This window comes from Gorilla gorilla, chromosome 1 (assembly GCF_029281585.2).
Source record: "Gorilla gorilla gorilla isolate KB3781 chromosome 1, NHGRI_mGorGor1-v2.1_pri, whole genome shotgun sequence".
NCBI lineage: Eukaryota > Metazoa > Chordata > Mammalia > Primates > Hominidae > Gorilla > Gorilla gorilla.
The window spans coordinates 224,711,022-224,968,082 of NC_073224.2; the positions used below are offsets into that span (position 1 = coordinate 224,711,022).

General features: G+C 48.7%; 4 protein-coding genes and 2 long non-coding RNA genes across 24 annotated transcripts; 2 read left to right on the forward strand and 4 right to left on the reverse strand.

Moving 5' to 3' along the window:
- Window positions 1–2,883: 2,883 nt before the first annotated feature.
- LOC101130048 (chymotrypsin-like elastase family member 2A) lies at window positions 2,884–19,423 on the reverse strand. Its single transcript, XM_004024718.5, has 8 exons — window positions 18,710–19,423; window positions 18,331–18,419; window positions 13,876–13,973; window positions 12,673–12,801; window positions 12,014–12,150; window positions 9,392–9,537; window positions 8,006–8,158; window positions 2,884–3,564 (listed from the first exon to the last, which is right to left on the reverse strand). Exons 1-8 carry the CDS (start codon window positions 18,747–18,749, stop codon window positions 3,547–3,549), a joined length of 810 nt encoding a protein of 269 aa, XP_004024767.1. The 5' UTR covers window positions 18,750–19,423; the 3' UTR covers window positions 2,884–3,546.
- Window positions 19,424–26,263: 6,840 nt separating this feature from the next.
- CTRC (chymotrypsin C) lies at window positions 26,264–37,228 on the reverse strand. Its single transcript, XM_004024717.5, has 8 exons — window positions 37,167–37,228; window positions 35,272–35,363; window positions 35,073–35,170; window positions 33,093–33,218; window positions 32,111–32,247; window positions 30,908–31,053; window positions 29,910–30,062; window positions 26,264–28,936 (listed from the first exon to the last, which is right to left on the reverse strand). Exons 1-8 carry the CDS (start codon window positions 37,204–37,206, stop codon window positions 28,922–28,924), a joined length of 807 nt encoding a protein of 268 aa, XP_004024766.4. The 5' UTR covers window positions 37,207–37,228; the 3' UTR covers window positions 26,264–28,921.
- Window positions 37,229–45,701: 8,473 nt separating this feature from the next.
- EFHD2 (EF-hand domain family member D2) lies at window positions 45,702–66,154 on the reverse strand. Its single transcript, XM_031001435.3, has 4 exons — window positions 65,722–66,154; window positions 49,888–50,035; window positions 48,623–48,757; window positions 45,702–47,314 (listed from the first exon to the last, which is right to left on the reverse strand). Exons 1-4 carry the CDS (start codon window positions 66,027–66,029, stop codon window positions 47,183–47,185), a joined length of 723 nt encoding a protein of 240 aa, XP_030857295.1. The 5' UTR covers window positions 66,030–66,154; the 3' UTR covers window positions 45,702–47,182.
- A 247-nt stretch (window positions 66,155–66,401) lies between these two features.
- LOC134757850 (uncharacterized) lies at window positions 66,402–73,957 on the forward strand. The gene is made up of 3 exons (XR_010132387.1): window positions 66,402–68,168; window positions 70,166–70,354; window positions 70,450–73,957. It is a non-coding gene; the product is annotated as an uncharacterized lncRNA (long non-coding RNA).
- A 1,767-nt stretch (window positions 73,958–75,724) lies between these two features.
- On the reverse strand, window positions 75,725–230,184 carry FHAD1 (forkhead associated phosphopeptide binding domain 1). Of its 19 annotated transcripts, XM_019018836.4 has the most exons (35): window positions 230,012–230,184; window positions 225,425–225,531; window positions 204,498–204,704; window positions 187,341–187,608; window positions 180,218–180,327; window positions 175,607–175,843; window positions 168,292–168,415; window positions 163,840–163,970; window positions 159,680–159,769; window positions 158,217–158,321; window positions 151,608–151,715; window positions 149,004–149,087; window positions 147,725–147,877; window positions 146,612–146,807; window positions 136,613–136,683; window positions 134,262–134,414; window positions 130,960–131,067; window positions 130,627–130,734; window positions 126,996–127,103; window positions 123,172–123,279; window positions 117,903–118,076; window positions 115,470–115,695; window positions 113,452–113,533; window positions 110,235–110,341; window positions 108,560–108,719; window positions 106,682–106,814; window positions 101,552–101,681; window positions 100,463–100,590; window positions 95,483–95,578; window positions 94,829–95,049; window positions 94,087–94,252; window positions 88,150–88,230; window positions 84,769–84,822; window positions 78,564–78,716; window positions 75,725–75,911 (listed from the first exon to the last, which is right to left on the reverse strand). In XM_019018836.4, exons 2-34 carry the CDS (start codon window positions 225,515–225,517, stop codon window positions 78,600–78,602), a joined length of 4,437 nt encoding a protein of 1,478 aa, XP_018874381.4. In that variant the 5' UTR covers window positions 225,518–225,531; window positions 230,012–230,184; the 3' UTR covers window positions 75,725–75,911; window positions 78,564–78,599. The 19 variants fall into 19 exon arrangements, with proteins under 19 accessions (XP_018874381.4, XP_055241029.2, XP_055240995.2 ...); XM_055385054.2 differs by lacking the exon at window positions 175,607–175,843 and having other exon boundaries at window positions 230,012–230,161; XM_055385020.2 differs by lacking the exon at window positions 159,680–159,769 and having other exon boundaries at window positions 230,012–230,161.
- Window positions 171,433–189,662, forward strand: LOC134757857 (uncharacterized). The gene is made up of 3 exons (XR_010132400.1): window positions 171,433–171,722; window positions 185,071–185,357; window positions 187,258–189,662. It is a non-coding gene; the product is annotated as an uncharacterized lncRNA (long non-coding RNA).
- Window positions 230,185–257,061: the final 26,877 nt, after the last annotated feature.

Here is a 257,061-nt window from a genome sequence, read left to right on the forward strand (position 1 = left end):
TGGCTAATTTTTGTATTTTTTAGTAGAGACAGGGTTTCGCCATGTTGGCCAGGCTGGTCTCAATCTCCTGACCTTAAGTGATCTGCTCGCCTCGGCCTCCCAAAGTGCTGGGATTACAGGCTGAGCCACTGCGCCCGGCGAGGAGTTGTGTTTTCAATGAAAAGATTAAGGTGGCATGCTGAACCCACAGCGTTCTAAGGCAGTATTTCTCAGTGGGGCTGGTTCAGCCCATCAGGAGACCTTTTGACAACATCTGGAGACATTTTTGGTTGTCATGGCTGGGATTGATGTATATTGGCATCCAGTGGGCAGAGAGCAGAGACGCTGCTAAACACCCGACAATGCACTGGGCAATAGGACTTGCCCTGGCCCAAATGTCAATGGTGCTGAGGCTGAGAAGCCTGTTCTAGGCCATACCAGGGGTTGCAGTGTGACCTTGGCTGAGTCATGTAAGTCTCTAGACCCATCTGTGAAACAGGGAGAGAAACCCGTGCCCAGCATTGTTTCACAACATTGTGGTAAGGATTTGTATAATGCGGGGAAGGTGCACACGTAGCAGAAGGCAAGGCCGACATGCACAATTAGGATCTGGCCGCTCTAATGATGGGGGGAAGCAGAACGCTGGCAGAGGAAGGCTTCATCTGGTGGGTGAAAATGCACTTTATGGCCCGACGTGGTGGCTCACTCCTATAATCCCAGAACTTTGGGAGGCTGATGCGGGCGGACCACCTGAGGCCAGGAGTTCAAGACCAGCCTGGCCAACATGGTGAAACCCCGTCTCTACTAAAAATACAAAAATTAGTCGGGTGTGGTGCTACATGCCTGTAGTCCCAGCTACTCAGGAGGCTGAGGCAGGATAACCTCTCGAACCTTGGAGGTGGAGGTTGCAGTGAGCTGAGATCGCACCACTGCAGTCTAGTCTGGGCAACAGAGCAAGACTCCGTCTGAAAAAAAAAAAGGACCAGGCTGGACAACATGGTGAGACCACCTGTCACTACAAAATTTCTTTTAAAAAGTTAGCCAGGTGCGGTGGCACACGTATGTGGCTCCAGCTACTCTGGAGGCTAGGCCGAGGCAGAGGGTCACTTGAGCCTGGGTGGCAATGGTTGCGGTAAGCTGCAATCGATTCTCCTGCCTCAGCCTCCCGAGCAGCTGGGACTACAGGCGCCAGCCACCAAGCCTGGCTTATTTTTGTATTTTATTAGAGACAGGGTTTCACCATCTTGGCCAGGCTGGTCTCAAACTCCTGACCTCGTGTTGGCCCGCCTCGGCCTCCCAAAGTGCTGGGATTACAGGCATGAACCACCGCGCCCAGCCGAGTTCAAGTCTTTGATCCATCAATTTTGAGTGTGGTGGTCTGGACAAGCCACTTATCTTCTGGGCCTTACTTTCCTAGATAACCATCCAGGCCTGGATTGCAGGATTGTTGTATGGGTAAGAAAATGGGTGGGAAAGAATTCTGTAATCTCCCTAGGATGGTGCAAAGGTGAGAAAGATTGGGTGGGGGGCAGAATCCCATGGGACTGGATGTCAGAAGACGTGGGCTCCAGTCCCAACTCCATCCCATACTACCTGTAACAGTTTGGACTCATTTATGGTCTGTATCAGTCACTACAGTAACCAACTATTTCTTAAGTCTCATATTTTATCTTAAAGGTTCATGTGAATTTGGCGTTCTGCTCTGTATCTTTGTTTGTTTTAATATAAAAATAAAGTGTCCTGTATGAGGCCACTGAAAAAATACCTGCTGTGAATTTGCTGTGTAACCTTGGCCAGTCCCACAGGCTTTCTGGCCTGGGGTGCCTATCTACGAACAGGGAGAGGAACAGATGCTCAGTCTGTTCCGTCACGTTGCTGTCAGGACTTTTTTTTTTTTTTTTTTTGAGACAGAGTCTCTATCACCCAAGCTGGAATGCAGCCGCGCCATCTTGGCTCACAGCAACCTCCACTAGGAGGTTCAAGCAATTCTCCTGCCTTTGCCTCCCGAGTAGCTGGGATTACAGGTGCCCGCCACCACGCCCAGCTAATTTTGTATTATTTAGTAGCGTCAGGGTTGCACCATGTTGGTCAGGCTGGTCTCGAACTCCTGACCTCAGGTGATCCACCTGCCTCGGCCTCCCAAAGTGCTGGGATTACAGGCGTGAGCCACTGTACCCAGCCGCTTTCAGGATTGGAAAGTGACACAAAACTTCACTCAGTTGTGCTTAAGCCAAAGGGCCATTCATTGGGCTACAAAATGGCAAAGTCCAGGAGCAGAGCTGGATTCAGGGCCCTGGTGATGGTCCCTGGACTTGGCTTTTCTTCATCTTTTGCTTCTGCCTTCTGCTTTGAGGTCTCATCTCAGGCTCCGTTAAGTGGCCTGTAGCTGCTCTGGGTTCTCCCTTCCTTGAGGACAAGATCACCACCGCATCTCTGGTCCGGAGTTCCTCAACTGCAGCAGTGTTGACATTTTGGGCGAGATGATTCTTGTTTTGAGGGCTGTGTCTATGTCTTGTGCTTTGCAGGAGTTTGACAGCATCCCTGGCCCCAGGCTGCTAGATGCCAGTCCCTCCCCCTCCCCACACAGTTGCCGCAACTAAAAATGTCTCCACACATTGCCAGATGTATGCTGGGGAGCAAAATCACCCCGTCTCCCCCTTCCCCTCTCGTTTTGCTTTGTAGCCTCACATCCCCTCATCCTCACACCCATGCAGTGAATGAGTGACAGCCCTCTGGTAGCTCCCTGCACGAGTCGTGCAACCTCTGATTGGACCTGTCTCAGGTCACATGCCCATCCCTGAGCCAATCGCTGTGGTGGGGAAGGGGATGCAATGTGTTGATTGGCCAGGCCTGGAGCACGGGCTCCAGCCTTGGTCCTGGGCCATGAGGTTTCGGCAGAACCTCCGGGATCCCATGGGGCAGCGCCTGCACAGAAATCCAGGCTTCTGTGCTGGGAGGGGAGGAAAGAGAGGCAGAGGAGGCAGAGTGCAGGAAGCTGCTACAGCCCACTTCCTTCGCTGGAGCTTAGTGCTCCATTTATATGTTGTTTGACAACGATGTCATGTGTCAGGTTCTAAAGTGGGCTGGGTCCTTGAGGTCTCAGTAGGGCAGGGTGACGCAGATGCGAAATTCTTTTTTTTTTTTTTTTTAAGACAGGGTCTCACTCTGTCGCCCAGGCTGGAGTGCGACTAAGTGATCTTGGCTCACTGCAGTCTTTACCTCCTGAGCTCAAGTGATCCTCCCACCTCAGCCTCCTGAGTAGCTGGGACTACAGGTGGGTAACACCTCGCCCATTTAATTTTTGTATTTTTAGTAGAGACAGGGTTATGCCATGTTACTCAGGCTGGTCTTGAATTCCTGGACTTGAGTGATCTGCCTGCCTTGGCCTCCCAAAGTGCTAAGTGCTGGGATTACAGGGTTGTGCCACTGTGCCCACAGCCCTGGATGTTAGGACGGATTGCTAATAAATCTCTCATCAAGATGTGATTTGCATAGTTGTCACTTTATTATATTATTTTCCTTCTGTGACCTTTCCAAGTCTGAAACAGTCCCAGGGACTTCTTTTGGTTAGTTATTTGCAATCACCTGCAGGACACACAAGAAAATCGTCAGGTTCACCTAACCGCAGAGCTGTGCATGGCAGTTTCCTGTCTCTGTCCTCCTGGGCTAAGCTACTCATGTGAGTCACAGGCAGCCCACACTACAGTAGCTCCTGCCTGAGGAGTTCTGATGACGTTTCGGAAAAAAAGATGTGATCACAGCTTTTCATTGACCTGTTAGGGTCTTCCTGTAAAGGGGGTCTTAGCCAGGAGTCCTGTGTGGGCTTCAGGGTAGGGGGCCTTCGAACGCCTAAAAATTATATTCCAAATGTGTGGATGGCATATTTTTAGACTTCATTTGTTTCTTAAATCAAAACTGCTGTTTGCAAGACAGTTACGCACTGTGGTTGGGGCTATAACTGTTTCCAGAGGCTGTTGATCAGTGTCTGTTAAACGTTTTTTTTGTTGTTGTTTGTTTGTTTTCTTTTTGAGACAGTCTCACTCTGTTGCCCAGGCTGGAGTGCAGTAGGGCGATCTGGGCTCCCTGCAACCTCCACTACGCAGGTTCAAGTGATTCTCATGCATCAGCCTCCCGGGTAGCTGAGATTATAGTCATGCACCACCGTGCCTGGCTAATTTTTTGCATTTTTAGTAGAGATGAGGTTTCACCATGTTGGCCAGGCTGGTCTCAAACTGCTGACCTCAAGTGATCTACTCGCCTCAGCTTCCCAAAGTGCTTGGATTACAGGCGTGAGCCACCGCACCCAGCCTGTTAAACATTTTGATATGCCAACTTCATGATCCAGTGCTGTAAACGGCAGGAGATCCAGCTGCTACAGCACAAATACTCAGACCAGTGTGCAAGAATTATGTCCAAGGATGTTCATTGCACAATGTAAGAGTGAAAAATAGGAAACATGAAAGCTGCATTCATTACACTCAAACTATGAAATACTATTTAGCTGTTCAAAAGAATGACATGTATGTACTAACATGTAAAATGTGATAAGGTGTTAAGTGAAAAACAGCTGCAGAACAGTATGAAGACTCAGATCCTAGTTTTTGCTTAGAAGTGTCTATCTATGTAAATATATAGCTATATATGCACATAAAGTTGAGATCACATACAAGCTGTTAACAATGACAACTTGGCCAGGCACAGTGGCTCATGCCTGTAATCCCAGCACTTTTGGAGGCCAAGGCGGGCAGATCACCTGTGTTCAGGAGTTTGAGACCAGCCTGGCCAACATGGTGAAACCCCATCTGTACTAAAAATACAAAAATTAATTGGGCGTGGTGGTGTGTGCCTGTAATCCCAGCTACTCAGGAGGCTGAGGCAGAAGAATTGCTTGAACCCGGGAGGTGGAGGTTGCAGTGAGCCGAGATCAAGCCACTGCACTTCAGCCTGGTGACAGAGTGAGACTCTGTCTCAAAAAACAAAAGCAAAACCAATGATTACCTCTGAAGACTGGAATTGGAGATGTAAAATGAGGGGGGACTTCTACTTTTTTACCTGATACTCTCTTATATTCTTTTAATATTTTTACAAAGACTTATGTATTACCTTCTGGAAAAAGAATAAAAACTAAGGATTGCTGGAGTTCATGTGTGACTGTCATTCAATGGACATTTGTTGAAAGGATGAATGCCCCGGGCCACTTGTCTCCTCTGCTTCTCTGCTCTTTTGCTTGTACTTCCTGACCTTGGCTTGTCACCTGTCTGGGTTCATCCAGGCAGGTGCTCTCAGTCAGCCCCAGGGCTCTAGTGGTATGTGACTCCAGGCTGCACACACTGTATCCCTGGGTTGGGGCCACTGCAAGCTTTCACCAGCCCCTCTGCTGCTGCCGGGCGAGCCCCCACCCAAGGACAGCTGGTTGCTTGGCTCTCCCCCTTCTGAAACCCTTTACTGGGCATCTGTGCCTGTCCCGACTGCTCTCCCATGAACACAGGGCCTCTGCCCAGCTGCCTTGGGAGGCGTGCTGCCCCGTGGATCCCTGCTGCCATCTGGCCATGCTTCGGGATCTGGCCTGCTCTGTTGTGCTTCTGTCTGTGGCTGGGAACAGCTGATGCTGGGACAAAAAAATTAGGACAATTGCCCCTGCCCCTGCTTCAGGTCCCCAGGTTGCTGCCAGGACCAGCTACACGGTGACTCCCACAGCAGCTGGGGCTGGAAAACGGTCTTAGGATTTGGCTGAGAAAGGCCCCTAAGCAGCCTTTTGTCCAGTCAGTCTCAGGCCAGGCTCCTTTGACGTGCGTGGCGCCTCCAAAGGTGGCCTCAGATGGGTTTTTCCCAATTTAGATATAAAAAGCCCCAATTAATGATTAATGGCTACTGTCTTTTTTATTTTCCATTTTTCTCCAACAAACGTCTTTGGAATCTCTGCTTGTGACCACTTGTTGGCAAAAAGATGCCAGCAGACAGACAAATGAACAAGGAGCTGGCAAGAATCAGTGGGAACACTTGGAAGCAGCCACCTGCTTATTTTGACAGTTTAGTTTTCCTCCTGTGACCACGTGCTCATGGCTGCAGTTTCATATTTGGTTTTATAAGTGTCAGTTTAATTCAATTTAACACTTCTCTGCAAATTAAACTTAGTGAAGTCAGATGCCAGCTTTTCCCTTCTTTAGGGGCTCTGCCACGAATACCATAACTCCCATTTGCTCTAGCGCCTAAATTGTGGAGGAGTCCTGGTCTAGTTCAAGTCCCATTTTACAGAAGAGCAAAGTGAGGTGGTCCCTCATTGGCACAGAGTGTCCGACTCTTCCCTTCTAGCATCCAGTACCAGGCATGGTGGCTCCTCTGCCCTCTCATGGGCAACTTTTTCTTTTTTGTGTGATTTTTTTTCTTTTGAGATGGAGTCTTGCTCTGTCGCCCAGGCTGGAGTGCAGTGGTGCAAACTCGGGTTACTGCAACCTCCACCTCCCAGGTTCAAGTGATTCCCCTGCCTCAGCCTCCTGAGTAGCTGGGATTACAAGCACGTATCACCACACCCAGCTTATTTTTGTATTTTTAGTAGAGACGGGGTTTCCCCGTGTTGACCAGGCTGGTCTCAAACTCCTGACCTCTGGTGATCTGCCCATCTTGACCTCCCAAAGTGCCTGGATTACAGGTGTGAGCCACCAGGCACCCCTTTCTTGTGACGGGGTTTCCTGTTCTGGCTGCTTTCACCTACTGCTGCATGTATCCATGGCTGCTCCTTAATATTGATGCCAGGTATTATTATCATTATTTTTGGAGACAGGGTCTTGCTATGTCGCCCAGGCTTAAGTGCTCACTGCAGCGTTGGTCTCCCGGGCCCAAGTGATCCTTCCACCCAAGCCTCCCAAGTAGCTGAGACTACAGGCATGTACCACCGTGCCTGAGTAATTTAAAAAAATTTTTTTTGTAAAGACAGAGTCTTGCTATGTTGCCCAGACTGCTCTTGAACTCCTGGGCTCAAGCAATCCTCCCTCCTTGGCCTCCCAAAGTGCTGCGATTACAGGCATGAGCCATGGCACCTGGCCTATTATTTTTAATAAATAATTTTAATGCTCATTGTTATAAACAAATGTGTGTTCATTGTTAAAAACAAATTGAGTTATTGTGGAAGCTGAAAGGAGACACCTCTCTGAGTTGTTTACTTTTACAAGACAGGGGGACCAACTTAGCTCTATTTGCCTGGGATGGTCCCAGTGTAAAACAGGAAGTCCCACATCCTGGAAAACCTCTCAGTCCTGGGCAAACCATGATGGTTGGTCACCCTACAGAATAGCTGGAGGACCCCTGACGCGGACTAATTTCCAATAATTAATGCTATGGGGATATCAGGTTTTGGGCTTTGCAGATAAATATACCTGTTTATAGCACTGGATGGTGGAGTCTGGGCCTACACACAGATAAACAAAAATAAAATCACCATTTCTATGGCACTCACTCTTTTTTTTTTTTTTTTTTTAGATGGAGTTTCACTCTTCTTGTCCAGGGTGGAGTGCAATGGTGCAATTTTGGCTCACTGCAACCTCCATCTCCCAGGTTCAAGGGAGTCTCCTGCCTCAGTCTCCTGAGTAGCTGGGATTACAGGAGTGCGCTACCACACCTGGCTAATTTTTTTGGATATTTTTAGTAGAGATGGGGTTTTGCCAGGTGGGTCAGGCTGGTCTTGAACTTCTGACCTCGTGATCTGCCCACCTCGGCCTCCCAAAGTGCTGGGATTACAGGCATGAGCCACTGCGCCCAGTGGAACTCACTCTTCATATGCCTGAGGAGTGTCCAACCTCTTTGGACAAGGCCACCCTCTATGTTCCTTTTCACTCAGCTTTACCCACACAGAAATTTTGAGGACCCATGGCAGGCCCAGCAGTTACTCAGGTCTGCAGCCTCCTCCAAGGGGTTCCCATCTAGCTCTCAAGAGGAAGGAGGGGATTCTCAGTCACCAGGTGGGCATGGCACTCCCGAGGCCAGGTGAGCAGGGCAGTGCCTTGGGGCTCAGGGCTGCTCCGGTTCTTACCGAATTGATCCAGTCGATGTAATCGGAGACCCGTGTGAAGACGGAGGGCTTGTGGTAGTAGTTGCAGCCGAGGCGAGACCCGAAGCTGACGATGCCATGCACCTGCCACTGGCCGTCAGACGCCTGACAGTTCAGCGGCCCACCAGAGTCTCCCTGAGGAAGGCCAGAGTTATAGGGAGGTAAAGGGAGAAGAAGGGGCTGCCCATTGGAACCATTGTTCTCAATGTATTTCTATTGTTCTGCTGCAGGTCACTGTCCTCGGAAGCTGCCCCTCTGGTCATAGCCCAAGGTGGTACCATAATTCCAACAAGAGCCAACACTTATTCTTCCTGTGTGGCCAGAGCTGGGCTAAGTATGTTCTATGCCTCATCTCATTAATCCTCACAAAATCCTATGAGGTAAATATTCGTAGTATCCCCAGGCCACGGAAGGGGAGAAACTGGAGTGTTGAGAGGTTGGGACTTGCCCAAGGTTGCACAGGCAGTTTGTAAAGGAGCTGAGGCCACATCCCAGACTTCAGCTGCCAGGCTCTTCCCCATTGGTTCCGTCTTCCCGCGGGTGGTCTATGTGGGCAGAGTGTGTAGGGCACAGTGTGATCTGAAGGGCATGTGGATCTCCTTCCTACTCCATCCCCACTTCACTGCTAAGTCCAACACAGAGCAATTCCTGGTGGTTAAGACACTGTCTCCAGGAAGGTTTCCGTGGCAGCTACCTGGAGGGGACACGCTGCGCCATTGATGAGACTAATTCAACAGAAAAACCAGAAGTCATCTTAGAAAGGCCTTAAGCCAGGGAATACTTTCCTTTGGTTCCCTTCCAGCACAGAGGAAAGGATACATAATGACAGTCATGAGAGACCTTGATGAGACCCAGGGAAGGACTTCCCAGCAGTGAGATTGGTGGATACTACAAGGAGAATCTCAAAACATCTCAAAACAAGAACAAAAAAGAACCAAGATCAAGTTTTTTTTTTTTGAGTTTCGCTCTGTCACCCAGGCTGGATTGCAATGGTGTGATCTCAGCTCACTGCAACCTCCGCCTCATGGGTTCAAGTGATTCTCCTGCCTCAGCCTCCCGAGTAGCTGTGAGTACAGGCGCCTGCCACCATGCCCGGCTAATTTTTGTAGTTTTAGTAGAGACAAGGTTTCACCATGTTGGCCAGGCTGGTCTTGAACTGCTGACCTCAAGTGGTCTGCCCGCTTGGCCTCTCAAAGTGCTGGGATTACAGGTGTGAGCCACCGTGCCTGGCCAAAGATATATCTGGAACATGTTTCAGGGTAATTCTGCCAGGAGGTGGGAGGATGGACCTATGGAGGGATGGACCTCTATAGCCTTATCCCCAGCCACATTTTGTCATGGAGCGGAGCCCCTGATTTTGGTACTCACGTTGCAGCTGGAGATCACGCCATCACCCCCAGCACAGATCATACTGGTTTTCACGCTGCTGCCCCACCAGGCAGAGCTGGAGCAGGTGGCATAGTCCACAACCAGCAACCGGCCCTGCTGCAGGACATCAGGAAGAGCCCCATTGGCTGAATGAAATCAGAGAGAAGCCATTAGGGATGCAGGGACTCCTGAGAAAAAGGAAGTGGTGGACCCCTCTTAGGTTTCCCCTGTTCCTGTCTTCCATCCATTGCAACATGCGAACAGCCACGTTTGTCTATACTGTGTCCTCACGTGATTGGTTCAGCAGTGAACACCTGACTCAAGATAAGCCAATGAGCTCCCTCCCCTGGGATTCTGAGACGGGGTCTATGAGATTCCGGTTTCAGAGGACATAATTCTGGGAAGCTGTTGACAATGACTGACATTTTGTTTTATGTGGAGAATGAAGTAGACCCACAAAGAAAAGAAATTCTGAGGGAGGGTTTCCTGTGTTTCTTACAGGTTTCCAGCCCCTGATTCTAGCTTGTTCCTGATGCCTGGCTGTATCTCTGCCCTTGGGATGAAACTTTTAAATCCTTATAACAATTTCCCTTTTTTGGCTGAGCTAGCTCCATGGGCTTTCTGTCACTTATCTGAAATAAGAAAGTGAGCCTCCTGGCTGTTAGAGCCCCCTCCTGGGAAAAATATGCTGGTGTGGTGAAGGGAGGGCTTTCATAATGGCCCCCAGTGACACAGCCACCGTCACCTCCATTACTGTTACCACAGCTATGAGTGGCAAGGATGAGATTAACACAATTCTTCACTTCTGATTGAAGCCTAGGGAAGTTAAGTGTCGGCTGGGCGCGGTGCTCACCCTCTAATCCCAGCACTTAGGGAGGCCAAGGTGGGCAGATCAGTTGAGGTCAAGAGTTTGAGACCAGCCTGGCCAACATGGTGAAACCCCACCTCTACAAAATACAAAAATTACCCGGGCATGGTGGCACTCGCCTATAATGCCAGCTACTTGGGAGGCTGAGGCAGGAGAATCGCTTGAGCTCGGGAGGCAGAGGTTGCAGTGAGCCGAGGTTGCGCCACTGCATTCCAGCCAGGGTAACAGAGTAAGACTCTGTCTCAAAAAAAAAAAAAAAAAAAAGGGAAGTTAAGCGTCTGGCTTAAGACCACTAATAAGTAATTAATTAACACTTGCATAACATTTTGCAATGTATGATGCATTTTCACCTTTCACCTCTTTTAGTCTTCACCAACAGTGTTTCCATTTTACAGATGAGGAAACTGAGGTTCGGAAGTGGCTTGCCCAAGGTTTCACCGTGACTGACAGGGCTGGGCCTAAAAGCCAAGCATTTGGATGCCTCCCCGCTCTCACTGTCTCAGATGAAATGCGCCTGCCCCAGGGTTGTCTGGGGAAAGAAACAGGAGGTTGTGCTTGTATCTTAATAAGCATGAAATGCCTCTTCCACCACCGCTCACCGCAGGATTTGATGTGTCCTTGTGTTTACAGATAAGCCAGTCAAGAGGGCAATGGGAATTTATTTGAGGGTACGTATGTGGAAGTACCCCCGGAAAAACATGTCATTATACTTATGGGTTTATGTCATTAGGAAAAAATGTCATAATGTGATTAACACTCATAATCTCATTCTGGTCATAAGGTCCTTATTACTCATCCCTTCCTAGAATCTTCCAAACCTCTGGTGATTTCACAAGGGAAGGGCGGGAACTCTGTTCCTCTTGGTGGCTACTGTCATTGGATCTCTGACCCTTGGAGTCTATGTCAAAGGAGACCCACCCTCAGCCAGGTTCTCATTAGCAAGACCTAATGGCACAGGGGACAGCTTTTGCTATGGGGCATGGAGGGTCTGATGAGGGCTCCAGGGGCCTCAGGTCACAGAGGAAAATGCTGTTCTGAACTCTAGCCTTGGGCCACACAGAAGATGTCACATGGTCTCTGTACCTTTCTCTCCATCATAGGGACAGTGACAACAACTAACACAGCACCTACCCCATTCCGGGCTTCCTATGGATTATCTCCTTTAATCCTCTTGACAACTCTGTGATGTAGGTGCTATTATTATGCCTTTTTTTTTTGAGACGGAGTCTCGCTCTGTCCCCCAGGCTGGAGTGCAGTAGCGAAATCTTGGTTCACTGCAACCTCCATCTCCCAGGTTCAAGCGATTCTTGTGCCTCAGCCTCCTGAGTAGCTGGGACTACAGGCGCACACTGCCACATCCTGCTATATATATATATTTTTTTTAAAAAATATTTTTAGTAGAGACGGGGTTTCTCCATGTTGGTCAGGCTGGTCTCCTGACCTCAAGTGATCCGCGGGATGGGCCTCCCAAAGTGCTGGGATTACAGGTATGAGCCACTGCGCCCAGCCAAATATTTGCATTTTACAGATGAAAAAAGTGCTGCCTGGAGAGACCTAGTAATGTGTCCAAGGTGTCACAGTCATTAAGTGGGAGAGCTGACATTTGATCCCAGGCAGGCGTCAGCCTATGCCATCCCGTCTCTCCAAGGCAGCCACACACCCTGGGATGACAGGTGAAAGGCCCCGGCCAGACAGGGGTGACATGAATCACCTCCCTTCCCTCCCAGGCCTGGGGGCTCCTGGCTCCCACTTACTCTGCAGCCTTCCCCAGCCCGTGACGTAGCAGGGGTAGTTGTTGGGTAGAATGGTGCCGGCAGGAGGGAGGCAGGCCAGCTGGATCTTGTCTGTGAGGGAGACGGGGTTAGCCAGTTTGAGCAGGGCAATGTCGTTCCTGGGTGAGTGCAGAGGCAGAGCATGAGGACCGGGTTGACTTTTCCTGCCCTGTGGGCTTTGGAGGGCTTGGAGACATTGTCATCTTCCCTGTATGTTACCCCAGGTTGCTCTGACTAGCAGGGCCCCAGGGCATCTTTGAAAATGCAGAGGGCCTTGTTGAAAGGGGGAAGGCAGGAGAGATTGTGTCCTACTCCAGGGACAGTCACAGGGTTGACAGCACTGTCCCTGTGTCCCCAGGACTTGGCATGAAGTAGATACACGCTCAGCGGACAGGGGCCCTGCAGGCGTAACTGGCAGCAAACCCAGGTCACTCTGGGCAGTCTTTGCTTCACCCTCCCCAGGTCACATCCCCACCCCAGACATCTTTGGAGCTGGCTCCCCATCTAAGAGGCCAGAGCTCCTTCCCCCTCCCTATAGAGGAAGCAGTGGGCGTGTGGTGGAGTTGAGACCCCTGCCTCTGTGAGACCCCCATCTGTTCCCTGACAACCTCACCCCCAAGTGCACCCAGACAGAAACGAACCCTTCGGAGATTTGGTTGGAGTTCCAGTCCTTGTGCACCACAATCTTAGAGACACTGACAGCCAGCGAGCCGGACTCCGCAACATAGAGGTTGTGCCGGCCCAGCCCCACGCGGTAGGTCCTGGAGGAGCTGGGAGAAAGGGGGCCCAGGGAGAGGGTCACCTCCAGAGGCCTGGCTTTGGATAATGCTGGGGATAGACCCAAGTAACTGGCTGCTGCGTGAGCCACTAGATGACACTTGGGGATCTTTCCTCCCCTGGGACAATCAGTTAGTTATAATAGGGCCTAAAGTATATAACCTAAGAACTATGATCATATAATAATTGTTACTATACTAACTATAAACTACAATATAAAATAAAAGTTATAATAACACAAACTCTATAGTTTTTATGGAGGGAATGAGATAAACACAGAGAAAACAGGAGTCATTTGCTCTCAAGGACATTTTTCCCACCTTTCATTTTCAGATGGGGAAACTGAGGCCCAGAGAGGAGTAAACTGGCCCAGAGTCCCACCATTAGTGAGAAACCAGAATTAGAAGCCAGGACTCCTGACTGTAGGCCTCTATTATTTTCCCCAATACCTCCTAGAGCTTATTATAAATCGGATGGGAGAAGGGATCACTCCTGGTAGGAAGTCACACCGACCCGGCAGAAAGTCCGGTGAGTTCCAGCTGTGATGAGCAGAGGTCACGGACAAAGAAGAGGATAAGTGAACAACGTTGTAGAACCTTGTGGGCCTTTATAATTCATCTATAATTCAGAATTAGCTTTCACTGAGCACTTACTAAGTGCCAGGCCCTTTGGTAAATCAACTCATTGAGTTCACACTAAATTCTGTTACTCCATTTTTCTGCAGGTGATGGTATTGAAGTTTTGAGAAGTCAGTTAAGTTGTTCAAGGGAACCCAATTCCAGATCCAGAGGTCACATGTAGTTTCCCCAAGAGGGCAGAGGTTGGGCCTTCCCCTCCTCTTCATCCTCCCTCAGTGCCTGCCTGGCACAGACACTCCATCCATGCCATGTACTGACATTGATGGGCCAACACACTGAACCATTGATTGACTACAGCTTGTGTCTTAGCCAGGATAGTGGTTATTTGCAAGGCTGCTTTATGTAGCATGGTTCAGGCCATTTGAGCCCTCAGCTCAGAAATGAGCACCAGCTGGTGAGCAGGCCAAGCTCCCAGGGAAAGGCAATTACCTGATGCAGTGGGCAGCCGTCAGGACCCAGCTGTTGGCTATCAGGGACCCTCCGCAGGTGTGGTACCACTGGCCATTGGAGCTGTACTGCAGGGAGACCTGGGGAGAAACACAGGTCTGTGGCTGTGGCTGAAAAAGCAGGGCCTCCCTGCACTCCAGTTTCCCAAGAACGGGGCTGGGACAAGGGTAAGGGGGAGTGAGGCAGTCGCCTCATGTGCACAACTTAAGGGAGCACCCAAAACCTCAGCCATCAAGATAAAAAACGTGTTAATGCAATCTACATTAAAAACAATCAGGCCAGGCATGGTGGCTCATGCTTGTAATCCCAACACTTTGGGAGGCCAAGAAAGGAGGATCACTTGAGCCCAGGAGTTTGAGACCAGCCTGGGCAACATGGTGAAACCCCATCCGATAAGGGTTGGCTGTGTCCCCACCCAAATCTCATCTTGAATTATAGTTCTCATAATCCCCATGTGTGGTGCGAGGGACCTGGTGGGAGGTAATTGAATCATGAGGGTGGTCACCTCCATGCTGTTTTCATGATAGTGAGTAAGTTCTCACAAGAGCTGATGGTTTTATAAGGGGCTTTCCCCCACTTTTGCTCGGCACTTCTCCCTGCTACCGCTGCGTGAACAAGGATGTGTTTCCTTTCCCTTCTGCCATGATTGTAAGTTTCCTGAGGCCTCCCCAGCCACGCTGAGCTGAGTCAGTTAAACCTCTTTCCTTTATAAATTACCCAGTCTCAGGTATGTCTTTATTAGCAGTGTGAGGCAGGACTAATACATTGTCTCTACAACAAAAATAGCCCAAAATGAGCCGCTGGGTGCGGCGGTGCATGCCTATAGTCCCGGTTACTCAGAAGGCTGAGGTGGGAGTATTGCTTGAACCCAGGAGTTTGTGAACCAGCCTGGGCACCATAGTGAAAACTTGACCCTACCAAAAAAATTTTAAAATAAAACAAAATTAACAGAGTGAGACCAGGTCTTTTTAAAAAAAAAAAAAAAGAACTTTAAGGTGGTGACATTTGACACTGTTTTAGTCTCTAATGAAGCTGTTCCATGCCCTTCCTGTTCCTTCATTCCTCCTCCCCTGTCTTTCAATTCCCTGCCATGGCCAAGCAGAGGGGAGGGAGGTGAGAGTAGGGCATGGACTGCTCTGATCGGGCTTCCTATAACTGTGGGGAACGATGACCTGTTTGTTGGCAGATGCCTGCTTTTCTCTGAACGTTCTTGTTTTTAATTAGCCATTCGGCATTTCTCATTTGTGTGACATTAAGAGGTCTTAAAAAAGATGTTTAAAATTAGAAAAAGTGAAAAAAGATACTTAAAAGGATGTACCCCCCCCCAATTTAAAAATGTGCTGAAACCATCATACAGATGTGAAATTTAGTCCACATAATACGTATTATGTGTGGCCAGCAAAGTGTAGCTAAACAGGTAGCACTGAACCAGATTTGAATCCTCACTCCCCCCCGGGCTAACCCAGTGCCTTTGGGGAATTCTGTAACCTTTCCAAGTCCCAGTTGCCTTCTCTGGAAATGGGGGAACATAAGCCACTGTGCAGGGCTCTCAGGGTGATTCATACTGTAATTAAGCCTGGGTGACAGAATGAGAGACTCTGTCTCCTGGAGAAGAAACAAAATTGCATTAAAATATCATTCATTTTCGTTAGTGAGGTTTTTTGTTTGTTTGTATTTTTTTTTTTTTTTTTTTTGAGATGGCTATCTACGTTGCCCATGCTGGTCTCAAACTCTTGGGCTCAAGCAATCCTCCTGCCTCAGCCTCTTGAATAGCTGGGATTAAAGGTGTGTGCCACTGTGCCTGGCTGGTTGCTGAGTTTTGTGCTACCCCCTCACATTTTGCCTCCACAGTGAATGTCTTACTTGCCTCATCTGAGTCCCCACCCAGCTAGATCTGCCTATTATCTCAGTAAAAACATTTCCGCAGGGAAACAGAAGCACAAAGCGTAGGGACTCTTCATAGATTAACATTCACTGGTTCTCAAGGCAAGAATACTTTTGTGCAAGAGGGTGAGGAAGTATTTTTGTAGGCAGCAATGATTAGTTCTCAGCACAAATGCGCCTAGTGTTATGGGGCCCTGTAGCAGAGGGACTGTGGCCCTTCTTCCAAATTCTCAGGGAAAAAATACTGTGGGACTGTGATAAAAGCAAAAGAACTGGCAAAAGCACACAAAGCCAAGTATATAAATTGTGAGGCTGGGTTGAGAGGCTCACGCCTATAATCCCAGCACTTTGGGAGGCCGACGCAGGAGGATCACTTGAGCCCAGAAGTTCAAGACCAGCCTGGGCAACATAGTGAGACCCATCTCTAAAAAAAAAAAAAGAAAATTAACCGGGTGTGGGGGCATGCACCTGTGGTCTCAGCTGGTAGGGAGGCTGAGGTGGGAGGATCGCTTGAGCCTAGGAGTTCGAGGCCACTGTGAGCCATGTTTCACCAGCCACTGTACTCCAGCCTGAGTGACAGAATGTGACACTGTCTCAAAAAAAAAAAAATTACTATGGGTGAGCACAGTGGTGGGTGCCTGTAATCCCAGCACTTTGGGAGGCTGAGGCAGGTAGATGGCTAGAGCCCAGGAGTTGGAGGCTGCGGTGAGCTATGATTGTGCCACTGCACTCCAGCCTGGGTGACAGAGCAAGACTCTGTCTCAAAAAAAGAAAAAAATGTGAAATATCTGCCATCATTCTATCGTTGACAGTCTTTTTTTTTTATGGATCTCACTCTGTCACCCAGGCTGGAGTGCAGAGGTGTGATCTTGGCTCACCGCAACCTGCGCTTCCCAGGTTCAAGCGATGCTTGTGCCTCAGCCTCCCAAGTAGCTGGGACTACAGGTGCCCGCCACCATGCCTGGCTAATTTTTGTATTTTTAGTAGAGGCAGAGTTTCACCGTGTTGGCCAGGCTGGTCTCAAACTCCTGACCTCAGGTGATCCACCTGCCTCGGCCTGCCAAAATGCTGGGATTACAGGCATGAGCCACCACGCCTGGCCTATCATGGACAGTCTCTTAATCAAGGAGCAGATGAATGAACGCTGGCCTCTCTAAACACAGTGACTGCTGCATGGGTCACTCTGAATGCTCAAGGCTAGTGGGCTGCTAGTTGCTCCTCCTACTTAAGGTAGAAACTCATCCTGGTTCAGCTGGGTTTGCTCCCAAAGCAGTTTATGTCAATTATGCTTGCAATAATGAAATTTGATTAAATATGTAACCAATGAAATATGAGTTCAGAAAGAGTCGTTATTTATATGGAAACAAAGTTAAATGCTTGGAAGAGACTGGATCACCATGACTCTTAAAAAATTGCTCTTGAAGTAGTGTCTGTGAGAAAATGGAAAGATTGGATGGGCTCATAACTCAGATTGCTTTGTGAACGTCTCAAAGTTACTGCTCTGCTTTAAAGAAACGGATCTGTAGATGAGATATGGGGCATGGCTTATATGAAAAAGACAGTTAAGAACTCAAAAAATTGTTTACATAGTCTAAGATAAAATCTTTACTATATATGTGTGATTTAAAATAATTTCTTTATAACCAACTTTTCAATTACTCGGTCCCAATTACATCAGATAAATGAGATTTTACTATATTTGTTTATGTCAATGTAAACTTTACACATTTCTCTGAAAATCCCCACCATTAACACGTCTGAGTAATTTGCACCTGTGCCCCACTCGGCAGTTTAGTCTTGATACCACTATGATTATATCAACTTAAGAAAACATTTTTTTCATTGGTAACATTGATTTGCCTGTGGTTAAAGATTAATCTGCACAAATAGCACTGATTGGTTCCTTAAAGCAAGGAGTGTTTGCATAGGTAGTCTTGAATGGTTCCTAGATTAATGGTACATTTGTAAAGAAGCCTCTGATTGGTTAATAGAGTAATACTATATTTGCTGCCTATGGGCAGTGGGGAGGGGACAGCTCCTTACTGCAGCTGGAGGAGGCACCTCTCCCTCCACTCCCAAGGTTGGCCAAGGCCACAGAAATGTATTTTTTTTTGTTTTGAGACAGAGTCTTGCTTTGTTGCCCAGGCTGGAGTACAGTGGTGCAATTTCAGCTCACTGCAACCTCTGCCTCCTGGGTTCAAGCAATCCTCCTGCCTCAGCCTCCTGAGTTGCTGGGATTACAGGCGTGTGCCACCACACCTGGCTACTTGTGTATTATTAGTAGAGGTGGGTTTCACCACGTTGGCCAGGCTGGTCTCAAACTCCTGACTTCAGGTGATCTGCCCACCATGGCCTCCCACAGTGCTGGGATAACAGGCATGAGCCACTGCACCCAGCCGGAAATATATCTTATTGGTGAAGTTGCCTGTGCTGCTCTCTGAGTCCCATCAATACTCACTTTGCCAGCACAATAGACACCATGGTGGAAGGGCAAAGGGGGGATGTAAAGGGAGTGGGGCAAGGATGGGGAGAAGTACAGTGTGGTCAACTCACCTGCCAGGGCCAGCTGTTGGGCCTCGCTTCTTCACCTCCAACCACCCTAGTCACATAAGGTGGGTAAGTGGGGTCCCCACAACTGAGGGCTGTGAAAAGACAAAGGGTCTTGAGTCAGGAAGCAGTGACCCACACAATGTAAACTACACTTGCTGCATTCTGACCCCCCAAATAGAAAACCCTTGTTCTAGAAGGATCCCAAGAGGTCATAGAATCCTGCTTTTTGCTCCAATTCTTTGAAACTCCATTCCAGTGTTCTTATGATTATAGGTCTGAATGCAGTAGGGGTTGGGTGGGGGTGAGAGGGGAGGACCGGAAGATCCCATTTCCAGCCCCACCAGGGCATAGGAAACCAGTGCCTCTGGGTGACAGGACTTACCTCCAGCCACCAAAGTGGACAACAGCAGTGTCCTTATCATGGTGTGTCCGTGGGAGTTCTGTAAGCGTGGCCCTGGATAAGGCCCTGGTTTTATGAGTGGACTTATCAGTGAGAGATACAGTAGGAGCACGCAAGATGGGGTTTTCTCAAAGCCCAGTGGAAAAAAGAGCTTGTGTCCAAATATTTTTTTTTCCCATTTCCTCCCAAATGTCACCCTAGAAATACTTTGAAAAAGATGCCAAAGGTAGATATTGGAATATGGGTTCCATCTGTTTTGAAGAGATTATGTTGTGTGTTAGGGAAGGAAGAAAAATACTAATTGTTGGTCCTTGGAGTTGTTTTTTGTTGTTGTTGTTGTTCCCCTCCCTGGGTAAGACTGAGGAGAGGAGTTGTGTTTTCTTTCTTTCTTTCTTTCTTTTTTTTTCTTTCTGAGATGGAGTCTTGCTCTGTCACCCAAGCTGGAATGAAGTGGCGTGATCTCAGCTCACTGCAACCTCTGCCTCCTGGGTTCAAGCAATTCCCCTGCCTCAGCCTCCCTAGTAGTTGGGATTACAGGTGTGTGCCACCATTGCTGGCTAATTTTTGTATTTTTAGTAGAGATGGGGGGTCTCATCATGTTGGCCAGGCTGGTCTCAAACTCCTGGCCTCAAGTGATCTGCTCGCCTCGGCCTCCCAAAGTGCTAGGATTACAGGCTGAGCCACCATGCCCGGCCAGGAGTTGTGTTTTCAATGAAAAGATTAAGGTGGCATGCTGAACCCACAGCGTTCTAAGGCAGTATTTCTCAATGGGGCTGGTTCAGCCCATCGGGAGACGTTTGACAACATCTGGAGACATTTTTGGTTGTCATGGCTGGGGTTGATGTATATTGGCATCCAGTGGGCAGGGAGCAGAGACGCTGCTAAACACCCGACAATGCACTGGGCAATAGGACTCGCCCTGGCCCAAATGTCAATGGTGCTGAGACTGAGAAAGCCTGTTCTAGGCCATACCAGGGGTTGCAGTGTGACCTTGGCTGAGTCATGTAAGTCTCTAGACCCATCTGTGAAACAGGGAGAGAAACCCATGCCCAGTATTGTTTCACAACATTGTGGTAAGGATTTGTATAATGCGGGGAAGGTGCACACGTAGCAGAAGGCAAGGCCGACATGCACAATTAGGATCTGGCCGCTCTAATGATGGGGGGAAGCAGAACGCTGGCAGAGGAGGGCTTCATCTGGTGGATGAAAATGCACTTTACGGCCGGGCATGGTGGCTCACTCCTATAATCCCAGAACTTTGGGAGGCTGATGCCGGCGGGCCACCTGAGGCCAGGAGTTCAAGACCAGCCTGGCCAACATGGTGAAACCCTGTCTCTACTAAAAATACAAAAATTAGTCGGGTGTGGTGCTGCATGCCTGTAGTCCCAGCTACTTAGGAGGCTGAGGCAGGATAACCTCTCGAACCTTGGAGGTGGAGGTTGCAGTGAGCTGAGATCGCACCACTGCACTCTAGTCTGGGCAACAGAGCAAGACTCCATCTAAAAAAAAAAAAAAAAAAAAAAAAAAAAGACCAGCTCAACACTCTTAAGACTTGATATCAAGTGTTTTTTTTTTTTTTTTTTTTTTTTTTGAGATGGAGTCTTGCTCTGTCACTCAGGCTAGGGCGTAGTGGCGCCATCTCGGCTCACTGCAACCTCTGCTTCTCAAGTTCAAGTGATTCTTCTGCCTCAGCCTCCCTAGTAGCTGGGGCTACAGGCACTGGCCACCACACCTGACTTATTTTTGTATTTTTAGTAGAGACGGGGTTTCACCATATTGGCCAGGCTGGTCTTGAGCTCCTCACCTCGTGTTGGCCCGCCTCGGCCTCCCAAAGTGCTGGGATTACAGGCATGAACCACCGCGCCCAGCCGAGTTCAAGTCTTTGATCCATCAATTTTGAGTGTGGTGGTCTGGACAAGCCACTTATCTTCTGGGCCTTACTTTCCTAGATAACCATCCAGGCCTGGATTGCAGGATTGTTGTATGGGTAAGAAAATGGGTGGGAAAGAATTCTGTAATCTCCCTAGGATGGTGCAAAGGTGAGAAAGATTGGGTGGGGGGCAGAATCCCATGGGACTGGATGTCAGAAGACGTGGGCTCCAGTCCCAACTCCATCCCATACTACCTGTAACAGTTTGGACTCATTTGTGGTCTGTATGAGTCACTACAGCAACCAACTATTTCTTAAGTCTCATATTTTATCTTAAAGGTTCATGTGAATTTGGCGTTCTGCTCTGTATCTTTGTTTGTTTTAATATAAAAATAAAGTTTGTCCTGTATGAGGCCACTGAACAAATACCTGCTGTGAATTTGCTGTGTGACCTTGGACCAATCCCACAGGCTTTCTGGCCCGGGGTGCCTATCTACAAACAGGGAGAAGAACAGATGCTCGGTCTGTTCCATCACGTTGCTGTCAGGATTTTTTGTTTTGCTTTGTTTTTTGTTTGTTTTTTTGAGACAGAGTCTCGCTCTGCCACCCAAGCTGGAATGCAGTGGCGCCATCTCGGCTCACAGCAACCTCCATCAGGAGGTTCAAGCAATTCTCCTGCCTTTGCCTCCTGAGTTCCTGGGATTACAGGTGCCCGCCACCATGCCCGGCTAATTTTTTGTAATTTTAGTAGAGACGGGGTTTCATCATGTTGGCTAGGCTGGTCTCGAACTCCTGACCCCAGGTGATCCACCCGCTTCAGCCTCCCAAAGTGCTGAGATTACATGCGTAAGCCCCCGTGCCTGGCCAGATGCGAAATTCTCACGAGGTTTGTGACTCATTCAGAACAACTACTCTGAGGAGCCACGTGGCTTAGGGGCTGGGGGCCTGGGCTTAAGACCCCCAGTGTCTCTGTGTAGTGAGTCTGTGGTTTGGCTCCTCTCTACGGAGTGTGGCCTGGGCCAGCAGCATCAGCACAGCTCAGTCGCTGGTTAGAAATGCAGAATTTCCCATCTTCGGTGTCTGTGGTTTAATAGGATCCCCAGATGATTTTGTTCCTCTGCATATTAACATTTGAGAGGCACTGGGCTAGGGTACATTTCACTCTATTCCTTGAGTTTCTCACCTATCAAAAAGAAACAATAACAATACCATTTATGTCTTAGGATTGTTAGAATCAAACAACAGTTTATTCACTGAAAGCACTCAGAATAGTAACTGTGCAATAAACATTTACTCTTAATTCCTTAGACCTGCGGGCCTCCGATATTAGAACAGCACAGAATTCTTGAAACCTTTTCATCCAAGAATGCAAGTAGTTTAGCGGCTGGCAAACTTTCTGTGTAAAGGGCCAGATACGAAATATTTCAGACTTGCAGACCATATGGTCTCTGTCACAACTAGTCAACTCGGCCGTTGCAGTGCAAAAGCAGCCATATGGGCATAGCCGTGTTCCAATAAAACTTTATTTACAAAACAGATTTGGTTTGCAGGCTCTAGTTTGCAGTAAAGTGATGATCTGGGGTCTAGCACGCAGCACTAACAATAGCAAAATGTCTTGGAAGTCTCATTCTTCATCTGAAAGCTTAATTTGAATTTTGCAACTTCATAATATAGCTGGGTTCATTTCAATATAAAGTTTTTTCTTCCCTTCTGATCTTCACAGAAAATGGATGCTATGGGAAGATGCTGCCTGTTTATTCTCTGCCTTCACGTGGTCCCCTGGCCCACTGCCATGAGGACCTTTGTAGACTCAACCTGTGTCTCAACTTGATAGGACTCAGTTTCTGGGAAGTGGACCCCCAAGGATATGCCGGAGGCCTGAGGCCTGAGGCCTGCTAGGAATGAGCCTTCGTCTCTTAAGGAACAAAAAGAGAGAGGGAAGGCCGGGTGCAGTGGCTCACACCTTTAATCCCAGCACTTTGGGAGACTAAGGTGGGTGGATGACCTGAGGTCAGAAGTTCGAGACCAGCCTGGCCAACATGATGAAACCCCGTCTCTACTAAAAAAATAAAAAGTTAGCTGGGTGTGGTAACAGGTGTCTGTAATCCCAGCTACTCGGGAGGCTGAGGCAGGAGAATCGCTTGAACCAGGGAGGTGGAGGTTGCAGTGAGCTGAGATCCTGCCGCTGCACTCCAGCCTGGGCAACAAGAGCGAAACTCCATCTCAAAAAAAGACAGAGGGAAGATTTGAGTCCAGGGAGTGAAGTCAGTAGTGGTAATGGCCCCCTCTGCCCCATTCACGAGCCTCTGTCATTTCATTGGCTCCCCAGTAAGGAGACAGGGCAGGTGTCCATTTCACAGATGGGGAAAACTGAGGCCCAGGGAGGTTAAGTGACTCAGCCACTGACTACCTGTCAGTGGTGAGTTCAGAGCTCCAGCCCAGTGAGTGCCCTCCCTCTGCCCTGCCCTAGTTTATGCTTCTCATTTGAGTCAGAGAGAATGTGGATGTGGTGGCTGACCAAGATGGCCCTGATTCTTCATCCTCCCTGCATCCATGCCCTTTGCCATGCAGGGCCCTCCCAGGAGGTGGGTGAGACATGCAGAGCCAGGCTGCCCAGTCTGACCCACACTGGATCAGCCAACCCTGGCTGACCCCTAAACATATGAGTGAGTCCAGCCCAAATTAGCAGGGCTGCCTGACACCCCCAACTGTCCCCAGATGTGTCAGCAATAAGTGCTCACCACTGCATGCCACTAGGAGTTTGGGGTTGGTTGTTAGGCAGCATTATCACACCTCTGGTAGCTGATACAGTGGCTGAAAGTCTTTTGTGAGCATCTGGGAGCAATAATTCTCTCAAGCCTCTGTCTCTCTGGGCTTATTGCTGGTTTTATTGAGGCTTCTCGGCACCCCCACAGGCCACACCTCCCTGGTCACTAGAGGAGGTCAGCGTGCAAGGGCATCCTTAGACTTTGGGATTCATGGCAGAACTACAACTTGTTAGTTGCACAGGCTCTGGAGTTAGACTACCTGGGTTTAAATCATGGTGCCCCATTGCTAGCTGTGTGATCTGGGCTGAGGTTTGAAATCTCTCTGAGCCTCAGTTTCCTCATCTGTAAAGAGGGATAATAAGTAGGGTTGCCATGAGGATGAAATGAGGTCATATATATGAAGCCTTGGGCGGAGCCTAACACAAATTAGCAAGTGCTCAATATATGCTAGCCATGCAACGGCTATTAGGCATCCAATGGCACACCAGTGGATCAGTGGCTGGTGGGGCTCTCAGCAGCCCCTTCCAGGCCTCCCAGCCCCCAGGCAGAAGGTGGAGGTGGGAGGGTCAGTGCCTAAGTTTCCAGTTTCCCTCCCTTCCAGCCACCAGTTTGTGACCTCTGGGACAAAGTCCACAAATCCCTACTCTCACCCAAGCCAGATCCCAGGGAGTCCTTCCTGACACCTCCTTCTCCCTCCCCACTACACCCACCACAGTGCGCTTTGGATTTTGCCTTCTAACACGGGAGGAAGGATGGTGAATCTGGTTCCTATTGCTGTTGTAACAAATTGTCACAAACTTAGTGGCTAAAAACACACACATTTATTATCTTGTAGTTCTGGAGGTCAGAAGTCCACAGTTTTTCTCACTGGGCTAAAGTCCAGGTACGGGCAGGACTGTTCCCTTCTGGAGGTCTAGAGAAGAATCCATTTCCTGGCCTTTACCAGCTTCCAGAGGCCGCCTGCATTCCTTGGTTCATGGCCCCTTCCTCTATCTTCAGAGCCAGCAGTGTAGCATCCTTAAATCTCTCTCTGACCCTGACCCTCTTGTCTCACTGTTCTAAGGACCCTTATTGATTACACAGAGCCCACCCAGATAATCCAAGATGGTCACTCCATGGGAAGATCCTTAATTTAATCATATCTGAAAAATCTCTTTTGCTGAGTAAAGTAACATGTTCACAGGTTCTGGGGATTGGTGTGTACACATCTTTTGCAGGGAGCATTATTCTGTTTACCATACATAGGCATTGATTCTTGGGCATAATAATGGATCTTGTCCCCAAAGCTGAGAATTTTACACTCTTTTTTTTTTTTTTTTTTTTTTTTTTGGAGACAGAGTTTTGCTCTTTCGCCCACCCAGGCTGGAGTGAAGTGGCACGATCTCGGCTCACTGCAACTTCCACCCCCCAGGTCCAAGTGATTCTCCTGCCTTAGCCTCCCGAGTAGCTGGGATTATACGTGCCTGCCACCACGCCTGGCTAATTTTTTGTACTTTTAGTAGAGACAGGGTTTTGTCATGTTGGCCAGGCTGGTCTTGAACTCTTGACCTCAGGTGATCCACTCCCACCTTGGCCTCCCAAAGTGCTGGGATTACAGGCATGAGCCACTGCGCATGGCCAAATTTTATAGTCTTGTTGAACAAACCGAACTGTGGGTTGTGTTTCACCATGTATTAGCTAACAAATGGTAATTTTTGTTGTTTTTTCTCGTTTTCTGAGACAGGGTTTTACTCTGTTGACCAGGCTGGGGTGCAGTGGCACGATCACGGCTCACTGCAGCCTTGACCTCCTGGGCTCAAGTGATCCTCCTGCCTCAGCCTCCCAAGTAGCTGCCACGACAAGTACATGCCACCACGCCTGGCTAATTTTTGTATTCTTTGTAGAGACAGGGTCTTGCTATGTTGCCCAGGCTGGTCTCGAACTCCTGGGCTCAAGCATCCTTCTGCCTCAGCCTTCCAAGTAGCTGGGACTACAGGTGCGTGCTACCATGCCTGGCTCCTGACAAACAATCGTTTTGATAATTAATCAGATTCCTGGAAGTTTGTGTAGATGTGGGGCTGGAGGCTTGCTGCTCAACGCTACAATTGTACCTCTTAAATAATTACTGAAACCTCTCTTTTCTCCTTTTCATTACCACCTCCATCCGGGCTGCATTATTTCTGGCCTAGACTGCTGCAGCAGCCTCCTTACTGGCCTCTCTGCCTCCACTCTTGCCTGCTCCAAATCACCCTCCCCACAGCTGTCTGATGGACACTTTAGTGTACACATCGGACCACAGTGGCCACTTCTCTATCTAAAAGCCCTCTACAGCTCTCACTGCCCTCAGCAGGAAGTCCCAGCAGCCCCTACCACTGCACAAGGCCTTCCATAAGGGCGTTTGCTTCCTCTCCAGCCTTGTCACTTGCCCCTCCAAGCAACAACCATCTTGCCAGGGTGACCAACCATCTTGGTTTGCCTGGGACTCTTCCAGTTTTAGCATTGAAACTCCCATGTCTGGGAAAACTCAGCCCAGGCAAACCAGGACAATTGGTCACTCTGCCCTTGCCCCTGACTTTATGCTCTGGCAACACCGGAGTTTCTTCCAAGCAGTCGCTATAGCTTTGCTCATGCTGTTCCCTTGGCTGGAAAGTGACCCCTTCTGTTCCCTAGTGAATTGATTAGCAAGTAACTGAAAATCTACTTCAGTGGCTAAAACAAATGCAGATGTATTTTTTTGCACATAGCCAGACATTCAGAGGAAAATGGTGGCTGGCATGGGATCTACAGCTTGATGAGGTCTAAGCTGACATCTCTGTAATTATCTTGGCCACAAGATGGCTGCCTCAGCTCCAGGCATCACGTCCATATTCAAGGCAGGAAGAAGGGGAAGGGGCAGCACCAGCTATGTCAGATCTTTCTCATCAGGGAAGTTTTTATTTTTTTTTTTCCGAAGGATGTTTTACATTGCAGGGCAGCAGAGCATGGTGGACAAGAGCACAGGCCCTGGAGTCAGATCACTAAAGTCTGGATTCCGGCTCCACCACCTTCTAGTTCACACATTGGGAAGTCACTAACCCTGTCTGGCCTCAGTTTTCTCATCTGTAAAATGGGCATGATGTTAATAGTAACCTACCTCATGGGATTGTTTCTGGGGATTGAGATAATGTAAAACCTATAGGATAGTGCTTGGCCCATACTAAGTGCCCAATAAATGTTAGATATTATTTAACATTGCTTAAATAACTTTGTAATATTAATTAACATTTTAATTAGCTCCCTAACTACAAGGGATCTGAGGACAGCAAGCATTTAGCATTTATAACCCCCAATATAAAGACATACACAAAAGAAGAGAGCTGGGAATGAGACCGGGTGTGGTGGCTCACACCTGTGATCCCAGTACTTTGGGAGGCCAAGGCAGGCAGATCACCTGACGTCAGGAGTTTGAGACCAGCCTGGACGACATGGTGAAACCCCATCTCTACTAAAAAAATACAAAAAAATTAGCTGGGGCCGGGCACGGTGGCTCACGCCTGTAATGCCAGCACTTTGGGAGGCCGAGGCAGGTGGATCACGAGATCAGGAGATCGAGACCATCCTGGCTAACACGGTGAAACCCCGTCTCTACTAAAAATACAAAAAAAAAAAAAATTAGCCAGGCGTGGTGGCTGGCGCCTGTAGTCCCAGCTACTCAGGAGGCTGAGGCGGGAGAATGGTGTGAACCTGGGAGGTGGAACTTGCAGTGAGCCGAGATGGCACCACTGCACTACAGCCCAGGTGAGAGTGCGAGACTCTGTCTCAAAAAAAAAAAAAAAAAAAAAAATTACCTGTGCATGGTGGTGCGTGCCTGTAATCCCAGCTACTCAGGAGGCTGAGGCAGAAGAATCACTTGAACCTGGGAGGTGGAGGTTGCAGTGAGCTGAGATCGTGCCACTGCACTCCAGCCTGGGCATCAGAGCAAGACTCCGTCTCAAAAAAAAAAAAAAAAAAAAAAAAGAAGAAGATAGGTGGGAATGAAGTTTAGATTAAGCAAACTTAAGAAGGACTACGTTCTGTACTTGGGTACCTTCTAGTCAAATTTTAAGGCCAAACTTGGGCATCATCACCTCCAGGAAGCCATCCTGGATTCCTCCCACCAACTGACACTGGTTCAAGTGTCCTGTTTCTATGCTTCTGGTCTGTATTTCTGTTTTCAAATGTATACCAGGGAATTTAATGATCTATTTACTGGTCTGTCTCCTGCACAGCTGGGGTCCCCCCATCCTGGATTCCCGGGTCTGGGTGGTGCTGGGCTCCCTGTAGCCCCCACTGCTTGTTGAGTAAGTCAAGTCTTTCCTGAGACTTGCCTTGGCATCATGGGGGTGTGGGAGTCACACCATGGTCCCCACTCCCAGGGGACAAAGTCTGGTGGAGAAAAGGGACAACTCTTGGGCCAGTCTGAGGTAGCTGCAGCCAAGGGCTCTCCAGCGAGGGGTCCAGAGGCTGGGCTGGGGGCACCCCCACAGAACAGGACATTCCCAGGAGCAGGCCAGGCCAGAGGCCCCTATCATCAGGGTCTGATCCCCCTGGCATGTCCCTCCCTGGACATTGGATCTCTCTCATCTCTGGCCGCCCCTGTCATCAGGGTCCGATCCCACTGGCATGTCCCTCCCTGGACACTGGGTCCATCTCATCTCTGGCTGCTCTTGGCCTCTTGTCAGCCTCAGGAGAACTTTCTTCTCCTGGATCAGGCATTGCCAGCTATCCCAACTCCTTCCTCTCTCTGGGCCTCAGTTTCCCCACCTGTCTAATGCAATGAAAGCATATCCAGCTCTGACCTCTGTGATTCTGTGTGGAAACGATTGCCTTCTTCAAACGTATGTCTCCTGAGGATGATGCTGGGGTCTCTTCCTCTTCCTGTACCCTCATCATGCCCAGCACAGGACTGGACACAGGCACTGGCTCACTAAACACTTCTCAAAGTAGAGAGCCCCTGCCAACAGCAGCCGTGGGGTCTGTGCTGCGGGGTGGGGGTGGGGGGTTCCTGCTAGGGAGCCCCTTCCCCAGGAATGGTTGTCCCTGAGCTTTGGCCATCCTCCTGTGGCCTGGTCTCTCTGGCCTGGGGGACGCTGCTCTTGGGGAGACCATGTCTTCCACCTGCTGCTGGGGGGCTGTGAGGACCTGCCAGGCCCCTCGGTGGAGGTAGGATCGGAGAAGCGAGTGATTTCATCAGGGTCTCACCTGTTCGCAGCTTGTGAGATGGAGCGGGGAAGGTGTCTGATGCGTCCTTCACTCCCATCCCCTCCGGCTTCACGCAGGACTCCCCGGGCTCTCCACCCCAGTCCCCTGCCTCCCATTAATGCCCCAGGAGGCTCCTTCCTTGGCCCTCTCTCCTGGCCTCCATTTCCCCACCTGTCTAATGCAGGGTGGGGGAAACTGGCTGAGTGGGGTCTCTCTTTGGCTCCATAGTGTGGAAAGGGGCAGCACCAGAGAGGAGGGAAGCAACAGAAGCCGCGCAAATCAAGGATCCAGGTGACCCCAGGAGAAGGAAGTTTATTGCTGTTGCAGGGACTCGCTGCCGCCGCTCCCAGCAACAAATCAAAGCTGCATTTTCTGGAGGAGCAGAGAACAGTGTAAGAGACTCAGGGCTGTGCCACCTTCTGGGGTGGCACAGGGCTCTGCCTGGAGGGTGGGTCCATGGGGGCATGGCCAGCAGCCCCCGGCCTTCACATGCCAGCCTTGTCCCTGTCCAAGGGGTCTGAGGCCCTCAGCATTTCAGGCCACTGTGCAAACGGGTCTTGGAACACACTCTGTCCCCAATGGGGAAGCCCCCAGCCCAGGGTGACCCTCTGTTCCCCTACTCTCAAGATGATAAATGGCCATCCACACCATCCCTCTCCTCTGCTGGGCCATACCCTCAGGGGGTCAGTTTCTGGGGGAGACTCATGTGGGGCCTGGATGGGGACATAAGTGCTTGATGAAGGCAGTGAATGGATGGATGGAGGAGTCGATGACTGTTTCCTTATTGGCACCCAACTCAAGGCCTGCTACTGGAAGCACTCAACCAATATTACTTGAATGAGAGAGTGAATGTGTGAAGAAGTGCATGAATGAATCACTGAATGAGCAAATGAATGAGTGAATAAATGGATGAATGAGTAAATAAATGCATGAATGAGTGAATGAATAAATACATGAATGAGTGAATGAATAAGTGAATAAATGCATGAATGAATGAATAAATGAATAAATACATGAATGAGTGAATGAATGAATGAATAAATGGATGAATGAGTAAATAAATGCATGAATGAATGAATGGATAAATACATGAATGAGTGAATGAATAAGTGAATAAATGCATGAATGAATGAATAAATGAATAAATACATGAATGAGTGAATGAATAAGTGAATAAATGAATGAATAAGTGACTAAATGAATGAATAAATGCATGAATGAGTGAATAAATGCATGAATGAGTGAATAAATGAATGAAAGAATAAACGCATGAATGAGTGAGGGGATGGGTGAGTGAGGGGGAGGGGCTGACAGGTGCAGGGACAGCTGTGGAGGCAGCACCCACCTCGTTGATCCAGTCGATGTAGGCGGACACCCGGGTGTAGACTACCGGCTTCTTGTGGGTGTTGCAGCCCTGCCGGGAGCCAAAGCTGACGATGCCAAACACCTCCCAGGAACCGTTCTCCAACTGGCAGTTCAGTGGGCCACCGGAGTCCCCCTACACCAGACCAGGAGGGCATAAGCCACCAGGCCCCCCCCAGAGGAAGGCTTGGGAAGCAGGACTGGGTTGGGGTGGGGGATGTGGGTTGGCTTCTCAGCCTTAGTTAGTGGACAGTTTTGGCCTCAGACTGCCCATGGTGAGAGAGGCAGAGGAAGTGTGGTTTGGGGCTGCCTTGGCCTTATTCTGGGAGGCCCTGGGGTGTCAGACTAGCTCTTGGTTTGCTGTGTGATCTTGGGATGATGTTAATCCTCTCCGTGCCTCAGTTTCCCTAGCTGTTCAGGTCTCCTTATCTAAGACTCTGTGAGCTACTCAGAGCAGTGAGGATGCTGGCAGCTGTGCTAGAGGCCTGGGAAGGTGAGGAAGGAGGGTGAGAATGGGGAGAGGGTTGTGTGTTTGAAAACAGGACATTCCCTGATTGTCTTAGATGTTTTATGGTTCTGGTCTCCCTGGACTGGTGGAGCAAATGGCATGGAGGAACATGTGTGGAGACTTCAGTGAAGCCTCTTCTCTGTCCTTTAAACTCATTTAGTCCTAACCCTGTGAAGTGGTTACTGTAACTCCATTTTACAGATGGAAAAACTGAGGTCAGAGGTTCAACGGCCTTCCCAAGGTTACGTAGCTCATAAATGGTGGGACTGGGGCTTGAACTCAGATACTCATGCTCAATGCTAATGCTCTCACCACAGTGATGGGGGGTGATGGGCTTACCCTGAGCCTGCTGGGCCCAGCCAGGGCTCGCTCAGTCTCCTCCCAGGAGAAGGGTTTGGTCCATCGCACCCCCCTTTGCCCATGTCCACTTGGCCACTTGGAGTAGGGACAAGGTGCAGAACCTAGCCACTCACATTGCAGGCTGAGATGACGCCATCGCCCCCAGCGCACACCATGGTTTTCTTCACCCTGAAGCCCCACCAGTCAATCCTGGAGCACGTGGCGTGATCCACCACAGGCTGCAGGCCCTGCTGCAGCTCATCAGCAATGGGGCCATTGGCTGGGGAGAGAGTGAGCAGTGACCAGGGAGGCAGCTGGGAAGCCCAGTCCAGCCCCTCCCCAGGCCTTCAGGGAGCAGATGCCTGGGACAGGACCCAGGGGAGCGCCGGCTGAGACACTGTGCGGACCACACACCTGCCCTTCATCAAGAGGCAAGCCAAGGTCCCAGAGGGTCGGGAGCAGGCTGCCGGCAGAAGGAAGCTACAGCGTTGAGTTGAGTTGTCTTTAAGTTGGATTCTGGGGATTTAATTGTCAATAATTTCCTGTGGGTCTCTGTCTTTGCTGTCACCCATTAAAAAGCCTTTCTCACCCCCAAGATTTTCTATTTCTCTTTCCTTTTTTTTTTTTTTGATACATACAAGGTCTCACTCTGTTGCTCAGGCTGGACAGCAGTGGCAAGATCATAGCTCACTGCAGCCTCAAACCCCTGAGCTCAAATGATCCTCTCGCCTCAGCCTCCTGAGTAGTTTGGGACTACAGGTACACACCACCATACACTGCTATTTAAAAAAATTTTTTTTGTAGAGGCAGGGTCTCACTATGTTGCCCAGGCTGGTCTTGAACTCCTGGCCTCAAGTGATCTTTCCTCCTCAGCTTCCTGAAATGTCGGGATTACAGGTGTGAGCCGCCACACCTGACTTCTCCCCCAGGATTTTCTAAATAGTGATCTGCATTTTCTTCTAAGTCTCCCATAGTTTCATGATTTGCATTTAACTTTTAATTCAGCTGGGACCTATTTGGGCATACGGTATACCACAGATGTCATCCCCTACCCCTAATGGTTTATTTTAGTTTATTTGTGCGACACTTACTATGTGCCAAGTGCTGTTCTGAGCACTTGACAAATTCTAATTCGTCTAAACGTTACCACATCTCTCAGAGACCCTTGCTAGAGTGTCTGTCACATGGTATGTGCTTAGTAAATATTAGCTGTTATTGTTACAAAGTTTATGAAGACGTGAAAATGTGAAGGCAAAAAGGCAGAGTGGTGGGCAAATGTGGGTGGCATGCTGCTTCCTTCAGGAAGGCTCTCGGGATTTGCCAGGGACGATACTCACTCCAGAGGCGGCCCCAGCCAGTGACATAGCAGGGGTAGTCCTTGGGGAGCAGGGAGTCCTTCTCTGGCAGGCAGGCCACCTGGATGGTGTCACTCAGCTCCACATGCTCTGCAAGCTTGATGAGGGCAATGTCATTGCTGGAATCCAAAGTGGAGAGGGTGAGTGGGCAGGAGGGCCCTGGCCCCACAAGCCCAGGCTGAGGGGCTCGGGCTGTGAGTTGGGAGTCAGGCCCAGGGTGCTCCGGGGTCCTTCACAAACATCCTGACTGCCAGCTTCTTCTTCGCCTTTGGGGATATCAGGACAAACGATTCACCATCTAACATGATCACCTGCACTGTTGACATAGCTTCTTCTCACATGTCATCACCTCGGGAAAGGGTTAACAGAGGGAGGCGAGGGTGGAAGTGTTCGAAACCACTGCTGGTGTGCGTCCATTGAAACAGAGGCTATAGCAAGTTGAGAACTCTAATGCCAAAAGACGGCACTTGCAGATGCCAGTTTTAATATTTTCATGTTACAAGAATAAAAGCTGGCCGGCCCAGTCAGACCTGGTTTGATTCCTAGTTCTGCCACGAAGTGGGCTGTGTGGCCTGGGACACAGTTCTTAACCTCTCTGAGCCTTGGTTCTTTGTCCAGGGCTGTTGTGAGGATTACATAACAGATGGCATATAAAGTGTCTATTACAATGTGGGCATACAGTAGGAACTCAATAAAGGTGAGCGCTGGCCCAGCCTCTGGAGAGACACTGTGGGGGGCCTTCCTTGTGGACTTTCCTGGGAGTCTTGGCCAATGAGGGGGATATGAGTGGGTATTTGTCTCCACTTAGCATTTTGCCATTTTGTGTAAGACAGTCATTTGATGGCTTTCCAGGGTGAGGATGGGGTGTCAGGTATGGGGTGCGACAGGCTCTGCGGCTCCGTCTTGGGGACCCCTCCTTCCACACTGCCCCCAGTGGCTGTGGGATGGGCAGTCTGTCACTCACTGCAACAGGAGGGTGTTCCATCTCTTGTGGACGTGGATGGTGTCCACACCCACAAACAGGGATCCTTCTTCGTCTTCCACCTCCAGGTTGTTCTTTCCCACGGCCACACGGTAGGTCTGGGTATTGCTGGGCAGAGGAAGGGGACCAGGTCAGGGTGGCCCCCTGGTCCTGCCAGCCAGTGGGATAGAGAGGGAGCTCGGGGCTTTAGTGGGACTCATTTTGGGGGAAGAGAGTGTCCCCATTGTCCTTTCCCAGGGTGAGGGGAAGGGCCTGGGACTTGGGGTCAAGGGACTTGGGTTCATGTTGTGACTTTGCTGCTCCTGGCTGTGTAGCCTCGTGCCTCAGTTCCCTCATCTGTAAGGGGGAGGCAATGCTGGAACTTACTCCCAGGGCGGCTGTGAGAATAAACTCATCCAAGCTTCCACCGCTCTCGCCTGCACAGTTGCGGCATCCATCTAACTATCTCTCACTTGTACGCTGGCCTACTCCTGTCTATTCTGAACCCAGCAGTGTGGGTTTAACAATATCTCCGGCCAGGTGTGTTGGCTCACGCCTGTAATCCCAGCACGTTGGGAAGCCGAGATGGGGGGATTGCTTGAGGCCAGGAGTTTGAGACCAGCCTGGGCCACATGGCAAATCCCCATCTCTACAAAAAATAGAAAACTTATGGTGAGGTTTGGGCTTCTAAGTTAAAAAACAAACAAACAAACAAAAAACAAGAAGAAAAATTAGCTGGGAATGCGTGGTGGTGTGTGCTTATAGACCCAGCTACTCGGGAGGCTAAGGTGGGAGGATTGCTTGAGCTCAGGAGGTCAAGGCTACAGTGAACCATGACGGTGCCACTAAATGAGACTCTGTCTCTACCAAAAAAAAAAAAAAGTGTATATGAAATATATAAAATGAAATATGTTGCAGTATATATTTTTAATAAAATATATTAAAAATATTTTATGGATTATATAAAAATATGTCAGCCCACAACTCTCCTTTGCTCAGAAACCCTTCCAATAGCTCCATCTTACTCAGGGTCAAAGCCAAGGTCCTGACACTGACCTGCACTTATTTCCTCTCTGGCTCACCTCCCACTCTCTAGCACACGCTGCCCCTGCCACACCGGCTTCCGCGTTATTTCTCAACCATACTGACAGGTCTCTTCTCCAAGGCTTTGCATGGCTGTTCCCTCCACCTGGAACACCCTTCTCCTAGATCCATGATTTCCTCCCTCACTTCCTTCAGGCCTTTGCCCAAATAACCCCCTTTTAGCTCTCCGAAATGTCCCAAATATTTGCCAAATATCCCCCTTTCAGCTCTTCCCCTGGCCATCCCTTTTAAAACTGAACCCCTCATTCTGTTTGTCCTCTTCTGACCTTATTTTTATTTTTTATTTTTTTGAGACAGAGTCTCACTCTGTTGCCCAGGCTAGAGTGCAGTGGCGCCATCTCGGCTCATTGCAACCTCTGCCTCCCGGGTTCAAGTGATTCTCCTACCTCAGCCTCCCGAGTAGCTGGGATTACAGGTGCCCGCCACCATGCCTGGCTAATTTTTGTATTTTCGGTAGAGACGGGGTTTCACTATGTTGACCAGGCTGGTCTCGAACTCCTGACCTCAGGTGATCCTCCTGCGTCGGCCTCCCAGAGTGCTATGATTACAGGCGTGAGCCACTGCTCCTGGCCAATACCTTATTATTATTATTATTTTAAATCACCTGAGATGCTATATATTTGTTTAATTGTCTGCCGCTCTGTCTTCCACAAAAATATAAGCTTCCTGAGAGCACAGACTTTGTCTTCACTGCTGGTTCCTGGCACATAATAGATGCACAATGAATACTTGACTGACTAAATGCACAACTGAGTTACTGGGTGTGAGTAGATTATGTAGCCCAGTGCCTGGAGTGCGGAGAAGCTGCTCAGAAAAAGCAGAGTATCAGGCTCCCGCCCCCGGACGATGGCCAGGTCTCAGGGTATCATCCCCGCACACCTGATGCAGTGGGCGGCGGTGAGGACGAAGTTGCTAGCAATCAAAGTCCCGCCGCACGTATGCCTCCACGTGTCGTTCTTGAGGTACTGGAGGGAGATCTGCAGGAGGGTGGGGAGGGCTGTGTGTCAGGCTGCAGGTCCCTGGGACCCTCACCCCGCCACCCTCTCTATCTCTACCTCCCAGCCCTACACAGGCTTACCTGCCAGGGCCAGCTGTGGGGCCGGGCATCCTCTCCTCCCACCACGCGGGCGGATAGGTTGGGCGGGAAGCTGGGCACCCCACAGGTGGAGGCTGGGGAGACAGGAGGCCAGAAGAACTGGTGAGTAGGGCTGGTAGCCCACGGGGAAAGGGGTGGCAGGGTGGGCAGGTGGAAGAAGCACAGATTTGGGGCTGGGCAGACACGGGTTGATATTTTACTGTGTCACGGGGGTAAGCCACCCAGGTCTCTAGGCCTTGTTTTCCCTTTCTGTGAAATGTGAAGAATCACACTAATGCGGTGAGTTTGTCCTAAGAACTGAATTAGACAACACATAAAAAAGAAAGCGTTTGGCCGGGCACGGTGGCTCACACCTGTAATCCCAGCACTTTGGGTGGCCAAGGCGGGTGGATCGCTTGAGATCAGGGGTTTGAGACCAGCCTGGCCAACATGGCGAAACCCTGTCTCTACTAAAAATACAGAAATTAGCTAGGCGTGGTGATGCATGCCTGTAATCCCAGCCACTCAGGAGGCTGAGGCAGGAGAATCGCTTGAGCCTGGGAGACGGAGGTTGCAGTGAGCCGAGATCGTGCCATTGCACTCCATCCTGGGTGATAAGAGCAAAACTCCATCTCAAAAAACAAAACAAAACAAAAAAAACCTGGCTGGCCTGTGTGCGAGTGCCTGGTACACCTGTGTTCTTCTGTCTGTTTTTAGGCCCCTGCATCATGGTGTGTGTGTGTGAGAGAGAGCATTAAATCCACTGTTATAGCTGGGAAGCTGCGTGGAGCGGTCAAGAACACGTGCTGTTCCGCGAGACAGACGTGCACTCAAATTCTGCCTCTTCCACTAACCTGCCATGTGATGTCAGGCAAGATATTAAGTCGCACTGAACCTCGATGTCCTCATCTGTAAAATGGGGCTATTAATAGACCCTACCTCTTTTTCTTTCTTTCTTTCTTTCTTTCTTTTTTTTTGAGACAGAGTTTCACTCTTGTTGCCCAGGCTGGAGTTTGATGGCGCGATCTCGGTTCACTGCAACCTCCTCCTCCCGGGTTCAAGTGATTCTCCTGCCTCAGCCTCCTGAGTAGCTGGGATTATAGGTGCCCGCCACCACGTCTGGCTAATTTTTGTACTTTTAGTAGAAATGGGGTTTCATCGTGTTGGCCAGGCTGGTCTCGAACTCCTGATCTCAAGTGATCCACCCACCTCGGCCTCCCAAAGTGCTGGGATTACAGGCATAAGCCACCATGCCTGGCAATAGATCCTACCTCTTAAGGTTGTTTTGAGGATTAAATTGGCTCCTACATGTAAGGGGCCTAGCATAGCGTCTGGCACATAGTAAACACACAGGAAATAGGAGCTGCTATTATTACTGTTGTTGTTGTTGTTAGCTGGAAGGACTCTTCATTAAGTGCTCTCCTTTGCCAAAAAAGTTAGTGAGATTTAGAGAGGTGAAATGACTTTTCCAGGTCCTGCAGAGAACTGGCATTTAAGCTAAGTCCCTGGGCTCCTAATCTGGGAAAACACCACCAAAATGATGGAATGGAGAATCCTCAAGGGAGAGAGAATGCTGGGAAAGGCAGACCCCGATGGTCCCTGGGGTGAATGCAGGATGAGGCATCTCGTGTCCCTCCCCCTTGCGTGGTGCTTTCCACACCTCATTTCTAACTGGGGACACGTCAGATCATCTTCCCTGTTTTGCAGATGTGGAAACAGAGTGGGCAGGCAGGCTGTGGCTTGTCTGACACACAGCTGGTTGGTAGCATCTGAACCCACAGGGGACCCCAAAGTGTCTTACCTGGAGAGCAGAGGCCCCCCACTCCCCATCCCGTCCTTGCCCTGGAGGCCAGCCCGAGCTCACAGCCTGCTAGCTGCAGCCCCACCCCACCACTTACCACAGGCCAAGAGCGCAGCGAGGACAGTGATGCCCAACATGGTTAGGTGCTCAGGACTGGCTGACCGTTGGGATGGGCTGGGGCACACTTATAGGCAGGAGCAGGTGAGTGCACCTGGTCAAGGCCAAACCGCCCCTTGGAGAGAAACCTGCTCTGATAAGGCCCTTTCCCTGACCTTGGGTGGTTACTGTTTAATTTGGGCAGGAGACAGGGATTTCTTAGAAGTGTGGATTTTCCAAATATCCTGAAACAGAAAATTCTGAGTTGCAGTGCTTTTTGGCATCCCCCACCCCACACTGTTTGATGTGTGTGTTCATTCTCTCTCCCTACCTTATACTATTTATTTATTTATTTGGAGATGGAGTCTTGCTCTGTTGCCCAGGCTGAAGTGCAGTGGCACAGTCTCAGCTCACCGCAACCTCCACCTCCCGGGCTCAAACGATTCTTGTGCCTTAGCCTCCTATGTAGCTGGGACTACAGGCACCTGCCACCATACCAGGCTAATCTTTTGTATTTTATTTATTTTTTTTTCAGACAGGATCTTGCTCTGTCACCCAGGCTGGAGTCTCAGCTCACTACAACCTCCGCCTCCCGAGTTCAAGCGATTCTCCTGTCTCAGCCTCCCAAGTAGCTGGGACTACCGATGTGTGCCACCAATTTTTTTTTTTTTGTATTTTAGTAGAGACAGGGTTTCACCATGTTGCCTAGGGTGGTCTTGAACTCCTGAGCTTAGGCAAACTGCCTACCTCAGCCTCCCAAAGTGCTAGGATTACAGGTGTGATTACAGGCCGTTACCTTATTCTTTTTAGTTATTTATTGGGCACCTACTGTGTGTCAGGCATTGCGCTCAATTCTTCTTGCATTATCTCACTTAATTCTTCCAACAACATGAAATAGATGCTATTATCTGCTCTGAGATGAGATGAGAAAGGACCAGGCGCAGTGGCGCATGCGTGTAGTCCCAGCTACTCCTGAGGCCAAGGTAGGAGGATCGCTTGAGCCCAGGAGTTCGAGGCTGCAGTGAGCCGTGATCGTGCCACACTGCATTCCAGTGCGGGTGACAGAACAAGACCGTAGTCTCTAAAAAAATAAAATAAAAGTAAGGAAGCTGAGACTCAGCGGGTAAGTGACCATCTAGGGTCACACGGCTGGGCAGCAGCAGAGCCAGACTTTGAAGCCAAAGCTTCTAACACCAGCCTGGGGCTTCAAGCTGTGGAGACACGCTGCTCCTTCTCTGCCTTTCTAGTGCTATTAGATCGCTTCCTGGCTCTCTCTCTGTCTCATCTTTCTAATTGCCTGGGCTTGATGCACTCCTGCACCTGCCTCCAGGGCTGTGGTTGGAGGCAGAGATGCAGCAGGCTCTGGAAGGTGCTTAGTTGGCCAGATTCCTTCCTGGAGTCAACTTAGTTGTAGGTCCTCAGTTTCCCCATCTCTAAAATGGGCAAAAGGACCAGATGGACTTTCAGGCTCCTTTCAGTTCTACAATTCTGTAACTTGAATGTCAAGGTCAGTGGCAGATCTGAGGGCCCAAAGCACTGAGTAACAGAAGTTCTACCAGAGCCTCCGGCATTCGGGGTTGGCCATCCCTTGGAACATGTGGTTTGATCCATTCGCCCCAAGGCCTGGCCTCAGCCTGGTTGGTTAGATTCTGTCTTCCTTTTCCCCTCTACTCATACCGAGCTCCCCTTGAAGGTCATTTTCTGAGCTGGGCCTACTGGCCACCTTAGGAATTCCTTCCTGATAGAAAAGTTCAGAGCACTATGCACCCCGCCATTCATAGCGGTGATCTGGGGGTGAAGGAGGATTCTAACTTACACTTTTTTTTTTGAGAGTCTTGCTCTGTGGCCCAGGCTGGAGTGCAGTGGTGCGATCTCAGCTCACTGCAACCTCCACCCCTGGGTTCAAGCAATTCTGCTTCCTCAGCCTCCTGAGTAGCTGGGATTACAGATGCCCACCACCATGCCTGGCTAATTTTTGTATTTTTAGTGGAGACCAGATTTCACCATGTTGGCCAGGCTGGTTTATTTATTTATTTATTTATCTTTTTTTTTGAGATGGAGTTGGAGTCTCACTCTGTCGCCCAGGCTGGAGTGCAGTGGTGCAATCTTGGCTCACTGCAACCTCTGCCTCCTAGGTTCAAGCAATTCTCCTACCTTAGTCTCCTGAGTAGCTGGGACCAGTGCCACTGGCTAATTTTTGTTCCTTTTGTAGAGACGGGGTTTCACCACATTGGCCAGGCTGGTCTCGAACTCCTGACCTCAAGTGATCCACTCACATAGGCCTCCCAAAGTGCTAGGATTACAGGTGTAAGCCACCATGCCTGGCCTCTAACTACACATTTTTATGCAGCTTAAATTCTTTTTTAAAACAAACATAGTTACCTTGGTAGTATAAAAATCAATAGGTTTAATTTTTTAAGAAAGATAAAAGTGGGAATGTGCACTGGGGGCTCTGTTCAGCTGTGGTGACATCAAGGCCTCAGTCCTGGGGTGTCTGGGGACTTCAGCCTGTGGGGAATTTTCTGTTTCATTTTGGAGGCTGATCATGCATGATACAGGTTTATCAGTGGCTACTGGCCAGTCTGCTTCAGACCCAGGGCTTTTGGTTGCCAAGCCTTGCAAAGGGTCATTCTAGCCTGGAAACTGGGAACATAAGAAGAGATATGGCTTGAGCTAGGTGATAGGTCTTGGAAATTAGCAGGGTCTGAAGCGGGGAGACAGGACACCTGGTTTCCATCTCAGTGACAGAATGGATGACCCAGACCCTGAGCAACCTCTTCGAACCTCATTTTCTCTCATGTCCCTTGATCAACTTGGGAAAATGAATTAACTGGGCGTCTCCTTGTAGGAGCTCATCAATTTATACTCAGAGATACATCAACTTCTTAGCACGCATCTCAGCTGTGTATACATGCCCATGGATTCACAAGTATACGTGGACAGGTGACGCACACACGCACATACACACACGCACACACACGCACACACACACGCACACACGCACACACACGCACACACGCACACACATGCACACATGCACACAAACACATGCACACACGCGCACACACATGCATAGACATGCACACATGCACACACATGCACACACATGCACACATGCACACAAACACATGCACACACACATGCACAGACATGCACACACAGGCACACACATGCACACACACATGCACACACATACACACACGCACACACATGCACACACACATGCACACACGCACACTAACACATGCACGCACACACGCACACTAACACATGCACACACATACGCACACACATGCACACACATACACACACGCACACACACAAACACATGCACACACACGCACACATATGCATACACATGCACACGCACATATGCACACACACGCTCCTCCACGTCCACAAATATGCACACACCAATGATATAATACATATAAAGCATTCGGTTATGTGTAGAGCCAAGCAGAGCCATGGGCCACGCATTCAAACATGTACACAAACATAGAAATAGCCAAATGGATTGATGATGAGGTCCCAGGTGACGAGAGTTATTGTCAGCTTTTTGAAGGTTCGCAGAGAAACTGACCTCTTTGGAGGGAGGTTGCTGGCTGTTCAGCTATAGGGAAACTTGCTTGTTTTGAGACATCTACAGGGAGGGACCTTTTATGTAAGGCAGCACCAAACAATTGTCCCTGGAGAAAACCGAGGTCGCCCTTAATCTGCTTCAGATGCTGAAGACAGGATGTTGAGTGCTTTGCTTAGGATTGAACTAAACCCACCACTATTGCTTCATAGCTCTATGGCCTTATGCTTGTGACGCAACCTCTCTGTGCTTCCTCGTTTATAAAGTGAGAGTGAAAACGGTACCTTTGGCCAGGCACGGTGGCTCATGCCTGTAATCCCAGCACTTTGGGAGGCTGAGGCGGGCAGATCACCTGAGGTCGGGAGTTCAAGACCAGCCTGGCCAACATGGTGAAACCCTGTCTGTACAAAAATACAAAAATTAGCCGGGCATGATGGTGGGTGCCTATAATCCCAGCTACTCGGGAGGCTGAGGCAAGAGAATTGCCTGAACCCGGGAGGCGGAGGTTGCAGTGAGCCGAGGTCATGCCATTGCACTCCAGCCTGGGTGACTGAGCAAGACTCTGTCTCAAAAAAATAAAAAGAAAAAGAAAGAAAATGGTACCTCCCTCCTAGGGCTGTTGGAAGAAGTGCCTGGCATATGGTAAGGACGGTCTAAATGTTTGCTATTACTATTATTATTGTTGTTATCTGGTTCTTATGAGAAAGCTTGAGACTGGACTTGGTCACTGAGTACTTTTGCCTTCATGGGCCCCTTTCTCCATTAAAAAAATATTAAAAACTGGCTGGGCATGGTGGCTCGTGCCTGTAATCCCAGCTACTCAGGAGGCTGAGGTGAGAGGATCCCTTGAGGCCAAGAGTTCAAGACCAGCCTGGGCAACATGGCGAGACCCCTGACTCTAGAAGAATTTAAAAAATTACCTGGGTGTGGTGGCACATGCCTGTACTCCCAGATACTCTAGAGGCTGAGGTGGGAGGACTGCTTGAGGCCAGGAATTTGAGGCTGCAGTAAGCTATGATCATGCTACTGCATTCTAGCCTGGGTGACATAGAGAGACCCCATCTCCAAAAAATAAAACATAAAAAAATGAAAAATTATGTTTCCTTAAAAAAAATAATAAAAATTATGTTTTATTGTATGGTGATAACACTGAATATAATCCAGTTTGGATCCTTTTCATTTTTTTCTTACTGATTTTAAAAAAATCAGAACATTTTGTGGGCCTCTAAAGGTGTCATGGGCTCCAGGCCCTGTGGCCCCTCCTTCCGTGAGGTTCTAGATGACCCAAGGGCTGAGAGAGAGAGAGTTTGGGGAATGGTCTATGGCTCCCCCTGAGCACCCTCTCCAGGCCCTGGAGGTGCCTTTAGCTGTGTCCCAGGGCAGCCAGGAGAAACTTGTTCTTGCTGGAAAAGGTGGACAGGCGTAGGAGCTGCCTCTGGGCACGTGCATGGCTGGCACCAGCCCCTCCTGACTCCAGGCCTGGTGCAGGGAGCAGCCAGTCAGGCGACACCATGATCCCAGTGGCTCAAACTGCCTAAGTTATGGTGGTGACTCTGGGTTGGCTGACCTGATTTTCTGGCCTTGATCACCGAGACTGAAGAAGTACCCCAGAGGGGGCCTATGGATATCGGCTGATGGAAGCCCTGGGAGGGTGGATTTCCTGCGATGGGAGGGGTCAGGGCTTGAAGTTGGATTAACTTACATATTTATTTATTCATTGAGGCAGACTCTTACTCTGTCATCCAGGCTGGAGTACAATGGCACAGTCTCGGCTCACTGCAATCTCTGCTTCCTGAGTTTAAGTGATTCTTGTGCCTCAGCCTCCTGAGTAGCTGGGGGTACAGGCACGAGCCACCATGCCCGGCTAATTTTTGTATTTTTAGTAGAGACAGGGTTTCACCATGTTGGCCAGGCTGGTCTCGAACTCCTGACCTCAAGTGATCCGTCCACCTCGGCCTCCCAAAGTGCTGAGATTATAGGCATGAGCCACCACTCCTGACCTAACTTGCATATTTAAAGAAGTGACTGTTTTGTTTGCCCAGGCTGTGAGTCACTGACATACCATATGTCATACACAGAAACATAACATACACAGAAAACATTCATTCACTCACTCATTCATTCACTCATTCATTCCTCCCACATTCACGGAGCAACTACTGTGTGCAGGCCCCATGATAGGATTGGGTATAGCGATAATAAGACCCGTTCAGCCATGGGGAGCTCCCTGCTGGACATGGGGAGTGTTCCTTGGAGATAGTCTCCCTTGGAGAGATGGGCCAAGGGCGTGGAGTTCTGCATGAGAAGAGACTGGTTCTGGTGGGAGCCTGATGGGGGCAGGCAGGGAAAGGATTCCTTCTGTACAGAGTCCGTGTCCAAATGAATCTGAGGCCTCGAGGGTGACAGAATGCCAGAATCCACCCCTGCCCCACTGCTGAACCCTGGGATTCTTCAGGAGGTGGAGTGGGTCTCCCAGGACCCAGGACCTCAAAGTCCTTGAGCCACTTGGGGCCAGACTGTGCTGGAAAAATAACCAGGGGCGACTTGGCAGAGGCACGTGGAAAGGGGTGGTGGTCAGGTGGTGCTCTGGGGCCTCAGGAGGAGCAATGCCAAGGTGGGGGTGGGGCGGGATAAGAGCTTGAGAAAAGAGGCAGGTGTCACTGACAGGGCTGGGATTTTCTGGCCGCTGGGACAGGACTCTCGGGCGGCAGCTGTTATGTCTTGGGTGAGGCCCACTAAGGGGCCAGCTGAGGGGCTGGCAGGGCTTCGCCTCCAAACCAGATGGAAGCACTGGGGGTTAGAGAGGGTTGTGGGGCCCAATGAGGGGTTGGCGTTCAGCGAGGGGTTAACAGTTCAGAGAGAGGGGCTGGGGGTTCCATGGGGATTTGGAGCTGGGACTCAGTGCAGGGAGGCTTAATGAGAGGAGGGAACCTGGGAGTTGTTTTTGTTTGTTTGTTTGTTTTGTTTCTTTTAAGCGACAGGGTCTTGCTCTGTCACTCAGGCTGGAGTGCAGTGGCACAATCATAGCTCACTGCAGCCTTGAACTTCTGGGCTTAAGTGATCCTCCTCCTGAGCTTCCTGAGTAACTGCCCAGCTAGTTTTAAATTTTTTTCTAGAGACGAGGTCTCGCTATGTTGCCCAGGCTAGTCTTGAACTACTGGACTCAAGTGATCCTCCTGCCTCGGCCTCCCAAATTGCTGGAATTATAGGCATGAGACACTGTGTCCAGCCCTGGGAGGGTTTTAAGGAGTCCTCTCTCTTGGTCCTAGGATCACTCCAGGTCCCTTCCCTCCTCAACCTGCTTTCTCTGCCAGGGCTGGGAGTGGGGGTCTTGTGCAGACCCAGGCTGGGGGCTCCCGACAGGCTGAGACCCTTGGTGGAGGGCCCTGGCATGACACAGCTGGCCCTGGTCTCTCACGGTCCAAGGACTCGAGGCCCACTGCCATCACCATCAGGAGCTTCCTTTTCAGTATGATTTGTTATTATATTTTGTAGAGATCAGGTCTCACTATGTTGCCCAGACTGGTCTTGAATTCCTGGCTTCAAGTGATCCTTCTACCTCGGCCTCCCAACGTGCTGGGATTACAGGTGTGAGCCACCATGCACTCTTTCAGCGTCCCCGTCCCTTCTTCCCGAGGCCCTTTCCAGCAGGATGTCAGGGATGTGGATGTTCCTCTCTTGGGGAAGGGGTTTTGAAAGGCAGTGTGGAACTGAAAGTCTCAAGTTGGTGGTGGCGTACAGTGGCGTCTCAGGCCCTGGGTAGCATGTGGGGAGGACAGTGCCTTCCCCAGGCATCCCGCTTGCTGTAGTACCATCCCTGGCCACCTGGGGGCAGCGATGCTCTGCCTAATCCAAACTCCAGCTCCCACACCCTGCCTGGGAAGACCCCAGACCCTCGCCCACCCTCGCATGGAATAGATGGGGAGACTGAGACCCATTGGGGGCCTGATCTGTCTAAAGCCACACACAGACAGCCGCTGGTGTCCGCCCCATCACCCCTGGGGTTTTCCAGCCTGTGAAAGACTTTGGGTGTCTCCATGGCAGGGGTGCTTGGGGGTCTCTGGGGTGCAAAAGCCATAACTCCCAGGGCCTTAATGCCACTGCCGGCCACTGTGTGGCTTTGTGGAGAGGCAGCCCCTCCTCTCTGCTCACCTGGCAGGTTTGCGAGCCATGACCTCGACAGCCTGGGCCCTGCCTCTTGCCGCCCCGCTCGCCTGTGTGTCTCTGGGAGACTTTCCAGGCCTGTTTTTTTTTTTGTTTGTTTGTTTTGTTTTGTTTTTTGAGGCAGAATCTCTCTTTGTCACCTAGGCTGGAGTGCGGTGGCGCAATCTTGGCTCACTGCAACCTCCGCCTCCCGGGTTCAAGCAATTCTCCTGCCTCAGCCTCCCGAGTAGCTGGGATTACAGGCGTGTGCCACCACACCCGGCTAATTTTTATATTTTTGGTAGAGACGAGGTTCCACCATGTTGGCCAGGCTGGTCTCGAACTCCCGACCTCAGGTGATCCACCCGCCTCGGCCGCCCAAAGTGCTGGGATTACAGGTGTGAGCCACCACGCCCAGCCGCCTCCCTGTTCTTATCTGCAAAAGAGGAATAAAAATATCACCCCTTGCATGGGCTGGTTGCAAGGATTTAAATGAGTTAATAGGCACAAAGCACCTAGACTCATGCCTGGTGACAGCATCTGGGCATCAAACACCAACCTCCTCCACTAGGGCGGGTCCCCTTCCCTCCCAGGCTCTGACACCACTGTCCCCACACCCAGGTGACCTTGTCATTTCCCTGCCCACTCACCATCAAGAACCATACACACATAAGAATATAGAATTTTATCTTCTTTTAGTTAAAAAAAATAATCGTACCACGGAATGAAGAAGTAGCTTTTTGTGGGGGGGGGGCGGGGGGCGGGGTCGGGGAGAAGGGAAGGTGAGAAGGGGGGAAAAAAAAAGCAAAAAGCCCAAAGAAAAAAACATTTTATATTCATCTGTATAAACATATCCACTAAGGCAAACGCAATCCGGGTCCGAGGCTGCTGCGCTGGGCTCGGTGCCTCCTAATTTCTGCAGATTCTAAGGCCAAAAAATAAAACCTCTGCAAGTCCGCATAGCTTCCAGGACTCCTGGGCATTTTACTAAAATAAAGAGTTATCGAGTTTAAAAAGCAGTGACGCCGTTATGACACACACTGAAAGTTGCATAACTGTGGCCTCGAGGGCCACTCACTTGTTTGGACTGAGTGATGGTCACAGTTTCACGACACAGCAACAGACACCACACACAGGCACACGCATGTCAGCAAGCACGAGGGAAGCTGTGGCAGAACCCGGCCGGTGGCCTGGGCCTGACCACGGCCTGTCTGGTGCAGGGCACCAGGGTGTTAGGGTCCCCATGCTTCCTCAGGGGGTGGGCATGACAGGCAGGTCGCTGGTGACAAGGCAGTGGACGTCACTTGGGGAAGGATGGCAGGAGAGGGCTGGACAGGCCCCCGCTGCCCACCGCCTGGCGCATGCAAACACACTTAAAGCACTTCTCGGACGCTTCTCGGAGAATCAAGGCGAAGCGCTCGTCTCCTTCCCTAGGAAGGCGCCAATTCTTCCTCCCACCCCTCTCTCTCCACAGCCCCCTGAGACCCTCAGGGTGCTCTGGCTGAGGGTGCTAAGCAGCGGTGTCTCCGACCCCCAGAGCCTTCCCTGCCCATGATCCCACGGCATGCCCGGCAGGGGGTGGGCCTGTGAGGTAGATTGGCACAGCTGCCCCCACACCCTGCCTGGCTGGGCCCCAGAGATCTGGGGTTCTCCAAGTCAGCATGGGGTGCTGGGGGCCTGGGTCCCTTCACCAGAACAGAAGCTCCCCACCCCCTCTCCCATTTCAGTAGAAGGAAGACGCAGAGGAGGAAAAGGCCCTGGGGAGGGGTCCCCTCCTGCCTCCAATAAGCCCCTTGGGTCCCACTCTGTGGGGGCAGCCCTGATTCTATCTCTTCTGCTGTCTCCCAGCCTGGGAAGGGGCTGGCAGGGGGCCCCAGGGGCGGTGCGGCCTGCTGGAGGAGGGCAGGGGTTCCCGGGTTGGGGGGACAGGGATGTGTGGAGGGCAGGCGGCAGGCACATGGGGCTGGGAGGGACCTAGGGCCAGGAGCTGGGCCTGGGGCAGTGCCGGAGCAGGCAGGGGGCAGTTAGGGGTGCAAGAGAGCCCAGGGATTGGCAGGGAGGGCCGGGCCGGGCAGGGAGCCAGCGCCGGTGTGGCGGCCTTGTGCAGAGTGGAAGGGAGCGGGGAGGGGCCGGGCCACCTCCATAAGACCCCTGAACTTGCTCCATTCACAGATATTTTTAGGTTTTTAGTAGTGGTCCCGTCAGACACAGGCAAGGATTCAGGCTCGGCCTCCCATGCGCCACCCTCGCCCACCACACTGGGGCCGGAGCAGGGCGGTCGGCTGCAGCCCCCGCTACTTAAAGGTGGACTGCAGCTCCTTGAAGGCCGCTTTCCGCTGCTTCATCTCCTCCGCCTGCTTCTTCCTTTCCTCCTGCTCTGCCTTGATCTCCTCCTCGAAGCGGCTGGACACGTTGATGGCCTGGACCTGCGGGGGCATGGGGGTGAGGGGGTCAGGGCTGGATGGTGTATGTTGGGGGTTCTCTGTGCTACAGCTGCTTTTTCTTTTTTCTTTAATTTTTTTGAGACAAAGTCTCGCTCTGTCGCCCAGGCTGGAGTGCGATGGCGCAATCTTGGCTCACTGCAACCTCTGCCTTCCAGGTTCAAGCAATTCTCCTGCCTCAGCCTCTTGAGTAGCTGGGATTATGGGCACCCTCCACCATGCCTGGCTAATTTTGGTGTTTTTAGTAGAGATGGGGTTTCACCATGTTGGCCATGTTGGCTGATCTCGAACTCCTGACCTCAGGTGATCCACCCGCCTCAGCCTCCCAAAGTGCTGGGATGACAGGTGAGAGCCACTGCGCCCGGCCTTATGACTGCTTTTCCTGGAGTCCCTTCTGGCTCAGGCTTCTGCTGAGTCCTGCCCAGCAACACAAACAGCTTGACCTCACCAGCTCTGGCCCTGGGTCAGGCACTTCATTCACCTTCCTGAGCCTCAGTTTCCTCACTTAGAACCTGGCACCCAATAACTCTGATCTTATGGAGTTGTTGAGAGGATTGAAAGAGAGAACGTATATTCTGTGGCTGCTGCAGAGCAAGGGTGCTCGAAGGGAGTTGCTCAAGCTGCTGCCATCCTGATCCTCTGCTTCCTGTCCGGGGAGCCCAGCGGCACACCCAGTTCCACTGATGAACCCTGAAAAGTTCCACCAATGCTCCGAAGGCCAGAGAGTGGTGGGAGGCAGTCTCTGGAAGGAATGCTCTTAGCAAGGAAAGAGAGAAACAAGGCGGGAGAGCTGGGGCCCCGGGTAGGCAGGACCCAGGAGCCACTAGATCACAGGTGTCTCCTCCATCTGAGAACCTGCTGAAAGGGGAGGGTGTCGTGCATGCAGGTGGTCTCTGAGCCCCCAGGCTTCCTCCTAGGCTGGGGCTGGTGGGATTGGTGTCTACCGGGGACCCTGGAGAGCCAGTGCTGTGTTTCTGGGCCTGCCCTCCTAAGGCCCAGTCCTCTGTGTTAGCGGCTCAGTGTGCCAGGGCCAGGGCACCTCAAGGTAATCCCTGTCCCCTTTTCAAGAGTACACCCCCCTCACCCACCCCCTTGGTGGCTGCCAAGGATCTCAGCCAGGAGTGGGAGGAGACAGAAGACAGAGCGTGTGGGCCTGGCCCAGCCTGGCAGGGAGTCAGCTCCCATCTCTGTCTGCAGCCTCAGCAGGGACGGGAAGGGGACGTATTAACTTCGCACCAACCCAGGGTCCCCTTGTCCTGGAGCGTGGGTCAGGGCACCCCTTGGGCTCCTCACCTTGGCCTCAAAGAAGCTCTTGGCCCCCTTGACACCCTCACTGGAGACGTCGATCTCAGAGAGGCGGGCCAGCACGCACAGCCCGCTGTCCTCCTGAAGCTCCCCGGCCGCCGCCTTGCGGAAGATCAGGAGGAACTGCAGTGGGGAGAGAGGCGCGCGGTGTCAGGAAGGGAGGGAAGGAGGGGAGCCGGAGTCCCCGGCCGCACCCAGGCCCCAGCCTCAGGCCTCCCCTGCAGAGAAGGACTGGGGGGCAGTGAGCTGGGTCTCGCCCCTTGCTGCTCCCGTGCTCCCCTTCACTGGGCCTCTGCCCATCTGTATGATGGGAGGTGATATGACTCATCTGCCACCCAGGATGCTGGCCTGCTGCAGCCCTGCCCCGCCCACACCAGCTCCCGACGACACGGCCTCAGCCCACCTGTTACCTCTGTCCCCCGCTGTTGCCCAGTGAACCTAGTCTGCGTTCCATGTATTGAGTCCTACAGGTGTCATGACAGAATGAGGGAGCCTCCGAGACAGTAAAAGATGCCCCAAGTCTCAGCGCCTGAACGTGTCGGAGGGATGGAACCCTGCTCTCGAACTCTAAGCTGTTACCCTGCACTGCCCACACCTCCCGCCCAGCCACTCGCACTCCCCCACCTGCCCCTGCCACCTCTCTCCTTCCCTGCATCCTTCATGCTTCCTGCCAGACCTCCTGGGCCCCAATTGGGCCTCGGGTCCCCACACCTAACCCTGTGCTTCCTGGGGTCCACCCCTGTGCTTCCTGGGGTCCAGTATCATCGCTGTCTGGCTTGGGCCTCCATTTCCTTCCCTGCGAAACCGGCTTGCCCCAGCTCCTGTCTTGGAGTGAGATCCTGGGCGTGAAGTCACCCAGTGCCGTGGCCCTCTTCCTCTGCATCACAGCCCTGATTTCCTTCTGTGGTGTCTCCCCCTCTACACTTCCAGGAACCTTCGAGCACAGGGCCTTTCTCTACCCCAGAGCCTGCACAGGGTCAAGTATACAGAAATCACTCAATATATGCTCCCTATGTGAAGGAAGGGATGTCCCTCCCTCCTCTTCCTCCCTGAGAGGATCTCAGAACCCTCCCTGGTGCCTGCTCTAACAGGCCCTCAGAAGCCTCGCTCAGCCAAGCAGCAGCTGCTCACAGCTGCTGTTCAATGGCAATGTCATTCATTCATTGACAAAGGGTGGGGGTTGGTCTCTCCCGGGCCACCAGGTCCTCAGGTGAAGCCCCTGGTAGGGGAGTGGGGCTGGGGGCCGGGCTTACCTCCCGGAAGCTCAGCTTGCTGTCAAAGTCCTCATCCACCTCCTTGATCATGTTTTTCAGGCCCAGGTGGGTCTGAGGGGCCCCAAGTTTCTCCATCATGAGTTTTAGCTCCATCAGGTCGATGAAGCCGTCCCGCCCGGCATCATACCTGCAGATGCAAAAAGAGAGGACATCTTGGCACTGGCTCAGTCAGAGAGGCCGCAGGCTTGAGTGCAAGGAGACTGGGGGATCAGAGGGCATCTCCTACCAACCATAAAATCCCGTCACTGTTGGAAGGGACCTCAGTCCAGGCAGAGGACCCATATGTGGCTCAGCTCCTGCTTGGTTACCTCTGATGACGGGGAACTCACCACAGGGCCTGGCAGCCTCCTGCATGTAGAATAGCGCTAACTTTTGGACAAGCCTGAGGCACAAGGAAGCTGAAATGACAGGCTCCGTGTGCTGAATGTGATGGCACAGACAGTGAGAAGGAATTCTCTGGGTTTTTTTTTTTTTGAGATGGAGTCTCGCTCTGTTGCCCAGGCTCGAGTGCAGTGGCTCAATCTCGGCTCGCTGCAGCCTCCGCCTCCCGGGTTCAAGCGATTCTCCTGCCTCAGCCTCTTGAGTAGCTGGGACTATAGGCATGCACCACCACACCCAGCTAATTTTTGTGTTTTTAGTAGAGACAGGGTTTCACCATGTTGGCCAGGCTGGTCTTGAACTCCTGACCTCAAGTGATCCACCCACCTCGGCCTCCCAAAGTACGGGGATTACAGGCATGAGCCACCGTGCCTGGCCGAGAAGGAATTCTCAATACCATGGCAGGGTGGATCAGGCTCTGAGCTGAGCACTCACTCACCACCTCCATGACCAGCTGGCTTACTGGCATCTCCATGGGCACTTGGAGGACATCTCACCCCCACCCTAGATGGCAGAACCTTGCAGGCAAGGGCATGGTTTCTCAACCTCAGACCTTAAACAATCTGGACAGAACAAATCCTTGCCGTAGGGGCTGTCCTGTGCATTGTGGGATGTTTATAGTAGCATCCCTCCTGAGTTGTGACAGCTAAAAATGTCTCCCAGACATCGTCGAATGTCCCCAGCGGGATAAAAGCATTCTCCGCTGAGAAGCACTGGAATAGGGGATGTGACGTGGGTGTGGAAGGCGGCCTCTTTCCATGTGATAAATGACTCTTCTTACTCAGCACCCTCTGTACTGGGGGGTCTATTTCATGCCCCCCAGCTTGCCCTAGGTACTGGGAAGGAGGTTAAAAAGCACACAGTAGGTGCTCAAAAATGTGTAACGAAGAAATAAGACGTGAATAAATGAAGGGGTATCTAAGGCAGGGCCTCTGCCTTTGTCGAGGGCACAGAGCAGGACGGGGGCAGGAGGCAGGGCCAGGTGGCAGGAGGCAGGGCCAGGTGGCAGGAGGCAGCCTGGGTGTGTTCAGGGAAGCGTGGTGCAGTGCCTGCAGGGAGTGGCGGGGTGGTGGGGAAGCCGGGAACAAGCATCGGGCGATAGAGATGCCTCCCCTCTGCCCTGCACACTCAGGTTCTCTTTTTTTCTACCACCAACAACCTGGCAGAGACAGGGGTGGGGTTGGGGGCAAGTCCCTCTTGACTGGCTTCTGTGTAGTAAGAGTCTAGGTGGCCTTTCTGCCTGTTGCCTGGCTGGGAAGGCACCACTGGTTCCTGGAGCACACAGCCTGGTGAAAGAGGGCGAGGCGCTGTTTGCCCAGCTGGGCTCTCTTATCAACAAAACACCTGCCCTACTGGTCTCTGGGAACAGCGTAGGAGGAAGACAAGATGGGGGCTGGGGACAGTGATCCCAGAGTTGGTAACATGGGTTTTTCTTTTTTTTTTTTTCTTTTTGAGACGGGGTGTTGCTCTGTTACCCAGGCGCGATCACAGCTTACTGCAGCCTCTACCTCCTGGGCTCAAGCGATCCTCCCGCCTCAGCCTCCCAAGTAGCTGGGACTGCAGGTGCATGCCACCATGACTGGCCAAGTTTTGTATTTTTTTGTAGAGACGGGGTGTCAATATGTTGCCCAGGCCGGTCTCAGACTCCTGGGCTCAAGCAATCCTCCTACATCAGCCTCCCAGAGTGCTGGAATTACAGGCGTGCACCACTTTGCCCAGCCAAAATGGGTTTTTCTGCACCTAAAGAAGCCTTGTGCAGTCCCCAAGGCCTTGAACTGGCTGGGTGACAGTGCTGGTGACAGCAGCGCAACACAGGTGGCTGCGTTCCAGAACCCTATGTCCCAGGCGCTTGAGCTTCTGCATGAATATGTCTCATTTCTGCACCTTCTTCCGGGCTCCCCAGCTCCCTTCGCCTTCTCTAGTTAGGTGTACTTTGAACACCTAATAGCAACCAGGTACTGAGATCTGTCTTTATGCTGGGAACTGCTTACTTTACTTAATCTTCCTAATAACCTTATTTTATGACCAAGGCTCAGAGAGGTTAAGTGACCCACCCACAGTCACACAGCAGTAAGGAGGGAGCTGGGCTTCCAGACTTGATGTGCTGGGCTCATAAACTTGCACATTTGCTCTGTACCCAGCCCCTCCCCAACGTGTCCTGGGGCTGCTGCAGAACACAGACGGCTGCCTGGAGCACAAGGGGAGCATTTGTGCGAGGGGTATAAATAGTTCACGAGCCAGTGAGTCAGTGGTTGAAAGTGACACAGCAAAGATGGGTCTTGGGAGCCCTGGAGGGAACACAGGGTCCTGCGGCCTTCTGCCTCACTGATGGATGAGGGTTGGGGTGGAGGTGGATGGGCCAGCAGCCCCTGTGGGCAGTGGCCACCTCTGTGACAGTAGAAGGTGTGGGACTCAGAGGGTCAGGCAGGCCAAAGCTGCTGTGGTCCAGCCTCCACCTGGAGCTGGAGGGGTTCTGGGGGGCACAGCGGAGGCCCCTCCTGCCATCTCTGGTCCCTGTTTGCTGCCTGGTAGAGGGCTGGGCGGGTGCCACATGACCGTGGCGCTGTGCAGGAGCACCTGGTGAGGGACTCAGTCTTTCCTGAGCCAAGTCACGAGGACTCCCCTCCTCAGTGCCCCCCAGGAAAGCAAAGCCCTGCCGCTTTCTGACCCTGGGCTCCCATGAAGGTCAGCGATGACAGTCAGTCTCTGGAGCCAAATTGCCTGGGCTCCTCAGCCACAAAATGCAGCATCTCTTTATATTTTTATTTTTATTTTTTTGAGACGGAGTCTCGCTCTGTCGCCCAGGCTGGAGTGCAGTGGCGCAATCTCGGCTCACTGCAAGCTCTGCCTGCCGGGTTCACGCCATTCTCCTGCCTCAGCCTCCCGAGTAGCTGGGACTACAGGTGCCCGCCACCACGCCCGGCTAATTTTTTGTATTTTTAGTAGAGACGGGGTTTCACCGTGTTAGCCAGGATGGTTTCGATCTCCTGACCTCATGATCCGTCCGCCTCGGCCTCCCAAAGTGCTGAGATTACAGGTGTGAGCCACCGCACCTGGCCAAAATGCAGCATCTCTTAAGCTGGGGTGCATGTGCCCCCCAGGAGACATCTGGCAATGCCTAGAGATGTTTTTGGTTGTCATACCTGGGGCGGCAGGGGTTGGGGGGATGCCAGTGGCATCTGGTGGGTGGAGGCCAGGGAAGCTCCTATAGCGCATAGGGTGGCCCCACCGCAAAGAATGACCTGGCCAGCTGGGCACGGTGGCTCACGCCTATAATCCCAGCACTTTGGGAGGCTGAGGCGGGCAGATCATGAGGTCAGGAGATCAAGACCATCCTGGCCAACATGGTGAAACCCTGTCTCTATTAAAAATACACAAATTAGCCAGGCATGGTGGCAGGCACCTGTAATCCCTGCTACTTGGGAGGCTGAGGCAGAAGAATCACTTAAACACGGGAGGTGGAGGTTGCAATGAGCTGAGATGGCACCACTGCACTCCAGCCTGGGCGACAAAGCAAGACTCTGTCTCAAAAAAAAAAAAAAAAAAAATGGAATGACCTGGCCCCAAGTGCCAGTAGTGCTGAGGCTGAGAACCCTGCTGCAGTGGGGCCTCTCTCATGGGCCACTGTGAGGAACGACTGAGCCCATCCCTGTCAAGCACTCAGCACAGCTCCCAGCGCACAGAGCTAGCTGCATAAATGGCAGTCGCCACCGCTAAAACAAGATTGAATCACCTTCACTAAACTCCCAACGCACCAGCACTTTCTCTTTACAACCCCTGTGCTCAGCAATCCTCCAGGTCCGGATTAGGTCAGGAGGGCTGTTGGTGAGGCCACAGGTCCCATAACCAGCAGGTCAGGGGTTCACGCCCCAGCCCCTGGGTCCCACGTGTCTCTCCCTGAGCCCCAGCTTTTATTGCTCAAGTGCATGGGTTTCTTCTGCAGCCAGGGGCAGCTCAGTTTCAGAGGAAGTGCAGATAAAGTGTCCAAACTTGGATGGAAACGTGGGCTGTGGATCCCTCTGTCTTTGGCAGCTCCCAGGCCTGGCTGGGCCGTGGCTCAAACCACAATTTGAACGGCCGTCTCTATCAATCAAAGGCCAATCAATTACTGGTGCTGGGCTCCATCCAGGGCAGGCTCTGGCCCCCAGGGGGACAATATAGGGGCTGGCTACGGTGCCAAAGAGTCCATCACCAAGAAGAGGTGACGGGGGCTGCGAGAGGCCAGGTGCTGGGGTGGGCGGTGAAGCCCCAGAGGTAGCCGTGGAGGAGGCCATTCCCAAGAGACTCCTGGAGAGTGGCCATCTGCCCTGTGCCCTGGACTCTGATGTGGTCTAGTGCAGGGGATCAGCCAGGTTCCAGGGTCAACCTGATTGAAGATGGCCTTGAGGGTTTGTGGTTACATCAACTCTGCTGAGACTGACCTGGGTCCAAACCCCAGCTCTGCCACCTGCTGGCAGAGTAACCCTGGTCAAGTCACCTAACCCCACAGACGTCAATTTCCTCATCTACATCATGGAGATCAAAGAACTCATCTCAGGATGGAGGCAAGGATTAAAAGAGACGGTACAAGCAGACTCTTGGCACAGAGCCTGGTCCACAGGAAGCACTTCATACATGCCTACTATGATACTAAAAACCAGTTATTATTATTCCTAACATCTACCTTTAAGTTTATTAAAGAGTAAATGAGGCTGGACGTGGTGGCTCATGTCTATAATGCCAGCACTTTGGGAGGCTGAGGATCGCTTGAGCCCAGGAGTTTGAGACCAGCTTGGGCAAGATAGGGAGACCACATCTCTATAAAAAAATAAAGGGCCAGGTGCGGTGGCTCATGCCTGTAATCCCAGCACTTTGGGAGGCTGAGGCAGGCGGATCACGAGGTCAGGAGTTCGAGACCAGCCTGACCAACATGGTAAAACTCCGTCTCTACTAAAAGTGTAGAAATCAGCCAGGCATGGTGGCACGCACCTGTAATTCCAGCTACTCAGGAAGCTGAGTCGGGAGAATTGCTTGAACCCAGGAGACGGAGGTTGCAGTGAGCTGAGATCATGCCACTGCACTCCAGCCTGGGCGACAAAGTGAGACACTGTCTCAAAAAAAATAAATAAATAAATAAATAAATAATCAGCTGGGCGTGCTGGTATATGCCTCTGGTCCCAGCTACTAGGGAGGCTGTGGTGGGAGGATCACTTTAGCCCGGGAGGTTGAGGCTGCAGTGAGCCCTGATCGAGCCACTGCTCTTCAGCCTGGGCAACAGAGTGAGACCTTGTTTAAAAGACAAACAAACAGAAAAAAGAAAATGAAAATGAGATGACAGATATAAAATGCCTGGCACATAGTGAGTCCTTCAAACCTGTTAATTTCATCATCATCATAATAGTTGTTATATTGAGAAGTTTGTGTGTGTCACATATGCACATCATATACTTCACATATACAATATAAAAAGGGTGATGATATTAGAAATAATGATAAAAAACACACTGGCTTCTGCCACAGGCTCCAGTCCTGACTGGTGGTACAGGGTTGGGACGCAGGGCTTGTGGTGGCTTGGCCTGGAGGCAGGGGTGGACATGATGACCCAGGGGATCCCTCCAGCATGACCTCTCCTCTAAAGGCCCACTCTTCCCCTACTAGGCCTGACGCAAAGCCCCAGCATCTCTGGGAGGTGGGAAGACAGAAGACCGCTGGACAGAGCCCTTGAACAGGGAGAGAGGAGCCTCAGGGAGCAACGAACCTTCCCTCGGGGTTGGAGAAAAGTGAGGAAGGGGCTACTCTCATGGTGCCAGTGTGTGTGTGGGACGACTGGCAGCACAGGAGAGAACGAGGTTCCACGATGGCTGGAAACAGGCATCTCCCGGGCTAGAGGGCTTCTCACCCAGCAGCCCTTCTCCCTGAGCTGGAACTGAGGTTGCAGCTGGCTTAGAGGATCCAGAAAAAGAGAGATCAGCCCGCAAGATCCACCCAGATAGCCTGGTCTACCCGTTTTACATTGTGTAGGGAAACTGGGACCCAGAGTGGGCAGTGACTGGCCCAGGGTCACACAACCGGCAGACTGCAGGATTCCAACAGCTGGAAGTTTTTCTCCTCCCTGGCCCCCTCTCTTTTTCCTGGTCCCATGGGGGGTCCCACATTCTCAAGCTTGCAGGGCCAGTGGAGGCTGGACTGAGAGCCCAGCTTGGTGCCTGTTTGGGAAGGCCAGCTTGGTGCCTGTTTGGGAAGGCCAATGCCATTCGGCAGTACTGGCAGAAAGCGCCCAGCCTGGGAGCTCAGCACTGTTCTCCAGCACCGGAGGGAGGCTGCAGGGCCTGGCACCGTGCCCACATTCCTATCTGCCTCCCCTTGAATAGTTCTCGCCAGGGAGGGCTCAGCAGCTAGCTGCACCCTGGATGCTGGGGACAAAATCCCCATCCATCCCCCTCTTGAAAGCGGAGCAGCCAGTTACCCCCCAAGGATGACCCTTTCCCTTTGGGGTGAGCATGGTCCCCAGCTGGTTGCTTCCCTGCCCCTGCCCCTCTCCCCAGTTCTGATAACTAGGGAGTCACAGGGGTAGGCAGTGGAGGCGTCAACCATGCACAGTGCAGATGTCCCAGCCTTGCATCCAGGTGAGCCCCATGTCATAATCTATCATCATTCCTGGCTACTCTGCTGAGCACTTGCTATGTGCCAGGCACGATGCCAGGTGTTTTGCATCAGATTCTCACAAGAAGCCTATGAAGCGGCATGAACATGAACCGACAAGGAGACTGAGGCTCAGAGGGGAAGCGACTTGGCCCAGGTCATAGGTGACAAGGGTGTCGCTGGGCTCTGAACCAGGCCTGATCAAACACTTGCACTCTTAACGACTATGCTATGCCCTGATGCCTATCGGGACACAGCAGAGAACTTCGGGGTTGGAAGGGATATTGGAGGCCATCTCATTCAGTCGTTCCTGAAAATCAGATTCCTGATGCAGTTCGTTGTTTAGTGCCTTGAATACCTCTGAGGACAGGAAGCTCACTGCTTACTTAAGGGGGGGCCTATCTTGGCTTTGGAACTATTAGAAAGTTGCGGCCGGGCGCGGTGGCTCACGCTTGTAATCCCAGCACCTTGGGAGGCCAAGGCGGGCGGATCACAAGGTCAGGAGATTGAGACCATCCTGGCTAACACGGTGAAACCCCGTCTCTACTAAAAATACAAAAAAATTAGCCGGGCCTAGGGGCGGGCGCCTGTAGTCCCAGCTACTCGGGAGGCTGAGGCAGGAGAATGGCGTGAACCCGGGAGGCAGAGCTTGCAGTGAGCCGAGATCACGCCACTGCACTCCAGCCTGGGTGACAGAGCGAGACTCCATCTCAAAAAAAAAAAAAAAAAAAAGTTGCTCCTCGACCAGGTGCAGTGGCTCACGCCTGTAATCTCAGCACTTTGGGAGGCCGAGGCGGGCAGATCACTTGAGGCCAGGAGTTCGAGACCAGCTTGGCCAACATGGTGAAACCCTGTCTCTACTAAGAATACAAAAATTAACTGGGTGTGGTGGTGCATGCCTGTAATCCCAGCTACTAGGGAGGCTGAGGCAGAAGAATTGTTTGAACCCGGGAGGCGGAGGCTGCAGTGAGCCAAGATTGTGCCACTGCACTCCAGCCTGGGTGACAGAGCAAGACTCTGTCTAAAAAAAAAAAAAAAAAAAAAAAGAAAGTTGCTCCTCATGCAGGTGCCCCCAAGCTGCACTGCACAGTCTGATGGCAGAAGGAAGCAGAGTCATTGCAAAAACTGCACACGGGAAGGTGGGAGCACAGGGACCCCAATTCTGTCTCTCCTGACTCCCATCCCAGGCTTTACTGGGCCGCTCTGGGCGTGCAGGTCCCAGGAGAACAGACAATTGGACGGGGTGGGTGTTGGGTAAGGGCTCAGGAGCCCTCAGGCCCCCCTGGCTTCCCCAGTTCCTGCATGTCCCCACCCCCAGACGGCCTGACTCATATAGGGAAAGCCCAGCGCTCACCACTTCCTCTAGTCCTATCTGGGAATCTCACACTTGATCTGTTGCCCTGGTTCAGCTAAGTGGGGTATGGGGTTGGGGGAGAAAGAGAGAGAGAGAGAGACATAAGAGATAGAGATAGAGAGCACATAAGTGTGGCACTTGGGGCTCCCCCACGGAGGATAAAGAGGGAGACCCCAAGCAATTTGCTGGGGGGCTGTCAGGGCTCAAGAGCATCCTAACCTGGAGTTCAACAACCTCACACCGCACCCGCGGCACTCCCTGCCGGCCACCCCCTTTCGCTTCTTGCTCTTCATAGTCATTATTGTTATGATAGTGATTATAAAGATATTTATTGAATGCCTAATATTAACATAACCCAGTGTTTATAGCGTAACTTAATCTTTACTCCATACATCTTATCCTCTTACAGCTTAGACAAAGTCACCCACCTAAGGATAACCTTAGGTCAACCTCAGGAAGTGGTGGGGAGACGGCTGTGCGGGGGCCTGAGCCGAGGCTTAGCGCTTCTTAAACGTCAATGTGCACACCTGGTGAAGCTGGTTACAGTGCGGATTATGGGCTGGGCGTGGTGGCTCATGCCTGTAATCCCTGCACTTCGGGAGGATGAGGTGGGAGGGTGGCTTGGGGCCAGGAGTTTGAGACCAGTCTGAGCAACATAATGAGACCCCATCTCTACAAAAATAAAAAAAAATTAGCTGGATGTGGTGGCATGTGCCTGTAGTCCCAGCTACTCAGGAGGCTTAGGTGGGAGGATCACTTAAGACCAGGAAGTTGAGGCTGCAGTGAGCTACGATCGTACCACTGCACTCGGTCTGAGTGACAGAGCAAGACTCTGTCTCTTAAAAAAAAAAATGCAGATTACAGTCTGGTAAATCTGGGGTGGAATCTGAGCATCTGCATTTCTAACATACTCCCAGGCGGTGAAGCTGCTGGTGTTTGGGCCACTGTAAGGGTTCAGAGGACTTGGAGCCGGGTAGGCCCAGGTTCAAATCCTATTCTGCCCCTCACTGGCTATGTGACTTTGGACAAGTCACGTAACCCTTCTGAAAGTCCAGCCTCCTTAACTGTGAAATAGGCGAGGATAATGTTGCAGGATAAGAAAGGACTGAACGGGAGGCAAAGCATCTGGTTTGAAGTGTCTGTGGCTCAGGACTCCCTGGGCGGCCCGGCTCCCATCTGGCCACACCTTTCTGGCACTGACCCCTGCCTCTCTGCTGTCCTTGAAAAGCAGAAGTCAGCCAAGGAGAAGGTTGCCCGACAGTCAGGGGAACTCAGCTGCTCCAGGGTGTGGGGACCTTCCCTGCTGAGGCTGCAAAGTGACTGCCTCTGCCGGCAGGGCTGGCCTTGCAGAAAGGACCTCTGACATCCCCTGAGGCAGCAAGGCCTGCTGTCCTGGAGCCTAGACTCTCACAGTGGAAGCCAGTCCAAGCCACCAGGCCTTGGACCCAGGTAGCATGGAGGAGAGCAAGGAGGCTGGAGAAGGCAGGAAGGGTGGACCAAAGAGGAACCAAAAGTCCTGGGCCGGGGGTGTGGGGAAGGAGAGGTGACTCAGAGGCTGATGCATAGCGGAAGTGGGAGGAACGGAGTAAGGACCGAGGCCAGGAAATCCTTCCTCCCCAGGGGTGCAGGGCATTCTCCCCACCCACTGACCCTAAGCTGCGGGTGAAGGACCCCACCTCTCCACCTCTCTAAGGCTCTCGGAGGCTCCCCCAAGCCCCAGCCACAAACATGGCTTCACTTGGCCTCCAGGGGCTCCTTGCAGGAGGATCTGGTTCTAATCCTGTCACTGCCACTTAATATAATCTTAGACAAGTGACAATCGCCTTGAGCCTCAGTCTCCTCATCTGTCAAATGGGGATAAAAATGATAGTATCAGGCTGGGAGCGGTGGCCCTCGTCTGTAATCCCAGCACTTTGGGAGGCTGAGGCGGGCAGATCACTTGAGGTCAGAAGTTCGAGACCAGCCTGGCCAACATGGTGAAATCCCATCTCTACTCAAAAATACAAAAATTAGCCAGGCGTGGTGGTGTGTGCTTGTAGTCCCAGCTACTTGGGAGGCTGAAGCAGGAGAATCACTTGAACCCAGGAGGCGAAGGCTGCAGTGAGCCAAGATCATGCCACTGTACTTCAGCTTTGGTGGCAGAGCGAGACTCCATCTCAAAAAAAAAAAAAAGGAAAACAAAGACAGTATCAATCTCATTGTGCTGGTGTGAGAATTCAATTCAGTTCTCTAAATAATATGCATAGGCTCCCCCAGGAATGGCTAGAACTAGTGGCTCTGTTTAACAAGGAGGGGGCACAGAGGCAGGGGGCTGGCTACAAAGAGAACATCAGCATGGTGTCATTCATGAGAGCTTTCGGTCCTCATGGCAGAAATAAAGAAAAAAACCTTCCATTGCTAGCCTTGTGGGTGCATCCTCTCTATCCCCAAACCTCTATACATGTTTGTTCTATATAAGGCTGTAAGCCTCTTGAGGGCAGGAACTTGATTCATTTAATTCTCTGGATCTTGTAGCGCAAAAACTTAATAAAATATCTGTTGGAAGAATTATCACATACGAGAACCTTGTATTTTTCAAAAACATCATCTTTCATACAAACAGCCCAGACACCATGATGGGCTCTTCACAAAGACTCAGGGTGTTTTTATACCTAATCCTCAGAACTTTACCAGGTAGGTTCTTGAGCCCCAGGGGAAACTGAGGCTCAGAGATGCTGAGTCCCCTGCCTGGAGCAACCAAGCTGGGTGGTGGCAGACGGGAATCCCCGTGTGCACCCTCCAGAGCTGTTGTTTGCTCTCCCCTTTTTTGTGCCACCTGCCTTCCCTGTAACTAGGTGATAATGAATTCATTTCTCCCTTTTTGTTATTTATCAAAGCCATATGTAGCTGTCAATCAGAGTGGCTGTTCAGCAGGAGAGAAGGAGAGCTCTAACCCTGGGTCCTGTCACTAGGGCCCAAAGCAAAGGGTTGTGGACAACCTGGCAGACCTGGAAGCTCCGCTGGTGGTTAAGTGGAGGCAGCCAGTGGGCACTGTGGAGCTGCCTCTGAGCCAGCCGCAATGACCACTGCCAGGGCCCTAGGAGGGGCCCAGGAGAGGGTGTATGCTGAGCTGGGGATGGCGGTGACAGTCATTTAGTAACGACTTGCTCCGTGCCAAGCACTGGGCTAAGCGCCATACAACAACCCTGTGACGTGGGTCCCCCTGTCCCCCGTTCCAGGGTGAGGAACAGAAGCTCAGAAGGGCTCCACAGCCCACAGCTGTATTCAAACCCAGGGCTGCACACTCCAGAGGCCCTGCTGACTGCGTCCAGGAAGGGCTCCTGGTAGAGGTGTGTACCCTGGAGGTGGAGGTGTGGAGAGGAGGGCGGGAGGCTTCCAGAGCTTGTGCAGGGAAGAGCTGGCCAGAAGGAAAGGAAAGCCTGCCTCTCTGACGCAAGGTGTCCTGAGATGAAGTGGCTGGGGATGACAGTGGGGACAGGGCCTGCAAGGCTGGCCTAGGCGGGAGACAGGGATCTAGGGCATCGTCCTCAGATTCCACGGCAGGTTCAGAATTACACGGCTGCCTACCTTTCCAGCAGGTCTCAACTTACAAAACCCTCCAGAGCCCCGCCTAGGCTGTTGTCAGCCCAGGGGTGGGCACTCCCGAGGCTCTCCAGGGCCATTCTCTTTGCCTCTCTGACAGGAGGGTTCCAGAGCCAGCCCTGGAGGAGCAAAGAGAAGGAGGGAGCAGCTGGGGGATCAGAGATGCTGGACGTAGCCTGAGGCCGCATGGGGAGGGGGATGGAGAGTCCTGGCTGCGAGGGCCAGGGAGACGCAGAGCCTCCTTGTGCCTGGCACTGGGCCAGAACTCTAAGTGTGTCATGTCCTCTGAGCCCCACCCTGAGATACCGGGACCACTCTCCTCATCATACAAGGTTTCAGCCTCACTGAGAACCTCTCCATAACCCCGAGCAAGTCACTGCCACATCTTTCTGGGTCTTGGTTCCCTCTTCTGTCAAATGGGGAGAGGGGTTGGAGTCAACCCTCCAGGTCTCTCTCAGGAGGAAGCTGAATGACTCTAGGTGTGAGACCAGTGATGGCTGACAGTCTGTCTATCTTCCCCCGTCCCCTCTCTTCCCCCTCCATCTCCGGCCTCAGGAAGTACCTGCTGAATCAACACGGAGGGGTGGACCAGAAGGCCCTGGAAGGCAGTTCCAATATCCAGAAGGGCTCAGGACCCCTCAGACATACGCAGGTCAGGGCTGAAGGACCTTTGGGGGTCATGAGGGATAGCCTGCCCCTTTTACAGGTGGGTAGACTGAGGCCCAGGGAAGACAAGCAGACTAGGATGGAAGCCCAGGTTCCTCGCTCCTGGCCCCCAAGGAAAAGCCGGCTCCCATTCTCCTGCTGACCTCATGGTCTCCTGCCTCCTGCTCTGGTGACTGGCTTCCCAGGAGGGCAGGCTCCCCTCCTCCCTGCCCTCTGCTCTCCCCAGAGCCCTGGCTCTGATGCCCTGGCTTTGATCCTAGGACCCTGCTTGGACCCAGGAGGTTGCAGCCCCACTCGGACAGCGGAAGCAGAACGGGGGTTTGTCTTCCACGAGAGCCCATCTGTTGGCGGCGGGGTTGGGCTCGGTTGGCACAGTGAAGCGTTGTTTCCTTGAATACACAATCTGTAGCTTTCCACCCTCACCCGGGCCCTGGCAGGCAGCACTTGCTTCCCTAGAGGTCCAGCTTCCTGGCCCCTGCCTGCCCCATCAGCCCTCCTAAAACCCTGGCAAGAAGTGCAGGTGCCAAGGGGTCTTGGAGGGGTCCAGCTCCCCTCAGTCTCCCTCAGAGTACCTCTCATCAAACTAGACCAGAAACAGCCTATGTAAAAAAAAGTGAGTTTGCTGCGCAAATGAAGCTTCCAGACTGTTCCCTCAGCCGCACGCCACTTCCAACCACACTGCAGCCTCCCAAGTCCGGCTCATTTGAAGTGTCTGGGTTCTCCCAGAACAGCTCCATCTTTGTTTTGGTGGCCAGTGGCAGGGAAGCTGTGGAAACCCAGGAGAAGGCAGGCTCTGGGGGAAAGGAGAGACGGGGGCTGGGGTTGGGGACATGAGTGGACAATCCGCCACGAACACGGAAGTGGGTGTTGGAGAAGGTTTTCCAACGTGAAAGCAGATGTCTGTGATGGGAAACCCAGAAGGGGAAGAACCCGGGATTTGGAGTCACAGACCTGGGTTTCAGTCCTGGCTCTATCATTTTCTAGCTGTGTGGTCTTGGCAGGTTATTTAACACTCCTCGTCTGCACAAAGGTGACGAAGGGCTCTGTGTCACGGGGCTGTTTGAGGGACCTGGTGAGCGCCTCAGCACTATCAGCACAGGGATCTCCGTGGTGTCTGAATCAGCTCTGCACTGCCCGATGGGGGCAGTGACAGACAGTGATCCATACCCACCCCTGCATCTGCAGTGACAGTGATCCATACCCACCCCTGCGTCTGCAGTGACTGACAGACAGTGATCCATACCCACCCCTGCGTCTGCCCACCCAGGAGCATTCAAGTTACTCTTCCAGGAATCCTGGAAACCCTGCTCTCCCAATCTTGCCAGTCTTCCGCTGGGAAGAAACTTTAGAAGAATTCCAACCAAACACCGTGGAGCCAAGGACGTGGGTGCCCTGGGACTTTCTTGAAGAGGTTCAGGGCCCTGGGACTTTCTCAAAGAGGTTCAGAGGGGCCGGGGGTCAAGGACTTGATTTTCCCCCAGAAGGACCTTGGGAAAGTATGGGACTCCTCAGCCACCCGCAACTGGGAACCAGAAATCCTTCCCCCTGCCTTGGGGCCAAATGCAGAAGCTGCTGCAAGCTGTGGTGAGTAGGGTCAGAGCCTTTCTCAAACAGTGCTGTTGCAAAACACCCCTTCCTGGGCTTCCGGCTTGATGTTGGGGCACTGACAGCTGCATGTGGCTGAGGCTGACACCCCTGGTCTGCCCCCACCTCCTGCCCAGCCAAGCGGGAGCCAGCCTTGCCGCATCCCTCCCTCAGCCCTGGGCTGCCTGTGCCAGGTGGGGCTAGACCTCCTGGCTCACCCCCAAGACTCAGCCTCAGGCCAGTTCTATCCCCTTCCAGAACCACTCCAGACCAGCACCCAGATCGTGGAACAGAGGCTGTTCCCTCTCCAGGAGCCAGGGGCAGGGGGACAGGGAACAGCAGGTGGGGAAAGGTACCAAAGGGAGGGGCACTGGCACCTTTCCCATCCCCTGGGCACACACATGGCTGGGAGAGAGTGGCTGTGCATCTTAGACCCAACAGAGTGGGACCCAGGGATGGGCCAGAGGGAGCTGGGCCCTTTCTCCCTAGCCCCTCCACAGAGACATTAAGATTGTTTTTGTGGGGGGACAGGGGGATGAGCCCACACGCCTGGGGGTGCCCATCCACCCTGGTGAGGGCACAGAGTGTGGAATCTGATGGAATAAAGGGTAGGGGTGGGGGTAACAGGGCAAGTCACATAGGAAGGGGCCCCTTTTGACCAGGGTGGGTGTGGGACATGGGGGGTCCCTGTGGGGAGGGAAGGGGATATACGGAGTGGGGAGGAGAGATGGGGGGCCTTGCGACAGAAGCAGGGGAGCGGTGACTGCAAGCTGCTGGGTGCAGGGGGGTGGGGCGGGCAGGAGCGGGAGGGAGGCCTTCCAAACCCGGAGGGGACTCGGCCCACAGGGACGACTGGAGTGAGGTTTACACCAGAGGGGGAACAGGGGCCGAGGGGTCCCTTCCTAAGGAGACCACTTGTGAGTGAAGGATTTGGGTCCTGGCTAATGAGTGGGTGGGGATGGAAAGGGCAAGTCTTTGCCCCCAGTTTGCTGGTAGACGCTAAGTAACTGGAGAGGAAGTTGGGGGGATCCCTGCCCAGAACCCACCTTGAGGGAGACCTGAGATCGCAGAGGAAATGAAAAGACCTTAAGGGAGGGAATGTGGTTGGCATGTGGTGTCGAGGGGCACTGGGGTGGGTGTCTTTGGCCAGCGTGTGTTGGGGTGGGGGTGGGGAACGCGAGTAGCTGGGATCGGGGAAGGAAGGCCGCTGGGTCCTCAGCCTCGGTGTGTGCGGTGTGGGGTGGTGGAGAAGCCCCACTAACAGCGCGGAGGGCCCGGGACCCACACGTGTGGTGGTGGGGGTGGGGCTCGCGGGGCCTGGCGATTATCTGGAAGGAAGCTTGGGGTCCCCCACTCTGTGGAAGCGTCTATGGTGTACTGGAGGCAGCACAAATACGAGTCGCCGCCGCGTGCCAGGGGCCGGGGGTCCCCCAGACTAACGTGTGCGGTGAGATGCCGGGTCTCGATCTGGAAGGGGCCGCGGGGTCCCCAACCCCGGTGCGTCTGGGTTCGGGGAAGCTTGGCTGACGGGAGGGTCCCGGGGCGGAGCGGGATCCGGGGATCGGGGGGTTCGGGGCCCGAGACCGGGTCGCGGGGCGGGCGGGGGGCCGGGTCGCGCGGGCACTCACTGCTTGAACATCTTCTCCATGTCCTTGATCTGCTTCCTGGAGAACTCCTTGAACTCGGTGTAGGGGTTGAAGACGCGGCGGCTGGGCGACTGGGGCTCGCCGATGCCCTGGTTGAGGTCTGCGCGCCGCAGCAGCTTGGCGCTCAGCTCACAGTCCGCGCTGCCCAGCGCCTCGGCCGCCTCGTCGGGTGCCCCCGCCGCCGCCGCCGCTGCCCCGTTCAGCCCGGGCTGCTCCGGGGTCTCGCCGCCGCCCTCGCCCTCCATCTGCAGCCGCCGGCTCAGCTTGGTGGCCAGCTCGTCGGTGGCCATGGTGGCCCGCGCGGCACTCGCCTTCGCCGGGCCCCTGCTCGCAGCGCAGCGCCACCGGCCGCGCTCTTCCTCTTCCTGACACTCCCCGGGCCAGGCACCGCCCCCGAAGGTGGGACTTGGGCCCTGGCGGGGACCGCGCGCCCCGCCCCCGCCCCCGCCCCCGCCCCCGGGCCCGCGCGGCGTGCGCGTGATCGCTCCCGGCCGCCGGGGGTCGAGTGTACTCTGCGCGCCCCGCCCGCTGTCGTCTGCCCCCCGCGAGGCTGGGGAGCGCGGCCGAAAGCCATGCCCCTCTTCGTAGCAGCTGAGCGGGAGGGGTCCTGCTGGGGGCCGGGGCCGGGCGGGAAAGAAGAGGGCTCCTCCCCCGCGGCTTGGGTGAGGAGCGGGGCTTGCCGGGGGGCGGGGAAGCGAGGGGGGGCGCCGCCCCACCCCCTTCTCCGGAATCCCCACGCCGTGAAGTCATAATCCTGTGTCTGTGACACCCTGTCGGTTGCTATGGAAACGACTCGCTGTTAAACACTGGCGTTCTCAATGAGGGTTGCAGGGGTTCCGAGGCGGACCTGGGGAGCAGAAACCCCTGTTTAGGATGAACCGTGGCGGGCGCCGATGGCCTCTTGGAAGAGGACAGACTAGCAGCTGCGAGGGAGATGGGACTGGGTTTCACCCCTGAAAGGGCCCCTGGAGACAGCGGGCGAGGGACAGGGGAAGGGGCTGGTGGTCCTCTCTCCCGAGGCCCCGCACCATCACACGGATGACTTGGCAGAATAGCTGCTGGGCCAGTGTTGTCGCCTGTGACTGTACTTTAGGGAAACTGACAGGGAGATCATGATGTCGTCATTTTGATGGGGTCCCCAGAGGAGAGATGTCCTCCCCAACGGCTCCTGGACAGGACTGGGGAAAGAGTTCAGATAAGTATCTCTGTGGTCTGGGCTGTCACCTTACAACTGCACAACTCTGGACCTCCAGCATCAGAACCACTGGGGCCTAGGTTAATAATACAGATTTCCAGGCTCCAATTTGGACAGACGAAACTGATCTCTGGGGTGGGACCCAGGAATCTACGTGTAAACAAGTACCCAGGGGAGTTCTGCTCACTGAAATTTGAGAATCCCTGATTTAGAAGGAGGACTATGCTCTGTGCATGTTCTCTGAAATGTTGGGTCAATCAGGACCTGTCTACTGAAACTGCTCCAACCAGCCAAGGTGCAGAGAAAAGATGCGTGCAGGGCCCGAAAACCAGTGTGCTCTGGAGGCAGGGAGCCCTGGAGAATGTAAAGCCTGCAAGCTGTTACAGAGTGATTTGCACAGAACAGACACTCAGTTGATATTTGTCAATTTGCTGTGTTTAAGAACATTGCTGAATTAATTTAAAAGGTATTTTTAAAAGAATGAAATTGAGGAAAAAACCTTCAAGGTTCAGAAAATGTGAAGTTCTCATTTACTTGTTTATGAAATTGTTTTTGAGTCCAATAAAGATGCTCAGCTAAAATGATTTTTTTGTTTTAAATCTCAGAATTAAGTTTCTTTTAGTTTTGGGCAGTTTGGTCCAGCTACTTGCAAAAGACAGGCTTCCATATCTCCTGTATGCAGCCCTGAAGGACCCAACAGAAGTAAAATAGTTATTTAAGGAATGCAAAGGACTAGGGACAGGATGCAGATTAAAATGTTTAAGATGATGTCTGCAGATGATGTTTGTAGATGCTTAAGTTTGTTGAATTCTTAGTCTTCCTCACAAAGCAGCTAATTACTTTCAAGACTCTAGTGAGCCTCAATTTACTCCAATTTATGATTTCCAATGGTTCTGCATAAAACTGGGTTGCCGTTTTATGAAATTGTTTGCATCTGCTTGACGTGGGTGCAAACTTCACAGTGAGGAGATAATGTGAGGGTTTTGCCTTCTTGCAAAACAACTTACATATATATGTGAAAAAACTGGGGTTGGGGTTTGAATTATGTGGACTGCCTGTGCGTAGTAAGCTCTCTGGTCAGTTACCTATTTGGCTTTGTGTGGACACAGCTCTTAGGAGGGAGGGTGGGGGAATTCCTGCTCATTACCTATAGTATCTTGCAGGAGGGCTGCTGAACTCCGGAGCCTTACAACTGTTAAACTCAGGCAGAGCCCGGGAAATGCTGCCCGGATGGGTGAGTCCTTTTAACACCTCTTGGGTTGATTTTTCTCACAGGTTTTCGGGGTTTGCAGAGCTCTGAGACTGTGACCACAGGGTGAGACCTCAAGCTGCCCAGTACTGTGGCCCCATTTCAGAGGCCTTGGGCCTGGGCCAGAGATGGACGCTGGGGCTGCCTTTTACTCCAAGTTTTTTTCTTCATTGGTCATTGGTCATTGGGCTCCAAGAAAAGCACTTTTTCAGGAATCAAAGAAGCAGTGATGGAACAAAAAGCAGAGAAAGCTGATGAGCCCTGAATGGAGGTGAAACTTCCAGGAAATATCACTTGCCTCTTGATTAGGGGAAATCACTTTTGAGTGACCCTGAGTTTTGTGCCCCAAGCATAGATTCTGGCAGAAAGAAACAATCTGGACTGATGACACACTACAGCATTTGGTCATGTGGAAAGAATGATCTTCAGGAAAAATCACACCCTTGGCAAAGGCTTTTTACAGAGGCAAGGGCGAGCCGGCCAATTCTGACAATATTCCAGTGGCAAGGGAGCCAGGCTGACTTAGTCATCATTACTTGTGTTTCTTCTCTTCCTCCCACATCTCCTTGTATAACTGTCTTTTGGGGAGGGGTGAAGTGATAGTAAGAAAAACAACAGCGCTTTGAAAAAGGGACAGGGGGAGAAACAAGAAGGGGAGAAAGAGTTGGGGAGAGCTCTTGGGTGATGGGGAGATAGCACTGGGGATGTTCTGGAGCCTGACAGAACTGTGTGGTCCCTCCAGCTGGAGATGCTGGGAAAACAGGAAGGGATTCGGGAGACGGCAGAGATGAAGTTGGCTCATGAAATGCAGGGCTCCCTTAGCACTTTACAAATACCAGCTTACAAACACTCCACAGTCATCAGGAAACCCGTGATGGATGGAGAAAGATGCACAGAGATCGAACTTCAGGAGCAGCACCAATATTCATCTGGGGCAATTGGAGTGAGAGCAGCACAGGATCACAGCCTGATTTGGCCTCAGAGGCTTTCTTATCTCTTGCAAGATCTGGAAGCCATGCAAAAGGTGTCATGGGGAGAGGCGCTGATGTCAGGCATTTATGGGACCACTGAGTGGGGGCAAAGAGGCAGGAGAAAAAGCCAGTGACGATGGGTCGACAGCTGCAGGTAGACCCATTTGCAGGTTATTAGAAACTAGCTTATTTATCCAGCTTTTTTTTTTTTTTTTTTTTTTTTTTTTGGAGATGGAGTCTTGCTCTGTCGCCCAGGCTGGAGTGCAGTGGCATGATCTCGGCTCACTGCAACCTCCACCTCCCAGGTTCACGCCATTCTCCTGCCTCAGCCTCCCGAGTAGCTGGGACTACAGGCATCTGGCACCACGCCTGGCTAATTTTTTTGTATTTTTAGTAGAGATGGGGTTTCACCGTGTTAGCCAGGATGGTCTTGACCTCCTGACCTCGTGATCCACCTGCCTTGGCCTCCCAAAGTGCTGGGATTTCAGGCGTGAGCCACCGCGCCTGGTCCTCTAAGCTCTCTTTTTGTGGTTATCTTAGACACTATGAATCTACTTGAAAACCAAGATGATTGATCCTTTAAGTGAGCTGCAGGTGTCCACCTGGGCGTGTTTTCTGCTTCTAAGCCACAGGCAATTCGGTGTGCAAGTTTAACACCCTGATAGGCCCTAGCCTTAGCTCTGTTTTAAACTCCCAAAAAGTGTTTTTGTGTTTGTGTGCATGTGAGGGAGACACCTTAAAATCCAGCAATGCTGCGTCCACAGTGCTCTCCTGGGCCCCTTCCAAAGATGGGAATAATATGGGCAGCTGGTTCTGATTTTTATACTTGCAACAGCTAGTCTGTGAAAGCGGTGTGCAGCAACAGCCAGGCAATCCGGACATACTTATTAAATGTGCTGGGCACTGGGCACTGGTTCTGGAATTCTCCTGGTTGTAGGCAAGCTGGGGGACAGGGAGGTGAGAGCTGGAATAGTCATTTTGAAGTGTGATATTTATTGGACCCCATGCTAGGTGACTGATGGAGAGGGGCTACCACTCTTCCAGCTAAACTCCGCTCTGGTTGGGACCCAGCAATTATTTTCCATAGCGAAGTGTTAATAAAATATCTGTTACTCCCAACACAATCTCCTGGGGGAAGGGACCTGTCTGTCTGCTTCAACTTTGGATCCTCAGTGCCCACATCAGGATACCTGGCCTGAGGTGAGTGCTGTAGAAATAGTTGTTGAATGAATGCATGAGGGCCTGCTCTGCCTGAGGGCTGGGGACAGATTGGGTGTTTTCTGTGTCCCCTCCAGAGCATCCGGTGACCCAGTTTTAGGTCTCAAGGTCACTGCCAAGAAAGAGAAGCTGCTAAAGTGACACCTCTGTGCACCCACATGACTTAACACAAAAGTTAACAGGAGCTCTTCAAAAACAAGCCTCTCAAGTGTCTGTCTCCTGTTTTCCCCGAGGACAGCATCAGTGGCATCAGATAGGGGTTGGGGCTGGGTGACCTGCTGGTCCTCAGCCATCACTGTGGCCCAGAGGTCATTTAAGCAGCTCTCTGCTTAGCAGACAGGCAGAGGGAATAGATGGAAGGTACAGGTAAACACTGCATGTGGCCACCGCGAGGACACCCCGGAGCCTGGGAAACAGACAGGGACATCGTAAAACCAACACATAATGGACCAGTGCAGAGACAGGCCAAACCAGTCAGAAGAAATAGGATGGTGCCTAGCCCAGGGACACCTGACTTAAGGTATTTTTGTTTGTTTGTTTTGTTTTTTGAGACAGGGGTCTCTCTCTGTCACCCAGGCTGGAGTGCAGTGGCATACTCACTGCTCACTGCAGTCTCAACCTCCCAGGCTTAAGCGATCCTCCCACCTCAGCCTCCTTAGTAGTAGCTGGGACTACAGGTGTGCGCCAACACATCCAGTTCATTTTTGTATTTTTTTGTAGAGGTGGAGTTTCGCCATGTTGCTCAGGCTGGTCTCGAACTGGGCTCAAGCGATCTGCCCGCCTCGGCCTCCCAAAGTGTGGGGATTACAGGCGTGAGCCACCACACCTCGTTGACCTAAGGTATTAACTAAAGAAAGCAGGTGATTCTCAGGGGGGCTATGAAAGCAGCATGCCTAAGGGACAGGAACGTACCATGAAGGTGTTGTCTTTTGAGGCTCAGTCCAGGAGAAGCAGGTCTTTTAGACCCAATGACAACGCTCCCTAGTGTGCAGGTGCGTCTCTCTGATGACAAAAGGCAGTGTGATTGTGATATTTTATATATATAGTTTTTGTTATTGTTGTTTTGGGGACAGGTCTCACTCTGTCACCCAGACTGGAGTGCAGTGGTAAGAATACGGCTCACTGCAGCCTCAAAATCCCAGTTTCAAGCGATCCTCCCACCTCAGCTTCCTGAGTAGCTGTAACTACAGGCATGCACCACCTGGCTAATTTTTCAAATTTTTTTGTAGAGACTGGGTCTCACTATGTTGCCCAGGCTAGTCTCAAATTCCTGGGTTTAGGCAATCCTCCTGCCTCGGCCTCCCTCAGTACTGAGGTTACAGGCGTGAGCCACTACACCAAGCCTATATTTTGTTTTTTGTTCACAGTTCCTGGCTTATAACTCCCATGGCCCTTGTTACAGTAAACACGATCTCCCTCCCTGACATTCTTCTACCCTCCTTTCACCTGCCCACAGCAGGACTTTAATCTGATTCTGGGTGTAATCTCATTGCAGAGAGGGTCCTGCCGGATACCCTGGAGGAAGGAATGCTGCACAGAGGCCGAGAAGAATTTGAACAGACTGGCCTTGCTGGGTGTTTATCTCTTTTTGTCCAATCCCATTTTGACACAGTTGTCCATGCTCCAATCATGCTTATCCAATGAAGTTTCCATAACAGGCCTGAGAGAACAGGGTTCAGGAGCTTCCGGACAGCTGAGCAGGTAGAGGTTCCTGGAGGGTGGTGTGCCAGGGAGGGTGTGGAAGCTCTGCCCCTTCCCCCATACCTTGTCCTATGCATTCTTTCATCTGCATCCTTCATTTTATTTTATTTTTTTTGAGACGGAGTCTTGCTCTTGTCGTCCAGGCTGGAATGCAGTGGTGCGCGATCTTGGCCCACTGCAACCTCCGCCTCCCGAGTTCAAGAGATTCTCTTGCCTGAGCCTCCCGAGTAGCTGGGATTACAGGCACCCACCACCATCCCTGGCTAATTTTTGTATTTTTAGTAGAGATGGGGTTTCACCATGTTGGCCAGGTTAGTTTTGAACTCCTGACCTCAGGTGATCCGCCCACCTCAGCCTCCCAAAGTGCTGAGATTACAGGCGTGAGCCACAGTGCCTGGCCTGTATCCTTTATAATATCTTTTATAAACAACCAATCAGTAAATGTGTTACTCTGACTTCTGTGAGCTGCTCTAGCAAATTAATCAAATCCGCAGAAGGGTCATGGGAACCCCAACTTGAAGCCTGTCCGTCAGAAGTTCCAGAGTCCTGGACTTGTGACTGGTGTCTGAAGTGGGCAAGTCTTGGGGACTGAGCCCCTAGCCTGTGGGATCTGATGCTATCTCCACATAGATAGCAATGGAATTGAATTGGCGGGCACCTGGCTGGTGTCTGCTGCAGAGCTCATTGCTTGCTTAGTGGTGGAGAGAAGTCTCCCTCCACATGTGGTCACAGCATCTTCTGTCTGTGTTGATTGCTTTTGATGTTGATCGAGAGAACAGGAAAAAGCACATTGAATGTCTCAATGATGAAGATGACAATAATCTGGCTTCTAGGTTGTTATGTGGCAGGCAACAGCTGTGCAGATCCTAATAATCTACTCTGGGTGACAGTTTAACACAGGGGTTGACAAATGTGGCCCACTTCCTATTTTTATAAATAAAGTTTTATTGAAACATGGCCATGCTCATTCATTTACATATCATGCTGCTCTGCTAGAGTTGAGTGGTGGTGATAAGACACCTATGGTCAATAGAGTCCTTTACAGAAGAAAGGATTTACTGTTCGGCCCTTTACAGAAAAAGTCTGTCATCCTGTCCTCATTCATTAGTAGACAACCAGCTGGTTCCTGGACTTCCTTGAGGAAAGTGCTATATTAAGCAGTTGTGGGTATAAAGTCTGGGCTCCAACACTTGCTCTGTGACCTTGGGCAAGTTACTTACCTAGTCTGGGCTCATCATTTTCACAGGTATAACAGGAGTAATGACATGGTGGGGATGAAGTGGGATATTGTCTGGACCACGCTTTGCATAGTGTCTCATGGCTAGGAAGTACTCTATACAAAGTAGTTACTATTATTAGCTATTATATTTCAACTGATGAAAGGTACAAAGAAACTCCCAGGAAGCGGGTCATTGCTGCATGCCGCTGTCTTTAAAGAACGCCCAGCAGTAATCCCATACGTAGCCAACAAGATATGTGGACGTCAAAAGTAAGTGCTCCTTGGGTGCAGCACACCAACATGGCACATATATACATATGTAACAAACCTGCACGTTGTGCATATGTACCCTAAAACTTAAAGTATAATAATAAAAAAATAAAAAAAAAAGTAAGTGCTCCTATGCAACATACCCAGTAACTTAATGATTCCAACTTCCTTTTCAGTTAAAGCAGTGGATCAGAATTTGAAAAGGAGTAAAGGTCAAGGCCATGAGGTCTAACTAACACGGTAGCATCAGAGCCTGGCCCATAGTAGGCCTCCAGTGTCTACTGGCTGAATGGATGGAGGCTGGTTGTTTAACTGTCAAACTATACTCTCTGATGATAAGACCACAGTTAGCCAGAAGATAAAGTTTCTGCCTCCAATATTTTTGGGTCTTAGAAAGGAAAACAGTTTGCTAAAGATGACAGGAAACTCAAAACAAGGACCTGTTAATGCTTCCCCCAACTGGACGGAGGCATTGCAAAAGGATTCCTGGGCAACAGATGGGCAAAGAAAAATGTTTAAAACAAAAGCAGGCACATAAGGTCATGAATTGGCCCAAAATAACCTGGGACACTGAGCAGACGGATGCAAGCAGTGCACCTGACGGAAATGAGGCCAAGCTGATGAGCTGAAATAGCCTCACTGGTGCCCTCTGTCCTGCTTTAGGAGGCCTCAGCATGGCAAAGAGGCATGCATTAGCGTTATTAGGTTTAGGTTTCCTCACATCCTTAGTGGATTGCCTTCATTCCTAAGTCCCTAAAAAATTGGAAACCACTCCACTTACCAGGAGCACACTTTGGAATGCAGATCTGGAAGCTATTTTTTCCCTCCAGACATTTCATGACTTTGGTTTCTACAACAGCAGGCGATGGTGACGCTGCCAAGTTTCAAGAGAAGGGCACCTTATCTGCAAAGTCACGAATCCAAGGATCCACATGGGCTGCCACTGGCAAGGGCGGAAGGAAGTTGTGTGTCTTAGCTTCCTGAAAGATCAGAAGAAGATTGGGAGGTTTGGGTATACAGGTACCTCACTGTACCGTGGTGCAGCCCCCAGGGGAAAGACTGCTGGTAGCTTCTCAGAATCAGTAGTGGGTGGGGGCTGTGTAGCAGAGCGTCGTAGTAAATGCCCATTTGGTTGCAATGAACAGAAACTCAAACCAGCTGAAGCAAAAAGAGGGCACCTATAGGGAAGAAAAGCCAGCTCCTGATGTCCAAGCCTGACTCTTCAGCTTTGCATAGCCACTGATTCTCTGACCTTCCTCATTTCCTCCCAGTAAACTCTCTTTCTGTTTAAGTTAGCCACAGGAGGTATCTGTTGTTTACAACCAAGGGATCTTGAGTGATACAAAGGGTCCTAGTGGAACCCAAGGGCAGGTACTGGAACTGGCCTTCACAAGGAAGGGAACTGGGAATCAGAAAGTCATTGGGAATCAAGGTAACTTTCTTCTGAGTCAGCTGGGAATGTATTCAGCTTCAAATAGCAGAAAACCCAATGTGAGTAGATTGTAAAAATCTGGAGCTCCTCCCACACAGACTCTGGCTTTATCTGATGGGATATTAACAAACAGAAGGCAAGTAGAAACTTGAAAAGTGCTTATGCACTGGGGCTTGTTCTCACCTGCTGTTCTTGGGAACCTGTGGCCACCACATGTGAACGAGCCTAGTCCAGTCGGCTGAAGGATGAGTGGGCCTGCTGAGCAGAGACAAAGCGTGGCAGTGGGAGGCCTCTCTAGACCAGGTTTCTCAACCTCAGTGCTACTGACATTTTAGATCAAATAATTCTTTGTTATGGGGAGTTCTTTTGTCCATTGTAGAATGTTTAGCAGCACCTTTGGCCTCTACCTCTAGAAGAGCACCTGCCCTTCCTTCGTTGTGACAACTAAAATTATGTCCAGACATGGCCAAAGTTCTCTTGGGGGGCAAAATTGCTCCTTGTTGAGAACTACTACCCTAACCCAACTTGCCTGCCAAGGCCAGGTGTATGAGGCCAGGTGTATGAAAGAGGCCATTCTAAACCATCCAAGCCCCAGCCAAGACAGTCCAGACAGGAAAAGTGTGCAGCTTGACCCATGGAATCAAAAGAAATAATAAATATTTGTCATTTTAAGTCACTCAGTTTGGGTGGTTTGTTCCACAGCACAAATACATAGACCTGACTACAGTGGTTTAAATAGATAGGGATTTATTTGTCCTATACAACAGGAAGTACAGAGGTAGGCAGTTCATTCATGGTTCAGAGCTCAGTGATTCTCAGAGAAGGCTCACCCGGGCCTTCTTATCCCTCCACTCCACTATCCTTTGGCCTGCTGCTGGTGTCTGCTGATCCCCAAGGTGGCTGCTCCAGCTTCTGGTCTGAGCTCCAGGAGTGAGAAAGGAGACAAGACAAAGGTACCAAGGGTGAATGCTTTCACCTAGAGAAGCTGGAAGGGAAGCCCTCCACAGGAGCTTTTCCTTATATGTCATTAGCCAGATTGGTCCAACATGGCCCGTCCTAGCTGCAAGGGAGGTGGGAAAATCATGGCGATTAGCTTGGAGCCTATATGGTAGAGGAAAGTGATGGCTGAGCAATGACTAAGTAGACTTAGTATCTGCTGAGCAGCTGCAGTATCTGCTGCACTGCCTCTGTGGGTTTTTTATCTCTCCTTGTTGCGTATTTATTCCAGCCTCCTTTTTTCTGAAGACTGGCTTTGTTTCCCTGAACACAAGTGGGGAAATGTCTGCTTTAGCCCTGGAACTGCATCAAGATTCTCAGCTCTATATTTGGGGATATGGTACAGTCTAATACCAGGTTCTTTATTAGGTTTTTGAACATTTCTGAGATTTTCTAGAGTATTTGTAAAGTCAAGTTACACTCTCCTTTCTTACTGACTTTATTTTTTTTTTGAGACAAGGTGTTGCTGTGTTGCCCAGGCCGGAATGCAGTGGTACAGTCATAGCTCACTGCAGCCTCAACCTCCTGGGCTCAAGCGATCCTCCCAGCACAGCCTCCCAAATAGTGGTGACTACTGGCACACACCACCATGCCAGCTAATTTTTAAGTTTCTTGTAGAGACAGGGTCTCACTGTGTTGTCCAGGCTGATCTGGAACTCCTAGGCTCAAGCAATCCTCCTGCTTCAGCCTCTCAAAGTGTTAGGATTATAGATGTGAGCCACCATGCCTGGCCTCTCACTGGCTTTAGGTCCTAACCATGTGTAAGACGTGCCTCCAGTGGAATATCACACAAAGAGTTTGTCCTACTTCCCCCAGGTTTAATGGGTTTAAAGAATATATTTGGTTTTAAAATATAAAAAAATTTTATTGTGGCTTTTTAAAAATAAAAAAAGTAGGCTAGCCGTGGTAGCTTATGCCTGTAATCCCATCACTTTGGGAGGCCAAGGTGGGTGGATCACCTGAGGTCAGGAGTTCTAGACCAGCCTGGCCAACATGGTGAAACCCCATCTCTACTAAAAATACAAAAAATTAGCCGGGTGTGGTGGCAGGTGCCTGTAATCCCAGCTACTTAGGAGGCTGAGGCTGAAGAATCGCTTGAACCTGGGAGGCGGAGGTTGCAGTGAGCGGAGATCGCGCCATTGCACTCCAGCCTGGGCGGCCAGAGCGAAACTCTGTCTCAAAAAAAAAAAAAAAAGTATTCATGATTTCTGGCTCTTCCTTTTTTTTTTTTTTTTTTTTTTTGGCTGCCTGGCCACACAAGAATGGCAGTGAGGGCACGGATAGATGGAGAGAAGGCAGAACTTGGAAGGAGCAGAGAGTGCAGCAAGGAAAATGGGGGTCTCTCCAAACACCGTGGAACAGGAGTGTGTGTACCTAGGCAGTGTGTGCTCTTTGGTGACTGGGGACTTGGTCTGTCCTTGTGGCCTGGGACTGTAACAACTAGGCCATCTGGTGTATCCGAATGGACAGTATGAGATGGAATTAGAAGCCTGGGTTCAAGACTCAACTCTTGAGTTGACTAGCTGTGTGATTTTAGGCAGGCCATGTAAGTTCTCAGGGCCTTGGCTTCCTCATTTGTCAAATGGGGAATCTAATACTATTTACCTCCCAGGGGCAGGGGGAGGATTAAATGAGATGTGTTTTGAAAACTGTAGAGTGCTATACAGACGTTAGTCATTATTATGGAAGCAATAAAACTGATTGGTGTTCTAAATTTATTACAATAAACTGAGTTTTTTTTTTTTTTTTTTTTGAGATGGAGTCTTGCTCCGTCACTCAGGCTAGAGTGCAGTTGTGTGATCTTGGCTCCCTGCAATCACCACCGGGTTGAAGTGATTCTCCTGTCTCAGCTTCCCGAGTAGCTGGAATTACAGGCCCAGCCATTTTTTTTTTTTAAAGACGGAGTCTCACCCTGTTAGGCTGGCGTGCAATGGCGTGGTCTCGGCTCACTGCAACCTCTGCCTCCTAGGTGCAAGTGATTCTCCCACCTCAGCCTCCTGAGTAGCTGGGACTACAGGCGTGTGCCACCACACCCGGCTAATTTTTGTATTTTTAGTAGAGACAGGGATTCACTATGTTTGCCAGGCTGGTCTCAAACTCCTGATCTTGTAATCCGCCTGCCTCGGCCTCCCAAAGTGCTGAGATTACAGGCATGAGCCATCCTGCCGGGCCATAACGGAGACTTGAATTCACTATCCCAAGGCCCTGAGAGCTCCAAGGTTACAATTCTGCCCTGAGGCTCCAGTACAAGTCTTAGGTTTTCTTAAGTGTGAGTCTGTTGGAAGTCTTAGGAGGTTTGATATTTGGGAACATCATGACCCAACGTGGACCACATAATTATATCTACCAGGCCTGGACATCTGGGTTACACACTTCTATTCGTCATATACCTGAGTTCGTGTACATTCATAGGTATTTTTAAAAAAGAACCCTTCTCCCCACACACTCCAAAATATAATATTGTTCAAAATACTGGTCTAGGAAACGAAACACTAGGGTAACAATCTTTAAAGACCTACAAAAGCAACTCAGTATTTTGACACAGATGACACAGAAGAGTCACATGAACTCACAGAGGATCACACGAGGCCTGGTGGGACAAGGTTTCTCTAGTACTTTCCACTGGGCTTAGAATGCAAAAGGCTCTGGCTGGACTTGCTGGAGGTCTCTTTCCTCAGCATCTCTCTTTCTTGGTCCATCTTTAGGGAGGCTTTTCTGGTTCCAACCTTTAACAAGCAAGAGAAAAAACACACAAACTCCATTGCAGCAAGACTCCAATTGTTCCACTCAAGTGGTTTTATTTTTTATTTAATTTAATTTTTTTTTTTTTTGAGATGGAGTCTCGCTCTATCGCCCAGGCTGGAGTGCAGTGGTGTGATCTCGGCTCACTGCAAGCTCCGCCTCCCGGGTTCATGCCATTCTCCTGCCTCAGCCTCCCGAGTAGCTGGGACTACAGGCGCCCGCCACCACGCCCAACTAATTTTTTTGTATTTTTTTTTTTTTTAGTAGAGACTGGGTTTCACCGTGTTAGCCAGGATGGTCTCGATCTCCTGACCTCATGATCCGCCCGTCTTGGCCTCCCAAAGTGCTGAGATTACAGGCTTGAGCCACCGCGCCCAGACTTATTTAATTATTTTTAACATGAGGAGAACTAGACACTTCCCTTGTATTTTATTGTATTGTACTTATTTATTTACTTATTATTATTATTTTTTGAGACAGAGTCTTGTTCTGTGGCCCAGGCTGGAGTGCAGTGGCGTGATCTCTGCTCACTGCAACCTCGACCTCACGGATTCAAGTGATTCTCCTGCCTCAGCCTCCCAAGCAGCTGGGACTACAGGCACATACCGCCACACCCGGCTAATTTTTGTATTTTTAGTAGATATGGGGGTTTCACCATGTTGGTCAAGTTGGTCTGGAACTCCTGACCTCAAGTGATCTGCCCGCCTTGGCCTCCCACGGTGCTAGGATTACAGGCATGAGCCACCGCACCCGGCTGGTTTTGTTATTTTTTTTGTACACAAAATAAAATATTTGTTGTTAAAAATATATATATATACACACACACAGATATGAGCACAAAAGAGATAAAATGATTCATCATGATCACGTTACTCAGAGATGAGCTTTAGTGAGGTTTTGGGGTGCACCCTTCCGGGTTTACAGATATTGCTTTCCCTTTCTCTATTTTCTTTTTTTTTTTTCTTGACATGGGGTCTCACTCTGTTGCCCAGGCTGGAGTGCTGTGGAGCAATCCCCGCTCACTGCAGCCTCGACCTCCTCAGGCTCAGGTGATCCTCCAACCTCAGCCTCCCGAGTAAGCTGGGACTATAGGTGTGCACCACTATGCCCAACTAATTATTTTATTTTATTTTACTTTTTGCAGAGACGAAGTTTTGCCATGTTGCCCAGGCTGGTCTCGAGTTCCTGGGCTCAAGTGATCTGCTCTCCTTGGCCTCCCAAAGTGCTGGGATTACAGGCGTGAGCCACCAAGCCTGGTCCCTTTACATATTTTTTAGTTTGAAACCAGAAGGTTCTTACAGTAAGCACATTCATTGTGATGGTGTTTCTCCTGAAAAGCTGTTACTGACTTGAATGTGTCTAAAGTCTCTGATGGCTTAGAACTGGGTGTCCAAACTTTTGGCTTTCCTGGGCCACAGTGGAAGAAGAATAGTCTTGGGCCACACGTAAACTACATTAACACTAATGGTAGCTGATGAGCTAAAAAAAAAATTATCCCATAATGTTTTAAGAAAGTTTACGAATTTGTGTTGGGCTGCATTTAAAGCTGTTCTGGGCTGCGGGTTGGACAAACTTGGCTTAGAAGGAGAAAGTGAAGTATATTTAAGGGGGTCTGTTTAACCCCTTGAGCACTTCCCAGCTCGAAGGAGGGGGCGTCCTGGCGGCCGTGTGCATGACCCCACTCCCGGGCCATATTTATTGGACACTTGGCACAGCTGGGCTTTTCCGATGCCCACTCCTAGGAGTCGGGATAATGGGCTGTGAGATGCCACTCGCTCCCTGGGCTGGCCCTTTGAACTGGGGGACTGTGAGGCTGTCCCTTCTTGTCATACCACTGGAGAGAGAAGAAATCAGCAGAGGTATGGAGAGGGGCAGAAATGACATGGAGACGTGTGTGTGTGTGCCCGAGTGCGTGCATGCACGAGAGAGACGATGCCTGGGCTATCCTCCTAGTTCTCTCCCGTAGCTTTTTTTTTTTTTTTTTTTTTTGAGACGGAGTCTTGCTCTGTCACCCAGGCTGGAGTGCAGTGGTGTGATCTCTGCTCACTGCAAGCTCCGCCTCCCGGGTTCACGCCATTCTCCTGCCTCAGCCTCCCGAGTAGCTGGGACAACAGGCGCCCGCCAGCATGCCCGGCTAATTTTTTTGTATTTTTTGTAGAGATGGGGTTTCACCATGTTAGCCAGGATGGTCTCAAACTCCTGACCTCATGATCCGCCCATCTCGGTCTCCCAAAGTGCTGGGATTACAGGCGTGAGCCACCGCGCCCGGCCTTTCCCATAGGTTTTATGAGGCATTCATTTCTGTATCTTTATAAAAGCCCCCTGCCCTGCCCCTTTTCTGAGTAGATTTTTGTTAACTGCAACCCAAGATCTCTCTCGCAAACAATTCTGGACACACTGTGGATAATACTGTGGCTTGCAAGTTTCTTTCCAACAGGATTTACCTCGCCAACTCTGTTCCTGCAAAGCTTTGCCACCAGCCTTCAGGCTGCACATACACCTGGGGCAAGAGGGCTGGGTGGCTAGTCGCGTTTCAGCTCTGCCACTCACTACATGACCCTCAGTTTCCTCATCTGCCAAATAGGGATGAATATCGATCCTGCCTTCCTCAGAGGGCACAGAGGAGATTCTGGGAGGATTTCAATGGAAGAGTCTGTTAGGACCATCACTTAAGCTCTTTTCACCTTAAGATGGATTTAAAAATCACCTCCTGAGGCCTGTGACAGTGGCTGACGGGAGCCTCAAACGTGTTTTGAGACTCTGCATTCAAGATTGTTTCAGGGCAAGAAAGGGTAAGTCAGTCCCATACCAGCCCACAAAGTAAATATTGGTCCAAATGCGCAGGGAAAAAGAAAACAGACAGCAAACTCAAAAGCCTTCCCCCCTAAACAACCCTTACTTTATATTCCTTTTCATTTGATTTTCAATAAAATTGCTGACTGTGGATGGTTTCCAAATGCCAGTGCCCTGAGCCGGTGTGGAGTTGGCTGTCAGAGTTGGAGCCAGGGAGTTTGTTAAAGAGTCCCAGGTCCCCAGGTCTCCAGCCCCAGGGCTGCCAGGAGCATGGGATGGGAAGCACCACGGAAGGGGCTTTGTTCTCTTTATGAAATGACAAATGATGGGGCAGCAGAAGGCAGCCAGGACCGCTGACCTGGGAATGGGGAATGTGAAATGCACAGATTCCACCTGAGATATTTGGAACCACGTGCCTCACCCTTAGAATGAAAAGGCAGGGGTAGAAGCCGGTCATTTAAATAGCCACACCCAGGTGTGAATGAACTCAGGCCATCCTGGGGTGTCTGCTTCAGGAAACTGCAAGCCTCGGCTCTAGGAAGCCCCCTGCCCACTCCCACACAACCTCAGTCTAAGTTTAAATATACGGTCCTCAGGAAGGCCTCTCCTGGAGCTTGGACTGGGAGTGAAGACGTCCCTGTGAAATATGCTCAGCTCAGTTCAGGGGCCTTTGTCCTCCAAACACTGGGCACAAAGTTATTATTTAATCATTATGTGTATTTACTTAAAAAAAAAAAAAAGAGGCCAGGGGCGGTGGCTCATGTCTAAAATCCCAGCACTTTGGGAGGCTGAGGTGGGAGGATCACTTGAGCCTGGGAAGTGGAGGTTGCAGTGAACTGAGATGGTGCCACTGCACTACAGCCTGGACCACAGAGCAAGACCCGGTCTCCAAAAAAAAAAAGCCCAAGACTGTAAGCCAGGCAGGCAGGCAGGGATCTTTATGTCTTCATTGGTCTAACTCTGTGTTTCTCAGCCTTTCTTTCACTATCAACCTCGCCCCCTGAGAATTCTTAGAGGTTTTTTCCCCTAGCCCCTTTTACAGATAGCAGTGTGTGTGTGTGTGTGTGTGTGTGTGTGCGCGCGCGCGTGTGTGTGTCCACATCTATGTAGATATGTCTATTGCTTTATACATAGAAAGGATGAATTTTTGGCCAGGCGCGGGGGCTCATGCCTGTAATCCCTCCACCTTGGAAGGGTGGACCTGAGGTCAGGAGTTCCAGACTACCCTGGCCAATATAGTGAAACCCCGTCTCTACTAAAAATACAAAAGTTAGCCGGGCGTGGTGGTGCATACCTGTAGTCCCAGCTACTCGGGAGGCTGAGGCAGGAGAATCGCTTGAACCTGGGAGGTGGAGGTTGCAGTGAGCCGAAATTGCACCACTGCACTCTAGCCTGGGCAACAGAGCAAGACTCTGTCTCAAAAAAAAAAAAAGAAAGAATGAATTTTTGCCCCCTCGGGGGTGATGCTGCCCTCACTGAGGATGCATCATCCAACCTTAACACCTGGACAGCCCTGCCACGTTGCTGACTCTTAATATCTGTTGTGCGAATGAGGGCCGGGGCAGCCTCTCTTTTTGTTCGCCCTTCTCTCCCCAGTGCTAAGCACCGTAGGTGGCCTGGGCTAGGTCCTCAGTAAGTACTTGTTAACTGGAAGATTTTCCTTTTTAGCATATAGCCCACGAACAAAAGACTGTTGGCCAAAATGAAAAAAAAAAAAAAATCAGTGAATGGTATTTTGGAAGACAGAAAACAAAAACCCATAGGGCCTTGAAAAGAAAGGCACAAATCCAGTTCTGAAGCTTGTTAGGGATCGACACTTTTTTTATGAGCAAACAAGCCTGAAAGAGTAGATTTTCCACGTCGCATCTTCCTCAGGGTGGTCATGATGACTCCATCACCTTAAGGACTCGAAGCACACTATAGAGGACGGAGACCCCAAGCTACGTATTTCAAGGAACCTGGAGGAAACTTTTTTTTTTTGAGACGGAGTCTCGCTGTGTCCCCAGGCTGGAGTGCAGTGGCGCAATCTCGGCTCACTGCAAGCTCCGCCTCCCAGGTTCACACCATTCTCCTGCCTCAGCCTCCCGAGTAGCTGGGACTACAGGCGCCCGCCACCATGCCCGGCTAATTTTTTGTATTTTTAGTAAAGACGGGGTTTCACCGTGTTAGCCAGGATGGTCTCGATCTCCTGACCTCATGATCCGCCCGCCTCGGCCTCCCAAAGTGCTGGGATTACAGGCGTGAGCCACCACGCCTGGCCTGGAGGAAACCTTTTTGCACCAAGGAGGTCCAAGCCATCAAACCCCTTTGCCTTTTGCATCAAAGAAAAATGGATTTTTTTTCTCAAGCTGTGGCTGGAGGGCTGGATAAATGGGAAGATCACTCTGTTCTTAGGCGAAGCACCATCTGCCCCCATTCTGTTAAGCCTGAAATTCCAGGGAGCTTCACATCTAAGAGCACCACAATATCCCTACATCCAGGGCCCATCCTAATGTCAACACTGTCATTTTACATCTCCACATCATTCTTAGCCAATACCTGGCAGCAGGGCAGTGTCTGCCTGCTCCAGTCTCTCCAAGTGTGTGGATGAGTAAGCAACAGGCCTCCCCTTCATTCCCACTTTGCAGGTGGCAAAAGTCTCAGGTCTAGGGGGACCCTGGGGACACTCTCTACTCTCCTAACACCCAGAGCAGCAGCAGCCACCTTCTGTCCTAGGACAATGGTGTCAGTTAAGAAGAGGCTTCTATTTTCCAAAAATGTCCCTTGCATAGAATATCTTCAGTTTTTCCAATGACAATTTTGTTGTCTCAGAATAACTGTGGCCTTTTATCAAACTTGTTAAATAAGCCTTTCTTATTCAACCAAAATGTGTTTTGCTTTCAAGCTTCCTGATAGCTTGCCTCTACTTTCTGCAAAGCAGGAGTGTGGATTGGATCAATTCCAGTTCCAGGGCTGATTTGTGAATGGCAATGATTCAACATGTTTAAGATTTTATAGACTTGATTAAAAAAGAGTGTTCAGCCAGGCGCGGTGGCTCACTCCTGTAATCCCAGTGCTTTGGGAGGCCGAGGCAGGCAGATTACAAGGTCAGAAGATCGAGACTATCCTGGCTAATACAGTGAAACCACAGAACTAGCCACTGCACTCCAGCCTGGGCAACAGAGTGAGACTCCGTCTCAAGCAAAACAAAACAAAACAAAACAACAAAAAAAGAGAATTCTACAGGATGCTCTTTCTGCTCACCTGGGAATTTGAGTTCTGCATCCTGTTCTTCACCATCTCTACAAATACTCGTCTCTTCAATACAGAAAGAATAAGAACAAAATCTAGCTTAGATTCCTCTTTGCCTTTTGCATCAAAGAAAAATGGATTTTTCTCCACTTTTAGATGCTACCCATTTGGAACGCTGGGCCTTCCCAGGGACAGCATTCCAAACAGGTAGCATCCGAAAACTGAGAAAAATCCATTTTCTCAACGAGAAGGGGGCACAGCTTTTGGGAGCCACAGTGCCCCATCTTGCTGAGTCTCTTGGGGGTCTCTGTTCTAGATTCCAGCAGAGGTGGAGGCTGCTCAACCCAGGGCCTGTGAGGAACAATGCTCTTCTCGGAGGACACGTCTGTTTTAACTGGAGGCAGCGCCTCCCAGAGCAGGTGGAAGGGGCTGCAGATGCTCGGTGGTTCACACCTCGGCATCCCAATGGCTCACGGATGGTGGGGCCCATGATGGTTGAACTCCCTTCAGGGGGCCTGTTTGAATGTCATCGTCACCCAGAATCTGAAGCTTGCTATTTCCCTGGGGTTTGGTTTACAGTTGCTGACCCTGGAGTCCCCAAGATGTGGCACCTCAGCGACAGTTCCCTGAAGAAAGAGCAGCCCCAGATACTGGGGACACCTCAGGGAGGGAGGGAGCTGGGCCCCCCTCTCAGAGATCCCCAACCTTCCATGGGGGTCACCAACCTCATGCCTACAGGGGCCAGGAAGTCAAAGAAGGCAGTGAGATGGAGATGGCAGCAAACCCAGGGGCCGGGGTCCTTTCTAAGGGGCTGGAAGCTGGTGGCGTGTGGGACTGTGGGCCTAGTGTCACCAGCAGATCCAAGTTTCCCAAAGAAGCCAGAAATCTGGAGTATTCTCTTAAAGTGCCTTTTTTTTTTTTTTGAGACAGAGTCTTACTCTGTCACCCAGGCTGGAGTGCAGTGGTGCGATCTCGGCTCACTGCAACCTTTGCCTCTCAGGTTCAAGCAATTCTCCTGCCTCAGCCTCCCAATAGCTTGGATTACAGGCACCTGCCACCACACCCAGCTAATTTTTGTATTTTTAGTAGCGATGAGGTTTCACCATGTTGGCCAGGCTGGTCTGGAACTCCTGACCTCAAGTGATCAGCCTGCCTCGTCCTCCCAAAGTGCTGGAATTACAGGCGTGAGCCACCATGCCCTGCCAAAAGCACCTTATTCTGAAATGGACCAAATGAGGCATAGCCGTGGGCTGCTATCTGGTGACGTCTGCCTCAGGGCTGCCCTGCCTGGCATCTAGCTGGTGCTCAGTGGATTGCTGGTGGGTTGCCGGATAAAATACAGGATACCCAGTTACATTTGAATTTCAGAATGAAAACAAATACTTTGTTTTAAGTATAACTATGTCCCATGCAATATTTGGAACATACTTAACACTAAATCACTATTTGTTATTTATCTGAAATTCAAATGTAACTGGGTATCTTGTTTTATTTTTTTCCTTTAAATCTGGCAACCCCATTTGGCATTCCCCAGATCCACGGGGACAGTGAGTCAAGCTGTCTTTTAGGATAGGGGCATAGGTGCTCGTAAGTCTCCACTGTTCTCCCAAAGCAACAGTCTGCGAAGAATCGTGGCCTGTATTTAGCTGACAGTTGCCCTCTAGAAGGCCTGGAGCCTGCAGCCACTAAACATTTATCACAAAGTTAGTGAGAGGAACAAATTCAGCAGAGAGCCATCATTTCAGATATTGTCAAGCAATGGTTTTAAACCTTTCTTCCCTCCTTTCTCTTCCAGCAGGTTTTTTTTTTTTTTTTTTTTTTTTTTTGAGACAGGTTCTTCCTCTGTTGCTCAGGCTAGAGTTCAGCGGCATGCTTATGTGGCTCATCGCAACCTTGAAATCCTGGGCTCAAGAGATTGTCCCACCTCAGCCTCCTGAGTAGCTGGGACTACAGGTGCACGCCACCATGGCTGGCTAATTTTTTGTGCTTTTGTAGAGCCAGGATTTTGCCATGTTGCCCAGGCTGGTCTTGAACTCCTGGGTTGAAGCCATCCGGCTGTCTCGGCCTCCCAAAATTCTGGGATTACAGGCGTGCCAGTAGGATTCTTTACCCACACAAAATCCTTTGAGCAACTTGGTATGTAAAACATCTGCTCTGGTGGAAACAAGATGTGAGGGTGTTGGGACTCATACCCTTCCACGGGGCACAAGGGCTCCAGGAATCCCAGGTGGAACACTGCTCCACAATCCATCCCTGGATTAAGTCTGCTCAGTGGACACCTGAGCACTGGAGAGCAGAGCCCAGCCCTGTACAGATCTGCTTTTACTGAACTTTACTGGATTCAGTGGGATGTGATGACATCGATCTGTCTCAAGAGCTGTTCTCAGCCACGGCTCAGCCCACGTCACCCCACGAAGGCTGTTCTTAAAGATGCTGCTCTTTACGTCACACACCGTCCCCTCTAGGGGGAAAGTCCAGCAAGGTCTTTGTTCTAAGAGCACTTGCGAGCATCCATCCATTGTATCTCATGGACACTGTGAACTGTGACCAAGTTGGTTTCCCATTTCTCGTTGGCTGCCAGGAAGGTCGGAGTAAAACAGGGCTCCCCTTGGCGGGGGTAGAAGTGCTTATGCGAGGCACTTTCACCCTCATTCCTGGCTCTGTTTTGTAGCCACTCCCACCTTCTTTCACCCCCCTCATTTCATTCTTAGGACAGGGATTCCTGAAGCTCCTCACTCCTCCCTTCTTTCTTCTCTTAGGACCTTGCCTCCAAGTCCCCAAGTTACTTAGTGGCCTAGGATGGCTGCTCCATGAGCTAAAGCTGTGCTGGAATATCCCCTCTGCCTTCTCACCTTAATGGACAGACGGGGCTGGACGCGTGCTTGTCTCTTAGGTCATCCGTTCAAACTGCAGGCAGGTGGGGCAGGGGCTGGGGAGGGAAGGGAGGGAGGGAGGTGGGGCAGGGCCTGGGGAGGGAAGGGAGGGAGGGAGGTGGGGCAGGGGCTGGGGAGGGAAGGGAGGGAGGGAGGGAGGTTGGGCAGGGACTGGGGAGGGAAGGGAAGGAGGGAGGGAGGGAGGGAGATGGGGCAGGGGCTGGGGAGGGAAGGGAAGGAGGGAGGGAGGGAGGGAGGTGGGGCAGGGGCTGGGGAGGGGAGGGAGGGAGGGAGGGAGGGAGGTGGGGCAGGGGCTGGGGAGGGGAGGGAGGGAGGTGGGGCAGGGGCTGGGGAGGGGAGGGAGGGAGGGAGGTGGGGCAGGGGCTGGGGAGGGAAGGGAAGGAGGGAGGTGTGCAGTGCTCCTTGGGCAGCGCATGCAGGCAATTGCACGCCATGAGCTCTTACCCCCAGTTGAGACTGTCTCTACTCTGTGTCTGCAACATCAGAACACCTCCCATACCTGCCTGTCTTTCTCTTTGAAGGCACAGTTGCAAAGTGTCGATTCTTTTGCGTTTCTCGGTTCGTGCTCCTTTACACTTTCCTGAGTGAAAAGTATCAGGTTAGCAAGAGAGTGCTAACCTTAGTGTGTCCTTACCTGTTCCAATCTGGGACAGGCCTCTGAGGTTTCTAGGAGATGCTGGGACTCACTGAGATAGGTGGGCAGAAGATAGGGGATCACTGCGGGGGAGTCTTTTTCTTTTTTATTCGAGACAGGATCTCACTCTGTCACACAGGCTGGAGTGCAGTGGCACAACCATGGCTCACTGTAGCCTCGACCTCTCAGGCTCAAGCAGTCCTCCCACCTCAGCCTCCCAAGTAGCTGCGACTACAGGCATGTGCCACCACACCCAGCTAATTTTTTTAACTTTTAGTAGAGACGGGTTTTTGCCACATTGCCAGACTGGTCACCAACTCATGGGCTCAAGCCATGCTCCTACATCACCCTCCCAAAGTGCTGGGATTACAGGTGTGAGTCACCACACCCAACTAATTTTTTTGTTTTTTGTAGAGATGGGGGTCGTGCTATGTTGCCCAGGCTGGTCTCAAACTCCTGGCCTCAAGTCATCCTTCTGCCTCGGCCTCCCAAAGTGTTAGGATTAGAGGCGTGAGCCACCACACCCAGCCTGGTGTCTTTTTCTTGAGCCATCTTCTATCCATACACTGCACCACTCTAGCCACATTTTACTTTTCCATTCTGGTGAGGGCGCAAGGTTACCACCCCCAAACCCCCATCCCATTCTCATCCCACACATCTACCAATTTCTACTTTTTGGTCAAAAACACATAGTGGCGCTGAGGAAACCAGGATCCTGAAAATACCTGGGCCCAAGAAAATCTTGGGAAATAGTGAGTTAAATAAAATACTACTGATATGATGATGTACAAAACAGTACTGATATGATGGCTGAGTGTGGTGGCTCATGCCTACAATCCCAGCACTTTGGGAGGCCAAGATGGGCAGATCACTTGAGCCCAGGAGTTCCAGATCAGCCTGGGCAACATGGTAAAACTCTCTACTAAAAAATACAAAGTTTACTCTCTACTAAAAAAAATACAAAAATAAGCCGGGCGTAGTGGCGGGTGCCTTGTAATCCCAGCTACTTGGGAGGCTGAGGTGGGAGGATCATTTGAGCCTGGGAGGCAGAGGTTGCAGTGAGCCGAGATTGTGCCACCGCACTCCAGCCTGGGCAACTGAGCGAGACTCTGTCGCAAACAAACAAACAAACAAACAAAAAGAAAGAAAAGAAAAAGAGAAAAGAGCACGATTGAGAGGTCATGTTTGCTAAGAGTTTTATATGCGTGCCTTCAAGGGATTGACTCCTGTGGGTTAGGCACATTTTCATTTTCATCTTAAAGATGAGGAACTTGAGCTCATAATGCAGAGGCAAGGTTAGGGGCTCCAGCCCAGCTGAGACTGCGCGGCAAAGCTGTGGCCAAGCCCCTTGGGGAGGGTTTGATTGGCTGGAGCCTGGAAGGGGAGCTGGGCTGCTCCCCAGCCAGAAGCAGCTAGTGCATTTCAGTGGTTCTCACACTCAAGTCCTAACAAAGGCCAAAGAACGGGCTTGCATCCTTCTCCAAGAGCAACTTCTGTGCATTTAAAATGTTCCTATTGAAAATCCCAGTCTTAGCCCATTCACGAAAAGTGTCAGCTGTTTCTTGGCTGTAGCCCTAGCTGTATTCACTAAATAGAAAAGACAGCTTTACAAAGGCGCTGCCGGCTCTAGGAGGACCCGGGAAAAAGTCTCAGGGTCTGCAGGACTCGCCAGCGGGCAGGAAGCTCATTGAAAGCGATGCAGGCACTGCCCCCGCCCCCGAGTGGCCTTTTCTCTTCCCCACAGTAACCGAGTAACTGAGCTTGCTCTGTGACAGGCTCTGCCGGCATCACACCATTTAACCACCCCACGAAGCAGGTCCTGTTGTTACCGTTATTGATGCTGTTGTTGAGAAACCTGCGACAGAGGTAAAGTCATCTACTGAGGCTCACTCAGGGACAGAGGTGGGCTTGAACCCTAAGCCCTATCTGTTGGACTCCAAGTCTGCCTCTTATCTCGGAGAAACTCTGCCGCCTTGTTTAGTGATGTGGGAAGTGGACTAGATTGGGCACAGCCTGGGCCATTGTCACTGTCACACTGTCACTGCAGGGAGCTGTGGACCCAGGGCATCCCAGAGTCAGGAGGCTGATGACCACGAGGTTCTCTGTGAATGACCAGCACTGAGGTTTTCCCCAACATTTTATGTCAGGTCTGATTTGCACAGCCAGAGGTATTAGTATAGAACTATGCCTTTTTTCCTGTTTTAAAAGAGACAAGGTCTTGCTGTGTTGCCCAGGCTGGAGGGCAGTGGCACGATCATAGCTTACTGCAGCCCCAAACTACTAGGCTCAATTGATCCTCCTGCCTTAGCCTCCCAAGTAGCTGAGATTACAGGTGTGTGGTGCCATACCTGGCTAATTTGTTTATTTTTATTTTTAGAGGTGGTGTCTTGCTATGTTGCCCAGGCTGGTCTCAAATGATCCTCCTGCCTCAGCCTCCCAAAGTTCTGATATTACAGACATGAGCTACCCTGCCCAGCTGGAAGTATGACTTAGGACTCTGGGAAGTTCTGCTCCGTGAAGAGATGTTCAAGTGTTAAAACTACAGTGGTTGTGTGTGTCGGAGGCGGGTAGTTCTGAAACTCAAGGTGAGTAATTTCGTTTCCCAGAGGCTCAACTGTTCCATCTTTATGAAGGGGCGTTGAGATTTTATACAGGAGACTTGGAAAAAAATCGACTGTTTGTGAAAATGTTAGGTGTGAAACTTAAAGGAATTCTACTTTCCTTTAACTTTCATTTAATGAAAATATACTCCTAGGAAGCAGCTGCTGCCCAAACAGATGTATACAGGTTCCCTTTCGAGTCTTGCACCACTGAAAAAAAACTGTTTTCTCTGATGTTGTCAAATTCTTGAACAGCAAGCAAAAAAAAAAAAAAAGACTTTCCCCCCTTTTTTTCCCCTTGACAAACAGGAGTTTCTGATGACATGTTAGTCACAAACCTTAAATGCAAACTGAGCCTGGGGATGAACCCCGAGAGAAATGGTGATGGAGTAGGTGGGGTGCATCCTGGAAAGGAATGGGGTGGATGAGTGGATGGGCTGGGAGGGCAGGGATCGGAGGTCGCTGAGGTCCCGTTTCTGTAGCTGAGTAGCCGGGTGACACTGCCCTCCGACCTCCTCAGTTTCCCCTCTCAGTGGGCAGACGCCCGGCAGCCCTCCTCGCAGGCTGATGTGAGGTGAGGGTGGGCCGTGCCCTGTGGGGTGCATCTGACAGCAAGTGCTCCTTACATAATACCATCAGCCTTGCTGTGATCGTGGCTCTACTTCCTATCAAATCTTTCCTTATGTTGTGAATTCCATGAATTTGAAAGTTCCCAGCTCCAGCTGGGGACGCTGACACAGGTTTGGCTTGGCCGCTTGGGACCTTCCTCCTCCCGCTCCGTGGAAGGCTGGCCAGCCCGCATTGTGTGTGCGTAGGGAGGCCATGAATAATGCATGTGGACTGATTATGTAAATCTGCAGGTTTTCTTTCATTTTCAGCCAGTGCATGACAATGGGCTTTTTAGGGCCCTCTGCCATCCCACTCTGTGGTCTGGTGTCTCTGCTGTGGGCCTGGCCTGCCAAGCCCTGGGGGACACCGCCTCAGGAAGGAGCGAACTCTCCTGTGGGTACATCAAAGGACATCTCAGGACTCTGTTGCTGCCCAGATCTCCCTGGCATGGCACAGCGTGAAAGGAAACCGTCCTCTGCCCGAGGCAACCCCAAGACATGTGCAGATGGGGGCCTGTGATGTTTAATTCAGAGTGGTGAGTGTGGAAAGGCCACGTCCAGAGCAGGGCGCTGCCTTCATTTTTGGGGGCTGCAAGCCAGGGAGCCTGTGTGTGGTCTGCAAGGTTTGTGGGATGAAGGCCAGGCCTCTGCAAGGAGCTCCCCTGGTTGGTGGAGGGGGCACCCTTCTCTGGGGGTTTGGCTCTCTCTGAGCTCAGGCAGGCAACACACACAAACACACACACATAGCGTCACACACAGGCAAACCCTCATGCACATGGTACACATGTGCACACACACACACACGAGAATACACACACACATAAAAGCTGACAGTTACAAGGAGGGGACTCACGGCCAACCCTGCAGACAGCAGGAGAACCAGGGTCAGAGGGATCTGGGGTCAGGTCCCAGCCCTCCTTACCAGCCACTGTGTGCACTTGGGCGCCTCTTAACTCTCTGAGGCGCAGTTTCCTCATCTGTAAAATAGGGATCATCATACCAGGCAGGGCTATTAGAGGCATTAATAAGCCCTATCACGGCTGCAAAGCTCAGATGAACCCAGTCCCTGACCTGGAGACAGTCATGAAGAGACAGTGACCGTGGTTCTTTCCCTGACTTGCCTAACCCCAGCCTTGGGATCTGTTCCACCTTAGGCAAGAGTGAAGGAAAGGGAGAGTCTGGCTCTATTTAGGGGTCACTGTTCCAGTGCCTTGTGGGCTGCAGGAGTGGATGATGAATATGTCAACTGCAAAGCAGACAGGAAAGCCCCTCTGCCAGCTTTCAGGGAGCTTTGGAAGCTGCCTGGGTGCTGCTCATGTGTGACTTGCTTTGGGGAAACTTTCCAGTGTGTAGACCCTACTGGGTCTGAGGCAGGACTCACCCAGGAGACCACCTGCATGGGTCATGGGCAGCATGGGTCATGGGCAGCATGGGGAAGGCAGTGTCCACCGGCTGGCGCCAGGCCCTGGGCAGGTGCTTCAGAGACGGGACAAGCACCCTCACCATCCGAAAGCACTTGGCTCCTGAGGTATGACGACAGCGAGAGTGGACAGCAGATAGCGAGGAACGCCTGCATTCTTTCATCCTCACCATCTGCCTGCGAGGCAGGGGCTGGAAGCTCCCATTTACTAATGAGGAAAGCAAGGCTCAGAGAGGCAAAGAGATCTGCACAAGGTCGCACAGTTAATAAGTGCGGGGATTTGAGCCCAGGACCGGCTGACTCCTGTACCATGCTACAGATGAGATACCAGGGTGTGTGCGAGCGCGCGCGTGTGTGTGTGGTGGGAGGGGGACCCATTTTCGCTGGGTCACCAGCCTGAGACTGGAATCTCGGTTTCTCAAGCCAGTGCTATTTCCAACTCTGTGCCAGGGAGCAAATCTCATCCTCACACCTTTCCTCTGCGGCTCCTTCAGCCAGGAATGTCCACCCTCTCGTCCCTTTGGTGCACAAACTCCAGCTCTCCTTTGCAGTCACTGGCGGTATTGTGGCTTTGGCAGGCCCTCACTGCATGTTCTAACCAGGCTGAGTGCCCTTCCTGGACTGCACAGCCTCGACACCCTTCAGCTATGAAATCCACCTGAAGTCAGCTCTCTGTTCCACACTAAGGGATATGTTCTTCGAGGACATCCATCTGCCCATCCACCTGTATACTCCTCAGTCCATCTATTCTTCCACCTGTCCATCAATCAACCTGTCTGTCCTTCCACCCATCTGTTCACCAAATATTTACTGGGTGTCTACCGCGTGCCAGGCACTCAGAATAGTGAATCCAAATCTCCACTCTCTGAGAGCTTATGTATCCCTAGCACCTGGCAGATTGATATAAATATGAATAACAACCACCATTAAAAAAAATACAGATGAGCACCATGAGTCTCAGAGAGGTTAAGAAACCTATCTAAGGTCACATAGTAAGTGGTTGAGCTCTGGTCTAAATCTAGGTCTGTCGGATGCAAAAGCTATCCAGTCGCCTCCCTTTGCATCCATCCCTGTGTTCTGTGCTACCTGGATCCTCCAGGGACCACCCTTGGCCATTGCTAATGGGAGCTGCAGGGCAGCCTGGGAGGTTCTGCCCTGGGCAGCAGCGCCTCACCTTCTGCTGCCGGACGGCCCTGTTGATCCTCTTCTCCTGGCACAGCTGGTGCTCCATGCGCTCCAGGGCCTCCTTCAGCAGGGCCTTCTCTTCGGCCTCTTTGTAGATATCATCCTCCAGCTTTGCCACCTGCGACTGGTACATCTCAACGGACACTTTGCTCCGCCTGCGTGCACAGGAGAGATGGCGTCTGTTTTTCCCTTATCTTTCCCAATCATCATCAATGTGCCAGACCCGGAAGTCTCTCAAAATACATCCACAGTGGGGGCTCACTCAGGAGTGTCATCACAAGCAGGAGAGCATGACGAAGATTTGGGGTACAGAGAGCAGAACGAGCCATTCATCAGCCGAATGTGTGTAGCGGGAGGGGATAAAGGATGTGCTACCAGCCCCTCCTGACTTCCTGGGGAGTGGGGAACTGCGACTCTTGAAAATATGACAGAGCCCTCAATGCTACACAACTGGGAAACCGTAAGTCAAGGGTCACAAGAGGTGCAGCTTGCACAGAAAATAGTTCACAGAATGGGGAAACCGTGCACTTCTGCAGCCGTGATCTTGGGGACAGAATTCCCTCTACCAGGCCTAGTCAGTGCCCTCCCTGTTCCCCTTCTGACATTGCAGGTATTCCACACTCGGGTCTCTGTCCTCCTGTCCCAGACCTAGGGGTCTGCTGCTAGGCTGAGTTTAGCCAGGAGAAGGGAGGCCCGGGCCTTTCTGTGGGGACGTGTGGGTGCCGAGGTACCTGAGCTGTTCAACGTCCTTTTCATATCCTCTCAACAGCTCCTCTTTCCTCCCCAGCTGGTTCTTGAGTTGGGTGATCTTATCAAACACCAGGTCGAGGTCCCTTTGTCGAAGCTGGTTGACCTTCTCCCTCTCCTGGCGGGAGAGGTATTTCATGGACACGTGGCCTGACATATTCTTGATGTTCATGAGACTTCCAAGGGTTTTGCTCATATCCAGGTACTACAAGGAAAACGTTCGCGCATAAGAGGCATTACCCGAGGCCGCTGGTGGCCGCTTTAAGGAGGCCAATGTCTAATTCTGTTTCATTCACTTTCTGCAATTGCAGAGAACATGCACATGCTTTGAAAGGAGTGCAACTGGGGCTTTCAGCATGACTTTCCTTTCTCCCACATCCATTTACGCTATGCCTTTTTTGAGAACCGGGGGTGAAAAATGACAACAGATATAAACACTTCATTCTAACCACCCAGTTTTTCAAGGAATTTGGCTATGCGATTCCTGACCCATGCTGGGATAGTAGGTAGGTCTTGCAGAGTTATTAGAGTAACTAACTAGGCATGTGAGGTTGATATTTAAACTATCCTGCGTTCAACACTGACTGCAGGGGACCCAGGCTTTGGACAGGAGCAGGTTGGATGCTGGATGTACGTACCAGCTTTTCACTGAGCTCTAAAGCCTCAGCCACATCCATCTTCCCTGACTTCTCCATGGCTGAGCCGAAACTTGCGTTGCAAAGGCCATTCTGAGGCTGAAATCAGAAAGAAATGAAAGGCCTCTCTTGACATTCCATTATGACTTTCTATGACTGGAAGCTAAAGCACTGTGTGATTACCGAAGATTAACTCAAGAGAGTTGATTTTCAGTCCGCGTCCTGATCATTCCGTCTGATTCCTTTGTCAACTGCTTTCTTATAATTGTATTCCCACCCTTCAGAGAATGACTCTGTCTTTGAAGTCTCTGTAATTATACATCACTTGTCTTGTTCTTTGATCACCTCCTGTCTTCCCTCTAGAACAGTGGTTCTCAATTGGGGTGGTTTTGTCCCCTCCCCTGGGCCATTTGGCAGTGTTTGGACACATTTTTGATTGTCACAACGGCAGGCGGGGAGTGCTACTAGCATCTAGGGGGTAGAGAGCAAAGACGCTACTAGACATCCACACATCCCCCCACAAACCACGCCACATTGTGGGGCCCTAAAATATCAACAGTGCTAAGGCCTGGAAACACTGGTCCAGACGAGAGTGCCATAGAAGCAGGGATGGTGTTGCTGTTTGCTCACTCTCCCCGTCCTTGTGCCCAGCATGGCGCCTGGCACAGAGTGGGCATGTTTGTCAAATGAATGAATGCAGGTTAAATAGAAAATATCCCCCCTCCTTTTATTAAAGGAATGCCATTTTCATGCAGCAGAAACTGGACGCTCACTTCCAACCCTTTCCAGAGATGATGCAGATGGTGGGTGAGCATCACTTCAGTGTGGGGAAAAGCAAGAGAGATCAGATTGTTACTGTGTCTGTGTAGAAAGAAGTAGACACGGGAGACTCCATTTTGTTCTGTACTAAGACAAATTCTTCTGCCTTGAGATTCTGTGACCTTACCCCCAACCCCGTGCTCTCTGAAACATGTGCTGTGTCAAACTCAGGGTTAAATGGATTAAGGGCTGTGCAAGATGTGCTTTGTTAAACAAATGCTTGAAGGCAGCATGCTCCTTAAGAGTCATCACCACTCCCTAATCTCAAGTACCCAGGGACACAAACACTGCGGAAGGCCGCAGGGACCTCTGCCTAGGAAAGCCAGGTATTGTCCAGGGTTTCTCCCCATGTGATAGTCTGAAATATGGCCTCGTGGGAAGGGAAAGACCTGACCGTCCCCCAGCCCGACACCCGTAAAGGGTCTGTGCTGAGGAGGATTAGTATAAGAGGAAGGCATGCCTCTTGCAGTTGAGACAAGAGGAAGGCATCTGTCTCCTGCCCGTCCCTGGGCAATGGAATGTCTCGGTATAAAACCCGATCATACGTTCCATCTACTGAGATGGGAAAAACCGCCTTAGGGCTGGAGGTGGGACATGCGGGCAGCAATACTGCTTTGTAAAGCATTGAGATGTTTATGTGTATGCATATCTAAAAGCACAGCACTTAATCCTTTACCTTGTCTATGATGCAAAGACCTTTGTTCACGTGTTTGTCTGCTGACCCTCTCCTCACAATTGTCTTGTGACCCTGACACATCCCCCTCTCGGAGAAACACCCACGAATGATCAATAAATACTAAGGGAACTCAGAGGCTGGCGGGATCCTCCATATGCTGAACGCTGGTTCCCCGGGCCTCCTTATTTCTTTCTCTATACTTTGTCTCTGTGTCTTCTTCTTTTCCAAGTCTCTCGTTCCACCTTACAAGAAACACCCACAGGTGTGGAGGGCAACCCACTCCTTCACTTCAGACCCTTTCCAGAGAGGAGACAGCTGTGCACCTGGTAAGACCCTGCTCAGCCGGCTGCTTGCTGAAAGCCCCAGCCAAAGGCATAGAAAAGCCACCAGGCCAAGGGGGGAGTCTGGAGGCCACGGACAACCCCCATACATCCCCTCACAACTAAATTGGGTATTAAGTGCTCGCCACGAACACCAAGAGCATGTCAGCTTGCAGCATTTACCGGCTCTATACTGTAAACCTGGGAGATTAAAAAAAAAAAACCAAAAACAAAAAACCCATTCACAAAAATCTAAAAGCCTAAAGGTGACTGTGATAGGTAAGTGTAACATATTTGTCTATATTAAGAGTGGACACATTTATCTATCTATGAGATGAGAATAAAGCAGGTATTTAAAGATGACAATAAATTGGGCAGTTCTTCTATAAAAAGAACCTAAAACACAGCTTGGTGTCTCCAGCTCCCTGAACTGCATCCTCTGCACTCCCCTTCAGAATCCCCTCTCTTTTCCTGCAGCTTGCAGGAGTCCGGAGGGCGGGTGACCTAAGGAAGAGTCCAGGCTGCAGGTTCGATCACACCATCCCCATCTCCTTCTCTGCAGACCAGCAGGCTGCAAGAGGCAGACCTCCAGGGACACAGTCCTGGCTCTGTCATTCATTATCTTTGTGACCTTGGGTGAAGTGCTTGACCTTCTGAAGCCTTAATTTTTCTTTTCCTTTCTTTTCTTTTCTTTTTTTTTTTTTTTGACGGAGTTTCACTCTTTCGCCCAGGCTGGAGTGCAGTGGTGCGATGTTGGTTCACTGCAACCTCCGCCTCCCGGGTTCAAGTGATTCTCACGCCTGAGCACGGATGTGCACCACCATGCCTGGCTAAGTTTTGTATTTTTAGCAGAGACGGGGTATTGCCATGTTGGCCAGGCTGGTCTCAAACTTCTGGCCTCAAGTGATCTGCCTGCCTCGGCCTCCCAAAGTGTTGGGATTATAGGCGTGAGCCACCGTGCCTGGCCTGAAGTCTTCATATTTCTTATCTGTAAAACGGGGATAACAATGGTAACTGACCCAGGCTGCTGTGTGGATTAAATGAAATAACACATGTGAAGGGCTCTGCTCAATGCCTGGTACACAGTAAGCACTCAGTAAATGCCAGCTGTTCTTCCTCCTGCTCCTTCTCTTCATTTTTCTTTTCTTTTTTTTCTTGAGACAAAGTCTCATTCTGTCACCCAGGCCAGAGTGCAGTCATGTGATCTCGGCTCACTGCAGCCTCCACTTCCTGGGCTCAAGTGATTCTCTAGCTTCAGCCTCCTGAGTAGCTGGGACTACAGGCGTGAGCCACCAATGCCTGGCTAATGTTTTGTAGAGACAGGGTCTCGCCATGTTGCCCAGGCTGGTCTTGAACTCCTGAGCTCAAAGTGATCTGCCCGCCTTGGCCTCCCAAAGTGCTGGGATTACAGGCATGAGCCACTGTGCTTGGCCCCTTTATCTTAATTTGAATTGCTGCCAGTGTTGTGTCGGAAGATTGAGGACTTTTGAGAGAGTGGAGAGGTTTCCTGCTGCATGGTGTCTGTGGTGGCACTGAGGCCCTGTGGAGGGGAAGGCCTGTCTTGGGAGCGGGTCAGGCTGGGAATCAAACTGATCCCAACCTGGAGGCTGTCCCTCCACTCCCACCCTCAGGGAAGTAGGGTTTGATTTTCTCTAGAAAACCAGCTCATTTCCAAAGACCCTCTTCCTGGACTCTCGCAAATGTCCAGAAAAACTGCCGAGAGAATGTAGGATAGCCTCATTATTTCTTCTAGAAGCCTGTGTGGTGTGGATGCAGCTGCGGCAGCACACGTGCCCTCGGCGTGTCCTGTGACAGATGCTGACCTATCACGTGTCCATCAAATGCCCAAACATCCATTTAGGGTAAAAAGGCACCTTCAACTGCACAATCAAAGCACTTCTGGAAATCCTATTGTCCCCGCTGGACAGCAGTGGCACGATCATAGCTCACTGTAGCCTCAAACTCCTGAGCTCAAGTGATCTTCCCATGTCAGCCTCCTGACTAGCCAGGACTGCAGGTACCTGGCTCCATGCCTGACTAGCGTATTTTTAATTTTTTTGTAGAGATGGGGTCTCGCTATGTTTCCCAGGCTGGTCTCAAGCTCCTGACCTCAAGCGATACCCTTCTCTTGGCCTCACAAAGTGGTGGGATGACGGGCGTGAGCCACCACATCTGGCCTATTTAAATAATTTTAATAATAACATCTATCATTTATTAAGTTTTTCCTCTGAGCCAGGCACTAGGCTAAGCGCTTTCCAGAATTATCTCCTTCAGTATTTTTGTCATCATTTTACAGCTGGGAAATGGAGTCCCAGAAAGGTCAAGAGCCTTGCCCAAGGTCACACAGCTTGCAGAGCTCGGATCTGGACACAGGTCCCTCTGACTCTAGGAACTTGTGTGCTCTGAATCACGGATCCCTTCTCCTGCCTTTTATGTGGTTGTGTTTTTCAGGTAACAGCGAAAAGCAAACTTTAGGCAAACTCATGGCATAACATGATCTATTAGCCTGCTGAACATGTTCTGCAGAATATCACCCGTGATCGGCCGGGCGCGGTGGCTCACGCCTGTCATCCCAGCACTTTGGGAGGCCGAGGCGGGCGGATCATGAGGTCAGGAGATCAAGACCATCCTGGCTAACAAGGTGAAACCCTGTCTCTACTAAAAATACAAAAAATTAGCCGGGCGTGGTGGCGGGTGCCTGTAGTCCCAGCTGCTCAGGAGGCTGAGGCAGGAGAATGGCATGAACTTGGGAGGCGGAGCTTGCAGTGAGCCGAGATAGTGCCACTGCACTCCAGCCTGGGTGACAGAGTGAGACTCTGTCTCAAAAAATAAATAAATAAATAAATAAATAAAATAAAAATAAATAAAAATAAAAAATAAAATAAAGAATATCACACATGATCTGGAAAGGGGGCCCGCCATGCTTCAGTGATTAACGTGGCCCAATGTCAACACCATGCAGAACCATACTGTGCGCAAGTGGAAAGCTACCTTCCTGTGCAAACCCTGGACAGCGGGTATGGTCGGGGCCCCAGCTAGTGAGTATAGACAGCAGCCAGCCCCAAACCGCTGACATGTATGGCTGTGCCAGGGAACGCAGCTAGTGTCTGCCCTCAGGCCCCTCCTCTCCACATGCCAGTCACAGCAGAGAGAATTTTCTTTGGTTACCGCTAGGATCTCTATTCTTGAGAGAGTTGGCAAATCCGGTTTTGCATCCAGTAGTATTTTCTGGACATTGTTTTCCATTCTGAGGTTCTTTAAATCTAGAAATGATTCATTCTGGTGGTCTTTATGATCTGTAAAAGAAATAAAGTAGACTCAAAAGAAAGGCTCAGGAAGAAGTTATTTCATGTAATAACCATAGCAACTATTTACAGGACACTTACACAGGCCTGTTTTAATCCTTATGACCTCCCGTGGCAGATGAGGACACAGTCCTAGAGAGATTAAATGACCTGGCCAAGGTCACCCGGCTCATAGGAGGCTGCAGCCACACAGGTATCAGCGCCGAGACCATTGAGGGTGGACTTTGCTAAGGTCCTTCAGCCATGGAACCAAGATGGAACTTGAACCCAGGCTTCCAGGTCCTAGACCAGTGCCCCAGCCTGCAGTGGGCCCCAAGTCTTAGGAGAGTTCTACCCCCCTCTAAAGGGGGTACTGTGAGTGGTTCTCCAACATTGATCCTTAGACAGTATTCATCCATGACAAAGTTCTCACCCAGCCACCATGAAATAAGAAAAAGTAGGCTGGGCGTGGTGGCTCTCGCCTGTAATCTCAGCACTTTGGGAGGCTGAGGCGGGTGGATCACAAGGTCAGGAGTTCAAGACCAGCCTGACCAATATGGTGAAATCCCGTCTCTACTAAAATATAAAAATTGGCCAGGTGTGGTGGCTAGTTCCTGTAGTCCTAGATACTAGGGAGGCTGAGGCAGGAGAATCACTAGAACCTGGGAGGCGGAGGTTGCAGTGAGGCAAGAATGCACCACTGCACTCCAGGCTGGGTGACAGAGCGAGACTCTGTCTCAAAAAAAAAAAAAAAAAAGTACAATAGTGAGTTATGCATGAAATCCTATTTATTTAATATCAAGGCCTGCACTTGACTCTGAGATCATGGTCTGCCCATCTTTTTGTGTATTACAATGTCCTCCGAGTTCTGGGATGATGCAGGTAAAACATGGTAGTCCTGGCAAACTGGTCAGTCCCCAAAGTGAGCCGGAGTCTGGGGTCCACTGCTCTGACTAGGAAGGAGGAGACTTACCTGGTAAGCGCGCCTTCTCGAGTTCTTTAATTCGCGCTCGAAGTTCAGATAAGGCCTTTTTCTGACGCTGAATGACCTCCTCGTGCCGGGACCCTTTGCACCTGACCCCTAGATCGCTGAAGGATTGCTGCTGTGGGCAGAATGGGGCGGGCAGCGTTTGATCAGGGATTAGAAGATTTCTCTGACATTCACAGAAATGTGAACAATTCATGTATAGGGGAACCCAGTCACTTAGCACCTTTGGAAAAATAGCATTAGGGCTTCAGCAGAGATAGAATTTACATTTTTCATCTCAAATATCGGGTCACATGTAGGAAGACTTCCAACTTTCGTATTTAGCATTACTATAAATAAAACAGCCCCTCCACGTTCCCTCTCCACGTTTTATTTTTTCTTCTAATACTGTTCTATGCCTAGGTTTCCATTTGCTGTCATGCTGGTCTTGTTTCTGAACAATCACAGCCAATTCTACTCCCAGAGGGGCATTTTCAGATGAGAACCCATGATGCTTTCTTTTAACTGGTGATAAGGATGATTATTTAATATTTGCTAGGGGGATTTGATAGATTGGCTCTTGGTTGGGCTGGAGAAATGAAAACCTTCCTCTGAGGCTTCGGAGCTTCTGGAACCCCATGGAACTTTCTGTGGTGAAGGGAATGTTTTATACCTGCACTGTCCAATATGGTGGCCACTAGACCCAGATGGACCATCCTAAACAGCTCAGGTTGGAGTTGGGTTTTTTTTTTGTGTGTGTGTTTTTGTTGTTTGTTTTGGTTTTTGGATCTTGCTCTGTTGGGTCTTGCTCTGTTGCCCAGGTTGGAATGCAACGGCTTGATCACGGCTCACTGTAGCCTCTGCCTCTGCGCTCAAGTGATCCTTCCAGCTCTGCAGCTGGAATTACAAGTGTGTGCCACCACGCCCGACTAATTTTTCTCTATTTTTTTGTAGAGACAGGATGTCGCTTTGTTGCCCACGCTGGTCTCAAACTCCTGAGCTCAAGCAATCCTCCTGCTTCCGCCTCCAAAGGTGCTGGGATTACAGGCATGAGCTACTGTAACCAGCCTAGAGTTGGGTTTACTAAGAGCACATACAAAGAAAGGCCTTTTTCACCATTTTTTTTTTTTGACGGAGTCTTGCTCTGTCGCCCAGGCTACAGTGCAGTGGCGTGATCTCGGCTCACTGCAACCTCCACCTCCCGGGTTCAAGCGATTCTCCTGCCTCAGCCTCCTGAGTAGCTGGGATTACAGGTGCATGCCACCACGCTCAGCTAATTTTTTGTGTATTGTTGGTAGAGACGGGGTTTCACCAAGTTGGCCAGGCTGGTCTCGAACTCCTGACCTCGTGATCCACCTCCCTTGGCCTCCCAAAGTGCTGGGATTACAGGTGTGAGCCACTGTGCCCAGCCGTCTTTTTCATCTTTTAAGGGTCATGTACCCTTTTAAGATTTGGAAGCATGCAGGGTTTTTTCCTCCAGAAAAATTCACATCGACACAAATATTTGCATACAACGTCCAGAGGGTCAAGACCTCCTGAAGTCCATTCATAAACTCTGAGCTAAACAATGCTTCTCTAGGGTAAGAAATTCATTCATTCATCTCACATCGATTTATTGAGCACCTCTATGTGCCAAGGCTTATTCTAGGCTCTGGGAATTGAGTAGTTGCTAAACCCAGCAACATCCCTGTTGTCATAGATTTTGCATCCTCGTGTGGGCAGACAGACAACAAGGTGAAAATATCTGGTAGAAGTTATAAATGGTAAAGAGAAAATTAAGTGGGGAAACAGGGTGGGATGTTGGGAACGGTTTTCAGTTGTAGATAGAGTTGCCAGGGAAGGCTTCAGTCAAATTGGCAAGAAAGAGAAGAAACTGACAATCTGGCTCTTTTATAATACTTTTTAAAATACCAGTTTTGGTTCATTTCATGCATATACATATACATATATAGATAGCTATAGATACGGAAGATAATATATATGTAGTATAAAGTGAACCAAAATTATTTTAGAAGTTGCCTATCCATCTATCTATTGAATGGTAGCAGTAGCTGCATGCCGGACACTGTTCTAGGCACTAGGGCGAGATCAGGGAGCAGGCAGACCAGCCCTTGCTGCTGTGGGTGCATTTTCTATGGGGCAGACAGGTAACAGACAGACAGGCGCACAAATACTCTGATTCTGGAGAATGATAAGTGCTCCAGGAAAAGAACGCAGAGGAGAGCAAAGGAGACATCTGTTTGTTCTTCCTCCTTTAATGGTTCAAATGCTTATCAGAGGCCTGTATGACACATCCCCGGCCCTGTGCTAGCCACACTGCCACCAGGGGAACAGGGCCCGTGGCCTCCTACAAGGGGTTCAACAGTGCCGTCTGAGGCCCTCCTGGGACGGTCCCCTACCCCCACCCCCATGTCCCCACCACTCGTTCCCTCCCTTCCTTCCGGCTCTGCTCCAGGTCTCCTCCAGCACAGGCCTCCCTGACCACCTGATCACCTGACCACCCCCCTGCCCCCACATCACTGTGCTGAATCCTGCTGTGCAGTTCCTCAGAGCGCTTATTCCCACTGGACATTTTACTTGATCTTGGCTTGTTTATTTCTGTGTCTCTCCTCCCAGAAGACAGGCTCCGTGAGAGCAGTCTTTATCTCCTTTGAAGACTGTGCTATTCCCAGGGCCCAGCACTGTGTCTGAGCACAGTAGGTACTCAATAAATACAGAGCCTGTCAGAAACAGGAGCTGTAAGGAGCTTGCCCTGGCTTTCCAGCTGGGACCAGGGCTCAGCAGCTGTGAGAGAGAGGCAGCCCACCCTGCCTGCGCTTAGTAGGGCCTCGCTTGTCCTCGGACCCTGACTCCAGCCTGCTCACAGGATGCGTGGTTGGTTCCCTTCCAGCGTTGGCTCTACACTGGCCTTGGTCACCTCTTGAGGATGCGTGTTTGCCCTGGCAGTAAACAACCTGGAACGTTCTCCCTTGCTCTCTGTCTCTCTGTGTATAGCAGGGGGCAGCAGATACTGAGTTTTGGGGGCGCAGGGGTAGCCATGCATTAAGGCTCCGTCACAGCCTGTGCTTGGCCTGAGGGGTACCAGGAGCTCCACGTGACCCCTCCTTGCGGATCTGCTGGGAATTTATTTATTTGGAGAGGATGAGATTCTTTCTCATACAACTCTTAAGCCCTCTGACCCACTCTGGCTTAGAAAGCAGGAAGGAGCCCGAAGGAGGAAAACCATTCCAAGAAGGAACAAATACATTTTCCCTTTTATCTTGCAGTCTCCCTCCCCCATCCTCCTCCACTAATCCTTCCACATAATATAAACTAAAAATCAAGGGCATCCCAGTTCAACAATCCAGTCCAACAGACATGCACAGAGTCCAAGGGCGTTTGGTGTGGGTGGGACCCTGTGCGTCTTCTCCTATCCCTGGCATAGGGCCTGAGACACAGCAGGTGCTCAATAGTTGTTGAATGAGTGAACGAATATGGGTCAGGTTCTGCTCTAAGAGCCTGGGATTCCAACAGGAGTGCCACACACCCCCTGCCCCACGGAGCTTACGGCCACGTGGACCTGCTGCAGCCCCTGCCTTCCTGGTTGCCCTGAGCAACCAGGAGACAATTCTGTTAAAGTGCTCTGGACAGCAATCGATGCCAAGGACAGCTGGCTGGACCTCGAGCCCTTTCGTTCAAGCTGTTTGCAGCCCTGGCTCAATGCTGTCTGGCAGGGGAAAGGCATCTCTGAGAGAGCCGGAAAGCAAGCTGACACATTTGGCCTGGCTTCCCAGTGAAAATCCAAAGGCCATTACTGGAACGCCATGCTCTCTAGGCTCAAAAAGCCCTGGGGAAAGAATAGCCCCAGGCTCCAGGAAACCAGGGCCTTGAGGAACCACTGAGTCTCACCATTGCATGCTGCGGATCATGGAGAGTATCACAGCCCCAGCCATAGGGACAGAGTGTGAGCACCCGCTTCCAGGACGGCCCAATGAAGGCTGTTCTCACTCAAAGACACACTCCCATCAGATGCTTCTGGGCAGGTGCATGGAACAGCTACCAAGACACAGCCATGGAGCACTCACTACATGGCTCTTTGGGAAGGCAGTTTGGCCCCATCAAGCACAACTCAGGAAGAACAAATACATTAACGACAGCATTGCACAAGAGGAGAAATAACCTAAGTGTCCATCAAGAGGGGACTGGTTGGAAAAAAGAAACACAGTGGAATTCTACACAACCATTTAAAAGGGTGAGGCAGATCTTCATATACTTGCAAATATGCCCATTAAATACTGTTATGTAAAAATAAACCCATGTTGCAGAATGTACATGGTTTGATACCATTAGCAAAAAAATTATCTACTAAACAAATATCTATATGGGCCAGGCGTGGTGGCTCACACTTGTAATCTCAGCACTTTGGGAGGCTGAGGCAGGTGGATTCTTGAGTCCGGGAATTCAAGACAAGCCTGGGTAACATGGTGACGCCTCATCTGTACTAAAAATACAAAAATTCGTTAGGTGTGGTGGTGTGCGTCTGTAGTCCCAGCTACTAGGGAGGCTGAGGCAGGAGGATCATTTGAACCTTGGGAAGTTGAGGCTGCAGTGAAGTTGTGATTGCACCACTACATTCCTGCCTGGGTGACAGAGTGAGACCTTTCCTCAAAATAAATGAATGAATGAATAAATAAATATATGTATGGGTTTGTGTGTGTTTGTTCAAGTGTGTATATACATAAAATGTATTTCTCAACCAACCCATAAGGTGGGGGTGGTCATTACTGTCAGAACAGGGAACTGGTGTACAGTGACCTCCCCAAGGTCACAGAGTTTCTAAGTGGAGGAGTTGGGATTCAAACACAGGTGGAGCGAATCCACACCTCATCTTCAGTCACTGCATTTTCTTGACCATGTGAGAACGTGGAGGCCTCTCCAAGGGAAAGATCTCATGGCATGCACATCACACCGTGGACAGCTGTGACCTCTGGTGACTGTGACTGAAGAGGCAGGATTCTGCGATTTACTTTATACATTTCACACAAGCAAGCCATACTTTTGGAACTTAGAATGAAAATATCTTCAAAAGGAAAGAAAGCCACCACTGGGCTGTGTCTTTGAACATCCTTCCAGTACCCAGGAGTGGGTGGCACTCACCTCTTGGCTGCTGGAGAAGGCCTCAGTGTGGACGGGTTCTATCTGCACAGAGGTGTCACACGTCTGGGTCTTCTTCTGGGGCTCCTGTTCCTTCTCTGTGTTCAGCTGGAGTCTGTGTTTCTCTTGGGAAGCCCTAGGGTAGAGAAGAGGAGGATGGCACGAGGTTCTGGAAACCACAAATTACTTTTACACTCATTGGAAGACCAGGACATGGAGCTCTATTTTTATAGGAAACAGAATTCTTTTGAGACTTGTTTCCTGTTCCCATATTTCTAGAGAATTCAGTTTCAGGGGACTTATGGGAGAGTGGCCAGGGCAGGGAGCACCTGCCCTTGGTTCCTGCACTGGGGCTGAAGACACCTGCTGTGGCTTTACAGGGACATTCACTGCATGTTTGCTGTTTCTAACACTTTATGTGTGGCTAGCCCTTCTATCTCTGATAACAATCCCACAAGTTAGGTACTCTGCTTGTCTCATTTTACAGACAAGTAAAGAGACACACGGCAATCTGCCTGCAGTCACCTTGCTTGTAGGTGGATGGTCTGGCTATTTTTTTTTTTAGATGGAGTTTTGTTCTTGTTCTTCCACCCAGGCTGGAGTGCAATGGTGTGATCTTGGCTTACTGCAACCTCCGCCTCCCAGGTTCAAGCAATTCTCCTGCCTCAGCCTCCCGGATAGCTGGGACAGGCATGCACCACCACATCCGGCTAATTTTGTATTTTTAGTAGAGACAGGGTTTCACTATATGTTGGCCAGGCTAGTCTCAAACTCCTGACCTCGGGTGATTCGCCTGCCTCAGCCTCCCAAAGTGCTGGGATTACAGGCATGAGCCACCGGGCCTGGTCTAGGGTCTGGCTTTGAAACCAGGCAGCCAGGTCTGGAGTCTGCTCCTTTAGCCACTATGTGAATCTGCTTTGGCCACGAGGCACACAAAGCTACCATATTCACAAAACATCAATTTCAGTCAAACTCTTTTTTTTGTGAAAACAGGACTCATTCTAAAATATGGATAAGCTGAGGGTAAAAATGCAACTCACAGAGATTTTTAAAGATGAACCCATGGGACAATGACAATATTTTGTATGTATTTTAAGCTGACACCTCCAGTTTATTCATTTGTTAAATAAATATTAAGTTCCCTTATGTGCTGGGCTGGGAAATCAATAGTGGGCAAGGTCTACACAGACCCTGTCCTCGTGGGGAGGGCAGACAATAAACAGGCAATGGGGCCGGGCGCGGTGGCTCATGCCTGTAATCCCAGCACTTTGGGAGGCTGAGGTGGGTGAGTCACTTGAGGTCAGGAGTTTGAGACCAGCCTGGCCAACATGGTTAATCTCCATCTCTACTAAAAATACAAAAAAATTAGCCAGGCCTGGTGGCTCATGCCTGTAGTCCCAGCGACTCCAGAGGCTGAGGCACGAGAATGGCTTGAACCCGGGAGGCAGAGGTTGCAGTGAGCCAAGATCGTTCCACTGCACTCCAGCCTGGGCAACAGAGTGAGTGAGATTCTGTCTCAAAAAAACAAACAAACAACAACAACAACAAAACAGGCAAAGGTAGCCTTGCTGTGTGCTAAGTGGTAGGTTAGACAGAGTGCAGGGGCTGAGGGAGCCCAAGCACAGCAGGATCCCTTGGCTATGCTTGGTGAAGGTGAGTGAGGGAGGGCTTCCTGGAGGAAGTGGCATTTAAGCAGACACCTGTCATCTAGAATATTGGACAAGGAAGTTTGAGAAGCACAGAATAAGCCAAGCCATGAAACGCATATCATTCATTCATTCAACTCCTCAAGCAGCATGTACTGAGCCCTCTCTCTGCAATACTCAGCGGCTCCCCATGCCAGGCAAACCATCCCCCCAACCCCGCCCCCGCCCACCCAACCTGAGTGCCTCCTCGAGGGCCTTCAGCTCCCGGTCTTTCTTTTCTACCAGGCTGCTCATCTGGGCCATCTTCTCCTTGAGCACACTCAGCTCCTTGCTCTGCTGCTGGACCAGCACCACGTTCCGCTCCAGTTCCATCTTCTGCTTCTCGTTTAGCTCCCCTGGGAGTGACAGGAGGGCCCGTAAGGGGGTCTCTGCCTCCCGGGTTCAAGTGATTCTCCTGCCTCAGCCTCTTGTGTACGTGGGATTACGGGCATGCGCCACCACGACTGGTTAATTTTTGTATTTTTAGTAGAGACAGGGTTTCACCATGTTGGCCAGGCTGGTCTCAAACTCCTGACCTCAGGTGATCCACCCACCTCAGTCTCCCAAAGTGCAGGGACTACAGGTGTAAGGTAGCTACTATTAGCATCCTTACTTCACAGATGCAGAAACTGAGGCTCAAAGAGGTAAGGGACTTACCTGGGGTCATGCAACTAAGAGTGAGCAGATATAGAATTGGGCCCAACATCTCCCGTGAACTTGGCATTGCAGCCTCTACCCCACACTTTCTCATATCTTATTACAAAAAAACTCAGCCTTGGGGGTGTTAACAGGAATAGCTACAGGGAGCAAATACCCTGTAGGGTTTGGGATGGGGACAAGATAAAAGCATTCTCTTCCCTTCCTCCACTTCCCCGGGCTTAGTTCCATCTTCCAGCTCCTGCCTGTTTATGCCCTTTGGCTTGAGGGAGAGTAGAGATGGGAAAGAGAGGCTGCTGTCAGATGCAAGGAGGAGGGAGGCAGAAGTAAAAGCACAGAGACAAGGAGGAACAAAGCAGGAATATGAAGGCGGCATTGTTTGTGTCTGTCCAGAACAGCACAGAACTCAGTTATTTTGCCCCTACTCTAGGGGCCACTCATGTCCATGTCAACCCTAGGAAGAAGGCGTGTTGTCTCTACTTGGCATCTGAGGAAGAGAAGGCCTGGAGAGGCCCCCTTGCCCTAGGTCCCAAAGCTAGTGAGTGCCAGGGCTTGTGCAAACTGGCCTGCCGCAGGGAGATCCCAGGATTGCCCTCCAAGCCTTTGCTTCCAGAAGCAAATCTGTGCTAAAGGAAAATTATCCCTGAAGAAGAAAGTTGCATTTCAGTGCAGAGGTCCAAAGTCCTCTGGAGAATGTGCCCTGCACCCCTTGGCATTGAGTCAGAGACTCAGTGGGGGGTGGGAATCAGGGACATATCCAGGATACGGCTTTTGCTGACCCTGAGTTACAGGTGCTGCGACAGCACAGGGAAGCAGGATTTTTTATGCCAAGGTTTTCAACTCTTTTTTTTTTTTTTTTTTTTGAGACAGAGTCTCACTTTGTCGCTCAGGCTGGAGTGCAGTGGTGCGATCTCAGCTCACTGCAACCTCCACCTCCTGGGTTCAAGCAATCCTCTGCCTCAGCCTCCTGAGTAGCTGGGATTACAGGTGCCCACCACCACACCCAGCTAATTTTTGTATTTTTAGTAGAGGTGGGTTTTCACCATATTGGCCAGGCTGGTCTTGAACTCCTGATCTTGTGATCCAACTGCCTTGGCCTCCCAAAGTGCTGGGATTACAGGCGTGAGCCACTGCTCCCAGCCGACTCCTAAGCCTTATCTCCTTCCTTTCTCGAGTGGGTCAGGAGGTCAAGAGACACCAGAAATTGTTCAAACCTCTCAAATCCGACATTCTGCTGTGGGCTTCGGTAAGGTCTTTCCTTAACTTCATGATGACCTCCTGCTGAGACAGAATTTCCTTCTGAGCAGCCAATAAGTCATCTCTGAAATTCACAAAAACAGGTGAAGTCAGTTCAACTCAAACTCCATGTTATCTCCTGAGTGTCAGGAAGGGGCCAAGTACAAATGCAAAGAGATTCTCAATCACGGTCCATGCGATGCCAGTCCCAGCAAAGGATGAGGACAGTCTTCAAAAACTCTAAAACAAAAACGACTTTTTTCATGCACCTCATTTAAGAAAATACATTAAGGCCAGGCACCAGGCATGTGCTTGTAATCCCAGCACTTTGGGAGGCCAAGGCTGGAGAATTACTTGAGCTCAGGAGTTTGAGACCAGCCTGGGCTACATAAGTCAGAACCCCGTCTCTACAAAAAAAAAAAAAAAAAAAAAAAAAAAATTAGCCAGGCATAGTGGTGTGTGGCTGTTGTCCCAGCTACTCGGGAGGCTGAGGTGGGAAGATTGCTTGAGCATAGGAGTTGAAGGCTGCACTCCAGCCTGGGTGGCAGAGCAAGACCCCATCTCTAAGAAAAAAAAAAAGAAAGAAAGAAAAAAGAAAATCCATTGAGATAGAACACAGGATCTGGCTGAGTTGAGTCTGCGGCTCAAACATGCCTTGCATGAGACTGATACCCACTACCCACCATCATGAATTGATGTGCCTGTGGACTTCTGATGGTGGAGGGACAGGGGAAGACTATTTTGGGGAGGTTCAGGGATTCTTTGGGGACAGGGAAGAAAAAAGAGAGGAAGACAATGTGGATTTGTTCTCTCAGCAGCCCCTTTGAATTCCTGGTGGAGAGAGGTGGGGCCAGATGGGAATGAATGGTGTTCTTCCGGGAGCCAGTGGAAGTGTGGCCCAGGCAACAGGGGCCCAGGCAACAGGGGGACAGTGATGGTGATGGGACAACTTCCCCTCCCACACCCCTGGACGGCAGCACACCTTTGGTGCCCTGAGACTCAGGATGGTTGATGGGAGGGAGGCTGCGCCCAGTGGAGGGGTGAAGGGTGCCCAGCAGGAATGGTAGGGGAGGCGCCTTGGTGAGGATTTGACTGGAAGAACACAGGGTGCATGTCTCAGCAAGTTGAGAAACTGCAGCCTGGCGGAGATAGGTCATGTGTGTGCTGCAGGGAGTGGGTCTTGCCCTTTTGGAAGGGGGTTAGGAGTCTTAGTCTTTGCAGGTATTAATGCCACTTCATTTGAGTTCACAGGCTTTTGAAATCCAGGCTCTTCTTATAAAGACTTTATTTTTTATTTATTTTTATTTTTTTGAGACGGAGTCTTGCTCTGTCGCCCAGGCTGGAGTGCAGTGGCGTGATCTCGGCTCACTGCAAACTCCACCTCCCGGGTTCAAGTGATTCTCCTGCCTCAGCCTCCCAAGTAGCTGAGACTACAGGCATCTGCCACCATGCCTGGCTAATTTTTGCATTTTTAGTAGAGACGGGGTTTCACCATGTTGGCCAGGCTGGTCTCAAACTCCTGACTTCAGGTGATCCACCCTCCTCGGCCTTCCAAAGTGCTGGGATTACAGGTGTGAACCACTGCGCCCAGCCTTATACAGACTTTAGAAGGTACTGTGTTTATTATGAATTAAAGTAAAACACTGGCAGGTTGCATGTCAAACAAACAAACAAAAAGACTGGTGATCATCAGAATGAAAATAACTACATAGATATAGTATATTCTGTGTGTGCATGCATGCGTGTGTGTCCACGTGAGTGTGTTCTTGGCTGCAACCACAAATCTTCCAACTTGAGGATAAAACCTTAGAATTCAAGCATGTTCACACGCCAAGGAAGTGGACCAGAGCAGAGCTGGGTGGTGCTGAGTCTTCTCCAAGTCACGGGCACCACTGTTTCTAGATTTTAAACAGGAGGAGGAGTCAGGAACTTTTCACAATGCGGAGGCTGAGTATCCTTGTCTTTTTGGGGTAAAAACCCTGTGACATTAGACTTGGGTCACTAGGATTTGGTGCAAGAGTCAGGCAGGTGGTTCTCCTCTTGGGGGAGCTTCTGAATCCCTCCGCTGCGTCCCATCGGCGCCTCCTTCTTTACGTGCTGCTTTCTGGATCTTTCCCATTCATACGTTTGTTTCTCTGAAAACTGTCAGTTCTTTGAGGATAGACTTCTTTATAGACTCACTGGCTTTCAGGGTCAGGAGAGTTGAAATCATTTATTTAAGGTCACTTAGCCGACCCCTTAACTTCTCACCCTTTACAGGGCCCCGCCCCCCCCAAGTGGTCTCCACTGTTTGAAATCTCTGTCTGCTTAATAACACCTGTGAGTGGGCTTGCCTCTAGCTGATCCTTGGGAAATCTAGCTAATAACAGTATTAGCTAGATTTCCCAAGCACTAGGCATGTACAGCCTTACTTCACAAACGTGGAAGCTAAGGCTCAGTGAGGTGGCGTGACTTGCCCAGGGTCACACAGCTGGAGTGTTGAGTTGGAATCTGCTATGTTTGAATGTTCACCCCCTCCAAATCTCAAGTTGAAACTTAACCCCCAATGTGGCAGTATTGAGAGGTGGGGCCTTTATAAAGCGATTGGGTCACGAAGGTACAATTATGGATTAATGGATTTGTGGACTACTGAGTTAGTGGATTAATGGGTTATCATGGCAGTGAGACTGTGGATTTATAAAAAGAGGCAGGGAGACCTGAGTTAGCACACTCAGCCCCTGGATGTGATGCCCTGCACCACTCCCAGACTCTGCAGAGCCCCAACAGCAAGAAGGCCCTCACCAGATGCAACCCCTCAACCTGGGACTTCTCAGTCTCCATAACTGTAAGAAATGAATCTCTTTTCTTTATAAATTACCCAGTTTTGGGTATTCTGCTATAAATAGCAGAAAACAGTCTGAGGATCTGAATGTAGGTCTACCTAAATCTTTCCACAACACTGCCCTGCCTTGCTGAAGGAATGGGGAAGTGGAAGCAGCACTGGGAAGGCAGCAGGCCTGGCTCCTTGTCTGGCTTCTGACAATGTGGTCTGGGCTGAAGGAATGGGGAAATGGAAGCAGCACTGGGAAGGCAGCAGGCCCGGCTCCTTGTTTGGCTTCTGACAATGTGGCCCAGGTAGGGGCTGGTTGCCTGTTTGCCCCCACCCAGGTGGCGCTGGTGAGAATGCCTGGCGCTCACACACCCACGGGTACTCACATCAGATGTTCGTACGCCATGTCTTTGGCACTGCTCTCTGTCATGGGAGGCACCGGGTCTTGCGGCCTTTCCTCCTTTTGGGCTGTATCAGAGGGACATGTGATCATTGTGAGAGGAAACTGTCCTTCCCCTTTGCTTACAAGCACACCTGTGTCTTTCACAACTTACAAACCCTGCCTCCACCTGCAGCCCTCTCCACCTTGTGAGACCTGCACGTGTGCCATGTCACAGGCTGGGGGCTCTCCCCAAGTGTGTGGCCATGCAATCTTCCCAGCTACTCTAGAAGGCAGGGGCCATCAAATCCACTTACAGACAGGGAAAGGGGCACCGGAGTGATGGAAGCTGCCGGCGACCCACTTGGCTAAGCTGGTGAGCAGTGCGGTCTCAGCCCCTGGTCCCACCGCCTGCCTGTCTCTCTTGGAAGAAGAATCTGTGTTTAGCGCCTTCCTCTCCTCACCTCCCATTTACACCTCAGTACACCGCCTCTAGCGTCCTGTCTGACTACTCAGTCACACGTTCACTCACTTGTTTATCCTCACGTGTTCACTCACTTGTTTATCCCTTCAACTAACATTTGTGGAGTGCACACTGGTCTAAGTACGGGGGTGACAAAGATGCAGTCACCCTTCAGGTCCCAGCTCAATCTCAAACACCCTCCCTCTGACCTGGACATCACCCTTCAGGTCCCAGCTCAATCTCTCCCTTTCTTTTCTGTTTTTGAGACAGAGTCTCGCTTTGTCGCCAGGCTGGAGTGCAATGGCGCGATCTCGGCTCACTGCAACCTCCGCCTCCCGGGTTCAAGCGATTCTCCTGTCTCAGCCTCCGGAGTAGCTGGACTACAGGCGCGCGCCACCAGGCCCGGCTAATTTTTGTATTTTTAGTAGAGACGGGGTTTCACCATGTTGGCCAGGATGGTCTCGATCTCTTGGCCTCATGATCCGCCGGCCTCGGCCGCCAGAAGTGCTGGGATTACAGGCGTGAGCCACTGACCTGGCCCCCAGCTCAATCTCAGACACCCTCCCTCTGACCTGGACTCTGGATTGGGAAACTGAACTCCACTCTTTGTCCTTGCCATGGTGCCCTATTCATCCTGGATCACCTGTCAGGGCAATAATTTTGTTACTACGGGGACAAAATCTGGTTTGTCCATCATTGGATCCTGAGTGCCTACATGAGATTGGAACATAACAGAAGCTCCACCGAGAGAGCTGAGTGAGTGAATGAATGAGGTAAGTCCTGATGGCTTGCCAGCTTGCTGGGGACTACAGCCATGTTTCTTAAGCAGGAGTGAGTTTGCCTCTAGGGGACATTGGGTAATGTCTGGAGATATTTTTGGTTGTCACAACTGGGGTAGGGGTGCCACTGGCAACTGATGGATGGAGGACAGGGAGGCTGCTAACACCCGATAGTGCCCAGGACAGTCCCATCCAGGAAAAAATGATCCTGCTCCAAATGTCAACAGGACTGAGGCTGGGATACCCTGGCCTGAGTCCTCTACTTCCAGAACTTTCTTCAAGAGCTTACAATAATACAGCTTACCTTGGCCATTTGGGGCAAATAAGTGCTCACAAGTCTGAGTTCTTTTTTCAGCCTCTTTAGGGTTAATTTTTTAAGGGATAAATCCTGGCTGGTAATGAGTGCATTAGTGAAGATGCAAAAGGCCGATGGCAGAAAGAAGCCTTTGAAAGGCCCCTGCATGAGATGTTTTCATGTGGAAAAGATGATTCCACTTCGCGCTGCTCTCGCTGGCCCTGACAGCCCCGGTAGCCTGTGTGTCTCGCCGGCTCACTGAGTAGGCACAAAGGATGTCCCAACTCATTGCCATGACTTCTGCTGAACCTGGGCCTCGGAGGGCTTCTGACATCGTTGTGTAACAAGAACAAAAGGGGGCCTCAGAGAATGAATGAGCTTTCGAATGAGGCACGGCCTTTTTCTTAGCCATCAGCCTGTTGGGACCCAGCAGACAATCAGAACCTGCCCCGAACACTATGATTTCCTTGGCCTCCCTTCGGACTTACCTGGGTCGTTGTCCTTCAATGTTGCAATCTCGCCTTCTATTCTTTTATGGTGCTGAGTGACTTTCTGGAGTTTCTCTTCGAGGCTCACAATTGTCTGGGCGTGCTGTTTGATTTGCTCCTTATATTCCATGATCTCTTCTTCAAACCCGTGTCTCTGTGATTCCTGCTCATCCTGGAGGGCCTTTACAATCTTCTGCTGCAGGATTAGCCGCTCTTCCACCATGATCTGGGAAGCAGAGAGTCACTCAGTGAGGTCTTGGGAGCTGTGTATGACGGCAACAATAATATGCCCCCTGGGCACACACATAGGTGCTAAACTGGGCCCCACCCCAGGGCCTTAGCACATGCAGTTCCCTCTGCCCTGTACACTTCTTCCCCAGCTCCTTGCATGGCCAACTCCTTCTTGACTCTCAGGGCTCAGCTCCAGCATCACCTCCTCTGAGAGGCCCTCCCTGACTACCTATCAGGAGCAGCCCCAGACACTTTCTGTTCCAGCGTCTGTTTCATTGTCCCTGAAGCCTTTAATTTTGTTTCTTTGTTTCTCTTCCCCGCTAGAAATGTAAACTTTTTGTTGTTGTTGTTTTTGTTGCTTGTTTTGAGACAGAGTCTTGCTCTGTCACCCACATTAGAGTGCAGTGGCATTATCTTGGCTCACTGCAACCTCTGCCTCCTGGGTTCAAGCGATTCTCCTGCCTCAGCCTCCTGAGTAGCTGGAACTACAGGTGTGCGCCAACACACTCAGCTAATTTTTTTTTTTTTTTTTCTTGAGATGGAGTCTCTCTCTGTCACCCAGGCTGGAGTGCAGTGGCGCGATCTCGGCTCACTGCAAGCTCCGCCTCCCGGGTTCACGCTATTCTCCTGCCTCAGCCTCCTGAGTAGCTGGGACTACAGGCGCCCGCCACCACGCCTGGCTATTTTCTTGCATTTTTAGTAGAGATAGGGTTTCACCATGTTAGCCAGGATGGTCTCGATCTCTTGACCTCATGATCCGCCCGCCTCGGACTCCCAATAATTTTTGTATTTTTTTTTTTAGTGGAGATGGGGTTTCGCCATGTTGGCCAGGCTGGTTTCAAACTCTTGACCTCAGATGATCCACCCACCTTGGCCTCCCAAAGTGCTGAGATTACAGGTGTGAGCCACTGTGCTCAGCCAGAATTTGCATTTCTTAAAAACAAAAAATTACTAATGACTCCCGAATGGCAAATCCACTGCTTTCCCATGCCTACAACCTCCTGAGGCTCCCCTTGGCGTTTCCATCCCAGCACCTCCTCCTCACTGCCCACCTTCTGCTCCCACCTCACCCTGTCCTGCTCCCTATTCCCAGGTGACGTGCTGGGCCTTGGCCTCTGATCTCCCCATGACAGATACATTCTTGGCCCGAGACACTCACACATGCCTGCTCTTCCAAGGACCCTGCCTAAGAGGCTGCCTTCCAGATTAGGCTCTTGTCTTGCTTTCTCTCCCAAAACTATTGTGCACCCAAATCTTGGGAGCTTTTGAACTTTGATGCCCTATCCTCGCCTTCCTCCTCTTGTCTCCTCTTCTCCAAAAGAGGGTCGCTCCAAGAGAACCCCCCACCATGACCCCAGACCTCCATACTCCCATCCTTACGTCGTCCCTATGCCATCAGGTCCCCAGGCGCCCTGGCCTGAAGTGTGCAGTCTCCTTCGGCACTGTCCTCTCCTTGGCGCTCACGTCCTGCCAGCAGTTATCAAGTCCTGCCATCGTAACTCTCTCCAGAGACTCCCTCCCTCCCACGCCTCCCCCAGCTCCCGCCAAGGTCAGCTCCTTATGATTCTGGTCTACACCACGTTCCACACCCACAGCTGTTCTCTCCAACGCCACACCCTCGTGAAATTTACTTTGTGCTCTTCTGGGAGATTCACCTTCATGAATTCCTTGCCCAGAAACCTGTCGGTTGAACACGTGGATGACAAAGGGAATGCACATCGAGCCCTAATTGTGGAGGGCCTCGAATGCCGAGCTTACACTTTAATGCATTGTCTTAAAGCCTGTGGAATCGTCACTCATCACTCAATCCTGAGGCTCTCCAGGCGTTCTGATCCTGTGAGGACCCTGCATTACAACATCTCAGAACACCCTGCAGAGAGGGCATCCTAGCTCTGTGTACGTTTCGTTCTAAACCAACGCTTCTCATTAGGGGTCCATTAAGGGACACTTGGCAATGTCTGAAGACATTTTTGGTGATGATGACTCTGGGGAGAGGGCTCCTGGCATCTGGTGGGTAGAGAACAGGGGTGGTGCTAAATATCCTCAGATGCTCAGGACAGCCCCTAACAGGAAAGAGCTACTTGGCCCAGAACATCAGCAGTGCTGAGGCTGAGAAGCCCCGGTCTAAACCACACATTCTCGTGGCACTGTAATCTTCCATTGAGAGAAAAATTCTCCCGTTCCCGGAAGGCACCGACTTACCATTTTTGTCTTGGTAGTTTCCAGTTCGGCTAATGTTTCATTTAATTTCAAGGCGAGGCTCTCTGCTTTTAGACTTTCAGTTGCCTTTGTTTTCTGAGTCTCTTCAACCATGGCCAGTGCGTCACTTAATTTATTATTTAAAACGTCCTCTTTTTGCTCTTTTAATTCTAATTCCTAGACAAAAAACAAGTAGCAAAATAACAGACATTCAGGAATACATATTTACCCAGCCCCCTTATCCCCCACCTTCAAGGACAGGGTAAAGTCTATTCTCTAATTATTCTGTCGATTCTTTTAAAGCACAAAGTCCATGCCTTCTCTGGAAGGTTCCAATTATAGAACTCGTCTTTATATTCAGCGGAGATCTGTCTAGTTGTGATTTCTGGTCTCTGAGCTCAGTTCTGTCACCTGGAGCTCATTGAGTACGTTTTATTTCTCTTTTATGAGACAGCCCTTTAAATATTTGAGGAGGGCTGTCATGTCTGTCTCTAAATCTGTTCTCCAAGATGAATGTGCTGAGTCCCTTCTCTCCTTCACAGCAACACCTGCCTCCAGGACACCCCCCTTTCCTCCAGGGCTCCAGCGGCCCTGTCCTGGGCATCTCTTATCCCTCCTCCCGGAACCCATTCTTTTTTTTTTTTTTTTTTTTTGAGACGGAGGAGTCTCGCATTGTCACCTGGGCTGGAGCGCAACGGTGCTATCTCAGCTTACTGCAACCTCCGCCTCCCAGGTTCAAGCGATTCACCTGCTTCAGCCTCCCAAGTAGCTGGGACTACAGGCACACGCCACCACACCCAGCTAATTTTTGTATTTTTAGTAGAGACGGAGTTTCACCATGTTGGCCAGGCTGGTCTCGATCTCTTGACCTCGTGATCCGCCTGCCTCGGCCTCCCAAATTCTGGGATTACAGGCGTGTGCCAACGCGCCTGGCCCCATTCTTTTGATCTTTCATAGTCAACATTCTATTCTCTTTGAGTCCCTCCTGCAATAATGTGAAGTGTGGGCTTCTTGAGTGGCACTGTGCTGGGCATCTTATGAACATTATTTAATCCAATTTAAAATATATTCAAAGTACTGGGCATTCTTAAACTCTGTTGGTGGAGGTGCAAACTGCTGTGACCTTTCTAGACACTCACTCAGGAATGTGTATTATGAGCCTGAAAATGTGCATGTCCTGTGACTCAGCAACTCCGCTTTAGGGAATTTTTCCTAAGGACGTAAAGACTGATGCACAGGGTGGGTCAGCCGGGCATCTGCTGCACTAGTGAAGAGTGAGAAACCACCCCAGGGGAGAAGAAAAGAAATCGGCTTCCATCCAGCACAGTGCAAACCCAGGCCATGGAAGATTGTTCGATGACATTGAGACATTTCTACGCAACATGAAATCATTCAATTTTTTTTTTTTTTTTTGAGATGGAGTCTTGCTCTGTTGCCCAGGCTGGAGTGCAGTGGCGTGATCTCAGCTCACTGAAACCTCTGCCACCCAGGTTCAAGTGATTCTCCTGCCTCAGCCTCCTGAGTAGCCGGGATTACAGGCACCCACCACCACGCCCGGCTAATTTTTGTATTTTTAGCAGAGATGCGGTTTTGCCATGTTGGCCAGGCTGGTCTTGAACTCCTGACCTCAGGTGATCTTCCCACCTCGACCTCCCAAAGTGCTGGGATTACAGGCGTGAGTCACTGTGCCTGGCCAAAATCATTCAAACTTAAAGCGGTTGAAACCTTAAATTATTTTGAGACTCGAGAGGAATGTGGCTGTGTGGCCTGGGTCACGTAGCACGCACCTGCAACTTCTGTTCTTTTCTGTAAATGAGTGGGAAAGCCCTGGCCGCGCCAGAGATGACTCCTTCAGATGATCACCCCTCATCCTGGAATAGTAAAGCAATTTTCCCAGGAATGTAGCAAGCTGTAACCAACCAAAGGGCTATAACCGCATGTGCTGACCTTGTGTGGAAGACATTGCGATCCTGTTAACTGCCTATCAAAGTGAAACTTTTCACCTCCCTGCTTTGGAACACTGACTCATTCTTTTGAAGTCTGTTTCCTCGGTTGCCGTCCTCAAGCTTTGAGCTCGAATAAACTCTATACTTAGAGAATCTCATTATTTAAGGTTGACACATCGTATAATAAATATCAAAAATAGCATCCGAAGCAGTGTGCACAGTGTCACAGTGTCAATCACTAACTTGGTCATAAATCGGTATTTATCGATGTCGATGCTGAGGCTCAACACAAAGGCTGTCTGGAAGGAATCGCATCAAAATGTCGATAGTGGCAACTGTGCTCAGTGGACTCTCAGTTAGTATTTTCTTTGGAGTGATTTTCTGTTTTTTTTTTTTTTTTCAAGTTTTCTAGAACGACAGGTTTTTTTTTTTATAATCAGGAAAGAAAACACTTTTTTTTTGAATAAATTAAATCCCTATACCATTTTCATTGTGTTATTCCTGCAAGCCTTGCCTGGGAGTTGCTGCATCCTCTGTGTACCTCCGCTTAACTCCGTCTGATCCTTTTTCAGGGTCTTAACCTCGCTGTTACTGTTGGGATATTCCACGGAGGACCTCATGCAGACCCGGCCTATGGAGGTGCTCACTGGGGATACTGGCAGGCATGCCACGGAGTAGCTTGTCACGTACAGCTCAGCGACACACCCCAGGGGTCCCAAATAATTCACAACAAACTGCAATTGTTTCTTTGAAGAGCTGTGAAGCTGCCCTGCTTACGAGCAGACCATGCAGCCTGCCGTCTTTCCTCCCTGGCAGCTACTCAGCAGCTTGTCCAAGGATAGGAGAACAAAGTTCACCGGTCCCATGCATTTGAAATTCCTTTCCTCTCTCCACTCTCCCTTTCCTATTTTGCCTATATGGATGAAATCAATCTTTGATTGCTCTTCCGAGTGTACAGATAAAATAATGTGCAAACAAGCAACTCTCTGCCTGACTGTACTTGTATTTCCTTGGATTTTCCTGGTAAATGGTGAATTCCTGGGCTGGCTCCTGTTCCTGCTTGTCTAGGGTAATGTCGCCTGTCTACTTTGAGGGACGCCATAAGACCCCACTTTCTTTTTTTTTTTTTTGAGAAGGAGTCTCACTCTATTGCCCAGGCTGGAGTGCAATGGCATGACCTTGACCCATTGCAACCTCTGCCTCCCGGGTTCAAGTGATTCTCCTGCCTCAGCCTCCCAAGTAGCTGGGATTACAAGCATGCACCACCATGCCTGGCTAATTTTTGTATTTTCAGTAGAGACGGGGTTTCACCATGTTGGTCAGGCTGGGCCCGAACTCCTGACCTCAGGTGATCCACCCACCTTGGCCTCCCAAAGTGCTGGGATTACAGGCGTGAGTCACTGCGCCCGGCCAAGACTCTACCTTCTGGTGTTACTGTTCTAAGGATATTGTTGAGAAGGTTGCTTCTTGCAGAATCCTCTAAGTCATGACCCTTAGGAGAGATTCTCTCTGGTCTAGTATCAAGAATGGTCATATTTCCACGAGCAGTTGGTCCATTTTTGTCTAGTAAATGGTTCAACCAGCTGGGCCTTCCCTTGCACTGTAATTGCTGGAGTACAAATTGTGACTCATTCATTGATTTCATGATATACTTTTTTTTTTTCATTAGCCTCATTCTGGATCCCTTTTATGTCCCAACTTACCTACTTTTAAAACTTTAACCTCTCCTTTTTGCCTACCCATAGTGTATTTCACGGAGGATCCATGATACATCATTTGGGGGACACGGCTGCTTGGGAAGAGACTGCCTTTCTCGGGCTCTCCCACAGCCTGCAACATGTGCCTCCCTGCAGGGGTCCTCTGTGACCATGACAGCCCTGGGCTGACAAGTCCGGCATCACTTCACCCAACTCTCGTCTGCCTTCTCTGGACACATGCCAGTTACTCAAGGCCCCTCTTAAAGACTGGTGTCCAGGGCTGACGTGCGATCCAGATGTGCCTTCTGGACTATTCTCCCTAGAGCAGCGTTGTTTAAAGTGCATCAGCGCCACTCGGGCTGCTTATGAAACATGCAGCTTCCTGAGTCTGTCCTCCACCCAGGGGGTCAGAATTTCTTGGGGTGGGGTCCAAGAAACAGGCATTTAAAATAAATTCCCCAGAGATTTAAATGCATGCTAATGTTTGCAAACCTTTCTTTGAAGAAAATGATCCAAGGTTGATGTGAATAGAGACCTTTTTAGTCCTAGCTGGTCCTGAAAATCCTTTGAAGTCATAGTCACCTATATTTAAATTTAACCCATTATTGCCAGGCTGCATGTTTATCAACTGCTTTGACTTTGACATATTGGTCATTGTGTGTGTGTTTTGTACTGCTGGGACCCAGGAGAAGTGAATTATGCCCTATTGCTTATGAGGTACCCAAGACAGGGTCAGGTGCGAAATCCACTTCTATTCCTACTGTGTTTACAATTCTCAGTGATAACAGTAAATGCATTTTGATTATGAAGGTGATGACAATTATGATGACAAACTCTGCTGGGAAAACTGATATCAGCCTGATCAGAGATCCAGGTATCCATACCCTAACATCCCTCTTTTTTTTTTTTGAGATGGAGTCTTGCTCTGTCACCCAGGCTGGAGTGCAATGGGGCAATCTCGGCTCCCTGCAACCTCCGCCTCCCAGGTTCAAGCGATTCTCCTGCCTCAGCCTTCTGATTAGCTGGGATTACAGGTGCGTGCCACCACGCCCAGCTAATTTTTGCGTTTTTAGTAGAGATGGGGTTTCACCATTTTGGCCAGGCTGGTCTCGAACTCTTGACCTCAGGTGATCTGCCCACTTCAGCCTCCCAAAATGCTGGGATTACATGTGTGAGCCACTGCGCCAGGCCAACATCTCCTCTCTTAAGCCAGGCAGCTGAGCCCACACAAAGCTGAAGTGTAGTAGAGAGGGAGGGATGAAGATTTAGCATTGGGGAGTCAGACAGTCCAGGCTTTGGATCCTGTCCCTCCACTTCCCAGCCATGAGTTCGCCATGCTAACATGGGCAGCTGACACATACATGCGGAGTGCTGAGTGCTGGGTGCCTCTCCATATGTTCTGTATGTATAACAGCAGTCATGTCTCACAACAACTCAAGGAGATTGATCTGTGTGTATTGAGTGTATTTCATAAGTGGGGAAACTAAGGCACAGAGATGGTAAGGTACTAGCCTGAAGTCCCACAGCCAGGGATGGGGAGAGGTAGGATTTGAACCCAGAGCCTGGCTCTAGAGCACTGCCCTTTGCTGTGCTGGGCCCCTCTTGTCTCTCCCTCCCTGCGGCTCACACCTCTTTCTGCTTGGTTAAGCGATTCTCCAGGTCTTGCACCTTTTTCTTTTCCTTCTCCATGGCCTCCTTTGCTTTGCGTTTCTCATACGCAATGTTGCTCTCTGAGATCTGGAAGTCAATGAAAGTGGTTTGAGGGCCTGTGCCCTCAAAGGGAAATGACCCCGGAAAGGGAAACCAGGACGAGTCACCGTGGAAGCCGCCAAGTCAGGGTTGGAGAGAAAGATCTCAAGGAACAAAGCACCCACTGGGGACAGAGGTGAGAACCATGGCATGCCCACCATGGTGAGAACCCGGGAGCCATATCTTAGTCATGTGTGTAAAGGAGAGAGTGAGTCATCATTCAAGACTTCAGGGCTGGTGTTCAGGAAGTGACATGCTGGTGAATGGTTGGGTCCTGGTGTTTGGCATTGAGTTACTAAATAAACTGGCATGTGCTGGCACCGATGCTGGCTTTTGTTGGAAGTACTTGGCTCTTTGGGAGGTGGGGCAGGAGAGACAGTGCTGGGGAGGTGCCTTCTGTCCCTGCAGACCCATGCCAATGGCTCCAAAGGAGGACCCAGGCAGCCACTTCCAGTCTACAAAGGCATGGGTTTTCAAAATTCCTGTCTAGGTTAGTTTGGAGCTGAGAACACAAACGCCATAGACCTGGAGGGAACTGGAGGCCCAGACTCAACTGTACATGCCCTGGGAGGTAAACAGCTAGGGAGGGTTTGAAAAACTCTATCTGCAGCTGTTGAAACTCTTGCAATTATACACCTCCCCTGCACCAACATAAAGTTCACAAGAAAAGGATTTTAAATATACGTGTATATGTACAACAAAAGACCAGAGGGGTATGTACTGAAATGTAAGTGATGGTTTTTTGGGGGGAATTGGGATTATGGCAACTTTTATTTTGTTCTTTTCACAGGTCTATATCTTCTAAATTTTCTTTAATGCACAGGTATTATTGGCAAAAAGAAAAACGAATGAAAATCGTTACAGGGCATGCAGTGATAGGAGATGGGAACATCCTAATTCAAGGGACAGTATGAGACTCGAGGTGTGTGTGGCCCTCAAGGAAAGACAATGTTCCCGGTTTTAACATCACCTGCGTGGCACCCACCCACCATACCCACCTCTGCACATCCAACTCCCAGGCACCCCCCTCGACCACATCTCCCAGTGCAGACCTGGCTTTTTCTCACCGTTGAATCTTCGCTTAAGACGGTCCAATCCTTGCCCTGGAGGGCTAAGTCCTGCCTGTCCTACAAGGTCACCCACACTTTTCTGCATGCCCCGTGGTGAGGGCTCTTTCCCTTCTCTTATTATGCACTACTTGGTGCGTTACAAATGAAAATACTCACAATGACCCTGTGCACAGAATGTATTAGTGCATCCAATCTGCAAACCCCCAGAGAGCATCTATCTGATTATCCCTGTTTCACAAGAAAGGAAACGCAGGCTGTAACCAAGGCAGTATAAAAACAAGCAGTGTTCCAAGGTCACACCACCAGGAAGGAGTGGTGCAGGCTTAGACGCCAGTGCCCTTGCCTTAACCACTCGGCCTCTGGGCCCTGATTCAAACCCCGCCCACTTGGAGGCAGGAGACTTTTTAAAAAAATTTTTTTATTTTAATTTTAATTTTTTTTGAGATGGAGTCTCACTCTGACACCCAAGCTGGAGTACAGTGGCGTGCTTTCGGCTGTCTGCAACCTCCACCTCCCAGGTTCAAGTGATTCTCCTGCCTCAGCCTCCCGAGCAGCTGGGACTACAGGCGTGCACCACCAGGCCCAGCTAATTTTTGTGTTTCTAGTAGAGATGGGGTTTCTCCATGTTGGCCAGGCTGGTCTTGAACTCCCAACCTCAAGTGATCTGTCTGCCTTGGCCTCCCAAAGTGCTGAGATTACAGGCGTGAGCCATCGCACCCAGCAAGATGTGTTTATATGTTCATACCCAGGCTGGCACAGAGCCCAAGACACTGCCTGGCTGTAGCCTGAGCTTCAGGACCCCATCCCCGGCTCGTATGTATAAGGGAGGCTCTGGGGGCAGTGGTGACCATAGTTTGGATCCCATCCCTTAGCATGTCTGTGCTCCCTCTGCCTACCTGGCTCTGACCTCACTTCCCTCATGGGCTTGATATTGTCCCACTGCCAAGGGTTTCACTTAAGGCTGTGCAGCCCCCACGCTGCTGTGCCCACTCAACTGCCCACCCCACCTGGACTCTGACCTCACCAGGGCAGGTGTATCCCAAGCCATGAATATACTGACTCCTCATGTTATACCTCTAGGGCGGTTCTGCCACCACACCCACATGGCAGATGAGGGCACGGAGAGGGCAAGGGGCGTGCCCAGGGTCACACAGCCTGTTAGGGCAGAGCTGAGATTTGAGCCCAAAATGAACCCTTTAGCCCACCAAGCTCTGCGGTTCCTTCCCCACCTCTCCCACCTATTTCCTTCCACTGCGCCCTGGTGCCTCCCATCTTGGGCCAGCTTTGGTTTCATTCCTCACCCAGTCTCCCCCGTCTACCTCCTGGCGAGCTCAGATCCTGACCTTCACACCTGTGCCACTTTATCCAGTGGTCCTCTCTGCCCCCAGGCTCCTTTTCCCTTCCAGTTCTCACTGGAATGTCACTTCCTGAGCGGTCCCGCCCTCGGGCACTCTCCAGCCTGCTTCTCAGCTTTGGTCTTGTGGCCCTGGAGCCGCCCCTGCTTCCGCAGGCTGTCTGTCTCCCCTGCGCTAGGATGGAAGCTCTGGCAGCCTGGCCCTGGTCTGTCTTGCTCACTGCGGTGTCTGTGGCACCCAGAACCGGGCCTGGCCCATGGTGGGTGGATGAATGAAACTGAAATCGGTGGGTGGATAAATGAATATTTATGGGCGGATGAATGAAACCGAATCGAACCGTTCACTGAGCCATCAGCTCTGTTTCTGGAAGTTCTGTGGGGGCTGGCACGTGTGTGTCTGTGCCACCTCTGTCCCCGAAGCCCAGCTCATGGAGATGCCATGTGGGTCCCTGAGTGACCTCCTCCTGGCCCCCCGGCTCTTACTTCCAGGGTGTGACCTGGGCATCCGGGCTGACCTGAGGGCCTGCCTTTCATGCTGCTCGGGGCAGGTGTGTCTGGTGGGCCAGGTCCCTAGGTTGGTGGCATTGGGGTGGGTGGATGTGGATGTCTCCAGCTCTGACCCCTCCTTTCCTCCCTGGTGTCAGTCTGTCCTGGGGTGCCCATCTTCTCGTCCATTCCAGAAGGTACTGATCCCTGGGGCTTATCTGATGTGACAACCATACGTGCTTACTATGCACCTACCTGTGCCATCTCTCTTTGTGCTCTTTGTGCTTTTACTCCTCAGCCAGTCGAGGGAGGGCCTGCTCCGGAGTCCATGACACCAGGAGGCCGGGCCAGGAGCAGTGCTTTCTCCCTTGGCCATGCCAGGGGTGGCATACATGCCGCTCTACTGTGAGGATGATGCTCACTAAGCCCCTGACCCTGGCTGAAACCCAGGATTTTCTCCTGGGAGGATCCCTCTTTCCTAGGTAGCTGAACCAGAGAGCAGAAAAATCTTCCCGAGGGCCCTCTAGGATGCAGGGTGCAGTCCTATGTACTTGACACCTGAGAGCAACTAATCCGATGAGGCAGGGACTGTTAGCATTCCCATTTCACAGATGAGGAAACTGAGGGATGGGGAGGTGGCGATCTGCCGGAGGTCACACAGCCAGTAAACGGCAGATCTTGGCCACTTCAAAGGGAGGCATGGCTCTGATATCTGCCCGATTTCCCACTGTACTCTCCCAGGGATCTGGCTTTGTAGTTCCTTCCAGAGGATTCTTTCCTGCTGCTGCTCATACCTCCTTCTGTTGGGTTAAATGGTTCTCCAGATCCTGAACTTTTCTCTTTTCCGACTCCAAGGCTTCCTTTGCTTTTCTTTTTTCATAGGCTATGCTGCTCTCCAAAACCTGAAAATCAATGACCAGTGCTCTTGGTGGCCTGCACATTTAGGGGGGAAATTGCTAGTAATGATAATGATAATAATAATAATAATAATAGTAACAATAACAGCCAAAGTGTTGGGGTGGCTATTAAATACACCTGGGCCCCTGGCCAGCCCTTCAGTCTCACAGCAACTCTGTCAGAGAAGTGCTGAGAGTGGCCCATTTTACAGATGAGGAAACCGAGGAGCAGGAAGTTGGAGAGGGCCCAGAGCCACACCCTTTGTCAGTGGCGAGGCCAGGATCTGAAGCCTGTGCAGAGGAAAGCACTGAGCCTGAATAAAGAGCTCTCGACAGGGCACCCGGGAGCAGTGGGGGAGGCTTCCTATCACGAGGCCAGGCAGCCTCTCTGATCAAAAGAAGAGTCTCGTTAATAATGGAATTTCCATTATTGAAATAAGTCTCTTCAACAGAATCCAGTTTCAAGAGAAGGGCAGTATGTTGGACTAATGAGCCACGATACACCAATTTCTAGAAGGGACAAGCAATGTTCTGGTAGGATGTAGGGAAGAAAGTGTGGCCAGTATTTAGTGGCCCTAATCAAGGAGTTTTGTCTGGGAAGTTACTTGCTGGTAAGCTATTCAACTAAACAGCTTAATGCAAATCACCAAAGGAAATACACTGCCAGCCTGTTTCCAGTCACCATGAGAAGGGCCACCTCTATTTTCTAATGGCTTGTCTTTCAAACACCAGGTTCACTGTCAGGCATTTAGAACTTGGAACATGGTTTCCATTATAACCACTGGTTAGGGCCCCAGATGAGCCTGTAAAAAGTGTTTAATCCAGAATATGGCTGAGATATTGTATACTTTGCAGTGAAAAGTAGTTGACAAAACTCCAACACTCTGCTGTCCCAACACCAGCCTTAAAGCAGAAGAAAAGTGACATCATAAGAATTTCACGTTTATTTGGATCCTTTGAAGTGGGTTTCAGGGTAGGACATTTTCCTGTGAATTGTGGAAGAGACTTTGAGGCACTTCCTAGGGACTTAGGGTTGGCTCTGCTGTGTCTGACTCTGCGTCTACACTAGCCAGGCCTTCCTCTGGGTGGCTTCTCTGCAGCCGGGACAGATACTGTTGGGAAGAGAGGCCTTGCCTGGCTCACACACAGGCCCTACACGCTCAGTTGCTGTGCTTCCAAGTTCACAACAGATAATGGGGATTAACTCTGAACATGACCTCAAGACCCAGATTATGACCTAGTGATTCTGTTGACCTTAAAAACCCTGATGATGTGGCAGAAGATCTAATGAAAAGAAAATCAGGCCGGGCGCGGTGGCTCACGCCTGTAATCCCAGCACTTTGGGAGGCCAAGGCAGGCAGATCACTTGAGGCCAGGAGTTCAAGAGCAGCCTGGCCAACATGGTGAAACCCCGTCTCTACTAGAAATACAAAAAATTAGCCAGGCATGGTGTGTGCACCTGTAGTCCCAGCTACTTGGGAGGCTGAGGCATTAGAATCCTTTGAACCCGGGAGGCAGAGGTTGCAGTGAGCCAAGATCACGCCGCTGCACTCCAGCCTGGGAGAAAGAAAAAAAGAAAATCAAATAGCCACCGGCAGTTGAATGGAGCCTGTGGCTGGGGCTGCTCTTTCAAGTTCCCCCGATAGGAAGCCACAGAGAAGTTCTGTCAGAAGTAGGCTGACATTTTAACAGACGTGGAGTGACCCAGCCACAGATCCTCTGCAATGAAGCTTCAATTTTTCTCCTGAGCCCCGTGGCCTCAAAGTCTCTAAATTCAAGGATCTTCCCCAGGCCTTTGCTGTTGACATCTTGGGGCGTTTGACTCAAGTGACTCTTTGGAGACCCTCCTCCTCATCCCCACCCCTGGAGAAATCACCTGGGGGCAAACCTCAGTGACGCTCTGTGAGAGGGCTGCAGGGCACACCTGTGCCAGAGACGCCAAGGGAGAACCGACATGTAAACGTCTCCCTGTCCTGGGTCAGATCAAATGGCACAGGCTTTGCCCAGAGGTCTTTTTGTTTCTCCTGCAGCAGTGGGTGGGCAAGGATTTTACTCAAGGAGTCAGTGTTGATGAAAAACAAATGCCCAAACGGAAGAAGGGGCACAAGTGGCAGCAGAGACAGTAGTAACAGCTGCCGTTTACTCGGCAATAATTCCGCAGGCCAGGCCCTCCATTATACACTAGATCTGAGCCCACAGCCGCCCCTTCGAGAAGGGAGGCAGCGATAGGTCTGCTGCAGCCAGGAAGTAGCCCAGCTCGGATTTGAACTTGTGTCTCATCTGGCTGCAAAGCCCGCACTCCTCTGTGCTGTGTCAGGATTGAGGAATTCATGAAAGCAGATGTGAAAAAGGATCAGGGATCTGAGGGTGACCACAAGCTAAACATGAATCCACAAATGTGACAGAGCTTTCCCAAAAGCTAGTTTGGATGCATTAACAGAAGTAGAATATCTTCAATGCGGGAGGGAGGAGTCCTCCCCTAGGCTACCGTGGCTGGAGAACAGTGGTTCTGGCCACCTCCCTTTAGGAAGAAAATGGGTGATGGGTGACAAACTCAAATGCCTATGAAGCCCGGACAGATACCAACAATGACGTGGGCTGTGTTTAATGCAACAGGGAGTGGTGTGGACTCTGGCAAACTGCTGCTACCCGGTAAGGCTTCTAGTCCATTTTTGCTAAGTAGAAACAAGGGCTAGGTTTTCTGACTTTTCGGGAGAGGCTGGAAATCTGAACTTTTAAATAGATTTTATGAATTCAAAGTAAAATATTCCGGGGCCAAATATAACCTCCACAGGCCCTTTTTAGTTGCTGAGCTACCAGTCTGTGACTTCTGGAGAGCAGCACAGGCCACAGGAGGCGGCCAGGGCCAGGCTCCAGTCCTGTGAGGGACCTGAGGAACAAGGGCGCTTGGGCCGGGGGAGGAGCAGACGCAGGGTGCGGGCGCCTCTGTTTTCACACATCTGAGTCATCATGTGGAAGAGGAAGTAGATGTATCTTGTGGGAGCGCAGGGGAGGGCGGAGGACTGATACTCTTCCGGGGCGTAAGAGTTTGACCCAACTCAACCTAAAGGGAAAACTTTCTGTCGGCCTGAGGCATCCATGCTGGGACAGACTGTCCTGGGGTGGAGAACATTCCTTAGTGGTGGTGCTGAAGGCTGGAGGCTTTTAGGATGCTGGTGGAGGGTCCACGCAGCCCTGAGGTCCCATGACTCTGTCATTCTCCCGTTTCTGTGCTTTGGAACACAGAAGACGCCCATGTCACCATTCCTACTTGTCTCCCAAGCGCTCTCTCTCTCTGACTGTGTTTTACACTGTTTACAATTTTTTCCCAACTGGTTGTCAAGGCTACAACTCCGGGGTTCCCTCCTTGAGTCTCCCACGCTTCCCAAAGTAGCTGAGCCCACCCAAACGCAAACTCCACGAGGAAGGCTCCACCACGCTCTCACCCCCATCATCGCCGCTCTGAACTTCCTTCCACATGGCCCTCAAGCCGACTGGGGCTCAGCCAACTCTATCTCCCCGAGCTTACCTCCTTCTGGCGGGCCAAGCATTCCTCCAGCTCTTGGACTCTTGTCTGCTCTTCCTCTAATGCTTCCTTCACTCTGTTCTTCTCCTGGGTAATGCTTTCCGCCAAAGCCTGAGTCAACGATCATTGTTCAATAGACATGGTTACCATGGCAGGAAACTGGACTCTGCCAGGCACCGCACAGGTTTCCTCTTCCCTCCAGACTACACCTCCCTGGGGGACTGTGGACAGCACAGCCCTGGAGCTCAGAGTCGGCGGGCCCAGACCAGAGCCCCAGATCCACCCTTCCTAGCTGCAGTGGGACTCGAGCTGACTCTGTCTCCCTGAGCCACATACCTTCTTCTGCTGGGCCAGGAGGCTCTCCAGTTCTTGCATTCTCTTCCGTTCTTCCTCTAAAGTCTCTTTCGCTCTGTTTCTCTCTTGAGTAATGTACTCCTCCAAAGCCTGGAAACCAATGACGATTGTTTAATAGACATGGTTACCATGGCAGGAATTTGGACGCTGACAGGCACTGCATGTGCTACCTCTTCACTCCTCACCGCACTCCCCTGGGGAGGCTGTGGGCAGCAGAGCCTAGGAGCTCAGAGCATGTGCTCTGGAGTCAGGAGACCCAGGGTAGAGCCCCAGGTTGATCCTTTCCAGCTGTAAGGCACTGGGGAAGTGAAGCTACCAGAGCCTCAGTTTCCCTGCCTGTACAATGGAGACAGTAATAGTCTTCCTGTGTTGGGTTGATGTGAAGGGTGGATGGGACGATGAACACGAAATGCTTGGCACAGTGATAACCATGCTTCCCACCTTGCAGAGGAGGAAACAGGCTTACATTCAAGAATCAACCCAGTTTACTAGTAAATCACAAGAGGAGGGATTCTAACTCTGACCCATTTGATTCTGAAGCCTGTGTTCTAAACCAGAGGTTAGCAAACTATGGCTTACAGACCAAATCTGGTCTGTTTTTGTAAATAAAGTTTTATTGGAACACTGTGCTTGCTGTGTATTGTCTATGGCTGCTTTTGCAGAAGAGCAGAGAGCATATGACCTACAAAACTGAAAATATTTACTATCTGGCTCTAAATGGGACAATTTGGCCAATCCCTGATCTAACCCATTGGTGTGTGCACAAACCAAGGGATTGTTGTCAACAACTGGCAATAAGAAAAGAATGTTAGATTGATAAAGGAACATAGAATTTTTTTTCCCTTTGAAACAAAGTCCTCAAACAAGTCAAGATTCATGAGAGGGAGGCTACTTAATGACCCTGGACACATGTATTTTCGGAAAGGGCAGGTGATGGGGTCAGAAGGTCTAAGGAAGGCTCATTTAGTCAGGACACTTGGCACTGAAGTCCAAGAGGTAACTTTCCAAGGAGTCCCCAGGGTCAAGTCCATCAGTCCGAGTATCAGAGGAAGGGCGACCTTCGAGTGTCACAGTCTGTCTGGCAGGGACCTGATGTTGCTTCCTCCCTCTGCAAGGAGGGTGGGGTGCACCGAGGTTTTCAGGTTTAAAAGAGGGGCTGACGCCAGCTCTTAAAACACTCTGCCAGGCCAGTGTCGCCAGGGGTGTCTAGGAAGACTAGGCAGGCGCCCAACGCAGTGTTTAACGTGGTGGGGCTGAAATACCAAACCCTGACAAGGGAAAAAGTCCATCCAAAATTAAAAAGAGAAAATAAGGCATTTGGAATGCCGATGTTAAAAGGAGAAGGTAATCAGAGAAGAAAAAAGGAAGTCGGTGGAGAGTTCTGTGAAGATTTTGAAGATTTCTAGGTACTTTCTGGTTTTATTTTCTTCTCTATGGAACGGTGCTGGCTTTTTCCGTATCTAAATGCCCTTCAAAATGTGCCCATCTTGATTTATAGCTATCATTAATATTACCTTTATGCGGATTGCACATGATTTGGTCAGATGGCTCTTCTTTTTTAATCTTTTCGCAAATGCAGAAAAGCAGAGAAAGACGCAAAGAGAAGAGGGAGGAGGAGACTGATGTCTTGGGGTAACTGGACACATGTGAGGATGGAGATGAAAGAGGGAGAGGCCTGGAGGGCAGGTGCGTGTGGTAGAGAAGGAGCTGGGGAAAGGTGGAGAAGGGGGCAGGTCCAGTACTCTTCCGGGGAAGAGAGGAGATATCTGGGAAGAGTTGGGGTCTGGTGGATCTGGGGGGCTGCTGTCTTGAGGGGGCTGTGAGGAGGGGCAGCATGCACACGCTGCTCCACACCCACCCACAACAGTGGCTCGCAACCGTGGCTGCACTTTGCGACCACCCGGGAGTGCTTAGAAATCCCACAGCAGGGGCCACACCCTCACCCCACTAAGATCAGAATGCAGAGAGTCGGCGGGGAGAGGTGCAAGGCATTAGTAATTTTTAATCTCCTAAATGACAAAAGTCATAAAGACAGCGAAATTCATGGGAGGGGTCCCTGAATATCAAAAAGGGCCAACCCTCAGGTATGGTGGCTCATGCCTGTAATCCCAGAACTTTTGGAGGCTGAGGTGGGAGGATCACTTGATGCCAGGAGTTTGAGACCAGCCTGGGCAACATAGACAGAGACCCCATTTCTACAAAAAATAAAAATATTAGCTGGGTGTGGTGGTGTGTGCCTGTGGTCCCAGCTACTTGAGAGGCTGAGGTGGGAGGGTCACTTGAACCCAGGAGTTCAAGACCAGCCTGGGCAACATAGCAAGATCCCATCTCTACAAAAAAAATAATAATAATTAGCTGGGTGTAGTGCCATATGCCTGTGGTCCCAGCTACTTGGGAGGCTGAGGTGGGAGGACCACTGCAGCCTGGGAGTTCGAGGCTGCGGTGAGCTATGATCACACTATTGCACTCCAGCCTGGGCAACAGAGCAAGACCCCATCTTAAGAAAAAAAAGGGCCAACTCTAGGACAGTGATGAGAATCAGCTCATTAAATAATACAGTTTCCTGGCCCTCTCCAGATGTTCTGATTTAATGGGTCTGGAGGGTGGAGACCAAGATCTATATTTTTAGCAAAGCATCTGGATGGTTCTTATCAGGAAACTTTTGGAAAACCTTCCTCTAAGACTTCGCCCTAAGAAAATGTGGATCTGCAGACTGGTAGCGTCAGTACCACCTGGGAGCTTGTTGAAAATGTAGCGTCTCAGGCCTGCTGAGACAGAATCTGCATCTTAACCAGATCCCCAGACAATTCATGGGCACGTTTGAGTTTTAGAGATGCTGCTATCTTCTAACTGGCTTGGTTTCTAGAAAAGTTAGTAGCAATTTTGGCCATTTGTTTCCCCCGATATGTATAAAGAGAAAGCAAAAGACTGAAATTTGTCATCTGAAGTTGATCTTGTGCACATTTAGAAACAGTCTGTCAGCTACAAACCAGGACCTGCAGCGATGACTCAGATCTCATAAAGCCGACTGCAATACATACACAAACAAGGCACCGTTTCCTGAAATTTCAATCATGCTGCCTTTTCAAGTTGATTTTGCTGTGAGTTTTTGAATTCAAACTTCATGTTAAATCCTCCCCAATTATTCACCTGTTTAATTAATTTAGTTTCATGGCACCAAACAGAGTAGCTGAGATTTCTCTAAGTACATGCCCTCAATTTCCCATAGAAAAGGCCATTTCATCAGTTTCCAGTAGTAAAGCAAATGGCAGGGACCACCTTACCGCCTTCTCTTCCGTCAGTTGCCTGATTTTGGCTTTGAGCTTCCCCTCTTGCTCTAGCCTCTCCTCGTTCAGCTTCTCCTTCTCTGCCAGATGCTCCCGCAGCTTTTCTTGCAGTAAAGACTGCTGAGTTTCCTGACAACTGTTGAACTTGATCTGAAATGCGAGAAAAGTAAACGATGCTGATGGGGGACAGGCCTAACTAAAGAGTCTTTCCCCATTTGTTTACCAATTGTTTACCTTTCTGGGGACAAAGGTTTACCCAAAAGTTTCTTAAAATCACAGAACACTACAGCATGCTGTGGCTAAGAATTCAGACTCTGGATCTAGAAAGAATCCCAGCTCTAGTTGTTTCTAGATGCTTCCTTATTTAGAAAATGAAGTTAATAACAGTATGGATCTTTTAGAGTTGTGAGGATTAAGTGAGATAATGATGGAAAGCTTTTAGCACAGTGCTGAGCACATAGTAGGTGTTCAGTAAGTGGTAGGTGGGTGTGAGGAAAAAAAGCAGTCATGTAGGAGCCAGGACGCTTGAACATTTGTCTTGATTCTTCACCCATTAGCTGTGTGACACTGAAATTGTCCTTATCTGAAAAATGAGGAGAAGGGACTAGACCAGGGGTTGACAAACTACAGCCCACAGGCCAAATCGGGCCCACTGCATACTTTTGTAAAGAAGGTGGTGTTTTTTGTTTTGTTTTGTTTTTGTTTTTGTTTTTTTTGAGATGGTGTCTTGCTCTGTCACCCAGGCTGGAGTGCAGGGGCACAATCTTGGTTCCCTGCAACCTCTGCCTCCCGGGTTCAAGTGATTCTCCTGCCTCAGCCTCCTGAGTGGCTGAGATTACAGGTGCCCACCACCACACCTGGCTAATTTTGGTATTTTTAGTAGAGACGGGGTTTTACAATGTTGGCCAGGCTGGTCTCGAACTCCTGACCTCAGGTGATCCACCCGCCTCGGCCTCCCAAAGCGCTGGGATTACAGGCATGAGCCACCGTGTCCGCCGTAAATAAAGTTTTATTGGAACAGTGCCATGCTTATCATGCCCATTGCTTACATATTGTCTATGGCTACTTTCATTTTACCATAGCAGAGTGGAAGAGGTATGAATATGGTCTGCAAAGCATAAAATATTTACCATCTGGCCCTTTACAGAGAAAGTTGCCAATCCCTGGACTCATGCCTCCGTGGCTGATTGGCATGGTGGTCCCTTCTTTACCCCACTCTATCCATGTCTAGGGCTATGTAACTTGCAGTGCCCGCCCATATTTTGCCTCCAGACACTGAACTCAGCCATGTGACTTGTTCTGGCCAATGGGATCTTAGCAGACATAACACAAGCAGAAGGTTGAAAAACACTACGTGATTGGGCCACTTTCTCTTATACCTCGCAGTCTCCGTGAGAACAGCCTAGGCTTGCTTGCTGGGGGATGAGAGACACACGGAGCTGAGTCACTCCAGCTGAGGCCAGTCTAGATCAACCAAAGGCCAACTAACACCCAGACAAGTGGGTGGGCCCATCCAAGGTCAGCAGAGCCGCCTTGCCACTGACCCCAGACACGTGAGCAGTAAATAGCAATTGCTGAATGCCGCTGAAGTTTTGTGGTTATTATATAATACTATTATGGCAATAGCTATCAGAATGATATAACCCGTAAAGCTCATTTGCCTCTAGAATATTTCTTTTCTTTTAGTAATTCTGCTGCCTGTGCTATAGATAGCTGTACTTTGTCCACTGGATTTAGTAAACACAGTTTTCAAAATCTGATGGCACTAAGGCTGGTGCAGTGGCTCACGCCTGTAATCCCAGCACTTTGGGAAGCTGAGGTGGGCAGATCACTTGAGGTCAGGAGTTCAAGACCAGCCTGGCCAACATAATGAAACCCTGTCTCTACTAAAAATACAAAAATTAGCAACACATGGTGGCAGGCGCCTGTAATCCCAGCTACTCAGAAAGCTGAAGCAGGAGAATCACTTGAACCCGGGAGGCAGAGGTTGCAATGAGCCGAGATTGCGCCACTGTACTCCAGTCTGGGCAACAGAGCGAGACTCGGAAAAAAAAAAAATCTGATGGCATTAAGTCTTCTGGGCCTTTGACAGAGGAAAACAAACAGTGTGGTTGGCCCAGGAGGCCAGACAGAGGGCAGCACCCTGTCATTGTCCTTACCCTCCTGGGAGATCTTAGCCAACCTTTTCTGTACCTCTTTGTGTGCAAATGAAGAAATCATTTCACCTATTGGAGGGTGTGGACTGGACTAGCTGATAAAGAAAAAACAGGTTTCAAATGCACAGTGCTATATAAATGCCAACCAGGGGCCGAAATGAACTTTGGAAAAAAAGAAATTAAAAGAATTACCTGAAGTTCCTGGGCCTGGCTCATAAGTTTTTTATAATGTTGCAGAAGATATATCAGATACAAAGAGAACCCTTAAAAAAAGAGAAGCAGGAAGAATGTAAGTATCAATTCAACTCCAAAGCTTGCAGACAGGTGGATGAAAGCAACGTTGCCATCCCATCAAAACAACGTGAGCTGCCATCCAACCTGTGGTTTTAAAGTAGTTGATAAGCAGCCGGGCACGGTGGCTTAGGCTGGGCATGGAGGTTCACACCTGTAACCCCAGCACTTTGGGAGGCTGAGATGGGCAGATCACCTGAGGTCAGGAGCTCGAGACTAGCCTGGCTGGCCAACGTGATAAAACCCCATCTCCACTAAAAATACAAAAACTAGCTGGGTGTGGTGGCGCATGTTTGTAATTCCAGCTACTTGGGAGGCTGAGGCATGAGAATCGCTTGAAACTGGAAGGCAGAGGTTGCAGTGAGCCCCGATTGTGCCACTGCATTCCCGCTCAGGTGACAGAGCGAGACTCAGTCTCAAAAAAATAAAAATAAAAATAAAGTAGTCGATAAGCCTTGGTTGAGCTCACATCCAGCGTTCTTTTTGGCGGTGGAAAACAACCCATCAACAGAACACCTATTTACTGTCTACTGTGTGTGAAGCATGGTGCTGAGTGTGGGGGATGGATGGTCTAAAGCCAAGACCTCCAGGGGCTTACAGTTCAGTCCGAAAGACAAGGTGTAAATGCCTGCTGGAAACATGCAGTGACCCCAGGTGGCATGTGAGTGACTGCTGAAGGAGAGGGGAGGGTGAGGGTGACAGAGGAGGGGGAGATCATTCACCTGGAGTGAGCGAGTAAGGCCACTTGAAGAACTACTGGGTGTGGATGCTGTTGGGTGGGCAGAATTCAGTGAGCCGGGGGAGGGCGCTTCAGAACAGGGGTGCGCGGGGCTGAATGATGACCCCCTACGATTCCAGGTCCAAATCCCTGGAACCTGTGGGTGTGACCGTACAGGGCAAAAAGAGCTTGGCAAATACGATTAAGTTAAGGATTTCGAGATGGGGTGTTATCCTGGATTCTCTGGGTGGACCCAATGTCATCACATGGCTTCTTATAAGGAGACAGACGGAGGCTTGACCACAGACAGGGGGGAAGGTGATGTGATGGAAGCAGAGACTGGAAGATGCCACATCGCTGGCTTTGAAGATGGAGGAAGGGGCCACGAGCCAAGGAATGCAAGGAATGAAGCTCTAGAGGCTGAAGAAGGCCAGGAAACGGATGCTGCTCTAGAGCCTCCGGAAGGAACTTTAGCCCAGTGAAACTGAATTAATCCTGAATGCTAAGAGAATAATGTGTTGTTTTAAGCCAGTCTCTTGTGGTCATTTGTTACAATAGTCACAGGAAGCCACAGTTTCATACCGGGATGTGGGGATGGTGGGGGTGGGTTAGGAAAAGGCAGTGCTCCTCCCGGGAAGTGCTGAGCTTACTTGGGCTGGAGTAGATGATGGGAGAGGGAGGAGCAGACAGTGGAGGAGGCATGGAAGGGTGAGGTCAAGCTGTGACACGCCTGAAACCGTCGGCTTGAGAGAGGAAACTTGATTTAAACATGACTGAAATGTGCCCAGTGGGTCCCCAATTTATAGATGAGGCAGTGGCGTTCTGAGGCGCAGGCCTGCCCAACGCCACACAGCAGGCCAGTGGTTGAGCCAAGACTAATTGGTGTGACTCAAGGTCTGAGTCACTCCTATTCCAGCGGCTGACAGAACAGTGAAGTGGCCTGATGAAGAGCATTGTTGTTTTTTTTTTTAAAGAAAAATAACTGGGCTGCATTCGAGAGGCTGGAGCTGGCAGGGTTTCTTTGCTGGAGCACTGCTGCTATGTCGGGCCGTATTGCTGGTATTGCACTGCTGATATTGTCAAGTCTTTGCTGTTGGGGCTGTCTTAGGCATTGTGGGATGGTTAGTAGCATTCCTGGTCTCTACCCACTGGATGCCAGGGGCACCCCTACTTACCCCACCCCAGTTTTGACAACCAAAAATGTCGCCAGACGATCCTGCATGTTGCCTGTGATAAGCTCCCCTCCTCTGAGTGAGAGGCAGGGAGCTCCGCTAAGGGCCCGAGAGATACCCAGGTATTCAGTGCTGATCCTCTAACTGAGGGTGGGAGAAGTGAGGATGAGAAGGAAGAAAGGGAAAGCCTTTTAAAGGGGTAGAATGGTGGCCTCGTCATCAGACGGGAGAGAGACAGGTTGGGGTTGTGGTGGAGTGTGGCAGGGAGAGAGAAGGAGCCCCCAGGCTGTTTCAGACACGTTGAATTTGAGGCACTGGCAGGACTCTGGGGAGGGAGGGTCAGCAGAGAGCCGGACATGCCAATTGGTAATGCCGGCCCAGCCCAGCCCATCCAGGGTCCTTGTGTGAATGAAGAAAGAGGCCCCCTTCCTCCTGGTGGCCATGGCCCCTGGCCAGGGACCCCACCTACTGCCTTGGCTGGACTCCCTGCACCACTTTCCCAGCAGCCCCTCCTGCAGAGGCATCCGTGTGGATAACACATAGGAGTGGCTGGGGAAGCCCGGAAGTGCAGAGTTTCTTCATGAGAAAGGAGATGGGGTGGACCAAGGGCTGACTGCACAGGAGAAAACACCCTCGTTAGGGATAGGAGTTGGTGAAGGGGGCTGCTGGGAATGAATGGAAAAGATCAGGAGGGAAGCAGAGCGCCAAAAGGGTTTCAAAAAAGAGAATGAAGAGTGTTGGGCAGGTCAGAGACACAGTCCCCGAGAGGGTGGTGGCCTAGTCAGTGCTGCTGGGGGCCCGTGTCAGTTACTTGGCAGAAAGGCCAAGAAGCTGGCAATGAAGACTGAGGGTGCAACACACTTCTTAAAGATCACAGGTGAAGACAGGAGTAAGAGCAATTGAAAAGGAGTGAAAGAAGCGATGGATTCCAGAGAAGAATGATTTTTTCAGGATGGTACAGCCATCTTGAAGTGCCCCTTTGATGGCAAAGGGAAGGAACTAAGAGGAAAAGAAAGGCCTCTGACGCCAAAGAAAGAAGAATTTGTGCACAAGGTCCCTGGGAAGGAGAGGAAAGGGGAGACAGGGCAGGGTACGTGCTGCATGTAGGAGGAAGACCTAGTGGGGATAATGGAGGGAAGGAATAAAAGATGGGCCAAGAGAGAAAAAGGAAGTGAGGAGACCATGTTCTTGTGTGGGGCAATGCACCATTCGGAGGATTTCCAGTGCAGAAGCGTGAGAACAGCAATATTATAATAATAGCAGACCTGGTGCATGCCAGTGCTGTGCCAAGAGTTTGATACATTTTTCTAATCATTGTAAACAACCCGGTAAGGAAGTGTGTTCATATTTATAGGTGAAACGACAGAAGCTCCCCAAGGTTAAGCTACAGTGCTGGTAAGTGTTAGAATCAGAATTCAGACCTAGATCTGTCATTCTCTTTTCCAAGGGTTTGGAGGCTTGAGAGTACAGGGTTGGGTTGGTGCGTTGGAGAGGTGCATTGCAAGGATACCAAGATGGCGGAGGAGGTGAGATGGCCGGGCTGACATTGGCTTGGCCCATTGGACCTGGTGAATACAGGGATTTGTGGAGGCTCTGTTGCGATGAGTCTGGGATTTTGCTCGGCTGCAACGTGTGACCCAGGAATCAAAGGGGAAGGATGAAATCATGGTTGGGATCTGAGGAGGACTAAGGGGAGAGGTAGCTGAGGATGCTGAAGGGGAGGCCAGTATTTGATCACATTTCTATTTCTAGATTAGATGACTAACTGTAATCATAATGGGGATTTTGCTCTTTGGGGGAAGGAACAAGTCTTTCTTATACTTCTGTTTACAAAAGTTATAAATGTTGGTTATAAAAACCCAAATGTTACAGAAATTCATAATGTGGGAAGTGTTTGCCACTGCGTCTTCATGTTCTGCACAGTGGCTGGCACACAGGGGCCCTCAATGAACAGTTGTTGAACAACTGAATGGAAGTCAAGGTCCAGTGCAATCCCACCCTGCTGGGATAATACTCCTAACAGTTTGATGGCTTTTTCTCAAGGTTGTTCTTTTGCTCAGATACTGACATTTAAAAAAAAATAAAAGCACACCAAGCATATTGTATTGCAACTTGCTTTCTTTTCAGTTAAAGACACAGTGTATCTTGGATAGTTGAGTGATTTGCCATGCATGCAAGAAAAGTCTTTTATTTGTAACAAAGTCTTGCAGAAATAGACACAAACGACGGAGCTTGCAGAGAAAAATGTAAAAAATCCTTTCCTTCCCTTATCAGAGGAACCCTGAGAAACCAGGCAGGAGGAGTATTCAGCTGACTTTCAAGGTGCCGCCTAAACATTCTTATCCTCCCAGCTGAACCACACAGCATCCTCCACCCTTCCGAACACAATGGACCCCAGCAGGCCTCACCTTGTGGGCTGCACGTGACATCTCCCAACAACACCGCAAGTCATTTCCCTGACGTTTACCCCGCCTGGATTCCCCTGGGGGATTCGTTTCAGGATTTCCATCCTAGTTTGTGACGCGTGTTTTATCTCTTAGGAGGGTGTTCTAAAAGGCAGGTAGCCTGGTGGTCAAGAGCAGGGAGTTTGAGGTTGGAGGGGTGTGGACTGAGTTGCAGCTTGGCCACTTGGCAGCTGGGACCCGAGGCCCACTGTCAGATTCTAAGGAGGAGGCCTCCAGAAAGGGCTCTTGGCTTCAACCCAACTGAGGGCTTAGGGCTAAAGAAACCCCATTTGCTGCTAAATGGAGACAGGGCAGAGGCTCCAGAGGATGTCACCTGGGTGCAAGTAAACCAGGCTATGCGGTCCACATGCCTACCTGCCTGGTGGCTACCCATGTTTAGGTCAGATGAAGTCAACAAGTATTTGAGGCTGACGATGACAGCAGCCCCCACGGATTACGAGCTAACTGTGACCAGCACTGCCATGCATGTATCCCATCACTCAGTCCTCATATGCCACTAGGAGACTGGATGGCCATTTCACGAGCAAGTAAGTGGAGGCACAGCCACGTCACGTAACTGCCCACACAGCTAGTAGGTGCACAGCTGAAATTCAAGCCTTGGCAGTGGGTACCCAGAGTCCCAGCTTGGAACATCACTGTGATACAAATGGGGCTTTCTGTGGTTATGGCTCAGGGTAGGAATCAGATGCGGTTTACCTTAGGGAAAGACAACTCTTAGCTCTGTCACTGCCTAAGCCGATGACAGCACCCATTCTCTAGGGACTGGGCATGTGCTTGGTACATTGCTGCATTGTCAGAGGAAGTGTGTATGTGTGCAGGGGGTGGGGGTGAAGGGGCAGGGGTCATAGGGAAGACACAGGTGTTAGGGTCACAAAGACCTCAGTTTGAGTCTTAACCCTAATGTACCAGCTGTGTGACTCCGGGCAACTTTTTAATGTTACTGTGTCTCAGTTTCTTTACTTTTAAAATGAAGGCTGGGCGCAGTGGCTCACGCTGGTAATACCAGCACTTTGGGAGTTGAGTGGGTTGATTGAGCCCAGGAATTTGAGACCAGTTTGGGCAACATGACGAAACCTCGTCTCTACAAAAAACACAAAAATTAGGTGGCGTGGTGGCACACGCCTGTAGTCCCAGCTACTTGGGAGGCTGAGGTGGGAGGATCGCTTGAGCCTGGGAGGTGGAGGTTGCAATGAGCTGAAATCATGCCACTGCACTCCAGTCTGGGCAACAACGCAAGACTTTTACTAAAAAAAAAAAAAAAAAAAAAGATAAATAAAATAAAGATGGTAATCATACCTGCCTCACTGGGTAGGTGGGAGGATAAAAGTACAGAATGCGTGTGAAACACCGAACACAGTGCTAAATCCCCAGGAGGAGCTAAACAACCCATGCTTTCTACCCTTCTCTTAGGAGCTAGAAACGCAGGCAGCTCCTGGGGGTGTGCGGGATGGCAATGAATAGACTGGGGACTCCCTGTCAGCCTCTGTAACATGAAGTGCCTCAAATCACCTTATCCTGGTGGAGTAATCAGAAAACCAGCTTTGAGCCAGTTTCCTCATTTCTAAAATGAGGAAAATGGGCAAATTATTAACTCATAGAATTATTGTGAGGATGAAATGAGATCATGTGTATAAAATGCTGAGAACCGTATCTAGAATATAAGTCCTCAGTGATGAATGACTATCATCGTCACCATAATCACCATCATCATCATCGCCCTCCTCCTTCCTCCTCTTCCCTCCTCCTCCCCATCCTTCCTCCTCATCTTCCTCTTCCCGCTCCTCCTTCTGGATTAGCTCTGGGCTAGGAATTAGGTACAAGAGTAGAGAATATGGGGCATACGCTAGCTTACCCTTTTCTTTCAGTCTTTTGGGCGCTTGATGTAATATTGCTTGTATTAGAAGAGAAAATGCCTTTTACCATCAACTTCCTCTTCTGCTGAGTGGACAAAAGATGGGCCCTGCTTACTAACCTTTCTGTTATTCTCTATTCTTTTTTTCTTGAGTTCTTAGAACCAACTAGTTGTAATCACAGAATATGTAGCCAGCAGACCACCGTTTCCCCCATGACTGTTCCATGGAACATTATTCCAAGAGGTTAGTTGGGGGCGGGGCAAGGGCATCAAGAAAGGAGACCAGTAGTTTGGAAATACTGTTTTCTTTATCCCCTTCTTGTTGACCCAGGGTGCATGTTAACAAGGGAGGGATTCTGCAGAAACCTGCTTAATGTTGTTCAAATCTCACGACTCCATGAAGTCAGGAGAAGAAAATGGCTGGTCTGAGGAATGCTTGCCTAAAATCAGTCTTTCTTAGCCCTGCTGGAATTACTGGCCTGAAAGCTTAACTTTACAATCCGTGTTTATTTATTTTTAGACAAGGTCTCACTATCACCAGGCTGCAGTGCAGTGGAGTAATCATAGCTCACCGCAGCCTCGAAATCTTAGCCTCAAGGGATCCTCCTGGCTCAGCCTCATGAGTAGCTGGGACTACAGGCCTGTGCCACCATGCCTGGCTAATTTATTATTATTTTTTAAATTTTTTGGAGATGAGGGGTTTCACGATGTTGCCCAGGTTGGTCTTGAACTTCAAGCCTTAAATGATCCTCCTGCCTCAGCCTTATGTTGATGGGATCACAGGCATGAGCCACTACACCTGGCAACAACCCACATTTCTTAACAATAATATATGACTAGATTTATAGACTTAGTCTAGATGACTAAAATGGTCTTGGGAGTGGGAAGGGGACAGTGCACACGTAGCTTGGCTCTATTATTGCCAGGATGGAGATCATGGTCTTTGTTTTAGTTCCAGTCTTGAAGAACAACGAGAACTCTGCTCCATGTTTTACCTTATTTCAAGTAAGCTCACGACTCTGCCTTGATTGCAAGAACAGTAACGCTCTCTGCTATATGATGAGGGGAAGGTTCCTACATAAAAATTAATGTTGGTTTTGCTTTTGCTTTTTAAGAATGTTACCCCACCTTCTGGATACTTTGGAAGCATCCTGCTGCAGATGTTGAAGTGCCAGGGTTGAAAATCACTTCTCTATTCTTATTCATTGTGGAAAGAATATAAAATTGATGCAGGCTCTCTGGAGGGTGATTTGGCAAGAAGGAGTAGCAACAAGCTTCAAAATGTTGGAGTTCCTTAAGGTGCGGCCCTGTGCTCTTTCCCTTCTGTCTCATTACTTTCATGTAGGTTGTGAGCTTACATGAAATCAGGCAAAACATGGAGCAAAGTTCTCTGGCTGTTCTTCAAGACTGAAGAATAAATAATCTTCCTAACTGATACCATTCATATCTATGGCTTTAATCTTCCTTCCTTCCTGCCTGCTTGCCTGCCTTCCTGCCTTCCCTCCTGCCTGCCTTCCTGCCTTCCCTCCTGCCTTCCTTCCTGCCTTCCCTCCTGCCTTCCCTCCTGCCTTCCTTCCTGCCTTCCCTCCTGCCTTCCTTCCTGCCTTCCTGTCTTCTATCCATCCATTCATCCACCCACAGACCCACCCACCCTTCAATCCACCCACCCTTCCTCCCATCCATCCACCCACCCACCCACACTTCCATCCATCCATCCATCCATCCATCCATCCATCCATCCATCCATCCATCAATCCACCCACCCACTCACCCTTCCATCCATTCTTTCTTCCACCCGTCCGTCCATCCATCCATCCACCCACCCACCAATGCTTCCATCCATCCTTTCTTCCATCCGTCCGTCCATCCATCCATCTGCACTTCCTTCCATCCATCCCTCCAACCCACAGATATGTATTAGGCCCCCGCTGTGTGGCACATGCTCTCTGGGTGCTGAGGATACATCATTATTACCTATCCCCAGACAAGACACCTGGGGAAACAGCTGTCTCTTGGGCATCTCATCTTAGATGTCTCACAGGCACCTCACACTCCTCTTCCCCCTCAAACCTGGGCCTCATCCTGCATTCCTTGCTCTGAGTTTTAGCAAAGAAATCACATCCGTCTTTTACACACACCAGAAACCTAGAGGTCTTGTTGACTCTCCTCTGTCACTTTCCTTCCAACCATCCAGTCCTACCACTGAGGCCTGTTGATTTACCTCTTACTCACCCCTGAATCTTCTTTCTCCATCCCCACCCTGCCCTAGGGCGGCCTTGTCATCTCTTACAGCAGCCTGCCAAGTGGCTCCTGGGGCACCATGCTGCCCACCCTCCAGGACGTTGTCCACTTGCCACCAAGATGATTGTCTCAGAATGCAAGTCTGTCCAGCTCCTTACTTAAGGCCTTTCACAGGCTTCTCTCTGCCCTTAGAATAAAGCTTCTTATCAGGGCCCTGTGAGACCCCACATGCATGGCCCTGGGAAGCTCCCATTTCTGTTAGCCCCTTGTGCTCTCCATGCTCCCCTGCCACCACGCTGCTCCTGTACTCAGAATGCTCTCTCCCCTTCTTTGGCAACAACTCCGATGCATCCTGCAGATGCCCTGCTTTCCCTGACCAGATCGAACCCTGCACTTCATAGCAATTGTCACCACTCAACTTTCATGTTTGTTCGAGTGATTTTCCCATTAATGCCCACCTCATCCTTCGCCCTGAGACCATAAGCTCTTGGAGGGCCTGTTTTTTTACCCCAGTATTTTATTATAAAAAATTTCAAATGTATGGACATATTGGAAGACTTTTACAGTGAACCATATACCCATGACCTGATTCTACCTGTTCCTGACCCCGTTACGTCTCTGCCCTGCACAACATGTGGCGTCTGGTAAGCATGCATGCAATCAATCTTTGTTGAAAGAAAGTGGTTCATACCTCTCCACCTCTAGGAGAATAAAGATAATATGAGCAGGTATGTGTGCAACAATGTTCATCCCAGCATGATTTATGAGTGTGAAAAACTGGAAATCACCTAAGTGCCCATGATAGGGGATTGTCTAAAACAATGGCACATCCTACACAATGGAATCAGTAACCGCCGTCAGTAACAGCGATGATGTAGGTCTGTGTCTACTGACATGGATGACGTCCCATTAGGAATAAACCAAAGAAAATTGAGGGTAACGTGACACTATTTTTTTGTCAAATTAAAAGTCAATAAACATTCAGTAATGCCTATTGTGTGCCAGGTACTATTCCAAGTACTTTCCATATATTCATGCATTTTAATGATCACAACAGCCCTAAAGGGTGGGTACTCCCTATTAGCCTCATTTTACAGATAGGGAAACTGAGGCATAGACAGGGTAAGTGACTTGCCTGGAATCACGCGGTTATTTCCATGGGAAAATGCCTTGGAAGTTAAACAGCATAATTAAACTTTGCATAATTTCGATTTAATTTTCCTTCTGCCTTTGTTTTGTTTCATTTTTCTTCAGTTATCGTGTCTCACTTGTATGTGTGTTTTTTTTTTAATGGAAAATTACACCTCAAGCAGAGAAGCAGGGGGTTCTGGAGAAGGGAATAGACTTGGCCAGATACCCAGGAAGACTTCCTCAACAGATGTCCCATCATGCTGAGATTCAACGCGACATTTTAGAGTCATGCAACCATGTGAGAAAAAAAGTCCCAGTAACCTTTGTTGGGGCTGGAGGGCGGGATCCCGAGGTCCCGGAGGAGCTGCTCCACTTCCTCCAGCCAGGACAGCGCGTGCCTCAGGACGTCCAGCACCACCTTCTGGAGCCCCGAGACAGGTGGGCTCACCTGGAGGTGCTGAAGAAGGTCGACCTCCTTCTTCAGGTCATGGCTGCAACAGGATATTTTCATGCAAGCCTGCAAAGAGGTGAGATCATGAGGAGCCCAGGCCCTGTGGCCAGAAATAGCCCCTGACGTGACCTTCGAGGAACAGCGTTCTCGACTCTGCCACGAAGCAGGCAGCGCCATGTATTGGCCGCCTTGGGAGGACTCAGTTTTTTTCTTTTTTACAATTTTTGTGTTTTGACAGGTTTTTTTTTTATATTCTAATTTGGACTTTTGATGGTCAAAGCGAACCCCCTTTTAGGTCTATGAAACCCCAGAGCCAAAGTACCATCAACAGTTTGGCTGCAATGAGAAGCAAATGTGGCTACTTCTTTTTTCCATTTGTCAGAATTCCTGCCAAGATCAACACACAAGCTGGTCGGAAAGCGTGGTTTCCTGATTTGAAAGAGTGCTGACAAGCCAGCATTTGCACAAACTCCCCAAACAGGAGCTGCTGATTTCCAGAGAAAGCAGAAGCCACCGCCTGCTCTGATAAGCCATGTCCCAGGGTGGGGGCCGCAGGGCTGTGGCCAAGTCCTCCCGTCCCTGCTCCTCCAGAGTCAAAGGCAACGGTGTGGAAACCGCCTTTTGTGGCTGGGCCAAAAAAAGAAAATGCAAATAAAAAGCAGGAATGTTTCTTTGGTTTCTCTGGAAATAACATAGGGGCTATGAAAACAATTTCTTTTTGGCTGGGGATGCGGGCCGCTCAAAGTCAGTAATTGAAGATGCTCAGGCATCTTTTTTGGACACGCCAAGTTCTCCCAGGAGGCATTTTTTGAAGCCCTTTGTTTTTTCTTCTCCAACAAGTTTCTCCAACAAGAGGAAAAAGTGGATAGAAAAGCCAAGCATTTCTGCCCAACTTGCTCCAAAAAAGCTGGGCAATTTCCCAAATAAGCCGCACAAAAATTAGACAAAGAGACCATTTGTGGAAAGTGTTAAGGAGGGGCCACCTGGCAGCTGTCCAGCGACGTCCTCAGCTTCTCGATGTTCTCGGTGGTCTCCTCCTGCTTGGAGTTGCTCAGCTGGGTCTCTTTCTGGAGGGTCCACTTTTTCTGCTGAAAATTGATGTTGTCCTCAGTGACCTGGGTAATTTTCTCTATTAACTGGTGAGAAAAAGAAAAAGGAAAAAAAAAAAAAAAGATGTAACATACAGGGGCGGGGGGCCCTGAGGGAAGGGGAATGGGAGAGGGGAGAGATGCAACTTAAGTCCCTGTCTAAGCATGGGAGGACAGAGGTCCTGATATGTCTTGGTGATGGCTGTCAAGGGGGACGTTGGTCCTGTCACCAGGGAATGAGTCCCGGAATCAGAGATTTTCTTTTCTTTTTTCTTTTTTTTTTACTACAGAGTTTCACTCTTGTTGCCCAGGCTGGAGTGCAATGGTTTGATCTCGGCTCACCGCAACCTCTGCCTCCTGGGTTCAAGCGATTCTCCTGCCTCAGCCTCTGAAGTAGCTGAGATTACAGGCACGCGCCACCATGCCCGGCTAATTTTGTATTTTTAATAGAGATGGGGTTTTACCATGTTGGTCAGGCTGGTTTCGAACTCCCGACCTGAGGTGATCCGCCCGCCTCGGCCTCTCAAAGTGCTGGGATTACAGCCATGAGCCACCACTACTTGCCGATCAGAGATTATTTTTACGATCCAAAGGCCTGTCTTGTGGCCCTGAGTTTGTTCCAGATTCTTCTGTGTTGTATAGGGATTCAGAACACTGAGCCTGATATTATGGGCTCATAAGCAGCAGGTCAGGTTCTCCCACACCCGCTGAGAGCAGCCCACGGCACATTTTCCCATCTGTGCTTTGACACAGGGGGCTAGAAAGTGTAGTGGAAGAACAGCAAGGCAATCATTACAGCCAGACATCCACCCTCACTGCCACTGTCAACTTTTCTCCTCTGAAGGAACGCGCCAGAACGCACTGGCTGTGGGGAGGCGGCTCCCTTTCTCCCAGTGCTAATGGAGGCGAAACATGCATGTCTGGAGACCAGAAGTAAGCCCGAATGGTTTAATTTGATTTTCACAGACACATTTCAAGGGAGTTTTAACTGGCTTTTACTTTAAAAGCCAGGAAATCCCATAAAATCAAAACAAATCTTTATGGTGTAGCAACAGTGTGAAAAATATGCCACCAACAAAAACAGAAACATATGCTCCCAGGGTCTGGAATCCAGATCCACGAAGAAGAAGAAGAGGAAAGTGAAGGAGCCACGTGGCAGGGACGGCAGACTAACCTGTTGGTCGGTGATGGGCTTGTCCGGGAACGGCTTCGCCCGTCCATAGGTGGCCTTGATGACTTGACTTCTGAAGTGCTCCAGCTGCAGCAGAAAGGGGGCAACAGTGTCAGGGGGTCAGCAGGGGCCGGCAAGCGGGGGCAGCGTTTCCATGGCAGGGTGCGGGAAACACCACTTAGCAGGGTTTGCACGCCTGAATGACCATTCCGCGTTATCAGAATCTTCACCGCTCACGGGGAGTGGCGGGACCCACAGAAGAAAAGAGAACAGCAGGCTTTAATTACTTTTTAGGCACGCCTGCCTAACCCGAACGATGCCTGTGGTCAGTGCACACACATGTCTCAAACCCTCAGAAGAGCCTCTTGCTGCCAATTATCCAATGGGAAGTCTGGGGCCGGGAGCGCTCTTCCGTAATTGCTAAGTTGGCACCAGACTGTGAAGTAAATATTGAGGCTGTCAGTCCAAGTAAATTGTGTAGTCAGCAAGGAAGCCCGGGGAGAGGGGAGTGTTCTCCCTTTCTCCATTTCGCGCCTGAGCCCATAAGATTCCTGAAGACTATGCCCACTATGTTCATCTCGGTATCCCTGGAGCCCACTACAGTGCCTGGGGTAGAGGAGACACTCAGACACCCAACTAACCTTTGGTGGATGCCTGTACACAGAAACATCACCTAAAGCCAAGGGCCTCTACTTCTAGCGGCTTTCACTGAGCCCCTCCTGGGTGCTAGTGTTTTCAGGTTAAGGCTGATGAAATAGCAGTTACATTAAGTCCGGGCTTACAGAATGACAAGTCCAAGGTGTCCTGATTCCATTAGTAGTTAGAGGTAAAAAGGAGCCCGACTTTCTCTGAGAATTTACCAACATGGCAGCCCCTGGCGTGAGTCTCCGGTTCACTGGCAAAACGTGGTTATTAAAGACTCCAAAGCAGAGGCTTGAAGGGACCAAAAGGGCTACTGCCTCAACCTGGGGCCCAAGACACAGGTATTTACTGCACAGGGGAGTTCTAATGGGAAACGTTTTAGGGACATCTCTGCAGTGACCCTGCCAGGAGAAGACCAGGTGACATGAGGTTCTCAAAGCCATCCTCTGGTTTCATGGCCAAGCGGAGGGTCCCAGCTCACCCAAAGAATTGACTGTGTAGAGGAGGCCCTGTGAATGATGGTCCCCCATTGCCATCAGGGGCTCCCCACAGGAATGGCTGCCCAGGGCCATTGGGAGGGAGAGGTCATCTTAGACATGGCCTCGGGCCTGGGGTCACTTGGCTGGGGAAGGGCAGACTATTGGACAGGGAGCAGGGCCTTGGAGATACAGGAGCGGGAAGGCACTGGGAGGCAGAGAGAGGGCTTGTCCTTTCTCTCAAGTCTAGACCTGGAGCAGTCTCAGGACCTCCAGGGCTCCTCCCGGATGACCTCTGCCCAGAGCTATAACAAGAACCTTGGCCCTTGGGCAAGGAGCACGGGTCAGACCCTCAAATCCGGTATGTGTTAGGGGAAAGATTGGGGGTAGCCAATGTGCACAGGGAGAGGCCCAGACGGGCAGGTTCTCTGCCCTTGATAAGGGGCTGGTGCCCCGACAGGAGAAATGGTGCTGGCGGTTACAGTGGTGAATATTTGAATTTTAGGGTACAGGGACAAAGGCCTGGTCACACTGCCTGGTAAGGCTTGGATGGTAGAAAATGGAAGGGCTTTGGGAGCTGAGCTGGGTGGTTTGAGAGATCCTGGCTTTTAACCTTTCTTGGTAGTTCACAGACCCTCCTGAGAACCCAGTGGGAGACATGGGGGGCCCTCCTTCCCAGTAATACACACACACACACACACACACACACACACACACACACACACACACGTGTGCGCGCAAACCATTCTGTGGATCCCCTGGAGTCATGGTTTCCAGGAGAGGGACCCCCGTGGAGGAATCTAGGGTGGGCTGCCCCTGGGGGACCACATTCCTGAGGGTCATATGCCCTCCCATCTTGGTTTCCTGTTTGCTTTCCCTTAGCTTTTGGTAAACTTTTGTCTGCACATTCCGGCCCCCAACGACTGTGTCACATTTGCCAGGAAGGGCCACTGGCGATTTCAGGCCACAGCATCAAAGAAACAGCACCTCCAGACCAGGTCGGAGTGGCTCACCCACAGCCGGGAGCTTCTCCATCCAGCATGCACTTTGGACACTCCGGGGTTTTACCTTATTAAGAAAAGTGGCATTTCCTTATAGACACTGTCTGTAATGTCTGCTGGGGCCCAAGGGGAAGAAAGATTGTGGTAAATGTCAGGACTAAAAACATTAGGGAGAAAATGCTAGAAACACCACTGGGGACAAGGAGCTCGGTTAACTGGGGGCAGCCATCGAGCCGGGATTGGCTGCCTGGTCCGGGTCTCAGGTCATCGTAAACTATTGAGTGGGAGGCCTCCCAGCAGCAGAAACCTGTTTAGCGGTGTCCATGGGGGTGGGGAGCTGCAGACAGCCTCTGCTCATGAGATAAATGGGAGAATTAACGCACGTCTGTCTTTCTACCTTGGGCGTCCTCCTCTCTCACCCCCACTGGCTGCTTGGGTGCAATCATTGGAGAGCGTGGGCCAATGAGGGGGCTCTGGAACACGCCTACCTGACCTACTGCCCTCTCCAAATTGATTTTAATGAGGCTCTCTCTGTTCCCCATTTCTTGCAGCTGAAGCAATTTCCTTCTGGAATCCTCCTGAAGCTTCTCTTCAACCTGAAATGACGATGAAAGCGAGTACTTGCTGCTAATGTGATCATAATGCACTCTGGGGAAATTCCTCTAGGATGTCTAATGGCCGTGGGGGGGTCCCAGAGGGGTAGGCACAGCTGCAGCCCATGTGACAGGGGTCACAGGCGTGCACGGGGTGGAGGCAGGCTCGGGGGGCACTGTCTGTTGGGGGAAAGGGCTGGGCTCTGCACCCTGGGCTCAATATTTGTCCTACCCCAGGCTCTAATCCCAGCCCGGTCCCTAACAAGCTGTATGACTTCAGCAAAGTCATTTCACTGCTCTGTGATTCAGTGTCCTTATCTGTCAAATGGGGTGATACTAGTTCCCTCTTCGCAGAGTTATTGTGGGGATTTAAAAAAGTTTGGAATAGTGACAGCGCTTTGTAAGGGCTCTATAAGTGTGTTAGATGTTGTGACCTAGAACAGGTGGATGACAGTAGCCACTATGCAGTCATCCTAACACCATAAGGAACTGCCGCCCATCGTGGGCACGTGGTAAATGTTAACTACTGGGTTTATTATTGTAACTGTTTATTGCTACCACTTCTAGCACACTTACCAAGGGAAACTGCTCTGGGAGACTCGCTAAGCAAGGGCTAGTAAAGAATTGTAGCCTGCAAAAGAAGGCGTTTAAAGTGGGGAAACTTGCCCGTTTTCCCCCGTTTGCTCGAGTAATGGGCAACTCGAGGTGAGCTTGGGCGTGTTCGGTGCTTCCCTCTGCTGGCCATTACAGGACCCTGCAGCTGCTCAGTTCATGTCTGAACCATGAACATTTTGGGCATCTGCTGAGCCAGGGCTCAGGCACTTGCAGGAAATGAGACAAACTCTCCTAGATGAGAGGATTTTGTTCTGAAACAGCCTCACAAGTGGTTTATTAGGGGGCTAGAGAGGGGTCACACAGATTTCATGTAAAACACCCAGAGCAACTGTAAAGCTTTCTTCTGAGTGGCAGGGTGCAGCCAGTCCCCAGCGAGCTGTTTCCCGGGAAGGCTGGCTAAGCTCGCTGGGCCTCAGTTTCCTCACTTACATCCTCTCAGGTGTAAACATACCCCAGCTTCTGTTTCGGCGGACGTTTTTCAAATGCTGCGAAAGCAGAGGCTGTCCTGGGCTCTGTTCTAGCTCCTCCTCTCAATGACTGGCCTCCCCGCCCCCAGCCCCAGCTCTGGCAGTCCTGTTCCTCATATCACTGTCACACAGCAGGTCTTTGGCACCAGCTGTCAGAGATTTATTTATTGAGCTCCTCCCCTGTGCATGGTGATAGGGTTTGGCTGTGTCTCCACCCAAATCTCAACTTGAATTGTATCTCCCAGAATTCCCAAGTGTTGTGGGCGGGACCCAGGGGGAGGTAACTGAATCATGGGGGCCGGACTTTCCCGTGCTGTTCTCCTGATGGTGAATAAGTCTCACGAAATTGATGGGTTTATCAGGGGTTTCCACTTTTGTTTCTTCCTTATTTTTCCCTTGCCACTGCCATGTAAGAAGTGCCTTTCGCCTCCCGCCATGATTCTGAGGCCTCCCTAGCCATGTGGAACTGTAAGTCCAATTAAACCTCTTTTTCTTCCCAGTTTCGGGTGTGTCTTTAACAGCGGTGTGAAAACGCACTAATACACATGGCCTCAGGCTAGGCCCTGAGCACCTTTGGCCGTGACGCCTCCTTGCCTCTAATTTATTTCCTTCCAGAACATCCTTCATAGTCCTGTGAGAGAGTTACCAAGTGGTGGGGCAGCACTGTCTGGTAAAACTTTCTGCAATGATGAAGTGCTCTAACTCCATACTGTCAAATAGGGTGGACACTGGCCACATCTGGCTATTGAGCACTTGAAGTGTGGCTCACGTGACTGAGGGACTGAATTTTACATTATATTTAATTTCACCTAAATGGCCACACATGGCTAGTGGCTATGCCACAGTAACTGGAGTCAGACAGGCCTGGCTTCCCCCAATCTTGGCTTTGCCACTTACTGACTGTGTGCCTTTGGGTAGTGACTTGACTCTATGCTTTGACTCCCTCATCTGTAAAACAGGTATCTTGAAAAGCTCCAATATATTAAAAAAAAATAAAATGGGCATAATAATTTCTAGGTCAGAGTTGTGAGGATGAAAAGAGATGAAATGTTTGGCAAAATGCTGAGTCCATGCAAGATTGTGGCTATCATTTTCACCATTATTATTAATCACAAATTTAAACATATTAGTTCCCTGTTCAAGAGCCTCAGTAACTCCCCACTGCCTAGGTAGTACACAGCCCACACTCCAAAACTAATGAAAAACAGCAAGCCAAAGATTCAAGAAGCCCATACGAACCCCAATAAGATAAATAAAAATGAATTCACACCTAGATACATCCTAATAAAACTGCTGGAAATCAAAGGAAAAGAAACATATAAAAAATCCAGAATACAAAAAGATTATACAATGCTGCAATAGTTAGGTTATAGGTTACTTCTAAATAGAAACAAATGAAGCCAAAAGACACTGGAAGGATAGACTTACTGTCATCTATAATGTGCTGAAAGAAAACAATTGCCAGTGCAGAATTCAATACCCAGTCAAAATATGTTTCATGAATGAAGGATAAATATAGAAATTTTCAGACACATACACATGCATACACACACATGCACACACATGCATGCACACATGCACAATCACACATATGCACACACGTGCTTGCACACACAAATGTACACACACTCCTGAGAGAATATGACACCAGCAGAGCCATGCTGAGGGAAAACACTAAAAGATGTTCTTCATGCTAAAGAAAAATGATCTAGATGGATGATCAGAAATGTAGAAAACACATAATAGTAATGTGAAGATATGGATGTTGACTATAGAAAAATATTAATAATGTCTTTTGGAGTTTCAAATATAGAGAGAAGTTTAGAAAATGATAACAATGGCATATAAGTCTGGATGGGGTAAGTGAAGTGTCAATCTCTAAGTCATTGTGTTAAGAAGAAGGACATAATTATTAATGAATATTGAATTTTGGTAAGTTGAAAATGCATATTGTAAAATTTAGAATAACCACTAAAATAGTAAGAGTTAAAAACTCACTAAATATTAGATTTTGATAAGTCACGAATGCATGCTATTGTCTTATGATTACTAAAAGAAAAGTAAAAGAGAGAACATTTCCAAGCTAGTACAGGGGAAAAGGGAATGATAAAAAAAACTATCAACTCACCCAGGCATTGTGGCTCACGCCTATAATCCCAGCACTTTGGGAGGCCAAGGTAGGCAGATCACGAGGTTAAGAGATGGAGACCATCCTGGCCAACATGGTGAAACACTGTCTCTACTAAAAATACAAGTTTAGCTGGGCATGGTGGTGTACGCCTATAGTCCCAGCTACTCAGGAGGCTGAGGCAGGACAATTGCTTGAACCCAGGATGTGGAGGTTGCAGTGAGCTGAGATCGCACCACTGCACTCCAGCCTGGTGATAGAGCAAGACTCTGTCTCAAAAAACAAACAAACAACAACAAAACCCATCAACTCAAAAGAAGGAAAGAATGGGGAGAAAAAGGAACATAGGTAGTACACCTGGCCCTGAGCAAGTAGATAAATTTAAATCCCAATATGCCAGCAATTATATTAAATATACTTGGACTGAAAGACAAAGATGGTCAAACTGTATAAAACCTATGTGCTGTTCACATGAGATACACATTGTAAAATAAAGATTGACATAAAAAGTATGAAAAAGATAGTCTATGAAAACTCAAATCAAAAGAAAGCTAGTGTATCTGATGGAGCTACCTTAATGACAAAGACTTTAAAGGAAAAACATCTCTAGCAATGAAGAGGAACATCTTGTGATAGCCAAAGATTTGATTCGATAGGAAGTAATGAAATGGTAAATACATATGCATCTACTAACACAGCCTCAAAATATATAAAGCAAAGATTGACAATATTAAAAAAAGAAACAGACAAATCCACGATCATGATAGGATCTTCAAACAATATGCCTCTCTCAGTGGCTGACAAAACACACAGACAAAAAAATCAACAAGAGCATTTAAGTTTTGAGCATTATCGGCAAGCTTCATTTAATGTCCATATAGAGAATATGAAACCCAATGACTGCAGGATGCATATTCTTTTCAAGTGTGCACGTGGAACTGCAGTCGGCCACATGCAGGCCATAAAATAAGTCTCAATTAATATCAAAAGATTGAAGTTACACAGAAGATGTTCTCTGACCACAGTGTAATTAAGCTAAAAATCAGTAACAAAAAAGGTAAGCAGAAAACCCTCATATATTTAGAAATTAGGAAATAAGCTGCATAGTAACCCATGGGTGAAAGAAGAAATCACAAAGGGATTTGGAAAATATTTTGATCTGAATAATAACGAAAATACTACGTACTAAGACTTGTGGAATGCAGCCAAAGCCTTGTTTAGAGAAAAATTGATAGCCCAGAGAGCATTTTGACTCCATGTTCATGACTACAACTATTTAAAAGAAAAATATACCATAGCAAGTTCATTTTCATTGAGAGGGTATTTTCTAGAGCGAAGTTCATTAAACCAGTTGTTTAAAAGATTTCCAAATGTTTCCATTTTCACTTTAGTCTCCTGAAATTATTTTGATCTGGATCAGTTCTTTTGTAGGCAAATTATACAATTATGATTTGATTCATCCATAAGTTTTTCTGGACCCTATCAAATATTTACCAATCACAGGTCTGTCTGTCTGTGTTTTATTTTGTAGTTCTCATTTCTACCATGTCCATTTTCCCCATATTATATTTTACAAGTCTAAACTTTTTCAAGAATATTTGATTTTTTTAAGTGATTATTTTAATTTTTTGTAGACAGGGCCTCACTGTGTTGGCCAGGCTGGTCCTGAGCTCCTGGTCTAAAGCAATCCTCGTGTCTCGGCCTCCAAAGTGCTGGGATTACAGGCGTGAGCTACCGCACCTGGACAAGAATATTTGATTTTTCTCTTAAGTTTTAATTGATAAATAAATTTTACTTTGTATAGTCTTAACTGTTGATTTTAATTTTGTGTTAATTATTTCTGCCAAGTCTACTTATGTCTGGCCAACTTTTGCAGGCTTCAATACTATCCATAAGATGTGATCCTTGTGTAGTATACATTTCAGCTCGCGAGGTTTTAATGATTTGACTTCTGCTGACTATACTCACATTCATATTAAATAAAATTGGAGAAAAATAGATTATTTGCTTTTATTTCTCAGATCATCCCTGAGAACCTCCCTTCACATAGAATTCCTCTGCCTTTTAGATTTGTTCTTAAAATATTCTCAGTTGTGGTTGGGCGTGGTGTCTCACACCTGTAATCCCAGCACTTTGGGAGGCTGAGGCAGGAGGACTGCTTGAGGCCAGGAGTTCAAGACCAGCCTCGGCAACATAGTGAAGCTCTGTCTTTATTTATTAAAAAAAAAAATTCTTAGTTTTCTCAATGACAACCATCTTCTAATCAAATAAACTAGATGATTCAAATGGAAAGAAAGAGATTCTGTCCACACTGCTCAGGACTCTCGAAGATATTTTCAGTTAAAAAAATTAAAATATGTGTGATCCATAAGCATCTTTTATACAACTCTTCAATTGGTTATGTTGCTAAAAGAGGTCACCATTAATTTAAAACAATAGGACTTGCTGTGCTGATGGAAATTTCCATATCTGTGCTGTCCAGTGCAGCAGCCAACAGCTACACGTGGCTACTATGCATTTGGAACGTGGCTGGCAACTGAGGAGCAACATTTTGTTTTATTTATTTTTAATTAATTTTTTTTTTTTTTTGAGACAGAGTCTTGCTCTGTTGCCCAGGCTGGAGTGCGGTGGCACGATCTCAGCTTGCTGCAACCTCCACCTCCCAGGTTCAAGTGATTCTCCTGCCTCAGCCTCCTGAGTGGCTGGAATTACAGGCCTCCGCCACCACATCTGGCTAATTTTTGTATTTTTAGTAGAGACGGGGTTTCACCACATTGGCCAGGCTGGTCTCGAACTCCTGACCTCAGGTGATCCATCTGCCTCAGCCTCCCAAAGTGCTGGGATTACAGGCATGAGCTACCGGCTTTAATTTAAATGTAAATAGCCATGCGCGGTTAGTGGCTACTGTTATGGATAGCGCGGGTCTGGAGTATGCAATACAATTTTTTTTCCCATGATGGGAAGGGACATTAAAATAATTAAGTAACACTAAACTCAAAACTGGGATTGGGAGGCCAGAGGTGGGTCTCATTACCAAAAAGCAAGAAACAGTTTTAGAAGGCAGTGAGGAGTAGTGGGGTTACTCACAGGGGCCTTGGAGTCAGACCAACCTGGGTTCAAGTCCTGCCACAACTACTTTATGCAGTGAACCTGGTCCCTGTCCCTGTGTGAGCCTCAGTTTTCTCAGCTGTAAGAAGGGTTAATACCAGCATAGGCCACTTAGAGGACTAACAGGGATGATGAGTGGGGAGCTACCGCCCACACTGCTCTCTGGGCCTGTTGTCCACTACGTACCTTGCTTTTTTCTCTCAGAGTCCTAGAGATCACGCTTTGTTCAGTACAACTCTTCCTCAGCTCCGCCCTAAGCTTCTTCATTTCTTTCTCCATGTCTTGGATTTGCTGAAAAAGTTTCAACAAGAGTGAACCTCCCTGATGGGGGCAGGAGCTGCCTTCTTGGCTGAGAGGTCTGAGCCCTCATCATCCCCTGGCATCCCATCCATTAAGGTGGAAACCTTGTCTGGTATCAGCTTGTTTAATTCCTTCTCCTGGAGGAAGGTTTTACATCTCTCAGCAAAATAGAGTTTATTTTTCAACTGATATATTAAAAGTTCTGGATAAAGGAAGTTAGTTTCTTTTGGAAGTCAGTACAACTCCTGGATTAAGGACTACAGGACATCCATCAACTCACTTGAAACCCTGCTCTTGGGGTATATTTTTGAGTTCAATCTAAAGGGCCAACTGTTTAGAAGACTCAACAGGCAAGGTCTGGAAGAACGGAACAATGAAATGTTTTTTCTTTTTTGTTTAGGCAGAGAGTAAAATGTTCCTGGCCTGGAGGAATGGCGCTGGCGTGGGGAAGAGCAAGTTGGAGAAGCTGAGCTTCCCAACGAGTGGAAAACGCACACCTGGTGATGTGCAGGGTGGATTTGGAGGGCGTGAGGAATACACCTCCTTTGACTTTTAATGGTCCTATTTTCATTGTATTTATTTTTATGGTTACCTTCTACATAAGGCAAATAACTTTTTCTTTTTTTGAGACGGAGTCTCGCTCTGTTGCCCAGGCTGGAGTGCAATGGCACGACCTCGGCTCGCTGCAACCTCTGCCTCCCGGGTTCGAGCAATTCTCCTGCCTCAGCCTGCCAAGCAAGCAACTGGGATTACAGGCACCCGCCACCATGCCCAGCTAATTTTTTTGTATTTTAGTAGAGACGGGGTTTCACCGTGTTCCCCAGGCTGGTCTAGAACCTCTGAGCTCAGGCAATCCACCCACCTTGGCCTCCCAAAGTGCTAGGATTACAGGTGTGAGCCACTGCCTTGTTTTGTTTTTATAAGTGGTTGTTAAATAGTTGTGTTTAAATAAAAATACTTCAGGAAGTGTCAACAATGGTGCCTGTGGCTAGGATAAAACTTGGGACAGTGGAATACATGTTTGGGAGTCACAGGTCAGGGGTGGGGCAGGGGACCATGTGGTGGCCAGCTGGCCAGCCTCCTGTCCCTGTCCCCAGTCTCAACCCCAACCTGGCCCCAGGGGAAACCCTTGAGGGAGCTAGAGCCAACTGCCCAGGGAATCCTGGGGCCCCTTCACCCATCTCTTCCTTGCAGAAGCAGCAGATCAAAGAGCAATGAGACTATGTTAAACAAGTAAGGACAGAGCCCCAGAGCTTCATGCTTAGTGATGGCCCAGGATCCCACCAAGAACCTCAAGGTCAAACTCTGTTTTTTCTGGTGGTACCTACGAAGGAGGAAGCTCAACTCACGGTTTTGCAGAGTTTTAACTCTTTCTCCTGGGCTTCCCTGAGCTCCCTGTGAGCATCTTCCTGTTTTAACTCTTCCTTTAGCACCGAGCACTGTGGAGAAAAGGGCAACACAGAAAGAGGCCAACGTCGGCCAGGTAGGGTTGTCGGGGGAAGGAGGGGCTCCAAGGCCCCATGTGAGCCCCTGAGAGCATTTCCTGCTGTTTCCATCCAGTCACCCACTGAGATCCCAAAAGGCATCCCATGGTGTCTGACGGGCACACAGGATCCCAAAGCTGTTCCTGCTTCTCCGCTCAGGAAATCAGAGGAATAAAGCCACTACTCTCATCTTCAAAAGCCAGCAATCTAAACCATAAGGAAAATCCAGCTTTGGAGAGTCTGTGCTGAGGAATAAACACGGATGTGCTTGGAGGGCCACTAGCGGGCTTGGACGGCTCTCAGTGCTTCATGCAATTCACTCCTCCAAGACACCACTGCCCTGGGAGCGGCGGTGAAAATGGAACAGCTGTTCTGGAGGGCAATTTGGCAACAGGCATTAAGAACATAAATAATGGGCCTCCTTTTTGACCCAGAAATTCTGCTTTAGGAATGTATAAGGACAATGGCCTGGCAAATCAGCAAGTCTGTAGGTTCAGGGATGTTTTTGAGAGTATTGTTAGCCATAGTGAACAGAAAGGAAATACCCGGCTGGGCGCGGTGGCTCGCACCTGTAATCCCAGCACTTTGGGAGGCCGAGGTGGGCGGATCATGAGGTCAGGAGATTGAGACCACCCTGGCTAACACGATGAAACCCCGTCTCTACTAAAAATACAAAAAAATTAGCCAGGTGTGGTGGTGGGCGCCTGTAGTCCCAGCTACTTGGGAGGCTGAGGCAGGAGAATGGCGTGAACCCGGGAGGCAGAGCTTGCAGTGAGCTGAGATCGCGCCACTGCACCCCAGCCTGGGCGACAGAGCGAGACTCCGTCTCAAAAAAGAAAAAAAGGAAACACCCGTGTCCGATAACCCGGGGGCTGTTTGATTCCATTGTGCACAGACAAGAGAATGTCATGGAGCTTTAAAGACCCATGAGAAAAGCTCTTATCCATGTGGGGAAACAGTAATTGTTTAAAGTTTAAAAAATGTATATAGTGTAAATTTGTTGTTATATATCTGTTACAGATATATTTTTTCCAGGTAATTTTAGAAACAAAACAGAAGGAATATGCACTCAAGTACTGACATAGATTTCTTGGTGGTGGCATTTCTCTTCTCTTTTTAATTTTGCTCTCCAGTTTTATCTACTTTTTATTCTAAAATTAACACAGCACATGTAATTTGAAAAATAAAGACAGTCATTCGGATGTTCACATGAGCAATACCCTTGGTCACGAGGAGCCCACGTGCTGATGAACGCCAGGTGCGGCCTGGAGAAGAAGGCAGACCTGTTCCAAGGTCAACGGGGAAGGGAAATGGGGACACAAGTAACCCACATGCACTTCGTGGGCAGAAGAGCCCCGGAGCTGCTGTTTCTCCGTATTTCTCCCACCTAACATCAGCTCTACAGCCCCGACACACATCCACACACCCCACACACCCCACAGGCACCCCCACACCACACCTCCACACCCACACATCCACACGCCCCATGCACCCCACACGCACCCTCACCCACTCACCTACACACATCCACACCCCCACACACCCATACACCCCCACACCACACATCCATACCCCCACACACCCATACACCCCCACACACCACACACACCTACCCATATCCACACACACCCATACACACCTACACACATCCACACCCCCACACCCATACACCCCCACACGTACACACACCCATACCCCCATACACACTCATACATTACACCCACCCACACACTCACCTACACACATCCACAACCCCACACACCCATACACCCGCACACATCACACCCACACACACCCCCATACACAGCTACACACATCCACACCCCCACACACCCATACACCCGCACACCACACATACACCCCCACAGCACACCCACACACCCATACTCACCTACACACATCCACACCCCCCACACATCCATACACCCCCACACCACACCCACACACACCTATACTCATACACTCACCCACACACCTACACACATCCACACCCCCACACACACCCACACCACACCCACACACCCACACCACACCCACACACACCCATACAGTCACCCACACACCTACACACATCTACACCCCCACACACCCATACACCCCCATCTCCACACCCACATACACCCACACACCTACACACCAACAGCCCCCACACACTCATACACACCACGCCACACCCACACACCTATACACACACCCTCACCCACACCCACATGCACCCTCACACACACCTACACACATCCACACCCCACACACCCACACACATCCACACCCCACACACCCTTCCCAACACCCTCACCCACACATCCACACACACCCCACACACCCATACATACTCCCCCCACGCTCACACCCATACACCCCCTACGCTTACACACCCATACACACCCCACACACACCCTCTCACACACCCACACTCATACATCTCCACACCCCCACACCCCCACATACCCACACACATCCACACCCTCACACACCCTCCCACACACCCACACACATCCACACACCCACATACATCCTCACCCTCACACACTCACCCTCCCACACACCCACACACATCCTCACACCCACACACATCCTCACCCTCACACACTCACCCTCCCACACACCCACATACATCCTCACACCCACACCCACATACCCACACACCTGAAACAGCGACAACACATGTAATCCAGGCGGTGACCCTGCTCGGGGGACGGATGCAGAGGGCTTGGCGAGGCGGGCTAACCAGCCGCAGAGGCGGAAGCGCACAATGCAAACCGGCCTCTCACTTCTCAAAACTGATTTTGTTGTTCCCATTTTGCTGATGACAAAGGGGAGGCCACATCAGTTATAACAAAAGCCCACTCTGGGCTCCGACCCTGGTCTGTGTGCCCCCGGGGCTCCTGTCCTGCCTTTCTCCAGCTCCAGTTGGGGCACTGCAGTCAGAGCCAGAGGTCACTACTGCTGCTTCATCCTTGGACCCCCAGATCCACCCTGCCTGGGTGCCCGTGCAGACTTGGCGAACTCATCAGGCACACCTGAGATGAAAGCTGTTAGGTTTTACCTTGAGTCACTGAAACAGACACATCTCACAAATACTGAGAAATCCTATAGGTTCAGGATTCTAAAGTCAGAGCATTGAGGTAAATTTGGCAAATAGTTATTATTATTATTTGAGACGGAGTTTCACTCTTGTTGCCCAGGCTGGAGTGCAATGGCGCGATCTCAGCTCACTGCAATTTCTGCCTCCCAGGTTCAAGTTATTCTCCTGCCTCAGCCTCCCGAGTAGCTGGGATTACAGGCGCCTGGCTAATTTTTGTTATTTTTAGCAGAGACAGATTTTCACCATGTTGGCCAGGCTGGCCTCAAACTCCTGATCTCGTGTGATCCACCAGCCTCGGTCTCCCAAAAGTGCTGGGATTACAGGCATTGGCCACCATGCCTGGCCTCAAAACTACTTTTAAACAGCTCTTGACTTGCCTACCAGGTTCACTCCACACAGAATATTCTTACCCACACTAAAGTCTAAGAGAAGAAATGAAAGTCTGTCTAACTGCACTTGGGCCTGCAAACATTCTGCTTCGAAGGTGACTGTGCAAACCAGTGGTTACTGGGATGAGGGGAAGCCCACCGTGTCCTCTTTTGCATGCAGTGATTCTATTCTGCTTTAATATTAAGCCTTGCCACGGAAATAGCCAAGCTGAGAGGTGCATTTACTGCTGGAATTAACCAAACTCATTTATAATGGGCATTAGAAAATGTTTCCTGGAGTTGAAGCTACATCTTGCTTATTCCGGGGCACATGCACGCCGATCTTTGAAAAGGTGCAAAGAATGTGGCCAGCTGTTTTAGTTTCTCTAGGTCGGCATTTCATGTTTTGCCCCCAACGCCCCCCGCCACCCCGCCCCCAGCACAATGGTGTGAGAGGAAGGAATGAAATTTAAACTAAGGGCCCAGGGTGAATGAAACAAGCATATCACGTGACTTCACTTTAGCTGCTTTTCACCCGATGGCTACAAGGTGACGCAGTCATCCTTACTCACTCTAGAGCCAAGGGCTTCCAGCTGGTGGTCCTTGTCCTTGTTCTGACTTTTTAGGTGACTGACCTCTTCCTTTAGTTGTTGAACTTGCTCATCCTTTGCTAACATGTCTTTTTGCAAAGATGACACCATCCCTGTAAAAAAGAAGACTCACAGAGGTCAAAGAGGCAGTGAGGATGACTGTCATCGCTGCCGCTGTCAAACAGTTTGTGACGAGCCTGGCACTGAGAAGGGAGGTGTCTCCAAGGATCCCAGGAGCTTGAATGGGGTTGAGACCAATATCCACTGCACATCATTTGTTCAAGGTCCCAGTGACAAGGAGAGGTCAGTCGGTGCGTGTTGCTGGAGACAGGAAACATCTGTCGGGGTGCTGTGGGCATCGGCCCTGCCTGGGAACAAAGGCTCAGCAGAGAGAGGGACCAGGAGGGGCCACGAGATGGGCCTGTGGCAGCAAGGGACGTGTTGATTCACACTCATCTGAGTTTGGAAACCGTCTCTAGCACTTACTAGCTCAGTCGTCTTTTTTCTTGAGACAGGGTCTTACTCTGTCACCCAGGCTGGAATGCAGTGGCACAATCATGGTTCACTGCAGCCTCGACGTCCTGGACTCAGGCGATCCTCCTGCCTTGGCCTCCCAAGTAGCTGGGACTACAGGTATGTGCCACTATGCCTGGCTAATTTTTGTATTTTTTGTAGACATGGAGTTTTGCCCATGTTGCCCAGGCGGGTCTGAAACTCCCAGGCTGAAGCAATCCACCAGCCTCCGTCTCCCAAAGTGCTGGGATTACAGATGTGAGCCACAATGCCCAGCCTAGCTTAGTGGTCTGAACAAGTTATTTAACCTCTCATTGTATCTACAGAGTTGTATAAAGAACATAGTAGAGTGGCTAACACATAGTGTTTATTCTCTGCCACCCACAACTATATGTGGTAGCCAGCTTGCAAAATGGCCCCCATGATCCCTGCCTGTTAGAATACCTGGCCTCGTGTAGCCCCCTCCCACCTGAATAGGGCTGATGTGTGTAACTCATATGGCACTGTGGAAGTGGTGAATGTGACTTCCCAGGGTGAATCATCAAAGATGTTGTGGTTTCTTCTTTGCTCTCCTTGGATCACTCGGTCTGGGGAAAGCCAACCGCCATGTTGTGAGGACACTCAAGCAGCCCTAGGGAAGGACACACATGGTGAGGAACTGAGGCCTCCAGCCAACAGCCATGTGAGCGAGTCATTCCAGAAGGGGATCCTCGAGCCCTAGTCGGGCTTTAGATGACATGACAGCAGTAGCTCCTGCAACCTCGTGAGAGACCCTGAGCCAGACTAAGTCACTCCCAAGTTCCTGAACCACAGAAACTGGGTAAGATAAACATATCTGTTGCTTTTTTGGGATAACTTATGTGACAGCAGATAGCCAATATATTATTGTATTATCACATCGAGAAAAAGTGAGAAGAAGGGTGCATAATGCAGTGGTATTAGGTTATCTCATACGGTCCTTTTCTTAGAAAAACATTCATCCTAGTTTTATTGGTGGGTATCAATCAAGAATCAATCTTTATTGCACAATCAAGGATGTGTAATAAAGAACAACATGATCCAGAATTTCATTGTAAAAATGAACTTTGTCCGGGGACACAGTTAAGTTCCTTGGAAACAGACTGCTCTCTCTGGGGCTTGCCTGCATGCTTTGTGAGGCGGGACCAGAGTGACCTTTTCTCTAGAATGAATTTGGCTTGAGTCTCTACCAGATGCCCTGTGTAGTGCAAGGTTGCCCCATTCTGGATGGTGGGAAAGTGAGCTACTCTCAGGCCTACGCGGGCTTCGAGATGGTTCCCTCTGCTCCTCCTGGGTGGTTCCTTCCCTGCCCACATGCACGTGCTCATCACACCTGACTCTGCTGAAGACTTGAGGGGGACCCTCTGAGATCTCCGGGGTGCTCTCCGTGCAGACCCCTCCCGCCTGGCACGCCGCCCAGCAAACTCAAGCTGTGCTGGCTTCTCCACCTCCATCTCCTCAAGTCGGGCTGACCACTGGGCTCTGTCTGGCTTCCCCTCCCTGCTGTGGTCTGGAAACTCTCTCCAGCGCAAGCCAGCCAGGGGCAATCGTAGATTTCATCTTGTTTGTTTCCACTCCCTCCCAGATCATCGTCACATGCTTCTTGGGGCCAATAGATGGAAACCATTATTTCAGACATTTTTTTCTGTTTGTTTGTTTGAGTTGTTTCAGGCAGGTGAGGAAATCCGCACCTTGTTCCTCCATCTGCCTCTCTTGCTGTGGAAGATGGGGTTTGTGATGTGTTGTGATGGCTTCTGTGAGCCTGGGTCACTGTGTGGCCACAATGACCAAAGCCCCTACTGACCCATGATGGGCTCAGGGTGGAAGCAGGAGCTGAACCTGTCTATTGTGGGCCACTGAGACTTGGGGGACTGTTTGTCACTGCAGCGTAACCCGGCCCAGTGCTTCCCGAGCTTAAGTGTGCACACGCAGCAGCCGGGAGGCTTGTGAAAATGAAGATTCTGATCGGAAGGTCAGGAGTGGGGCCTGAAATTCCCAGTTTCTCACAAGGATCCAGGTGATGCTGATGCTGCTGGTCCAGGGACCACACTTGGGGCCGTGAGAGTGTAGCCCATCCCAGGCCATACCTGAGCCCAGGTCTGTCTGACTCCTTGATTAGAGAAGTGGTGTCTGAGACAGGCTTGCAGCGTGGATGGGGTGTGATGGACAGACGCTGGGGAGGAGGGCAGGGCCCAGTGAGATCCCCCTGGGATGCCTGGTGCCCAGAGCAGCCCTGCCCATAGGGCTCACAAGTATCCAAGAACATTCCATGTTAGGGAAGAACAGAGGTAGAGCCTGGAGTGGGGAGGGGGACTGCAGAGTGAGGCAGAGGGAAAGCCACAGCCAGGCGGCCTGGGTCCTGCAAGACAGCGATTGTGTCTGACTCAACGCTACGCTCTGCTTTCACAGCCACGGGCATGTTTCCTGCTGTGCAGGGGGGACTTTAGGAGCAATATGCCCAACCTGGACTCATTCCCTCTCCACCACCTGCTTTTCTCTCTTCCCCCTTTCTCTGTCCATGGCCCTATCATCTGCAGGTCTCGAGACATGCCATTCTCTGCCTTAAAAACCCTAACGTGTCCCATCACACTTAGAAGAAAACCTGAACCCCTCCCATGTAATGTGGCCCTGCCTCCCCTCTGACCCCACCAGGTCCCATAGCCCCTTGTTCCCTGACTCCAGCCACACTCGCCGGCAGTTGATCCAACACTGTGGCTTGATCCAGCCTCGGGGCCTTTGCACCTGTGCTCTCTGCCCAGCATACCGTTCCCAGGGGCCTCCCGACAGCCCCTCCCACCTCCTCAGAGATATCCCTGCCCAGGCACTAAGCCAAGGGTGTCCAATCTTTTGGCTTCCCTGAGCCACACTGGAAGAAGAAGAAGGGTCTTGGGCCACACGTAAAATACTACTAATAATAACACTAATAATAACTGATGAGCTAAAAAAAAATCGCTAAAAAAAAAAAAATCTCATAATGTTTTAGGAAAGTTGAGGAATTTGTGTCGGGCCTCATTCAAAGCTGTCCTGGGCCATATGTGGCCTGCAGGTCGTGGGCTGGACAAGCTTGCACTAAGCTATTCTCCTTCACTTCACCCCCTGAGTGCTTCCCCACCACGGTGTCCAGCTTTATTTCCTCTGGAGCACTGATCTCTCTCTGGTATGGGCTTGTTCATTTATCTTTTTACTTCTTATTGTCTGTCATCCTCTCCCAAGTGTGAGCCCCATGAGCAGAGGGGCAGAGGGATCTTGACTGCTCAGGGCTCTCTCTCCCCAGTGCCTAGAACAGTGCCTGGCATCTAGCAGCTGCTCCATAAATGTGCTGAATGAATGAATGAATGAATGAATGAATGAATGAATCCAGGCTAAGAAACAGCTGTGCCTGGCAAGGGTGGGCCATGAGTTGGCTGCCCCCTTGCCCACCCAAGTTCTTGAGTATCCAGCTACCTCTCAATTAGCAAAATGCTTTCGCTCCGGCCCAAGAGCACCAGTGTGAGATGGGTAAGAGGCTGGGTGCCTTAAATTGGCAACCCCATTTTAGCCACATTCTAGTTTGCATTCACAGCAAACTGGCTCATGGGACTGCCTGAGCTGCAGCTTGTCTTGTGTGTTCCCTGGTGAGGTCCATGCTCAGCAGGCCTTTTAGCTAAGAGATAACATTTGCTCAAATATTTATCAAGGGCTCACTCCAAACCAGGCCCTATGCTAGGAACTGGATAGCACATAAACCTCTGAGGGCGAACTCAGATTCATGGACAGGAACTGCCTAAAGGGCTGCTAGGAAGAACTCTGAGGCTGCAGCCAAGTTCAGTAACAAAAAGTATGTGGTTGATTGGTGATGTCTGCTGTGGCCAAGAACAACGGGTGTGGGAGTGGCAGCTCCCAGGCCCGACTCCAAGGGCTCACCTGATGTGATAGCGTTGTCTCTCTTTAAGTTCTCGCCCTCATTCTTCAGGGATGTGATTTCTGAGTTCCGCTCTGACAGGGTCTGGCACAGCACCTGGCTGTAGCCTTTCTGTAGGGCACTGATCTGTGGGAGGAGGTGGCACAGTCAGAGGGGAGCTGGCCCATGTCTGGGAGACACACAGGTACTTCTCACAAGCTTGACAGAAAGATTCAGATTGAGTTTTGGCTGGGGTGTTGGGGAAACCAAGCTTTTTAGTTTTAACCAGTGGAAGGGACAGGGGAGGGCCTGTTCCTTCAAGGACCACCACTTCCTATGTCATCAAAACATGAACCTTATCTTTGTGCCCATAAAGGGGCCCAGGCCTGGCTGCCACTGGGGATACCTGGTTCCTTAATGTGCCTTCTGATGACCTTTGGACTCTCAGCCATAAACAGACCACCTGTTGGTTCCAGGTCGCCCAGTACTGACTGGATACAGAGCAAAGTTCAAGAGAGGGAAGCATGTTATAAAATTAATTCCCTCAAATGAAAACAATAGGTTATATATCCCACAGAACACTCTAGAGCTTACAAAGCCCACTCACAGACACTACTCCTTCAACAGAGCCTCATGGCCTCTCCGCAGAAGGCTCCTGGGAATGCTCCCGTATTAGTCTGTTTTCACGCTGCTGATAAGGACATACCCGAGACTGGGAAGAAAAAGAGGTTTAGGCCGGGCGCAGTGGTTCACGCCTGTAATCCCAGCACTTTGGGAGGCTGAGGCGGGCGGATCATGAGGTCAGGAGATCAAGACCATCTTGGCTAACACGGTGAAACCCTGTCTCTACTAAAAATACAAAAAATTAGCCGGGCGTGGTGGTGGGCACCTGTAGTCCCAGCTACTCGGGAGGCTGAGGCAGGAGAATGGTGTGAACCCGGGAGGCGGAGCTTGCAGTGAGCCGAGATCGTGCCACTGCACTCCAGCCTGGGTGACAGAGTGAGACTCTGTCTCAAAAAAAAAAAAAAAAAAAAGAGAAAGAGGTTTAATTGGAATTACAGTTCCACTGGCTGGGGAGGCCTCAGAATCATGGCGGCGGCAAGAGAAAATGAGGAAAAAGCAAAAGTGGAAACCCCTGATAAACCCATCAGATCTTGTGAGACTTATTCACTATAACTAGAACAGCATGAGAAAGACCAGCCCCCATGATTCAATTACCTCTCCCTGTGTCCCTCCCACAATGTATGGGAACTCTGGGAGATACAATTCAAGTTGAGATTTGGTGGAAACACAGCCAAACCATATCATTCTGCCCCTGGCCCCTCCAAATCTCATGTCCTCACATTTCAAAACCAACCATGCCTTCCCAATAGTCCCCCAAAGTCTTAACTCATTTCAGCATTAACCCAAAAGTCAAAGTCTCATCTGAGACAAGGCAAGTCCTTCCCGCCTATGAGCCTGTAAAATCAAAAGCAAGCTAGTTTACTTCCTAGGTACAATGGGGGTACAGGTATTGGGTAAATACAGCCATTCCAAATGGGAGAAATTGGCCAAAACAAAGAGGTTACAGGGCCCATGAAAGTCTGAAATCCAGCAGGGCAGTCAAACTTTAAAGCTCCAAAATGATCTTTTGACTCCAGGTCTCACATCCAGATTACGCTGATGCAAGAGGTAGGTTCCCATGGTCTTGGGCAGCTCCATCCCTGTGGCTTTGCAGGGTACAACCTCTCTCCCAGCTGCTTTCATGGGCTGGCGTTGAGTGTCTGCGGCTTTTCCAGGAGTACGATTCAAGCCATTGGTGGATCTACCATTCTGGGGTCTGGAGGACGGGGGCCCTCTTCTCACAGCTCCACTAGGCAATGCCCCAGTAGGGACTCTGTGTGGGGGCTCTGACCCCACATTTCCCTTCCACACTGCCCTAGCAAAGGTTCTCCATGAGGGCCCTGACCCCACAGCAAACTTCTGCATGGGCATCCAGGCATTTCCATACATCTTCTGAAATCCAAGCAGAGGTTCCCAAACCTCAATTCTTGACTTCTGTGCACCTGCAGGCTCAACACCATGTGGAAGCTGCAAAGGCTTGGGGCTTCCACCCTCTGAAGCCACAACCTGAGCTCTATGTTGGCCCCTTTTAGCCATGGTTGGAGTGGGTGGGATACAGGGCACCAAGTCCCTAGGCTGCACACAGCATGGGGACCCTGGGCCTGGCCCACAAAACCACTTTTTCCTCCTGGGCCTCTGGGCCTGTGATGGGAGGGGTTGCTGTGAAGGTCTCTGACATGTCCTGGAGACATTTTCCCCATGGCCTTGGGGATTAACATCAGTCTCCTTGGTACTTATGCAAATTTCTGCAGCTGGCTTGAATTTCTCCCCCAGAAAATGGGTTTTTCTTTTCTACTCCATCATCAGGCTGCAAATTTTCTGAATTTATGCTGTTTCCCTTTTAAAATGGAATGATTTTAACAGCACCCAAGTCACCTTTTGAATGCTTTGCTGCTTAGAAATTTCTTCTGCTGAATACACTAAATTATCTCTCTCAAGTTCAAAGTTCCACAAATCTTTAGGGCAGGGGCAAAATGCCACCATTCTCTTTGCTAAAACATAACAAGAGTCACCTTTGCTCCAGTTCCCAACAAGTTCCTCATCTCCATCGGAGACCACCTCAGCCTGGGCCTTATTATCCATATCGCTATCAGGCTTTTTGTCAAAGCCATTCAGCAAGTCTCTAGGAAGTTCCAAACTTTCCCACATTTTCCTGTCTTCTTCTGAGCCCTCCAAACTGTTCCAGCCTCTGCTTGTTACTCAGCTCCAAAGTTGCCTCCACATTTTCAGGTATCTTTTCAGCAATGCCCCACTCTATTGGTACCAATTTACTGTATTAGTCTGTTTTCACACTGCTGATAAAGCCATACCCGATACTGGGAAGAAAAAGAGATTTAATTGGACTTACAGTTCCACATGGCCGGGGAGGCCTCAGAATCATGGCGGGAGGCAAAAAGCACTTCTTACATGGCGGCGGCAAGAGAAAATGCGGAAGAAGCAAAAGCGGAAACCCCTGATAAAACCATCAGATCTCATGAGACTTATTCACTATAACGAGAACAGCACAGGAAATACTGGCCCCCATGATTCAATTACCTCCTGCTGGGTCCCTCCCACAACATGTGGGATTTCTGGGATACAATTCAAGTTGAGATTTGGTGGGGATGCAGTCAAACCACATCAGCTCCCATTTTGCAAGTGAGGAAATCAAGACTCAGAGGGGTGAGGTTGCTTGCTTGGGATTGCACAGATCAGTCGGTGGTAGAGTTACGATCCAAATCCAGGCTTTAGTTGCCTGCTTCCTGTTCTTTCCACGTGGCTCTAGGAACCAGCATTAACAGCCTGAGGCCGTGGAGCATGGTAGGGACTCAGGAGCCAGACTGCCATCTGCAAAATCCGTCTCTGCGTGAAGGTAGGGAGGACACCAATTCTGTCCCATTTTTTTATTCTGTAAGTGTGGTGACAGTCGTAATTTCAGGGTTGTTGAAAGCATTTTAATAAGTTAGTACATGTAAGAGTACATAGACCATGCCTGGCTCCCCACATAGACACTAGCTCTGATTATTCTACAGTGCGTTTTAGCTTCTGCTTCTCTTGCCTGTCTCCAGGAAGGTAGATTGATAGTATTTTTGTGTGCATTTGTAAGCCTTGCCTAGGCTCACTTAAACACCAGTGTGATCGTTATTAAGAGGAGTGCAAGAATCCCTGTTAATCATCTCATCGTGTTGCACGCATATCATAAGATATGACAGGGTGGGAGTCGGGGGGGACCCCGACAATGCAGATACGGTGTGCCCTGCACCTGGCCACCAAGTGGCGCTCACAGTCTGTTTTTAGTGTCTGTCCCTGAAAACCTTGTGGCTATGACTCGGTGGTAGAATTAACAGAAGGATCAAGGTTTCACAATTTCTACGGCCCATTTCGTGCACCAGTCACATTTTCCCTGGGGCATCTGAGACACTGGAGAAGGGGTGCTCACTGGAAGATGGAGGGACATGGGCTGCAATGTCCCAACCCTCTCCAAGGCCATACTCGTGCAGGTCTCCAGTTTGGAAACTTGGAGTGAAAAAAATTATTTCACCTCTTCCTGTTTTCTGTGGGGAGATGCAACTCTCCCATAAAAAGGCACTTGGAATTTTTTTTTAAAAAAGTTACAGCTCTTCTCAGCTTAATGCTTTTGTTTGTATACCAGAGGCACAACACAGAGAGAAACTTCCAGAAGGGATGGGAAAATACATCCCCCAGACTCCAGTGCTGTCGACAGATAGGAAATGTTTCAATCTAAGTACCAGAGCTTTAGGATATCAGACTGTGGGAAAACTCCAAGTAGTCTTCAAACATCTTCATCAATTTCATGACCAAAATAAATATCCATATTGTCTATAATTGGCATAAATCCCCAGGTGTTTAGTACCTATTATACTGTGTAATAAAATGGGCACTGGGTCATAAGAAAGTTAATAGTGCTAGGAAGACTGATTGCTTTAAGATACTAATTCAGCTTCTAATTAGCACAGGCAGTGCAGGCCGCATGGCGGTACGCATCGTCTTGGGGTATTGTATCAGATCGAAGGGCTTTGAGAGCAAATCGTTATGCACACACTTTCAGGAGACCCGGGAGAATAAAGTAATCAGAACAATAAATCAACCTGCCATGTGGCTTGTACGTCTGCTTGAATGTTCTGTTGGCAATAGAATATTTAAGAGACTAAAATGTGAGCAGATGAAACTTGATTTGGATTCAGACCAACTGCATCCTTTAGCTCAGAGATGCTTTGTTATAAAGTATCATCTTTCAATTATGAGCCAAGATCAAAGTGGGGGGAGGAGTATTAATAAGTCAGAGTAATTCTTTCTTTCTTTTTTTTTTTTTGAAACAGAGTCTTACTCTGTTGCCCAGGCTAAAGTGTGGTGGCATGATCTCTGCTCACTACAACCTCTACCTCCCAAGTTCAAGTGATTCTCCTGCCTCAGCCTCCCAAGTAGCTGGGATTACAGGCACGCACCATCACGCCTGGCTAACTTTTGTATTTTTAGTAGAGACGGGTTTCGCCATGTTGGCCAGGCTGGTCTCGAACTCCTGACCTCAGGTGATCCGCCTGCCTTGGCCTCCCAAAGTGCTGGGATTACAGGTGTGAGCCACCACGCCCGGCTACAGAGTAATTATTTATAGATAATTTCTCGGTGAAAGACAAATTTCCAGATAATGTGAGCACTTTAAACAATACCCAAAATGTGGACACAGACTCAAAGAGATGTGACAGTTACTCATCCTTAACCTTGTACCTGGACAAGACACTTCACTTAGTGCAGGAAAGCTCTGAAATGGGAGAGTTACTGAAAAAGATGGAGATCTGGTTGCAAAACTGGGTTCAGATGAGAAGAGAAAGAGGCTCCTCAAGGAGTTAGAGACATGTCCAGGCAGCTGTCTGCAGCAGTATTTCCTATAGGACCAGCTCCTTTCATTGCTCTTTCAAAAACAGGTCTGAAGGAGGGTCACTGCCTCAGTATTAGGGCATATATTTGTCTGTTTTCTTGTCTACTCTGTCCCCCTCATTGGAACACAACTGTAAGAAGACAAGGATCAGGTCAACCTTGTTCTCTGCTGAATTCCCAGAGCGCAAAAGAGGGCCTGGCACTGGGTAGTCACTCAACAGACGTTTGAATGAACGAATGAGTGGATGAATGAATGAATGGACAGACACTGTCCTATTCTGGAAGGTAACTAGGCCCAGCCCTTGCCCTTGTGGAGTTTATAGTCCTGGAAAGACTCTTCGAGGTTCACCATGTCTAACCTAGGCTTTTTCCAGGGCTGAAACTGTGCACCCTGAATTGGGTACAGAAGGCAGAGGCCAAAAGCAGTGAATCGGTGAACAGAGGCCCCAGGCATGCCCACAGTTTAACCAGCATGATGCACTGAGGGTGAAATTCACCAGTGGCCCATTACTCTTTTAACAACTTTGTTGACTGATATACAATATCACTGACAAATTTTTTTTTTTTTGAGATGGAGTCTCGCTCTGTTGCCCAGGCTGGAGTGCAGTGGTGCTATCTTGGCTCACTGCAAGCTCTGCCTCCCAGGTTCACGCCATTCTACTGCCTCCCGAGTAGCTGGGACTACAGGCGCCTGCCACCACACCTGGCTAATTTTTTGTATTTTTAGTAGAGACGGGGTTTCACTGTGTTAGCCAGGATGGTCTTGATCACCTGACCTTGTGATCTGCCCGCCTCAGCCTCCCGAAGTGCTGGGATTACAGGCGTGCACCACCGCGCCCAGCCATCACTGACCAATCTTAAAGTAAAAAAAAAAAAAAAAAAAAAAAAAAGAATTTGAATCAAGTTTCAAGAGAAACGTACATGACTGGTAAATTCAGAAATTCCAGGTGAAGAATTTTTGTTTGATGAAATTCCCTATAAGTGAACCAGTAACTAACTGCCTTCAGGGTTTGGTAAAGGCCTCTGTGTTTGGAACACCGGGCGGTTTCTTCTCCCCACTTAGCTAACTTCACATAGCTCTCTCTGGCTGGGGCTGGATTTGGGTGAGACGCGGTTACTGAAGTGACAGCATTGTGGGGAAACAGGAAATCGAGGTGAGAACATGGGGTCTGCGAGAAGGCGGACCTGAGTTCAAATTGCACCGCCACCTCTCACGTGCTGTGCAAGCTGTAAGCAGTTCCTGGGTGTCTCTGGGCCTGTCTTAGACTTTTTTCTTTCTTTCTTTTTGAGACAGGGTCTCACTCTGTCACCCAGGCTGGAGTGCAGTGGCGCCATCTCAGTTCACTGCAACCTCTGCCTCCTAGGTTCAGCCTCGGCCTCCCGAGTAGTTGGGATTACAGGCATGCACCATCACGCCTGGCTAATTTTCATATTTTTAATAGAGACAGGGTTTCACCATATTGGCCAGGCTGGTCTCAAACTCCTGACCTCAAGTGATCCGCCTGCCTCGGCCTCCCAAAGTGCCAGATTACAGGTGTGAGCCACCGCACCCGGCCTGGGCCTGCCTTAGACCCTTCATCTGTAGAATGGATGTGTCAGAGGATTGTGAGGTTTAAATAAGTTAATCTAAAGTGCTTTGCACTAGTTCTTGCACATGGCCAGTGCTGAACAAAGGCTGCTCTTGTTCTTACCATGCTAGGAAACTGCCGAATCTCCCAGTCTTGTGGATTTGTGTTCTTAACCACCATGCTCCATTGACCACGCGTTCCCTAACTCTGGGTGGCTCACCTTGGTTGGTGGTCCTGGGGCCTCCCGGGCCTTGGCCTGAGAGCTGTGCTGTACCTCTCAGGCTCTGCCTACCTGGCTTTTCAAGCTCTGGATCTCTTTCTGTTTGGCATCGATGACTTCATCCAGAACCTGACACTTCTGCGAGATCTCCTTCTCATTCTGCCTGGAGGTGGTGGTCTCTGACACTTTCTGACTCAGCTCAGCCACTTCATTCTGCAGGTTTGCTATTATGACGTCTTTGTATTTGGATTCAATTTCATAATCTGAGAGACGGCTGACCTCTTTTCCCAGCAGCAGAATTATTTCATCCTGGGTAGAGATCAGATGGGAAGCTTACTAGGTGTGGGCCTAGGTGTGAGGCTGAGCCCATTAAAAAAAAAGTAAGGGCCGGGTGCGGTGGCTCACGCCTGTAATCCTAGCACTTTGGGAGGCCAAGATGGGTGGATCGCCTGAGGTCAGGAGTTTGAGACCAGCCTGGCCAACATGGTGAAACCCTGTCTCTACTAAAAATACAAAAATTAGCTGGGTGTGGTGGCAAGCGCCTGTAATCCCAGCTACTTGGGAGGCTGAGACAGGAGAATCGCTTGAACCCGGGAGGCAGAGGTTGCAGTGAGCCCAGACTATGCCATTGCACTCTAGCCTGGGCAACAAGAGCAAAACTGTCTCAAAAAAAGGTAGGAAAATTATAGTGTAATTATTTTGGGAAAGTAAGGGCAGGCAGGCAGGGAAAAGGCAGACTTTGAGGCTCTCTGTCACTTGGCAACTCATAGAGACAAGAGTTTGGTTAAAATGACTACTTGCATACAGACTTCTATAAGGCATGTGTATACCTTAGAGCGACAGAAACTTTCCTTTCCCCTAAAATTATACTTTCATATTAAGAACCACCATCCCACTTTGGAATTTTTGTTGCCAAAAAGTTTATTTATAATATTTTTAGGAATCAACTTACCAGGCCTCAGTCTAACATCTGGGGACCAAGGAAAGGTAATTAAGGAAATGACTCTATTCAATCACATTCTGACTATAATGGGGCTATTTAACTTTACAAATTTAATACATTCTGAAATAGCTTTTCCCCTTTCCTCTCTTCTGTTATTCCCTGGCTCTTTTGGTTATTCACATAAAAATTTATTCCAGGTAACTGAGTCATGAAAAATAAATGAGAGGGGAATGGTGATTTATGTATGTAGGCTCTTGTAAATTTCAGGCTGGAAAAAACTTTGGGCTTGGCAGGCTGTACCCACAGGTATCATTAACCCAGTCCCCCATCTCTCCAAAAGAAAAAGCACTGTAGCTGAAGAATTTGTTAGGTTTCCCAAAAAAGGGGAAAAAAATCCCCCAAACTTCTCACCAGAACGCATCAATAAAATATCAGGAAGATTGAGAATAAAAATTCCCCGATGTGATTCATAGGCAGCTACAGAGTTCCTGATCAGTTACTTTGAGAGGAAACTGCTCTCCATGCAATTTTCCACTGGTGGGAAGGAAGCGGGTGGGCAGTTTCTAGGCCAGCTCATTGCCTGGAGAGCTCGACCTTCTAGCTTGCTAACCTGGGGAACCACAGGGTTTTGGTCATGATGGAGCCCAACTGCTGCCCAGGGTCTGTCATTGGGTCCCTGTGAGTGCTTGTGGCAACATTTCAAAGGACAGCCTCAAACAGAGTCCATGCTCTGGGGCAGCCCCTTGCCTTATCCAATATGAGTTACCCGAGGGCTCCATTTCCAGCCAGGTGTTTGTTCAATATCCACACAACAAACATGTATTGAGCATCTACTGTGTGCCACGCTCGTGCTGGGCACTGAAGTACAGAGAAGCCTGCAGCTTATGGTGCACAGCTATGGTTCCTGCCTTTCTGGTGAGGACCCTGTGACTTCTTTGAGGGAGCACCCCTGACCCTTCCACATGGTCTTGGTAGGAGGGTCAGTTATGTGCCCTGATCCTTCCTGTCCCATCTGCAATTGACCCAGCCTGGTCAATTGGCATTTTCTCAGAGATTTCATGTATTACTTAAAAGAGGAAGAAGCTCTTGCTTCCTTTTGGATCATAAACTTTAAACTTACAGACTTCAGTTTGTCTACAGTCATGTTTTCCAACATAAGAAGCCAGCCTGCTGCAAAAGCAAAACTATGAGGGAAACAGTGGAGAAACTGATAGTGGGGGAGGGGAAGCTGATCATTCAAGCTCCTGGATCCAGTCATGCCTGAAGCTGGTTGGCTTTTACATTTTCCAATAAGATAAGACAATAAATGCTTTCTTTCTTTTTTTTTTTTTTTTTTTTTTTTGAGACAGGGTCTTGCTCTGTCACCCAGGCTGGAGCACAGTGGTGCAATCACAGCTCACTGCAGCCTTGATCCCCTGGGCTCAAGTGATTCTCCCACCTCAGCCTCCCTAGTAGCTGGGACTACAGGCAAGTTCCACTATGCGTGGCTCATTTTTTTGTTGTTGTTTGTTTTTTGTTTTTTGTTTTTTGCAGAAATCGAGTCTTACTATGTTGTCCAGGCTGGGCTTGAACTCCTGGGCTCAAGTGATCCTCCTGCTTGGCCTCCCAAAGTGCTGGGATTACAGGCGTGAGCCACTGAGCCCAGCCTATTTTTTCTTAAATCAATTTGTTTATTGTCACTTGCACTTGAAGGAGTCCTGACTAGTCAGGGCATAAATATTTCATAAATAGTAAAAATTTAGAAATGTGGTTGGATCCTATTTCCAGCTTAACAACTGTGATGGATTAAAAATGGCTACAAATAACTTTGCAGCTTCTGCCATCAAGCAGTGGAGTCTATTTTCCCCAGCCCCTAAATCTAGGCTGGCCCTGTGATCTACTTTGACCAAGAAAAAGTGATAGACATGATATTGGGTGGTCTCCAAGCAAGTTCTTAAGAGGCTGTACAGCTTCTGTCCTGGCCCTCTGGAAACCCAGAGGCCACTGTACTGCTATGAAGAAGCCCAGGATGAAAAACTATGCGCAGAGAGGGCTCAAATTCCAAGTGTCCTTTAGTGGTGATTTTTAGTGGTGAGATTTTGGTACACCTATCACCCAGGCAGTATACACTGCATCATATTTGTAGACTTTTATCCCTTGCCCTGCTCCCACTCTTCTCCCTAAATCCCCAAAGTCTACTGCATCACTTTTATGCCTTTGCGTCCTCATAGCTTAGCTCCCACATATCAGTGAGAACATACGATGTTTGGTTTTCCATTCCTGAGTTACTTCACTTAGGATAATAGTTTCCAGTCTCATCCAGGTCACTGCAAATGCTGTTAATTCATTCCTTTTTATGGCTGCATAGTATTCCATTGAATATATATACCACAGTTTCTTTATCCACTCGTTGATTGATGGGCATTTGGATTGGTTCCGTGATTTTGCGATTGTGAATTGTGCTGCTATAAACAGGCATGTGCAAGTATCTTTTTTGAATAATGACTGTTTTTCCTCTGGGTAGATACCCAGTGGTGGGATTGCCGGATCAAATGGTGGCTCTGTTTTTAGTTCTTTAAGGCATCTCCATGCTGTTTTCCATATTGGCTGTACTAGTTTACTCATGTAACCAAATACCACCTATACCGCAATAACTTATGGAAAAATTAAAAAAAAGAAAACTAATAAAAACTCTACAAAAACTTAAAAAATCTGTGGGAAGAAACTAAAAAAAAATAACAAACAAGCAAAAAAAAAAAACTAATTCCAGGTGTCCCAACCGAGGTCCCAGACATGGGAATGAGGCCTTCTGAGACCATCAGCCCCTGCCACGCCACCGGCTGACTGCAGTTGCGTGAGTGAGGTAGAAGACACCAGCAGGAGAACCTTCCAAGGCAACCCATAGAATTGTGGGAAATAAATTGCTGTTTTAAGCCACTAAGTTTTGGGCTGGCTTGTTTACAGCAGTGGGTAACTGACAGAGCATCCAAACCGGACTTCCCACCTTACTCACCATTGCTGCAGATTCCTGGACATGTCACTCCCGTGTGTGACAAGAGCTCCAGGTGGTTCTGCTCCTTACAGACTCTGAGAATTGCTGCAAGGTCAGGCCCTGATCTTTAGGGGAAGCAAGGCATTGTGGATCATTGCTTTTAGTATTAGGTTGGTGCAAAAGTGGTTGATTATAATATAATTTTCAGGTTGTGGCTAAGTGAGGCAAAATCAACCTGGATCCATCCTTCCCAAGTTTGCTTCAATTGATCTGTTCTGACCTCTCTTTCTGTCTCACTCCCTAAACCTCTCTGGTTCTTTAACAAGTCTTTCCCATTTGCTTAGTCATCTCTGACCTCAGCTCTCACTTCCTCCTACTAGGGAAGTTAACCAGACCTGGGTGTGAATCTCAATTCTGCCCCTTGTACTGTGCCACCTTGGGCAAGTTACTTAACCTCTCTGAGCTCCAGTTTCCTCATTGTTAAGTGATGGTGATTTAAAAACCTATTTTGAAGACAGCAAAGATTAAATGAGTGAATGAATGTTAAGTGCACAGGACACAGTCCAGCTCACAGTAGATGCTTAATAAACAGTGGTTGCGGAGGTCGTAATTTAGAATAAAACATTTGGTTGAATGTCTTGGGGAATAAGAGGTGGTTTCTTGGAAGCAGGATAAGGGCACTCCTGGGCCACAGAGAACAGGCATCGGCAAGTCCCTCTGCAGTGCGCTTGCTGCTGCAGCTCCACCCTTCCCCAGACCCCTCCCTCACCTTGTCCTGCTGGGCCAAGTCCTCCTCCACATAAATCTCCGCGGGGGGAGCTGCCCCAGGAATCCCCTCGGCCACTGATTTTTCCGACAGTTTCATGGCATTGGTCCACACTAAGGCGTGAGATCAGCAGAGAGCACAAAAGACATCATGAGTTTCCCTGAGGCCTGAAGAAGATGTTCACGTTAGCCTTCCTGTTTGTTTCCCCCCAGAAATTGACATTTTATGTAACTTAAAAATTAAAGGCCGGGCGCTGTGACTCATGCCTGTAATCCCAGCACTTTGGGAGGCCAAGGCAGGCGGATCACGCGGTCAGAAGATTGAGACCATCCTGGCTAACACGGTGAAACCCCATCTCTACTAAAAATACAAAAAATTAGCCAGGTGTGGTGGCGGGCACCTGTAGTCCCAGCTACTCGGGAGGCTGAGGCAGGAGAATGGTGTGAACCTGGGAGGCAGAGCTTGCAGTGAGCCGAGATTGCGCCACTGCACTCCAGCCTGGGCGACAGAGCGAGACTCTGTCTCAAAAAAAGAATAAAAAATTACAAAGTGGTGTGTGTGTTCACTGAAAAGCAGTGAAAGCATCACAGAAGTACTAGAAAGAGAAAGGGCCACCTCCTTCCTTCTTCCTTTGCTAACTGTGCTGTTACCCAACATGATGTGTCTCTTTCCAGTCCTTTTTCCTATGCCACAGAAGAGCTGGTGATCTTGGGCAGATCGTTTAATCGCTCGGGCAGGTCATTTAATCTCTTTCAGCCTTAGTTTCCACACATATCATTTAGGGGCATGAATAGTCTCTATCATAAAGGGCTACTGTGAGGAGTAAATGAAACGTTAGGTAGAGCAGGGACTGGCAAACTACAGCCCTGGGGCTGAATCCAGCCTATGACTGAAAGTACAGTTTTATGGGAATGTGGCCACAGTTACATATGTATCATCTATGGCTGCTTCTGTGCCACAAACACAGAGTTGAGTAGTTGCAACACAGACTGTATGGCCCTCAAAGCCTTATTTATATCTGGTTCTGTGATATTGGGATTTATAACAAGAAATAGATACAGCTGGCCCCCCATATGTGTGGGTTCCACATTTGTGGAGTCAACCAACTGTGGATTGAAAATATATATGTATGTGTATGTGTGTATATATATATATATTTAGAGAGAGAGAGAGACACACAGACAGACAGGGTCTTGCTCTGTCACCCAGGCTAGAGTGCAGTAGCATGATCATGGGTCACTGCAGCCTTGACCTCCTGGGCTCAACTGATCTTCCCACTTCAGGCTCCCAAGTAGTTGTGACTACAGGTGCATGCTACCATGCTTGCTAATTTTTAATTTTTTGTAGAGACAGGATCTTGCTATGTTATCCAAGTTGGTCTCAAACCTCTAAGCTTAAGTGATCCTCCTGTCTCAGCCTCCCAAAGTGCTGGGATTACAGATGGGAGCCACTATGCCTGGCCAAAAATACTTCTTAAAAACCCAATAAAAAATAACAATACAACAATAAAAATACAGCATAACAACTAGTGACATGGCATTCATATCATATTTTGTAAGTGAGGGAACTGAGGCACAGGGTTGTCAAGTACTTGCTGAAGGTCCCACAGCTGGCGAGTGATAGAGTCAAGATTTGAACTCAAGTTTGTCTGATCCAGAGCCTGTACTCATAGCCATTATGCAGTAAATGTATTGACCTTCATGATACAGTGTTACATTTTAAAAAGTAGGATATCAGTGTTAGGGTCAAACAATCTCATTATTATTCCATTACTTACAGTATATATAAATCAGGATGGTATCTTTAAAAATCACCCCACGCATTTCCATTCTCCATTCTAATTCTTCCTCCCTCACCTGTATGAGCTTTGCCATTAAGATTCGGCCTTAGAGCTGCGGCCTTACTGCCTGTTCGAGGAGAAGGGCGAGCACCACCAAGACGGGGGCCTTGACCAAGGCGATTCTGCCCCTCAGGTGACATTTGGTAACATCTGGGGACAATTTTGAGTATCACAGCTTGAGTGGGGGAGAACTGCTGAGAGCATCGAGTGGGTAGAAGCCAGGGATGTTGCTAAACACTCAACAATGCACAGGCTGGGCCAGGCCTGGTGGCTCACACCTGTCATCCCAGCACTTTGGGAGGCCGAGGCAGGCAGATCACTTAAGGACAGGAGTTCGAGACCAGCCTGGCCAACATGGCGAAACTCCATCTCTACTAAAAATGCAAAAATTAGCCAGGTGTGGTGGCAGGCGCCTGAATCCTAGCTACTTGGGAGGCTGAGGCAGGAGAATCGCTTGAACCCGGGAGGTAGAGGTTGCAGTGAGCCAAGATTGCACCACTGCACTCCAGCCTGGGTTACAGAGTGAGCCTCTGTCTCAAAAACAATGCACGGGACAGCCCCACAACAAACAATTATCTGGCCCCAAATGTCAGCAGTGCCAAGATTGAGAAACCCTGACCTAGAATAAATAAGTCCTTGGCTTTGCGTTTCCAAATAGAATTTTTCAAATCGAAAGCAAAGCAATGGTCTAAAGGCAAAACAATTTTGTTTGAAGAGTCCAGCCTTGTTAAGAGAGGAAAGGCCTTCCTCAGATTGCTCAAAAATGGGTGCTTTCAATGAAGAGCCAACCTGGAGGCCTGGAGCCGGCAGTGTTCTCCTAAGCCTGGAGCAGAGAGGCCCGGGTCTGACACAGGGGAACTCCTCACTACAGGAAGATGGAAGCCCCTCTCTGCATCAGGGAAACGCGGTGGAAGTTTGGGAGTGGACATCATGGTGCCTTCCCCACCCAGATGACACCCCGGTGGGAGGCTGCAGTGGTGACGCCCAGGCAGATCTGAGGGCCTCAAAGCCTTAGGACCGTTCATGGCTCGCTCACTTCCCAAGTTCAACATGGCACTGGAGAAACAGGTGGAGAAATCTACTCATCAAAGACTGAGTGAAAAAAGAAAGAAACAGCACCTGTGTCTACCAATGGACGAATGGATAAAGAGAAATCTGTGATACATCCATGGAATGTGACTCAATGATAACAAGGAACAACTTGTTTTTGTTTTTTTGTTTGTTTGTTTTTTGAGGTAGAATCTTGCTCTGTCGCCCAGGCTGGAGTGCAATGGCACAATCTCAGCTCACTGCAACCTCTGCCTACCGGGTTCAAGCGATTCTCCTGCCTCAGCCTCCTGAGTAGCTGGGATTACAGGTGCACGCCACCACACCCAGCTAATTTTTGTATTTTTAGTAGAGATGGGGTTTCACCATGTTGGTCAGGCTGATCTCAGACTCCTGACCTTGTGATTCGCCCTCCTTGGCCTCCCAAAGTGCTGAGATTACAGGCATGAGCCACCGTGCCTGGCCACAAGGAACAACTTGCAAGACATACAGCAAAATGGATGAATCTCAGAAATATGCAGAGTGAAAAAAGCCTCACATGAAAAACATACACTACATGATTCCATGTATTTGAGAATCTAGACCAGGAGTCTCTAATCCATGGTGGAAAAAGAATTTGGAAGACTGGTTACCTCTGCGGGCAAGGGTTGGGAACTGACTTGGAAGGGACCTGAGGGAGCTTCCTGGGGTGATGGTGATGTTCTTGACAGGGGTTTGGGTTACACAGGTGTATACAATTGTCAAAACGTAGTGAGTGTTCACTCAAGATCTGTGCATTTCATTGAGTGGCAGCCAGTCTCCAAGATGACCCTGGTGATTCTTGTCCCTGTATTCATGCCCCTATATAGTCATCTCCAATGCTGGATGAAGCTTGTATTAATACGCTCAGGTTGCCATAACAAAATACCACAGACTAGGGGGCTCAATAACAGAAATTAATTTTACTTTATTAAATGTTTAATTCTTTCTTTTAAAAATAGAGATGGGGTCTTGCTGTGTTTCCCCAGCTGGTCTTGAACTCCTATCTTCAAGGGATCCTCCTGCCTCAGCCTCCCAAACTGCTGGGATTACAGGGGTGAGCCACTGCACCAATTTATTTTTTCAAGTTTTAGAGGTTGCAAGATCAAGGTGTTGGCCGGGTGGCTTCTCCTGAGGCCTCTCTCCTTGGCTTGCAGATGGCCACCTTCTCACTGTGTCCTCACATGGTCTTTCCTCTGGTGTCGCTTGTGTCCTAATCGCCTCCTCTCACAAGGACAACAGTCAGATTGGATTAGGGCCCAACCTAACTACATCATTTTAACTTAATTACCTCTTTAAAGGGGGGTGGATCACCTGAGGTCAGGAGGTTGAGACCAGCCTGGCTAACATGGTGAAAACTCGTCTCTACTAAAAACACAAAAAATTAGCTGGGCGTGGTGGCGGGCGCCTGTAGTCCCAGCTACTCGGGAGGCTGAGGCAGGAGAATGGTGTGAACCTGGGAGGTGGAGCTTGCTGTAAGCCGAGATCGTGCCACTGCACTCCAGCCTGGGCGACAGAGCAAGACTCCGTCTCAAAAAGACAAAACAAAACAAAAAAAACCCCACAAAAATTAGCCAGGCCTGGTGGTGGGTGCCTGTAATCCCAGCTACTCAGGAGGCTGAGGCAGGAGAATCACTTGAACCTGGGAGGCAGAGGTTTTAGTGAGTCGAGATCATGCCACTGCACTCCAGCCTGGGCGACAGAGTGAGACTCAGTTTCAAAAAGAAAGAAAAAAAGAAAAGAAAAGAAGGAAGGAAGAAAGAAAGGCACTCTCTCAATACAGTTAGGTTCTGTGGTACTGGCGATTAGGACTTCAACATATAAATTTTGAGAGAACACAATTCAGCCATAACAGAGCTTATCTATGTAACCAAGGCTACTGGAGAAATGATGGAGTTTGACTCCTGAGGCTGGATCTTAAGAGACATGTGGCTGCTGCTTTTCTCTCTAGGACCACTCTTTTGGAGGAAGCTGGCAGCCATTTCATGAGGAGACTCAAGCAGCCTAGGAGAGGCGGCGGTGGTGAAGAACTGAGGCTTCCTGCTGTCAGCTAGTGAGGAACTGAGGCCTCTTCACACATGGATGTGAGTGAACTACCCAGGAGATGTGTCCTCCAGCCCCAGGCAGGCCTTCAGAGGACCGCAGCTCTCGTCAAAAGCTTAATGCAACCTCCTGAGAGTCCCTGAACTACAGCCATCCTGCTAAGCTACTCCCAAATGCCTGAGCCCAAGAAACTGTGTAAGATAACGCATAGGGTTTTGGTTTGTTTTAGGGTGCTATATGTTAGGGTAATTGGTTATAAATTGGTAACTAATACACACCGTATGTTAATTTTACACAAAAAGACAAAAACTGTTGAACTCCAGTTAATGGTATACATGCTAAATGTTTAGAGGGAAGTCTACAGCTGTAGGAAACTTATTTTAAAATGTATCTAAAATTAAGATGAATTAATGAATTCACAGAATTATTGATAGATAGATATACAATAAGAGTATAGCAAAATGGGCCAGGCATGGTTGGCTCACGCCTGTAATCCCAGCACTTTGGAGGCAAGGTGGGCGGATCACTTGAGGTCAGGAGTTTGAGACCAGCCTGGCCAACATGGCAAAACCTCATCTCTACTAAAAATACAAAAATTAGCTGGGCATGGTGGTGTGTGCCTGTAATCCCAGCTACTTGGGAGGCTGAGGCAGGAGAACCACTTGAACCCAGAAGGTGAACTCCAGCCTGGGCAACAGAGTGAGACTCTGTCTCAAAAAAAAAAAAAAAAAAAAAAAGAGTATAGTAAAATGTTAATGGTAGATTTAGATGGGAGGGGGTCACTGTAAAATTATTTTACTTTGCTGTATGTTTAAAAAATGTTCATATTAAGGCCGGGCGCGGTGGCTCACGTCTGTAATCCCAGCACTTTGGGAGGCCGAGGTGGGCAGATCACAGGGTCAGGAGATCAAGACCATCCAGGCTAACATGGTGAAACCGCATCTCTACTAAAAATACAAAAACAAAAAATTAGCCGGGTGTAGTGGCAGGCGCCTGTAGTCCCAGCTACTCGGGAGGCTGAGGCAGGAGAATGGCGTGAACCCAGAAGGCGGAGCTTGCAGTGCGCTGAGATGGCACCACTGCCGAAATCCTGCCACTGCACTCCAGCCTGGGCAACAGAGGGAGACTCCGTCCAAAAAAAAAAAAAAAGTTCATATTAAAATGTTGGGGGAAAATGGCTGAGTCATTTCTAAATGTGGGTGGTAGGTATGTGGTGGTGCATTTGATGATGATGGTGATGATGATGTAAACCGTGGAGACACATGGCCTTTACTCTTCAGCGTGCATATGTCACAGTAATAATGATTTTAGTGACTGAGGAAGGTAACTACATGAATGGTCTTGAGCAAGACCGGAAAAAGATATGGAAGCCGCTGGGAGATGTCTGGGGACTCCGAAGGGCCTGGGGCTGGGACAAAGAGGACAGAAAATGGGACCTTGATGCCATAGGCTAGGGAGGAACTCTGGGAACCATGCCTGGGGACTAAACTGACCAGCTCTTCTGCTGGTGAGGCTGCTGAGGCCAAGAGGACAGTGACAGAGTCATTGTTTCCTCCCCAAGTGCCAAGAGGCTTTCAAGGGGGTAGTGGGGAAGGAAGGACACCCTGAAGGTTGTGTGTGTCCCAGAGTGACCAGGTTGTGAGTGGGCTGTCACCGAGCTCACCAGCCTTTAAATGGGACTGAAAAACATTAGATTAGATGGGACTGAATACACTTCCTCGGGAGAAGTCATTTTCCTTGATAAGTGTCAGTCTCCTCTGACCTGTAAAATGGTGGTAAAATATTTTAAAAACTCCTAGGGCTGTTGGGGGCAAAGGGGATTGCAATTACTAATATTTTCGCACAACTGAGTCAAAGTGTGTTGACGTGATCCCGTGACACACTCATATGTACACACACACAGAGGCCACACCCACTGCAGGTGCCCTGGTGTGTGTATACAGACACAGCACAGAGGCTGGAGGGATACGCAGTAGAGAGTCAATAGGGAGACCCTGGGGATAAGGATTACGGCTGATTTTTTAACTGTTTTCTTACTTTCTGCTTATCCTGAATTTATTTTTATTTTTTACAATTGAACATGTTCTACTTTTAGAATCAGAAAGTAAACCAAAACCAAGACCCAGCCACACGGCCGTGAACCACCCCCAAGCCACCGATGGCAGCCCTGACGCATACCTTGCTTGATGACGGGGGGCTTGCGGGCGTCGTCCACCACGAACGAGAACATCTCCTTGTTGGCGCTCACAGGCCTCCTGTGGGAGGCCGGCAGGACCACGGTGGGTCTGGGAAAGGCCTGGGACCAGCTCCTTTGCATCGGTGCTGGCTGGACGCCTTGGTGGAAGGGGATATGTGACAGTGGGGGGGCCTGGTTTGGCTGCTGTGTGGCACGAGGTGGCTGTGGCCCTGGCCATGGTGCTGGGCCCCTCATCCATGGGAAGGAGACCTGCAGGGGCAGACAAGGGTCAGGGGAGGTTATGACTGGCTGGGATGGTCTCCATTTCTTTGTCCCAGCCACAGCACTGCTGCCCAAGGTCTTGGTTTATGAGTCACTTCCGGTCGGGCAGGGTGGCACACAGCTATAATCCCAACACTTTGGGAGGCCAAAGTGGGAGGCTAGCTAGCTTGAGTTCAGGAGTTCAAGACCAGCCTGGACAACATGGCAAAACCCTGCCTCACCAAAAATTCAAAAATTAGCTGGGCCTTGTGGCCTATGCCTGTAGTCCCAGCTACTTGAGAGGCTGAGGTGGGAGGATCATCTGAGCCCAGGAAGTAGAGGCTGCAGTGAGCTGTGATAGCACCACTGCACTCCATCCTGGGCGACGGAATGAGACTCTGTCTCAAAAATAAACAAACAAAAAAACAATGAGTCACTTCCCCCAGGAAGCCTTCCTGGACTCTCCTCAAGTTTGGGATGGGGGTCCTTGCCTGGACCACACGGCACACGATCACACCACCATTAAGTGAGTGCATGCTTTACCCAGGCATCCTGCCGAAAGAGTCACGTGCATTAACTCATTTAATACACTCGACACTCTGTGATATCAACACTCGGAGGACACAGGCCAGGCAAGAACAAGGGACTCTGAACGCCACAGATGTGGTATTGATCTGCTGAGCCAGAAGAATGTCCCCTCTAAGGGATTAGGGACTTTTCATCTACCTTTCTTACCACTGTATCCTCAGCCCCTAGAATAAATGCTTGGCACATACCTAGTGGTCCTCAAATGTTGCTCAAAATAACAGAACAAGCCAATCACTGAGATTCCAGCCCAGCTCCCTGGGACTCCACAGCCTTTTCTCTTTCTGTCCATACTGTGGGTCCCTCTATCCCTCAAAGTTCAGAGCTCTGGGATTGCAGGGACGCTGACTATCTGATTAGCCTTTGCTTTTCCACACCAGCACACCTGATTCTGGCAGAGGCCCCGGGGAAGATGCTACAGCTACTTTCAGTGGAGAGCATGTCAAAATCCATCTAACCGTGGATGAGCAAATGTGGAGTGGTGCTGACACCTGGCTTTTGCCGTGGATTAATGCTTTAGTGGTGGCTTCTCCCTGGTGCCCAGTGGTTGAAGGTGGCACTGATGAGCACTATCACTTATTGCACCGAGCTTATTGATTCCTCACCATGACCCTTTGTGTGAGGGTTCTCCTTATTCCTATGTTAGAAGTGAGGCTTGGAGAGGTTAAGGGATTTACCCAGCACGGGCAGTGGTGGACAGGGAACTGGGATCAAGATCTGATGGCCTCTCCTTCTTCTCTCTCTCTCTCTCTTTCCCCTCCTCTGTCTCCCAATTCTCTTGGCAGAAATAATGCTTTCCAGGTAAGAGCTAAATTCAAAGGTTTGCTTCCTAGACAAGAACTCATCCCTATTTTCCCAGGGCTCACGGTTCTCCTTCTGTAGCCCAGAGACAAGATGAGCTCAGACACACACAATGAGGAAAAGGACAGAATGCTTCCAAAATCAGAGCTCCAGCAGACAGCACTTCCTAGAACTTCAGCTGGGTTTTATTGAAAAGGAGGGCTCTCCACTCACTCAAGATCCTAATCTCCAAGCTGCAGTCTGTCTACAGCTGCTCAGGGATCCTATGCATTCCCCCCAAGGCTCTTTCTTGGAGTCAGTGAGGAGTGTTCTGGGAAATCTGGCATCAAACTCCGATCACCCGGTGATACATGGTTTGGCTGTGCCCCACCCAAATCTCATCTTGAACTGTAGTTCCCAAAATCCCCTTAGGATGGACTGGGAGGCACCTAGTGGGAGGTAATGGAATCATGGGGGCAGTTACCTCCATGCTGCTCTCGTGATAATGAGTGACTTCTTGTGAGATCTGATGGTTTTATAATGGGCTTTCCCCACCCCCTTGCTCTGCACTTCTCCTTGCTGCCGCCATGTGAGGAAGGACATGTTTGCTTCCCCTTCTGCCATGATTGTTAAGTTTCCTGAGGCCTCCCCAGCCCTGGGGAACTGTGAGTCAATTAAACCCGTTCGTTTTTAAATTACACAGTCTCTGGTATGTCCTTATAGCAGTGTGAGAATGGACTAATACATATGGGGACACCTGGCCAGGCATTCAAACGACCCTGGCCCACTTGAAGTCTGTTTTCAGGAGTGGGTCTGGGCAGAGTTCCAGAACTCTGTTACCTTACGTGTAGTTTCCCATTTCTCTCCACTGTCAACATCTCAGCCTCTGCACCTACCCTCTTTTCTGTTCTTTGGTTTCAGAAGCTGAGCCACTGTGCCCCTGCCCTGGACTGACTTCTCCATCCATCATGTCCTTCCCCATCCTCAGGCTGTCTTGCCTCACTCATTCCCATGACCTTTTCCTATGGGTTTAATAAGTACTCATTGAATGAATGGGCTGAAGGTGAGAGCGGGCAAACTCCAATGCGTTTTACTCCAGCCTTCTTGAACACAAATGTAGAGAGTATTGGGTGTGGTGGAGGAATCTACTTTCACGCTAGGACATTCGGTGGGCGGGGTTCTAAGTTAAGGGTGCCTCATGCCAACTAACTGCACAGGTGCTAATGGGAGTGAGCGTGTCTCCTGTCTCAAGGGTAACACTTCTGCAGTGGCCAGGCCAGAACCCACTCAGCATCTTTTGGAGATTGTGGGTAAATCTCCCTCCCTCTCTCGGCCCATTGTTGTGGGTGGGGCTAAGCAACAAATCACATTCAGTGGCCATAGTGATTGGCCAGGGGTGGGGCATGCGATCCAATCAGAGCCAAGGAGACTAGGCTGGACACGAGAATCTCTAGCCACAGAGAACTGGGGACTTGAGAATGTAGACAGCACCAAGGGGTGCAGCCCAGACGTGGAGAGAGGGAAGGTGGTTTTCTTTTCTCCATTTTTTTTTTGAAACAGGGTCTCACTCTGTCATCCAGGCTGGAGTGCAGCGCTGCAATCACAGCTCACTACAGCCTAACCTTCCGGGCTCAGGTGATCCTCCTGCTTCAGCCTCCTAAGTAGTTGGACTATAGACGCAGGCCACAAGGCCCAGCTAAATTTTGTATTTTTTGTAGAGACAGGGTTTTGCCATGTTGTGCAGGCTAGTCACAAACTTCTGGGCTGAAGTGATCCTCCTGCCTCAGCCTCCAAAAGTGCTGGGATCACAGGCATGAGCCCCAACACCTGGTCTGGTTTTTGTTTAATTGTAAAAAAATACATAACTAAATTCTCCATCTTAACCATTTTAGTTGTACAGTTCAGTATTTTTAAGTATAGTCTAACTGCTGTGAAACAGATCTCTAGAACTTTTTCATCTTGCAAAAGTGAAAATATATTCTCATTAAATAACTCTCCCTTCTCCTCTCCTCAGAGCCCCTGGTAACCACCATTCATTCCCCTTCTATTTCTATGAATTTAAATACTCTGTCCCTCATATAAGTGGATTCATACAACATCTGTCCTTTTGTGACTGGTTTATTTCACTTAGCACAATGTCCTTAGGATTCACCCATGTTGTAGCATGTGTCAGAATGTCCTTCCTTTTCATGGCTGCATAATATTCCATTGCATGGACAGATCACATTTTATTTATCCATTCATCTGTCCATGGACACTTGGGTTGCGTTCACCTCTTGGCTATTGTGCATAATGAACAAACAGAGAAGCTGGTTTTGAGCCCTGGCTCGCGTTGCACCCTGCACTAACTGCTCAGTACTGTGAGGCTAGTTTGAGCTGGTTTTGTCACTTGTAGCCCCCACAGTGCTAATGAGAGGGTCTCTAAAGGGGCCAGTGCATGATGTGTAAATGCAGCAAAGACTGCAATCAGCTCTTTCAGTTAAAAAAAAAAAGTTTTATTTTGTTATTTATTTATTTATTTATGGAGACGGAATTTCGCTCTTGTCACCCAGGCTGGAGTGCAGTGGCGTGATCTCGGCTCACTGCAACCTCTGCCTCATGGGTTCCAGTGATTCTCCTGCCTCAGCCTCCCAAGCAGCTGGCATTATAGGCATGTGCCACCACGCCCAGCTAATTTTTTGTATTTTTAGTAGAGACAGAGTTTCACCATGTTGGCCAGGCTGGTCTTCAACTCCTGACCTCAGATGATCCACCCGCCTCGCCTCCCAAAGTGCTGGGATTATAGGCATGAGCCACAGCGCCCGGCATTGTTTGTTTTTTGAAAGCATGCTGATTTAAGGTGGCTTTAGTTGGAAGGTTAATGTCAGTCTTCTCTACTTAACAGGCCTACTCTATCATAAGCAAGGTCAAGGTTTTCTCAGAAATTGCTGCTGGTAACTACAAGGAAACAGTGAGGAGGATAAACAAACATAAAAAAAAGACTCCTGAAAAACTGGCTCCTGGCTGAGCTCGCATTAGAATGTACATAGAGTTTGGGATCAAGGTCAGTTATCAACAAGTCTGGCTTAGAAATATTAGTCAAAAAATCCTTGCTAGTGCCTTCTTTCTTTCACTCTCTTTCTTTCTTTCTTTCCTCCTCTTTCTTTCTCTCTGACCATATGGTGTGTGGCTTGGTGGTTTTTTCCTTGTTTATTTTTGAGGCCGCATGTGCTCTTCCTGATCTCTCCCACACTGTCTCAAATAGCAGGTTGCCAACCACCTGGACCACACCCACGGCTGAATTTCTATCAGCTTGAACAAACACCCAACCAGTAATGTACTCGAGAACTCCAAATCCATTGTTTCCGGATGATCTCCTTGTTTCTTGTGTTATTAACGCTAACATCTGCTTCTGACCCTGTCAAGGCTTCAGGGTGAGAAGGACACCCTAAAACGCCAAGGGAGTTTGCCCAGAGTCCTACAGGACCCATGCATTCTTCCAGGAAGCCCTGGAGGCTGTGGACAAGGTGGGGAAGTGGACCTTGCCCTTGGAGCATGTGTCATGTTTTCTGCTATCTGCATTTTTTTTTTTTTTTTTTTTGAGATGGAGTCTCGCTCTGTCGCCCAGGCTGGAGTGCAGTGGCGCAATCTCAGCTCACTGCAAGCTCCGCCTCACGGGTTCATGCCATTCTCCTGCCTCAGCTTCCCGAGTAGCTGGGACTACAGGCGCCCACCACCACGCCCGGCTAATTTTTGTATTTTTAGTAGAGACAGGGTTTCACCGTATTAGCCAGGATGGTCTCGATCTCCTGACCTCGTGATCCGCCTGCCTCGGTCTCCCAAAGTGCTGGGATTACCGGCGTGAGCCGCTGCGCCCGGCCTCCAATTCTTACCACTTGGCTTTGAACCACCAAGGAGAGAAGGCTCTAGGTGCTAGGCTGTGCTGTGCCCTTCATATATGTGGCCTCATCTAATCACGACAATAACTCTGGGGTAGGGGAAGCATTTTTACCCACATTTTGTGCATTAAAGGAGCAGAGGCTCAGTGAGGTTCAGAGACTTGCCCCAGGTCCTGAAGCCTGGAAGTGGTGATGCTGTTCGACTCCAAACTCTGTGCCCCTGGAGCTTCCAGGTTATTTGAAGTCATGATTTACATGTGCTTTCCATACTTGCAAAAGGATCTTAGATGATTGGCTAATGAAGAATAGATTTTCTGAGTTAAAAAATGAAAATGAGAAATAGATGGTGTGAAAATCCCCAAGATGGTGCATGGGCTGTGTGTGGACAGGATTTTCCAGGAACGCTATAGGTTCCCTCCTGCAAGTCTGAGTCACAGGGTATGTGCAGCACCTTGGATGCCACTCAGAGAACCGCAGTCTCCCCCCAGGCAGGGCTGTAGCTGGCTCACTGCTGTGCCAGAGGAGAGCTGGGGCCTGTTGGTGCTGGCTCATGAGAGCTGATGAGTAAATGTTGAGAATTCTGTGAGCTGGCTGATAAACACAGCCATTAAAAAATAAATTATATATACTTACAATTAAATTATACCAGAAACAACAGTAATAAATACTTAAAACTTAGCCTCCTAATTATTTTACTATATTTCATGATAATCTGTGCTCTTACAGTTATTCTTCCTACTGCGTCTGTGTGTTGGCAGTGCTGTAGAGTGATGTGCTGCTACCCAGCTCTCTGTGGCTCTGTGTTGTGAAGCTTGAAATTGGCCAGGATGGTGAGGTAGGAGGTGGGACTCAATTCTGGAGGTTTGGCCCAGACAGCAGACCAAATCGAGGACCAGCTAAAACAGGGCTGCAGTGGAAGCAGCTTTCCATAAGACACGCCCACCAGTGTGCCATGTCAGTTTCACATTGCCATGGCAACATCCAAAAGGTACCACCCCTTTCCATGGCAATGACCCAACTACCTGAAAGGTAATACCCTTTTCCTGGAAATTTCTGCATAAACCACCCCTTCGTTTCTGTGTAATTAAATGTGGATATGAATATGACTGCAGAATTGTCTTTGAGCTGCTACTCTGGGCGCACTGCCCATGGGGTAGCCCTGCTGAGCAAGTAGCAGCCCCGCTCCTGCCACTGTGCACTGTTGCTTCCATAAAAGGTGCTGTCTCACACTGCTGGTTTGCCCTTGAATTCTTTCCTGGGCAAAGCCAAGAACCCTCCCTGGCTAAGTCCCAATTTTGGGGCTTGTCTATTCTGCATTAATGGGAGTATTTACACCACAGAAATCAGGAAATGCTACAAATCAGGGATTGATTTTTCGTTTTGTTGCTTGTCTATTCTTAGGAAGGTGTTGGATAAAATATTAGTAATACAGATGAGATTTAAAAGTGTTTTATGTCTGTAGCCATCACATTATGAGTAGCACAAAAGACATGGAGGAAATTTTCTTCTGATATTCAAAAACTATTATCCAATAGTTTCTTCTGGTATTCATAAACTATGATAGCAAAGAAGGTGCTCATGTCATTGATGAACATGTGAGGTTCCAATACAAATCTTTCTCATTTCACTTTTGTCTTACTCACAAAGGTAAACAAATATATCCACCAGTATTCCGGTTGGAAACATTCATCAGTTGCTACCATAAGTTGGCTAGGGATACAAGAGTTTGGCAAAAATCAATAAAAACCCTCTGTGAGAATCAATGGCTCTATGGAATTTATGATAAATTTGCAATAAAGAGTCCTGCATATTTTGTTATTATTTGTAAAGAATGTGCTACACATTCTTTGTGTCAGTAAGCTTTATACTATACCTGCATACTTTACTTTTTCAGACACTCATCAGCATAGCACTGGCTGGACCCAGTGCCCAGTGAAGGGCCTGGCACACACTCTAGGTGCCTGCTGACCGAACTGAATTGAACAATTGGCAAACAGAGCCAAACTTAAAAAAACGCTTCAGCTGATTCTGGGGCTGGGGCAGGGAGAATACACTATGAGCCCGGGGCATCTTGTAACAGCAGAAAGTGAGTAAGTGCTCAAAAATAGAAGGTGCGGGCCGTGTTAGAGGGATGAGCACCAACCCAGAAGCGCTCCAGTGGCCAAGGCTAGGACAATATGAGCTACAAAATAAATAACATCAGGTGGATTATAGCACAGAGAATCAAATAAAGATACAGGAGTCCGTACTGATATAGATACATGAATGAGTAAATAATTCAATGGCAGAGAAGAGACACTTCCGTACAGAAGAATGTAACACACATAAGTAATCCCCAATCAGGAGGTGGAGCTGAGTCTTAATCAATGCCCCCTTCCTCCCCTCTCCGTTTTTTTTTTTTTTTTTTTTTTTTTGAGACAGTGTCTCACTCTGTCACCCAGGCTGGAGTGCAGTAGCACGATTTTAGCTCACTGCAACCTCCGTCTCCTGGGCATAAGCGATTTTTACGACTCAGCCTCCCGAGGAGCTAGGATTACAGGCATACACCACCACACCTGGCTAATTTTTTGTATTTTTAGTAGAGACGGGGTTTTGCCATGTTGGTCAGACTGGTGTCAAACTCCTGGCCCCAAGTGATCCACCCACCTTGACTTCCCAAAGTACCAGAATTACAGGTGTGAGCCACCATGCCTGGCCAGGTTATTTAATTAAAAAACAAAAACAAAACTCTTTTAAGGGACTTTTGAGTTACCAGAAAAAAATAATACAAAATCCACATGGAACCACTAATGTCGCTTATTCATACAGGTGGTCCTCTAGGTCTACTTTCAGCCTCTACTTCCTCTGATCTTACTCAATTTTACCCTAATAACTACACAATTACAAGGACAGGAAGGGGCAAGAAAGAAGGGGGAAAGGAGGCACACTGATCCCAGCAGAGAGCAGGAACTGACTGCCAGACCCTAAAACGCAGACAGAAGAGCCCCAGGGCAGCAGAGGGTGCTATGTGTGGCCCAGGAAGACAGCCTTCTCCATCTCAACAGCCCCTGGTGGGTGCCAGGATTCAAAATGGGGCAATAATTCTAAGTCTCCAAGAAAAGGATCAATTATGTCTAGGATTTTCCATTCCAGAAATCGGGATTATACATGTTAGAACACAGAACAGCCAAGTTACATACTATTTCCACGTTTTAGAGCTTAAAGAAGTAGGTCCCTTTGAGCTATTCAAAAAGGCCATTCATCTGGATTTTGGCCAGGTGGGTTAGGGGACACCTAAGTGCATTCTGGCCCATCTTACTTTCCATCTTTGTAAACCTTCTAGCTTAAAGTTTTCCTTTTCCTTTAAGTTCTAATTCATTTCCTGGTCAGTCCATAAAATGGGAAAGAGAATCTAAGGAGAAAACACTTAGACGTTTGCAAACTGCCTTTTCTACCCTAGGCTCGGCCTGCTGGAGCTCAGTCTTGCCAGATTGAGTGACTGAATGAACCAATGCATGATCAACTAACTTAGGAAAAGCGGCGATGTGGCTGCGGTTTGGGAAGAGTGTGACCTGCAGGAAACAGCCACGGTTGATCCCTGGGGTTTTGGGCCGGGTCGTCCGTGTTCTGTTTCACCAGGATGCTAAGGCTTCCGCCTGCGCTCCTCCCTGCAGTCCCCTAGGCTGTCTGCACACTCTGTAGACATCTGAGGAGGAAGCAAACTTCAGGAGTCCTTCTGTGTTTTTGCCGAGGACATTGTGCCTGAGGCTGTCTGCTGCCCCATGCCCTCCACTTCACGGGCTTTGGAAAATGTCCTTTGATATAAAAAAACCTGGTCTCAGGACTTTTCATCACATCAGCAGGTCCCCCCCCAGGAGCTGTAACAGCACAGTGTAGAGGAAAATACTACACGATCGGGATGGGAGATGACAAAACTTGGCTATCGAGACGTTTCTTCTGAAGTGTGCCGTGCTCTCTGGTTCTTTGTTCAATCCCCAGTTACTCGGCCTGGTTACAGGCAAAGCCACATTCTTCTCAAGAACGGGGAGTACTTAACGGTCCCATGAAGATGGGAACTGCCACCTTCCCTGGGATGGATGACTAAACCCCCAACTCTGTGTCCTTCTCATCATACACCGAGGAGAAAAACAAGCCACCCTACTTCCTTGGAGATCGGCCTGGAACTTCCCTGATAGAGAATGGATTATTCATCATTTTCTTACCCCAAGCTCCTAGCCCGGAATCTCATTACGGAGGCTCGGCTTAGGCAGGAGGAATGCTTTCTTGCCATGGGCTTTTTTTTGTTTTTCCTCCCTACATTGCATCCATCTCCTGCATGGGTGTGGGGGAGACACCCCTCCCTCCCACAATGGGGCTCATCCCCTCCACTCCGGGGGAGGGAGTATGTCCCAGGCCTGGCCAGTCAGAGCATTCCATGTCTCTGGCCTCACTGATTGGTTCGGGGATAGTCATGTGATCCAAACGAAGCCAATGAAGACGCTTGCTCTTTTCCTAGAGCTGCTGAGTTTGGAAGGTGCTGGGGTTGCCAGTGGCCACCTCATTACAGGTGGGGCAAGAATCTGCTTGAGACTGTGAAGCTCACAAAGATGAAAGAGATTCCTTTTTTTTTTTTTTTTTTTTGAGTTTTAAGGATCGGAAAGTTTAATAGGCAAGAAAGAAGGAAGAAGACAGAAGGAAGAAACTCCCGGTACAGAGAAAGAGGGAGGGGGGCTCCAAAGCCGAGAGAGGTAACCCCAACAGACAGATTCCTGAGCATCCCTTGAGCACCTGGATCTAGCCAGGCCTGAAGCTGATGCTTCTGGCCTTTTCAGTTACATGAAAAATAACTTCAGCTACTTCTTCTTCTCCTTCTTTTGCTTAGGCTAGTCTGAGTTGGGTTTCTGACACTTGCAAACAGTAAAATTTCCTGGAAAATATGCTTATTGACACTTGAGCACAAATATCACTATGTACTCAGAATGAAAGGTGTTAATGCGAGTTCTGACTTGTTTGAGTAAAACCCACCAGGCTATAATCATGCACCAAATTTACCTTTAAACTTGTAAGAGTAAAGCAGTGGCCCCAGAGAAGAAGTGACTTAAGACCAAGGAACCAACCACAGGTAGTAAAACATCAGGTGGAGAAATTTGGAACAAATAAACAGTTCTCTAGCTACAGCAGCCTCTGGACTATAAACCTCAAATTTCTGTTTCAAAAGTTATACCAGGGAAAACATTCCAAAGTTTTAAAAGAAAACTTCCAGTTGAAGAAACAGGTAAAATTTATAAATATTCATCTCTTGTGTATATTATACATTAATGTCAAGCATATTTATCAGATGTATCAATATGATTATATTACTATATATGCAAATGCATATACATGTATGTGTATATTTAGAACCACATATCTCCAAGTTCTGTTTTAAAGAGGTAATGAAGGCGGGTAATCCCAGCACTTTGGGAGGCCAAGGTGGGCAGATCACCTGAGGTCAGGAGTTCCAGACCAGCCTGGCCAGCATGGTGAAACTGCGTCTCTCCTAAAAATACAAAAATTAGCTGGGCATGGTGGCACACACCTGTAATTCCAGCTACTTGGGAGGCTGAGGCATGAGAATTGCTTGAACCCAGGACGCAGAGGTTGCTGTGAACCGAGATCGTGCCACTGCACTCCAGCCTAAGCAACAGAGTGAGACTCCGTCTCAAAAAAAAAAAAAAAAAAAGAGGTAATGAAGACTGTTCAAAGCGTATTTTCCCTTTTTCCTATTCCTCAGTTAACTAAGTAAACTATTAACCAGCGCAAGTTCCTAGCAGATAGCAGGGGCATTCATTCTTTCTCCTATCCCCAGAATCTCCTATCCTCCTTTTTAGCCCTTCTTTCAGACACTGGGTAAATGAAAGAGGCAGAATAGCATAGTGTTACGAGTGGAGGTTGGTAAACTTTTTCTTAGAGAGCCAGAGAGTAAATATTTTTGGCTTTGTGTGCCATATGATCTCTGTCTACTCAACTCTGCCATTGGAGCAGAAAAGCAAACACTGGTGGGCATGGAGGTGTTACAATAAAACTTTATTTATAAAAACAGGAGATGGTCTCAATTTGGCCCATGGGATGTAGTCCGCCGACCTCTGGTTAAGAACATGGGATTTAGAATTAAGCAGAATTGGTTCATCTACCTCCTCTGCCTCCTACCATCTATAACCCTGAAAAATGTGTTACGTTTTGTGCCTCACCTGTAAAATGGAGATGACAACAGATACTTCTTACTTTGTGAGAACTGAATGAGATCATATATATTAAGTACTTAGAACACTTCCTGGTACGTATAGTAAATGCTCATTAAACATTAGCCACCAGACATTATCATCGCCATCAAAAAAGAAACTGAAAGGGGGGAACTGAGTTTGTCCAGGAACTTCAGCAGCATCCCTGGTGAAGAGATAGTGGAGGCGAATGAGGAAGCCCCTATCTGAAACTGCATTTTCTTCTATCATCGGTGGCTTTCATTTCTACCCACATGATACATCATCCCCCATGAGCATGTGAAGTGGCAGGCTGGCAGCACTGCAGTGAGGAACTTGCCTGAGCTCTCAGGTGACCGAGGTGCTCTGGGCTGTTGGGAAAGACTCCCAGACCGGGACTCAGGAGACTTAATCCTGGTTCTGGCCGTAACTGATTGCACAATCTTGGGAACATTGCAGAACCTCTTTGGGCTTCAGTTTATACAGTGATGGGATGGTCCCAAAGGCCTGTATGCAAATTCTGAAGGGGGAAAGGGAGCCTGTGGTTAATGTGTTCCTGCCCGGCAAAAGTTGGAAACTGAGGCTCAGAAAGGCTAGATTGCCGTTGGAGTTTGAACTTCAGTCTATCGTACTCCAAAGCCTTTGTGTTCTTCACTGCACTCCCAAAGAGCTTCCCCTTTAAGGCAGTGAGTAGCCAGGATATGGGCACTCTTCAGGTTGGGCAGGATGTCATGAGGTTGCAAGAGGGTCAAAGGACTGCATCCAGAAGTCATGTGGGAAGCTCTGGCTGGAATGGGAGCAGGGCAGAACAGGCCAACGTAGGTTTCCTTACCTAGCTGCTTTATAAGAACAGCACTAGTGTTCACAGGACAACCCTCACTCACAGCTCCTTTCCTGGAAATCATAAAGCACTAAAGAAACCAACAAGCAAACATCATAATGGCAGGCACAACGCGGCAAGCACATCTGACTTTGTGACTTGGATTTCACACGCCTGACACTTAGGCAGGGAGTCAGTGTTACTACTCAACAGTTGCTTCAGGGCATCGCAAATGGCCCTGTAGGTTATGCCTCGCACAACTCCAGGGGGTGCCATCTTCGTGGACTCTACTGTGAATGGTGACAGGAGTTGTGCAAGGTGGTGGCCCTAGGCTATACTTTTTTTTTTTTTTTTGAGACAGTGTCTCACTCTGTTGCCCAGGCTGTGGCATGATCTTCGCTCATTGCAACCTCTGCCTCCCGGGTTCAAGCAATTCTTGTGCCTCAGCCTCCTGACAAGCTGGGACTATAGGTATGTGCCACCACGCCTGGCTAATTTTTTGTGTTTTGGGTAGACATGGGGTTTCACTATGTTGGCCAGGCTGGTCTCGAACTCCTGGCCTCAAGCGATCCTCCTGCCTTGGCCTCCCAAAGTGCTGGGATTACAGGCATGAGCCACCGCGCCCGGCCCCTAGGCTATACTTTGGCAAAAAAGCTATGATATATAACGTGTACTCTTAAGCATATCGTGGGTGCCAATGTACTTTGTAAACCAAGAGTTTCTTTCTGTTTTTCTACCTTGTATGTCACTCCATGGGTAAGTTATTTGCAAAGGCATCCACCTGGTAGTTGGGAGGTCTTGGGAGGTTTTCTGTCCATGGGAAGGCTCACAGTGGAGGCAGGTGGCTGCTAGCGTGCTCCTCTTACCTTCCTGCTATCATAGGCACCAGATGCTGGGCTAAGCAATTTGCAAACAATGACCCGTTTACTACTACAGTAACCCCACATGAGGAACTATTAGGATTCCAATTTTACAGAAATGGGAACTGAGGCTTTGAGAGGTGAAGCAACTTGTGCATGATCCCACAGCTGGTCAAGAGCAGGGCAGAACTGTGTGGGGCAGACTCACTTGAACTTCAGGACACCCACGCTAGCCACTGTGATGTCTACAAACACATTTGGGTCTCTAACTTCTGCCTCCACCTCCCATTTCCTATTGAAATGGCTGTCACGTCCCTCTCTGTTGGTTATGGTCACCACAAAGCCTGAAATAAATTTTTCTGTTTGGGAACTCTTTCTTGGGAAAAGAACAGCTAAGCCTTACAATATTAGGACAATCCTCTTCCAAAGGAAACAATCCTTGAAAACTCTACCGCGGGGAAGACACAGCGCCCTCTCTAGGGACTCAAAGAATCAATAAGAGACAAGAGCATGCTGGAATCAAGACAGCTACACATTTCTTAGAAAAACTGGACCCCAAAATGAGGTGAGATTTGATGAGAGACGCTCCTCACTACCTCCTTTTTTCTTTTTTATAGCTCACAGGTCGAGGTCATCAGGCAAACAGAAAGGGACGCCATCAGAAGGAGAAACTCAGTCCACATGGCTGCCCTCACTCAGGCCTGCAAAGGACCCTTTGTCACTAAGAGGAAGCCTGCACGAATGTCTCTTGATCTAGGAATGCTCTGAAAGGGAGCCGAGAGCAGTTTTGTGAGGATGGGGTGGAGGCGGGGGGGTCTTCTGAGGAAAACCTGGCAGGGACAGAGGCTCGGCTTGCCCCCTGGAAACGCTCGGGCTGCTGTGAGGTACCCTGGGCATGGGCCAGGGGGCAGATGTCTGGCTGCCAAAAGTCCCTTAGCTAATAAAGCAGGAGGCAACTGCATGTAGAAATAAGAATTTTTAAAATTCATGTACAGCCAAGTGACTGTAAAAGTGTGCTTTGTTGGCCAGGCGCGGTGGCTCACGCCTGTAATCCCAGCACTTTGGGAGGCTGAGACGGGCGGATCACGAGGTCAGGAGATCGAGACCATCCTGGCTAACATGGTGAAACCCCGTCTCTACTAAAAATACAAAAAATTAGCCGGGCGTGGTGGTGGGCACCTGTAGTCCCAGCTACTCGGGAGGCTGAGGCAGGAGAATGGCGTGAACCTGGGAGGCTGAGCTTGCAGCGAGCCGAGCTCGGGCCACTGTACTCCAGCCTGGGCGACAGAGTGAGACGCCGTCTCAAAAAAAAAAAAAAAAGTGTGCTTTGTTGTCTTTGAAAACCAGTTGATGATACTGCTGCACCTAGCAGCTGATCCAACGGTTTTCTCCCAATTGTTACCTGCAAGTGGAGACAGAGTTTAATTCACAGTGACTAGCTGTGTGGTCCTGGGCAAATTACTTAACCTCTCTGAGTTTCAGATTCCTTGTCTGCAAAATGGGGATCATGAGAGAGCCCATGCCCTAGGCTGTTGCATTAAATAAGGGAAAGCAGGTAAATGCCTTAGCACAGTGTCCCTCCTGCTCCTCCTCATTATTCCATTATAATAACTCTACCGTTCTCATTCACTAACAAAATATAAACTATCATACAAAACAGAATCTTTTTTTTTTTTTTTGAGGCGGAGTCTCGCTCTGTCACCCAGGCTGGAGTGCAGTGGCATGATCTCGGCTCACAGCAACCTCCACCTCCTGGGTCCAAGCAATTCTCCTGCCTCAGCCTCCAGAGTAGCTGGGACTACAGGCGCCCGCCACCATGCCCAGCTAATTTTTTTTTTGTATTTCAGTAGAGACGGGGTTTCACCGTGTTGCCCAGGCTGGTTGCAAACTCCTGAGCTCAGGCAATCTGCCTGGCTCGGCCTCCCAAAGTGCTGGGATTACAGGTGTGAGCCACCATGCCTGGCCAAAACAGAATCTTTTATAATACATTCTTTTGCTCCTTCAGTAGTGAAGGTTGGACATCTTTACCACTGGGTGACACACTTATGTGATTAAAACAAAATACCCCTCCCCAAATTTGTACACTTAGGTTCACAGCTGCATCATTTGCAATAGGCAAAAGGCAGAAGGAGCCCACGTGTCTACCCATGGAAGAACGGATAAGCAAAATGTGGTCTCTCATACAAGGGAGCATTCTTCAGCTTTCAAAAGGAAGGACAGTCTGACGCACGCTACAACATGGATGAACCTTGAGGACTTGGTGCTAAGTGAAACCAGCCAGACACAAAAGGACAAATATTGTATGATTTCACTTATACAAGGCACCCAGAGTAGTCAGATTCACAGAGACAGGAAGTAGAACGGTGGTCGTTAGAGGCTAGGGTGAGAGGGCAACAGGGAGACAGTGTGCTCTTGTTTAATAGGGGCAGAGTTTCAGTTTTGCAAAATGAAAAGAGTTCTGTGGATCGACGGTGTGACAGCAGCGCCACAATGTGAATGCACTCAACACCGAACTGTTCCTTAGAAACGGTGAATATGGTGAATTTCATGTTATATGTATTTTACCACAATTTAAAACATAAAAAATTGCACAAACCAACACAAAAAGTCAAGTATCTCACAGGTTTCTTTCTAGGACGTACATGGTGATGGCAATGTTCTGAAAGTGGCTTGTGGTGATGGCTGCACCCCTCTGTAAATACACTGAAATGTGTTGAATTGTACACTTAAAATGGGCACGGTTTATGCTGCATAAATTATACTTCTATAAAGCTGTTCAAAGCAAGGAAGCAAAGAAATGCTAAGGTCATGAGGAACCCTGTAGTGTGACGGGTGCACTTAATGTCTTGGTTGTGGCAATGGCTTCACAGGTATATCCATGTGCCCAAACCTAGCAAATGATGTACTTTGGACATGTACAGTTTTACTGTATGTCAACTATACCTCAATAAAGCTGCATTTTTAAAAAAGCAGCATAGTTATCCACATAAGAATGAACCCCTTATATTTTATTAAACAATGCCCCTTTTGATGGGCATTTAGGTTTCAAATGTTATGCCACTACAAATAATACTTCAATAAATATCTTTGTATGAAAAAAAAGAAATACAGATATTGTGCGTCCTCCTCCTCCCTCACTGGCAAGTCACAAAATTAGAATTTCCCATGGAGGGGCCCCGGGAACCTGTAATTTTACTGAACAGTCCCCCTCAAATTCTGATAATCAGACATGTTTAGGGAAACACTGGCTCGGACTTCACAGATTTGGCTTTTCAGGCGCTTATGTGTTAAGAGCGTCTACTTGGACACTGAGTTTCAGGCTCTACAGACATTCTCTCAATGCCATGTGCCGTCAAGAAGGCAGAGACCTGGGCATATGAAGAAGTCTGGCCCAGGTCACAGAGCTAGGAAGGAGCAGCGCGCTGATCTACCTAAAAATGAAATTCACCTCTGCATTTTCAAAAGCACACCTTGTTTTCCGCCTCCTCTCAGGAAGTTGCACATTTTTGGAAAACTGTTTCTATGTGAGCCAAGATGCAACTCCAAGAAATGCCCAGAAGAGGGTGCTAAGATTCTCTCCTTCCTGGGACCCACCGGAATGACTCAGAACTCCACAGGGTCGACTGTCTCTGCTGCCTGTGTGCAGCATGCGATCACAGTGGCACCAGTGTGGATAAGCGCCACCCTGCAGCTGCATCCGAGCGCCGGGCTGCACGAAGGCGACATGGCCCCTCTATCCCCAGTGGCCCGGACTCACCGGAGGTGGATTTTCAATGACCAGTTCATAGGTCAGCCCTGCAGACCCAAATCTCAGGATGTCTCCAGGGATGAGCTTCACAGCCACGTTTTGAATGTGGCACTCGTTGACAAACGTGCCGTTGCGGGAATTGAAGTCCTGGAGAACAAAGCTGCACTCCGCCTCGTTATATTCAATGAGTGCATGGTGGTTGTCGATGTCCGGAGACTGCAACGGAGAAGGAGGACAGTCGTAGCCATGAAAACAAAAATGACACGGCCCCTAATGTTTTGAGCTGAGTGCTTTACCTGTTTTGCCGCCGCCAGATCATCACGACAATCCTCATTTTAAAAGGAGGAGGCTGAGGATCAGAGAAGTTAAGCGACTTGCCCAAGGCCACACAGCTAGTGTGTGAAGGAGCTTGGGATATGTGCTCTGTCTGACACCAGACCTGGGGACAGGTACCTAAGTTGTTGAGTGGGGAAATCAGGCAACACAAAGGCAAAGGGATCTTGGGAGAGTCATATTGGGCAAATATGGGACGAGGGAATTGGCCATTTTCTTTTCTTTTTGTTTTTGTTTTTATTTTTATTTTTTATTTTACCAAAACCGAAAATCGTCAAGGAATTGGCCATTTTCTTTTTCCCTGACTCCACATGGGTATTTATGGTGGTACTCAGTACCAGGACAGGAGGCAGAAATGGCCCAAACAAGAAATAGAGAAAAGTACTAAAGAAGCCATTACTGTTACTCATAATCCCACCCTCACCAGTGGCAGCCATGGTTAACACTGAGGTTCACATCCTTCCACGTTTTTTTTCTATGCTTACGTCCTTTTAAATTTTTTTTAACAAAATTAATCACACCTTACATACATAGTTTTATAACTACCTTTGAAAAACCTTGATGTTACAATAAACATTTCCCATGCGATTAGTTATTTCCATTGCTTTTTAAAAGCTATTCAGGATTTGCCTAACCACAGATGGCCTGCTTTTCAAAAGGGGGCTTGGTGTGACCATGTTTCCCCAAAGGAAAGGGGCCCCAGCCAGTGCGTCTGCAAACTGATGGCAAGGGACAGAAGCTCCTCTGTAATTTCACTTTAATAAGAGGACTGAGTGAAGCTCAGCACAAAGGAGGTGACTGCATGTTCCCCTGGTTGCAGGGCCCTGGAGGGATGAAGGGAAATGTTCTGACTGTGAGCTGCAGAGCACACTGAAGTCTTCGTCTTTTATTTTTGAGACAGAGTCTCGCTCTGTCACCCAGGCTGGAGTGCAGTGGCACAATCTCGGCTCACTGCAGCCTCCACCTCCTGGGTTCAAGGAATTCTTCTGCCTCAGCCTCCCGAGTAGCTGGGACTACAGGCGTGTGCCACCATGCCCAGCTAATTTTTTTTTTTTTTTTTCGAGATGGAGTCTCGCTCTGTCGCCCAGGCTGGAGTGCAGTGGCGCGATCTTAGCTCACTGCAAGCTCTGCCTCCCGGGTTCATGCCATTCTCCTGCCTCAGCCTCCCGAGTAGCTGGGACTACAGGCGCCTGCCACCACGCCTGGCTAATTTTCTGTATTTTTAGTAGAGGCAGGGTTTCACCATGTTAGCCAGGATGGTCTCAATCTCCTGACCTTGTGATCCACCCACCTCGGCCTCCCAAAATGCTGGGATCACAGGAGTGAGAGACAGGGTTTCACCATAATGGCTAGGCTGGTCTCAAACTCCTGACCTCACGATCCGCATGCCCCAGCCTCCTAAAGTGCTGGGATTACAGGCGTGAGCCACCGTGCCTGGCCAAAGTCTTCATCTTTTAAGGGCACTGTCAACCAGACATCCATGTCAGCTTGAGACTTTGCAACTATTTTCTAAGTTTTTCTTCTCAGGGTGCCCTGTCCAGCTTTTATATAAAAGTACTTGCATTTAGACATCTAAAGTTCCATCATATAACAACCTAGAGCTTATATTAATAATAGAATATATTAATATGTATACTAGAGTAACAATAAAACATATTACTTACACATTACAAGATAGGAAATTGCTTAGTGCTTTATTGCATTGCCCTATTTCATCTTCACAACAATCTAGAGATAGTTTCCCATTTGGTAGATAGGGAAACTGAGACACAGAATGAATTTACCGAAAGTCACCCCGCTTGACAAGTCACCTGGCTTGTACTCAGGTTCGCCTGATTCAAATGTCTGTGCTATTAGCCACTTTCCAAGTTTCCACCAAACACTTTGCCACCCAAAATATGAAAACACAAAAGAAAGCTGAAGTAGCCATACTAACTGCAGCCAAGGCAGTTTCAGAACAAGAAAAACTGGGGATAAAGAGAAGCATTAGGCCAGGCGCGGTGGCTCATGCCTGTAATCCCAGCACTTTGGGAGGCCGGGGCGGGCAGATCCCCTGAGGTCAGGAGTTTGAGACCAGCCTGGCCAACACGGTGAAGACCCATCTCTACTAAAAATACAAAAATTAGCTGGGTGTAGTGGTGCACACTTGTAATCCCAGCTACTCAGGAGGCTGTGGAAGGAGAATCGCTTGAACCCAGTAGGTGGAGGTTGCAGTGAGCTGAGACCATGCCATTGCACTCCAGCCTGGGTGACATGAGTGAAACTCAAAAAAAAAAAAAAAAGAGCCATAAATAATGGTAAAGGGGTAATTCTCCAAGAAGACATAACAATGCTTGATGTGCATGCACCTAAGAACAGAGTGCCAAAATACACCAGGCAAAAGCTGACAGAACTGCAAAGAAAAATAGATAAGCCCAATATGACAGCTGAAACTTCCACAACCCTCTGTCAGTAAGTAGCAGAGCCAGCAGGCAGAAAATTAGTAAAGTCATAGTTAAACTGAACAACACCGTCAATCAACAAGATCTAATTGATATTTGTAGAACACTTAACCCAACAACAACAAGGTACACGTTCTTCTTGGGCTGACATGGAACACTCACTAAGCTATACCACATTCTGAGCCATAAAACACACCTCAATGAATTTAAAGGAATAGAAATCATGTAGAGTATGCTCTCAGACCACAATGGAAGTAAACTTGAAATCAGTAACAGAAAGATAGGTGGAAAATCCCAAAACATTTGGAGATTAAACAACACATTTCTAAATAACACATGGTGAAGGAAGAAATCTCATGAGAAATTAAAAATTATCTTAACTAAATGCAAATGAAAATACAACTTAAAATTTGTGGGAAGCAGTGAAAGCAGTGCTTACAGGGAAATTTATAGCCTTGAATGCACACATAAGAAAAGAAGAAAGATCTGAAATCAATAATCAAAGTTTCTACCTTAGGAGACTAGAGGAAGAAGAGCAGTATAAGCCTAACATAGACAGAAGAACTGAAAGAAAAATTAGATCAGAAATGAATGAAATTGAAGACAATAGAGAGAATCAAAGAAAACAAAAGTTGGTTCTTTGGAAAGATCAATAGAACTGACAAACCTCTAGTAGGTAACCAAGAAAAAAAGAGAGAAGACACAAATTATTGATATCAGACATGAAAGAGAGGCCATCACAGCTGATCCCATGGATATATTTATTATAGAATATTTATATTCTATAATAAATATAGAGTGAACAGGCAACCTACAAAATGGGAGAAAATTTTCACAACCTATTCATCTGACAAAGGGCTAATATCCAGAATCTACAATGAACTCAAACAAATTTACAAGAAAAAAAAAACAACCCTATCAAAAAGTGGGCAAAGGACATGAACAGACACTTCTCAAAAGAAGACATTTATGCAGCCAAAAAACACATGAAAAAATGCTTACCATCACTGGCTATCAGAGAAATGCAAATCAAAACCACAATGAGATACCATCTCACACCAGTTAGAATGGCAATCATTAAAAAGTCAGGAAACAACAGGTGCTGGAGAGGTTGTGGAGAAATAGGAACACTTTTACACTGTTGGTGGGACTGTAAACTAGTTCAACCATTGTGGAAGTCAGTGTGGCGATTCCTCAGGGATCTAGAACTAGAAATACCATTTGACCCAGTCATCCCATTACTGGGTATATACCCAAAGGACTATAAATCATGCTGCTATAAAGACACATGCACACGTATGTTTATTGCAGCACTATTCACAATAGCAAAGACTTAGAACGAACCCAAATGTCCAACAATGATAGACTGGATTAAGAAAATGTGGCACATATACACCACGGAATACTATGCAGCCATAAAAAATGATGAGTTCATGTCCTTTGTAGGGACATGGATGAAATTGGAAATCATCATTCTCAGTAAACTATCGCAAGAACAAAAAACCAAACACTGCATGTTCTCACTCATAGGTGGGAATTGAACAATGAGAACACATGGACACAGGAAGGGGAACATCACACTCTGGGGACTGTTGTGGGGTGGGGGGAGGGGGGAGGGATAGCATTAGGAGATATACCTAATGCTAAATGACGAGTTAATGGGTGCAGCACACCAGCATGGCACATGTATACATATGTAACTAACCTGCACATTGTGCACATGTACCCTAAAACTTAAAGTATAATAATAATAAAATAAAAAAAGAAAAGAAAATGTAAAGAACAGCAAAAAATATATATATTTTATATTCCTATTTGTATGCTATAAAACATATTTTTATATATAACACATTTTTATATCATATCAATATATTTATATTATATTTATAATATATAGAATATTTTATAAATATATGTTATATATTTATATTTATAATTTATATATCATTTATATTATTATTTTATATATTATTTATAACGATATAGAAAGGAATATTATGAACAGCTCTCTGTCCACAAATTTGATAACTTAGATGAAATGGACCAATTTCTTGAAAGACACAATTTACCCAAACTCATACAAGGAGGAATAGATGATCTGGGCCCTTATCTATTAAAGAATTTGAATCAATACTTAATAACCTTCTAAAACAGAAAGCACCAGGCCCAGATGGGCTCCCTGGTAAATTCTATCAAACATTTAAGGAAGAAATGATACCAGCTCCCTACAATCTCTTCCAGAAAATAGAAGCAGGAGGAATACCTCCTAACTTATTCTGTGAGGCCAATATCACCTGAATATCCAATCAAGATAAAGACATTACAAGAAAGGAAAACTACAAGCCAATATCTCTCATATACATAGACGTGAAGTCTTCAACAAAATATTAGTGAATATAATCCAACAATGTATAAAAATAATTATACACCACAACTAAGTGGGATTTATGCCAGGTATTCAAGAACTGATTTGGCGTTTGAAAATCAATTAATGTAATCCATTGCATCAAGAGGCTAAAGAAAAAAAAATGGGGAGATATATTCTTTTATTTGTAATTGCTAAGTGAAATATGATGTTTAAAATCTTTTCATATGCTTATTTGCCATCTGTATATCTTCTTTGGCAAAGTATCTGTTCAGATCTTTTGTCCATCTTTAATTTGGGTTGTTTTCTTATTGTTGGGTTTTAAGACTCATTTATTTTGGATACATGTTTATAGCATCTTTATTCATAATTGCCAAAAACTGGAAGCAACCAAAATGTTCTTCAGAAGGTAAATGGATAAACAAACTGGTAGAAACATCAGTCAATGACAAAAAGAAATGAGCTCTCAAGCCACAAAAAGATACAGAGGAACTTTAAATGCATATTGCTTAGTGAAAAAAGCTAATCTAAAAGGGCTACATATTGTATGATTTCAACTACATGAAACTTTTAAAAAGATAAAACTATAGAAAGATTTGTGATTGCCAGGGGTCAGGGGAAGGTGGGGGGCTGTGTTGAACAGGTAAGCACAGGGGATCTTTAGGGCAGTGAAACTATTCTGTATGATTCTGTATTGGTGAATACCTGACATTATGCCTATGTCAAAACCCACAGAACTTTATAACGTGAAGAATGAATCCTAATGTAAACTCTGGGCTTGAGTTAATAATAACATATGAATATTGATTCATCAATTGCAACAAATGTGTCATAGTAACGAAGATGTTAATAATAGGGGAAACTGCAAGTGTATGTGTGTGGTGGGGGAGGGGTTGTTATATGTGGGAACTCTCTGTACTATCTGCTCAACTTTCTGTGAACCTAAAACTGCTAAAAAAAAAAAAAAATGTCTAGGCCAGACATGTTGGCTCATGCCTGAAATGCCAGCATTTTGAGGGGCCAAGGCAGGAGGCTTGAACCCAGGAGTTCAAGATCAGCCTGGGCAACATAAGGAGACCCTATCTCTACAAAAATAAAAGAATTAGCCAGGTGTGGTGGTGCACACCTGTGGTCTTAACTACTTGGGAGGCTGAGGTGGGAGGATTGCTTTGGCCCAGGAAGTTGAGGCTGCAGTGAGCCATGATGGCACCACCACACTCCAGCCTGGGCAACAGAGCGAGGCCCTGTCTCAAAACAAACGCACAAAAATAATAAAGTTTATTAAATAAACATGAAAACATATTCGCTCTTTGGGAAATGCTACCCACATCATCTTCATCTCCATTCCTACTGACCACTTTTCTTTGTGCTCTAAGAACTCTCTCTCTCTTTTTTTTTTTTTTTTTTGAGATGGAGTCTTGCTCTGTCACCCAGGCTGGAGTGCAGTGGTACGATCCTGGCTCACTGCAACCTCCGCCTCCCAGGTTCAAGCAATTCTCCCGCCTCAGCCTCTTCAGTAGCTGGGATTACAGGGGCACACCACCACATCCAGCTAATTTTGTATTTTTAGTAGAGACAGGGTTTCACCATGTTAGCCAGGCTGGTCTCAAACTCCAGACCTCAGGTGATCTGCCCGCCTCAGCCTCCAAAAGTGCTGGGATTACAGGTGTGAGCCACCGCACCCAGCCTATGAACTCTTAATAACTCATCAAAGAGATAAGTTCTATGTGTTACATTTTGTTTTTCTCTTCTCAAATCCCATTACTTTCAGCTCCTCAGAAGCTGTCAAGCCGTGATTAAGAAATCAAAGCCAGGAGGAAGTTTTGGATGATACCACAAAATGGGACAAGCCTCTGCCTCATGTTAGGCCAAGGGAGAGTTTCTGAGGACTGCCTGATAATACCACTCCCTCCTGTATTTAGATAACTGCAAAAAACTGATGTTGGTAGAAAGCTCTGCTGCCAACATAGGCTGAATGTACAAGCTCCACTCTGCTGAACTGTCTCATTATGAGATTAACTGCTGTTCTGTTTTTATTATTATTATCAGCTAACATATTTTGAGAAGTTCCTGTGAACTGGGCCTTACCACAGCACTTTGTGTTCATTGCCTCATTTAATCTGCAAAACAGCCCTTTACAGGGAGTTCTACTATAATCTCCATATTACAGATGGAGAAGCTGAGACTCAAAAGGCGAAGTAAAAGACCAGCATTACCCTGTCAGTAAAACCAAAGACATTATAAGAAAACTACAGACCAATATCCCTAATGAATACTGATGCAAAAATCTTCAACAAAATATTAGCAAACGTAATTCAACAGCTTATTAAAAGGATTATACACCATGACCAAGTGGGACTGATTCCTGGAATGCAGGGATGGTTCAACATGAAAATCAATCTGTGTAACATAACGCATTAACAGAATGAAAAGGAAGAACCACGTGACTATCTGGACTGATGGAGAAAAAGCACTTGGCAAAATTCAACACTCTTTCCATGATGAAAACACTAAAGAAATACTAGGAATAGAAGAAAACTGCATCAACATAATAAAGGCCATATGTGAAAAGCTCATAGCTAACATAATTCTCAGTGGTGAAAGACTAAGACTTTTCCTCTAAGAACAGGAATGAGATAAAGATGCCCACCCTCACCACTTCTATTTGAAATAGTACTGGAAGTCCTAGTCAGAGTAGTTAGACAAGAAAAAGAAGTGAAAGGCATTCAATATATCCCAGAAATAAAATTACCTGTATTGTTGGACAACATGATTTTTATATGTAGAAAGCTCTAAAGATTACACACACACACACACACACACACACACACACACATATACATGTAACACTGAACTCATAATAAATGATACAAAATCATTTATTTTGTACTTAGGATACAAAATCAGCATGCAAAAATCAGTGGTATTTCTATACACTAACAATAAACAAGCTGAAAAGTAAAATAAGAAAGCCATTCCATTTACAATAGCATCAAAAAGAAGAAAATATTAGAAATAAACTTAACCAAGGAGGCAAAAGACTTGTACATTGAAAACTACACAATGTTGCTGAAAGAAATTAAAGAAAATACAAATAAATGGAAAGACAACCTATGTTCAAGAATTGGAAGACCTAATATTGTTTAGAACATCAATACTACCCAAGCAACCTACAGATTTAATGCAATCTTTATCAAAATTCCAATGGTGTTCTTTTTTCCCAGAAATAGAACATTTTATTCTAAAATTTATATGGATTCTCAAAGGAACCCTGAAGAGCCAAAACAATCTTGAAAAAGAAGAACAGTTGGAAGTGTCATAGTTCCTGGTTTCAAAAGTTATTAAAAAGATAGGGTAATCAAAACACTGTGGGCTTAGTATTTATGCCAGACACATAGACAGTGAAACAGATTAGAAAGCCCCCATATAAACCTTTGCATATATGGTCAAATGATTTTCGACAAGGGTGTCAATACCATTCAATGGTGGAAAGGACAGTCTTTTCAAGAAATGATGCTGGGAAAACTGGATATCCACATGTATTAGTAAAAGAATGAAACTAGGCTGGGCACAGTGGCTCACGCCTGTAATCCCAGCACTTTGGGAGGCCGAGGTGGGCAGATCACGAGGTCAGGAGATCAAGACCATCTGGGCTAACACAATGAAACCCCGTCTCTACTAAAAATACAAAAAATTAGTTGGGCGTGGTTGCAGGTGCCTGTAGTCCCAGCTACTCTGGAGGCTGAGGCAGGAGAATGGCATGAACCCGTGAGGCGGAGCTTGCAGTGAGCCGAGATTGCGCCACTGCACTCCAGCCTGGGCGACAGAGTGAGACGCTGTCTCAGACAAAAAAAAAAAAAAAAGAATAAAACTGGACTCTTAACTTACACCATAAACAAAAATTAGTTCAAAATGGATCAAAGACCTAAATATAAGAGCTAACACTATAAAACCCTTAAAAGAAAACATAGAAGAAAAGCTTCAGGACAATAGATTTGACAGTTATTTCTTGGCAATGACACCAAGAACACAGGCAACAAAAGTAAAAATAGATAAACTGGAATACAGTAACATTAAAACTTCTATGTATCAAAGGATACACTCAACACAGTGAAAAGGCAACCTACAGAATGGAAGAAAATATTTACAAATCACATATCTGAAAAGGGGTTAATATCCATGATATATAAAGAACCCCACAACTCAACAGTAACAAAACAAAAATAACCCTATTAAAAAATGTGCAAAGAATTTGAATGAACTTTCTCCAAAGATACACAAATGGCCAACAAGCATATGAGAAGAATGCTCAAGATCACAAATCATTAAGAAATTCAAATCAAAACCACAAGGAGATACCACTTTGCACCCTTTAGGATGGCTACTATAAAACACAGAAAATAAGTGTTGGCGAGGACGTGGAGATGTTAAACCCTCGTGCACTGTGGCTGGGAATGTAAAATAGTGCAGCCACTGTGGAAACAATATTGTGGTTCCTCAAAAATGTAATAATAGAATTACCATATGATGCGGCAATGCCACTTCTGGGTATATATTCAAAAGAATTGAAAGCAGGGTCTCAAAGAGACATTTGTACAGTCATGCTCCTAGCAGCGTTATTCACATTATTCACAGTAGCCAAAAGGTGAAAGCAACCCAGGTGTCCATGGACAGATAAAAGATAAACAAAACGTGGTCCATCCAAACGATGGATGTTATTTAGCTTTTAAAAGAAAGGAAATTCTGCCACAACATGGATGAACATATGCTGGTGAAATAAAGCAGTCACAAAATACATGTTGTGGCTCACACCTGTAATCCCAGCACTTTGTGAGGCTGAGGTAGGAGGATTACTTGAGCCCAGGCGTTAGAGGCCAGCCTGGAAACATAGTGAGACCTCGTTTCTAGCTCTCCTACTTCCTAGTGGGGTGACCCTGGGCAAGTGATCTATTCCCTTGGGACCTCAGTTTCCTCATCTGTAAACAGAGATAATAGCAGAATGGCCCTTATGGGTTTGTGGTGAAGAATAAATGAAACAGTATATATAAAAAGCACTTAGAAGAGTATTTTAGCCCAACAGCAGGTGTTAAAATGTTCGCTATTATGCGCAGAAGGATGGGCTCTGCACTTAGAAAGCTCTGAGTTCAAGTCCCACCTCTGCTGCGTTCCTGCTGTACAGCCTGGGACAAGTTTCTTTGCCTCTCTGAGGCTGCTTCCTATGCTGCAAAAATGAGTGTGATAAGCTCTACCTCAAAGGACTGACAAAAGATACTATTTGGCAAAATTTTCAGTGTGGTGGGATAACATTTTTGAAATTAACTGGTGTGTGTGTGTGTGTGTGCGTGTGTGCTAAAAACACAGGGGCTTGCTATGTTGCCCAGGCTGGAGTGCAGTAGCTATTTCCAGGCACCATCAAAGCATAATACAGCCTTGAACCCCTGGGCTCGAGTGATCTTCCTGCCTCAGCCACCCGAGTGTCTGGGACGACAGGCACATGTGTGTATCGAATCATATTTCTTTTTACCTTTTGGTCTTTGGCCATCCTGCGCCCCCACTGTGACCCCTGTCACTGCCTCAGGAAAGGGATGTAATGCAGAAACAGAACAAGCTGGGGTTTTCAAAGGAATAAGGATATGAGGAAATGGCCAGGGCTCTGGTAAGACTGTGAGTCTGGGAGCAGAGGGAAAGAGGAAGTTTGTCGGCTTCCCTCCTGTCAATCAGAGCCTTGCTCAGCTTCTCTGGGAGAGTCTTGAGGAACAGGCAAGTCCCCGAGAAGATGCTGTTTCAGGGGGTATCTCTGAGAGCTCCCCAGAATCAGTGCAACCCTGAGAGAGGGAGGGGAGAGTTCCGAGAGTCCTGTGTAATGGAGTCTGTGATATTTCCCCTCGGTGCACTGACAGCTCAAAAGAACTTTGAGCTGAGACAGTAATGCGTGCCCACTTGCTAGGCACTCATGACAGAGCAGCGATTAGTCATCCTCGTGTCCACACCCCCATTCCGGAAGTCCTCTTTTCCTGAAGCTCCTTGTCCCTGCACGGTCCCAGACAGCCTGACCATGAATCCCAGCCCTCTGTGCCTGTCATATGTGACCTTGGGCAGGCTCCTTAGTCTGTCCGTGCCACAACTTCCTCATCTGTAAAATGGGGGAAGGGAGATCCCTACCTTGTAGGGTTGCTGAAAGGATTAAACGAGTTAATACACACAAGAGTGCAAACAACAGTGCCTGGCACAAAGTAAACCCACAATAACACAAATGATAGCATCATCCTCTTGGCTCATCCACCATCTTTCTCCACTGTCCCTGGCAGTGACCCTACTGATTCCTCTGAAAAGCTCTCAACATCCCATATTATCGCTTCCCTCTCTATGGCCAGAGTCCAAGCAAGAGATGGTAATAACTGTGATTGGCAGAATGGTCCCTCAAAGATGTCCATGTCCTAATCCCTGGAACCTGTGAGTGTGCTGCTGCCTTACATGGCAAAGGGATGGTGCAGATATGATAACGATGACTGATCTTGAAACAGGGAGGTTAACCTGGATTACCCAGAGGGGGCTAATCCAACCACGTGAGCCCTTAAAAACAAAGAACTTTCTCTTGCTGGAGTTGGAGAGATGAGTCAGATGGGGAGCTCAGGGAATCTGAAGCATGAGAAAGACTAGACCCGTTGTTGCTGGTTTTGAAGATAAAGGGGCCCTGAGCCATGCGGGATTGGGAGGCCTCTGAAGCTGAGGCTGGCCTCCAACCGATGGCCAGTGAGGACACGGAGGCCTCGGTTCTATAGCAGCATCGAGCTAAATTCTTCCAACAGAGTGGGGCTAGAAGCAGACGATTCCCTGGAGCCTCCGGCCAAGAGCCCAGGCAGCCAACACTTTGATTTTGGCCTTGAGTGACCTGGGGCAGAGGAACCAGCTGAGTCCACCCAGACTTCTGACTTAAGGAACTGTGAGATAATAAACACTCATTGTTATAAATAGAAAACGAATACAATAACCAAAATGTACTGTAGTATTAACCACCTGCCAGGCACTGTCCTAAGCACTTCATGGTAATTCAGTCTCGTAACACAGTTCCCCACCATACACACACAGAAGTTGCAGCCGAGAATGGCTGGGTAACTTGCCTGGGACCCTACAACTCAGAGGGCAGAGCCAGGATCACAGGCAAGAGGCCTAGCACTGAGTTCATGCTCTTGACCACCCTGTTCTAGAGCCGCCCTTCTGTTCTTTGTCCACCCGTTCTGCCTACGTTTGTCAGTGTTCTCTTCAAAATAACAAAGACAATCAATTTCTCCCCAGCTCAAAGCCTTTTGAGGAGGGGGTTCCATTTTCGCAGCAAGTTAAACATGAAACGCTTAGCCTAGCTTACGTGGCCTTTTTGCATGTGGGTGGCAGGGCCATCCAGCCCTCATCATGCCATGTCAAGTGCTTCAAGCAACACCTCCGGATCTTTGTGTGCGCTGTTTCTTACACCTGGCAGGGAGAGGGGGGCCCTTTCTGGCCTGTTATACCTGGCAAACCAGGCTTTCTCTTGTAAGAGGCAGCTCCAGCTTGGTCATCTCTGAGGAGCTGTCCCCGACACCCGAGACAGGATCCTCGTGGGTCATCCACGCAGCCCTCGGCACACCTCTTCCCAGGAAAACACCTGCAGTCTGGGTCGACATTTCCTCTTTACCCCAATCCCACACTAGAGGGCGCCACCTCAGTTTGTTGCATCAATGAGGATCACAGGAAAAGTGATTTTCGCTGTTCTGATAATCCTCACCTAGGAGTCCAAACTGTGGAATTTCCCACTACCGATTATCTTAACTGACACACAAGGAATTTCAGATATTTAGATTTTTAGATGTTCCCTAAAGCCAAATTTACAACCAAACAATGAAGTATCTTTGTCTAGAAGCATTGCATCAGACAGCCCCAACTCTGAAACTCAGCCCCACCGTCCCCGACTAGATGTGTGATTTGGGGCAAGTTATTTAACCTTTCTGAGCCCCATTTCCACATCTTTACATGAGGATAATAATGGTAATAGTAGTTCTCGCCTGATAGGGCTGTTTGAGGATACAGCTCTGTAACACATACACGGCATATACATAGAACACATATAAAACCACACGAAATGCCTCATAAGTGGTCTATACATGGGGGTGTGGCTGTTTGTATTATCTGTGCTAGTCAAAAGAACCTTGAGCTGAGACAGCAATGTGTCTCAAAAGATTATGATCTTCTACCTCACACTCATTAGGATGGCTACTGTAAAAACAACAACCACCCCCAGAAAATACCAAGTGCTGGTGAGGATGTGGGGAGACTGGAGCCCTTATGCACTGTTGCTGGGAAAGCAAAATTGTGCAGCCACTGTGGAAAACAGTATGGCAGTTCCTCAAAAAATTAAAAATAGAACTGTCATCTGATCCGGCGGTTCTGCTTCTCTTCTGGGTATGGATCTAAAAGAACTGAAAGCAGGGGCTTGAAGAGATATCTGGTGGTGGCTCATACCTGTAATTCCAGCACTTTAGGAGGCCGAGGCGGGCGGATCACCTGAGGTCAGGAGTTTGAGACCAGCCTGGCCAACATGGTGAAACCCCGTCTCTATTAAAAATACAAAAAAATTAGCCAGGCGTGGTGGTACATGCCTATAGTCCCAGCTGCTCAGGAGGCTGAGGCAGGAGAATCACTTGAACCCGGGTGGCAGAGGTTGGCAGCGAGCCGAGATTGTGCCACTGCACTCCAGCCTGGGCAACAGAGTGAGACTCTGACTCCATCAAAAAAAAAAAAAAAAAAAAAAAGAGAGAGAGAGAGAGAGAGAGAGAGAGACAGAGATATCTGGACACTCATGTTTATAGCAGCATTATTCACAGCAGCCAAAAGCTGGAAGCAACCCAAGTTCCATTGACAGATGAATGGATCAACAAAATGTAGTACAGACATGCAGCAGCCACTATTCAGCCTTCAAAAGGAAGGGAACTCTGACACATGCTGCCACAGAGGAACCTTAAGAACATTATGCCAAGTGAAATAAGCCAGTCACAAAAGACAGGTACTATACGATTCAGCGTATAGTATAGTCTATGAGGAACCTGCTATAGGCAAATTCAGAGACAGAAAGTACTTTGTCAGAAAGACGGTGGCTGCCAGGGACTGGGGGGCTGGGAGGGGAAGGGGAATTCTTCTTCAATAGGTACAGAGTTTCAGTTTTGCAAGATGAAGAGAGTTCTTGTGGATGGATGGTGGTGGCAGATGCAGTGGCTTGCACCTGTAAGCCCAGCACTTTGGGAGGCTGAGGCAGGTGGATCACCTGAGGTAGGGGGTTTGAGACCAGCCTGGCCAATGTGGCGAAACCCCGTCTGTACTAGAAATACAAAAATTAGCCAGGCGTGGTGGCTCATGCCCATAATCCCAGCTACTCAGGAGGCTGCGGCACAAGAATCACTTAACCCGGGAGGCAGAGGCTGCAGTGAGCCAAGATTGTGCCACCGCACTCCAGCCTGGGTGACAGAGCGAGCGAGACTCTGTCTCCCCCCTCCCAAAAAAAAACAACATGAATGCAGTTAATGCCACTGAACTGTACACTTAAAATGGCGAAGATGATAAATGTTACGTTATGTGTATTTATTGAAAAGAGAGATGATAATCTAGTCCTTTTCTTGGAACTTCTTCCTCTTGCGCCCTCCACGTGCTGAAGGGAAAGTAGGCCCATGCATTGCTGTGTTGGGAACTGACCAGTGACATCAGGGGAAAGAAGAGTTCCCCGAGGACTGACGAGATCAGACGAGGCACGTCACAGAGTGCAGGACGCCTGGTGAGGAGCCAGGGCTGAGCGTGCGAGCACAGCTGAGGCAGGAAGGTGAACGGGCGCGTCCTGATGGGACAGCGGGTGGCTGGACATCCCCCAGGCCTGCTTCTTTTGGTGGATTTCGTCACAGGACCAGGGAGGGGTGAGCATCTTTATCCAGGTTCATGTCCACCTGTCACCTTCTCTCTCAAAACTTGAGGGGTTCACGCATAGCATGGGAAATGTGAATTAAAATGTCACGGATACCGTGTTTCGCCTCTTGGATGAGCAGAAATTTGTCAGGTAGGTCACATGCTCCACTCGGGAGGGGAGGGGGTGCCCTCACTGTTGGTGGTGAACTGACCCTATAAGCCTTCACTGGAGAAGTGTGGCGATGCCAACAGAGCTGCAGCCATACATGTCCTTTGACGTGGCACATGGACTCGCACGTCCGTGAAATGATGGGTAAAAGGTATTCAGTGCAGCATTGTTTAATACTAATAAAAAAGACTTTGATGCAGGCTCTTATAGTTCTTATAGGCAGCCCAGAAATGGCAGGTGCCAGGCAAAGGGATACAACTCATTGGGTTGGATGGTTCTGTTGTGTTAGATCACTCCTGTGCCCTGACCCTCTGATCCCATATGAGAAGGGGCTGACATGCTATAGAGAACAGTTCCCCTAGAGAGAAAGGAGCCAACTAGAAGGATGCTGTCCACAAAGGGCAGAGGGGCAGGCATGAGCATTTCACCTGCATCCCCCTGCAGTTTCTGTCCTTTGCTTTTCTCCATGATCTTCGCCCTCCTAGCCACGGCACTGCATTGACTCTGGCTGCCCTACAAGTCAGTTGTAAAGGAATCCTGAAATCTCCTTGGTGTAGGGCAGGGCAGGGTGAGGTCCTAAGGAGGAGATCAGCTCTCCACCCTTTTTTTTTTTTTTTTTTTTTTGACAGAGTCTCGTTTTGTGGCCCAGGCTGGAGTGCAGTGGCACAATCTCAGCTCACTGCAATCTCCCAGGTTCAAGCAATTCTCCTGCCTCAGCCTCCCAGGTAGCTGGGATTACAGGTGTGCACCACCACACCCAGCTAATTTTTGTATTTTTGGTAGAGATGGGGTTTCATCATGATGGCCAGGCTGGTCTCGAACTCCTGACTTCAAGTGATCCGCCCGCCTCGGCCTCCCAAAGTACTGGAATTACAGGCGTGAGCCACCATGCCTGGCTGTGCGGTCCTGGAAGCATCTCTGTGGGGACCCTCACCTGAACCTGCAGAACAGAGAAATGGACAGATTCCTGACCTCACCTAACCTCACTGTGTCAGAAAGCCTTGGGATTCATGTTTAACAATCACACTCATGCACATGAAAAACCCAGCAACCATTGGCTTGTGACATTGCTGCGTTCTGGAAGAATTAAGTCCCTTTCTTGTCAGTGTTCAAGTAACAGCCACATCCAACTATAAACATTACAGTTCAAAACCCACATCAAATTATACAGATTATAACCAGAAGGTTTAGCTCTGAAATGAGCGAGGCTGGTGGCCGAGGTATTCCAGCCCTGTCCAATGCAGGTGGGGGCAGGGGCAGATTCTGAAAGGAGCTCCTGGTTTCTGCACAAGGCAGCCAGGGAGCCCATTTCAACAGGCAGGCCTTCCACTTGCTGAAAATCCATCAGTGGCATCTTCCCATTGTTTTTCAGATCAAGATCAAAATCCTTACAGTGGCATGAAGGAGTCCCGCCTGCCTCTTAGCTCTCCCCCTTCCCACTCTGACCTCTACACACTGGTTTTCTTTCAGTCCATCAGGCTCTCCATATGCTCTTCTACCCCAGGGCCTTTGCACACACTGTTCCTTCTCCCTTTGTCTAGTTAAGTCCTTCTCATCCTCCATATTCCTTTCCTTTAGAGCCCTGACGTAGGCTTGAAACCATCCAGGCTCTGCAGATCCTCTGACCTATGTCTGTGTCTTAGCAGCTTCCTGATTGCAGGGACCATGTGTGAGTGTCCCCAGGCTTGTCTCCGTGCTGGGGCTCCAGGCCAATGTCTGTGGAATGAATGAGTGATAATAACGGCAAAAACCAGGCTGGCTAAAACAGGCTTTCTATTGCCATTAGGAAACCAAACTCCTTTCATGATACAGAAAAAAAAAGCCTGGAGGGCAAAACCCTACAAATATCAATATTGATTGTCCCTGAGTCACATGATTACAAGTGATTTTTATTTTCTTCTTTACAGTTTGCTTTCTCCCAATTTTTTAAAAAACATAGGCCCATAATTACCTTCCATTATCAGAATATGTGAATGATGTCAGAATATTATAATATCAATAAGCAAAAAAAGGCAGCTTTGCAAATGAATATATTAATAAATCTTTACAAGCATAGCTCCCTACTCTTCAGGATTTATCCAAGTAAATAAAACAATCTTCTTTCTTTGCTAGGTGTAAATGCTGGGTAATTTCACAGCTGACTTTTTTTTTTTTTTAAGATTCCTGAACTTTATTTAGTGGAATGACTTCTAGCAGCACAAATAAGACAAATGATAAATTGACTGTTGAATTATTACTCAGGGTGGCTTCTAGCTGATCCAGCATGATTCTCAGGTTAATCAGAAAGGCCCAGTGAAGGCAAAAGAGGGGGCAATTTTCACCTTATCTTGTCTTATAAAATATTTTCTGAAAAATATGGACACGGCTGTAGGTTTCAGTTCTTCAAAACAGACCTGTGTCCCCCACATCCCTTCTTAAAGCAAATCTCTCCCAAATCCATTTAAGCTTTGGGAAGAGGATTTGTCTAAGAGAAGATATAAAAGCCCATTAAAAGTCTATTCACAAAGCATTTGGCAATTCATGTATCATCTGTTCTCTCGGGAGCCAGTGTAAGCTCATGCTTCTGGAAATGCAACTGATTCCTTCATAAATCAATGGAACTGTTGCTGACAGTGGTGACTTACTTTTTAAACTAAGGCCAAGGAGCAGTAAGCAGTCAATTATTTTTATACAATCAATGCTGCTCAGTTTCTGTCTATATATATAATAATTGTCCTCATTAGTTCCTGTTTCCAAATAGCTTGTTAATATCAGTGGATACCCACCTTAACCCTGTGAACAAAAATTCTCAGTCTCCACTTTATGTGACCATAATAATGATTGTGGCGTCATTTACTTAGTACCATATGCCAGGTACTTTATATGCATTTTCTCATTTAATCCCTACAGCTCTGTGAAATAAGTGGTTTATAAATGGAGAAAATGAGCTCAGTAAGATTAAGTAGTTTGCTTGAAGTCACACAGCCAGAAAACGGTCTAAGAGATTCAAATCCAGGTCTACCTCCAAAGCCTGTGCTTTTAAAAATTACTACAGTTTTCTAATATCATAGTCCAGTTCAAAACAGAGATCACTGTCTCTACCTTGGCCACCCAGAAAGTAAAACTACCTTAAATCTACCCCTTGTTATGATACAGAAGAAACTACGATTCTTTTTATTTGATTTTTCCACTTTGTACACTGAACAGTTTTCTGTGTCCTTGTAGGGAGACCATGTCATGGATGAGAATCTCAAAGGAAGGTATGTTGAGTTATTTTAAAATCGATTGAGTTTATAACTCTTAGAAAACTAGAAATGCAGGGGGAATGTTCTCCATTTGATAAAGAACATCTATAAAAAAACCCTACAGTTAATATAATTTTTTTTTTTTTTTTTTGAGACGGAGTCTGGCTCTGTCGCCCAGGCTGGAGTGCAGTGGCGCAATCTCAGCTCACTGCAAGCTCCGCCTCCCAGGTTCACGCCATTCTCCTGCCTCAGCCTCCCGAGTAGCTGGGACTACAGGTGCCCGCCACCACGCCCGGCTAATTTTTTGTATTTTTAGTAGAGACGGGGTTTCACCATGTTAGCCAGGATGGTCTCGATCTCCTGACCTCGTGATCCGCCCGCCTCGGCCTCCCAAAGTGCTGGGATTACAGGCGTGAGCCACCGCGCCCGGCCTAATATAATATTTAATGATGAAAGACAGAATGCTTTTCCCTTAAAACCAGGAACAAGGCAAATATAAAGATTTATACTGCTCTCACCACTCTTATGCAACAGACTACTGGAAGTCCCAGCCAATGCAATATCTCAAGAAAATAAAATTAAAAGTGTACAGATCAAATAAGTAAAAATAAAACTTTTAATTTGCAGATGACATGGTAACATCCTAAGCAGGTGACAAAAAAACTTCTAGAAAGTTCAGTTAAGGTTGCAAGACACCATATAAGCATACAAAAATCAATTATGTTTCTATATACTGGCAACGAACAGGCGGCCACTGAAATTTAAAGTATAATACCATTTACCATCACAAACAAAAAAGGAGAAATTAAGTACTTAAGTATAAATCCAGCAAAACATGCACAGGATTTGTATGCTGAAAGCTACAAAGTATTCATGAAAGAAACCAAAGAAGACCTAAATCAATGCAGAAACATACCATTTTGATGGATTGAAAAACCACATATTAAATATATAAATTCTTTCCACATTGATGTATAGATTTAAACACAATTTCTATCAAAATCTCAGCAAGACATTTCATAGATATAGACAGACTTATTCTAAAATTTATATGGAAAGGGAAAGGAAGCAGAAGAGGTAAGAATTTTTTTGATTGCTACACACAAATCTATTAATACACATGTGATCTATAAAATGATACAGAACTACACACATTGTCCTCTCTCTTTCTCTGACACACACACACACACACACACACACATACACACAGCACTTATGTCAATTTCCTGGTTTTGATATTGTTATAGTCACACATAGTATGTAACCACTGGAGGAAACTGGGTGGAAGGTAGGTGTGATCTCTACCTACTATTTTTGGAACTTCTTGTGAATCTCTAATTTCAAAATGAAGGGTTAAAAAAGTCTATTGAGTGAGGTCTGAAAGAGATCTGCTTCTCACAGTTATAAAGAGATTCCACGGCATTTTTTCTCTTTCCACTTCAATATTTTAACCCCCTCCCATGTTTAAAAAGGCTCAAATCCACTGTTTTTATTATTATTCTCCTTCTTTCAACTTCCTTGGTTGTCAATGAGCTGAGGCTTTGGACCAAACCACAGCTAATTCAGAGAAGGAAATGAAAGAATGCCCAGGCTAAGCCCGGGGCTTGGAGCTCCGTGGCCTCCCTGGCCTCTGAGGGGCCCACGGCAGTCCCATGGGGTCTTGAAAGGAAGAGAGGTCTAGCCCAGAGCAGGCAAAGGCCAAAGCACCAGCTCTGTGCCCACCTTCTGAACCACACATCAGGCTGCTGGGGAGATGACCACAGGTGTGAGGTAGGAGGTGGCACTCGACTCCAGAGGTGGGGCTCAGACACCGGACCAGACTGAGGACTAGCTAAAATAGGGACAGGGTGAAAGCAACTTTCAATCAGACCTGCCCACCAGCGTGCCATGTCAACGTACTGTTGCCATGGCAACACCTGGGCATTATCTCCCCTTTCCATAGCATCCAATGATCCCAAAGTTATTATCCCTTCCCTACATAAACCAGCCCTTAATCTGCATGCAGTTAAAAGTGAGTATAAATATGACTGCAAAACTGCCCTGAGCTGCTGCTCTCTGTCTACAGGGTGGCCGGGCTCTGTAGGAGCAGCCACACAGCTGTAACACTGCTGCTTCGATAAGGCTGTTTCCTTCTACTCCTGGCTTGCCCTTGAATTCTTTCCTGTGCAAAGCCAAGAACCCTCTCGGGATAAGCCCTACTTTGGGGCTCATCTGTTCTGCAATGGGTGGGACAGTGACAGATGCGTTCAGCAAAGGATGGGAGCGCATCACGCTCTGCACAGCACTCAGCTTCACTCCTTATGCCAGGGAAATGGGGTACCCTTGGCAACTGGCTATTGGTAGCACACCAAGGAAAGGTATGGCTGCTTGCCCAGGTTGTGGTGTACAAGAGACTGGAGTCCATATAACACTAAGGACTGTTAGAGAGGGAGAAGGAAGGGGTCAGGGAGGGGACGGGAACAGGTGGGAAGACTTCTTACCTGTAAAACAAGGTCTGAATTTTCATGCCTTCCAATTGTGGTACTTTTATTTAGGACAAAAAAGCCTTCTGCGCTCTTTAGATAGGCCTTCATCCTCTCTGTTTTCCCTACATAAGGTTTTCAGAAAGAATTTTGTTAGAAAATGTAGTTCTCTAATTATTCAACAACATCATACTTAGAATGAATGAAATAACCACAGAGTCATGTCCAAAGTGAGAAATCAGAAGAGGGGGGATTAGATAGATGAGTCAACAATGATGACAAGGACAATTCTGCAGGTTTTTAAGACGATCTCTTCTAACCATGATATCTAGCATAGAAAAGCCTGGTTCTAATAATCAGAGGGCATTTCTTAAGTAACTCAGGACACAAACAAAAGCTAAAACAACCTGACAACAAATCTGAGTTCCAGTGATGATTGCTCTCCACCTCCCATCAAGCTTAGTATAAGCTTAGTGATCTGACTTACCAAGTATTCAAGTTCTGTGTTCCTAACCCATCCTTTACTAGCTCTGTGACCTTGGGTGAGTTACTTATTCTCTCTCTGTGACTCAGTCTCCTCATCTATAAAATGGGTGTTTTTTTTTTTTTTTTTTTGAGACAGGGTCTCACTTTGTCATCCAGGCTGCAGGGCAGTGAGCAATCTTGGCTCACTGAGGTCTCGATCTCCTGGGCTCAAGCAATCCTCCTGCCTCAGCCTCCCCAGTAGCTGGGATTACAGGTGTGCACCACCACACCTGGCTAAAGAGACGGAGTATTGCCACGTTGCCCAGGCTAGTCTCAAACTCTTGAGCTCAAGTAATCCTCCTGCCTTGGCCTCCCAAAGTGCTGGGATTACAAGTGTGCACCACCACACCTGGCTAAAGAGATGGGGTATTGCCATGTTGCCCAGGCTAGTCTCAAACTCTTGAGCTCAAGTAATCCTCCTGCCTTGGCCTCCCAAAGTGCTGGGATTACAGACAGGGGCCACCACACCCAGCCTAAAATGGGTTAAATGCAATAATACACGTGAGGTATCTAGAATGGTGCCTGGCACACACTGAACACTCATTTTTACTACTCTTATTAGTGTTGTTAACCTGGGCTTCTCAAACTCTGATCCAAGGAACCCTAAACTTCTATAGAGCTTATTTTATTCATTCATTCATATTTAGAGATGAGGTCTTGCTCTTTGCCCAGGCTGAGTTCAATGGCACAATCATAGCTCACTGCAGTCTTGAACTCTTGGGCTCAACTGATCCTCCTGCCTCAGCCTCCAGAGTAGCTAGGAATACAGGCACACCACCATGTCTGCTTTTGGAGTTTCTTAAAGAGTTATCATTGGAGAGGCAGGCATTAGATGATGTTTTTCTTTTTAAATCGCTGCATTTCTTCATTTATTTAGTTAGGGGAAAAAAGATTACTTCTAAAGGCAAAATATCAAGATTATAGCTCAGCCATGTAATCAGGACCCTGCACAGTATTCCCCCCACCATTTTACTATAAAAATGTCAAACATACAGAGAGGCTGAAAGAAGCAGATAATGAGCTCCTATGTACCCACCACCAGATTCTACCATCGGCATTTTGCCATATTTGCTTTATCACAGATCTTTCCATCTATCCGTGTGTCCATCCATTTTATATTGTGGTGCATTTCGAAATAAGTTCTATACACATCTTTTAAGACAAACACTTCAGTGACTTCAGAAAGTTCTAAAATGTTGACAGTAATTCATCTCGATGCTTGAATCCGATTTGAGATTACGTCTAAAGATGCAATGTGATATCCTCCACCTCAATTCCTTGTCAAAGAACAACAGTCTCTCTCTTTTCCTTTCAATTGAAAAGTCAGTGAAATGACAAATTATTGGACTATGGATAAAAACAAAAATCAACTAGTTGTGGTGGTATGGACTCTCGGGGCTGGCTCTGCTTTTCATCATCATCTCTACCATCATTTATGGAGTCCTTAGTAAGTGCCAGGCACTTTTCCTTGAATATACTCTTTTCATCCTCAGAGAAACCCTGCAAGGTGGGTGTCATTATTGTCCCTACTTTACAGAAAAGGAGACTGAGATGCAGAGAGGTTAAGGTCCCCTAGCATTCGGGCAGGGAGATTGCCATTGCATGTCACTACTATATAATCCTCAGGCAGCTCAACTTTTCACACCTCCATCACTGCTGGGTGGGGAGGGGATGGGATGGGGGAGCAGAGAGAGTCGCTGAGTCGGGGGAGGGAGAGGTTGTCACTTGGGATACTGAGGTTGTCACTGTTTTGCTGACACTTAGGACATGAAATAACAGATAGCCCTTAACACCAGAATTCTATCCTCTGCAAAAAAAGAAAAGACCCTTGGGAGTAAGACAAATAAAAACAAGCCAGATAGTTTATGTTTGTAAATTCCGAAGCCTATGAGAAATCCTCAGAAATATTAATACTTTCATATAATGAGAATTTTATTTTTAAGTCTGCTGTCTTTAATAGGGATAAAAAGACACTTCCTTTTCCAAAAGAACCATGCCCTGTTGCCCTCAAATTGCCTGAGTTATTAATCTTCAATTGCAGAGGACTACATCATCAAGCACCACATCCAAACTAAAGTAAAAGTAATCTAAAGTCAACTTTCGAGAAATGTCTCTTTTGTGGGAAAGCCACAGGAAATGCCTCCAGGGTAAAACCCCAAATCTGAATGACTGGCTTTTTTTTTTTAGCTCTTCCCCCCGATGTTTCCACAGCTGGTGCCTTGCGGTAGCTACCTGACCACCCCAGCTAAAGGCGTCACCAGTCACTTTGTTGTCTAGCTAGCATGTGTCACTGCTGTGGCTCCTTCCTTGAGCTTATCATTCTCTGTCATTTTCTTGTTCTTTACTTAGCTATGTGTTTACTGTTTCCCTTTCACTGAGATACGTTCCAAGAGAGCCCAAACTGTGTTGTTTTTGTTAAACTCAATTCTCCATGGGTTTCCTGTGTTTGTACCCATCTTCAGAGCAAAGACACTGACAGATTTTGTTCCAGACAATCTTCCAAGGACATCTGTAGGGCAAATATCCTGAGAGGATAGGGATAGTGTCCCTATCCAGGGCAGAGTGAAGATTTATGATAAAAATGTCATCTCTGGCTGGGCACGGTGGCTCATGCCTGTAATCCCAGCACTTTGGGAGGCCCAGGTGGACGGATCACCTGAGGTCAGGAGTTTGAGACCAGCCTGGCCAACATGGCGAAACCCTGTCTCTACTAAAAACACAAAAAAATTAGCCGGGCATGGTGGCATGCACCTGTAGTCCCAGCTAATCGGAAGTCTGAGGCAGGAGAATCACTTGAAACCGTGCAGCAGAGGTTGCAGTGAGCTGAGATTGTGCCACTGCACTCTAGCTTGGGAGACAGAGCAAGACTCTGTCTCAATTTAAAAAAAAAAAAGTCATCTCCTTCCAGGGCAAAGGTTGGGCACTGGCTAGCAGCCCCTTTTAAAAGACTGGAGTTTCCTGAGCTTGGGGTTCCTTAGCTGGGACACAGACTCGCAGTGTGCACGGCATCCACCTGAGCTGTCCTGCATCACCCCGGGGTACTTGCAGGGCAAGGGGAACCAACGCAAACATGAAGCTCACAGTGCCTGCTGTGCTGTGAGTAATAACATCCTTTGTCTCTGGTCCTGGAGTCTCTGGTCTTCTGCTAGCATCATTAAGCAGTGGCAGGCTAACTTAGCTTGCAAGTAGTGTAAAAATCTCAGACCCTTTGCATTTCCTCACAGTCTGTTCATTACTCCCCTCTGGCCCCCAGTGCTGCCATGCCTGACACATAGTGGTGCTCAGTAAATCATGAATGAATGAAAGTACAAAATAATGCTTAAAAGTAAGTCAGGGTAGCCTAAGAACCTCTGACAGTAACTACCTTTCATTTTCCCCTTCAGTATTTATCCTAGATGACATTCTGGAAAAAAAAAAAAAAAGTCTATTTCTTTAGCTGAATGGGTTGGGCCCTATTTCCCCACTTTAATCTTGCGCTGTGCAGTCACTTTCCTACCTGAAAACACTGTAGAAAGTGATTAGATGCGTTAAACTCTGTAAATTAGTTCTAAGATATAGGGCACCGACCATGCAAAAGAGCAAAAGAGCTTCAGGCATCTGCACTCCCTGCTTATAGGTCACAAGTGAGATAGAGAAGCAAAATTTCTATTGAGGGGTTACCAGATCTTAAGTGGCCTGGGAGCCCTAGAAATTCCTCAGTGTTGTATTTGGGAAGGGAGAGGTTAGGCAAGGGGGGAAGTCTCTCTGACCGCTGGGTGGGTGTCGTTCGTACGTCAGGGGCAGCAGGGATGCCCCTCCTAATCCCAGCTGTACCCCCCAGGACTTCCCAGAGTGGCATGGCTGGTGCCAAGGAGGGGTCTAAGGCTCCCGGGGGCTTCCTCCGCGGGAGGGGTGGGGCCTGCACCTGGAAAGGAGGGGCTGATGTTGGGGCAGCTACTGGGGTGCTCCTGGGGACCGGAGCCTGGATCCAGGAGGATGGGGCCGGGAAGCCACCCCTTCTCCTGCCAGGGCTAGTCCTCGCGGGGCCGCCCCTTCCGGTCCCCGGTCTCGGCCCGCCACCCCTTCCCGCGCCGCACTCACCTGGCGGGAGGAGGAAGCCCACGCTCCGACCTCCGCCGAGAGCCCTGCCAGCTCGGGAGGCGTCGGGCCAGCTCCGGGGCGAGGCCTCCCGGCCGCGCTCCCGCGGAGTCTCCAGCCCGCACCCGGCACCCCGCGCGCCCGGCCGGCCTGTGTACGCGTGTTGCCATGGCAACGCCGCCAGGCGCCGCGGGGTCAGGCCTAACAGGTGAGGGCGTGGCCTGCGCGGCAGAGGGGGCGTGGTACCGTGCAGGGAACGCCCACCGGGTTACCGCCTGCTGAATGTTCCAGGCCCCACGAGCCTGCCCCATTTCACAGATAGGAAAGCGGAGGCTCAGAGGTCACAGAAATGGCCCAAGGTTTTACAGCGAGGAAGGAGCAGGGAGGAGATTTGATTCAAGAATCCTTTCCATTACCCCTCACTGTAAGCTGGATGCGTTGAGGGAGGGTCGGGGGCGATAGGGAGAGGTAGGAGATTGATGGAGCGGAACTCATGAGACCCTTGGAGGTTAGTATGCCCCCTGCCCTACCCAAATCTCTAGTCCTTTCCGTTACAGGCCAGAAAATAGAAAGAGTAAGAAGAGGGGATCTCTGGGAGTGGGGTGGGGATTGGGAAACGGATGGGGTGGAATGAACAATTTTGAAAGAATGAGGATTTCTTCCATGTGCTGGGGAAAAAATATTTCCAAACTCACAATCCTGCTGCCTCTGCTCCTCCCTGTTAAGAGTGACATTTATTTATTCTTTTGCCCTTTCTCTATCTCTGCAAACATCTTTTGAGTCCTATGAGTGTCACACGCTGATCCCAGAATACACCTGGAACAGTTACTGTCCTTAAGAAACCGCTTGTCAGCCGGCACAGGACTCGCGGGATGGAGTGTGTTGAGAAGATGTGCAAATCCTATCTCCCGCCATCTCCCACTTCTACTTGAGGGCAGAGCAACCTGCTGACTCTACCTGGAGAGTGATTCCTTTCACTGGCAGGAAATGGCTGACCAGACACCTCAAGAAAAACTCTAAACGTTTTTCTAAGAGAGATGAACTATGGCACACTCTACCCTAGTGATACGGTTTGGCTGTGTGTCCCCACCCAAATCTCATCTCGAATTGCACTCCCCACGTGTTGGAAGAGGGGCCTGGTGGGAGGTGATTGAATCATGGGGGCAGACTTCCCGCTTGCTTTTCTCATGATAGCGAGTGAGTTCTCTTGAGATCTGATGGTTTAAAAGTGTGGCACTTCCCCCTTTGCTCTCTCTCTCTCCTGCTACACCATGTTACAACATGCTAGCTTCCTTGCTTCCCCTTGGCCTTACGCCATAACTGTAAGTTTCCTGAGGCCTCCCTAGCAGTGCAGAACTGTGAGTCAATTAAACTTCTTTTCTTTGTAAATTATTGAGTCTCAAGGAATTACTTTATAGCAGTGTGAGAACAGACTAATACACCTAGTCAATAGGAAGAGGATCTGAGAAAGAAATCATGGACATCGATTTGTGGTGGAATATACAGTGAAGATGCTCAAACGTGCCTGGAGGCTTTTAGAAATGCGGACTTCTGGGCACAGACCCCAGAGATTCTGATTTAGCAGGCCTGGGACATAATCCAGGAATGTGCATTTGCAACAAGCTTGACAAAACCCTGATTTATGCAGCTGAACTGCAGAGACCTCTCCCGGAGCCTGTCCCTACAAATCTCTTCCAGGCCCTCAGTCTGGAAGGTTCTGCCTGGATCAGTTTCCTACAACCAGAAAGATTCTAGGCGTAAAATGCTAGGAGGGACCACAAGGGCTGGGACCCAAGTGATGGCTTCACAGGAACAGAGAGGGTCAAGCCCAGCTTCCCACACGTTTCTGCCTCAGAGCCTTTGCTCTTGCCCGTTCCTCTGCCTGGAATGCACTTCCCCTCAAGAGTCTCCTTTGCCTTCTTTACTTTAGCTTTTTACTCACATATCATCTTTTCTAAAATTGGTTTTTTGAAAAAATAAAACAACCACCATGAAATCTAATAAACAACAAAAAAGAGCAAATAAAAACAACAAGAACAGCAAAAGCAAATAAAAATAAGAACAACAAAAGCAAATAAAAATAAGAACAACAAAAGCACATCCAAACAAAATAAAAACCTCAACACTCTATCCCTCTTCCCTTCTTTTTTGCCACTTGCTATAGTTAGAATATTTGACCCCTCCAAATCTCATGTTGAAATTTGCTCCTCAGTGTTAGAGGTGGGGCCTGGTGGGAGGTGCTTGGATCATGTGGGCGAATCCCTCATGGATGGCTTGGTGCTGTTCTTGTAGGGTGCATGAGTTCTCACTCTATCAGTTTCCTAAAGAGCTGATTGTTAGAAAGAGCCTGGCACCTCCCCCTCGCTCACTCTCACTTCCTCTCTCGTCATGTGATCTCTGCACATGCAGGCACTACTTTCTGCCAGGAGTGGAAGCAGCCTGAGACCCTCACCAGAGGCAGATGCTGGCACCATGCTTCTTGTACAACCTGCAGAACTGTGAGCCAAATAAACCTCTTTTCTGGATAAATGACCCAGCCTCAGGTATTACTTGATAGCAACACAAATGGACTAATACATCACTTATCATCAACTCACATACTATTTCTTTTATTTATTTATGTTATTTATTGTGTCTCCCTCCCTGACGCCTGGTAGAATCTAAACTCCATGAAAGCAGGGATTTCTTTTTTCCTGTTTTGTTCGCTGCTGTGCCACCAGTCCCTAGAACAATGTCTGAATGAATAAATACGCAGGGGGAAGCCCCTGCCACCCTTCTGAAGCCTGGCCTCCTGTCCTCTGAGGACTGCTGGGCTGACCTGTCCTCGCCCCAGGATGTCGGCTTCTCTAGTCCCCTGCCCAGGCCTGAACACCACCTCCATCCCTACCACCACCCCTCCATGCTTGTCTTTAGTCAAACTCTTGTCATTAACATGAACCCAGGACACAAACTTGCTATCAGACAGATCCCAGTGAAACCCAGGCTGGCCATGAGCTGGAACAGCCCATGCCCCTCACCAGGCTTTGAGAGATCATCTGTTGCTGTTAGCTGATATCTCAATGAAAAACAAAAAATCCTAAACTGAGAGCAAAGCTGACACTCAGAATCAGTGGAGCCGAAGTTGCCAAATCTTAATTGGATCCTCTCTCCCTCAGGATGCCACTGTTATCTCAAGGGTGTGCAAAATTCTTGAAACCCAATTCCGTATCATCCATTTGCATTTCAAAAACAGAAAATCAAATACCCAATAACTTAGGGTTTTATGATATAATTTCCTGGGCTGAGTAAGAGAGTTGTACATTGCAATTAAACAGTGATGGGGCATTAAAAATACTGTCCCTGAAAAACAAATCGATGTTTCTAGATTACTTGTGCTTCTTGGCAGTGCCTACAGTTAACCTTTTATTGAACTCTTGGTGACTACGAAGCCCATATTGTAGGAAATAAGGCTCAGAGACAGGGAGAAATCTGCCTAAGGTCACACAGCTAGAAAATCTGGCAGGATTTGAATCTAGATGAATGTGACAAGGAAGGTATTTCCCCTGGGGAACTACAGGTGACAGCTGTCACAATCACAAGATGCCACTTACTCACAACTGCTTTCTCTCACTTCTGAGCAGCCTGCACTCTTGTCTGTCCAAAGGTTCAGGCAGTGCCCAGGGCAGGGAGGGAAGGGGGCATAAGCCAAGAGGAGGCAGCTCAGGCCTGCCACCCACATTACCTGCTGACATTGGGCACTAGGCTTCGTTCCTGCAGAACTTCTGCCCCCGTAAAATCTCATTCCTTCCCAGCCACCTTCTCTGGGCTGTTCTTGCCTGAGGAGAGCCTAACCCTGTGCTCCATCCTCAGAGACCTGTGTGATGTTTCTCCTGCTGCCCTTGCATTCCAACATGAAATGAATGCTGGCTTCAGGCCCCAGCCCCGGCCAGGAGAGGTGCGGAGGCTTCCTCAGCTTCTATGGCATGAAAGAGAGCCAGAGAAAGCGCAAGAACAAGAGAGTAAAGAGTGCAGGAGATAGCCAAGCTGTTGCGCAGGGTGATGGATGACAGAGAGCAGACGGCCCACTAGAGACTCCACAGCCCATTAGTAACCTGACCATATAAGCTTAGAAAGTACAGATTTTTATATACAGACCTACACACAGAGACTCATAAAAATAATTTCAAACCATGGAGAGAATAACTGGTAACTGAGGCTTTCTGCAGCCATCCTTGCCTTTTCCCATGGCAGAAAATGAGAAAACATGGAGCTTCGTCTCATGTCGACTCTTTCATGCTGGTTTGGAGCATTCAGTTATCTTTCAAATCATTCTTCAAAGTCAGTTCCCCTTGGTTCCTTGCGCTTTGCTGTGGGGGGTCTGTCTGTACCATCCATTCAAAAACTGCAAAGTGTGTTGGCCCCACCTGTCCTGGGCCTGGTTTTTGTTGTATTTTGTTTGTGCCTCACTTCCCTCACCTGTAAAATGGGTATACAACAATCCATTTTATTGAAAGGATTAAATGGGTTAAGACGTATGAAACAGTGGATCAGTGGCTGGTACAACTGAATGGCTCTATGAGTGTTTACGATTATTGCCTGTTTTCTTTTTCTCTGATGCTGTGGGAAGAGAGCCCCAATCTCAACCCAGGTCACAAACACTGGAGAAACTTTGATTTGCATCAAGACTCAGTCCTACTCCAGAACAAACCTGATCTCTGGATGACTAGTCTCATATTATCTGGCCGGCTGCTCTGAGACCTTTCTAGATGTGGATATGGATATAAGAGATGGGATGTGCTCCTTCCTCTAGTCACAACTAGAGGTGATTCTTGGGAACCCAGCAGTCTCTATGGGGTGGCACCTGCTGGACAACTCCATAAATTCTACTTCCAAGCATGTGGGCAAACCTTCACTATATTTTTGTGAGTGACAATGAACCTTTATGAATGTGGTTAACAAATTCGGCTCATATTTATTAAAGCTAACAAGGTACCAACCACCATGTCATGCACAGTTTTATTTAGTTCTTAGCCCAACTCATTATACAGAAAGAGAAATTGAGGCACAGAAAAGTCAAGTAACTTAACCAGTTACAAATCTTGCACATGGTGGTTCTGGAATTCAAACTCTGGCTGCCAGATTACAAAGTGCTGTACTTTTTGTAAACTTTTTTTTTTTTTTTTTTAGATGGAGTCTTGCTCTGTTGCCCAGGCTGGAGTGCAGTGGTGCGATCTCGGCTCACTGCAACCTCCTCCTCCTGGGTTCAAGCGATTCTCCTGCCTCAGCCTCCTGAGTAGCTGGGACTACAGCCACACGCCACCATGCCTGGCTTTTTGTATTTTTAGTAGAGACGGGGTTTCACCATGTTGGCCAGGCTGGTCTCGATCTCCTGACCTTGTGATCCACCGGCCTCGGCCTCCCAGAGTGCTGGGATTAGAGGCGTGAGCCACCGCACCCACCCTTTTTGTAAACTTTTATCGAAGATAATATACATATTGAAAATATACATTTTGTCTCAGGTCATAATTGCATTTTATAGCATTACAAATGGGCTGAGACACCATTTGAATTTTTACTAAGTGTGCTCACCCACCTAACCAGAATCCAGATCAAGAAGCAAAACATCACCAGCACTCCTAGAAGTCTCCCTGTGACCCCTTCCAGTCATTACCCACCCCCTGGGGTAGCCCCTATCCTGACTGCTAATGTCATAGATTCGTTCTGGTTTTTTGTTGTTGTTGTTGTTTGTTTTTTTTGAGACAAGACTTTGGCTCTTATCACCCAGGGTAGAGTGCCATGATACGATCTCACTGCAACCTCTGCCTCCCGTGTTCAAGTGATTCTCCTGCCTCAGCCTCCCAAGTAGCTGGGATTACAGGCACCTGCTACCATGCCCAGCTAATTTTTGTATTTTAATATAGGTGGGGTTTCACAATGTTGGTCCGGAAGTCGAACTCCTGACCTCAGGTGATCCACCCGCCTCACCTCCCACAGTGCTGGGATTATAGGCGTGAGCCACTGTGCCTGGCCAGTTCTGTTTGTTTTTGAACTTTATGTAAATGGGATCCTACAGATTCCATCTTCTGTCTGGTTTCTTTTGCTTGACATTATGTTTGGGAGATTCAAGCATGTCTTTTCAAGTAGCTGTGGTTCATTCATTCTCATTGCTGTGTTGTATTCCATTGTATTGGTTATCAATTGCTGCTTAACAAACTACCACAAACTTAGCAGCTCAAAACAACCCACATTTATCATCTCACAGTTTCTGTGGGTCAGGAATTGGGCAGGGCTCAGCAGGGTCCTGTGCTTTAGGGTCTCACAGGCTGCAATCAAGGAGCTGGCCAAGCTGGGATCTCATCTGAGCCTCAACTGGGGATAAATCTGCATCTGCTTGCTTGCTTGCTTTTTTTTTTTTTTTTTTTTTGAGACGGAGTCTCGCTCTGTCAGCCTGGCTGGAATGCAGTGGCATGATCTTGGCTCACTGCAACCTCTGCCTCCCAGGTTCAAGCGATTCTTCTGCCTCAGCCTCCCGAGTAGCTGGGACTACAGGTGAGTGCCACCACCCCTGGCTAATTTTTGTATTTTTAGTAGAGAAGGGGTTTCACCATATTGGCCAGGCTGATCTCAAACTCCTGACCTCGTGATCCACCCTCCTCGGCCTCCCAAAGTGCTGGGATTACAGGCATGAGCCACCACGCCCGGCCCGATCTGCTTTCTTTTTTTTTTCTTTTTCTTTTTTCTTTTCTTTTCTTTTCTTTTTTTTTTTTTTTTTGAGACAGGATCTCTCCTGTTGTCCAGGCTGGGAGTGCAGTGGTGTGATCGTAACTCACTGCAGCCTTGATTTCCCAGGCTCAAGTGTCCCTCCCACCTCAGCCTCCTGAGTAGCTGGGACCACAGCCATGTACCACTAAGCCTATTTTTTTTAATTTTTATTTTTAATAGAGATGAGATCTCACTATGTTGCCCAGGCTTGTCTTGAACTCCTGGGCTCAAGCGATCCTCCCACCTTGGACTACCAAAGTGCTGAGATTACAGGCATGAGCCACTACACCTGGCTGGATCCAGTTTCAAGCTCACATGGTTATTGGTAAGATTGGTTTTTTTGAGGGTATCAGAAAGAGAGCCTCAGCTCCTTGCTGGGTATTAGCTGAGCTCACCCTCAGTTTCTTGCCATGTGGGCCTCTCTGGAAGGTGGCTTGCTTCATCAAAGTCAGTAAGAGTCAGTAGACAGAGTCTGTGACTCTGGACCCCCAGTAGACTCTCAATAGAGAGATGGAAGTTATAATCTTACGTAACATAATCACAGAAATTACATCCCATCACCTTTGCTGTATTCTACAGCTTAAAATAAGTTACAGGTCCTGCCCCGACTCAAGGGAGAGGATTCCACAGAGGTGTGAACACCAGAGGTAATTGGGCGCCACTGTGTATGTCCGCTGGTATGCATATGTGCACATGTCTATTAGATATAGACCTAGGAATGGAGGTGCTGAGCTGCAGATTCAGAAGATGGATGTTCAGCTTTAAAAGATTCTGCCAAACATTTTTCCAAAGTGCTGGTACCAATCTACACCCCCCAGCAGTGCATGAATACTTGAGTCGCAGCACATGCCTTCAACTATTACTCTCCCCTCTCTTCTTACAGAAGGAGTTTGACCAGGAGTTCCTTGGAACAGGAGGTCCTAAACCTGGCCCCATGTCAGAATCACTGTTCCTGGGCTGTACCTCCAGACTTTCTGATTGTTGGATGGCTGGGATATAACCTGGAAGCTACACTCCATGTGGTGAAGGTTCTTTGTTGTTCTTTTTGTTTTTCTTTTGAGACAGAGTCTCGCTCTGTCACTCAGGCTGAAGTGCAGTGGCACAATCTCGGCTCACTGTGACCTCCGCCTCCCAGGTTCAAGCGATTCCCCTGCCTCAGCCTGCCAAGTAGCTGGAACCACAGGCATGCACCACCACATCTGGCTAATTTGTTGTATTTTTAGTAGAGACGGGGTTTCACCATGTTGGCCAGGCTGGTCTCAAACTCCTGACCTCAAGTGATCCGCCCACCTTGGCCTCTCAAAGTGCTGGGATTACAGGCATGGGCCAGTGCACCCGGCCATTCTTTTCTTGTTCACCCAAGCATCCCTGGTGCTCAGAGCAGTACCTGACATGCAGCCAACATTCAATAAGGATTTAAATAAATGAATGAGTTTAGGGGCTGAGCATGGTGGCTCACGCCTGTAATCCCAGCACTTTGGGAGGCTGAGGTGAGAGGATCATATCAGCCCAGGAGTTTGAACCAGCATAGGCAACATAGATAGACCTTGCTTTTACAAAAAATAAAAAAGTTAGCTGGATATGGTGGCACACACTTGTAGTCTCAGCTACTCTGGAGGCTGAGGCAGGAGTATTGCATCAGCCCAGGAGTTCAAGGCTGCAGTGAGCTATGATCACGCCACTGCACTCCTGCCTGGGTGACTTAGTGAGACCCCCGTCTCTTAAAGTAAATGAATGAAGGAGTTTAGGACTATTGTCCAAGAAGACCTACTGGTGGCCTCAGGGAAGGTGTGAACCACTGAAATTGGGAGGAAGCTTTGATGTGTCTGGGCCTATGTGTAGTTTTCTGGAAAGAGGGCCCAGAGCCTTAACCAGACTTCTCCCCAGCAAAGGTTAAGAGCCTCTTTGATTGGACATGGTCTGGGGTAGTTGATTTATCCTATAAAGAAATAGTTGGGCCTGGGGAAGGAGGCACAGGGGCTGTGTACAAGGCTCTGTGGTGCTTGGCAGGGTTTAGGAAGTGAGAAGACAGACAGTCTCTACCTGGGGTGGCTTATAAGCTGACACCCCTGCTCACTTTGTCCTTTGACTTATGGTGGCTCTTTTGGCACATCTAGCCACTGCTTGGCCTCCTGTGCCCTCCCTTGTGTCTGTTTATTGAATAGCAAATTCCAGAAGGCCTTGGTGGCCCTGAGTTTCCATCAACAGCAAGTCGACATGATTCCTACCTTTTGAGAAAGCTGCTTCCAATCAACAGCAGGCCTCCCTGTTGGTCTAGTTTGAGATGACCTCAGCCCTTGTCACCTCTCTGGGTTTCTGGAGGTTTTGTAGCATCTCACTGCCATCTGCATTCTCTTCTCATTTCAACAGTGCTCCTTTTTTTTTTTTTTTTCCCTTGAGATGGAGTCTCACTCTATTGCCCAGGCTGGAGTGCAGTGGTGCAATCTCGGCTCACTATAACTTCTGCCTCCCGGGTTCAAGCAATTCTCCTGCCTCAGCCTCCTGAGTAGCTGGGGTTACAGGTGTGCGCCACCATGCCTGTCTAATTTTTATATTTTTAGTAGAGACAGGGTTTTACCAGGGGTCAGGCTGGTCTTGGACTCCTGACCTCGTGATCTGCCCATGTCAGCCTCCCAAAGTGCTGGGATTACAGGCATGAGCCACCGCGCCTGGCCAACAGTGCTCCTATCTTAGGCATTTTGCTTTTGTTTCAGGTCATCCCCATCACTGGCTGCTGATCTTCCTTTCTGAGCTGATCAATCCCCTCACGCTGAACATTTCTTCTCAGGTTTCCTCTGAATCATTTTATTTGGTCTAAACATGTCCAGTTTTTCTGCCTTCCTTACGGCACTCAACACAGACTCTCTCTTTTCTCGAGAACAACTGTTCTTTTCTTTCTGATACTTTACCTAAATCCTCACCTTTCACCGTGTTTTCTGACCTCTCCTAAGAACTGATTGTTTTTTGAAACTTAAGTCTCAAAGATTGTCCCTTCTAATCTGGCTCTGAATTTGAATCGTTGTCAAGAAACAAGGGGGACAATAATGTTCCTGGGTCACTAGGATTCTCAGTAGAAGGGCCGAGTGCTCACCAGGGGCTGAGGGGCTGGGGTTGGAGAGGGAGGGACGTGCTTCCACGTGGGGTGGAGCTTGTGGGGTCAGGAAGGGCTTTGAGAAAAAGGAATCACTTGACCTGGGTCTTGAAGGATGGGTAGGATTTCAGGAGGGAGAGAAGGAAGAGAAAGGCATTGCAGGAGGAAGGAGCAGTGGGAACAAGAGCTGGAAGATGGGGAATGAGGGAGGCTACGCAACCGTGGGACAGAGGGAGGCAGGGCCAGGTGCTGAGACTGCAAACTGAAGGCCACAGTCAGCCTCCATGTTTCTTTGGCTTTCACAGTGTGTTAAAATACTTTCAACTAGTTGATGGAGGATACAGCCTCTTTCTGTGGAGTGATAAAGAGCCTGTATTAGTCCATGCTTATGCTGCTATAAATAGCTGCCTGAGACTGGGTAATTTATGAAGGAAAGAGGTTTAATTGACTCACAGTTCTGCAGGGCAAGGGAGGCATCAGGAAACTTATGATCATGGTGGAAGGGGAAGCAAACGTGTCCCTCTTAACATGGCGGCAGCAAGGAGCAGTGCCAAGCAAAAGGGGAAAGCCCCTTATAAAACCATCACGTCTCCAAGAACTCACTCACTGTCAAGAGAACAGCACGAGGGTAACCGCCCTCATGATTCAATTACCTCCCACTGGGTCCCTTCCACGACGTGTGTGGATTATGGGAACTACAATTCAAGATGAGATTTGGCTGCAGACACAGCCAAACCATATCAGAGCCCAGTTCAAACTAGCTTCAGCATGAAAGCAAATTAATTGGTTACCGTAAATGAAAAGTCTGCAGGGCTCAAGTGATGTCATCAGACCTCAGTCTCTCTCTGGCTCCTCAGCAATACTTTTGACCACGTGGATCCAACCTCAGACAGAATCTCTGTATAATGGTCCCAGAAAGACTGCTGCAGCTCCAGTCCTTACATCTTCTCAGCTTTGAATCCCAAGGGGATGAGAGAGAATTTTTTCCTAAGATTCTCCCAAAGGCCTCATGGCTTCTCATTTTCTCTGATTGACTCACAGGCCCGTTTCTAAGCCAATTAGTGTGGTCCGGGGGACTGCTCTGCTCTGATTGGCCAAGCTTGAGTCACATGCCCATCCCTGCAGCCGGAGATGGAGTCAACTCAACCAGGAAGAGACTGAGACTGGGCTGAGAATAGGAAAGGGGGTGGTCCCCAAAGGGGAATCATACATAACACCGTAATATTCTAGAAGAAAGGTGAATTGATATTGGGTGGCAGAAGCTTCAGGTGTCTCCTGCAGTGGCTAACGTACAAATCACGTTGACTTACTTTACAATTTGGATTTATGTCTTTTCTGGGGAAATTGGAACATCAGGCAATACTTGGGCTCTGTTCCTGCACACACAGCAACAATCTGTGAGGCGTGTGGAGAGGCTGCCGCCTCCAGGTACAGCCTGTGCCCTCCTTGTCCGCCGCGCTTATTCTTATTCCTTCTCTGTTCTATAACTGCTTGAGTTTTTACACCTGATGTATTTTGATTATGTGGATCTGTTTATCCTACCAGAATGGAAGTGCTAAAAGTACAGGGGTCAAGTAGTTCTCCCTGTGTTCCCACAAAGTTCTGAGGTCAAATGCCTGGCCGTTAAAAAAATTCAGCTTTTAGCTGGGCATGGTGGCTCACGCCTGTAATCCCAGCACTTTGGGAGGCCGAGGTGGGCGGCTCACTTGAGGTCAGGAGTTCAAATCCAGCCTGGCCAACATGGTGAAAATGTCTCTACTAAAAATACAGAAATTAGTCGGGCGTGGTGGCGGGTGCCTGTAATCCCAGCTACTCTGGAGGCCGAGGCATGAGAATCACTTGAACCCGGGAGGCAGAGGTTCCAGTGAGCTGAGATCGCACCACTGCACTCTAGCCTGAGCGACAGAGTGAGACTCTGCCTCAAAAAAAAAAAAAAAAAAAATCAACTTTTATTTTAGATACAGAGGGTAAATGTGCAGGTTTGTTACACGGGCACATTGCACCCAGGTAGTGAGCATAGTATCAAATAGGTACTTTTTCAACACCCCCCCCCCCCCCACCTCCTTTCCCCTCAAGTAGTCTGCAGTGTTGAGTGTTCCCATGTTTATGCTCATGTGGGCTCAATGTTTAGCTCCCGCTTCTAAGTGAGAATATGCAGTATTTGGTTTTCTGTTCCTTTGTTAATTTACTTAGGATAATGGCCTCTAGCTGCAACCATGTTGCTGTAAAGGACATGATCTCATTCTTTCTTATGGCTACGTAGTATTCTGTAGTGTATATGTGCCACATTTTCCTTATCCAATCCACCATTGATGGGCACCTAAGTTGATTCCATGTCTTTGCTATTGTGAATAGTGCTGCGATGAACGTAGGAGCGTATGTGTCTTTTTGGTAAAATGATCTTTTTCTTTTTGGGTATATCCTGGCAATGGAATTGCTGGGTCAAATGGTAACTCTGTTTTAAGTTCTTCGAGAAATCTCCAAACTGCTTTCCACAGTGGTGGAACTAATTTACATTCCCACCAACTGTGTATAAGCATTCCCTTTTCTCAACAGCCTCGACAGCTTCTGGTTTTGTTTGTTTGTTTGTTTGTTTTTTTGACTTCTTAGTAATAGCCATTCTGACTGTTGTGAGATGGTATCTCGTTGTGGTTTTGATTTGCATTTCTCTCATGATTACAGATGATGAGCCTGGCCATTTTTGATCATCTCATTCCTTGCTCATTTTTAAATCCTTCTTTTAAAAACTATTTAATACAAAGTAGAATCAGTATCTGGGAATTCCAACACCTGATGTCCTTGGGGTGCGAGGAAGTGTCTCAATCTACTGTTTGTTCTTTCTGCTCACTCTTGCTCATACTGACTTGTTTCTTGGAGGGTTAATAATTTGAATGTGATCTCAGTGTTGATTGAAATTGATCTGCGGGAGTCCTGAGGAGTCTGATTTCTGGCTGCGTTCCTCTAGGAAGGATTTTTGTTTGTTTCATTTGGATGCCAGGGCTGCTACCAACCTGTGATCCCTTACATTTACTTCTTCAGCTTGGAGTCTCCCCCTTGAATGCACGGAGTGTTAAACTAATTCCTAGTACCACGTGGTTACGAATCCTCAGGGTTAACAATCGTCATTATTATGGTGGCCATTGTTAATTTTCCCCTCCAGAAACCCTGAAGAGCCCATGCGCTCCCTTTTCTGGCAGTCCAGAAAAATACACGTAAAGCCTTCCCTTTCTCAGGATGTAGAGCACCTTTCAAGGTCCTGGCTTAATATGGGCATTGTAGATTTTGCTAGCTCAGTTTGCAAAGGTCTGAGGTCTGACTTCTTATTTCCTGCGCCTGTTAACTTTCCACACTGATGGAGGTATTTATCCTCAGGAATTCCTGGCTTCCTCATTCGCTTATACTTTGGTTATAGCTAGCTCTGCCTATGGTGTGTGTGTGTATGTTCCTTTGGGACTACTTACTTAAAAAAATTGGGTGTCCTCCAGCAATCTCATTACTGAGTATATACTCAAAAGAAAATAAATCATTCTACCAAAAAGACACATGCATTTGTCAGTTCATTACTGTGCTGTTCACTATAGCAAAGACATGGAATCAACCCAGGTGCCCATCAGTGGTCAGTAGATTGGATAAGGAAAATGTGGTACATATGCATTATGGAATATTATGCAGCCATAAAAAAGAATGAGATCGTGTCCTTTGTAGCAACATGGTTGGAGCTGAAGGCCATAATCCTAAGCAAATTAACTCAGGAAAATAAAACTACGGCATGTTCTCACTTAGAAGTGGGAGCTAACCATTGAGCACACATAGACATAAATATATAGGGACAATAGACCCTGTGGACTCCTAGACGGTGTGGGGGCAGGAGGGTTAAAAAACTATCCATCAGGGCCGGGTATGGTGGCTCACGCCTGTAATCCCAGCACTTTGGGAGGCTGAGGTGGGCAGATCACGAGGTCAGGAGATTGAGACCATCCTGGCTAACACGATGAAACCCTGTCTCCACTAAAAATACAAAAAAATTAGCCAGGCGTGGTGGCATGCGCCTGTAGTCACAGCTACTCGGGAGGCTGAGGCAGGAGAATTGCTTGAACCCGGTAGGCAGAGGTTGCAGTGAGCCGAGATTGCACCACTGCACTCCAGCCTGGGTGATAGAGTGAGACTCCATCTCAAAAAAAAAAGAAAAAAGAAAAAAAACCTACTCAACAGGTGGTGTGCTCACTGACAGTGTGGCAGGATCCATACTCCAAACCTCGGCATCATGCAGTATTCCCACGTACAAATCTGCACACGTACCCACTGTGTCTAAAATAAAAATTGAAACTAAAAAAAATGCTGGTAGTTTGGGGGCTAGAAGTAGCTAGAAATCAAATTAATCTTCACGTCTGCATTAGAAATGTCTTATAGAAGAGAGTTATAGTTTTTAGTATAAACATATTGCTTCTCTATAGAAAAAAATTGGGGCTTATAATGGAGTTTTTTGAAACATACAACACAAAAGTAGGGAAAAGAGTACCATTAACCCCATGTACCCATAATCCAGCTTCAATACTTCTCCAATCTTGTTTGATCGCTTTTTCCTTCCTTTTTGATTAACTTCCTTTTGGATTAACTTAAAACACATTGTGTCATTTCATACATAAATACTTCCTGACTAAAAGGCGCTTCCCCACCTTTATGACATTATTTTCCCCATGACATTATCACACTAGCAATACTAGTAACAGTTCCTGAATATCGTCTAACATCTATCCATGCTCACACTTTCTTGATTCTCTGAGAGATGTCGTTGTACTGATGATTTGTTGACATCGGGATCTAGATGCCATCCACACGTTGTGTTTGGTTGTTATGTCTTTGAAATATTTTTTATTCCATAACAGCATCCCCTACCTTTTTCATACCACTGATCTGCTGGAGAAACTGGGTGTTTCGTCCTATAGAATATTCACACCCTAGATTTGACTGATTGCTTCTTCATAGTTTCAATTAACTTATTCCTCTCTTCCCCATGTTTCCTGCAAACTAAGAGTGAAATCTCAAGGCCTGATGAGATCCGGTCTTCTTGTTGTCAAGACTACTTCATAGGCAGGCTGTGTGATTCCTCCTGTGTCACATCGTGGACATGTAACATCTTGGTTGGTCCTTTTTAATGATGCCAACATGGCTCGGTAGGATCAGTGCTGACAGGCTGATCTGTCCATCATAAAGTTCTCATCAAATTTTTCTCCAGTGACTTTTAATTTTTATGTTTAATTTTTTTTTGAGGTAGAATTTTGCTCTGATGTCCAGGCTGGAGTACAGGGGCAAGATCTCTCCTCACTGCAACCTCCGCCTCCTGGGTTCAAGCGATCCTCTCACCTCAGCCTCCCAAGTAGCTGGGACTACAGGTGCACACCACTATGCCTGGCTAATTTTTTTACTTTTAGTAGAGACAGGGTTTCACCGTGTTGGCCAGGCTGGTCTTGAACTCCTGACTTCAAACGATCCTCCTGCCTTGGCCTCCGAAATTGCTGGGATGACATGCATGAACCACCAGGCCCAGCCAGTTTTTATTTTTAATTGTGGTAAAATACACATAACATACAATTTACCATGTGAATCATTTTTAGCGTACAGTTCAGTAGTGTTAAGTACATTTACATCATTGTGCAACCAACCTCCAGAACTTTTTCATCTTGCAAAACTGAAACTCTGTACCCACCAAACACTAGCTCTGTAATTCCCTTCCTCCCAGGCCCTGAGAAATATCACTGTACTTTCTGTTTCTATGAGTTTGGCTATTCTAGATACTTCGTATAAGTGGCATCACACAGTATGTGTGTTTGTGACTCACTTATTTCACGCTGCAGAATGTCCTCAAGGTTCATCGTGTTGTAGCATGTGTCAGAATTTCCATCTGTTTTAAGGCTGAATAATATTTCATTGTATGCACAGACTATATTTTGTTTGTCCATTCATTCATCGGTGGACACTTGGGCTTATCGACATTTTTTTTTTCTTTTTTTGAGATGGAGTCTCCCTCTGTCACCCAGGCTGGAGTGCAGTAGCAAGATCTCAGCTCACTGCAACCTCCACCTCCCAGGTTCGGGCAATTCTCCTGCCTCAGTCTCCTGAGTAGCTGGGACTATAGGCAAGTGCCACTATGCCTGGCTAATTTTTGTATTTTTAGTAGAGATGGGGTTTCACCATGTTGGCAAGGCTGGTTTTGAACCCCTGACCTCAAGTGATCCTCCTGCCTCAGCCTCCCAAAGTATTCGGGATTACCAGTGTGAGCCACTGCGCCCAGTCTCATCAACTTTTTACCTAATAGTTTTAGCATTCTTTGAGGATCATTTGTTGGCAAGACTGATCTTGAACCCCTGACCTCAAATGATCCTCCTGCCTCGTCCTCCCAAAGTGTTGGGATTGCTGGTGTGAGCCACTGTGCCCGGCCCCATCAACTTTTTACCTAATAGTTTTAGCATTCTTTGAGGATCATTCCCTAGCTCCATTCTTTCCTTTGAGGTTGCAGAATAGTGATCTTTCTGATATTCCTTTGTTAATTATTGCTAGAATTCTTCTTCATCAACTGTCAATGCATTTTCTTCATCAACTATTATTATTATTATTATTATTATTATTATTATTATTATTTTTGAGACACGGTCTCACTCTGTTGCCCAGGCTGGAGTGTGGTGGTGTTATCATGGCTTACTGCAGCCTCAACCTCCTGAGCTCAAGTGATCCCTCCATCTCAGCCTCCCAAGTAGCTGGGACCACAGGCACACACCACTACACTCAGCTAATTTTTAAACTTGTTGTAGCGACGGGGTTTCTCCATGTTGCCCAGACTGATCTCAAACTCCTGGGCTCAAGCATCCTCCAGCCTAGGCCTATCAAAGGGTTGAGATTACAGGCGTGAGTCACTGCGCCTGCCAATTATATGTTTACCGTAAAACACAGTTTGTTCAGGAAAGGCAGAATAAATGATGGATTCTTTCCCTTTATGTATCAATATTCACAGTAACAAGCAACTTCCCAAAGTGACCAATGAGTTTTTAAAAGTATCATCAGGAATATTTGATTTGGAATTATGTAGATGTGTTTCAATCCATTGAAGTCACTATTTGGTTTGATGCTCACATGGTGCCACCTTAGCAGGTCCATTTGGGTTGGTTCTTGTGTTGTTTGTTTTTCTGGGTGGAAACAATATTTCATTATAATCGTTTGCGTTTGTGAAGCATTACTGTGGTCTTTAGGGAAACATCTTTTTACTCGGTTTTCCTTTCCTGTACGAGGAAGCTGAGCAAGATGAACTCTAGAACCATTTCTCTTTAAAATTCTACTTTTTGTAGCATTTTGTAGCATATAATTTAACTCATTTGATTCTCCCAGTCTTGTGGCCCAACGCAATAATCAATATTTCATTTTTCAAACATGGAAATTGCCACTCAGATGACAATCTTTTTTTCCACTTCTCCATACTACATTCTCCCCGCAACCCCCCGCAGCCAGTAGACCTAAAGCTACAGTTTGTACAGTTTTTAACCACGGGCATTTTGCGCCCTGACCCAGGCCCCCAGGAGACTTTTGACAATGCTTCGGGACATTTTTGATTGCCACACCTGGGCAGTGCTTCTGGCATCTAGTGGTGGAGGCTAGGGATGCTGTAAACTTCCTATAAGGAACAGAGCAGCCTTCCACCTAGCCACGCCTTGCCCCATGTCAGGGTTACCCAGCCCAAAATGTCAATAGTGCCAAGGTTCAGAAACCCAGAGTTGAAGCAATACACAGAGATAAAATCATATTCCATTTAATTCAGTGTTTATTCACTGGAGGGGTGTATGATAATGTACATGTCTATGAAATTACTACCCAGGAAGTAGGAGCAAGGGATAGTCTGCCTTCAACATACGCGTAGGACTTAGTCAGTGGTGTTCCTCTCCTCCTCCTCCCCCTCTGGTCTTATTCCTGGTTCCTATTTTGCCCCGTGAGACCTTTCTATTATTGGCCTAAGGGAAGTTTAGTGGATGATTTTTACTACTTTCAGCCATTGGAAAAATTTTAGGCATTAAAACTTTTTTAACTGGAAAAATAAACATCGAAATCAAGGTTTATTCCAAATAGCAGCTAGAATGCTTGTCCTGATTTCTCCTTGCCAATTTTTTTTTTTTTTTTGAGACAGGGTCTCACTGTGCTACTGAGGCTGGAGTGCAGTGGTTCTCTGTTCTCTGCAACCTCCACCTCCCGGGTTCAAGCGATTCTCCTGCCTCAGTCTCCCAAGTAGTTGGGATTACAGGCATGCACTACCACACCTAGCTAATTTTTGTGGTTTTAGTAGAGACGGGGTTTCATCATGTTGGCCAGGCTGGTCTCGAACTCCTGACCTCAAGTGATCCACTCACCTCCCAAAGTGCTGGGATTACAGGTGTGAGCCACCACACCCGACTCCTCCTTGCCATTTTCATTGATTCAATGGAAGTTTTAAATAAGCTTAGGATTACCTTTTAAAGTCGATAAAATTATTGCCCTCATATGCCCCAACTTCTCCTATAAAATGTATATTCCTATTTCCTTTTCTCTACTGCATTTGTGCTGATTAAAAAAAACAAAAACACCCCAGTTGGTGCTAAATGAATGTACCATTGGTAACTTCTAGGACGGCCTGACCCTTCCTGTTCAAAAAGTCAATTGGTGAACCAGTACTTTGAATCTGATTTTTTTTTCTTTTTTCTGAGACGGAGTCTCGCTCTGTCACCCAGGCTGGAGTGCAGTGGCGCAATCTTGGCTCACTGCAAGCTCTGCCTCCTGGGTTCATGCCATTCTCCTGCCTCAGCCTCCTGAGTAGCTGGGATTACAGGTGCCCGCCACCACGCCCGGCTAATTTTTTTTGTATTTTTAGTAGACACGGGGTTTCACCATGCTGGCCAGGCTGGTCTGGAACTCCTGACCTTGTGATCCACCCGCCTCGGCCTCCCAAAGTGCTGGGATTATAGGCATGAGCCACGGCGCCCAGCTTGAATCTGATTTTTAAAAGGTAACTAATTTGTCAGAAACCAAAAGATGCAGCTTTCTCTCTCTCTCGGTTTAATTTTGAAAGCTGCAGCAATTAGGTAAGGTGGGGCATTTATTCACTGGCTTATGTCAAGTATTTATACAATTTCTTTTATGAACACACATACTTGACTTGTCATACTTTCTCTAAAAAATAAAAGAAGAATCTTGCTATCATGTTATTCCATTGTTTATCTCTCTTTTATGCTTTGTTAAAATAGATGCTAATGATTTTTCTTGACTAGATAGTATCACAAGGATACATTCTGAAATAAGACATCTTGAGAATAAACACTAAGAACATTTTCTTCTTCTTAAAGTTCCTGCACAACTCCTAAATTTTACAAAGTATTAAGCCCATGGGTGCGATGACTCATGCCTGTAATCCCAGCACTTTGGGAGGCCGAGGCGGGTGGATCACTTGAAGCTAGGAGTTCAAGACCACCCTGGCCAACATGGCAAAACCCCGTCTCTACTAAAAATAGAAAAATTAGCCAGGCGTGGAGGCAGGAGCCTGTAATCCCAACTATTCAGGAGGCTGAAGCATGAGAATCTCTCAAGCCTAGGAGGTGGAGGTTGCAGTGAGCTGAGATTGCACCACTGCCCTCCAGCCTGGGCGACAGAGCGAGACTCTCCATCTCAAAAAAAAAAAAAAAAGGAAAAAGAAAAAAACTCCACAAAACAAAGTACTAAGCCTAGCTTATCTCTCAGAATCATGCTGTATTATCTGATACTGTTTTTCTGAGAAGATTTATAACCCAGAAAAAGTCACGCTATAATTTTTGCTTCTGAAATTGTATTCCAGTTGTTTTATTTTGTTACATACCTTTATTGGTTTTAAGTATGCTTTTTCAATAGTCCAAAATTTCTCAGAGTCTATTTGAATTTGTAAGTATTATACCATTATCTTTCCCACACCCTTCATATTACAGTTGCTACATATCAGGTTTTTAATGAACAGATGTTGGGCTGAGAATGGATGGAGAAAAGGAAAAAGGAAGATAAATTTGTGCATACCATGACATGGAGAATTAGATTTGCAGTTCTGGGATGGGGGGAAGGACAGAAAAACAGTCTTGACAGGTTTTTAAAAGAAAAATGATAAGCAATGCAAGGATGATTGTTTCTTGCTTTTTTTCGACGGGGTCCACACTGATTGGCCAGGCCGTATGACTGCAGTCCCCATGTCCAAGAGCATCTAGGACAGGGCTTCTCAACCTCCGCACTAGTGACATTTGGGGCAGGATAATTCTCTGCTGTGGGGACTGTCCTAGGCGTTGTAGGAGGGTTAGCAGGATCCCTGGCCTACTAGATGCCAGTAGCCTCTCCCCCACCACTGTCACATTGCCAAGTGCTGCCCGGGAGCAAAATCAGTCCTGGTGGAGAGTCACTGACCTAAGGTGAAACAGCGAGTTCTGGTGTTGGTGCAACTGTTTCACAGCCTCCCTGGGAGCGGAGAATGTTGCATTGCGTATGTTGTATCTGGGGGTTGGTTGGTTTGTATGGATGTGTGTTCCATCTGACTGTCTTCCTGGAATGTGCAGAGTTCCAGGGGCTGCGTGTCCCCTGGGAAACTGGTGTGGAGGAAACACGTGTGGCAAGCAGCCTGGTTGACCCTGAGGAAACCTTTGTTGCAAGGGCCACGTTTTCAAGGCCTCTCGTGTAGGGATGTGCGTTCTCTCCAGTGACTTTTCTGGACGGTTGCATCCATATATTGTTTTTTTCCTCTGTCTCTTGGGGTCTTTTCCTCCCTCTCCTGGCCAGCCTGCTCCACGGTATCTGAAGAGAGCTGGTATCTGACTTCTCCATCCATTATTGGAGAATGTGAGATTGATGTGTTGCAGCTCACTGTCACGTCTCAGCTGCAGGCATTCCCAGACATCATTTCCCAGATGCATTGCTACGAAGAGACAGGGACACAGCTTTCCCCTGTTAGCCTGATGTGAAGGTACTTCTGAATGAGCTGGAGGTGACTCGAAAACCACCCCAGAGGGCAAACTGTCATCCACACAGATGGCAAAAGCTCGGGGAAGCATCCACTCCTCTTCATGGTGGGGGCTGTCACGAGGGGGGCAAGCCTCCCTTCAGAGGTACTTACCGATCAGGGTGGGGTGGACACAGGAAGGTCTGCAGTGGGTCTGAGAGCCGGGAGGCCCCAGGCACCTGTGTCTGGCTTATCCTGGATCTATGGTCTTGACCACCTCCTGCAAGTTGTCAGGGGATGGGGTGATCTTAGTGGCTTGCCTTAGCTGGTGATCTGTGATCTGAATGCCACACAGTGAAGAGGCTAACGGGTATCTTTGCCCACAAGCTGTGGGACTTTGGACAAGTGTCTTATCTTCCCTGGGCCCATTTCTTTCTGCTGTAGAAGGACTGTGTTTGGCTCAATCATCATTCCCTGCTGTGTGTTCTGGGAATGCTGGCCATGGAAAAGGCTTTGTGGGGGAAAAGGGCCTGTGTTAAACTGGTTTGGCAGATGTTATGTCCTGCGGTACCTCCTTTGAGATTTATAATGCGCATGAGCATATGAGAGGCTCTCTGGAATTCTCTGCACCCAGATGCCCATGGCGCTTGCTGCCTACTTTCCTCCAGTGTTACCCCCCAGAGGCTCTTCCTGATCACCCTGAAGGTGAGCCCCTCTCACCTCCTGTTCTTCACCCAGCTTTATTTTTCTTCTCATTTTCTGAGTTTATACCGTATACATATTTTTCATCCTCTGTTCTAGCTCCACCCAGAATGTCACCTCTGTGTCGGCAAGGACTTGCTCCATTTTTTTTTTTTTTTTGCAGCTTTATCCAGAGCACCTGGCACATAGTAGGTGCTGCCACTTTCCATCTCAGCTTCAGGCATTCTTGGACATCATTTCCGAGGTCAGCTGCATTGCTGCAAAGAGACAAGCACACAGCTTTCTCCTGCTGGCTCGTAGGTGCACAATAAAAATAGACTTTGTTTCACTCAGGGATTTCCAAATGGATCTAATTAGGGACTTTTCCACACCCACCCGTTAACATCCAGCAGAATACACTTGAGGAATCGCCAGGAAATCAAAAGTCCTGACAGCTGTGGCCTCCTGAGATTCATTGTGTTAGGACGAGCTGCTCCCTTCTGAATGTGCTGACAACATGGCATCAGACTGAAAACCAAACCAAACGGACTGACTTGACCACTCTCCGTGACGGAGGGCCCAAGCCCTGGGCTAGGCTGACCCCGGGGGCTGCCTCAGTTGGCCTTCGTTACGCGGCCTGGCTGCTGTTTCCCTGAAGCCGGCTTTCTGTGAAGATGCCTCACAGACTTGTGGCGTTTGGTGAATTTTCTCTGAACACACTTGTAGAAGTGAGTGTGAGGCTCATGCAGGGAGAAGCGCTTAGATCTCAGGTCAGCTTTCCATCCGACTGTGGCTTCATCACAGCTGCACTGTCCTTCCTTCCTTCCCCTCCCCTCCCCCCTCCCCACTCCCTCCCCTCCCCCCCACTCCCTCCCCTCCCCCCTCCCCCTCTCCCCTCCCCCACTCCCTCCCCTCCACCTTCCCCCCTCCCTCCCCCCTCACCATCCCCCCTCCCCTCTCCCGCCCCCTGCACATCCCCTCCCCCTCCCCTCCCTCTTGTCCCCTCCCCCTCCCCCTCCCATCCCCTCTGCTTTCCTCCCTCTCCCTCCCCTCCCCTCCCCCTCCCTCCCATCCCCTCCGCCCTCCCCCTCCCCTCCCCTCCCCTCCCCTCTCCTCCTCCTTCCTTCCTTCCTTCCTTCCCTTTTTTTGAGACACAGTTTCACTCTGCCTTCCAGGGTGGAGTGCAGTGACACAATCTCAGCTCACTGCAACCTCCACCTCCCTGATTCAAGTGATTCTCGTGCCTCAGCCTCCCCAGTAGCTGGAATTACAGGAGTGTGCCAGCACACCTGGCTAAATTTTGCATTTTTAGTAGAGACAGGGTTTCACTATGTTGGCTAGGCTGGTCTTGAACTGCTTACCTCAAGTGATCTGCCTGCCTTGGCCTTCCAAAGTGCTGGGTTACAGGCATGAGCCACTGTGCCCGGCCCCCTTGCTTTGTATGTGCTGAGTGCAGTGGGGGCACTTTATCTGTGTTGGTCTCAGGTACTCATCACAAAATGAGGAACTTCCATTTTGCTGGTGAAGAGATCGAGGCTCAGATGGGAAGCCCTTCTCCCGCCCTCCATGCTTGCAGACATAACAAGGGCTGTCCTTCTGTAACTCCACACCGGAATATGCAGCATGATTTGTCCTAGGAGCTAAATGGTCCTTGTCAGGGTCTTTAGAATAAGAAAGAAGTCCACGAATCCTCAGAAGGGCTTTTCCTGTACTGCCTTTTAGAGCCTGTGGTTCAGTTGATCCACGCATTTCCAGCGATACAGCTGTGTCCCATTTTCAGTATCTCAGGACGCTTGTGGATTGATTTTGGCTTTGCCATCTCACGCTTGTCCATGCGGAAGTGAGTCATTTCAGGACATGTGGCTTCAAATAACAGAAGCCCACTCCAACTTGCTTAAGGAAAGATAGGCATTATTGAAAGCAGACTGGCGTGTTGTATATACCCAAAGGTCACAGTGTGTGGCCAGGCTCCCCAGCCAGGAACTACAAAGCAGCAAATCTGTCTCTTTCTGTGGAGGGCTGTTTCCTCCGTGCCCTTCTGCTTCCTCCATCTCTTCCTGCAGGACTGGCTTTCTCTGTGCATGTGGCTACCCGGCAGCTTTCAAATGTATTGCACCCAGTTCAACTAGTCAGTCCCGAATGATCACCCAAAGGTGACTGTCACCCAAGGCCACAGGACCTGCTTTGGGAAGCAGTGCCCAAGCACGAATCTTCCCCATGAAGAGCAGGCTTTAGCTTCATTGCTGTATCCTGGAGCCTAGAGCAGTACCTGGCATCTAACAGGCACTGAGTAAGCATTCGTGGAAATGGATGGGTCCAGCTGGTTCAGCTGCACTCCCCAGGCAGTGGTCTACACTGCAGTCACAGTCATGCTCCAGTCTTGTGCCTTAAGCACCTGCTCGTGGCTCCCCTTCCCCAGAACTGCAACCAGTCAGAGGAAAGGAAAAATCAAAATCGAGGTTAGGTGGAGAACCAACTCTGGGCCCAGCACTGTGGACAATGGAAAGGCCATTCTGTCCTCAAGGATTTCAGTTAAATTCAAGATCAAAGCGGGCCAGGCACAGTGGCTCACACCTGTAATTCCAGCACTTTGGGAGGCCAAGGCGGGTGGATCACTTGAGGTCAGGAGTTCAAGACCAGCCTGACCAACATGGTGAGACGCCATCTCTACTAAGAATACAAAATTAGCCAGGTGTGGTAGCACATGCCTGTAAGCCCAGCTAATTGGGAGGCTGAGGCAGGAGAATCGCTTGGGAGGCTGAGGCAGGAAGTGGAGGTTGCAGTGAGCCAAGATTGCGCCATTGCACTCCAGCCTGGGCAATAAGAGTGAAACTCTGTCTCAAAAAAGAAAATAAAGAGAAGATCAAAGCTAAAGAAGGAAATTGACTGGGGGACAATTTCTCTCAGTACAGTTGGGCTTGGTCCAACTGTACAATTTCTCTCAGTACCTTGGTCCAAAGACCAAGGACCAGAAAGTCACCAGGAGGCAGCGGTCTCTGAGGCTCATTTTTCATGTCTCCATATTTGAGCAGTTAACTCCATTCTCTCTCTGCAGAGTGGCTTCTCCTGCCTCACGTGTCTGTGACCCACCCTGATGGCCCCCAAACAGTCACCTAACCCCTGAGACCGCATCACGCAGAACTGACCTCTCCATCCCAAGCCGGGCTCCTGGGAAAGACTTGCCTAGCCAAACTCAGCTTCTGATTGGTTCTCCCTGGGTAACCCGGATACATACCTCAGATCCAAATCAGCTGTGACCTGAAAGCATGGACGTCACATGATCCCAACAAGCTGCTGAGATCTGTCCTTTTGAGTAGGGTGGGAGTGCTGAGTGGGACTTCAACAAACTGGAATTCATTCAGATTTCTTCTTGCTGCTCTTTCATAGCCCTGGGGCCATGTGGGTTGCTACTTGCATTTCCCCCATGTTTGTGCACTTATGTTTACTTTAGGGACAAAAACATGACTGGGAGGAAAGAAAAGAACTAGAGTCTTCTGGTTCTTGCCTTCTTAGCTTCTCCCTTTTTTTTCCCCCCTTGACTTCCCTCCCCTCCCCTCCCCTCCCTTCCTTTTTCTTCTCCTCCCTTCCCCTTCCTTCCTTCCTTTCCTTCCTTTCCTTCTTCCCTTCCCTCCCTTCTCCCTTCCCTTCCTTTCCTTCTCTCCCTCCCTTCCTTCCCCCTTCTATTTATCTTCCTTCCTCCTTTCTATCCTTCTTCCTTTTTCTTCCTTTCTTCTTTTCTTTTCTAGTCCAAAGATAAAGAGAGAGTCCTGAGGATGATAATGATAGCTCTGAACCAATAAACAAACAGGGCAAATGTGCTTTGGGGAATTTTGAGTGAAGGTGGCCTCCTGCTTTGACAGGTGGTTTTAACTCAGTACTGCAGAGAACTTCCTTGCCTCGAGGCACTATTTAGGACTCCAAACCTGTGGTTAAGGTTTCCAGCTAACATTCTTTCTGCCTTCATTTTAGAAAGAGGTGAGCCTATGCTTTATATTGTGTATACCGCATATCCATTATAATCCTCTGAATAATATGAATAGTTTTCTACTTGATCATTTCCACACATACAAGCAGGGGTCCTAAATGCTATTTCAGTTGCACTCCTCTCTGTGGGAAGAGTCATGAAGTGTTGAGGCCAAGGGGGGGCTGATCTCTAGTGAGTTGAAGATCGAGCTCTGTATCGGTTTCCTATGAACTCTGTAACAAATTATTACAAACTTGGTGACCAATAACAACAGAGACTTGTTCTCTCACAGTTCTGGAGGGCAGAAGCCCGAAATCATATTAACTGGCCTGAAATCAAGTCCCCAGCAGGGGACTGCATCCTTCAGGGGCTCTAGGGGAGAGTCCATCCCTTGCTTCTTCCTGATTCCAGTGTCTGCCGGCCTTCCTGGACTTGTAGATTCATCACTCCCATGTCTGCCTCTGGGATCACATTGCCTCCTCCTCTTCTGTATATACTCTCCCCCTCTTTTGCTTGTGAGGACATTTGTGGTTGGCATTAAGGGCCCACCTGGCAAACCCAGGACAATCCCATCATCTTCAATCCTTAATCACATCTGCAAAAACTTTACCATACAAGGTAATATTCACTGGTTGCAGGGATTAGGGTCTGATACCTTTGGGGACCACCAATCAGCCCACCTAAGCCTCACAACTCCTTCTTCCCCGTGGAGGGTCTAGACTAGGGAGACACCCCAAAATATGTCTACCAGAAGCCAGATTGAGAGCTCTTCCAGAAAGTCATTTCTCAACTCATCTGGGTCCTTACTCTTCTCTTCTATTTTCCTCCCATTTATCCTCTGGTTTGGAAGAAGCACAGAAAGTAACAGGAAAGCAAGCCCAGCCCAGAGACATGAGACACAAAGAGCCATGGGTTGGCTCAGGAGTGGGCTGGGGAACGGACCAGGACTCTGGGTGTCTGTCCCATGCCACAAAGCTAATCCCAACATCTCCCCTTTTAATAATGCCTTGCATAAGGAAAGTGAAAGTTTCGAACTTTAGTCACTGCTGCCAATCTTGAGATAAGAAGGTGACTCGGTGCCTGTCATCCCTTCCCTGTCCACCAGAGCTTGTTAGGAAAACATCTGGGCCTGGGAATTACTCTTCCAACCAGGTTGACACAGACTCCTCAGCAGGCTGGCTCCATACCCACCAATAGCAGGAAGGCTTCCTTTGGACTTGGGTCTGTTTTCCCAGACACTCACTCCACGGTCAAGATCCTGACCCCAGAGGTCTCCATTCCCCTCCTATGTCCCCTCTTCGAGAGCGTGCGATCCCCTGGGCATTTCTTATTCATTGCACTGCTTTTCTGGGCTGCACAGACTCACTTTCCCCCTCCAGGGGGACATGCTCACCCACCCCCCACAGTTACATAGCCTGTCAGTTCTCGGGGCAGAGGACAAGCTGCACTGAGCTCCCTCCTGGGCCAGTTCTCAGCAGAGGGAGATAGGAAGGATGCCTAGACAGGTAGAAAGCTGCTGTTCAAACAACCAGAACTTTCTTTTGGGTGCATGGGTTGACAGGGACAACCTCTGAACTTGAGAAGTGCAAGTCTTCATTCAAAGTCTGGAAAAG

Excerpts from the sequence above, each read along its gene's own strand:
- EFHD2 (XM_031001435.3), bottom strand. The coding sequence starts at position 66,029 with ATGGCCACCGACGAGCTGGCCACCAAGCTGAGCCGGCGGCTGCAGATG. Across the intron at positions 50,036-65,721 it reads ATGGAGAAGATGTTCAAGCA|GTATGATGCCGGGCGGGACG; the intron begins GTGAGTGCCCGC and ends TTGCATCTGCAG. Across the intron at positions 47,315-48,622 it reads AGAGCTTCTTTGAGGCCAAG|GTCCAGGCCATCAACGTGTC; the intron begins GTGAGGAGCCCA and ends ATGCCCCCGCAG.
- CTRC (XM_004024717.5), bottom strand. The coding sequence starts at position 37,206 with ATGTTGGGCATCACTGTCCTCGCTGCGCTCTTGGCCTGTG. Across the intron at positions 33,219-35,072 it reads ACCGCCGCCCACTGCATCAG|CAATACCCAGACCTACCGTG; the intron begins GTGTGCGGGGAT and ends TCCTCTGCCCAG. Across the intron at positions 30,063-30,907 it reads GCGTCATCTCAGCCTGCAAT|GGGGACTCCGGTGGCCCACT; the intron begins GTGAGTGGCTAG and ends GGTCTGGTGTAG.
- LOC101130048 (XM_004024718.5), bottom strand. The coding sequence starts at position 18,749 with ATGATAAGGACACTGCTGTTGTCCACTTTGGTGGCTGGAG. Across the intron at positions 18,420-18,709 it reads GTCCACTTTGGTGGCTGGAG|CCCTCAGTTGTGGGGACCCC; the intron begins GTAAGTCCTGTC and ends GTCTTTTCACAG. Across the intron at positions 13,974-18,330 it reads CCAACAGCTGGCCCTGGCAG|GTCTCCCTGCAGTACAGCTC; the intron begins GTGAGTTGACCA and ends GTTTCTCCCCAG.
- FHAD1 (XM_019018836.4), bottom strand. The coding sequence starts at position 225,517 with ATGAAGGCCTATCTAAAGAGCGCAGAAGGCTTTTTTGTCCTAAATAAA. Across the intron at positions 146,808-147,724 it reads CGTCGCTGGACAGCTGCCAG|GCTTGCATGAAAATATCCTG; the intron begins GTGGCCCCTCCT and ends ACCTCTTTGCAG. Across the intron at positions 101,682-106,681 it reads CCTTCTCCAGCAGCCAAGAG|CAGCAATCCTTCAGCGATCT; the intron begins GTGAGTGCCACC and ends TTCTGCCCACAG.